A 288,358-nucleotide genomic window follows, 5' to 3' on the forward strand; every position below is an offset into this window, starting at 1 on the left:
TTGTTATTAAGTGTCTGATGCTGGATTTGAACTAAGATCCTCCTGACTCCAGGGTCAGTGCTTTGTCCACTACTCCACCTAACTGCTAGAGTATTCCTTAGGAAAAAAACCTTCTCTTTTAATTTTATTAATTGAATACCAGCTGCGAGGCCAGGTAAGTATGACTCTATATAGAATAATCTAACTCTTTTTATATACCTCCAAGTCAAGAAAGTTACTGTAGTCTGGTCCTCTAAAATTTGGACCAAAAAGGTCCCCAAAATGATGGGCATAAATAGGAGATGGTTTTGGAGAAAGCAAAGAAAACCTTAAATTTGACTTGTTACAAAACTTTATTTCAGGTATGCCTAGATTATTATGTTTAGGTCTGTTTGGTAATTGCTAAGAAAAATGTAATGGAGATAAAGAAGGCTGAGAAAGGGTTAGTAAAAACTGCAGATTTATAGCAATTGTCAGATGAAGGGCACTGTAATAACTGATGAGAATTCAAAACTGAAGAAAACAGTCCTTACCCTCAGGGATCTTATTTTCAAGTAGGAAGGATTGCTGTTGTTTATTCTTAGTTCTAGAAGAAGAACTTTGGGAAGATGTTATCATGACTTACAAATGAATTGGATTTCCTTGAGGGAGGGCTGTGCAAAGTCACCAGCCTCATTCTCTCTTCCCCTGCTTATTGTGAGGATTACAGCAGGTGCACAAGGAAGGGAGCCGGGGTATAGACTAGGAGTGGGACAAATGAGAGTTTCAGGCAAAATGATCTGGGAGAATTGGAGAGTGGTTATCTACAGCAGGTGCTATGGGGAAAGCTTCATCAAACAGGTTTCATCTGGACTTGACCTTGAAGAAAGTCAACTATGTCAATCAGTCAATCAATCAGCAAATTTGTTTTTGCAAGGCAATGGGGTTAAGTGATTAGCCCAAGACCACACAGCTAGGTAATTATTAAGTGTCTGAGACTGGATTTGAACTCAGGTACTCCTGACTCCAGGGCCAGTGCTCTATCCATTACACCACCTAGCTGCCCCAATCAATAGGTTTTTATTAATTATTAGTTTATGTGCCATGAGAGGGTTGGTCTCAAAGCCAGGTAGATATAGCTAGGTTCAAGTGCTTCTAACACATACGATTTATGGGACTGTCTCTGATACCATCTGGGAGACCCTGGGCTGTTTCTCTAGGCAACCCTCTTAAGACTATGTTTCAGAGAAGATGCTTGACCTACATCAGTAGGGGATGACCTACTCTCATCAAGAGTTTCCTCCAAAAGTGAAATGATGGGTCCAGTCCCTGTCCTTGCTACACTGTGTTCAGCCCTGGTTTGTACAAGGATAAAAATGAAACAGTTCCTGTGCTCAAGGGGTATATATTCTAGCAAAAAGTCTCACATAGGAGGTGGTCCTTTAGCTAGTTGATCTTTAAGGGAATTAAGAATTCTAAGAGGCAGAGGTGAGGAGAGAATGAATTTCAGGCATGTGAGATAGACATGGAGAGAGAGAGAGAGAGAGAGAGAGAGAGAGAGAGAGAGAGAGAGAGAGAGAGAGAGAGAGAGAGGCAGGCAGTGTTTTGTGAGGAAAAGCAAGGTCTCTTTGGTTGGATTATTTGAAGAAGATTAATATCTAATATTTCTGGAAAGGTAGCCTGGAGCCAAGTCTTGAAGAGCCTTTAACATCAGACAAAGGAAGTATGTATTTGATGTGCGAGGCAGAGTGGAACCCCTGGAGCTTCCTGAGCAAAGGAGTCATGTCACATGCTTTTCTTTACAACTCTATTCCTTACATTAATACTGAAAAAGGAATTGAGTTGGTTTTTTGAGGAGAGAAGAGGTTTGCTACAGTTAATATAGAAAATAATATAAATTCAATCAGAGAGGAATAAAAAGATTAATATATAGTAATGAAAGACCAATTGAATAATGAATGGAGTCAGTTGGATGAGGAAAGTCTTAATATTTTTATTCTATCTGGAAAGGGGAAGGGATTCCTTAGTAATAGTGATAATATTTTTTTCCTTAGCACCTTAAGATTTTCCTCACAATAATCCTGTGAAGTCGATGGTACAAGTATTACTATCCTAATTTTATTCATAAGGAATCTGAGACCTGAAGATATAAGAATAGTGGAAAGGGTGCTCTACTTGGAATCAGGAGAACTGGCTTCAAAAACAAGTTTTGGCACTACCTGGGTGACTATAGGTAAGTCAGTTAAATTCCCTGAGTTTTAGTATATTTATAAAAGGTAGATGATAGTATTTATGCTACTTTCTTCACAGGGATGTTGTCAACTAACCCTATGTAAATTATAAAGCATTATGTAAATCTTGATTGTCCAAGTTTATTGCTAGTAAAAGAATCTTGAACTCAGTCAGATTCTCTAGGACTTGTGCCCTTTTCAGTCCCCTGGACTGGCTTTATACAAAATCAGGATGGAAATGGATAGAGTAAGCATGGACTAGTTCATCAAATCTTTGTGACAGTTTCAAATTCAATTCTACAGCATTTCTTAAATGTTTAATTTGTACTATATATTAGAACTAGGGGACACTCCTTGATGTTTGAGAAGATTCATTTTAACTTAAATTCATCTTCATCATACCAAAAAATATTTTCACATTTAGATCATACTAGGCTCTATTACATATTGTAATGGAATGCATACTGGACTCAGAGTCAGGAGACCCTTATTTCTTTGTGCCTGTGGCATATTCTTTGATTTTCAGAGATGGCATGCTTATAAAGTTGATAGATGACACAAAAAAGTTGGAAGGATATCTAAACATGTTGAGTTATGCAAAGAGTCAAAAGGATCTTGAAGTTGTTCCTAACAGGCATTAGGGCAGATTTCAAATGTATGTGAGGAAAATTTCCTTAAGATATGTGTTAAAGATTTTGGAGAAATGCGATGGACACCTTATTTACTGGAGTCCTTCCAAAGAAGGCTGGATGACCAGTTGTAATTATAAGAGATGGGATTCCCACTCAGGTACCTAGATATTCTCTGATGATTTTTCTCAACTACATTTCTGCAATTTTAAGGCTCTAACTAGAAAGCTGTTGGGGTGGGGTGAGGGTGGGGTATTGTCCCTGGAATTCTAGATGTAAATCTCTTAATTTCTGCCTACTTTTCCTTAGTGTTCTATCCCCAATCAGCAAATATTTATTAACTAACTACAATGGCCAGAGACTGCATTAGGGAATCCAAAAAGACAAAAAAATGAAATATTTTCTGCCCTCACATTTACATCCCACCAGAAAAGATGACATCAGTAGAAATAATTACATACAAAATGTATACAAGGTAATTGTTTTTGGTGGAGGGAGGTGCTACCATGGGGGAAGAAGAAAACAGAATAGACAAAGTAGAAGGTGGTCCTTAAGATGAGCTTCAAAGAAAGTTAGGGAGTCTAAGAGAAGAGTTGAGGGATGCATTTCAGGCATGGAGATACACAAAGGTAGAAAAGGAGTTGAGGTGTCATATGTGATGATCAGCAAAGCCATTTTAGTTGGATGTTTAGTGTGTGAAAAAGAGTAGTATATAAAATAGGGCTGTAAATAAAAATTGGAGCCAGGTTATTCAAGTAAGGACTTAAATTTGAGACAGGAATTTATTTATATTTGATCTTCCAAGTAATCAGCAACTAGTAATGTTTACTGAGCAAGAAAGGGACACTGTCAGACTTGTATTTTAGGAGTATCACTTTGGCAGTAGAGTAAGGAATAGAATAGAGACAGGCAGGACTTTTTTTTAAGGCAACGGGGTTAAGTGACTTGCCCAAGGTCACATAACTAGACAATTATTAAGTGTCTGAGGGTGGATTTGAACTCAGGTCCTCCTGACTCCAGGGCTATCCACTGTGCCACCTAGCTGCCCAGGTAAGACTTTTAATAGCAAATAAATTTAGAGGTTATTGCAATAGTCAAGGTTAGAGTTGATAAGGGCTTGTTATAGGGTAGTGGACATGAAGTAGAGAGGAGGAACCACATAAGATATTAGAAATTGTCAACAAAATGGGAAACTGGAGAGTAAAAGATGACTCTGCCTTTACATATTATGAGTTATATAACTTATAAATAGTACTGGAGCTTCAACAGAGCAAAATTCCTGCTTTAGGTACTGACCTGGAAAGCAGCTTCCTCCTCTCTTATTCCCTCTTTTTTCCTTTGCTGACTTCCAGGGCTTAAGGGTCATTCTTTAGGCATTCTGCTGAGTCAGACCTAGGCCTCAGGATTATTGGTTCTTCCACATGGGTGTATCACAGCATTGGGTAGAATATAGAGCTCCACCAAGGTGACAAGTTAGGGTGTTGGTGCTGAGGCTTTGAACATATTAAGAATCTTTTGTCTATGTCCTGTTTCTTTCTCTTTTGGCTTTATTTCCTCAAACATTATAGGGTGTCCTTCATATAGGAGGCCTTTAATAATTTTGTTGAATGGGGCTCTTGTTTTCACTGAGCTGGTGGCTCCAGGTTAGTTTTTATGGGAAGAGAAGAATTAACATTCTCACTGGAAAGGCTGAAGTAGTAAAAACAACTGTAAAGTATTTGAATATAGGATTCTGATTGTTGGTACCCTGGGTTTGTTCCTTGCTACCTGGACTGGAAACAGTACTAGATTTGGAATATCAATTTCTCTTGTAAGGATTTGGGATCAAAGATATATTATCAGTAATTAACACATTTATATACACAAATATTATATATGCATATATATGACCAAAAGTCACTTAAAGGATATGAACAAACAGTTCTCAAAATAATTGTAATCTATTAACTAGATGAAAAATGTACCAAATCATAAATAAAAACAACTTTGAGGTTTCACCATACTGGGAAATGGATAAACATGAATAATGCAAATGGTAAAAGTTGGAGGGACTGTAGTAGACAGGTACACTGATGCATTGCTCCTGGAGCTGAAGCAATAACAATCATTTTAGAAAGCAATTTGAAACTATGCAAATATTCAAACATGTTGACTCATACATTTTATTAGCCTTATACCCCAAGGAAGAAATTGATAAGAAGAACATCCCCATATGGTATATGTGATAGTAAAGAATTAGGATCAAAGTAGATGTTTGTTAATTGGGAATGGCTCAATAAATTGTGGTGCTTGAATGTAATGGAAGTATTCCTGTGCTGTAAGAAATAATGAATGGGACAAATATAGAATGTTTTGGAAAGATCTATATAAACTAATGGAGAGTAAAGTATGCAAAGCCATGACAAGATTATATGCACAAGGACTTGCTATGGTCTGTGAGATTTTCTTGGCAAAGAAAGTATAATGGTTTGTCATTTTCTTCTTCAGTGGATTAAGGCAAACAGAGTTAGTGATCTGTCCAGGCTCACACAACTAGTAAATGTCTGAGATCAGGAATAAACTCATGGTTTCCTGGCTCCAAGTCCAGAGCTCTATCCACAAGTTAATGACCTGCCTCATAATGACCTCAGCTGGTAAAATGGTATATGAGTGATACCTTTTGATTCATGTGAGGCAGTTTCATCAAGTTATTGGCTTCATTTTCTTTTCCAGAGTCATCACAGTCCAGTGGCAGGATAGAATTGAGCTAACCACTGATGGCAGTGGATGGCTCTGGATTCTTCCTTGGTTAACCAAACTCAATGCACTCCACAGCACTTGCTTCATGGCCATTGGAACAAATTGTTCACATCAGCCCATTCCACCAGGAGGCCTTCACATGCTTGGGTTAGATATTCCCTCTCCCTCTGTCAACTCAAGGAAGGTCAGGTATATGTTTATTGGGGTGAGGTTTCTACATAGCATGCTTTAGTTTCTTGGAGCCACAGGTGACACTTAGGTGGACCAAGTGGACAAAGGTAGAAGTAGCTCTGTAAAAAAAGTTTGGCATCCCTCATACCAACCAGAGGTACTAGAAATGTAATCAGAAAGACCTCCAACTACAAATCAAAAGTGGATGATACTAAATTACAAAAAAAAGTATGGTTCCAAAGAGATACAAACAAACACTCTCACTCCTTTTCAGAGGTGTCAAGTCAATGTGAATGTTTTTTTTCATATATCCGTCTGTTTCTCCCCCTTTTTTGTTTTTAACATTATTTATCATATAGGGCAATTTTTTGGAAAGGACCCTCTGCCATCCCTTCTAACTCTATAACTTCTCTGTGCCTCAGTTCCCTCACTTCTAAGCGCATGGGACTGGACTAGATGGGCTCAGGGGTCTCTCTGCGCTTGCTGTCCATCTATGATCCCTGGGACTGATGGCTCTTCCAGGGCTGAACTTTCCGTTGTTTCCTCCAGGGGGCACAACTGCAGGAACGTTCCATCGCTTGTCGCCCTCAGTAATGCCCACACGGTGGCGCCGGAGGGCCCGCGTCTGTCCGAGGTGGGGGGGGCCTACGCGAAGCCCCGGAAGAAGAAATGTACTTCCGGCACACTCCTGCTCGTCACTTCCTCTCAGGAACCCTGGTCTTCAGGGAAGGTGGCCGCCTGACTCCAAGATGCGCATCGAGAAGTGTTATTTCTGTTCCGGGCCGGTGTACCCGGGGCACGGCATGATGTTTGTCCGCAACGACTGTAAGGTGAGGCCGCGTGGGGGGGGGGGCGGGCCCGTCGGGGTCAGCGCGTGTCGGGTCTGGCCCGCGGCTCGGGGGCCCTCAGGTCCCCTCCCCCCGCTGCGGGCGCACGTGACCGCGCTCTTTAAGGGCCCCCGCCCGCCCTAGTCTTTCCGGTCTGACCCCGGGTGCCGCCCCTCTGGGGTCTTCATTTAAACGCTAACTATGTAGTTCAAAAACACGAAGCTTCTTCTCGGGGCCGCCCCTCCCCCGTCAGGATTCCGGTTGGAGAATGGAAACCCCACGTGGTCGGAGTTAGCCCCTCCCTGGGGATACACTTCCGGGGCAGCGGGCGTGGGCTGGGTTCCCATGACGAGGGAGACGCCGCGTTCCGGGGGGGGGGGGGCGGGGAGGCGGCCCCCAAACCTCCCAGTAGGAGCTTTTAATACTCACTTTATGCGGATTTCGAGGGGGGGCCCTCCCTGACTTCATGGAGTCAAGGCCAAAGATATTTATTTTCATGTGCGATCGTGAATAGATTTCAGGGGACCTTTGAACTCAAATGGGGAAAAGGTTATATTTTTACTGATTTCTAACTAAAATCTAGCATTTCCTTCAGCCAAATTTTTTTTTCCAAGAAAAATGGGCAAAGAAGCCAAGATTCCATTCTCCATTCACTGATTTTAGTTGTACTCTGAACACATCATCCTATTAGACTCCAGTGGCTCCCTGTTGTCTCAAATATTACAAATTAAAAAAGTACACTGCCATTGAAAGACCATCATAACCCAGCCCCCTATTTTGCCAATCTTTTTTATTATTATTATTTTTTTTTGCAAGGCAATGGGGTTAAGTGTCTTGCCCAAGGCCACGCAGCTAGGTAATTATCAAGTGTGTGAGTCCAGACTTGAACCCTGGTGCTCTATCCACTGTGCCACCTAGCTGCTCCTTTCCCCAGCCTTTTTTTAATGCCTTACATACTCTTGCATTTGCTCTGTCAGTTCTAGGCATGTTTGGAATATTCTATTGGTAACCTACAATCCCTCTTAATTCTACTGCTTTTCCTCTATTAATTATTTGCTATTTATCCTGCTTGTAGCTGGCTTTGTTTATATTTGTGTCTTGTCACCTCCTTTAGATTTTGAACAACTAGATGGTGCACCAGCCCTGAAGTCAGGAGGTTCTGAGTTCACCTACTAGCTGTGTGTGACCTTGGGACAGTCACTTAACCCTCAATTGCCTGGTATTTAGGGCATCTCCAATCATCCTGATTCATATCTAGCCACTGGACCCAGATGGTTCAGGAAGAGAACTTGATAAGACAACATCACCTCACTTAAATCCAATTCATATGCATGTTATGATACCTCCCTGACATCAAGGTTTTCTTCAAGAATGAAGGGAGGACTAACATCAGATCACAAGCTCCTTGAGGGCAGGAACCTCTTTTGCCTCTTTTCTTTTTTATCTCCAGTATTTAGCACAATGCCTTGTATAGTAAGGTTTAATAAATGTTTATTGATTAATATGGGGGAACTGAGACAAATCCCAGAATTATATTTTGCCTTTGTGCATGAGGAACTTTTCTTTATGCAGAATGAGAATCTGGTATGCCTGCTGTTTTTATAGGATTGTTTAAACAAGGAGTGTTTGCTTGAATTCTCAAATTAGAAAGTTCTGTATTAATACGATAGTGGTATTGATGTCATCTATTTGTGTATCTTCTGGGTACTTTTGAATTAAGCAGTTTAATCTATTTCTTAGGAATGACTACTTGTTTGCCTGCTAACCTATTTTCATTGAGTTGCCTTCAGTGTGTATAATAAGCAAACTCAATTTATACTTTATTTGCAAACTTCCAAAAAATTAAGTACATTTAAAAGTTTTCTGCCATTGTTCTTGCAGAATGTAGTACAAATTATGTTTAAGACTCATGAAACTGGGGCTTCTAGGTGGCACAGTGGGGAGTCAGGAGTACCTGAGTTCAAATCTGGCCTCAGACACTTAATAATTACCTAGCTGTGTGGCCTTGGCCAAGCCACTTAACCCCATTGCCTTGCAAAAAAACCTAAAAACAGCCCTAAAAAAAAAGACTCATGGAACTGAATATGTTTAGTAGCATAATGAAGCATCACTGGTTTATGTTCAGATATAGAAGGAAGTTGGATTATTAGTTATATTAAGAGATCATTAAAGAATTTTGTTTATTTTTAATCGGTTTTGTGAGTAGCAGTATTATCATTTTTCAAAAAAAATTTTTGAAATAAGATTTGTGATTTCATCTTTTTTTTTAGGGAATTCCAGATGAGGAACTCTTATCAATTCCATGTAGCTCTCTGATTCTAGCTCACTTTCCACTTTATGATGTGTCTCATTTATCAAAATAGCAATGCTGAAATTGAGTTAATTTTAAAATTTAGTTTTTGATTTAGAGGAGACATTCAAGTGTTTTCAGCTTAAATATTTGAATCTGTTAAAAAAGTTATTCTTTTTTTAAAAAATCACCTGACCTCCATTTAATTACTTCTTAAAGAAATATGCAAAAGTTCTTGAGAATAAAGGTTGATTAGACATTGACCTTACTTTCCCTAAAAATCTTTTCATTCTGGATGATTATTTGGGGGGAGGATTTAATGTTTTTTAAATTTGTAAAAATGAAACCATATTTCTAATGATTCCAACCTCAGTGGATTATTCTCTGAATTTTTTTCTGAGAGTCAAGTGTTAGAATGCAAACCCTGATTGATTTTAAAATGAAGTGGGTGACAGGAAATAGCAGTTGTGTTTCTCAGTTTTACTTTGCTATGTTTGACTTGGGACAATAACATTTTGTTTCAGGAGAAGCCTTAATGCTAATTTATTTGATTTTGTTTTTATTTTTCCTTCAGGTTTTCAGATTTTGTAAATCTAAATGCCATAAAAACTTTAAAAAGAAGCGCAATCCTCGGAAGGTCAGATGGACTAAAGCCTTCCGAAAGGCAGCTGGCAAAGAACTTACAGTGGTGAGTAAAATGGAATGGGAAGAGTCTGTTTATTTCTCAAAACAATGATTTTTATTTGAGCAATACGTGATAGCGTTGATCATCATCTGACTTCCTTTAAAATGATTGTCTAGTTTTACCTTTCTATTGACTTTCTAGCTAATATGTAATTCTCAGAAGTTGTTAAATATTGTAACTGTAGAATTCAATAAGAGAAATAAAACCTGGCCCAAGTTACAGCATGTAGGAGTATTCTGCTGTATTCAGTCATTAAAAAATTCAAATCTTTTGCCATTATGAAAATAAAGGGGAGCTATGGCATAGATAATTCATTCATAGATAATTTTTCCAATTCAAGATTTGATAAGAGATAAATTGCATTTTAGGAAATAATCTGATAAGGAGAAATCATACATTATTTAATAATTTTTAAGGAATTCATCCATAGCAACTTGCTATATTCTAACCAGACAAAATTGGTTAAAGAACTTTCTGATATTTATTGGTAATTACTGTGGGGAAACAGAGAGCTCAGTATCTTATAATCTAGGTGTGAATTTTTTTGAGATGAGTAAGGAGCATATCTAATATTCCCCTGTTGAAGGGTCTGGATTACAAAAACAAAAACCTAAACAAAGAAAAGAAAATCCTAGTTGATTCTTTTAGGTGGGGATTCCAGGATTACTCTATTGCTTTCTTGCAAAGTTCTTAGGTACTAAGAAGTGAATTTCAGCTTTTTAACATTCTAAAATGGAAAAAGAAATGAAGAACTAATAAAAAACACTTCAGGAAAACCTAAGAGGGTCAGTATAATTGAACCCATGAGAGAAAGTCAAATTAGAGGCTATATATGGTATGCAGGACAGTGTGTGCAGTTAGGTCCTGCTAGTCACAGAGTGGGTAGGTAGAGAGATGATTAGAACACTGTCCCATCCAAACCAGAAGGTCTTCTCCATAGAAGTCTTGATATTGTAAGTTCTGATATGTTCTTAAGTTGTTTGTGACCCCAAATTACTACATGAGTTAAGTCATAGAAAGGGGGTAAATATAGAACTGCCTATTTCATAGCTTAGAATTTCCTCAGAAGGGTTTTATTTAAGCAATTGGTTAGAAAATATGCTAGAACAGAGCTCTGCTTTTGTTTATTTTGCCTCTGTAAATTTTGTAAAGTGATAATATATTACAGTACCCACAAATGAGAAAATGTATAAGTGCTTCTCAGTGTAAGTTTCTGTAAGTTTTCACTTTAAGCAAACAAATTGTAGTAAAATTTGACTTATTTAATGAACAGATCTAAGGACATAATTAGGTAGTAAAGTATGGTATGATGTCTGAAGGCTTAATAAAAATATTTAGGGGAAAAAATATTGTTTGACCAGAGACATAGGACCAGAACTCAGTTAAGTCCATTCCTAACTTTTAGCATGCTAGATGATGTTTTTGTTCTATTCATCTGGGACACAGTGTGCTTATCTTATGGACAACCCTTTATTATTATCAGCATATAGATGATAGGGAGTCCTTTGTAATTGCTTCTTTCCCTATCTGGCTAATTACAGGAGAAATAATCAAATTCTTTAGCTAGGCCTTTAGTACTGGTACAATTGCAGTATTGTATAGGCTTCTTAAGAAATATTCATTTAGTATTTTAATTGTTAAAAAATCCTTTCTAATCAAGACTGTTTCTTCTCAAGGATTAGTTGTATTTTTCAGATTCAAAGAAATTAAAGTAGTTGAAAAAATCTATAAGGCTTTTTTGGGAAAAGCACTTATTGTAGAAGTTACTTCCACAGCTTTAAATATAAACTTTATTATTTTTTCCAATTAATAGGCATTTGTTTCCTTTACCTCTCATCTACCTCCCCCCATGACTCTAAAGTTTTCTTTATGTTAAGTCAGTTACTTTTCTAGCAGGAGGTAGGTAGTGTACTTCCACTTTAGTCCTCTGAAATTGGATAATTTTTAAGGAATTGAGAAAATTATCAAGATATAATTAGACTATTAAGAAAAAATTAGGAATCTCAAGGCTTTCTGGTAAGATTAATGATTCTACAACAATTTTACCTTCTTTCTTGGGACTTAGTTTGCTTCCCACTGTGACTTAAAATCTATACTCTGTTTTTGCATGTCTTAACTTAGAGATTTATCCTTTGAAAACTGATAGAAAAAATTTCTTTAGATGGAGAATTGCATTTGTATGGTATAAAATATAGGAAAATTAGGATTTGTGATCCTTTGTTTTTTACCTTTTCAGTTTACTAGTTTCCTGTTGTCGTTTTCCTAAATACTCCTGAAATACTCGCCCTCCTATCTCTTTGATTTAACCAGATATAAAGTGAATGCTTACAATGTATAGATTGATGTGGGGGATACAAATATGGATAATAGAATTTTCCTCTTCAGAGAACTTATGATTTGATCCCTCCCTTCTCACAGTTACCATCTCTTTACCCACTAGCTGGGGACTTCTGTCAAGAACATGCAACCTCACTTTTAGTAACAGGTTAGAAATTGACTCGGGGGCGGCTAGGTGGTGCAGTGGATAGAGCACCAGCCCTGGAATCCCTGGAGTCAGGAGTACCTGAGTTCAAATCTGACCTCAGACACTTAATAATTACCTAGCTGTGTAGCCTTGGGCAAGTCACTTAACCCCATTTGCCTTGCAAAAACCTTAAAAAGAAAAAGAAATTGACTCAGATACTGGAACCAACAATCAAAAGTCATGATAAGGTAAAAACTCAAATTTTATTACCTTAGCAGTTTCTTTGGTGTTCTTTTAACTACTTGTTAAAGATAAACTTTGTATCTGTCTTATAAATGCATGACTTTTCTTCTATTCTTTCTTTTCAGGATAATTCATTTGAATTTGAAAAACGTAGAAATGAGCCTGTCAAATACCAGAGAGAGCTATGGAATAAAACAGGTAACAAACAAGGGCATTATTGAACATTTCAAGTCGTACTGATTTGATATAAACACAAAATTTTGTGACTTTTTTGATGGAGGAACTTCTTCCTCCCCCACTAAAATTGCACCCCTTCTGTAACATATGATTATGTCTTAGCTACCTTTGGTTCAGAGAAATTAATGAGTAATATCTTAATTTATTGAATGCCAAAGAATAAATATCTAGGTAATTTTTTATTAGGCTGTGTACAAGAGTTTACTTTTAGATTTTCTATAAAACAAAAAATTTGATGCTGTTTGGAGATATTCTTGAGTTTGACAGGGGTTAGGGACAGGTGAGGGAGGAAAACTAGAATACAGATATTATTAATGGAGTATTCTTTATTGATCCAAAGCTACATAAAGTAGCTTTAGAAGTATAAAAATGTATAGTATGATTTGTTCATAAAATTAGTATCCCACCCCAGGGTTGATATGGGAATCAAATAAAAGTTTTTAAAAGTTCATTTCAAATCTTAATCCTCTCAATGCTAGTTATTGTTATTATTTAGAAAACGATACAAGCTTCTGTACTTTTTCATGTTTTAATTTTAATTTTGATTTTTTCCAAACATAGACTAATTTCCTTTACTACTTGCAAATGATGGAGGAATCTGAAATAGGTGAAAAATAAGAGAAGTTAAGAGGCTGTGTTTTGCAAATAGCTTGCTGGGTCTCATGTTTCAGGAGAGGGGATTTGCTTGACAGAATCCCAGATGGTATTCTTTGACCAAACATGCTACAATATTTGAAAGTACTGTTTTGAGCACCAAATAAATGTATACTGCTTAGTTTGTAGTCTAATAAATCACTGTAGAAATGTTTTCCCTTTTGTAGCAGCATGAATTCTTCCTATTTGTTAATGTTTTCATTTTTACCTATACTTCTAAGTGGTGATTTACTTATAGCCTACATTCTCAAAGCTAGCTTTTCCATATATATATATATATATATATATATATATATATATATATATATATTATTTTTATTGTTTGAGTCTCATATTAACTCTTGGAAATAGCCTGGATAGGTAGTATCCTCTTTTTGCAGAAGAGGTAATTGTGACTCACTGAGATTTGTTGACTTGTCTGAAATCCCATAGGTGGCACAAGAATCTGGGTTTTTTGTAGTTTTCTAACCCAGCATTCTTTACATTTTGCCTCATAAAATTTTACTGCAAAGTTTCAGTGTCAGTGTGCTAGTCCTTGGAATATTTTCTTACTTCTACTTGGGGTACAGCAACTCCAGTTTTGTTTTTTTATGCTTTATAACTTTTAAATCTTTTATAAGTAAGTCTTATAATTTTCATAATCTTTAAATAGTGACATTAAATCACATTCATGATGCCCTTAAGAAGCAAGTTTAAACTAAGCAGTGCACATGCTATTGCACTGATAATATTTACCTTTTAATATAATTCTCTTTCTTCTTTACTTTTACTGGTTATCATTAGTTGGTAAAGCAGAGTCTTCATCTCTCCTTAACTTTACACCTTCATATATTTTGCAATTACCTGTGTCATCTCTTTGTTACAATACTTTTCTAAGATTAAAACTGAAGAGCTTTTAAGGTCTTAAAAATTAGAGAAGTAGTATTTATGAAAGGATTAATTAATGAAGAATTAATCAAGAATATATAGCATGTTGAAACATCCACACTATCCTTTTTTTTTTGTATTGAATATTTGAATTCACTTTTAATTTCAGTGCTTTCTAAGTTAAGATATTGAAGAATTAAAGAAGGAATAATCCAAGCTTAATTTTTTTTTATTGCAGTTGATGCCATGAAGAGAGTAGAAGAGATCAAACAGAAACGTCAAGCTAAATTTATAATGAACAGGTGGGAATATTTGAATAAAGTAACTGTAGTTACATCCTTCCTAACACTGTGCTGATGAACTTTTTTAATACTTTATACCCTACTCCTGTTTTGATATCTTGAAATCTTTTTTGACATTGTTTGACCAATTATTCAAGTTTATTATTGCACTTATGGTATTGACCACAACTTAAAATATTGTTTAAGTGGTGTGTTTTAAAGGTATCATTTGATACCTTTGATTCCTGTAGTATTGGAAAATAATAACTGCAGAAACTCTCTGAGTTATTGGTATTTAGAAAGACTGTCTCATTGCAGGGGAAAAAACAAATAAACATGCTTCACTTTCTATACTTTATTTGTAAGAATTAGCAGAGAGAACGTCTGATACTTGAGAGTCATTCATTCCATAAACTGAGAATTCTTCAAGTGTTTGCATTGTGCTTGTATGCCCAGGAAGTTTCACAAGAAATGGAATTACAGTCCCTCCTTATAAGGATCTTGCAAAGTCTATCATATGTTATGTAATTAGAGAAGAGAATAATTAATAAAGCCCTAATTGTGTGGAAAAAATGATTTCCAAAGTCCTGAGATACATAAAAGTGATAGAGATCCATTAAAGCTAGAATTATCAGAAGCATGCTTCCTCTGTATGGGAATACTTTTTAACAACTTACTAACATAGATTTATTTACAAAGTATTTAGTGAGCACCTTGTCTATAGGCTGTCCCTAATATATTAGCGCAGTTTGTTAGTAAAGCCAGTTCTTAGAGTATATATAAAGTTCTGGCTGCAGCACAAAGATGAACAATTACTGCTGTGAGGTAGTTTTATAGTTTAGTTTGGGATCCAATGGCTAGCCACATAGAACAGTTAAATAACATCGGGTGTCAGAATAAATATTTGGCAATGTGGATTGGACTGATTGAGGAACCTTGGAGAGTAGACCCTGAGGGCAATATCCTTGCTGTTTCCCCATGTTAGGATCTGTGCAAATTTGTTTTTAACATTACTTAAGTAGGTATTCCCAGTTGGCATTGGTTGGATTAATAATAAAATTTGAGCACTATGTAATGATATTGCATCTTAAGAAGATTATTATTCCAAATTGTGATTACTTTTTATTTTCTACCTTAGATTAAAGAAGAGCAAAGAACTACAGAAAGTTCAGGCCATCAACGAAGTCAAACAAAACATCCACCTTATTCGGGCACCTCTTGCAGGTAAACACTGTACATGTGCACTCTTTTTTTAAGCTGAATTTATTTCAAAGATAAGGGATTTGATGTAAAAATTTGGCGTGCTTGTGATACTTGAAGAATATTTATATTGCAGAATTTCAGTATTACAAAATAACCTAAAAATAATGCTTAAAAATAATACAATATAATTTATACCCTTTCTCTGTTCTTGGTCAAAGAGTAATATTTTAAACTACAGTCTTCCCTTTGAATTCATCTAACTATTCTTAATTATATGAGTTTGTTATGTGAACCATGTGGTCATTTTGGAGTATGGAAAATGAATATACATTTATACCCTAATAATTTGTAGGGGACAGAGAGAGGTAGGTGGAATTTGCTTTCAAACTAAAATTAAGTTCTAGTATAGGTCAACTAATGTATATAACAAATATTGACTGGTAACATCTATATAACAAAGATTTCTGATGCCTAGTCAAAGGCCGACCTCTTTTTAAAAATATTCTTATAAAATAACTAGTATGACAAGAAGTTTGAAGTCTCCTGAGTTCACAGTAGAAACTAGGTAATACAGATTTCAAACTATTAGTCAGATATGTCTAATAGTTGCTGACAGAACTTTTTTCAAATAGTTAAACATGTATTTCAAAGTGGATAAAGCTGTTATAAATTTTAGTCATAAGATTATTCTTTTCCCTCTTTTTTTCAGGCAAAGGAAAGCAATTGGAAGAAAAAATGGTGCTCAAATTACAACAGGATGTGGACATGGAAGATGGTTCTTAGAAATCTCAAAATGTCCTGCAACCTTCACTTTGTATTTCTCTAGAAATTATCTTGCAGAGTCTTGTACTCATGTCCATCAGTGATTTATTTTTCACATAAGTTCAGTAAAATGAGAGATCATTAATATGCATCTCTTCCATATTGTTATCTATAAACTATCAAATTATAAAGCTGTTAGAGTGGTTTCAAGGTTAAAACTGCATTAAATGGAAAGGCTTTTGAAAATGGTAAAAGTGCTATTTGTAATTACAGAAGTGCATAGAAACAAATTGGCTATATCATTTGGATAATGACTAAGCATTTATCTAATGCTATAATTACATTGTGCTTTAAGGTCACTGATGTATAAAATAAAACATTTCTTTTTAATGTCTTCCCTGTTTTGTCATGGGAGTGGAATATAACTGTTTATTGAATAATAGTTTGTACAGTAGTTGGTTATAAATTATCTTTTCTACTTATTGTCAGTTAAAGTCTTACTACTTTGTTTTGCTATTGTCTTGGAACAATTTAATACAGAATACTTTTATAAACTTAGCATGAATATTTTGGTTGGTTTGACTGTGGTTTAGTTACCCCTTTGTATCTTGTTGCATGTCTTGGTTGAAGATGGGGTTATTCATCCCTGAAATAGCAAGCCTTGTTCATTTGAATTTTGTATTGTTCTCGAATTCCCATTTTAGGATGCTAGCTTAGGGAAGTTTCATTTTTCTAGCACAGGGATAGTTTTAAAGAAAGAATCCTAAAATCTTCCCCCCCCGCCCCCCCCTTAAGATTTTTTTGTGACCTTCCTTTAGAAAATAGCATCTTATCCTATAAGTTACCATTTTGTTTCCCATACTTAGTGGGTTTGAGTCAACCTCCAACTTGAAGATGAGACCCAGATTTGTCTACCTACCTATACCTTTCCCAACCTTCAGTTTTACACTTCCAGCTACCTATTAGACATCTTAAACTGGATTTCCCAAGGGCATCTTAAACTCAACATGTCCAAAACTAAGCACACCTTTCTCCCTAAGCTGCCTCTCTTCTCCCTGCCCCAATTCTGAATTTCTCATTACTGTTTAAGGCACTGCTGTTCTCCCAGTCATCAGTATTCCCAATCTAGGTGTCTGTCTTCACTCCTTACTTCTCCCATCCCATCCTCTTATCCAATCAGTTGTCAAATCTATTATTTATATCTTTTTAACATCTCTCCTATTTGTCCCCTTCTCTCCTCTGACACCCTAGTGAAGGCCCTCTTCACCTCCTGTCTGAACTAATGTAAAGGAGCCTACTGCTGGGTCTATCTGCCTCCAGTTTCCACTTCAATCTATTTTTCACTCAAATGTCAAATAGATCTTAAAAGATCTGACCCTTTCATCGCCCACCCCCAGTGGCCCTCTTTTACTGCCTTGATCAAAGAGAAAATCCTGTTTGGCTTTCAAAGCCTTTCCTAATTTGATTTTCCTAACTTTCCAGTCATTCACTTTATTCCCCTCCAAGGACTCTGCACTCTGCATTCCAATGAAACCAGGTTCCTGCCTTTGCCTTTCCTGACAGCCTTTACACTTGCCATATTTCCTTCCTGGAAAGCTCTCCTTTCTGTCCACCTCCTACCTAAAGTTTCATATACCACATTCCTTAATCTTGGTGCCTTTCCTCTGAAACTACCCCCCAATTTGTTTTGTGTGCACCTTGTTTGTAACTACTTATTTGCTTTTTGTCTCCTTTATTAGACAGATTGAGCGCAGGGACTGGTTTTTGCCTTTGTATCCCCATTGTTTTAACACAATGCTAACAAAAAGGGTGCTTAATAATTTCTAGTTGACTGACTGGTAAAAATGGGAAAAGGATTGTAAAAATATTGCATAGGACTCAGAAAAAAGATGAACTATAGGATGGAATAGTATTGAAGTGGTATTAGGATTTGTCAGTACTAGGCTTTCGTTACCTGTGAGTTTGAGGGAGTGGTGGGAAAGGTATTTAATGGAGAGGATTGTGTGCTATCCTTAAGAAAGAGCCAGATTTTGATTAAAATCAGAGTTAAGATGCACAACAACAAAAAATTAAAGCTAAGTACTATAGCTATGGGATGAGGAAAAAGGAAAACTGAAGCACTGAATTTTACTACACCACAATTAAACAATGGCTGTTGATGTTGAGCCATCAAAATAAATTTCATTATATATCCATTGTTTAAGAAGGGAGGAAATCTCAGTAAAGAACTGGAAGAGGGACCTCATTGGCCACCTCATGCAATTTTTACTTGAAATGAATGTTAGAATAGAAAGCTCCTTGAATAGGCATTGTTTCATTCCTTGTATCCAATATTCCTGGCAAATACAGCATATGGTTAATAAATGCTTGACTGTTGAAAGTGAATCCCTTCATATCTAGGGTCATTGAACTGCTTTAAGATCTTCAATGAAGAGGAAATTCTTTATCCTTCTACAGCAGCCCATTCTAATTAAATCTAAATTTGCTTCTTTACAACTTCCACCATTGTTCATGTTTCTGCCCTCTGGAGCCAAATAGGACTGCCCTCTGACCAATCAATCAACATGTTTATTAAGTGCTTACATTTTAATAGAAGAAACAAAGGGTAAATAATTAAGTACAGATACTGAGAAGATGGAAGGTAACTTTGGAAGGGAAGGCTCTAGCATCTGAATGGATCTGGAAAAGTCTATTGAACGTAGGTTTGAGTAGAGTCTTGATGGGAAAGAGGAAAGATATGAGGAAGAACATTTCCTGGCATGGGGTAAGAGGTAGGTATAAGTGTATAGTTAGGGAGATATAGTGTGTGAAGAGCAGAAAGTGAGATCAGGATCAGAGAGGGTGTGGAGGGGAATAAAATAGAAGATTAGAAAGGTAAGAAGAGGTTAGGTTGTAATGGACTTTAAATGCTAAACAAAGGATTTAATATATATATATATACATAAATTATATACATATATACATACATATATATGTACATGTTGTATCTTTACCTAAGAGTAAGTTACAGGTTTATTGAGGGAAGTTTTGGAAAATCTTGACAACTGAGTAGAGAATAGCTTGAATTGAGACAGGGCAGGGAGAACAATGAGAAAATTAGTCCAGGCTAGAAGTAATGAAGTAGACAAGGAGATATATAAATAGAGATGTGAAAGATACCAACAATGAGGTTTCACAAGAGGTTAGCTCTAAAGGATACTTGAGTGCATGTGAAGAATTGAGGTTGATACTGAATTTTTGAACCTGAATGACTGGGAAGATAAAAATGTCCTCGGAAGTAATAGGAAAATTTGGCAAAAGGGATGAACGGGGGTGGGGGAATGGGAGGAATGAGTACTGTTTTGGATATAGTCGATTTTGAGATGCATGTGAGGCATCCAGCTCAAAATGTCCAAGAGGTAGTTAATATACGAATGGAGATAGACTAGGTGGGTATAAATAGATCTGGGAATCATTCTTCTGCATTGAGATGACAATTGAACCTGTGGGAGTCAATCAAATTTATCAAGAAAGATCACAGAAAAAAAAGAAAGAGAACCCGGGACAGAACCTGGAGGATGCCGAAGAAGAATATATTCTTTTAAATAGTTGGTGACAAGACACTTTGAATCTTGAAGTTGCATGATTAACTTTTTTTTTTAGGTTTTTTTGCAAGGCAAATGGGGTTAAGTGACTTGCCCAAGGCCACACAGCTAGGTAATTATTAAGTGTCTGAGACCGGATTTGAACCCAGGTACTCCTGACTCCAAGGCTGGTGCTTTATCCACTACACCACCTAGCCACTCCCATGATTAACTTTTTAAGTCTAGCCACTTGACCAATTCTATCTGATTATACAATTGAGCAGCTCCTATTTCTCAAACTTGTCCATAAGGCAAAGGATTTTTTAAAATCAAATGTAAATAATTAATTTTTATAGCATTCATCTCACCTAAGAGTTCAGTAGCTGATGGAAATAAACCTGGCATAAGCCATCTTTTTTTTTTTTAAGATTTTATATATTTTGAGTTTTACAATTTTTTCCCCTAATCTTGCTCCCCACCCCCACCCCAGAAGGCAGTCTGTTAGTCTTTATATTGTTTCCATGGTATGCGTGGATCTTAGTTGGAGGGTGATGAGAGAGAAATATCCTTAAGGGAGAAAAAGTATGAGAGCAAGATTATATAATAAGATATCAGTTTTTTTTCCTTTCTTTGGATACAGATGGTATTCTCCATCGCAGATAGCCCAAAATTGTCCCTGATTGTTGCACTGATGGAATGAGCGAGTCCATCAAGGTTGATCATCACCCCCATGTTGCTGTTTGGGTGTACAATGTTTTTCAGGTTCTGCTCATCTCACTCAGCATCAGTTCATGCAAATCTGTCCAGGCTTCTCTGAAATCCCATCCCTCCTGGTTTCTAATAGAACAATAGTGTTCCATGGCATACATATGCCACAGTTTGCTAAGCCATTCCCTAATTGAAGGACATTGACTTAATTTCCAATTTTTTGCCACCACAAACAGGGCAGCTATAAATATTTTTGTACAAGTGTTTTTACCATTTTTCATAATTTCTCCAGGGTATAGACCCAGTAGTGGTATTGCTGGATCAAAGGGCATGCACATTTTTGTTGCCCTTTGGGTGTAATTCCAAATTGCTCTCTAGAAAAGTTGGATGAGTTCACAACTTCACCAACAATGTATTAGTGTTCCAGATTTCCCACAACCCTTCCAACATTGATCATTGTCCTTTCTGGTCATATTGAGAGGTGTGAGGTGATACCTCAGAGATGCTTTGATTTGCATTTCTCTAATAAGTAATGATTTAGAGCAATTTTTCATATGCCTGTGGCATAAGTCATTCTTGATGGAAGTTATGCTATTTATAACTACTGCTTTCTTTCTAAATTTTTAATGATTCGATTGAAAATTTTCCTTAGAATTCCCTGCACAAAGACATGCTCTTCAGCAGATCCTCAAGTCTATAATTTTCAGCTCAGAAGTTCCTGGAGCTTATTCCTTACTACTGTAGACTTTGAGAAATTAGGATCACCTCCAATCCTTGCTGAGCCACTTTAGCGAAGGACAAATGTAATACACCATCTTTATTAAGGGGTAACATGTTTAGCATGGAGGGGACAAGATCAGAGGGAGATATATTAGGAATATCATGAGCACTAATGAAAGTGGTCCTTGATCTGCTTTAAAGGAGAAAAATGGATTCAAAATCTGATCACTTCTTAGACTCAAACCATGTTAAAAGGTATCTTGGATCTGTCATAAAATAAGACTTTAAACTGAAATAATGAAAGACACTTCAATCTAGTGACACCATCTCCATGTTTGATGGTTTTTAATTGGCTGTTGAAGGAATTGACAAAATATACCCTCCCTTTAGTGATTTGACTGTACACTAATTGTGTAATCCTTGTGAATCACTTATGTCTCTGGGCCTCAGTATTTTCATCTGTAAAATGAGTGGTTTGTACTAGGTGACTTCTAAGTTCTCTTCCAAATCTAAAGTGATCTTAAAAATGTTTTCTATCCTCTAATTGGAATTCTTTCTACATTTTAATGAAGAGAGTAGGAATGTGATACTATATTATAAAAAAGTAGAACAATCATTTTTTTGATCTAAGCCTTTAATGTTTATATGGCAACTCTTTTCATCAAGAAAGATCAGCAACTCTGCAGTTTATTGTCACAGAATTGCCAGAGTACTGAGAGATCAAGTATTTGATATATAGCTAAAATGTTTTGGATAAAAATTGTTTTAACTCCTATCTTTTTGTATATTTGACACAATGAAAGTTAATCAAAAACCCAATGATATGGTTAATTTACCTTCATTCTTTTTTATGTATTAATGAGATTTATTTAGGTTTTGGCTATGCAGAATTCATTGAAGTCAAACCTATAGGCATTTAAAAGATTATTTTTAATAGGTCATCCCTAAATTGAAGTTAACTGATATTCATGATGGGCTTTGATTTGATTAATTTTAGAAATAATTTTCAAAATGTGATTGGAAGCTAATATAAATTCTAGGTGCTAAGTTCCCTTTTAAAAATTCTAAACATAAATTTGTGGCCTAATGAGGACCTTCAGCTTTTGGTGTTGGAATTAGTGAGTTTACTTTCTTTCTGTTAACTTTTTTTTAGTATGTAGGCACCATCAATTTGACCAACTTTGGGTGGGTATTCTTTCATTATCATTCAATTTTCAGTGTCTTGATCTGGTCTTGTATAGAAATCATTGCAATGACCTCAGAACAATTCTTTGTCATGCAGATGGAAATTGAAAAATGTTGATTAAACTATAAGCATTTATTAATAGGTTCCTGTATTGCAGCAACTACCCTTAAAGATCTTTTCATTGGGGGCATCTGGGTGGTGCAGTGGATAGAGCCCCGACCTTGGAGTCATGTGTTCAGATCCAGTCTCAGAACTTAATAATTTTCTGACTGTGTGAACTTGGCCAAGTCACTTAGCCCCATTGCCTTGTAAAAACCAAATATTTTTTTTTTAAAAAAGATCTTTCTATTGGGGACACTAATCAGTTAATATGTATTTATTAAATGTAGGTGGTGCCAGGCATTGGGATAAATATTGGTGACACAAAAACATAGAATGAAACAATTTCCTTTTTACATGGAGCTGACATCCTAATAGGGGATAATTGTAAAGAAAATTAGAACAAATAAATACAAAATAATTAGATTCAAGATAGTTTGGGAGGGAAGATACTAGTTTTTGTGGGGAATGATAGAAATCATATAAAAGGTGATGTTTGAGCTAAATCTTAAAGAGGAATTCTTTGGGAAGGATGTAATGGAATGTAATCTTTGTCCTTCATTTCTGAAGACTATGATATCAGGGTGGTGATGCCATGATAAATTGAATTTGAGTGAGGGGATGCTGTGTTAAATCACTGGTCCCACTTTCTCCTCCAGAATCATCTGGGTCCAAAAACCAAGATGACTGGAGATGACTCTGGATTTGAGACAATCAGTGACTTGTCTAAGGTCACGCAACTAGTAAATAGCAAATATCTGAGCCAGATGCAAATTCTCATCCTCCTGAATCCAAGTGCTCTATCCACTATACCACCTAGCTGCCTTTTAGGAAAGGGAGACAAGGATGGAGAATATTCTATGGAAGTGGAAACATATGGAGGTAGGAAATGGATTCTTGTGTGTGAGGACAAAGAAGGTCAGTTTGGATGGATGTTGGATGACAGGAGAGTAATATATAAAAGACTGAAAAGATGGGTTTGAGACTACTTGTTAAAATATCTAAAAGCAAAACAAAGAATTCATATTTGAGTCTAGCACTAGCCATTAGGGAGATTCTTGGAACTGATGGAGAAAAAATTACTGTGTTCATATTGTGTAGGACTGGAGTGGAGAGAGATTTGAAAAAAAAATCAATTAGGGAGTCTTTGTATTAATCTAGGCAAGAAAGGATGAATGCCTGAACTTGTCAGATAGTAGGTGTGTGAGTGTAGAGAAGGGGGATCAATATGCAAGATATATACAAGTGAAAAAATGCAAGGTATACATTTTTTGTACTATTTTTATAAGGAAGACATTGGTAAGTGGGACTATCAGGAAGGTGGGACTTGAACTGAACTTTGAAGGAAACTAGGGCTTTAGGAGTTCGAGGTACTTGAAACAACTAACAACTTTAACCAAGTAGTCTATAAAATAACCCCACACATATCATCATCATTTCTATATATTACCACCATAATCCAGCAGCAAGAGATGGGACAGAAAGCAACTAGACAACATAAAATATTTGGAAATCTACTTCTCAAGATAAACCCAGAAACTGTATGAATACAATCACAAAATACTTTTCACACAAATAAAGTCAGATCTAAACAGCTGGAAAATTGTCTATTGTTCATGAGTGGACCAAACTAATAATACTACTAATAAAAATAACAATGTTACCAAAATTAAATTACTTTTTCAATGCCATACCAATCAAACTACCAAATAATTATTTTACAGAGCTAGGAAAAAAAAAGGAAAAAAATTCATCTGGAGGAACAAAAAATCAAAAGTATAAAGGAAATTAATGTAAAAACTGCAAAGGAATGGGGCCCAAGTAATATCAGATCTAAAGCAATATTATAAAGTGACAGTCATCAAAATTGTCTGGTACGGGCTAAGTAATAGTGGATCAGTGGAATAGATTAAGTATATATAAAAGAAACTGTAATAATTGCTATAGTAATCGACTGATAAAAAAGACTCCACCTTCTGGGATAGAAATCACTACTTGTCAAAAACTGTTGGGAAAACTGGAAAACAGTACGAAATAAACTAGGCATAGACTCAACCCTATACCAAGATAAAGTCAAAATAGGTACAGGATTTATACATAAAAGGTGGAACTATAAGGCAATTAAGAGAACAAGGAATAGTCTGTCAGATCTATGAAGAGGGGAGGAGTTTTATGACCAAAGAGAAGGAGAATATTATAAATTGAAAAAATAGATAATTTCAACTACACTAAAAAGTTTTTGTACAAATAAAGTCAATGCAACCAAGATTAGAAGGGAATGCAGAAAGCTGGGAAATATTTTTTTTCTGCTAATGTTTCTGATAAAGAATTAATTTCTAAAATATACAGTCAAATTTAAAAGAATACAAGTCATTCTCCAATAGATAAAAGACTAAAGGATATGAATAGGAAGTTTTCAGATGAAGAAATTAAAGCTATCTATAGTTATGAAAAAATGCTCCAAATCATTATTCATTTATTTTTTGCAAGGCAATGGAGTTAAATGACTTGCCCAAGGCCACACAGCTAGGTAATTATTAAGTGTCTGAGTTTGGATTTGAACTCAGGTCCTCTTGACTCCAGAGCTTGTCTCTGTAAGGTGCACCAGCTCTGACCAGCAGAGAACTGTTCTTTGCTTGCAGTGAATGAGATGGGAGGCAGAGATGGTATAAAGCACTCCAAATTTTATTAGGGTCACACAGCAACTTATATCCTAGTCTACTTCCGTATTCGTGGACAACTCATACTACCAGCTCAAGCCCCAATCATATTAAAGATTACACATTGGTTAAACAGTTACACATTTTTATGTATACTTCATTGCTCTTACTATAATGCGATTCTTGATCAGTGTCAGGAGATACAAAGGAGCTGGGTCACATTGATCTTATGGAAAAGCAAAGGGGTTTGGGTCATGCTGGTCTCCTGAGAAACAGAACCAGTATGTTTGCAAAACAACAAGAGGCCAAGAGGGTCTTTAAACCATTACCTTTATGATTTCACAACTGTGGTCCTCAAGGATCTCTAACAGTCTCTATCCACTGTGCCACCTAGCCACCCCCTCCAAATCATTATTAATTAGAAAAATGCAAATTAAAACAACTCTGAGGTTGGTTTAAAAAAAGAATTGGAAGTGAAGAAATATATTCTAGGTGTAGGGAATGAGAGATGGAGATGAGAGGAATATAGTTTGTTGGGTATATCAAAAAGACCAGTCTGGTGGGACCAAAAAGTGAATGAAAAGAAATAATGAGGAAGTAATATATATTAAGTTTGAGAAGATAGGTTAGGGCCAGATACTGAAAAACCTTCAAATGAAAGAGGAGATTGAATTTTACTTTAGATGTAATAAGCAGGAGCAGCTAGGTGGCACAGTGGATAAAGGACTGACCAGGAGGACCTGACTTCAGATATGACCTCAGATATTTAATAATTACTTAGCTGTGTGGTCTTGGGCAAGTCATTTAATCCCATTGCCTTGCCAAGAAAAAGAGAAGTAATAGGCAGCCACTGTTTTTTTTTTTAATAGAAATGACATGATTAGATTTATATTTCAGGGATATCACTTAAGGATGGATTAGAGTAGGGAAAGATTTGAGGAAGGAAAACCAATTAGGAGGTTTTTGGTCTAGATGAATAGACCTTGAACTAGGCTGACTGCCATACAAGTTCAGAGAAATATGATAATTGTTATAGAGATAAAATCAACAAAACTTGACAACTGATTGGAAATGTGAAGAGTACAGGATGGCACCAAGTAAGTTGTAAGTCTGGTCACTAGAAGGATGGTGTTCTTGATATAAATAGGGAAGTTCAGAAGTGGGTCAGTTTGGAGGAGCAAGATAATGATTTTTATTTTGGACATTGTTTAGTTTGAGATGCCCAGCTTGAGATATCTAGGCAGTTGATGTGGGAATGGAACTCAGAAGCGAAACTGAGCCATGAAATATATAGAAAGGAATTATCTGCATGTAAAAGATTAATAAACCCATAGGAGTTAGAGATAATTAAAAGACAGAGTCTTGGAGGGAGAACATGGAGGTTACTTTTTAGCAAAGGAGACTCAGAAGGAGTTATCAAAATGGTGAGAACCAAGAAACAGCAGTATATAGCAAAAAAAAAAAAGAGAGAAGAGAGCATATCTAGGAGAGGGAGAGTGGTAAATAGTGTTAAGTGCTGCAGAGACAGTTCAAGGATAGTGATTGAGAAAAAGATCAAGAGGCAACCAAGTGGTACAATGGATATAAAGTGCTGGCCTGGAGGTCAGGCAAGACCTCAGTTCAAATCCAACTTTAGATGATTTCTAGCTGTGTGACCCTCATTAACTGACTTTGCTTTTGCTTTAGTTTCCTGAACTGTAAAGTAGTGAGAATAATAGCAAAACCATCTCAGAATTATTATGAGAGTAAAATAAAATATTTGAAAAGTGTGGACCTTAAAATCAACTGCAAATACCAATTAGTAGCTATTATTAATAATTTAGCAGCAAAGAAAATGCTATGCCACTTGTGGTATAAATGTTTAATATTGGGGTACCTTTTAGTAAAATGTAGTTTCCCTAATTATTGCTTTTTTATTAGGTCTATTTGATTTTGCTTTGTCTGAAATAATGATTGCTACCCTTGTTTTTTTTTTTAATCCAACAGGAGTTACCCCAAACCATTATTTTAACTTTTTGTGTTTTTTTTGTTTCAAGCATGTCTCTTGAAAACAACATATTGTCGAATTCTTGTTCTAATGCTTTCTGCTATCATCTTATGTTTTTATGGGTTAGTTCATCCCATTCATACTCACAGACATGATTGCTAACTGTATAGTTCTCTCAGTCCTATTCTCTTTTATCTTTAAAAAAAAACCCCTGACTCCCCAAAAGTCTATTTTGCTTCTGACCACTGCCCCCTTAATCTACCCACTCTCTTATCATTCTCCTCCTATCAGGTCTTTCTCTCCTACTTTCCTATTTACCTTCTAAGATGAATTTCTACACCCAACTGCATACACACACATACATGTATATATATATACATATATACATATATAAACATATATATTATATTATTCTCTCTTTGAATCAGTTCAGATAAGAGTGAGATTCAAGCATTGATTGCTCCCCCTTCATTTTCCATTGTAAAAATTCTTCCTTATGTGCCTCTTTTATGAGAAATAATTTTCCTCATTCTTCCTCTCCCTTTCTCCTTTTCCCATTCTATTCCTCTTTCTCACTCTTACTTTTTCTTTTGAGATCATCTTAAGATAAAAGATTCATGCCCATGCCCTTTGTCTAAGTAGATTCTTTATAACTACCCTGTTGATTAAGTTCTTGTGGGTTACATGTATCATCTTCCCATATAGGGATGTAAACAGTTTACCCTTATTATGATGCTTATGATTTTTTACTTAAGTTGGCCTCTTTTTTTTAGGTTTGTTTTTTTTTTTGCAAGGCAAATGGGGTTAAGTGGCTTCCCAATGCCACACAGCTAGATAATTATTAAATGCCTGAGACTGGATTTGAACCCAGGTACTCCTGACTCTAGGGCCGGTGCTTTATCCACTGTGCCACCTAGCCTCCCCAAGTTGGCCTTTTTAAATACTTTTTTGTGTCTTGTATTTGAATGTCATATTTTCTATTCAGCCCAAGTCTTACCATTAGGAATGCTTGAAAGTCCTCTGTTTCATTAAATATCCATTTCCCCTCTTGATCAGACTTTCTGATCTGTAATTCTAGCTCCTTTGCCTCCTGGAATATCATGCTCTGAGTATTCTGCTACTTTGTGGAAGCTGCTGAATCTTGGATAATCCTGACCATGACTCTTTGGAATTTAAATTTCTTTCATCTACTTTCAGAAAGAGCTCTGAAACATCTACAAGTTTCTCACCAAATATTAATCCCCCTTATTGTTCCTGAGTATTGAACTTTCGTGGAGTTGTCAGGGTGGCTGTTTCCACATCCAAGGTCCACAGCTATTGCTATTTCCACTGCACTATGCTCTTGTCTCCCATCCCAGTATCCTCATGCCTCTCTTTCTGTCTTCCTAAGCTGGTCTAGGTTATAAAAATGACTTGTTATGATTTTTCATTGTTTCTCTCACTGTACTTTTTTCCAATTTAATTTTATTTATTTAAAGCAATTGGGTTAAGTGACTTGGGTTAAAGCAATTGGGTTAAGTCACACAACTAGGCAATCATTAAGTGTCTGAGGCCCAATTTGACCTCAGTTTCTCCTGACTCCAGGGCCAGTGATCTATCCACTATGCCATCTAGCTGCCCCCCTCTCTGTACTTTTAAAAGATTTTTATCAGGGTGTCTTAGGAGAGCTCAATGCAAATGCTCTCTTCATTCTGACAACTTAGCTCTGAATTGTGATTTAGGAATATATTAACTAATTTGACTTCCAGGTCACCCTGTTGTCTCATTAAGCTTGTAGTTTACTAATGTGTTTTCATATGAATTGCTTCCTACCTCCAGCTTTACCATCTGTACACCATTGCAAATGTGCATCATTTAGACATTTGACTTTTCAGTCATCCTGGACTCCTTACTATCTTTCACTCGCACAATATCAATTCTATTGCTGAATCCATTGACTTTATCTTTACAGCATCTCTCAAATACACCCCCTTCTCTCTTCTGACATTTCTACTACTCTAAAGCAGGCCCTTATCTCTTTATGTGGCAGTAGCTTGCTGGTGGATCTCCCTGCTTCAAGTCCCCATTCAATCTATCCTACATTTAACTACTAAAGTGATCTTTTTTATATAAATATTTTATTTATTTTCTAATTATGTACAATAGTAGTTTCTACCTATCATTTTACAATTTCCCCTCACCCTCCCTTCCCTCCCCCCACACCAGCTCAGAAGGCAGTCTGATAATCTTTGTATTGTTTCTATGCTATACATTGATCAAAATTGAATGTGTTGAGAGAAAAATCATATCCTTGAGGAAAAAATAAAATCTTAGAGACAGCAAAATTATGAAGTAAACAAGAACTTTTTTTTGAATGAAGATAATAGTCTTTGGTCTTTGTTTAGCCACCACAGTTCTTTCTCTGGATACAGATGGTATTCTTTGATGGCAGATACCCTAAAATTGTCCCTGATTATTGCACTGATGAAATGGGCAAGTCCATTAAGGTTGATCATCACCCTATGCTGCTGTTAGGATGTACCATGTTCTTCTGGTTTTGCTCATCTCATTTAGTAGCAGTTCATGCAAGTCTTTCTAGGCTTTTTTGAAATTCCATCCCTTCTGGTTTCTAATAGAACAATAGTGGTCCATGACATACATATGCCACAATTTGTTTAGCCATTCCCCAATTGATAGACATTCATTCAATTTCTAATTTTGTGCTACCACAAACAGAGCTACTATGAATATTTTTGTACAAGTGATGTTTTTACCCTTTTGCATGATCTTTTCAGGGTATATACCCAATAGTGATATTGCTGGATCAAAGGGTATGCACATTTTTATTGCCCATTGGGCATAATTCCGAATTGCTCTCCAGAAAGTTCACAGCTCCACTGGCAATGTATTAGTGTCCCAGATTTCCCATATCCCTTCCAACATTGAACATTGTCCTTTCTGGTCATATCATCCAGTCTGAGAAGTATGAGGTGGTATGTCAGAGATACTTTAATTTGCATTTCTCTGATCAGTAATGATTTAGAGAAATTTTTATATAACTATAAATTCCTTTGATTTTTTTCATCTGTAAATTGCCTTTTCAGTTCCTTTGACCATTTGTTGATTGGGGAATGGCTTGTTTTTTTAAATAAATTTGACTCAGTTCTCTATATGTTTATGCAAAAGCTTTTAATTTAATGTATTCAAAATTATCTAGTTTGTTTTTAATGATGTTCTCCATCTCTTCTTGGTCATAAATTGCCTTCCTTTCCATAGGTCAGACAGGTAAACTATTCCTTGATCTCTTATTTGGCTTATAATATTGTCTTTTATATCTAAATCCTGTGCCCATTTTGATCTTATCTTGGTATAGCATGTGAGATGTTGGTTTAATCCAAGTTTCTGCATACTAACTTCCAATTTTCCCAACAGTTTTTATCAAAGAGATTTCCTATCCCAGAAGCTGAACTCTTTCGATTTATCAAACAACAGATTGCTACAATCATTTCCTGCTGTCTCTTTTGCACCTATTCTATTCCACTGACCAACTACTCTATTTCTTAGCCAGTACCAGACAGTTTGCTGACTGATGTTTTATTATTAATTTTAGATCCAGTAAGGCTAAGCCACTTTCTTTTGCATTTCTTCCCCATTAAATCCCTTGATATTCTTGCCTTTTGTTTCTTCAAATAAATTTAGTTACAATTTTCTCTAGCTCATTAAAGTAATTTTTTGGAAGTTTGATTGGTAAGGCACTCAATAAGTATTTTAATTTAAGTAGGATTGTCATTTTTATCATAATAGCTTGGCCTATCCATGAACAGTTGATATTTACCCTGTTATATAAATCTGATTTTATTTGTGTGAAAAGTGTTTTATAGTTGTTTTCATAGAGTTTCTGAGTCTGCCTTGGCGTTTTATATTGTCTGAAGTTACTTTAAATGGGTTTCTCTTTCTAGCCCTTGATGCTGTATCTTGCTAGTAATATATAGAACTGTTTAGGATTCATGTGGGTTTATTTTATATCCTGTGACTTTGTTATAGCTGCTAATTGTTTCTAGTAGTTTTTTAGATGATTTTTTAGGATTCTTTAGGTATACCAATGTGCCCTCTGCAAAGAATGAGAATTTTGTTTCTTCCTTCTCGATTCTAATTCCTTCAATTTCTTTTTCTTCTCTTATTTCTGAAGCTAACATTTCTAATACTTGTTTTTCTTATTTTTGATTTTATTAATTTCTCTTTAAATTTTAGAATTTCTAATTTGATATTTAATTGGGGCTTTTTAATTTGTTCTTTTTTCTAATTTTTTTAGTTGCATGCTTAGGCCATTGATTTCCTCTTTCTCTAGTTTATTCAGGTATGCATTTTAAGATGTAATATATCCCTTAATAACTGCCATAAGTTTTGGTATGTTGTCGTGTTATTGTCATTATCTAGGATGAAATCATTAATTCTATCTATAATTTGTTGTTTGATCCACTCATTTTTTAAAATGAGGTTATTTAATTTCCTATTAGTTCTAAATCTTTCTCTCCATGGCCCATTATTTCATGTGACTTTTATTGCATTATGATCTGAGAAGGATGTATTCATTATTTCTGCCTTTCTGCATTTGATTATAAGATTTTTATGCCCTAGTACGAGGATAATTTTTTTTTGTAAGTGCCATGCACTGCAGAAAAAAGTATATTCCTTTCTATCCCCCATTCAATTTTCTCCAAAGGTCTATCATGTATAAGTTTTCTAATATTCTATTTACCACCTTAATTTACTCCTTGTTTATTTTGTGGTTGGATTTATCTAAATCTGAGAGAGGGAGGTTGAGGCCTCCCACCAGTAGAGTTTCTTTCTGTATCTCATTCAGCTTCTCCTCTAAGCATTCGGATGCCATACCACTTCGTGCAAACATATTTAGTATTGAAATTACTTCACTGTCTATGGTACCTTTTAGGAGCATATAGTTTCTTTCTTATTTCTTTAAATGATATCTATTTTTGTATCTGCTTTGTCTGAGATAAAGATTGTTATCCCTGACTTTTTCACTTCAGTTGAAGAAAAATATACTATTCTCCAACCTTTTACCTTTACTGTAATGTATCTCTTTGCTTCAAATGAGCTTCTTGTAAGTAGCATATTGTAGGATTCTGGCTTTTAATCTACTTTGCTATTTGCTTTTGTTTTATGGGAGAGTTCACATTCAAAGTTATAATTACTAATTCTTTTTTTTTCTTTTTTAAAAAATTTTATTTAAGGCAATGGGGTTAAGTGACTTGCCCAAGGTCACACAGCTAGGCAATTCTTAAGTGTCTGAGGCCAGATTTGAACTCAGGTCCTTCTGACTCCATGGTCAATGATCTATCCACTGTGTTACCTAGCTGCCCTCCCACATTCATTTTCTTAATGGAGGAAGAACAATGATGGAAACCCTAATCCAATCTGTTTCACAGACCTACGGCCCTACAGGTTTGCTCCCCTGGAGGCAGGCACTGTCATTAGCAGCCCCATTTTACAAGGAAGGAAGCTGAGGTGGAAGGTGAATGTCTTCCTCAGGGTCACAGAGCCAATAAAGGTCAAAGGCAAGATAAGAACTCCAGGCCACCACACCAACACTCAGCGGGACATAGCACGGCTTGCCTTGAGGGTGATCTAGATCCTACTCTTTTGACAAAGCTGGGTAGAAGGACTCCTTCCAGTACATGGAGTCAACTGAACTGGGCTCAAATCCCACTCCTGAAGCTTATTACTTGTGTGACTATGGGCAAGTAACTTCTTCTCCCTGGACCTCAGTTTCCTCATCTGTAAAATGAAGGGGGTTGATGTAGATGACCTCTGAAGCCCCTTCCAGCCCTCAATCTATGATCCTGGGTTCTTACTAGGACTAGGTGACATTGAAGGCCCCTCCCAGCTTTGATGGCCTCTGGTTAAGCTTCCCCTCCCCCAAGCTCCAAAGTTCCAGGTGTTAAGGGCCCTCCCAGCTCTGACATTCCAGGTTCTAAGCTCCCTGTAGGTCTGACACTTCACATTTTAAGACACCTCCCAGTTCTGACATTCTATTCCCTTCTGTCAAACAATGCTATAAGGGATTTAGTCTCCTGGGCTTTGAGCCTGGGCTTCAGACTTTAGAGAAACATTTCCCATAAGAATCCCACCCCCTGCCTCACAGGGAGCCTTCTCCCACCTGCACTGGACCTTAGATTGGGGAGGACATAGGACCTAGAAGCTGGACCCGATGGAACGGTCAGAGGGCAACTGTCCCCGGAAAGGGCCCAGGGTGACAGAACCTGCTCCCAGCGGCAGGAGTGAGGGTGCAGGACCCCTACCAGCTTCCCCCACTGCTGGGCAGAGCGGCTATCCCGCAGAGTCTACACATTTCCGCAGACAGAGATTTCCCTCCAGACACCAGGCCGGGAGCCCTCAGAGAATCTGCCGGCGAGGTGCATCACCAGAACACCATGGGTGGTCTGGCCATCCATCCGCCCATCTGGAGTCCGCCACTTGGCTGCCCGCTCTCACTCCAAGGAAGATGTTGCTAGAAGCATCAAAGCCAGCAGCATAGATCCGGGCTGTGTAGGGGGGCCAGCGCTCACAGATGACCCGGCAGGCATGCCGTGAGATGGTGCTCTGGGCAGCAGGGCCCTCCCCGGCCACCCCCCAGGGGTTATGTCAGTGACCACCACGAAGCGGCCAATCTGAAACATGTCTGTGTCATTGTCGTGGGTGTACTCCACGATGACCGAGTGACTGCGAGACAGTGTGTAGGAGATACTGTGCTGGCCTGGGTTACTCAGAGCTTTGGACACGAGCGGGGTAGAGATATGGTGGGCGACGTCAGGCTTCACCCCGTTGGCCTGGGGTCTTCGGCTCAGCGCCAGGCGGCTCCGACGGCGGCCCTTGTCTCCGCTGGCCAGGGAGCCGTTATAGCCCAACACGATGAGTTCTCCATATTTGACAGACTCCTTGCCCAGCAACAAAGTGTCTGGAGGAGGAGCGGGCAGGATGCGGGGGGCCTTGGGAGGGCCCTGCCAGAGGCCCAGGGTTCCCAGGGTACCCGCGTCAGCACTGCCTTCCAGCACCATCCTCTCCCCAGGTGGCACCGCGGTGGCTGCACCAGCACCGGGCTCCGGGCTGAGCTGGGCTGGGCCAGCCGGCGGCACCTCAATTACTAATTCTTTATTGCCCTCCATACTATCTTCCCTCTGTTTGTATTTTTTTCACTTTATCCATATTCCTCAGTATTTTGATTCTGAATACCTCCTTTAGTGTGTTTGCCCCCTTATATCCAACCCCCTTCCCCTTTCTTTCCTCTTTCCCTTTGCCCCTTATTCCTTCCCTTCTTTCTTATTAGCTTCTCTTTTCCTCCCCCTCTCCATTTCCCCTTTTAATACTTATAAGCTGTTTCTTAACTTAACTGAATGTGTATATGTTAATCCTGCTTTGAGCCAAATCTGATAAGATTAAGATTCACCTCCTCCCTTCTTTCCCTCTATTGCAATAGATCCTTTTTATCTCTTCATGTAATGTGAGTTACCCCATTCAATCTCCTCTGTCCTCCTATGTCTTTACTGTCCCACCTTTTAAAGGAGATATTGTTTTTAAATCATTCTATCAGAGTCATGGATAAGTCATGAGAGTGCATTACTTCTGGCTAAGTATATTATCTCTAATGGAATTACAATTCTCAAGAGTTATGAGAATCTTTCTCCCACGTGGGGAATATAGCCAGTTTCATCTTATTGGATAGCAGGTTTTTTTTTTTCTTTTCCCTTTTTTTAGTTTTTCATGTGTCTCTTGAGTCTCCTGTTTGAAGTCCAAATTTTCTATTCAGCCCTGGTCTTTTCATCAGGAAAAGTTGGAAATATCGTATTTTGTTAAATGTCCATCTTTTCCCCCCTGCAAGAAAAGGCTCAGTTTTGCTGGATAGTGAATTCTTGGCTGCATTCCAAGTGCCCTTGCTCTTCAAAATATAGTATTCCAGGCCCTTTGATCCCTCAATGTTGATGCAACCAGGTCTTGTGTAATCCTTAATCTTAAAATTTTTCTTTCTGGATGCTTGCAGGATTATATCTTTTATCTGATAGTTCTGGAATTTGGCCCCAATATTCCTTGGTGTTTTCATTTTGGGATCCTTTTCAGGAGGGGATTGATGTATTCTTTCAATATCTATTTTACCCTCTGGTTCCATGATATCAGGGCAATTCTCCTACACAAAATCCTGAAATATTGAATCAGGCTTTTTTATCCTCAATATTTTCAGGAAGCCCAATGATTCTTAAATCGTCTCTTCTGGATCTGTTCTCTAGGTCAGTCAATGTTGCTGATGAGGTATTTAAGTTTTCTTCTTGTTTTTGGCATTTTTTGGTTTTGTTTAACAGATTCTTGCTGTCTCATGAAAGCATTAGTTTCCACAGATTCCATTCTTTTTTTTTGTTTAAAATTTGTAAATTTATTCCTAAACTTGAAATGAGTTAGCAGGAAAGCACTGAGAGCAAAACAAAAACATCTTCACTGTACAAAGAATGTAAAATGATGTTACAGGCTTTAAAAAAAAAGAAAAATGTCCTTAGCACACAAACTTTTGTAATGACTTCTTGATGCTGCCATTGGTAAGAAATGCTTAATCAATATAAATTGACATATTTATTCTAAGGCGCTGGCAGTTTTCTACGGAGACTCTCTGATGGAGACTCTCTGATTATTTTGAATTTAAACACTAGAAGAGCAACAATGTAGAAACTTCAGTTAGCGTTTTCAACTCACTTGACTAAAAGGGTAAATAATCTGCCTGACCACTGTGTGCTCTACTTGCTGCCCCCTTTAAAAATTATGTTGAGGCAATAAAGGGGGGAAGAGGGGCAGTATTCTTAAGAGAGCAACAGGCAAGCTCCTTTTAATGGTTTGAGAACAAAACTTGTCAATGGGAAGGGTCCTGGGAACCTTCTACCACCCCTAAACTTCCTCCCAGATTGCCAAAGGAAATGTCAGAGAGAAAGTGTTTCCACATCAAACTGAGCAAAATGAACTCTTCTTTCCACTATTCAAAATGAAAAAAAAAAAAGTCCAGTCTCTGAACAATAATGGTTTCAAATTCTGTCTGCTTATTGAAATGCTTTTGAAATAAAATTCTGGGGTTGAGAGACTTTCTATGATTTAAAGACATGCACAGCTTGAACTACATACTGCCGGCAAATGGGACACTGGCTCATATGCTTGCCACATTTGGTGCAAGTGACCATGTGGCCACACTCCAGAAGAACACAATCAATGACTGTGTCCATGCAGATCTGGCAGAGGTTGTCGTCTTCATCATCATTGAGCTGCATCTTATCTCCATATGACTTTTGATTTTCCTCATTTTCTTTATATAGTCTGTTCACTCTTTTTTTTTTTTGGTAGTGAAAATATAATTTTTATTTTTTAAACAATAGCTGCCAGCAGTATACTGGTATATCTGTAAAAGAAGTTCTAGAGAGAAAGGATGAGAGACCCACTACAATACATTTTCCATTGAAATATTCAAGTAATTTTGCAGAAAATATTCCAATTTTGTCCAATGATATAGCTTTAGGAGCTAAGCCTATTGTCATGGCAAAAACATAAGCCTGGTCACAGGAGCCTCCCTTGGCCATAGATGGGCTGGTACACCGACTACATCTTAACAAACTTGTCTCTCTCTTTGAATTAAAAGCTGATTATAAACAACACACAAAAAAATAGGTTCTTCAGCACACCTAATTGCAATATGAGATGGGTATCAAAATAGGCATAAAACAAAATAAACACCTATTTGTCCTAAATATTTCTTTCTTTGCTAGTTTCTAAATGAATGATAGCCATACGGAAATAAAAATGACACAACTGCATTTAACTTTGGGGAAACTCAACAATAGCAAGAAGAACAAGGAGATGAGAAGGCCCTGCCACAAGCAGAGTACACAGGCCTTAAAGAGTTCTAGTCAGGAAATACAAAACCATCTTCATCTTTTATTACAAAGAGCAATCTTCCATCTTTTTTAACAATAGTGGACAAGGGTGGGTACAGCTGCCTACACAATGACATTGCCACTTGGTATTCCCTCACCAAGGTCAGCTTGTGCACAGGCTTCCCAAGCTGAGTGTGGGTGCCTTCTGGCATCACTAAGAGTGGGCAGAGCCTCTGGGTTCACTATATATCTATGCTGGAGATTCATCCAGGGGTGAGAGTTTTAGTGGCTGCTGGCACACCAGTGGATCACTCTGCACCACTTGAAACAATGAAGTCAATTTTTCATTCAGGATTGATCCTTTAATTTTTTGGTATTGGTTTTTGTGGGGTTAAGAGACTTGCCCAAAGTCATGTAGTGGGTATTAAGTGTCTGGGGCCAAATTTGAACTCAGGTCTTCCTGACTCCAGGGCCAGGGTTCTACCCACTGTGCCACCTGACTGCCCCTGGGCTGATCCATTCAATAGACATCTCATAGTAAACTAACATGACAAAGTAACAGGTCCTGTTCTCCTCCTCCAGGTATTCAACCATGCATCTGAGAACAGAGATGACTCAGACACTTGGGTCATGCCAAGGATTATAGTCAACAGTCCTATAATTTTCAGTTTCTCAGCTTGAACTCATTTACCACAGTCTCAGCTTTCCTTAACTATTTAGTATTCTTGTTTAGATAGAGCTAAAGGCGGTGAAACTTATGTTCTTAAAATGAGAAAGCTGGCTTCAACTTGAGTCCTGTCAGATTGGCTGAGTTCTCATGAAGAAGGGGGGACAAGAGGTGATGAAAAAGGCTGAGATGAAATCAGGGAATGCAGAGCTTTAGGAGACCCTCTCTCACTGTCAGAGTTCCCTTGTCCTCTTTTGCCCCTGGGCTCTCCTGAGCTGTATCCAGGGGACACAAGCCCTGTCAAGCTGGCACGAGGTGGGCACAGGTCATATATAGGCTGACTGTGCCTGTGGTTCAAGGCCCAGCTTACCCAAATGTGATCAGAGAATTCCCAGCTTCTGGCAGGGCCAACCCAGAAACTACCTCCCTCCCTTTCTCATCCTGACTAGAAATAAAATGCCCTCCTCCTCCTCCTCCTCCCTCTTTCCTTTAGCCCCTGTGACTCAAGAGAAGAGCAATGCCTCAATCTCCTAAGGATGGTGATGGTTGGTGGAGATGCCTGGGAGTAGAATTGGCCCTCTGACCAAGGCTCCCCTTGGGCCTGAGATCTGATCTGCAGTTGTTTCTTCTGGTACTGGAAAAGTCTTCATGCACAGTTTTTGAAACAGGATTAAAATGAACCCATCTACCCATATTTGATCTGCAAGAGGGTTAATAATAGTGGCCAGACTCCAGTTTCTTTCCAAGCCAGGGAAACACAAAACAGGCCTTTGTTGAGGATTCTATATTTTTCCTACATGGGGTTAACTTTATAGTATGTAAAGTAGCACACACACACACACACACACACAAGAACAAGCAGGGCCTTCTGAAGAGCCAGGCTGCTGCCCTAAAGCTAATGTTTATGAAATGTTAGGCTACAAACGGCTGAGAGCACTGCCACTTTAATTAGGAGGTCTGGAAATTCCCATTTTATAATTGAGAAGAAATAGCACTTCCAAGTTTTATAAACTATAAAAGGTTACTACACCAAATCATTGTCTACCAGTCATGCCAGCTTTTTTAAAAAATTAGATTGATAAAACATGGCCAATGTTCCCTTGCCCCCACCCTCCTTGCTTTCCATCCCTCAGGGAGACAAATCTGACCCTCAACTTAAAAGCAGGCAGCTCTTTCTGGGCTAGTGGGGATAGTTTTTATGGTGGTGACACGTGAGATGATTCACAGAAGAGCAGAGGTTGTTGGTGATCACCCCCACTGACAGTGGCTACAAGATGTCTCCAAAAGGGTGACGAGGCCCCAACTAGCTTGGGTCAGGGTGGGGATGGAGGTGGAGAGGGGTGCAGGGGGATCAACAATGGAGCCTGGAGGTTCAAGGAAAGTCATGGAGAGCCAAGACACTGCCCAAGATGTTCCTGCAGTCCCTCCAAACTTTCCTTCAATGCTGTGTCTCATGTGGCTGATCATCACACTCCTGTTGCAGCAGACCATGTCTCTCTAGGTCACCTAGATTCTAGTGAACTTCCTCACCGAGATTTTCATGACAAACCTAATGCAGAGCAAAGGCTCTGAGCCACCTAAAAGAAGCCTGTTTCCATTCAAACTAAATGGAGTCAGGCTCTCTTGTGAGGACTAAAAATGCAAAGTTAGATTTAGTGAGAAGGATTCCCCGCACCATGGACACTTCCTGTCACAATATAATGCTCTGGAAGGTCTCAGCACCACCAGTTCTCCCTACAAAATTCTGTTTATACAACATTGTCAGAGAGGTTACAACTGAAATGAAGAAATTAATCAATGCTTTTAGGGAGAAAAAAGAGGAAAAGGAATTCTTCTATAAAGCTTGCCAAGGAAGGGCTTGTCTATTGGAGAATCTTTTTCTGGGGAAGCAAGTCCTTTCCCACTTACATAGGGGGCTAAGAGAGGCTCAGCTGGATGCTGTTGAGGCAGCGGTGGCCTCTCAGCACAACCTTACTCACAATGAAGGAAGCCCAAATCCACATATATTCAGTATAGCATGTATTGAGGGTTCAACAGTTTGTGAAGTTTCCCATCATCATTTTAATAAAAGTAAATTCAATTCTTTGTAACTTCATGACCTCCACAGGGAACAGACAGAGTGCCCTGAAAAGCTGACCAACACCTATAGACGAATATATTGTTGTGATGAACTATCTCCAAACTCAACAAAATTGGGAGGGGGGGACAGGAAAAAATGGGGTTAACAAACACACCAAAAAAGACCACTTCAACACTTCGCAGGAGTGTATATTTTTGAAAGCTACTGTACCTGGCCTATCCTTTATCCTAATTTTGAGTAACTGCATGTTCATGCAAAATATGACCTCTATGTGATAGGAAGAGGAGCAGGATTTCTGTTAAGAAGCGTGTTCTGTTAAGGGGGGGGGCGGGGAACAGGAAGCTATCCCTCTCTGGAGGCTGCTTTCCTTAGTGAGTCTTTTGGCTACATCACTATATGCTATCTCCACCTCCTTATCACTAGGACAAGTGTTGGTGAACTCATAACGGCTGTTTGCATTAGTCAAGTAGCGCCAGATGCCCGTCATGTCCTTCGGGATAACAAAATTGTGGTACTTTTTGGCCACCACCTTGACGATGTGCAGTTTGGGCAGCAAGTTGCAGTCAGCTAACGTCATCTCGTTGCCATCCAGGAACTTACGGGTGGAGAACTTCACGTCCTCCATGCTGTTCTCATCGATTTCATCAGGAAGGGGAGAATTCAGATATTCATCCAGTTTCTGCAGTGTCTTCAAGAGTCCCCGCTCCAGCGCTTCATTAGCTTCTGGTCTTGAATTCTTAATATATGCAGAAAATTTGGCAAAGATGTCCATTCCAGCAGTGTAAGACTCTGGGTGCTTTGGTGAAAGCTTTAAGTATTTAGGTGGGCACAAGACTTCCTCCAGGAACTCCTCAATCTTATTCACATCCGTTTTGACTTCACTATTGAATGTTATAAATGGTGGATGAGTCCCTGGAGCCAAGTTCTGTAGGTCTGCAGGTTTCCTTTTCAGATCCACAGTCGTGACACTGAATACCACACCTATGAGCCAAAGGATCATGAAGAGTCTCTGGGAGAAGGGACAGTTTCCTATGCTCTCCCCATCACTGCCAGCCTTGACGAAGAGCTCGATGACGGGCTCTTTGTCCTCCTTCAGCCCGTTCATCGGCATCGACAGCGCCATGGCCGGGCTCGGGCTCCTCGGGCTCCCGGGTCCTCGGGCTCCTCGGCTGCTGGGCTCCGTGCGCTGTGCCGCCTCGTGCTCGCTCCGGGTTGCCGGGGCTCCTGGGCACCGTCCGGCTGCTCTGGCTACTCCGCGCGACTGGGAGGAGGCGGCGGCCGGTGCTCGGGGCAGCTCAACGGCCCTGTTCACTCTTTCTACCATACCAGCTCCCACTTTTCACAACAGTCAGAATAGTTGACAAAATTCCGAGCAAGGATTTCCTTCAATTGTCTGACACTCATCCCTTCAACATCTTCAAGACTTGACAGATCAGATAATGAAGCTCTCATCCGCTTTCTAGAGAGTCCAGGGATCTCTGGCATTTTCTTCATCATCTTCTGTGTTTGTTGAGGGTGTTTCACCTTGTCCCTGTGAAAGTGCTGCAGGGCCCGAGAATCCTCTTTGACTTATGAGACACTGTTGAAGAAGGGACTGGATATGTCAAAAAAAAATGGATGTGTAAAAAAGCTGGAAGTCTGTGACCTCGAAGAATTCAGGCTGTGTGTGTCCATGTCTTCCTCAGAGCCCAATCTATGATGGCACAGTTCAAGATCAACCAAGTCTGCTTTCTCTCGGCAAGTGTCTATCGGTATATTTCGAAGAATGAGATACTGCCTCAGATCTTTGACTTTAAGTCGCATTAACTGAGGGCGCTGAAAGGCAGTTTCTTGTAACAAGTGACAAGTACAACATCTTCTGAAATTTTCTTGTATGACTGAACAGACAGAACAAAAATCCTTCTTGCAGTCACAACATACATGCTTTTTTCCTAAAAACTGAAAATGAAAGTCCACAGGCTTTGCAAACTATATTAGCTCCTCCTGTAGCTGCTGGTGGGTATGTGGAGAAATCTATGTTTGGTGCAAATCTGAATGGGCCAGTACCTCCCCCAAATCCAGATTGTTGACCTCTTACAGCTCCAGTCCCCATGACTTCATTCAGCAACCCACAGCATGAAGCCCACATAGATGTGGCACCTGCCTTCATGGCCACAGCCGCCTCTCCGGGGTGGGCTCTCCCAGAGTGCATAGCAGCCCCTGGCCGGTCACCGCTGTCCCGGCCTCCCAGGACAGCTGAGGCGCCTCCAGACAGCAAGCCGCCTGGGCGCTTATCTCTTTTTTTTTTTGAGAAGAAATTTCTTCATTTTGAAATTCCTTTACTAATTGTTTAATTCTATTTTTGAAGGTGTTTTCCATTTGCCCAATAGTGGTTTTGAGAGAATTATTTTCTTTTCTGCACTTGTCCAATTGTATTTTCCAAGGATTTGTTTTCTTATTGCAAGGTATTAATTTTCTCTTGCAGGGTGTAAATTTTCTCTTGTGTTTCTTTTCCAAATTTTTCCAATTGATTTTTAAACTCCTTCTGATCTTTTCTAAGAAGCCTTTCTGGACTGGAGACCAATTCATATTTTTTTTTCAGAAGTTCTAGCTCTCTCAGAGTTAGGATCTTTGTTTTCCATGGTAGCTTTCAATGATTCCCCGCTCCCCCACCTTTTCTACTGGCTTTTCCTCATTTTCCTAGGATCTTGTGTTAGGGGAGGGGCTGGTTCACAGACTTTTGGTGTTGAAATCCCTAGAGGCTTTGCTCACTGGATTTAGTAACTCCAAGTGGGCCAGACAGTAAGGGATGCTGGTTGTTTTCTCTTGGAGTATCTGTGACCTTGATTAATGATCCATAACCTAGGCTGGGGTGGCTGGGTGTGTGGAGGGTGCAGCAGGATACTGATTATCCTTGAAGTTGGCTGAGCCCTCAGGCTAGATAGTTAATCTCCTTATTCTTCACTCAGTACTGAGAGATCTGCTGCCTACATTTGAGCCTGACAGAGTGTGGGGGTTGTTACTGTGTTTGTTCTGGGAAGAGTCACCTTGTCCCCCAGGGATGGGGGGGCAAGGGACTCAACTGGAAACATGGTGATTCTGCTGAATATTTTCTCCTAGGATAGGGTTGGGGGGAACCTCCAGTCCATGGGTTGAATTGGACTGGTGCAGGCAGGACTCAGAAATTCAAAATATCTTGGAACTTTTTAGAAGGTGAATTAATTAAATGTTTGATGAAATATAACTCTTGAATGATGTTATAATATCCAAATGGTTCTTGGCAAAAAAAACCAAAAAATGTTTCTGAGCCCTGTCCTAGGTTATATCTTTAGACTTTTTTTAAAAAGCATCTACCTTCCACGATGAAATTTCTCACAATGAAATAAGTTGTTAATATAATAGCTTGTATCTAAGTTTTATGTAAATTATCCAATTTGATTCTCTTAAAAATCTCATGAAAGTAATTTTAGAAATATCTGGGAGAGGTTGACCTGCAATTATAAGGGAAGAAAGTGGACCAGTGGTGCAAAGGATCACATCATCCTTGTACCATATTTTACCCTCTATAGACTTTGATTCTTGATATTATAAACATGAATTGCTCAATAATCAACAAATGGTCTGAAGGAACTGAATCATATCAATCAATATCCTTTCTATAAGTAAAACCACAAAACTATAATGAAATGGAAAGTTGTTTCCAAGGTTCATATTTGAGAGGTAAATAAGATAGTTGGTTCTAATCATACACCTAAAGGTAATAAGAAACATAATTTCATGAGATGATATGTCATTTTGTGTTGAAGTGCTTGAGAAAAGTATGTACAAAAATATTTCCATGAAGGTAATTGTGACTTTACACAGATAATAAACAAGTTTCAAGAGAAGGGAAATTCTACTGAGAACTTGATAGAATCCTTTAAATCACTATTGACTTTAATACTTATTAATGTGCCAGATATGATAGACTTAAGCAGGACTGGTGTGTAGTAGAAAGAGCCTATTTAATCATATAAAATAATGCAAGGACTGGTGTGTTGTATGATTATAAAAAACATATATTTGCATTGGATGCACTTTGTTTTTTGCAGGGCAGTGGGATTAAGTGAGGTGCCCAAAGTCATACAGCTAAGAAAGTGTTAAGTGTCTGAGACCAAATTTAAACTTAGTTTCTCCTGACTCCAGGGCCAATGCTCTTGGAAACATTTAACATGGTTATGTGACTGCCACTATTAACAATTAGCAGTCAATTAACTAGCATATATTAAGTGACAGACATTGATCTAAGCAATGGAAATGCTAAAAAAAAATTAGTTCCTTTTCTCATAGAGTTCAGTCTAATGGGGGTAATCAACAAGTACAGATAAAATAGATGCAAGATAAATTTGGAGATGTGTGGGGAGCAATGTCAGAAGGAAGGCACCAGAAAGAAGGAGGACTTAAAAAGGTAAATGAAAATGAAGGTAGATGCTATTAGTAACACAGGGTTGGAATCTGGAAAAGGATCATGGGTTGATAGATTTAGAACTGGTCATCAGAGGTCCTTTAGTTTCATCTCTTTTTTCACAGCAAGGTTTAATTATTTGACTAGAATCACCAAGCTAGTAAATATCTGAGGTAGGATTTGAACCCAGCTTTTCCTGATTCCAAATCTAATGCTATACTATGTTATGATGTCTTTAGAAATATCCCAATTGAGATTTGAATTTGCAATCCTTAATCAACATGACCTGTGCTTTCATTCTAGAATGGTAATAGGACAAGGGTGCAAGAAACTCAAGAATACAAGACATTGTAAAGTTGAATTTATTAGCTATGGAGTCAAAATTCTGAAGGAGTAAAAGTAAGACCAGAGGATGTTGACCTGGAAAAGAGGAAAGAACTTGGTGTTCTGGATTGAGTGATATATCTGGACGTTCAGCCTTAAAAAATGAGAAAGAATGATGGTGATAGAGGGAGAGTTTAGAAGTGGGAGTGAAGAGCAAGAAGATGCTACTAATTCTCTTCCATATTTCCTTGGATAACTCCAGCTTCTTGTTTAAGGAACCTCTGTCCTAGAGCTCTTGATGTCCTCTTGATTGATGAATGCTTCCTCTGGTCCACTCTATCTAGTAATGTATCTTGTAGTGCTTCATATTCTACTCCAGTCATTTTTCTTGCCATTTACCCTGTGTGCCATTTGCTTTATCTTCTAGATCATGGGATCCTTGCCATAATCAAGAAAGGGTGTCCCAATTAATTGTGCAGTGACTTCCTAAGTCACCTCCTCCTATCACCATCATTCTTATGTGTGTTGTTTTCTCATTTGAGCATTAGTTCTTTATGGGCATTGATGGTCTCAGTTTTGTGTTTGTATATTTAGTACTTAGCATGATTCTTTGAATAATTAAATGTTTAATGAATGCTTTTTAAAAAATCCATTCATTTATCCATCCATCTAGTCTTCTTCCTTGCTTAGTGTCTTAGGGAAATGAAGTGAAATAGAGAGAATGGACAAAGACACAATATTTTCTAGGGGAACTCAGATTTTTGTGACTTCAAGAAGGTAGAAGTCACAGGAAAGCAAGAGGTTTAAGAGGAAGGACTGCTTGTTAACATTAGAAGAGGAATTCCATAGGACACAATGGAAGGGGAAGACAAAGTGGAATAGGGACAATGAAGAAATAGAGTCAACATGAATGGGGATAGGGATGGGGAAATGAGGAGTGTTAGCCAATCACAGGGATTTTGAATTGAACTATATTATTGTGTCCTCACAAGCAATGTGGTTTGATTATCTAATCATTTGCCAATCTTATCTATTCTACTTCTGTGACATCTCTCAAATACATCCCTTTCTCTCCTCAAAATGAATATCAGCCTAGGGGAGACTCTAATCACTGCTTACCTGGACTGTTTGAATACCTTCTTTAGTTTGAATACCTCTTTAGTCAGCCTCTCCTCTCTCCAGTGAATCTTCTTTCCTTTGCTCAAAAGACCCCAGGAACCCCAATTCTCCAGGATAAAATGTAATCTTCTCTGTTTGGCATTTAAAGTCATTTGCAATGTAACCCTAACTTTTTCTTCCAGACTGTACATGATGAACATGATATTCCATTGCATATCTCTGTTATTTTTGCTGGAATGTTCTACCTCTTCAATTCTGCCTCTTAAAATCCTTAGCTTCCCTCAAGATTACCTATAAAAAACTTTACTTGAACAAATTATAGAATATGTCTGCACTGTAAGATATCAGGAAAGGACCAGATTCAGACAAGCCTGAGAAGGCTTTTATGAACAGTTGCCGAATGAAATGGGAAAAACTAGGAGACTGTTTATACTAGAACAGTAACATTGTAAAGAAAAAAACTCTGAAAACCTTAAGAGCTCTGATTAATTTAATGACCATAAGTTATTTCAAAGGACAGTTGATAAAACATGATAATCATTTTCCAACAGTGGGATGATGATCTCAAGGTATAGAATGAGACATATTTTTAGGCAAAGTCAATGTGGGCATTTGTTTAACTTGACTATGCACTTCTGACGAAGAGATTTTATTTTTCTTTCATATTGGGGAGAGAATTGTAAATGGAAAAAGGGGGTTAGGAATAAAAAAGAGAAAAATAAGAAAAAAGAGTCATTGATGCTTTTAAAATGCACAGATGAATGTAGAAGAAAGGTCAGTGGGAAACAGACAAGTAGGATAACTTTGAAAATAGCATATTGAGTTTATTAGAAACTTAATAATTATAATAATGTTATTAATAATAACAGCTAGCATTTACACAGTGCCTGCTATGTACTAAATATTTTGCAAATATCTCATTTGATTCTCATGAGAACCCTGAGAGATAGATGCTATTATTATCCTCATTTTATTTTTGAGGAAACTGAAGCAGACAGAACTGAAGTGATTTACTTAAGTAATGAGGCTGTCTTTGAACTTAGGTATTCTTGATTCTAGACTTAGCACTCTATTTAGTGTGGCACTTCTCTTAAAAATAAAAGCAAGCTGTTCATGATACAGATTATAGTTTCATGTACAATCCTATTTTCTTGTTTTCTTTTGAAAGTGGGAAATTCTTTTTTGGAACTGGATAAGTTAAAAAAATTTATAAAAGATAGAAAGAAAGAACAAAGCAGTTGCTAGCATCTGGACTGAGCATAATATTTGGATAGAGTGAACTTTAAAGCAGAAGTGGCTAAATGAAGGCTGAAGAATCCAGAAGTGATAATGGAAAGTAAGGAATATTCTATAGCTCTTTTTGCCACTCTATGAGTTGAAAGGAAGGAGATATGAGAAAATGTGCAATAAGAACTGGAAAAACTGGCCAGCTATTAATTGTGATCTAGGGAAACCAGGTCTCAATGAATAATAGTAAATGGAAGGGGGTGGGGGAGGAGAGAGGAGGAAAGTTAGGAAAAGGTCTAAAATGAAAGAGACTTCCAGAAGGCACAGTGGAAGGAGCAGACACTTTCAGGTCTTAAGTGAAGCATTGCTATGATAGATTTGAAGTGTATAAGATTGAGGGAGAAGGCAGCTGCAGCTGGGGAGGAGAGTTTGCTCTTTGTTCTTGGTTCACTGGTCTAAGGAGAGGAAGAGTTTACTAATCATTAGAGAAATGATTATAGATAGAATATCAATGGTTGGGAGGGGTTCATATGAGGAAGGCAAATGATTAGAAGCTTCAAGCCTTAGACTTGAAGGCTTCAGCATAGCCTTCAATACAGTATAGCACATCCTTGGGGCTATTGTGGTCAAGTCTTGGGGGACACCCTGAATCCTGATCAGGAGGTAGCTTGACTATGAGCTGTTAGTGTGTCTTGGGGACCACAGAAAGACTGCCTCACTGAAAGAAAGCCTAAATAGAGCCTGGTGGACTCTGTAACACAAGAGGCCCTCAGAAAGAATGAAGGATAAAGTCTAGACTTGCTCCCACATCATGACCTTGTACTTTGTGATTCTTAGCTCTAACTACTACTTGATTCAGATATTTATTCCTCTGTGGGTTCCCAAACTCCATGACATATGTTTCCTCAAATATTACTTCTGTTTGATTTTCTAGTTTTTTTTTCTTTCTCTGTGACTCTTCTCTGTGTTTTAGAGACCAGGTCCAAGGGTGTGGACAAATGATTGACTGTGAATCAATCAATAATCTTCAAAGTGTCAATGGGACAATGTTAATCTTATCAAGGAGACCCTTTAAAGGCCAGAACAAAGTCCTTATGATTGAATTGCATTTTTCCATCTCTCTCTCTCTCTCTCTCTCTCTCTCTCTCACCTCTCTCACCTCTCTCAGAAAACATACCAGATTTTGTCAGTTTGGTACTTTGGAAAAAAAATTGGATTTGGAATCTGAAGACCTGCCATTTACGACCTTTTGACCTTGGAAAAGACCTAGGTCTAAGTTTCTTTATGCATAAAATGAAGGAACTGGATGACATATAATCTCTTGCAACTCAAAAGTTGTGCTGTGGTGATTCCTTAAAGCAAGGAATGTTGGCCTGTAGGCCTGAAATTATTTGGTCTGGTATTGTTAAGTTAAATTCAATAAATATAGGAGATTTTTAGGGGTGAATTAATTAAATTTTTGACCAAATACAGCATGCTTATTTTTAAATTTGGCAGAAAAAAGTTTCCCCAACCCTGCCATAGAGTATCTTCCTTTTTTTGAGTGCTTCCCTTGGAATGTTCTTAGAATGAGAATATTTGTTTTCAAAGTCTGTATTAACCACACACTTGTGTAAACCAACACTTGTATAAGCCAACACTTCTGGGACTCTAATGGAAACAACCCTAGGCTAAGTCAGATAGTTCAGGTTGAGTTCGATCTCTGTCGCTTACAAGTTGTATTATTAGTGAATTCCTAACCTTTTTGAATTTTAGTTTTTTTGTTTGTCTAATGTAGGTGATACAAAATAATGTTTGGATTATTTGCTTCATGGAGTTCTTTTGGTAATGTTGTTTTTAACCTTCACCAGGAAGACAGGGTAGATGAACTATTGGCTAGGAAAGCAACAGCACCTCTTTGGAGGATAACAGCTTCTTTCCCACTCTGAGATTGCCTGTAGGCGGCATATAAAACCAGGGAGAGTCTGAGTCTCTAGGTTTATGTCAGACTAGTCCTTAAAACTATGATACTGTGAATGGAGAAAGAATGAGAGTCAGCTGAGACCACATCCAACCTGTGTGGTTCTGGGGTTGAATGCCTGAGTAGTTTTCCAGGGTGTGTTTGTGTTTGTCCTCCCCTGAGTTGTATATTGCCCTGGGGAAAGTCTTTGGATTTTCTATAATGTGCTGGTGGTCTTAGGCATAGAATATATCTGGGCAGGAATGATGCTGTAACAACTTCACTGGCAGCTTTGTCTTTGGCAATAAACTTCTTATTTTTTCCTTATACTCTTGGGTATCTGTCTCAGAAAAGTTGCCGAAGTCTTACATTTGCCATGAGGATCCTATAGCTGTGATATTCTTTGCAAAAGGCTTTATAAGTGTTATTATTATTATTGTATTTTTTAAAATGCAATTATTTAGAAATTATCTGAGTAAAAGTCACTGTCCAATTTTTTAATATTTTATATTCTGTGGAGTATTGCATGGGTAGACAAAATGATTGCTTGTATAATTAAACAACAAGTAGTGGAAAGTGAGCTCATATGTAGGCTCACTGAAAGCATTGTCAATACAACTTTAGTGGTAATTAGGATGATGGGATTATGTGCACCTCATCCTCTTCCTATTTGGTCTTGATTTCAAGTGCCCTCAACTGCTTCTCCCCCTCTTTGGTTCCCTTAAATGTGTTGTTTCTCTTTACTTGAATGTGAGCTACTTGAGGTCAGATTCTCATTCTTATTTGTATTTATATCCACAATGTTTACACAAGGTTTTACATGTAGAAATTGCTTAATAATTTTTTAAAAAATGCATTTATTCCTTCTTTTAGGTATCTGTTTTGAAAGCTTTTAATTCCACATAGTTTGAGGTGATGTAGCCAGATGTACTAGCCATCCATAAAATTTTATATCTCTATACATATATAATAATGCTGTTCTTAAATGTTTATGTCTGTAAGAATGCATACATGTAAATATGATTGAATGCATGTAAACATACAAATATATATATTTATTAATAAATATATATTATATATAATGTATATATATAATATATAATGTATATTTATATTATATACATTATATTATAATATATAATGTATATAATATATATATATAATATATATTATATATATATAATGTATACTTTTTGGTGTAGCAAAGAACTTAGGCAAAAAAAACCAAGCAGGTATCCTAAAAATCTTGTGGCATGACGGCAACAGAAAAATTTTGTGCTATAAGGTTATGATGAATTTCAAGAAATTGTAGAAAGATTTCTAGGAGTATCTCATAGAAGAATATCCTAATCCCACCCCATACAGGTTAGTCTAGTTTTTTCCTTGACAGCTTACTACCTTATAGCTTGAGTATTAAAGCAGACTTCGAGAATCTAGAGATCTCAGATGCTTTCTTTGCTGATGGATGAGAGGGTAGATTTTGAAAAAGATGACTTCATTCAAGGCTTCTCAATGTCTTGTTGAATATTCTTCTGCTCTGTAAATCTACTTTTGTTAACATTTACATGAACTCCCAGTGTCTCTTTTTATTCCAATATCCAACCTGAACTATCAGAGGACTGAACTGAGTCAGATCCAGCCCAGAATAAGACTTTATGCAATGACCAACTTTGAAAGCTCTAAGAACTCTAACCAAAGTGGCATCCATTCACAACTTCAAAATGCTGTTAAAAAAATCTTTCCTACTTTTTGATCAAGAGATGATAAACTAAAGGTGTAATATTAGGTATACATTCTCAGACATAACCAATATGTTGATTTATTTTGCTTGGCTTTCACACATTTGCTATAAGGGAGGCTTCTTCCTTAATGGTACCGAGGGAAAGGTAAGTTATTGAATAGTGATAGGAAAAGGAACAGGCAATAAATACTTTTTTTTTTAGGTTTTTTTGCAAGGCAAACGGGGTTAAGTGGCTTGCCCAAGGCCACACAGCTAAGTAATTATTAAGTGTCTGAGACTGAATTTGAACCTAGGTACTCTTGACTCCAAGGCCAGTGCTTTATCCACTACGCCACCTAGCCGCCCAATAAATACTTTTTAAAATGCAGAGAAGAAAAAAAAGAAATGTATAAGGGGAGATAAAAAGAGCAGCTTTGTTACCTCCTTGTTCAACTTAACATGCATATTTATTTTAAAAAATGGTAAGCAGCAGATAAAGTTTCTTACATAATCTACTGTCTTGTTCTTTGAATCTTGAAATATATGAGTTTTGACAAGGTTGAAAAAATATTATATGTATTAATGTTATGTTTATGCATTTTTATTAATGGGTTTAACCAATAAGCTGATGGGTTTTGTTCTGATGACTCAGGACTGATATATCTCATTAACTTAGCATGTGACCAAGTTACCAAGATCAAATCTATGAAGTCTGGGACCCTGTGTTGTAGCCAGTAATGATTCAAATAATGAAAATTCTGCTCAGTTTTTTGTCTGATGTTGCCAGATAGAATTCATGAGGAATATGATGGTCTGCTGGGCCCAAGGTGGTTTTATTGCCCTGAATATATTTTCTTTGACCAATGAGTGAAGATAAATCAGGGGAGTAACTGGAAATAGTTTATAAACCCCAATAAGAGGGGACAGAAATCAGCTTGGATGATGGAAAGTGTATGGTACAATAGGGAGGGAGTAAAACCCCAAAATTTTGCATTGCATTCAATGTTAATTAGATTAGACTTGTCACAAGAGATGCTATGTGACTGAATTTCTCCAAACTCCAATTTCTTCATCCGTAAAGAGGATTAAATCTGATGATTTTTAAAGTTCTCTTCCCAGCTCTATGATTCCATAAGCACCTCCAGATTTCTTGTGTACTGATTGATGAGGACATGTTTGATATACTTTGCCAAGTCATTATTTTTTATTGCTTTAAATGAGTGTCTGTCATGGATTTGGAAATTGATAGTCATGGTCTTTCTGGTTTAAGAGGGCTATAACTGTATGATGTCCAGGTGATAAGTTAAGGGAAGGGTGATATGCCAGAACTCTTTCTGAAGATCTTTGTGTTACTTACCAGAATTACGTTATTTTTCTAATTACAATCTGCTTAACCCAGCATGAAAAGTCTTTAGGAAATTAGTCCCATTTGCTACAGTTCTTCTAATGAGCCTATTTATTTATTGGGCTACATAAATGTTCATTCTACTTGATTACATCAAATGCTCTTCTTCTAATAAAAATACTATTAACTCATTAGTGGGCAGTTTGTTTCAGCTGGAAAGTATAACTAAGATTTTGCCACCCCCACTTAGACTTTATTAATTTTTATACTGTTTAATCCGGGTTTAAATTGAACTGGGATCAAACAGAACAAAACATTTGGTTTGGCATAATTATAATGAAGCCAATGAAGACAGGGTATCATTTCAACATTAGAAACTCTCTTACATAAACACAGATGGGTAAAGAGCTGTTGACAAAAATATTTTCAGTACCAAATTGTCTATAAAACCACTGAAATTCTCTTCATGGGAAGTAATTTTGTACTGGTGATTTTGAATTTGTTTATGTTGCTTAGAGATTTGACAAATCCTATAGCCTGATCAACCACTAGGGAGCCTTTTTAGTTCTGATGGATTTTAATTAGATCATTGGGTTCTTATTAAGAGATTACTTGACTCTTGAGAAGTGATGTCAAGATAAAATACATACACTTTCATAGGTAAATTCATAGGATCCTTGACTTTTAACAAGAAGAAATCTTAGAGACAATGTAGTCCAATTTTCTCATTTTACAAAAGAGAAAATTGAAGTCCAAAGAGGAGCAAGATTTTGTCTGAGATCATACATGGAGCATGTAATAGAGGCAGGATTTAAATTTCTTTGATTTCAGAATCCAGTGCTTCTTTCACTATGTACACTGCCTTAGATGTTGGGTCAAGGCTGATCCCATTATTTAAGTTCTACCCCTGCATGCTGATTGTCCTGAGTCTTGCTGCTTGAAGTTATGCAAGACCCCTATCATGGATATTTGCTTGCTTTAGCAAAGCCTTCATTTTGTTTTCAAACATAGATCTTATCCAAAATAAAAGTCAGAAGACTTGGGTTCAAATCGCAACTCTGTTGTTTTCTAATTGTGTGACTTTGGATAAATCACATAACTGTTGAATTTCTTTGCTTATCTGTAAAATCTTAGAAGTGGATTAGATCTCTAAATTCTCTTCCATCAATGAATTTTAAATCTTGTCAATTTCCTCTTATTCTATTATGATGAGAGTCTAGGTTATTTACGGAAACAGATTTTAGCTACCTTCTCTACCTGCAAGCTCCCATAGCTGTCATTACTGTGAACCTTGTGAATAAAAAAAAAATAAAACTCTGGAAGTAAGAGCTTGTATCCTAATGTTTGTTCCAGAATCATTGAGTTCCATATTATTTTTCTTTTTTACAAGCTCTCCAATGCCATTCACAGATGATCCTTTTCCTCTTTCTCCCTTTGAGTGATGAATAAAAAGAATTTATACTGTGTCCCCAAAATGATGCAGAAGCATCATCTCACAGGACATTTGATTTTCTTATACTTCAGTGCTCATGATATATGCTTATAAAAAGACTACCATTAAAATAATTGGAACTTAGTCATCATCTCCTGGGTAGGATGAAAAAGGAGAGAAAGTCTGTGAAGAACCTTTCAAGTCTACAAATTAAATCAACACATACTTGACCACTAAGTTACTTCAGAGAAAGGCAACCTCATAGAGGGCTCATACCGATATACATCATAATTATTTTGAGAAAAACACTAGTAAGAAGCAGATATAGCTCTGACAAACATCACAAAAATGAAATTAATTATATTTTAAAAATAGGGAATATAGCTCAGTGGTTGTTGTGGGAGTCATTCCCAAGTTAACATGTACCATTACATCACAAACTTGTTAGAGCAAAATAATTCAGATTGGTACAAAGTTAGACAAAAGAATAAAGGGGAGAATCAGATATAGTATACTAACTAACTGAAATAACTTATGACCTATTTAATTTATTGATGATGAAAAATGAGATATGATAGAGGAAAGATCACAGACACAATTTCAATTATTTCACATACAAATTTAATACACAAATACAAACTTAATTTACAGATACACAAATTTAATTCATGTAAATTGCTATAACATGATAGAAGTTTTTTTTAAAGCAGCTTAGTCAGCAAGTATTTAACTCTTCAATGGAGAGATGTGGCAATGCAAAGTAAAGCTGGCTTAGAATAGAAAGTTATTTAAAATCAGTTTAAGGAAGATTAAGAACAATATTCTCTTTAAAATAGAATTATATAGAATCTAATGAGTTAAAAGAGAACATTAAGAGACCAGACTAAGCGAAGTCATCCTGAAGGCACTTAAGTTTGAAAATGAAGGAGAACAGCAAATAAGGAAAAAAATGGAAAATATATGCCAAGATTTTTAAAATGTAGAGAGAAATCTGTGTATAATAAATGGCAAGAGTTTGTTGTTCCTCAACTCCACTGTTAGCCTGGGCTGTCTTATGGATTGGAAGGACACAGAATAGACATATTTAACGTCTCGCTCCTTCACCCTCTTCAAGGGAGTTTTTCTTCCTGCTAGAAGGGGGAAAAGGAGGTTGGAGATGAAGGTCTCTGCTTTACTCAGAGAGAGGGGATATCAGCTAGGATTATATTTAGTTGCTTTCTTAAATAGCATTAGTCTAGACTCTAAAGCATATAATGAGGTTCCTCCCAAGTGATGTTTCTCTTTACTGGGGGTAGAGTGGGAGGAAGAATGTATGTAAAGCTTGACTACTTTTCTACCAACTATCAGTTCCACAATGAACCCACATAATGATAACAAAGAAACTCATCCAAATTGTAGCAAAACAGATCAGAAAGTATATATGTGTGTGTGTGTGTGTGTGTGTGTGTGTGTGTGTGTGTGTGTGTGTGTGTGTGTGAGAGAGAGAGAGAGAGAGAGAGAGAGAGAGAGAGAGAAATCTTGCCCAAGAGAATTTCCTTGAAATCCCTAGAATAGCATGCTAGGTATAGGAACATGATGGAGACTACCGTATCTTTCCAGTCTTTTTCTTCAATGACTAGAAGTGAGGTTGACCTCTTTCACCATTCCTCTTGAATATGGAAGAAGTGCCTCTTGAAAAAGACTGAAGAAGGTTGGAGCTATTCATTAACAAGGTTTTTCACCATTGAGTATGGTGGAGCCACTATAGTAGGAATCTAACATCATAGAACTCTGTTTTATAAATGAGCAAAATTTTTGCTAAAGAGAAGAGATCAATTTGGGCAGTATCATTGAGAAGACACTGAAAAATCTATTATTTGAAGGCAGAGAAGGTACAAAACATATAGAGAAAATGACCCCAGATTTCATTAATTCTGGAAAAAGATGTCAGAACAACTGACTACCAGTGACCTTACTCTGACATAAAAATTAGATGAAAATACACATGTAATTTAAAGGCATAGACAATCAGTGGGAATAAGTAGATTTTCACATTTTTAAAAATATAACTTCCATTTAGCACTTCTTTTGATTGGGTGGATCATGTTCTGAGATGTTAAACTTCTGGCTATTAGATATCAAATGCTTAGTTTCCTTCTCTGCCTTATCCCTCCTTTCCATTCTCATTGTACTCTACATCCTCTTTTTGTTGATTGAGATTATGCCAGCTCTCTTGGATATAAAGCATTTGTAGAATTTGTGAATTGTTGCAGCTGTATATTGCTGAAAATGCAGACTTTTGTAATGCTATGATTTTTTAAAAATTTTTTTATTTTTTTAAAAGATTTTATTTATTTTGAGTTTTACAATTTTTCCCCTAATCTTATTTCCCTCCCCCTGTCCCCTATAGAAGACAATTTGCCAGTCTTTACATTGTTTCCATGGCATACATTGATCCAAACTAAATGTGATGAGAGGGAAATAATATCCTTAAGGAAGAAGCATAAAGTATAAGAGATAGCAAGATCAGACAATAAGATGCCAGTTTTTTTCCCAAGTTAAAGGTAATAGTCCTTGGTCTTTGTTCAAACTGAACAACTCTTTCTCTGGATACAGAGGGTTCTCTCCATTGCAGACAGCCACAAATTGTCCCTGATTGTTGCACTGATGGAATGAGCAAGTCCATCAAGGTTGATCATCACTCCCATGTTGCTGTTAGGGTGTACAATATTTTTCTGTTTTTGCTCATCTCACTCAGCATCAGTTCATGCAACTCCTTCCCTGAATTCCCATCCCTCCTGGTTTCTAATAGAACAATAGTGTTCCATGACATACATATACCACAATTTGCTAAGTCATTCCCTAATTGAAGGACATTGACTTAATTTCCAATTCTTTGCCACCACAAACAGGGCTAATGATATGATTTTTAATAAAACTTCAAGTATCCATTGAATTTTGGCTATTTTGGTAGAGTTTGTTCAATAATTATGAAAAGTATAAGGGTAACTAAATTGATTTTACTCATCTCTGAGATCTGCCATTGATATCTTGGTACATCCACATTCCTTTATAGGTACTAGATCAGGCTATGGGCATAAAAATACCAAACAACTAATCTCAAATATATTGAATAAAATCTTAAAGAAAAATCTTCAAAAAACCCCAAACTACAATTTTGCAGTAAATCACATCTTTACTATTGTAAAATAACTGTAAGATGAAAAGAACATGTGATTCCATGTTAGAAGACTCCATAGATTAGGTGAATCCCCTTGATGACCTGGCATGTTTGCTCTAAATTGTTAAAGGGAACAGTCAAATAGATGAGATCACAACTCCCTTTGAGAAAGTAGAAATAATTATTTAGGAGATTTGATAAACTGCTATTGACAAATGAGACAACTATTTTAAGAAGTTTAGAGCAGAGGTGTTACACAACAGACCTGAACCAGGAGTCCTGAACTAGATTAAAATGTAATCCTATCTTCTTTGAATGTATTGATATAGTAAGAAAAAAATTGACATTTAATTTTAAAGTCAATATGTGACCCCAAGGATCCCCATGTATTTTTCAGTTGTCCCCGTTTCTCTTGAATTTGATAACAGTGGACTAGAGGTCTTTTTTGTTTGAATATGAAGTTGTTTCAAGTCTTTGAAGAAGTTATAAGATCTGTTTATCTTGATATTATATGCTCATTTGTGATCTTCCTTATTTTCTTCCACTTGATTTAAATTTGAATGAAGTTTGTAAATTTTGGGGAAAGATGATATGGGGGAAAAGAAAAATTATTGGAGCTATCTTGGCTCCTATTCAGAAATTATGGATTAGAGGAAAAAAGAATATTTTTCTAGAAAGTTTGAATCAGATCCAGTATGAACTTTTGACTTAGTCAGCTAGTGGGGGTATTTTAAGTTCTCTTTTTCCTCTGCTGTTCAAGGAAGAGGCCTGTTGTTTATTATAGTAACCACTTTGAAGTCTAGAGTACCTTGGAGGCCCTCAACCATAGGAGATATAGTTTCCAACTGTTATGTAATTTTTTATGCTGTCAGAGAACTGAAGGAATGATAGTTAAGTTGATGTGGGGCAAGAAGAGCAGGATACTCAAATGAAACACCACATATTTAGTAAAGATGAAACAAGTTTGTGAAAGGCTTAGTGTTTTTGTTGTTGTTAATTAAGTGGACAAACCTTATTTTGAATTAATTTGGTTTTTAGTTGTGTGTTTATGTGGAGTTCATTACATAAAGGTGGAATTTACATGAATGATGACATTTTGGATAACTCATGGTAGTGGAAAGGAGAAAGGGAAAGTAATGTTTCTTTCATACTCAAAAGGAACTTCCATCTCATTTATTTGGATATTACCTAGAATAAAGTTGATGGCCACCCATCCATTCCTATTTATCCTGTGTGATTCTTTATCATGTACTTTAATAAGTTATTTAATAAGTTATGACATGGTTCCAGCCTTCCTTATTTGCTCTGCCATTACAAGGATACTGATGGAACACTTAAATTTTCCAGATGCTAACCCTTGCTCTTGTCATGTGACCAGTCTTTCTTTTTGGCTCATGGCATCCTTTATGCTTGTGGTCTCTTCTCATAAATTCCACATTAGTAATTTGCTACAGCCTGCTCACACCAGTCATCAGTCTCTCATTTGTACACAGGAGGGGAGGTTTGTTTCGACTTCTTCCCTTCCCCCAAATTAAGAAAACTAAATTTGACCAGCTGAGCTGATGAAGTTACAAATAATAGGAGGAGGTGATGTTGCTGTAGTTTGTTTTCTTGGTTAATCATGTCCAACTTTTTTGTGCCCTTTGTGGGGTTTTATTGGCAAAGATTTTGAAGTGATTTGCCATTTTCTTCTCCAGCTCACTTTACAGATAAGAAAGATGGGGTCAACAGGACAAAGTGACTTGCTCAGGGTTACACAGTTAGTAAATGTCTGAGGTCAGATTTGAATTCAGTAAGATGAATCTTCCTGACTCATGAAGCCTGAACATTCTATCCATTCATTTTATCACCTAGCTGCCTCAGGTATGGGGTAAGCTAGGAGATCTAGAATTAGCAAGGAGGTAGATACAAAGATAGATCCTGTGGCTCCATATCCAATATATTCCACCATTCTGGAACTGGGACCTTATCAAGACCCTCCAGAGACTGAAAAGCATTCCTAAGTGTTTGTGTGGTGGCAAACTAAGATTGGACCTAAAAAAATCAATCTTTTATTTCAGAAGACCACCAAGCTGCCAAACTAATTTAATTGTTAAAAATGACTTAAATAACTAGAGGCAGAAATGGGTAAGTTAAAAATGGGTGAGTGATTGGAACCAGACTAATCACATGGCATCATCTGCATTGGTTCATATGAAATGAGTGGAGAGAAGTCATCTATCAATTTCCATTACCAAGGGCCCGAGGCCAGATCTGAACTCAGGAAGAGGCATTTTTCTTCCTCTAGACCCAGTAGGTGTTCTATCCACTATGTCAGATGTTAACTATTGGTGATTCTGAATTAGAATGATCAGTGAAATTGCTTGGGCTAAAAAATGGTACCATTTTGGGACTTTAAATAGCCATCCTTGAGAGATTAGCAGTACAGTGAAGGAATACCAATTCTTCACCTTTGAGAGATGACTTAGTGGGGCAGCTAGGTGGTGGAGTGGATAGAGCACAGGCCCTGGAGTCAGGAGGAGCTGAATTCAAATCCGGCCTCAGACATTTGAAAAAAAATTACCTAGCTGTGTGACCTTTGGCAAGTCACTTAACCCCATTGCCTTGCAAAAACTAAAAAAAAAAAAAGAGATGACTTAGGAAAATGATGTACAAAGTGTTAATAGTACGGATTAAACTTAAAAATTGTCTTGTGTATTTTCAGAATACCAGTTCTTAAACATTTACTAGTACATCTTATACAAACTATTTGTAAAAGTAGCAAGAGAAGGACTCTTACAAAAATTCCTTCTATAAAGTGGATTCTGTCAGATACATAAATCAAGGAGAACTCCAAGCAGAAAAACTAAAGACAACTATCCCTAATGAACATTAATATAAAAAATTTTAAGATGAAATATTAGCTAAAAAGTTATGAAAATAAGTTACAAAGATTAAGCATTAAAACAAGATTGAATTTATACTTGCATTCAGATTTGATATGTTTTTTTGAAAAACCAGAAACCTAACTATATCAATATAGATACAATAAGACAATAAGTCACATAATTCTATCAGTAAATGAGGAAAAAGCTTTTAGTGAAATACAACACATTTCTGATAAAATGCTAGAAAATATAGAAGCAGATGAACCTTTTCTTAAAAGGACTAATTGTATGTATCTAAAATCAATTATCATTACCTATAAATTGTTTAAATAAGAAGAATTAGGATACTACATTGGTACTATTCCTATTTCTATGTAACAAAGTAATAGAAATCCTGGTTATAAAAATGAGACAAGAAAAAGAGAGTGAGGAAAAAAGTATAGTAAAGAAGGAAAAATTATCACTTATTTCAGGTGACAAATGTAGTGTATTCAAAGAATTCTAAAGAATCACTTAGGAAATTAATTGGAATAACTAGCTAAATTTAAAATAAATCTACCCAAATTAATTGCATTTCTATATAATATCAATAAAACCCCAGCAAAAAAAATAAATTTCATTTAAAATACAGAATATATGAAATTCTTGGGAATATACCCACCAAAATACATATAAGAATTATAAATATATACATATATGAATATGTATGTTTATATATTATATAAATATACATACAATTATAAATGCTATTTACAGAAATAGACTTAAATAATTAGAAAGATTAATTGTTCATGGATAGTAGTTGTTAGTATAATAAAAATGATAATCCTACCTAAGTTATTTTTCTTATTTAATCCCATACCAATCAAATTCAGAAAGGATTAGTTTGTAGAACTAGAAAAGCAATAAAATTCATATGGAGGCAAAACAAATCAAGAATTTCAAGAAAATAATGGGGGCAAAAAAAGAATGGAAAGGGGCCTAGCAATGTCAGACCTCAAACTATACTACAAAATAATAGTTCTCAAAATAATTTAGTACTTTAAAAATGGATAGATCAGTCAGTGGAATTAAGTTCACAACAAACAGAAGCAAATAAATTTAGTAGCTTAGTATTCAATGAATACCAAGACTCCAACTGATTGGATAAGTATTTACTATTTGATTAAAAACTGCTGGGAAAATCAGACAGCATTATTTAAGAAATGAGATTTAGACCAATACCTTACACATTATACCAAAAATAAGCTCCAAATGGACATATGATTTAGATATAAAAGTCACATTGTAAACAAATTAGAGAAACATGGAAAAAATTGCCTATGAGATTTGGGCAAATATTTATTTCTAGATAAGCGTTAGAGAGAATCATAGAAGACAAATGAATAATTTTGATAAAATAATTTTTGTTACATAGCAAAGCTATGATTGAAGGAGAAACTACTGGAAAAAATAAATATATGATTTAATTTCTAAGATTAAAGAATTGATTCAAATATGTAAGAATGAAAGCCATTTCCTTAATTATGTAGGGGTATGAATAGACCCTCCCTAAGAGAAGAAACTAGGGTTATGTATAACCCTCTGAAAAATTATCCCAAATCAATAATCATGAGGGAAATGAAAATTAATGCTATTCTGGGGTTTTATTTCAAATCCTTTAGATTAGTATAGATAACCAAAAAACCTGAAAATGACAAAATGTTAGCAAGGCTTTGGGAAAATAGACAGTAATATACTGCTGGTGGACCTGTGAAAGGATATGACTATTTTTGAAAGCAATTTGCAATCATGTGCTAATAGATATTAGCTAGTTTATACCTCTAGACCCAAATATGCCACTGCTAGGCATATATTTAAAAAAGATCAAAGAAAGAAAGGAAAAATTATATATATATATATATATATGTATATATATATATATATATATATATATATATATATATATATCAGCTCTTTTGGGGTTGTGGAGAAAGACTGGAAATGAAGAGGATCCCTGTCATTTGTGGAATGGTGTTATATGAATCCGATGTAATAATACAAGAATTCTATAAGAGGAAATGGATATTTAAAAGAGAAATGGAAAGTGTTGCACAGTGAGCAGAATCGTAAGAACAATTTATACTATACAATCAATACTATGAAGATGAACTGAAGACTTTTGTATAAACTGATGAATAAAATGAGAATTAGAACAATTTATTGGTTAGCTGATTGGTTATTGTCCTTTTTTATTTCTGTAGAACAAAATAAAACCATTATGTTAGTTAAGTTACAGTGTGTCTGGTCTGACTGTGGCTGTAGAGCTTGTGATATTCTACCACAGGTCAGGCACAAAAAGGCCATATGAACATTTGGATATTTAGAATAGACCGTGTAAACATAATATAAAATATGCATATCTCACCTTTCTGTTAAGCTACTTAAAATTCTGCTTTGCTCATAGAACTACATGATTTTATGTCTATAAAGTGTGCTCAAATTCTATGCACTAACAGTGAATGAAATTGTCTTTGCAGAAAGTTTTGTACCTTTGTTTGTGTTTTGATTGCAGGGTGGAAGTGGGATCTCCACATGCAGAAGTAAATCAGATCAGGTTTGGGTGAGCAGAGAATTTTAGGGCACCTTTTCAAGTCCCTCTCTCATAGTAGGAGGTGAGCAGTGTGATCCTTAAAAGGGCTGTTCAGTCGCCCTGGGGGCTGCCAATCCCACTGCTGCTTCCACTGAGGAGATGGCATGTGCGTACACACACACACACACACACACACACACACACACACACACACACACATTTTCCTGCAGTATTTCTTTCTATTCACCAGAACATGAAAAGAGAGTACTTTATGAAACTGTGAACCTCTACTTTATACTGCATGCTGGAAAAAATAGTTTTTTCTCCATATTACTTTAAAATTGTTCTACCTATTTGTGTTTCCTTCTGAATGTCATGTTTTCTAAAAAATAAATTATTGTTTCTAATTTTGGCAGGGGCTATTACTATTATCTTCCCCCTCACCTTCCACCCCAATTAAAGATTAAGAAAGAGGAAACAATACTCTTGTAACAAATAAGTATGGTTAGCAAAATGAATGAATACAATAGTCACATCTAAAAATGCTTTTTTGCACCTTGTGCCAAACACCTCTCTATGAGATGATATCTATCTTGGGTGCTGTGGAGACATAGTTGGTCATTGCATTGATCAGAGTTATTGTCTTTTCAATTTTTCTTTTTAATATTACTATTCTTGTATTAATTGTTCTCATTTCTCACTTTTTTCTGCATTGATTCATACAACCTAAGATTCTCTTAAGTTGTCTCTTTCATTATTTCTTACAACACAATTAACTACATTCACAAATCATTCTAATTGTCTTAGAGACAATGCAAGACATCCCCTTAGATCTTATTTGTCTCCCCCCTAACTCTCCCCCTCTACCCCCTTCATAATGAGTTTTGTTTTATGTAAAACAATTCCCCTCCCTAGTATCAATCTTCCTCTTAAGCTTCCCTCTACTTTACTTGTTTCTCTGTCAAGTTTTACATATTTTTGCCCCAAGCTCTCTCTCTCTCTCTCTCCTTCCCCTTTCTCTTCCTCAATTCCTCTCACCATCTCTCCAAGATTGACTCTTCTCATCTTTTGCCATCTTTGCTCATTTGCAGGGTGTGAGAACCATAATGGTATTTTGATTGATACTTTTTAAATTATTACTGATTTGGAACATTCCTTCACATGACCATGAAGAGCTTATAAATCTTCTTTTGAGAACTGTTTACATCCTCTAACCAATTATATATTGAGGAATGGCATTTGGGTTTGATATTTCTATTAAATTGCTGCATATCTTGGAAGTAAAACCATTGTCCAACAAATACGGTACATTTTTTTCCAGCTGACAGGTTACTTTCTTATTTTAGATAAATTAATTTTATTTGTGTGCAAGTGAAAAGGTTGTAAAATAATCAAAATATCTGTTTTACTTTTTATATTATAATTACCTATAACCATTGGTTTCTCTTTCTAACTTATTTTTATGATATGAGCTTTAAAATTCAGTTTATGTATCCAATTTTATTTAATTATAGAATATGCCAGATTTCTTTCTGCTTTTCTCAGTAATTCTGATGAGAGTTTTTTCCAACATAATTTATGTTTTGGGGTTTATCAAACAACAGATTATTGCGTTTGTTGTTTTTGTTTCTCCTTTTTTCTAGCTACTGCTAGTCTGTTGATCTGCTTTTTCTATTTTTTTAAACTTAGTACCAAATACCTTTGATGACTGTTGCTTTATTCTATGGTTTAAGATCTGAAAATACTATTACCCTTTCATTCCTACCTCTTTTCATTAGTCCATTGACATTTTAGATTTTTATTCCCTTTCAAATCTTAATGCTATTTTTGGAGTTGTTAAAAGTATTGCTTTGGTTAGGGCACCTAGGTGGCACAGTGGATAGAACACCAGCCCTGGAGGAGGACTTGAGTTCAAATCTGATCTCAGACTTAATAATTACTTAGCTATGTGACTTTGGGCAAGTCACTTAACCCCATTGCCTTCAAACACCAAAAAAAAAGTATAACTTTGGTAGTTTGGAATATAACTGTATATTAACTTTGCTAATATGATCATTTGTATTATATATGAATAAATTAGCTTTTAGCAAGTGAATATTTCTCTAAGTTGTTTGTATTTCTTTAATGAGCATTTCGTAGTTGAATCTACACAAGGATTGAGTATGCATTGGCATTTTGACTCCCAAATATTTTATGTTTCTTTTGTTATTTGGAATTGGATTTCTCTTTCTGTTGTTATGTAGAAATTAGTTATCTTTCTGTTTCTCTAGGATTTTTTTAAGTACACCCTCATGCCATCAACAAATAAGGGATGGCTTTTCTCCTCCACTTTATTCCTTTGGTTTATTGCTATTGCTGGCATTTCTTGGACTACATAAAATAATAGTAGAGAAAGTGAGCATCCTTTCTTGACTACTATACTTGTTGGAAAAATTATTTTATCCCTGAATGAAATTTGCATTTAGTTTGAGATAGACTTTTTTTTTTTAAAATGACATTTAACTAGATTTCTCAATGCCTTTGTAGGGTTTTTGTTATCAATAAGTGTTGAACTTTATCAAATTCTTTTTCTACATCTATTGAGATAATGATGTGGTTTGGGATGTTACTGTTTTAAATATAATTATTATTTTCTTAATATTGAATCATACTTGCATCCCTTGTGTAAATTTAATTTGTATATAATAAATGATTTCTTGAATGAATTGCTGTATTATGTTTGAAAAGGTTTTAATTTAAATGTTTGAATTGGAATTAAATAATAATACTAGTCTATATTTCTTGTTCTTTGATTAATCATTCTCTGGTTTATGTAATAGGATTATATTTATCTCATAAGGAGTTTGATAGAGGACTTTTTCACTTTTTAAGATTAATTTATATGGTATTATATTAATTATTCCTTAATAGTTTCTTAGAACTTTCAAAACTGTAGACTAATTCATTAATTTGTGTGTCATCTTTGGGGTATACTAATCTTTTTTGTATCATTCTATCAATTCATTCTGTATCATTTCATATCATTCCACTTTACTGAAGTGAACACAATCATGTGGTTCTTTTTTATGTTGGTTTTTACTTCTCTCCTACTTGATTTTACCCCACTTCATTATTTTATTCCACATCTGTTCATCTCTTTTGGAGAAACTCTTCAATATAGATTTGATTTTCCTTTTCCTTCCCTTTCTGATAATTGAATTTTTTAAAATTTTGCTTTGAGAGCTATAGATTTTGATAATTTTCATTCCTAATTTCTTCCTTTTTTGAAACCAATTTTTAGAATTTCCTACTCTTAGCATCCCCTTTTGGATTCCATAACTTTCAGTAGGAGTGGTTTTCTTTCCTTTAAGTTAAAAGAAATTGATAGAGCTCTGTATTCTCTCTGAGGGATAAATAATCATTATTCTAGGAGTAGTTAAGTGGCACAGTGGGTTAGAGCACTGGGCTTGGAATCAGATAGTCCCATCTTCCTGAGTTTAGTTCTGGGTTCAGATACTTACTATCTTAGGCAAGTCATTTAACCTGTTTACCTCAGTTTCCTCATTTATAAAATGAGTTAGAGGAGAAAATAGCAAACCACTCAGTATTTTTTTGCCAAGAAAACCCCAGTTTTGAGTCCACAAAGAATTGGACATCACTGAAACAAACCACAATACCAACTAAGTATTCTGTTTAATTTTTAGGATACTTTCTATTTTTTTTTCCTTATAATAGTTTCATCTGCCTCCCAAAGTTGTTGTGAAGATGAAATGAGGAGTGGCTTGGTGGTAGTGCACCTGCCCTGAAGTCAGGAGTATTTGAATTCAATCCAGCCTCAGACACTTAATAATTACCTAGCTGTGTGGCCTTGGGCAAGCCACTTAACCCCATTGCCTTGCAAAAAACCTAAAAAAAGATGAAATGAGATTATATTTTTAAAGTACTTTGCACTTGCAACATTATATAAGTTATAACTATCATTATCAGCATCTTTATCATCAAAATGATCATTTCTATAATTATGGTTATACTCTGGATTTGTATTTTTTCTTTTTAAATCTTTAAAAAGTTTTTCCCCTTTTATTCCTCTATCACTTTCTGGATCGTCCCTTTTTTCTGATTGATTCAGAGCTGGATTACAATGTTTTATTAGACTTTTCCCATGTGGAAGGATTTAGGTTTTACCAGATCTCCATCCCTATTAAAAGAACCTCTGAAAGAACAAGACTGGCATTAATTAGATTTATTTTTTTCTGAATTGGTACAACCAAATATTGGCTCAGTTCTTATCTTAGATTTCCTTTGTTTCTCTGGCTGAGGTGAATCACTATCTGCTGATTTTTCAGATTTCAGAAGGATAGGGAATGTGTCCTGGACACTTCTTGCCTTGGAGGGTTGGAGTCCCTAAACAAAGGAATGTTCCAATTAGAAGACATCAGGTTCTGTTTGCCCCTCACAAAGCTGGGCAGAATCAAAGTTTGCTGTTATTTGTAGGCTTATGGGGAGTGGACAGAAGTGAAATTTTGCTATCAAACTCTTTGGCCTTAATGCTCAAACAGTAGGTTAAAAGCAGTTTGCATGTCCTTGATGTGAGTGTAAAAAGTGGTGGAGTGTTTCTGAAAGAGTGCTCTTGAGAATATCCTCTGATGTTAATTTAAAAGAATTTTTTAACCTTTTGATGTTCTTTTTTTTTGTCTCATAGATTCATCTGAAGTTCTATATTTAGCACATAATTTCTACTTTTATAGACTTTCTAGAGTTAATGGGGATTGCAGAAAATGTCTAGTTCATCTATGCCCAAAGGGCAACAAAAATGTGCATGCCCTTTGATCCAGCAATACCACTACTGGGCCTATACCCTTAAGAGATGATGAAAAAGGGTAAAAAACATCACTTGTATAAAAATATTCATAGAGGCCCTGTTTGTGGTGGCGAAGAATTGGAAATTAAGTCAATGTCCTTCAATTGGGGAATGGCCTAACAAACTGTGGTATTTGTATGTCATGGAACACTACTGTTCTATTAGAAACCAGGAGGGATGGAAATTCAGGGAAGCCTGGAAAGATTTGCATGAACTGATGCTGAGTGAGATTAGCAGAACCAGAAAAACACTGTATACCCTATCAGCAACATGGCGGGTGATGATCAACCTTGATGGACTTGTTAATTCCATCAGTGCAACAATCAGGGATGATTTGGAGCTCTCTGCAATGGACAATACCATTTATATCCAGAGAAAGTGGAGTTTGAACAAAGACCAAGGCCTATTGCCTTTAATTTTGAAAAAAAAACCTGATATCTTATTGCCTGATCTTGCTATGTCTTTTACTTTATGTTTCTTCCTTAAGGATATGATTTCTCTCTCATCACATTCAATTTGGATCAATGTATACCATGGAAACAATGTGAAGACTGGCAAATTGCCTTCTGTGGGGGTGGGGAGAGGGAAGTAATATTGGGGAAAAATTGTAAAACTCAAAATAAATAAAATATTTTAAAAAATGTCTAGTTCATCATCTTATTGGTCCTATGACCCAGAAGTCCTCTAGTTTCTCAGAATTTCTTGACAACAATAAAAGGAATTCCCCAAATCCTTTTTTTTCCTAGACCACTGACTCCATTGACATGATTTTATTATTGTGATTAACTTTACAATTTTCTTTCATTTGTTTCATTTTTCTTCCTTTTAAAATATTTTTATTTCAAAATATTGGTAAATAGTTATATTATAATCTTTTAGCAGCTACATTCATGGGTATCTCTTTATGATTGATCAAGCATATGGACTTTAAACCTTCATCTGGTATCTTTGATGTATCAAAAACTTTCATTTTGCAGTGCTTGGAGATTGCAAGTTGTCATTAACAGATATTAGTTAAACAAATGCAGAGTATAGAAGGTTTCTTCCATAGTATCTAGCAAAAGATACTTTAACAAAAATGAAATTTTGGTAAAGTGTAGCATTTTATACAACTCAGAGCACAGTAAATGAATTGCTGATCTGCATAAACAGAAGAAGTTTCCATGTTAAGAGTTCCCTACACTGATTAAATCCACAGATCTACCTCCCTCTCCTTTAAAAAATAATTTTGTGTGCTTTTATAATAAATAAAGAAGTATTATTTCTTCTGCAAGGTTTACTTCTTAAAGTGATGTGAATTTTTACCTTGGATGAAAGAATATTTTGTTCTGCTATTGCTTAGATGATGGAGATGGGAGATTCTCTTGTTACGTTAGTTTTTGAGAAACCTTTTGGTCAAAGCTTGTACTTAACATCATAAATTTCAGTATGCAGAAGGAATAAGCTAAACTTTTTGTTTTTATTTCTGAAGCTGGGAAGATCTTATGCTTAATATAGAGATAAAACTTGAAGCCTCTTGAGAGGCCACTTGTTATTTTTGATGAATCTATAAATTATAGAATCATTTGGGAGTAATTTGGTCAGGAATACTCCAATGTAGCTTTTATTCAAGTGGATGTTTCCTCCAATGATTTAGACCATAACCCATTCATGTCTGTTCAATCTGGAAGCTCTTGTCCATATCCTCCTTGCCACAAGGAGTCCACTCAACATGTTGAAGACTTTCCTTGAATTCTGTTTATGTCTTGTGGATTCCAAAAAGATAAAAATCTATATCATAAACATTTTAATGAGAAAGGAATGCATCACATGCATGGAAGATTATCTGTGATTGGGATTTAAGATTGAATGTTGCATGTGAAGGCCAACAAGTAGGATAGATAGAATGAATCTAATAGTGCATGAAGGAGAGTAATGCATAATAAATCTGGAAAGGTAGTTTGGAGTCACATATTAATGGGATTTAAATGCCAAGCAGAGAATTTAATACTTGCTCATGTAGGCTAAAGAGAGTCACTGAGTTTCTCGAGTCTGACAGCGACCCAGAGGGCTCCATGCTTTAGTAATATCATTTGGCATTTTCTAGTTTTAAATCCTTTTACCCATACACTTTCTACATAGCTTCAGACAAAGTGAATGCTTTTCCAAGCCCTTTCTATAAACAATGAAAGTCAGGAGGACTGAAAGAACATGAAGATAAACATTAGAAGCTAGCAAATGAAAAACATAACTTGTCTCTCTGACTGATGGAGAGCATGTATTATTGCATTATTTTCAATATATTGATAATGTCACTCTTATTAATTAGACTCCAATGGCTCCCTATCTCTACTAGGATAAAATAAAAATGAAATTTTTGGCATTCAAAGTCCTTCATAACATACACCTCTGTTATATTTCCAGCTTCTTCTACCTTACTCCCAATACATATTCTTCAATCCAGTTACACTGACCTCCTGACTGTTTCTCAAACAAGCTACTTCATGGTTTTCCTTCCTTCCTTCCTTCCTTCCTTCCTTCCTTCCTTCCTTCCTTCCTTCCTTCCTTCCTTCCTTCCTTCCTTCCTTCCTCCCTCCCTCCCTCCCTCCCTCCCTCCCTCCCTCCCTCCCTTCCTTCCTTCCTTCCTTCCTTCCTTCCTTCCTTCCTTCCTTCCTTCCTTCCTTCCTTCCTTCCTTCCTTCCTTCCTTCTTTCCTTCCCCTTTTTGCCTGCCTGCCTTTCTTTCTTTCTTTCTTTCTTTCTTTCTTTCTTTCTTTCTTTCTTTCTATTCTTGGCAGAGACTGTTTTTTTCTCCTTTTGTATTGCTAAAGTTAACACAGTGAATGACATATAGTAAGGGTTTAATAAATGTTTATTAAATGATTGCAATAGTTGATATATATATATCAGGAACATTCTTTTCATTTGGGAGACAGTATGCTTTTCCAAAGGAATGTTCCAATCAAAATCACCACATAATGTCTTTTAAAAATTAGTGGATTAATCCAGCCCTAGGAGAGATGTTCATTTGTGTCTATAGTAAAGGGCACTTATAGGAACATTGGAATAGTAACCTATGATAATAGATTTAGAGCTGGAAAAGACCCTGAGTAGTGGCCATCAACCCACTCATCTGACCCATTCATCTTGTAGATGAGGAACCTGAGGCATGGACAGGATAGTTAGCTTGCCTAACATCACCGAGGCAATAGCTAGCAAAATTGGGATATGAACTCAAATGCTCTGGCTCCAAATCCAATACTTTTTCCATTCTACCATGAAATCTCTTGATGGGTTCATCACTAGTATTCTGCAGTATCCTAGAGGAGGGTACTTACAATATTAAGATCACTCACAGAGCTTTTGTTTGATATCATACCATTGAAGAGAGATAAAAAGGGTAGATAGCCAGATGTTTATGAGCACACTCCTAAGAATTACCCAATGATGATGTAGCAGTAAGTTTGTTGAGTTACCACATGTCTATCACTGACCATGGTCCTGATGGTTTATGGAAGCCTACAGAGACCAGATGCTACCAGATTGCCTATTACCCTTGAAAGAACAACTGATGTGTTTAATATTAAAGGCTATTGAGCTTTTTGTAGCTAATTCTAACTTTATTTCATGATTCCTAAGACCCCAGAATCGCCCTAGAAACAACAGTTGGGAAAAAAGTGTTTTTTAAAGTAGTTCTTGAAAATCTGTTCTTCAGAAAATACCCATTGAAGAAATGTTTGATATGTTGTATCTATCTATCTATCTATCTATCTATCTATCTATCTATCTATCCACACACACACATATATTCATTTATTTATTTCTACCTACTAGCTTCTGGTAATCATCAGCTGAAGACTGCTATTATTGATTAAATGGTGCTTAGTTAAGGGAACTAATTTTTATTAGCCTTTTTTTGTAGAAGAAGTGTGCTAACAAAGACAGGAAACAAACAGGAAAACAAGGCAGAAGCCTCCTCAAAGGACTGTTCAAATTTTTTATCCTTGAAAGAGATTATGGATTCATCAGACGCTTTCTTTTGACAATGAACGGGACTCAAAACAGCATCCTTGCTGCCTGCCTTCTTTCAAAGAGACAAATGACAGCTGCCAGAAGTCTTACTTCTGAGAAAAATGAAAAGAAGAGGACTTGCCAACTTGATACTGAAAAAACAAGAGAAAATGAATTCACTATCTTAAGAAAGGTAGTAATTATTAAAAGGAAAGATGACTTGGACTTTTCAGTTAAGGCTGTGTTAAGAGTAAAATCTAAGTATGACTTTATTTGATCAAATGACAGAACATTTTGGCCTAAACTGTGGGTTAGGAATTACATTTGAATGTGGTCTTATTCAGGAAAGTACAAATAACAATGGAGCATTCTTTGAGGTAGGAAAATACAAGCAAGGACATAAAGGTCTCTATCAAATCAGCCTAAGAAATGACAACCATATACAGAAGGTTAGGATAAAGTACTGCTGCTGAGTGTGCAGGAAGAAAAGCTGTGCACATTTTTGGCTGACCTAGCTTGGGTAATTTGGATGAATATTAAGGACAATACAAGCAGGTGGATGATCCTGCTGAGGTTATTGATAATGATGTCCTCTGTCTGTTGAATGAGATGATACATCTCCAGGGCAGTCATGAAAACTGGAGCAGGAAGCATTTGTACCAGTAAGAAAACCACAGAAGACAGGGCAGAAATTGTACAGGGACTATGTATGATGAAACAAAAAGTAATGGATTATTTAGTAATGCTGCTTCATTTTGGAAGCCTTTCTGGATCTCCTAAATTGTTAATGCTCCCTCTTTCTCCTTGAATTTCATGTTTACTTGTCTGTGTCTTTGTTATCTTCCCTGTAGAGTGAATGTAAACTCCTTGAGGATAGGGATTGCTTTTATTTTTATTCCTAGTGACTATTATAGAGTCTTGTCCATGATAGGAACTTAATAGCTGTATACTGAATTATTTGCTCTCCTACCCTGGGCTCTTTTCCATCAATACTTTCTGCATGGCCAATAAAAATGCATTGTTTCTGAGATGCTACTCTATTTATAACATAGTACCATGAGTGGTTCTCATTTCTCAGTTACTGTTTGGGGGCAGAAGTTTTAGAAAAATTAGAAAAAAATTTAAAAAATTAAAAATGAATAAAAAGGGAGGTATTTATTTCTGAGGGTGATCAGGGATTTTTCCTTTAATGACAAAGCCAAAAGCAATTTGGAACACAAATTGAACCAAGTTTGATCCAGGATAAGGAAAAATTTGAAATTTAAAATTTTTTTCTCAAGCTACCAGAGACAATATAGTGCTATGGAATAGGTTATGACTTGGGAGAGGAGGACAAATCTGGTGTTCATATCCCACTATTGAAACTTCATTTTCTTTTGGTTTCTGCAAAATCTTGGGGTTAAGTGCCCAAGGTCATACAGTAAGTATATATTAAGATCTGAGACTAGATTTGAATTCAGGTCCTCCTGACTTCAGGGCCAGTACTCTATCCACTTTGCCACCTAGCTGCCCCTCCACTTATAATTTTTAAGGAGTTATTTTCTTCAGTGAGCTTTTGTACCTCTTCTTTCATATGACCAACAGTACTTTTTAAAAAGATATTTTAATAAGTGAAATTTTGTACATCTTTCCCCATGTGGCCAATTTTGTTTTTTTTTTGTGGAGTTCTTTTCAGTGGATTTTTTAAAATTTCTTTTCTTTTTTGTCAATTCTGTTTTTTAAAGAGTTCTTCTATTCAGTGGGTTGCCCTACCTTTTTTAAACCATTGGGACTATTCTATTTCTTCATATACTTTTTTTCAACATTTTTTGTGCTTCCTTTACCAAGGTGTTGACTCATTTTTTCCATGATTTTCTTGTATCATTGTAATTTCTTTTTCTAATTTTTCCTCTCCTCTTTTATTTTATTTTTCAAATCCTTTTTGAGCTCTTCTAGAAATTCTTTGTGCACTTGAGACTAATTCCCATTTTTCTTTGAGGCTTTGTAGCACTTTTGACTTTGTTTTCTTTTTCTAAATTTGTATTTTGATCTTCCTTGTCACCATAGTAGCTTTCTTTTCTTTTTTTTTTTTTTTTAGGTTTTTTTGCTAGGCAATGGGGTTAAGTTGCCCAAGGCCACACAGCTAGGTAATCTTTAAGTGTCTGAGACCAGATTTGAACCCAGGTACTCCTGATTCCAGGGTCAGTGCTTTATCCACTACACCACCTAGCTGCCCCTCATAGTAGCTTTCTAAGGTCAGGTTCTTTTGTTGTTTGTTCCTTTTCCAAGTTTATTTCTTCATTTTTAATTTTAGGATAAGTTGGGTTCTGCTCTTGGGTAGAAAGGGCACTTTCTCAAGTTTCAGATTTTTTGTTTTGTGCAACTGTTTTTGGAGCTAGTTCTGGAAGACTAAGTTTTCAGTTCTTTCAAGATGGTATGATCTAAGAACAGATATGGTCACTGTTCTACTGACCCATGTTCTAGTCTGTGATTGTGCCCTTAAACAGTCTTTTTCAGCCTAGAACTGTGACCAGGGTCCCTATTTCCTCCGTGGCCACAATCTCTGGTGTGCTTATGTTCCTCTACTTCCTGGGACTTATGTATAAGGAATGACACCCAGAGCTAACAAAGGGACCCCAGTAATCTTTCTGATCAGTTCTAGCTGCCTTCTGTGCTCACCATTTGTGAACTGAGAGTTCTAGACATTGCTATCTCCAATTCAGTTAGGTCTGCTGCTAGTTAGTGAGGGCAGGCTTGTACTGTCTTTCTGGGGTGTTGCCTGTAATGAACTACATTCCACTTTCATCCTGGTGGAACAGACCTTTTCTACCAACCTTCTAAGTTTATCTTGGACTGAAAAATTGTTTCACCCTGAATTTTTGTGGATCTTTCTACTCCAGAATTTTTTTGAAGCATTATTTTAATTTTGAAAGGGAATGTGGGAGACCTCAGGCAAGTCCCTGTCGTTTCTTTGCCATCTAACCCCCCATTTTATACTTTTAAAAGTTCATTTGGCTTCAAAGCAGTCTCATGAAGTGAGAGGTCAATGTTCAAATTTCTGTTTAACACATTGAGAAATTGAGGTTTGAGGAGAAAAAGTTCTCAGACAGATCAGTCAAAAATGCACATAGATTTTCTCCCTGTACCCTCAGGAGCAAGGTCTTGTTCACTGAACCTGTAAATGGCATCTCCAGGATTAGAAATCATGTTCCTAGAGCACTCAGTCTGGTGTTTGTACCATTATATTGCATTAGAATACTGGATTTATTGGTTGGATGACTTGGTTCAGGTCTTTTACTTAGTTTCTATGTGGGCTTTGAGAAAATTACTAGACCTTTTTATTTCCATCTGAATAATGAGGGAATTGGACTAGATACGTTTTCTTCATACTTTATACTTGTGATCCTAAGGAGAAATCTAAGTTAAGAGAAGTTGCTTTGATTTGGTTAACTTTTCAAATAAATAGCTCTGGGTTATCCAGTGAAATCTATGCTCAGTTGGTTTTCCCATCCCTCTGCAGATGCATAAAGAGTTAAAGAATCATCATGTACTGTACTAAGAGTGAGGAACTGGATGTCTGCTCTGCTGGGATAGAAAAGACCCAGGCACTCAAAAGGGGTGTACTTCATGCACAAATATCCCCTCCAAGCTGAAGACAAAAGAAGACCTTAAGGACCTTAAAAAAATCAACTTCTATTACTTTGAAGAATAAGTATAGTCTGTTTGGTTATAGCTTACTACAAAGAGATAATTAGGATTCCCCAAATTAATTGAACTCTCAGTAGTTAGTTAAATTTTTAAAATCTGAAAACTTGCTTTGAGTGTGTTAAATGTCCAGGGCTTAAAAATAAACAACAGCAACAACAAAGAATCAGAATGATAGAGATGCATTTCTAATTAACTTTGAGAATCTAATAATTCATTCACTTCTTTAGCCTAATAAGACTACATCCCAGTCAACATAAATGCTATGAAAAGGGTGTTTACAACATTAGAATAAGTGCCTTACTCCCCTTCTTTGTAAACCTATATATTTATTTTTTTTTGATTCAGAAGATATCTTCTAGGTGAATACCTCAAAGCAATGTATATCCTTTAGTTCTAGAATGATGTTATCCTATTTTCTCTGAAGTGTTCTAGATCAGAGAACTGTTATTTTTTCTTTTTTTCTCTCTCTCCAAAGCTGGCTGCCAGTTAAAGCTTATGTAACTATGGTCAAATCATTTAACCTTTCTGAGTTTCTGTTTTCTTATTCATAAAAAGGATTCATATTTGCATGACCTCATTCAAAGGGTTGTTATTGGGATAATATAGGTGGAAGTTCTTTGTAAAATTATACTATATATGTAAACTTTTCTCTGTAGGGAGAAAAACCTGTTTACTTTATTAAGTAAAAAGCAACTTTTGTTTTTAGTAGTCATTTTTATAGACTTGGGAAAAAGGTTTAATCCTGAATCTTCTTCCCTTTCTTTCAGATTCTCTCACCCTATGTATTGACTACAGTCTCTGCCTATACTTGTCCTGCTACTGAGTTCTCCTTTCACCTCCTTGGCAGGTGGATCTGTGACTTCTCAAGCCTAGGCTAAGTCCCTGTGAATGGAGGGTGTATTGTGACTTCCTTTCACTAGCTTCTGATGTCCTGTAACATTAACATGGTAGCACAGAGGTTAAATGATGGGAGGAAGAGGAGGCTACTTAAGAAAGATATCTAATATGTACCAAAATAACAATGTATGATACTTGACTAGAATTTTAAGATTTATAAGCATTAGCTTATGTGAGATTTCTCAATAACCTTCAGAATATTATTCCCATTTTACAGATGAAGAAACTGAGGCCCAGAGGTTAAGCAATTTGTCCATCAAGTCTTTCCTTACTCCAATCTATTCTTCAAGCTATCACTTTCCTAAAGTGGTAGTCTCATCCTGATCAATGCAGAGGAGATATAAACTCCTGTATGGCAGTTAAAGCTCTTTACAATCTAGTCCTTTTCTATTGTAGTACACTTTACTCCCCTCCATGAAGTCTCAGATTGAGCTTCACTGGCCTACTTACAGTTTCTTGAAAAAGACACTCCATCTTCCAATGTGTCTGGCTAATCCCCATACCTGGAATGTCCTTTCTTTTCATTTCTGTCACTTGGTTTCTTCAAAGCTTAGCTCAAGTCTTCCCTTTTGCTAGAGACCTTGTTTGATCCCCTTCAATTGCTAATGCCTCCCTCTGTATGATCACTTTTCATCAAATTTGCAAATACATTTTATGTACCTATTTATTTATATGTTGCCTCCTCATGGGATTCTAGATTCCTTGAGGGTTGGGACTCTATTTTTGCCTTTTTTGGCTTCTTAGTACTTAACAAAGTCCTTAGTGTGAAATAAATGCTCAAATGTTTATTAACTGACTGAAACAGAGAGAAAGGATGAATCAGGATTCTAGACCAAGCTTTGTAAAATTTGTATTGGACTTTTATGATGCGTAGAACCCAAATTCATTTTGGGTGCTCCTTACTTCTCTGGAAAATTTTGGACAAAGTATTATGCAACATTTACCCTTCCCTGTAGTGTACAAACACATTTTTCACTGTATTGAAAAATATTTTGAGAGGTAGAAAAAAAATCCAACCAAATGTTTGGGGAAATAAAAAGAAACCCTTTCCCCCAAATCTATGTAAATTTCTAGTTATTTATGATTCTGAATTGGCAGATTTCTCTCCTCTGTGGTTCCTTGTTGCTTTTGCCAGATGTTGTTTTCTTGAAATTCCTTTTTGCTCTTGCCAGCTGCTGCTTTCCATTTAATCTTCTTCTTTGGTTCCTTAAAGAAGGAGTTCCATATATTTTGCATTCCCTCTTTCTTTCTACTGAGTTCTCTCATGGCTATTCTATTGCCCTTGACCTTCTGCTGAGACAAATCTTTTTTCTGACATTGAGTTCAGTCCTTGCCTTTCCAGACAGGGAAGACCTTTATTTTTCTAGGTGGCAGAAGACGTAGTTTTTCCTGTGTCACAGGACCAGTCTATGGATGTCCTTTATTTGAGGATTTTTCCCATTTCCCACTGCTGCCACTGACGTCTGGCCTCACAAAAGCTCACCCGTGGAGCAGGTACCTCATGCACTGGCTTTAGCAGTGTCTCTGGCACCAATCCCAATTTCAACTGTGACTATAAATCTTGAGAAAGTCCTTTCTCTCTCTACCACTTGGAAGCAGAGTCATATGTCTTGTAATTTTAGTAGTGAGGCACAAGAGTTTGAAATGGATTTTCAGATAAATTCAGTGATTCATGATATGAAAATCAGGGGAAAAGTAATAAAGACAAATTTAGCTATGGGAGGGGAAATTAATTACTGTAGTGGCTCATAGGTTGGTGCTATTAGGTAGCAATGGATAATCTGGTAGCTTCCTGTTTTAACTATTTTTGTTAACTAGTTGTTAAACTCTAGGATGTAGTGTGTTGCATGTGTTAAATTTTTTCATGTGTCTAAATTTCATTGTCCTAGATAATTACTATCAGTCCTGGTAATGGCTCAGTCTATTTACTATACTAAGTAAAAAGCAACTTTTACTTTTAGTCGTCATTTTTATAGACTTGGGAAAAAGGTTTAATCCTGAAACTTCTTCCCTTTCTTTCAGATTCTCTCACCCTATGTAGTGACTACAGTTTCTACCTATACTTGTCTGGGTACTGTGTTCTCCTTTCACTTCCTTGGCAGGTGGACCTGTGACTTCTCAGTCTAAGTCCCCCTGAATGGAGGGTGTGTTGTGATTTCCTTTAATTAGTTTGTGATCTCCTGTATCATTAAAATGGTAACACAGAGAGAGAGGTTAAATGATGAGAGGAAAAGGAGGATATTTAAGAAAGATATCCAACATGTATAGAAATAACAATGCTAGATATTTGACTAATATTTTAAAATTCATAAACATTAGCTTCTATGAGACTTCTCAATAACCTTCAGAATATTATTCCCATTTTACAGATGAGGAAACTGAGGCCCAGAGGTTAAGCAGTTTGTCCATCAAGTCTTTCCCTACTCTGATTAATTCTTCAAACTACCACTTTCCTAAAGTGGTAGTCTCTCCCTGATCAATGTAGAGGAGATATAAACTCCTGTATGGCATTTAAAGTTCTTTACAATCTAGTAATGGCTTGGTGCAGCTCACTTTTCAGGCACCAAAAGTCATTTAACTCTAATTATGTCTAAATATTAAAGGATCCTCTTAAGCAATCCCTGCTTATGGTAGGGTGTGATGGGGTGGCATTCATTCATCTCCCTTATGAAGAAAGAGGGGAGAAGTTTGTCCTAAGATCTGCTATACATTGCTTGACAGTCAACATTCCATCAAATAGGTGACAGAAGAGACATTGTGAAAATCTATTGCCACCAGATCCTCCTTTGGGAGAGGTCCAAATCAGTGGCAAAATTCAAGGCAAGGAAAAACACAGCATTAAGAAGGCCTTAGGTGTTTCTGATCTTCGAGGAAATGAAAGGTTCAAAATATGGAGAATGAGATTGATTTCAAAATTTAGAATTGTGACTTATCCCAACAAAATTGTCACATGGGCTCAGAGGGCTTTGTCCAATATATAATTGAATGAGTGGTTTCAAATCTTCAGTGGAATGGGCAGGTGTTACTTTCTGGTCTACAACCTTTCCTTAATTTTCCCCTGGAAAGTGAATTTTTTTTTCAATTTTGCAAAGATTGATAAATAGATAAATCATTTCTTACTGAGACAGGAGAGTAAATAAACTTCTTTGTCTGCCATTATTCTTGTATGACCTGTATTCCTTATAAACACACTAGTATTTGACTCAGGACTCGTCCAAAGGTGTGCAAGATTTCTTGATTAAATAAAATTTTTAATATTTAGATGTGGAAAGTGACTAAGTAGTTAAAGCCCTAGAAGGTACAGAACTTCCTTGTGAGGGTAGTGAAGTACAAATAAGTCGTATGGCTAGTTGAGGTGAACTTAAATGATGAAATTGATAAGGCATTGTCAGTGATGTGAAGGTGATGTCTTAATCCAGAGGAGTTGGATTTTTTTTATCCAAATAAGGGAACAATGAACTTTAACTAGCTGAAATCAAAGAAATTTTTGATAGCCCAGACTACTTTCATGAAGGACCCCAGGTATGCTACCTCCATCACAGGTTCAAATTTCCCTCTGGACTTCACTTCTTCACCAGTAGCAGAGAAATACCTTCTTCTCAGCCCTCCCTCCTCACCTCCCTTCTTTCCAACTCCTTTTAAAATATTGTCATTCTTATTAGAATCCTTGAAGGCAAGAACTGTCTTGTTTGACTGTATTTGCAAACTCAGTGTTTTTACTACAGTATCAGGAACATATTAAATGCTTAATAATTGCTCTTCCTCTCTCCATCTTTTAAACTGTAAACTAGCTAATTGGTTAAAAGTTAAAGCTCTTAGAAAGTTAAATCTTTTTAAAACTAGTTTATGTCAATTTTCATGTTTTTTGTTATCTAATCCATTCTAATTTCTTATTCTCTTCAAATTGATTAATCTATTTGTTTTGGTTTAAACCTGTGATTCCACTGATACAGAGGTAAAGAATGCCCTCTATTGATACAGATAATCAATTTCTCCTCAACTTCCAGTCTTAGAAAGGGTACTGAGCACTAAATACAAATCAATAGGCATATATTCATGGAATCACAGATCTAGAACCAGAAGGGTTAGAAGCCAAAATTACTGTGTATTCCCCGCTTATTGTAAATGTAATCTGACAGACAAAGGACAGTAAATGCCCAAGGTTTATATGCCAGTAGCAAACATCTGAGGAAGGACATATCCCCATAGTCATATAGTTAGTATACTCCTCCTTACTCCAGGGTTGGTGTTCTACTCACTATACCACCTAGCTGCTCTTTCTTCTCCATCTCCAAACATATATATATATATATATATATATATATATATATATATATATATATACAAACATACATAAATATGTGTGTTTACATGTCTATATAATAAATGAATTGATAAAGATCTAGAGATATAGATCAAAATCACATGGGAACAGGATGAAGTTCATTTCATCTTCATTATTTTCTTTGCTATTAGAGTTGAGAGTACTACATATCTTACATCTATTTACCAGTTATCTCTATCTATCTATGTATCTATTGATGTATCTATCAGTATATCTATGTAATGAATATACAAAATAGAAGTAAGGTAGATGGTGGGGAAGCACTATCAGTTAGGAAGATCAGGGAAGGTTTCAAGTGAAGATGGCCTTGACTTGAGTTTTGAAGGAAAAGAAACAGAGATTAGGAATATATGTACTCAAGGTATGGACATTATTTGTCCTTTGTTTTTGAAGAGAATTAATAACATCAATTGACTTGTTCATAAAGTGGATTTAAGTGATATAGAGTTGCACAGAGTTGTCAACTTCATTTTCTCTTCCAGAGGCGTTGAAGTTCAGTAATATGACAAAAAACAAGATAACTGATGATGACCTGAGATGTAGTGGATGACCTTGACAACTTTGATGTTTAACCAATCTTTAAGTACGCTGCAGTGTTTGCTTCAGCACTCTTCATTATTCTCATTTGCCCATTCCACAGGAAGGAAGTCTTCACATGCTTGGGGTGGGCAACTCACTTCCTACTTCATCAAGAAGTTTGAGATCTATTGGTGACCCTCAACTTGGTTTCACCTGTATGCCAAGATGGTTTCCACCTGTGATACAGCTTCTTCGGTATGAGTGACAGTCAGTGCAAAGTCATGAAGATAGGATTTGGAGTGTTTGTATTAAGAAGTCCAGTTTGATTGTAACATAGAGACAAACAAAAGTGGTAACATTAAAAGTCATATTGAGGCTAGAATGTAGAGTTTAAATTCTATAAGGAGGAGTTTAAGAAAATCCTTTAGGCAGTCAGTAGAAGGAAAATTAGCAAAGAGAAAGACTTGAGACCCAGAGAAAAATTTAGAGTAATGAACCAGAGAAAATAAAATCTGACTTAGGATTTGAAACCCAATTGATACATATTACTATGATTACATAGTAGGAATCTTCTTGTTTTCCATTTGCTATCTTTGTTGGATATGACTGAAAAAAAGACTAAACAACAACAGTAACAATAACATTTCTTCATGAAGTTACCATTAACAGTAATTTACATAGTCTTATAGGACTAAATGAATAGTCATGAATAGCCATTTGCTGATTTTCCCCTATCTCCAGGAGTTGATGGTGTTTTAATGTGCCAGTAGTCCCTCATTTTTCCTTTGGTTGTAATTAAGCCCTTGGTTGCTTGTGGCAGAAGCCAGGAGAGATAATTATACTTAAAATGTCAGCAGTGCTCCCATCTGATGTACAGATAAATGGTGCATGTAGATGTAGACTTCAGATAAGTGGGTACATGGGATAATCATACCCAACACAAGGGTGATTGACTGCTTATTTCCATTGGAATTGTATTAAGTGCACTTATATATGGCATTATACAAATCAATTTAAATAGATTTGGTCATTCCCCTGCCATGTGTGCTCATGTGAATCAATTAACAAAAGCTATTTTTGTGAAGTATTTTGTAGGTGCTCTAACATCTCAATTTACTGGTAGAGTGAACAAAAACAGACTTGGGTCATGGAGCATAAATCTGAATGAAATACATATTAAGTAGCTCTGATTCAATTTAACAAACATTTATCAAATTTCTAGGTGTGAGACACAGTGTTAAATGTTAAGATACAGAGCAAGAAAAGTAAAAACAATGCCAGACCTGAAGGTGTTCCCATTCTAATGGGGGGGAACACTTTCTAGATAGCAGTTAGGTAGTATAGTTTCTAGATCCTCTCTCAGACACTTACTAGCCATGTGATTTTGGGCAGCTCACTTAATCATTTGGTTTGCTCATCTGTAAAATGTAGATAATAATACATTAATAATACATTATACATTAATAATACATTCTATTTCATAGAGTTATCATTGTAAGGTTCAAATTAGAAATTCTTGAATATTTCTATGTATGTGTATACATACATAATACATGTATATCCAGAATAATACTTTGTGAACTTTAAGGTGTTACAAAATAGTATTTTGTTATTGTTTTCTGTGTCAGACAATAAGCATCAATCTCTGATCAAGCCTTGTACAAAGGTAAGAGGTACAAAGAAAGATTGAAAACTTTTCCTACTCTCAAGAGTGATAATGTTTGTTCTTCATTTTCGAGGAAGACCACAATATTAGGGAGGTAATGACATGACAAGCATATTAATTGGATTTGAGTGAGGGATTACCATGCTAAGTCCCCAGTCTCCTCCAGAGCCATCTGGGTCCAGTAGTCAGATATGAATCAGGATGCTTGGAGATGGCCCTAGATTCAAGGCAATTGGGGTTAAGTGACTTCCCCAAGGTCACATAACTAGTAAATGGAAAGTGATTTGAGAGTGGTTTTGAACTCCCCTCCTCCTGACTTCAAGGCCACTGCTCTAACCATTGAACCACCTAGCTGCTCTACTCTCAAGAAGCTCCTATTATAATAGAAGAGACACCATGTAAATAACAGAGTGAATGGAAGAAAATAGGGTAAGTCAATAAAAGCTCGTGGGAACAGGAAAGGCTCTTGAAGAATGAAGGATTTAAGAACTGCTATTTCTCAACTACTATTGGGTTAGTATTCTGTTCTACTTTGTCAATCACTATTCACTTGAGGAAGGCTCTTTGGGAAATCTTAGGTTCACCATAAATTTATGCTAACTACTCTCTACTGGTCCCTAACTTCTACAGCTGAAGACAATTCTTATATTCTTTCCTGATTGTGTTGACACCTTCTCCACAGTGGTTATTCTGAACTCCCTCTCTCCTTTCACCATTTTCTCCTTCATCCTGCTCAGCAGAGGATCTAGTTTTCCTCAACTCAGAAAGTAAAGACCATCTGTCCTGAATTCATTTCCTCCAACTACATACCTCAAAGCTTCTTTTTATCATCCACTTTCTTTCTTCCTTTGTTCTAGCTAAGAGGAAGATGTGGGTCTTCTTCCCAAGGCCAACCTTTTTACTTGTGACCTTAATTCCATTTCTTCTTGTTTCCCCAGTGACTTTGCCCTCTTAATTATTTTCTCTTTCATCTTTCATTTCTCTGCATCCACTGGATACAGATCCCTGCCACCTACAAATATGATTTTCAAACATAGTGATGTCATTTTGGTCTTTGATAATGAAGGACAAGAACTATTTCAGGGATGCAGAATTTGCCAGAATTTCTTTGGTCTGACTGAATCTAGGATTTGCCCTCAGGAGAAAAGCTCCTGACACATACTCCTGCTCAGAAAATTTTAGTGTTCCTCTAGGAACAAATATAAATCCCTCTTTTTGAAAGTGAATGCTTTCTACAACATTTCAATTTACCTTTTTTACTTGGTTATACATTTTTCTCCTTCAAACTCAATAGTTCAGAAAAATTTTTCTTCTTACTGTTCCCTCTGAAAAGACTATGCTTTTTCACTGACTGTTTCCCAACCTTAGAATATACTCTCTCATCTCTGCCTCATAAAATCCCTAGTTTCCTTCAAGGATAATATTAAGTACCGTTTCTTTTCTGATCGCTCCAGTGGCTAGTCCCCCCCCCCTTCTCACCAGTTATCATACATTTGTATAATTACATCTGTTGCTGGGGCAGAAGTTTGTGTTTTCTCCAAGGTAGAGTGCAAGCTCCTTGAGGGTAGGGACCATTTAATATTTTTCTTTGTATTCTTAGCAACTAGTGAAGATCCTGGCACATAGTAGGTAGTCAATAAATTATTTTTTTGTAGTTAATAAATTCCTGATTGATTCTTTTCTTCTTTCTCCTTCATCCTCCTCCTCTTCTTCAGTGACTTTTTGAGTAGAGTTCCAAATTATACATGTTTGTTGATAACTTAAATCCTGCCCCCCCTAGAATAAGCTGACACCTGAAATCTTATTGCCAATCAGACTTACATCAACTTATGATACTCAATACCTTCTCATCTTTCTCATTTGCCTCTCCCTTATGTTTAGTGATCTGTAGGGTAGACCGATATACTCTAGGGATATCAGGGAAGTTTTCTTTGATTATTTCTTGAATTATGATGTCTAGGATCTTCTTTTTTTTGAATCATGATTTTTGGTAGACTAATAATTCTTAACTTATCTCTTCTGGATCTATTTTTCAAGTTAGTTTTTAATCAGATGAATTATTTCACATTTTTTTCTATTTTTTTATTCTTTTGATTTTTGTTTTATTGTTTTTGATATCTCATGGAGCCCTTAGTTTACACTTGTCCAATTCTAATTTTTAAATAATTACTTTCTTTAATGAATTTTTTTACCTCCTTTTCCATTTGGTAAATTTTGCTATTTAAGGAATTTTCTTCAGTGAATTTTCATGCCTCTTTTACCATTAGAACTATTCTGTTTTGTAAGGGGTTATTTTCTTCAGTATCTTTTTTGCCTCTTTTACTAAGCTCCTGACTCTCTTTGCATAATTTTGTAATATCACTTATTTCTTTTCCAATTTTTCTACTTTTTATTTGATGTTTCAAATTCATTTTGAGCTCTTCCAGGAAATCTTGTTGACCTTGTATCTATTTCACACTTTTTTTTTAATTTGAGGCTTTACTTTTAGTTGTTTTGACATTGTTGTCATCTGAGTTTGTGTCTTGATCTTCTTTTAATAGTCAGGTTCTTTGTTGCTGTTGCTTCCTCATTTTTCCAGTCCATTTCTTGTCTTTTAACTTTAGTTTTAATATATCTATGCTCAAATATAGCCATTCTGGGGGGAGGAGGGAGGTGGGAGAAAAAAAATAAACAGTGCATAGCAGAAAACATAAGAAAATCTACAAAGAAGCAAAGACAATTTTGAATACAATGTGTAATATTATATAGGTTTTCTTGAAATCAAAATTGATTTTTTAATTTTACAAATCCTCTCATGTTTTGTGGGGCACATGACAATGCTTTTTTATTTGCAAAATAAAAAATAGATTAAAAAACTTTATGTTTAAGTTGGGTTCTGCTCCTGGAGTGCAAGCAGAACTATCCTAAGCTTCAGCATTTTTATCCTGCTGTTTTTGCAGCTAGTTCTGAGGGTCTCTAACTTTCTGATGGTACTATGAGCTATAGAGATGTGTGGTCACAGTTGTCTGTGCTCTTCTCTTTACCCAGGAAAGGATCTTGCTCCTTTGTAGCTTCTCTTGACCCTGGAACTGTAACCACCCTTGCTCTCTTGCAGTCATAAGTATTAGTACTTCTTTCTACCTTGGCATTGAAATCAGGGTCCCTACTTCCTAAAGTGAACTTGAGTGTTCCCAAGCATTCTTTTCTATCCTGTAACTGTGACCAAGTCCCTGTTTCCCTATGACTGTGAGCTCTAGTCCTCCTCTTCATCCTTGGAACTGAGAGTCAGAACTGTGTTTGGACATGCAACATGATCTTTCACCCAGTGCCAGCCAAGGGTTCTTTGTAATTTCTTTCTGACCAATTGGGAGCTGAGGGCTCCCAAAACAGCTGTAAAAGGTGCCTTCAAGGTCTGCTATTGGTGTTGCTGCAATACATAGGCTGACCCTCACCCCAGTGTCACAAATCTCTCCTGCTAACTTTTCTTGGATTGTAAAAATGACTCAATCCAATATTTTCTTTGACTCTGCCACTTCTCAATTTGATTTGTGGTATTATTTTAAAGTAGTTTGGAAGGGAATATTAGGAAAGTTAGTTGAGTTGCTACCTGTATTCTGCTATCTTGGCTCCATTCTCTGGAATCAAATTTTTAAAAATTTTATTTTAATTTTTTCTTTTATGTGTATTATACCTTCTTCCATTTGTTCACATTAACTCAATTCAAGATTTTGAGTTTTCTCTTCAGCTATCTGGGAACATTCTGCTGCATGTAGTTCCATACTTGTTTGAGAATTCATGTTTATCTGTCCCATCAGGTGTTGGTTTGATTTACTTTGTTTAGAGATATTAGGACTCATTTAGCCATCCCTTCTGTTTTTTAATATCTTTTGTTTTGATTTATCTGCTCAAGTTCTAGTTTTTAATTGAGTTTTTCTTTTGAGATATATGATATTTTATATTATATTTATATTCTTATATTATCCTGTCACTCTATGATTCCTTTCCCTTTTATGATAAACTTCTCAGTGGATGAACCTTAAAGATGTTAAAGCCTTCTGCAATGCTGGAGAGTTCAATTTTAACTGGACTCAGTCTCCTGGGGAGTAGACAAATGGTCCATCTATAGTTTAACCTCCTTTACCTCAGATCTGTTTAAAAAAAAACCTCACAAACTGGGACTCTTTCCCTTTTGTTTACTTTTCTAGTTGAGTGCTCAGTTACAAAGGAGAACATTTTTCAGTCACTATGCACTTCATGCTCCTGCCTTTTTTAAAAAATAATAATTCTCCCTCTTATGCAAGGGAAGTCTATTAAATTCCAAAAGTACCTTAAGCCTATGAAGTCTATTATTCTTTGTCTCAGCATAGGAGAGTGAGGGCAGATGCAGGACATATCAAAAGAGATTGAAACAGCAATGAATTTGTTGTTGAGTGAAGACCACAGAACAAATTTGTGTTAGTATTGTTTGCCTTGCAAGAGTATGAGGTCTGTTCAAGGAAGCAGTACTGATTGTGTTAGGTATTAACATTCTTTTCTATTAGCTTATGAGTTTTGTTAGGCTTCTTGGTGTTTTGCCCTGTGGAGAAAGTTGCACTTACTTTACTTTTCCATAATTCTTACTTTTGGGAGTTTGGGAGATAGTGAGGACTGGAGAAAATGTTTAACCTTTCATCTTGTTAGTCATATTACTCAGAATTCATCAACACACACGCACATTGACCCCAGTTATATATTGTGTTATGTTGTATTAACTCCCCCTTCATTTGTCAGGGATGTTTTAAAGATCATTTTATCAGTAGAATATATTGGAGAAAAAGGAATGGACCTTGCCAGTAAGAAATAGGATGTGGGAGGAGCAGTGAGTGGGATGGTGGGAGCTATAATTGGAGTTGAGTGACCAGGCTGCCATGACAATGTACATTGAAGGTGGTTTTGGATCCACATTTTTTCTGTGTCTGTGACAGGAGCCTTACATTTTGTCATTTCCTATTTTGGCAGTCCTATCTAGTGCTCTTTATATTGGACAATGGATCTTTTGGTTATGCTAGTTCTTCAAGAGATCAGGGAGACCATATGACTTCCATGCCACCTGAATTCTAAGAGTTTTAGAGGATTGGGGGAGGGAGAGGGGTGGAAAGGTTGTTTCACAGGTTGTACCTAAATTTATATTACCTGTGGTGACCACCTTCAGTCTCTGATATAGTATGTTTGGATAGTGTGGTGGTGGTGGTGGTAGAAGTAGAGAATTTCATTTTATATCCTTTTTGAATTTAGCAGTTGTACCTTTTAATTAAGCTATTTTTATTACACTTTCAAATTCCCAAAGTATCTTAATTCTTTGTAACCCTTAAGTCTGAACCACTCAAATAGCCTAATTTAGGCCTTGTCTAGAATACCAAAAGGAGGGGGTGGGGTGAAAAAAATCTTTTAACTAAAAGCTGAAGTTAAGTTTGCTAGGGGCTAAGTATAAACTTTTATTCTCTTTCTTTAAAAAGCAATGTTTAGGAGTAAACAAAAGGAAACATTAACAACTCCTGAAAATTTTCCTAAGGTGCGATCTTAGGTGTAACCATCACTCAGTAATAGCATAATCTAAGGACTGGTTACACAAGCAAAATTCAATAACATGCAGTTTTGTTGGTATGCAAGAAAATGCACCTGCTAGAGTCCCTTGGTTCTGCCAGAAAGTAGTTCAACAATGATTAAGAACTCCTGTTCTTCACAACAGGAAATAAATGTACATCTGGAGTTACTCACTAATCAGTTTTAACTGGACAAGAGTAGGCACCTGTTGTATCAGATGTTTAGGCCAGTAAGGGATGGTGGTTTTTATTGGAAATGAAACTATAGTAAACGGTGTTAAGAAACCTTGTATACAAAGGAGGGAACTGTCCTGCTCTAGTAATGCTGAAATGTATAAATGAAATTTCTAAGTTATTAATGAACAGAAATCACTGATCCACTGAAGTATTGGAATGCATCAATGAAGAAATCCTTGATAGCGAGCTCTCTTACAGGCACCATACTAAGTGTTAGGCATTTAAATACAAAGAATGAAACCTAGTTATAATATAGTAACCTAGTTATTGAGTTGGTGAATATTTATACCTTGTGTCATGTGGTTTATTTAGTTTACATTGAGTCCAAAGCTTTGTTGATCTTTGAGCTCAGGTTTCCTCTGAACATGCCAAAGTGGAATTGGAATTCCTTAGAAAACACTGGAGGGCTCTTTAGTTACTAGAGATGGTCCACTAGCTACTCAGAATTCTCAGAGTTATTGTGGGTGGGAAAGGTCCCTTTTACTGCTTTCTCTTTTTCCAGGTCTTCAGATCTGGCCTGGAATGAATCAGGCTAGATTCAGGCCCACATCTTTTGACTGGAATCTGCCTGCCATCACTATTAGCTGTGCCTTCTTGTCTGACTTAAATTAGCAGATAGGATGTTTAAACAGGAATGGAGGTCATCTAGTCTAATCCTCAGTATTTTACAGTTGAATTTACTCAATCTCAGAGACTCATTCAGACTCATCCAAGGTTAATGTTGAGATTTGAATCCAGGTCTCTTAATATCTAGGCCTATGCTCTGATTTATTTGTCACTGCCTTTCCTCACCATGCCAGAATTGTGGGAATAAAACTAACAACAAACTAAATAATAAAACAATATAAATTTAACCATGTAATTATAAACTAAAATTTGATCATGTTTTATGTTTTACAAAGTAGTTTTTATCTTCATAAATGCTTTTTTTCTTTGAATATTAAGTTACATTAATCTAAACTTACTGCTCTGCAGTTAGCGGGCTTTCAGAACTACATTTTTATATACTATTTGTCTTGTGGTGTAGATGCTTAATGATTATTTAATTGGATTGTATGGTTGGAATCATTAATGATTAGACTGATGGAGGTTGTTTTATAACTTGAACAAACATTAATTCCTATATTTTAGTTTACTCTGACATTACCTGGTTGTTTCCTGGGGCAGAAAATGAAGGTATTTTTCTACATCAACTCTCTCTACTTTCTTAGAGAAGAGGAGACTTTATTTTGATAGGAAGTGGGTTCTTGGCATGCATACTAAAGATTTTTTTCTTTAATTGTTAAAAATCACTGTGAAGCAAGGAAGTAGTAAGCTGGAAATGAGAACTTTTACACTCTGTCCTGGTCAGATCACATCAGGAACATTGCATTATATTTATATTTTTGGAAACAAAAATGGAGTGAACCAAGGGGAGAATATCCAGAATGATGAAGGGACTAGAGACTATGTCATAGAAGGATCAGGAACATTTCAGTCTGTAGAAAAGAAGTCAAGAGATATATGAATGTTGCCTTTTAGTATTAGAAGGGTTGTTGTGTGAAAGAACAATAAGATTTGTTTTGCCTTCCAGAGGCCAGAACTAGGAACTCTTAGAAAAATATAGAGGGCTAGATTTCAAATTGATTTAAGGAAATAACTTCACTTGGGTCAGCTCTAATAAATAGGAATGGGTTCCCTCTGGAGGGAATGAGTTCTTATGTCTGGAGGTCATCAGGAAGAGATTGAGTGACCACCAGCTGGTGATGATAGAGATGATTTCTGTTTAGCCATGAACTGGACTAAATGATTCATCTAATGATCCACTGAATTCTGAGATTCTATGTCTATTACTATAATGTCAGTGATTTCTCATCCTGCCTCTATGCCTTCTTATGCCTCAGTTTCTTTTCTTGAACTGTGATGATGGTAGTTCCCAACTTGTAGATGGCATAGAAAGGCAAATGTCAAGTGCTTGGCTAAGCAGGTGTTTTATACTCATTAATGGACCTGCTAAAGGAAATCATTATTGTATATAGCATGTGCCCTTGAGGTTCATTCTCCACCCCTCCCCTTTTGTTTTTTTGCAAGGCAATGGGGTTGAATGACTTGCCCAAGGTCACACAAGCTAAGTATTAAGTGTCTGAGGTCACATTTAACTCAGTTCCTCCTGACTTTAAGATTGGTGCTCTATCCGCTGCAATACCTAGCTGCCCCCTGAGATTTTTCTCTTTGAAAGAGTGACTTTATGATTGCAGCCTAACTAGCAGGATAGTTATAATTGTTGGGCCAGAACCATGTCATAACTTAATTCCAAGCAAAATCTGAAACTCTCTTCCTTCCTCATACCTATCTCCATATAATAGACTGTCTCCAAATAGATGTGCTGCTTGTGTCTGAGCAGTCTCCTCCTCTCAACCTTCTAGACATTTGCTAAAGCTCAGGCTTCAAATATCTTCACCTCTCCTGATCACACTATAAAATGCAGCTATCTTCTCCTCTTCCTTATCACTCTATCATCTTATTTTACTTTACTAAGACAATTATTAATTCTTCCTCCCTTCCTCCAAATACCCCGCTGAGACATCTAAAGGAATGAGATTTACAGTCAAAAGGTAAATCAAAGTTCATAAAGATCAACTCCTTCATTTTACAAATAAAAAAAAATTAAGTGGTTTCTTTCAAATACCAACTAAAAGCTTATCATTTTCTATATGGGAAACTTTTCCCAACCCTTCTTAGTTCAAGATCCTTTCTTCTTTAAATACTTTCTATTTAGCTTTTACATACTTGTATATACATATTTGCTCATTTTTTACAACATGAGATTGTAAGTTCCTCAAAGGGAGCCATTGTTTCTTGCTTCTTTTTTTTTGCAAGGCAAACGGGGTTAAGTGGCTTTCCCATGGCCACACAGCTAGGCAATTACCAAGTGTCTGAGACTGGATTTGAACCCAGGTACACCTGACTCCAGGGTCGGTGCCTTATCCACTATGCCACCTAGACGCCCCTCTTGCCTCTTTTTTTTAACCTTAGCCTTAGCATAGGGTAGGAACTAAATCAATGCTTGCTAACTGAAATTAGGAAACTGAGGCTTATAGAGATGAAGTGACTTGCCCAAGGTCACAGTAAATAACATAATTGAAATCCTGGACCTTAGTTTGCAGATAAGTTGTCCTTCCACCCAGAGAGGCAGAGATCTAACCACAAGCCAACCTGAGATTCCATTTTCTGGCCACAAGCAGGTCTTTAGCTACTGGTGGCTTAGTGTTGTTCTTGGGTATTCACAAGAGGGCCACAAGGCAGTTAAAACAATCTCAGGACTCCTTTTTCTTCTAATTTGACTGCTTTTACTCCAAAAACAGTCAGTCTCCTTATATTTCTTTCCCTGGTTCTAAGAATTTAGCTATCTGATTTTCACATTTTGTGTTACTTTGTGTAATCTTTGTCACTATCTTAAGTTACTTTACTTTAGATTGTATTTTCTTTTTTCTTCCTCTATGCCCCTCCAAAGAAAGACAAAACTACACGATTGTATACTTAGTGAATCAATCCAATTTGGTCTTACATGTTGAAGCAATTAGTTTCCAATCCCTGTTAGGCAATTAAAGACCTTTCTGTCCTTCTTACACATTACTTAAACTCTGGTCTACCAAAACTGGCCTTCTTGCTATTTCTCCCATGCATATGTCCATTTCTCAACTCTGTGTCTTTGCACTGACTGTGACCCTTACCTGGTGCATATCCTCTCTTCTCTGCTTCTTCTTAGAACGCCTAGCATCTTTTAAAGCCTAGATACTGTCACTCCAATAGTAAATGTCTTCTCCACCTCTGTCTCCCTCATAAAAATTTACTTATATATGTATTTATATACATGTTAGCTTCCTTGATATAATGTAAGTTCCTTGAAGTCAGGGACTGTTCCCCACCCCTATTATATCCTTAATGTCTGTTTCGGCTCTTAGAACAAAGTAGAAACCTAAAAATCATTGATGATAATTTATTCACTATAGAAATGCAGACTTAAGTTATCTCTCTAATCTTGTAATAATATGTGAGGATGTTAGTTTTGGAGTTACCATAATATCTAGTTTAGCGCATCTAGTGCATCCAATCCTGGCTCACAGAGAAGTAAGAGGTAAGATTCAGCTTCTAATAAATTGTTGTTGGAGCTGTGAGTTGGTATAACCATTTTGGAAAGTAATTTGAAATTCAGCAAAAGAAGTCTAAAATGTTTAAACTATTTGAACCAGAGATACTGACATTGGGCTTATACCCCAAGAAAGCTATTATTATTGCTATTATTATTGACAATAATAATTAAGTCCCATTCACACCATAGTCTTTATAGCAGTACTTTTTTATGATAGCATAGAATCAGAACAAAGGAGATGACTATTGATTGGTCAATGGCTAAAAAAGGTATGGTACATGAATGTAATGGAATATTACTATGCTGTAAGAAATGGTGTATGTGATGAATATAGAGAAGTAGGGAAATATCTCTCACTCGCTCTATCCATATATATGTATATTCTGTATGCATACATATATAATATATATATATATGCATATATATATTATATATATGAACTGAGGCAGAGTAAAATAAAAAGAGTTAAGAAAACAATAAATACAGTGACCAAAACAATGCAAATGGAAAGAACAACTACAAATCAAAAAAATCAAAAGTGAATGTCACAAAATTGTAAAGATCCAGAAGTGAGAGGTGGGAAATTCACTGGTGTTACACATTGTACTTGTTCTTGGACTGTTTCACTGTGTAGATCAGTTGTGTTGAATTTTTTTTTTCTATCTAGAAAATATTACTTGCTGTATTGGATGACTTTTGGGGAGGGAAAAGTTACTTAGAAATACTCATAAAAATACATTGAAATATAAAAAAATCCAATTAAATATTTTATTTGCTTAAAAAAAAAGAATGTAAGCTCAAGGTGAGTAGGGATTGCTTCATTGCCTTTATCCCCAGTGTTGAATATGATACTTGTCAAATAATAGATGCTTAATAAATACTTGTTGATGGATTGATTGGTCCTCTTGCAATGGAAGAACATTTGAAGTTGGGGCTCTTTGGTTAGTTTTTTAATGCCCCCCCCCCCCGCCACTTCTAAATATCAATCTGAAAGTTATGTCTGTTTGTAGGGGACAGGGTAGGGCAGGTTCCTCATAGAGTAATGATTACAACCTGAATCAACTCTAGGATTATAAAGAAGAAGGAAAAAAAATAACTTCTCTTGCATTCTCTGCTCCAACCAGGCTTCTGGGGTTGCTTCCTATTCTATTCATAATTTGGTTGAAAATAAGGGTGATCAAGTAGCAACTATAGGGACAAACCAAAGCTCTTTTTAAAACAAGCCAAAAGGAAAATGAGATTTTCATAAATGAAGCACTGCAATTCTTTAGTGGTATCTTAGTAACAGAATTCTCAGAAGTCCTTAGTTGTTTAGGGAGGCTCCTACCAGCATGAGTTTTTCCTGAGTGGAGAGTACTCTTGTGAAAGTCTGGTGGCATTAAATGCATCTATTTCTCATACACTTGGAGAGTGATTAGGCGAGATTTCTTAATTTAATGCTGAGTAGGGACCTGCATGTGGGTAGTTGGGTGGATTTTGTAGTCATTGCATTTAGGATGTCATTTTACTATTAATGAATGGTCCAAATCAATTTCCTCTTTGGAAAAGGCCTTAAAAATGGAAACTTTTTTCTTTACCCCAAAGAACAGCAAGAAGAGTGATGCTTACTTTTTGAGCATAATTATTTTCCATTCCAAGAGACTCACTGAAAATAGTTCTGTTTCATTTTTTTGTAAAATCCATTTTCAGGAACCAGAGCCCCAGTTCCCAAATCTTTTTCTGATCAAAACAAGGCTTGTCCTCTTGGAACCCAAAGCCATTATGCCTATATTAATTACATAAAACCTAAATTATATCTAATGACATTGTAACTCAGGTTCCCACTGGATGGCTAATCTTTTAAAATTTCTCTCTAAGGCCACTTGCATTCTAGTTGTCCAAAATTTCTTCATGCAGGGTTAAGTATTCCATTTCTGATGCATGCTTCCCAATTTTTAAATCTATGGGAATTGAACTCTCATAGAAATTTATGCAAAAGATCAAATTATTACATTTTCATGCAAGGATGATTATTTTTCTACACAAATTCATGATAAAAAATTTGCAACAAAAGTTTTTAAATTTTTTTCACAGATGACATGATTTAGCTGTAAATTTTATAGCAATAGAATATTTATATCTGTTCTTAATGACAGTATTTCCAGCTTGTTAGGAATATAAATAGCCTAATCTCCTCACATAGGGTTAACAACTCTTTATGAAGTAGCAAAGAATTAGATACAGCCCCTTACAGACTAGTGAGAAATTCAAGGTCTTCAGTCAATTAATCAGTAAGCCATAATTAACCATGATACCATGCACTATACTCAAAGTACTCCTATAATACATGGTATGGATTCCTAAAAATCATGACTATGCAAAATATAGTAATAAAAACCATGGAAATTATAGTGAAATTGTAGCTAGGGTGTACATCAAAAACTAATCAATAATCAATGACATGTGAGAAAAGAGAAACCTAATAAAATGGTTGTATAGTATTATATTTATTAAATGGTTAAGAAATACATTAATACTACAACAGATAGCAGCATTGTCCCTCAGGCTGATGTTCAGCCTGTACCCTGGTTCCCAGGTTCTCACATGGCCAAACTCAGTGGACTTTGGCCTTGAAGGAAGGAGGTAGGAACAGACTAACCCTTCTCTGCCTGCAGCATCTACTGCATCTACTGCACCAGAAGATATAGAATAAATATGGCACTTTACCTAGAAAAAGATCTGAATTTTGCAAATAGAAGTGGACATTTGAGAGGCTTTAGCTTGGGAGTTATGTGAAATGGCACAGTTTTCTGTGTTCTCTTTTTATTTATCAGAAATAAATCATGCATAAGCAAACATAAAATTTGATTATACTCAAATTTCCTAATATCAACTGAGAGGGACAAATCAGTGTTTTCAACTCAAGCATTACTAGTACTGACTATTTTATAATAATGTTTTGTTCAAATATACAAAATCATTTTTATGAGTGGATAAAATGTTTGTCTTGGAGTCAGAGCTGTTTTCAAATCCCAGTTCTGAAATTTTCTACCTATGTCATTGTGCATATCATCCAAGGCCTATAGTTTGTGTTTAGGTTGAGGATTTACCATACTGGGAGTTTCTACACATTTGAAATCACAAATAAAGGCAGATAATGGGAATTATATATGATGTGCTAAACTGTAAGGTACCCACCATTATAGAATAGAATATCAATAAGGTACTAAGTTTACAGACCATATATATTAATTAAAAAGAAAAAAAGAAAAAGTGGGAGTTGGACCTATCTAAGAGACAGCAGCTGATTTCTTTTCAAGACTTTGAAGATGAGGCTACTAGAAGGATTAACCTATCTGTCATGGGTGCCTAGGGGAATGTCACTTGACTATTGACATAAGGCCACGTGCAACAAGAACATGCAGATGGCTCTCACTCATTACTTGTTGCTGTTTCTCCATATTTGGCCTTCCTTTTGTGGAGATTATGGTCCTTACACAAGTACTGTGGACTGAACTTGCACATAATTATCCAGCAGAAACATAGACACCTTCAGCAACTGATGACTTCTTCATCCGTTAATCAATTATAAATGCATTGTCCAGTGTTAGAACTTTGATCCTTGATTTAAAGCAAGGCTATTTTGGAAAACAATCTTATTTTGGGTTCTTCAAGTTTCTTTACGCTCCTGAATGGTAGTGGTCTTTAAGGATGGTAGCAGTTATATTACAATAGAGTTCTCTGCACTTTCTGGTAATGAGCTTGGGTCAGAGGCTCTAAGTTATGTGATCTGAGATACCATTTTTCTTAGAGGCTGGAGTCAAATTTGTCAAAAAATGAATTTTCACACAAAGTACCAAATAATGGATGAAATTTATAGGAAAAATTTAAAAGGCAGCATCATGGGATAAGTAGTGTGTTCGATTTGGAGTCATCAATAATTGAACTTGAATGCTGCCTCTTATACTTGCTGGCTTAGTTTTGTGATCTTAAGCAAGTAATCTGAATTCTCTAATCCAAAAGTTTTTTCATCTATAAATTGGGGATAATATCACCTACTTCTATAGGATCAAGTGAGAATATAGGTAAAAAATTCTACAAGCTTTCAGATATTCTAGAAATGTGAACTATTAAGGAGAATTGGATTCCAGTCCAGCATGTTATATCATACTAATAGCATCAGTATCTAGCATGAGTGCTTTCAAGATTCACTAAGTATTGTACAAATATTACCTTATTTTATCCTCACAACAACTGTGGGATCTAGTGCTCTTACTATTCTCATTTTACTGGTGTGAAAACTGAGGTAGAGAGAGGTAAAGTGACTTACCCACAGTCATATAGATAATTCATGTCAGATGCAAAATTTGAATTCAAGTCTTCATGACTTGAGTTCTATCTACTGAATTACCTAGTTTCTCATACATATGTACATATGTATTATATATATAATATATATATATGTATGTGTGTGTGTGTGTGTGTGTGTGTGTGTGTGTGTGATTTCCTCTGGATGTAATTTTCTTTTAGGTGGGATCTGGTTTATTTTTTCTTTTTATAGCCTTGGTTTCTGTCTCATAGTAAGTGCTTAATCAATATTTTTTGATTGATTGAAGATTTGTCCAATTATAGAATGAACTAATTCATTAGGTTTTGAATTCTCTACCATAGTAATTGTTTAAGCAAGGACTGCTGTCCAAGAGAGAACAGTCTGACTGGAGAAGAGAATATCTTATGGGGAAATTGAGTTTTAGAATTTAAAATCTTTATGAACATCTGACCAATAGTAAAAATCAGTTCATTTGGATTTAAATATCCCCAAACTGGGCATATTAAATCAGAAGAATATTAAATTCTAATTTAAAGATATCTGCATTTTCACTGTTGTGGGATCATTGGAGTTGTCAGCTTCACATGGTGATGATATCATTCCCAAACAAGTAAGTCATGAACCTTGGATGATTGTTACACTAATTAAACCTTAATTTCCCCTTATATGTAGAAATAATAAATAAACCAAACCATTCTTTTGGCTCTACCCAGTACAGTCAGTGATTAAATTCAAATAATCAACCACATATTCTATTAACAATCAACTTGCACAACACTTGAAAGACATTTTAAGACTCCAATGTATTCAGACATAGTAGTTACCTAATTGGAAAAATTATTCACCAACCCTAGGGTAGGTAGATTCAGCCTCACAAAATAAACAGCAAAACAATTTTATTTTGTGTTTCAAGATCATGATTCAAAATAGCTTCTTTATCTTTAAGGCAGTTTCAGTCTTGGAATTAGATTCCTACTCCTCTTAGTAAAAAGTTCCCCTTCTATCTTGGAACTCAGGGAAACCATATTTATAATTATTAATGAGTTATCGATATTAATTCATCTGTAAAGGAGAATATTTCTTTTTTCCCCTCCCTCCCTCCCTTCCTTCCTTCCTTCCTTCCTTCCTTCCTTCCTTCCTTCCTTCCTTCCTTCCTTCCTTCCTTCCTTCCTTCCCCTTTTTGCCTGCCTGCTTGCCTTTCTTTCTTTCTTTTTTCTTTCTTTCTTTCTTTCTTTCTTTCTTTCTTTCTTTCTTTCTTTCTTTCCTTTCTTTCTTTCTTTTTCTTTCTTTCTTTCTATTCTTTTCTTTCATTCTTGGCAGAGACTGTTTTTTCCTCCTTTTCTATTGCTAAAGCTTAACACAGTGAATGACATATAGTAAGGGCTTAATAAGTGTTTACTGATTGTTTGCATTAATTAATATAAATCAGGAACATTCTTTTCATTTAGTATGCTTTTTCAAAGGAAAGTTCCAACCAAAATCACCACATAATGTCTTTTAAAAATTAATGGATTAATCCAGCCCTAGGAGAGAAGTTCATTTGTGTGTATAGTAAAGGGCACTTATGGGAGCATTTGAACAGTAACCTATGATAATAGATTTAAAGCTGGAAGAGACCCTGAGTAGTGGCCATCAACCCACTCATCTGACCCATTCATCTTGTAGATGAGGAACATGAAGCACAGACAGGATAGTTAGCTTGCCTAACATCACTGAGGCAATAGCTAGCAAAGTTTGGATACAAATTCAGATGCTCTGGCTCCAAATCCAGCACCCTTTCCATTCTACCATGAAGTCTCTTGATGGGGGCATCACTAGTATTCTGCAGTATCCTGGAGGAGGGTACTTTTATAAGTTTATAAGTTCATGCCTCAGAAATAGTTTCCTTTACCTTACTGCATTTGATCTGGTTCAGTGAACCCAATTCCCTAGCTTGATTTTATAACATCAGAAGTTGGGAAAAAAAAATATTGAGTTACTTTTCTTTGTACTCTGATGCTGGAGCCTTTCAATAACTATAGTTAGAAGAAATCAGAACTAATTAATCCTCTGCTCATTGAACTTCTTTCATAAGATCTGATTCAATTCTTTGTTTGTCTCTGTAGTGAGTCTTGTGAAGCCACCTATATTGATAATTCAGCCTTTTTATGAAACTGCTTTTAACAAAGACCAAATTAAATCACTTTAGAAAGCACAAAGGGATAATCATTGGCTCTGTTTCATAGTAATTGCACTACTTGATGTTCAGTTTTAAATCTATCTCCCTTCCTCCTTTGTTTTCTCAAGTGATTATTTCCTTGAACTCAAATGGTACTTTTCTTGAGAATGACTTTGTGTTGGAGAGGATGCTGCAGAGGTAGGTATTCAACAACCCAAAGTGTTGCTATGCCGCAGGAAAGCAATGTGGAGCAGAGCCTGCAGAGGGCACTGGGTTATTGGAGATAAGAAGCTCAGGATCTTCAAAAGTACTAAAGAAGCATGTTTACTAGTTTCCAGACTTTCAAAAATTATTAGAGAAAGCTGCATTTCTCTTCTTTCTAATTCTGTTCCAGAGAAATATGAAATTTCTTAAAGAAAATGGAAATTGAGCTGTTCTCTCTTAAGACTCCATTGGAAAAATTTCCACATTATCTTGTTATCCAAGTCTTCAATGATAGCTGAAAGTTTTCTCTTTAAAATGATATCCCCTCCTTTCCTTTTAAAAGCTCTAAGGCTTTCTAGTAGTACAAGGGATATAGGAATGTAAAGTCTATATTCAAGTTAAGATATTTTATTTTTGAGGGAACAGTTTAAAAGGTCAGTGAAGAATAGGTTTATGGGCTCCATTTTAAGTTTTTGAATGAAAGACTTTTAGGTCATGAAAGATTGAATGATTCCAAGTATAAAGCTTTCTTTCCTTCTCATAGGCAGAAATCTAGTTTTTAGAGATAGTTGAACTTTGACTTTGATTTTGATAATACTTTTTCTACAAGACCAATGAGCTTGTCCCATAGCTTGTCACCACTTCCCTTGTACTGAAGCAGACCCAGGCCACTTGTTAACATCGATCTTTTACCAAGCTTTCTAGAGATCCAAGTTGAGTCAAGAGAGGCAGTAAAATGTTGCCCAGTGGGGAGTGGCTGAGGTTCAGGAAGTTGTTCGATGGAACTCTGTGGGGTTTTATGTTCCCTAGGCAAATCAATATGGATGCTTGCAGAGATATAGCTAGGTTGGTGTGACTAGAACTTTGCCCCTGGGCACTACAATTTATATGACACTGATAGAATCTGAATTAACTATGGCACCCTAATATTCTTTGTCCTGGTTATATAAATATTTAATAATGGCTCTACCTACATGTCAAGTTGGAAAGTTTTTTGTAAGCCTTGACATTATATAAATGTGAAGTTGTGATTGTTGTTGCTATTGTTCAGGAGCCTGAGAAATGAAGACCAATTGATAGATCTAACTCTGTGGACGAACAATGCTACTATTTTTTACTTTTTGAAATATTTTATCAGATTTATTTGTTCATATATCACTATTATAGCTACCTAGATACTAGATACCTATGTGATTTTTTTACTGAAGTAGCTCTGAGGTATTTTATAGAGAAGGTTTGATGGAAATTATTGAAAGTTAAAAAAAAACCACTACCTTAGTCCAGAGCTTATAAAACTATGCCAGGAAAAAACTAAAATGAGTCTTTGTAATGAGTTATCAAATGTTCCTTGCTGGAATCAGAATTTTAGAGTTCACCTGGTAAATTCCCTCTACTATTATAATTGGAGAAATTGAAGCCCAGAGAGGTTATGACATAGTCACCATCACATGGCTAGCTAGTGTCAGAATTGGGATAGTGGTCAGAGCTCCTAACTCTAATTTTTCATTTATTGTTTTCATATTCAACCATTTTCACCTTTTGGTTCATTTTACTTTTACTCAACATTAAGTACATTCTAAAAGTATTCGAACACTCATAAATAGAAATCCACAAATCATTATTTTAACAGGTTCTTGGATAAAAATATCAGTGAAGCTATCTCATTAAAGAATAGATTTATAATATAATCCATGTGGATTCTCACTCCCTGGAATGGTATAGACTCCAACTATCCACATCTTTTTATCTTTGGAGATTTTCCCTATGACCTTTTATGAATATTACCTATTTTCCCTTATACTACTTTCAGATAATAAATCTACTACATAAAAAGGATTTGGATTCCATAGCAAAAGATAGTTGTCAAATAATAAATTGGAAATATGTCAAGATTTTTTTTAAAAAGTAAGAGAACATAGTTTTCAAACTATGTAGGTCAGTGACTTTGATTTCAGTGTTTGGGAAAAATTTTAGATTGCTCATTATTGGTTCATGAACATCTAGAAAAGGAAGTTTATATAGCAAAGAGTCAATATGACTTTAACAAGAATGGGACATGCCAAGCATTTCTTTTTTTTTAGGGGGTAAAATTACTAAATTAATAGATGATAAAAATCATGTTGATTTACTTTGCTTAAGTTTTAGTAAAGAATTTGATAAACTTGGGACTGAGCCAAGATGATGGAATAAAGGCAAGGATTCCTGCAAGCTCTACCTCAAAACACTCCAAATACCTTTAAATAATGACTCTAACCAAATATTAGAATGGCAGAACCCACAAAAAGACTGAGTGAAACAATTTTCTAGCCCAAGACAACTTAGAAGTTCCATGGAAAAGGTCTACTACAGTGTGATTAGAAAGGGTTTGCAGAGGGTAGGTGGTAGCTAGGTGGTGCATGGATAGAGCATCAGACCTGGAATTAAGAGGACCTGACTTCAAATGCAACCGCAGACACCTAATAGTTACCTAGATGTGACTTTGGGCAAGTCATTTAACCCCATTGCCCAGAAAATACCAAAACTAAAAACAAAAAACAAAAAAAAGAAAGGGCCTGTAGTGAAGCCCAGCTATGCTGGAGTGAACCAGTCACCCAGGAACAAACTGTGGAGTGCCTGGGTCCATGGCAGTGGTGGTGGTTTCTAGACCTCTCAGCCCAGGATTGCCAAGGACTATTGGGAAGTTCAGCAGGAAAACTCTGCTGTGGAGCCCAAATCAGCACAGCCCCAGCCCCAGCCCCATGGGACCAGGAGCAGGTCTGGGGAGTCAACTGGCAGGGAGCCATCCTGTAGCTATGCTCAACCCTCAGACAGTAAGAGGGTCAGGGGAGATTACATCTCATTGCTCTCCCTGAGGTAGGTCACTTTTACATTGCCTATACTCAGATCCAGGTCACAGTCTAGGTCCCCAGTCTCAGGAAAAGGAACAGAAGTACAGCAGAGCTCACTGCCAGCAGTGGAGCAGGGACTCTTTTTACATTCCAGGGCAGAAAGGAATTATTTTTGGTCATCCAAAGACCAGAGCACAGGCCTGGAGAGCTGTCAAAGCCTCTCATAAGACCTTGGAGAAATTGAGAACATGCAGGTTCCTGGGAGGGGGGTGGGGAGTGTCTCTGAAAGCAGTTGCCAAAATCCTCAAAAACTTGGGACAATGAACCTTCATCTTGGAAGCAGAGCTCCACCTTTACAAAGTGTTAAAATCAAGTCATAGACTGGATAAATGAACAAACAATAGAAGGAAAAAAATAAAACTGTAGACAATTACTTTGGTCTTATGGAGGCTCAAAACACACACTCAGAAGATAACAAAGTCAAACTTTCTGTATCCAAAGCCTCCAAGAAAAAATATGAATTCATATTAGGCTATGGAAGAGCTCAAAAGAGATTTTAAAAGTCAAGTAAGGTATATAGAGGAAAAATTGGGAAAAGAAATGAGAGTGGCACAGGAAAATCATGAAAACAAAGTCAACAGTTTGGTGAAGGAAATACAAAAAATACTGAAGGAAGTAACATCTTAAAAATCAGTTTGAGTCAAAATGAAAAAAAGCAGTTGAAAAGACCAGTGAGGAGAATACCTTAAAAAGCAGAATTGACCAGATGACAGAAGCTCACTGAAGAAATTAATCCCTTCAAATGTAGAATAGAGCTAAGGGAAGGTGATGACTTTGTGAGACATCAAGAAGCAATAAAACAAAACCAAAAGAATGAAAAACTAGAAGAAAATATGAAATATCTCATTGGAAAAATGTGACTTGGAAAAAACAGATCCAGGAGAGTTAGTTTAAAAATTATTGGACTATCTGAAAGTCATAACAGAAAAATGAATCTACAAATAATTTTTCAAGAAATTCCTCCAGGAAAACTGCCTTGATATCCTAGAAGTAAAGAGTAAAATAGAAATTTAAAGAATCCATCTTCTGGAAGTGATCCTAAAATGAAAACTGCCAGGAATATTATAGCCAAATTTCAGAACTCCAAAGTTAACGAGAAAATATTATAAGCAACATGAAAGAACAATTCAATTATCATGGAGCTACAGTCAGATTAACACAAGATTTAATGGCTTCTACATTAAGAGCTCATTGGGCTTGGAATATGATATTCCTAAAGGTAAAAGAGCTTGGATTACAACTGAGTATCAACTGCCCAGCAAAACTGAACATACTTTCTCAAAGGAAAAGACAGAGCTAAATAAAAAGTTTGATCTTCAAATATAAGACTCAGGTGAAGCACAGAGAGGGTGGATAGAAAAGGCAAATTATGAGGGACTAAATGATGTTGAACTACTTATATGAACCTTCTCATTTATTCAGGCAGTTAGAAGGAGTATATATAGACAAGGCAGAGAAGGGAGTTTAATATGAAGGTATAATATAATTTTAAAATGGAGTTATTGGGGACAAAGGAGTGTACTGGGGGATAGGAAAAGGGGAGGTAGAATGGGATAAGTTATTTCACATAAGAGGCAAGAAAAAGCTTTTTGTAATGGAGTGGAAGAGGGGGAAGTTGAGGGGGAGTGAGTGAGCCTTCACTCTTATTAGAAGTGACTCAGAGAGGGAATAACATAACATAACATTCAATTGAGTATATAAATCTATCTTACCCCAGAGGAAAATAGGAGAGGAAAGGGATGGGGGGAGGTAGGTTATAGGTGTTAGGAAAGAGGGAAGATTATGGAAGAAGGAATCAGTAAATCAGTATCAGTAACACTTATGAGGAGGGGTAGGATGAAAGGAGAGAGAGAGAGAGAGAGAGAGAGAGAGAGAGAGAGAGAGAGAGAGAGAGAGAGAGAGAATACAATAAATAGGATGATTGGGGAGGGAGAGGATGGAGGGAAATACTGCTAGCAATAGAAACTTTGGAAAAAATATTGAAGCAATTTCTTTGATAGACTTATGAACTTATGGTAAAGACTGTTATCCTTCCCAAAGACAAAGTTGATGGTATCTGAATAGAAACTGAAGCTTATTTTTTTCCACTTCATTTTTCCTGATGTTCTCTTTGTAGAGGGAGTTATGTTTACCTTTACAAGATGTCTATTTCAGTAATGTTTTTCATGGTTACACATTTTTAACCTATATAAGTAACTTGCTTTCTCAATGAGGGGGCATGTGGTGGGAGGAAGGGAGATAATTTGGAGCTCTGGAAGTAAATGTTAAAACTTGCTTTTGCATGTAGCTGGGAGGGAATTTAAAAATAATATGCATTTTTTAAAAAAGTATTTGATGAACTATCCTATATTATTCCTTTGGAAAAGATGGAGAGATGTAGGTAGCAGATAATACAATTATAATGATCCTGAACCAGTTGATTGACTAGACTTAAAATGTAATTGTTAATGGATCACTGTCAAATTGGCAGTTCTTCAGTGTAGCACCCTGGGGCTCTCTGCCTGATCTTGTGATGCTGAACATTTTTATTAATGAGTTGGATAAAAGCATACGTGTCATAATTAACAAATGTGCAAATGATACAAACTATACTTCATGAAAAAATTTGGACCCCAAAATACCCTTGATAAGGACTTTGACTGAATCTAATAAGATGAAATTCAACAGGTATAAATGTGGTCTTAAATCTGGGTTGTAAAATTAACTTTGCAACTTTGAGATGGAGGAGCAAAGACTTAACAGAAGTTTATTTTTTTTAAGAGCTAAAATTGAACCAGCAATGTGAGATAGCAGTAAAAAAATACTCCAAAACAATGTACTCTATGACTGACTTCTCAGAGAGATAGCTTTCAGAAATTAGGAAGTGATACAGTCCTGTGCCCTACTCAGACTACATACATCAGATCTATGGTGTTATATTCAATTTTGGTCAATGATAAACTAGATTAGAAGTGATTGGAGGAGGATGATGATGTTTGGCCTTCATTCTCAAAGAAGACTATGACTTCAGGGAAGGTGTTGCCATGACAAGCATATAAATTGGATTTCAGTGAGGTGGGGCTGTGCTAAGTCACCAGCTTCACTTTTTCCCTCTGGGTCCAGTGGCCAGATATGAATCAGAACCACTGGAAATGGTATCTAGTGTCAAGTGTCTGAAGTTGGATTTGAACTCCCATCCTCATGACTCCAAAGTCAATGCTCTATCCATTTTGCTGCCTAACTGCCCAATATTTTGCCTACAACTGACATGATTGGGAAGGGATATGATAGTCATTTTCAAGTGTTTGAAGTGGTGAAATATAGAACTTATAAGGAGGCAAATTTAGGCTTGATATCAGAAAAGAAAAATGCATTTTCCAAACAATTAGAGTTGTCTATAAACAGTACTGGCTGCCTGAAAGGTCACAGGTTCCCCCTTCTCAGAAACTTTTTTTTTTTTAGTTTTTGCAAGGCAAATGGGGTTAAGTGGCTTGCCCAAGGCCACACAGCTAGGTAATTATTAAGTGTTTGAGGCCGGAATTGTACTCCCTATCCACTGCACCACCTAGCTGCCCCAGAGACTTTCAATCAGAGACTGAAAGACCACTTGAATATGTTTTTGAATAGATTCCTTAGTATATGAATTTGAGTAGGTAGCTACTAATATAGGTCCTTTGAAAGACTCAAATTTAGTGGTTCTTTGTTTCTATGCTTCTGTAAAAAAGTATAAGTAGTGGAAAATTCCTTGAAGTCAGCAGAAAATAGTCAGAAAGCAGGAATAAAGAAAATTGAGAAAAGGTTTATTGCTGAATTAAAGCTACAGGAAAAGGAATGAGAGGAGAAAAAAATAAATGAGAGGAGATATGCTGGAAAAGGCATTTTTTTTTTGAACCAAATGTAACTGAGTATACTTGTGAGGTTAGACAGGTTATCAAAATCAGAAGTAATGGAATGTGTAATTTATGAAAATGTTCTAGACGAGATGGTTAATACTTGTTTCTCCTCAGGAAAAGGTAATGAATAGATAAAGGAAATAAACCTGGGTTGATTTTAGTTATACTTCTAACAACCTTATCTTTGTTTTGAAAATCTATCACTTATGAGTCAGTTTCAATTCCTTAGCTGGAAGCATCCGAAAACAGAATTTTATAATGGAATTTCTCAGCATTTTTGAACTAGAGTCACTGAAATAAATTGCAATAACTATAGTGAAGACACTATTGTTCTGAAGTGTCAGAGGTAAAGGGAGCAAGAAAAGGAGAAATAGCTATAAAAATCAATCAAATCAATCAGAAAGTATTATGAACTTCCTCTATACCAAACAGCATATTAGGTAGTGAAGATACAAAGCAAGGTAAAATAGTACTTTTAAGGTTTTCACATTCTAATGGGGCAAGAAAGGGAGACTTAAACTGACAATAGTTGTTCAGAAAAGATTCGAGGAATTTTGTGAAATATAAGCTCCATATGAATCAGTCATATGATATGATGGTTAAAAAAGTGAATCATATCTTGAGTATAAAGAGTAGCCTAGGTTCCAAGAAGAGGGAGCCAATAGTCCACTAATAGTCCCACACTCTTGCCACAACTCTTCTGGAATATTATAGTTTGTTCTGAGCGCCAAGGTTTAGGAAGGAATTTGATAAATTGATAAATTTGATAAATTTTAAGGTGTCCAGAGGAGGGCAAAGTGAATGGTAAAGAACTGAATATGTTTAGCCTGAAGAAAAGACTGAAGGGATAGAAGGGATTGTAATGGCTTTAGATATTTGAAGACCTCTCATATGAAGCAGGGATTAAATTTATCCTGTTACTCCTTAGAGGACACAATCTGGAACAGTGAGTAGAAGTTGAAAAGAAGAAAAATTAGGATTGAGGTCAGAAAAAAGTTCCTAACAATAATAGAAATGCAAAAGTTGACTGAGTTACTTCAAGAAGTGCTGGATTCCCTTTGTTGCAGGTCTTCAAGCAGAGGTTGGACAATTTCTTGTTGGATTTACTGTAATGGGAATTATTTTGTATCTGACTTGAGAGGATGGCTGCTGAGCTTTTTACCAACTCTCACATTTTGTGATTCCAATTCAGCTAAGTATGAACACAACCATTTATGTCTCATGGCTGATTAGAGCCGTTTGGGGGTTGGAAACTGTCCTAGGTATGGGGAAGGAAGTAGGGATTGATGATGCATTTTTATCATGTAATCTGGGAGAGTTCATCTGATTGATCCATTTGTATTAAGGTTTGGTAATTTGTGAGATCTCAACTCAGGGGGCTAGAAGTAAATAGTGACCCTGAACTGAAGGAGATTTAGAACAAACTGAGAAAGGGAGCACTTGTGCATCATACCAAAGCTTACTATCTTCAATTTTTAAAAGTTGGTTTATGCATTAAATAATTTTTCTTTCTAATGTTTTTCCTTCCATTTCCCTGCATCACTATGATTTAACTCATAATTTTCTCTGTAGTTCTAGCTTCTAAAAAACATAGTGCTCTCTGTGCCCTTAATTCTCTCTTCTCTCATTTCATCTGGAAACTTGAACCAGCAATCATTCCATCCTTCTCTGTCATTTTCTTTTGATTTCTATCATGCTACCTATAAATATACTCAGCTCTCCCTCTTCCTTTAAAAATAAACAAAAATAAAAAAAACTACCCTTGATATCATCCCCTAAATCTATAATTGTACAATTTGCTTCCTTTTTTACTGTCAAGTTCTTGGAAAGTTTGTCTGCCCACTCTTGTCCCTTCTACTGACCTCCCACTCACTTCTAAATTCCTTCCAAACTGATATCTAAACTCCTCAGTTTACTTCAAGTTTGTCACTAATCTCTTTTTTTAATAGATTTTATTTATTTTGAGTTTTACAATTTTTCCTCTAATCTTACTTCCCTCTCCCCACCCCCACAGAAGGCAATTTGTTTCCATTGATCCAAATTGAATGTGAGGAGAGAGAAATCATATCCTTAAGGAGAAAGGATATGTATAAAGTATAAAGTATAAAGGATAGAAAGATCAGACAATAAGATATCAGGTTTTTTCCTAAATTATAGGTAATAGTCCTTGGTCTTTGTTCAAACTCCACAGTTCTTTCTTTGGATACAGATGGTATTCTCCATTACAGACAGCCCCAAATTGTCGGCTGATGGAATGAGTAAGTCCATCAAGGTTGATCATCATCCCCATGTTGCTGTTAGGGTGTACAAAGTTTTTCTGTTTCTGCTCATCTCACTCAGCATCAGTTCATGCAAATCCCTCCAGGCTTCCCGGAATTCCCATCCCTCCTGGTTTCTAATAGAACAATAGTGTTCCATGACATACATATACCACAGTTTGTTAAGCCATTCCCCAATTGAAGGACATGTACTTGATTTCCAATTCTTTGCCACCACAAGCAGGGCTGCTATGAATATTTTTGTACAAGTGATGTTTTTACCCTTTTTCATCATCTCTTCGGGGTATAGACCCAGTAATGTCACTAATCTCTTAATTGCTAAATCTTAAATTCAAAGTTTTTTTCTCAGGCTTAATCCTCCTTAACCTCTTTGAAGCTTTTGGCATTGTTTGACTACTTTGTTTACTCTCCCCTTGGTTTCTGAGGGATTCTCTTCTAATTCTCCTACTCACAGAGGTTACTTTTCCTTCTCCTTTGTTAGCTCTTAAACATTCACCTACTAAATGTAGCTCTTCTACAAGACTTGTTCTGGACTGATTTTTTTCTTCCTTCTCTTGGAATAACCATGTTAAATTTAATGTAGATTAAAAGAAAAAAGGTGGATGGAGCAAATTCATGACCTCACATAGAATTCTCTTTTTCTGACTTTCTTTGAATATGGAATTGCTGATTTTCTAGTTCATAATTAAAATAATGTAGAAAATGAAGCCTTCTCGAGCTAACCCGGGTTGTTACTTTTTATATGAATTGATTTCTTTGTCTAGGAACCAGTTTAGCAATTAAAGCAATTAGACACAATAAGTATCACTTAGCTATTGGATGCCCAAAAAAGACAAATAAGGGTGACACATAAAGACAAATAAAGGATTTCATTGACCAGGTTCAGGTAGAGATCACTACATGTTTGAAACTTGAGAAAGACTCTTTTGTTCAACCTGTTTTTTCATTGTAAACTCTCCTGCAAAATTACCAGTTTCTTATATTCACTGCCCAATTCAGTGGTCTTTTCCCATTCACTAGGACTATTGTAATTTCATTATAATTTGTCTAATCATTTCTTATCTATCCAATATATCCTTAATATATCTTGAAAAATAACATCCTTAAATTAGAGACCTGAATGTGTCATTCTTTTATTAAAAATCCTTCAGTGACTCTCTGTGGTCTTTCATATAAAATATAAACTCTTTAGCCTGGCATTTAAGGATCCACAAACTAACTCTAGACTTCTTTTTCATTATTATTTCACATTCTACCCTTAATGGATTCCATTTTCTTTTTAAAAATTTTTTTTATTTAATATTTATTGTCATTTTGTACAAAATAATGTTTTTATCAATTAATAAAATATTCTTGTTTAAGAGTAAACAAAATACCTCCTCCCCCATAAATATAGACTTGCTTGAGCAATAAATGGGAGAGAAAAAAATTAAAATAAAAAAATAATAGTAATAATTGTAGATATGGCCAGGTGGCGCAATGGATGGAGCACCAGCCCTGGAGCCAGGAGCACCCAAGCCCATATCTGGCCCCGTACACCCAACAATCACCCAGCTGTGTGACATGCAAGCCACCCGAACCCCACTGCCCTGCAAAAACCAAAAAAAAAAAAAAAGGAAAAAAAAGACCCAAAATAAAATAAAATAGTAATAATAGTAGGGGTGGCTGGGTGGCAGACAGAGCATTGGCCCTTGAGCCAGGAGCACCTGGGTCCAAATCCAGCCTCAGACACCCAACGATCACCCTGCTATGTGGCCCCAGGCAGGCCACCCAGCCCCATTTGCCCTGCACCCTCCCCAAAATAATAATAATAATAATAATAATAATAATAATAATAATAATAATAAATGTGCTTCAGTCTTTGTTCCAACACCAACAACTCTGTCATGGGTGGATCACATTCTTTATGATAAGTCCATTACAAAAGCTACTTCCATATTTTTCCACTGTTGCCATTGCTGATCGCAACTCCCTCCTTTCCTATTTCTCTACTACCATGTACCATATTTTCCCTCTGACTCTGCTGTAGGGTAGCTGAGTGGCACAGCAGACAGATCCCCAGCTCTGGGGCCAAGAGGCCCTGAGCCCCCATGCCACCCCTTAGGCCCAGCATCCACCTGGCCCTATAGTCCCGGACAGGCCATCCAATCCTAGCCCCTTGCAAGAAGTAAAAAAGAAAATGTGTTATATCTGACCACTCCCCCCCCCACAATGGTCCATCCTCTCCTCCATCACTCACATCATCCCCCTTTCCCCTGTCCCCCCCTTCTTACTCCAGATGCTTATACCCTATTGAGTATATATGCTGTTTCCTCTCCTAACCACCTCTGATGAGAGTGAAGATTCCCTCATTCCCCCTTGCCTCCCCCCTTCCATATCATTGCAATAGCTCATTGTAATAAAGAAAAATCTTATTATATGACATATCTTGGCCTATTACCCCCTCTCCTTTTTCTTTCTCCCATTACATTTCCCTTTTTTCTATTCACTCCATTTTTACACCATATTTTATCTTCAAATTTAGCTTTCTCCTGTGCTTCAACTATAAAAGCTCCCTTTACCTGCTCTATTAACTGAGAAGGTTCATATGAGTATTATCAGTGTCATTTTTCTATGCAGGAATGCATGCAGTTCATCATCAAGTCCCTCATATTTTCCCCTTCTCCAATCTCTATGCTTCACCTGAGTCCTGTATCTGAAGATCAAACCTTCTGTTCAGCTCTGGCCATTCCAACAGGAACATTTAAAATTCCCCTGTTTCATTGAAAGTCCATCTTTTTCCCTGGAAGAGGACATTCAGCCTTGCTGGGTAGTTCATTCTTGGCTGCATTCTAAGCTCTTTTGCCTTCTGGTATATTATATTCCAAGCCCTACGAGCCTTTACTGTAGTTGCTGCTAAGTCCTGTGTGATCCTGACTGCAGCTCCATGATATTTTAATTGTGTCCTTCTGGCTGCTTGTAATATTTTCTCTTTGACTTGGGAGTTCTGGAACTTGGCTATAATATTCCTGGGGGTTGGTTTTTGGGGATCTCTTTCTCGGGGGAATCTGTGGATTCTCTCCATTTCTATTTTGCCCTCTGCTTCTAGAATATCAGGGCAATTTTCCTGTAGTAATTCTTTGAAAATGATGTCGACTTTTTTCCTGATCATGACTTTCAGGTATTCCAATAATTTTAAAATTATCTTTCCTAAGTCTGTTTTCCATATCAGTTGTTTTTTCAATGAGATGTTTCACATTTTCTTCTAATTTTTCATTTTTTTGGTTTTGAAGTATTGAGTACTGGTTTCTCATAAATTCATCAATCTCCTTGAGTTCTATTCTTTGTCTGAAGGATTTGTTTTCCTCAGAGAGTTTTCTTATCTCTTTTTCCATTTGGCCAATTTAGCTTTTTAAAGCATTCTTCTCCTCAATAACTTTTTGAACTGTTTTATCCATTTGACCTAAGCAGGTTTTTAGCATGCTATTTTCTTCAGCATTTTTTTGGATTTCCTTGACTAGGCTGCTGACTTCATTTTCATGTTTTTTCCTGCATCTCTCTCCTTTCTTTTCCCAGTTTTTCCTTCTAACTCCCTCATTTAATTTTCAAAGTATTTTTTGAACTCTGTCATAGCCTGAGCCCAATTTGTTTTTCTTGGAGTCTTTAGATGCAGGAGCTTGTGCTTCCTTATTTTCAGACTGGTATTTTGATCCTTCTTGGGTTCATATGCAAAATATTTCTCAATGGTGTTCCTCTTGTTTCTCTGCTTGCTCATTTTCCCAGCCTGAGCTTGTTTTTGGGGTGCTTCCTGAGCTTTTGGGACACTCCCATAAGGGTCTCAGTGTGTGAGTCTCTGTCCTCCCTCCTGGTCTGTGAATGACCATAAGTGCCCTCCTCTGCCATGGGCCTGAGGTGGAGGGGGCCCTGCTGTTCTATAGGGGGGGACTAGACTGGGATCAGGATCTGAATGTGGTCAGAGCCCCAGAGTCCTGTTCCAGGGGCAGAAGACAGAGCTCTGCAGCCTCTCTTCACTCCCCTCCCTAGGTTCAATGGGCTCATGCCCTGGGGGCTCCTGCTTACTGGCTCTGCCTGCTTCTGTTTCCTGGAACTAAGCTGGACATGCAGCTCTCTGTGTGCCCTGAAGGCTGGGCTTCACGTACTGGCTCTGGCAGAGGTCCCCTGCCCCCAATTTGTGCCCGGTGCTCCCCAGGGTGTAGCTCAGGAAATTTTCCCACTGCTGTGAGCTGTGGCTCCCAGCACCTTGGGGCTGCCTCTGGGAGGCTGAAGTTCTTTCTCTCTGGCGGGCCACCCCTCTGGCGGGCTGCCCCTCCGACCCCGGGGAGCAGAGCCTTTCTGCTCTTTTCCAGGTTACCTTGAGTAGGAAAACTGCCTCACTGGGTCTCTCTGTGGGTTCTGTCTCTCGAAAATTTACTTAGAGTCCTTAGCTTATGAGTTTTATGAGAGACCGTCTAAGATCAGTTCTTGTGGCCATCTTGGCTCCACCCTGATTCCATGTTCTAATCAAATTATCCTTTTTCCTTGAATAAATTCCTTTTATCTCTGCTCTTTTGAAGGAGTGTTCACTTCTTCCTGTAATATATCCCACCTCTACTTTTCAAAATCCTTATCTTCAGAGATAAGAATTTATTTTTAGAGCCAACATGATGAAATATCTTGAAGAAATAAGCTGAGCTTTAATCCACAACGGCTCCAAATAGAGCTAAAAAGTGTTCCAGACCAAGTCCTTATTAAGAAATCCAATAAAAAAAATCATGAATCATTTTTTTTTATATAATTCAGGTTGCCATAGGCAGACAGAAATGTCTCTGGGCACTAGGGACAAAGTCTAGCCAGGATGGCTATGTGAACAACTTCAGTGCAGGAAGCTGTTGTGAACTAGGAAGGAAGAGGTCTTAGATCTACCACAAAGAGGACTTGTATTGTATGTGGGATCCAAGAATATGTTTCATGGGTCAGCTCTGTTGTTCTCTACCCATTTGGGAAGGGGACCTGAACCATGGGCTGCTTTTTAAGACTGAGAAGTGATTAGAGGCCATATACTTTATACTGATCAAAGAACAAATTCAAAATCAGTCAGCACCTGTGTGGTTCTGCACCTCAGGAGCAGCATGGGATCTCAACTCCTACCTCCAGCCTGATGAGACATCCAGTAGAATAACAAGGCAGGAATCCCAGACCAAAGGGGAGTCTGTCACTCTGAACTACTAAAGTTTTCAATTATGTGAAAGTAGTAGAATCTAGAAGCAGTCCACCCAAACTCCAACTAGAGACAAACCCACAGGTGTGTTGCTCAGACCCAAACCCAGATCAGGAACTTTCAGAGCTCAGGTCAGAAGGACAGTGATCAGACTTTGCCCTGAATCAGACCATTTTGTCAGCACTGAAATGTGTAGGTCTCCGGTTTTTAACTATTTTGGAGATTCTAGAATAACAGAGTACATAATGTCCCAAGTAAGCAGTAACACAAACTTAGCCCAGACATTTCCTCTAGAAGTATGCAGAACCTAACCCTAATGTAAAGTCCAAAGTGTGGAAGAAGTTTGGAAAAGTGAGCAAACAAACAAACAAAAAAAGAATCCTGCCACAAAAAAATTATTATGGTGATAGGTACTGCCACAACACAAATTAAGAAGAACTACTTCTTAGAAATTAAAAAGAAAAAATCTACAAGCAAAACTTCAAAAAATGCTTAGGAATAAATTGAATCAGAATTCCTAGAAGAGATAAAATGAGAATTTAAAAAGTTAGAAATGAAACAAGAGCAGAATAGGAAAAATTTAGAAAATAAATGAGAGCTATGGAAGAAAGAATTAGAAAGAGAATTAACAACTATGTATAAGATATAGAAAACTTTATCCAGGAAAAAAAATCCCTGAACATTAAAGTAAGTCATATAGAAGATAGTGACTCCACAAGGCAGCAAGAAATATTAAAACTAAAACAGAGGATGGATAAATAGAAGAAAATATAAGCTGCCTCATAGTAAAATGAATAAAGCTGGAAAACAGATTGAGGGGAAATAATTTAAGAATCATGGGACTATGAGGAAGCCATGAGCAAAAAAATACTATAGAAATGATATTTAAAGAAAGTATTGAAAGAAAATTACCCCAAACTCTCAGAATCAGAAGGCCAAGTGGAAATAAAAAGGTTCCTTAATTTCCTCCTTAAAAAAATCCTGAAATAAAAATTTCCAGAAATATTATAGCCCAAATTCAGAGTTTCTAGTTTGGAAAAAAATACTTTAAGCAGTCAAAAAAGAAATAAATTGCCAAGGAGTCATAGACAGAATCATACAGGGTTTTTAGTACTTGCCATTTGAAAGAACTGAAGAGCTTGGGATGTAAGATTCCAAAAAGCAAAATTCTTATTTTTATTTCAACTCTCAGCTATGGAGCTACCACCTCTTTGAAACCTTTCTTTCCTCAACTCATCTCTCATCTAAGTTTCACTAATGCTCTATCCTTCAAAAAATAGTGTATTTACATATCTATGTACATACTGAAGGCCAAACTGAAAAGTAATCTTCCTGAGTGGCCTCAGACTAGTTGTGTGACCCTGAGTAAGTCACCTAATCCTCATCTATAAAACAAACTGGAGAAGGAAATAGTAAACCACTCCAATGTCAATGCCAAGAAAACCCTAAATAGGGTCATGAAGAGTTGAACATGATTGAACAACAAAAACAACAACATACTGAATCTCCCCAGAAGGATGTAAGTTCCTTGAAGGCAAGGGCTGTTTGTTTCATATTATCTTTGTAAACTTAGTGCAGTTCCTTAAAGTTGTAACAGAACTAATATTATTGTGAATTGAATTGAATAGTTGGGGGGGGGTTCATGAGAGGTGAGTTGTAGATCTTAGAAATAATGAGCAATATCTAAATGGAATATGAGTTTCCACAAGTGTTGTTGGAGAAAGAGAGGGAATAAATCCAGATAGTCAATGTATGCAAGTGGTCAGTCTCACCTTTGTACTGATTTTGATCTGAGAGGGACTATGATATTCTGAATCCCGAAAGAAAGTGGGTATACTAGTTATAAGAATAACATTGGCCAGATTTGATCTCCTGCCACTCTTTTCTGTTTTTTCCTGATTAACTTTGAAAGATTTTATTTATTTTGAATTTTACAATTTTCCCCTAATTTTGCTTCCCTTCCCCCACCCCCTGCAGAAGGCAGTTTGTTAGTCTTTACATTGTTTCCATGGTATGCAGTGATCTAAGTTGAATGTGATGAGAGAGAAATCATATCCTTAAGGAATAAAGTATGAGATACAACAGAATTACATAATAAGATAACATTATTTTAAAAAAAATTAAAGGTAAAAGTCTTTGGTCTTTGTTCAAACTCCACAATTCTTCCTCAGGATACAGATAACATTCTCCATCACAGATATCCCAAAATTGTGCCTGATTGTTGCCCTGTTGGTATGAGCAAGTCCATTAAGGTGGATCATCACTCCCATGTTGCTGTTAGGGTGTACAATGTTTGTCTGTTTCTGCTCATCTCACTCAGCATCAGTTTGTGCAAATACCTCCAGGCTTCCCGGAATTCCCATCCCTCCTGGCTTCTAACAGAACAATAGTGTTCCATGACATACATATACCACAGTTTGCTAAGTCATTCCCCAATTGAAGGACATTTACTTGATTTCCAATTCTTTGCCACTACAAACAGGGCTGCTATGAATATTTTTGTACAAGTGATGTTTTTACCCCTTTTCATAATCTTTTCAGGATATAGACCCAGTAGTAATATTGCTGGATCAAAGGGTATACACATTTCTGTTGCCTTTTGGGCATAATAAATTGCTCTCCACTAAGGTTGGATGAGTTCACAGCTCTACCAATAATGTGTCAGTGTCCCAGATTTCCCACATTCCTTCCAACATTGATCATTGTTCTTTCTGGTCATATTGGCCAATCTGAGAGGTGTGAGGTGGTACCTCAGAGATAATTTAATTTTCATATGACCGGATTGCTCTGATTTCCTCATCTCTAAATTGCCTTTGCATATCCTTTGACCATTTGTTAATTGGGGAATCTGACACTCTTTTCTGAGATTTTCTTATTTTATTCAGGGAAGAGAGTGTCTGGATGATGAAACATTAGTGTGACAAAGGAGGTGGGGCAAGAAGTCCTAGAAGTCCAAGGCTCATATATATATATATATATATGTGTGTGTGTGTGTGTGTGTGTGTGTGTGTGTGTGTGTGTATACATATATATATATAATATATCATATATATGATATATTATATATATATGTCAGAGATTTATGATAAGGTGATACTAAATAGGAAGGGTTCTTCCTTAGGTTGAGTGTGCTCTCTTTGGGTCTTTTCTGTCTTTGTTTCTTTGTCTCTCTTTCTCTCTGTCTCTGTCTCTCCATATTTCTCTTTTTTCTCCCTCTGTATCTGTCTTTGTCTCTCTGAATTTCTCTTTCTGGCTCTTTATCTCTATCTGACTGTCTCTTTTTCTCTGTGTCTCTTAATCTCTCTGTCTCTCTTTTTATCTTTCTTTCTCTGTCTCTCCTTTCTTGTCTTTGAGCAAGCCACCAGACCACTCTGGGCCTCATTTTCCTTACCTGCAAAATTGTGGGGTTGGGTTAGGTCTACTCTAAGGTCCCTTTAAGCTCTAAATATATAATTCTGCAACATTCTCTCCTCTTCCATTTTATAACAGGGGAAGGAAAGACTACCATATTAGCCCTCTTCTTGTCTATTATTTGGTGCTACCAGAGGACCACAGATTTAGTGTTAGCAGAGACATTAGAACATTTAGTACAACCCTTTTATTTTAAGATCAGGAAACTGAAGCCTGGGAAGGTGAGTGAGGTGATATATTGAACAGATTACTGAGCTAGAGGTTAAAAAGATTTGAATTTAAATCCAATCTCAAACATTTAGCTTCTGTGTGACTCTGAGCTATTCATTTAACCTCTGTCTCAGCCTCCTCCACTGTAAAATGGGCATCATGGCAGCACCTATCTCTTGCTTGTTGTGAGGATCAAATGAGATAATATTTGTAAAGTGCTTAGGTCTGGCACATGGTAGCCATTTAAAGTTTCTATCCTCTCCTTTCCCTCCCTCCCTCCCTCCCTCCCTCCTTCTTTTCATTTTTCCTTCCTTCCTTTCTTCCTCTCTCCCTCACTCCCTCCCCTTCTTCCTCCCTTTTCCCTCCCTCTTTTATTTCCCTTTCTTCCTTTCTCCCTCCCTCCCTTCTTTCCATCCATCTTCCTTTCCTTCTCTCCTTCTCCCAAAGAATAAGAGTAAGCACAGAGCTGGGATATGAACCTAAGCTTTCTGACTACAAATCCCAAGCTCTTTCTATACCTTATTATTAACCTCCATCATTAATCATATTTATGCTTGACACATAGACTGTTTCATATGGCAGGTTGATGGCTGTCAAACCATAAAGAGAACATCTATAAACCTGATAAGTTCCCTTCAGGAAATCTGGCTGAGAAGTTGAGGAATGACCTGGGAGATTTTCCTGCTACAGTTTCTGCAAACTCCATTGTCTATACTTAGTAGGGCCATCACAGAAGACAACTGCTGCAGGGATGATTTTGCAATGAAGCTAATCCTAATCCTGAGGCAACATGGTGTTTTAATGGTTGTGTTACAGTTGAGCAGCAGACACAATACATGCCTGTTGATTTGGTTTTGTTATACTGGATAATGGGTGTTTTCCATGTAGTTCATTTTAGCTGAGGGACATTGATAACATTTAGCAAGATTTTACTATCTGCTTCTACATTCTCTAAGGTTTACACAAAGGAGTAGTTATACAGTAGCTGAAGGGTACATAGGTAGGAAGAATTTTGAGCTCATATTCAAGGGAGAGAGAGAGAGGGTGATAAAGGGAGTCAGCTTTCTAATTCTGCCTTGCCATGGAGCTAAGGTTGTTTATTTGAAAATAGCAAACTGCTGACATGAGACTTTTGGAGGTTGGAGTAAATTTCAGCCCATTTGTTAGACCTGAATTGCAACTACAGCTGATTTATTTATTATTTCAGTAATAATGTCACTCTTTGTTAGTACCTTCTCCCTTAGAACAAAACTCACTGTCAGTGATTCCTTCCTTCCCTCTCTCTGACTGCCTCTCTAGTTCTTGTTTTACTTTTCCTGTCTCCCAGTTTCCCTTTGTCTCAAAGCTTCTGCTTCTCTTCATTTTATAGGGGTAAATTGAAATTGGATGAAAGAGAGTTAAAGAAGCAGTAGTAAACTAGTCCTACAAGACAGAACATAGCTTGTTGCCTTTGTTGCAGATCACAATCCAATTACAAAAACTAAGTGATAATGGTCGAAATTTAAATTGGAAGGTGCTAAGCAGAACAATTCAGAAAAGATCCTTTTAACTAATGGGATCTGCCAAAGAAACAAATTCATTAAGGAGAAGGTTCCTTTTCTTCATGGCCTCTCCATTTCTCCCTCCTACCCCATTCCTCAAAGATGGGGCTAAGTTGAGGTACAAGCAAGTCGATGATACTCATTTATATCTGTAACCATTTATTAAATGACACTTTAAATACATTAATAATCCCTATATTAATTATTGTTATGATGGGAGTCTAGATGATTTCCTATTCACATCTAAATCATTGTAATTATAGTGAGTCAACCTGATATTCTTTTGTCATAAATCAGCTTTGATTAAAAAATCATTTACTGCATTCAGTCAATCAATAAGAATATATTAAATATCCACTGTACTATCAGACATTCTGCTAAATACTGGGGATACAAAAAGAAAGACTATCTCTGCCCTAGAGGAGTTTACAATATTATGAGGAACTTACAATCTAACACACAAAAGGAGCTGAAAAGTTCGTGTGAGTGTGTGTGTGTGTGTGTGTGTGTGTGTGTGTGTGTGTGTGTGTTCTGAGCTAAGCTTCCTGCTTGAATGGAAGTTTTGGAATTCAAGGCTGATGGGATGGGATCTTGCTGGATGATGAAATTTTCCCAATAAGGAGCTTTCTGGGATGGAAAAGGTAGAGAAATCCCAAAGTCATACAATTAGGTGAGAAATGTTCAAAGCACTGGTTCAGGTACACAACCACAAAGGTGAATATAATGCAATCCCTGTCCTCCAGGACCTTAGCATCTAACAGAGGAAATAGGACATGCACATAAATATAATACTCAAATAAATCTATGATCTCAACATGGGTATTCCCTCCCTTGCCGTAAACACAATCCAACTAGGGGATTCAACTAAGTCTTTTCATCTCATATGATTCTTCTCTATATTCTTCCATCAATCATCTGTGGGAGACTTACCTAACACATAAGTGGTCTTCCTCAAGTCCTGTTATTTTTTTTTTTGATTATTACTCTGGAATTTCGTCTATTATCTTTCAGTTTGACTCTATACCCAGTCCACCTCCTTTTCTGATTTTATGTTACATCAATAATGTCCCTTATGATATTTCTTGTATATCAGTAAATGCTGGAAATATCCTTCAGTTTTCTTGAACCCCAAATGCTTCTTTCTTTTGCCTATTGGGTCTTATGTACTTTGAATTTTTATTTATTGTTGTATTCTAAGATCCATAACCAACCATTCAGAATCACTAGGAAAAATATTTGTGCTAAGAAAGAAAGGTTTGTGTGTATGTGTGATTGTTGTCTGTGCCCACACATGTATGTATGCCTAGGGGGAGCAACTCTTAATTATTGAAAACATTGTACACTTTCACAAATGCAATCCAACTAAATACTCTTTTTAAATCAATTTTAGGTCTATTCTTTTCTCTTTCAAGCACTTATCTCAGATATATGTCTCAATGTAATATCTCATTGAATTGATTTTTTCTAATTATTTGTCTCTAAAATAGGCATTAATTATGAGAAGTAAGAATTAAAAATACTAAAAAAGGGGAGGGAGAAAATGAACAATTAGGGAGCTATCCTGAGAAACCTCAAAAAAAAAAAACCACCCCATAGAAGCACTAATAGCCGACTAACAACAGTGGAAATTGGAACTATATCTTTTGAGAACAGCTAAAAATGTACTTTAAAAAGAAATCACTGAATTTTCCAAAGTATTAGAAAACATATAGACTCAAGATATAGACCTAAAGAATAGATCCTTATGCAGAAATCTCAGGAAAGCACCTTTTACAAAGCCTCTGGAGATCCAAAACAAAATGAACTCTTCAATTCCTGGTAGGATCTTGGCCCAAGGATTTTTTGTCCTCTGGTTCAAGTTCTCCAAAGGAGAGCTTGACAAAATCTCTGTAATCTTGGGAAGGTCATAGGATCACAGAGCTTTAAGGGACATCAAGAGATTATCTAGTACAATCCCCTAACAGTTCACAATGAATCCCAGAAAAACTGTAAATCTTAATGGCACAAAGGGATCCAAAGTAGGATTTGAAAAAAGTGCTCTGATTCAAGAGCTTGTGTTCTTTTTGTTCTATTGACTTCCAGAGTTTCTGTTAACAGTAGTTTGATTGAGAATGTTTGATTTTCATTGTTATTTACTTCTCAATTCTGTCCAAATTAGGTACTTTGTTATTTGATCTATGACTCCTGCTTGATAGATTAGGTACATAATGTACTAGATGTGGGGCAGAGTTAAATATCTGATGCCATAATGAAGATAAGAAGCAGTGGAATTTTCTGTTTGAATTTCTTTTCAACTAATCAGCTAGTCTTTATTAAATGCCTACCATGCTCCAGACACTGTGATAGACCCTGGGGATAAAAATACAATGATGAAATAATACCTACTCACAAGTGCATATATATATATATGTATATATACATACACAAAATAAAAATATAAAATCAAAAATATGAAAAATAAATAAAAAAGAGTAGACATGGGTAAATAAAGGTAGTTAAAAATAAGGAAGACTTTGGTATCAGTTGAAGAAATTTTTCACATGTTTCATGAAGAAGGTTGTTCTTGAGCTACATCTTTTTTTTTCTTTTTTTCAAGGCAAATGGGGTTAAGTGGCTTGCCCAAGGCCACACTGCTAGGGAATTATCAAGTGTCTGAGCCTGGATTTGAACCCAGGTACTCCTGACTCCAGGGCCGGTGCTTTATCTGCTGTGTCACCTAGCCTCCCCCTTGAGCTACATCTTGAAGGAAGAGATATATTGTGAAGTGAAGGTGAGGAGGGAGTGCATTCCTGGCCTGGGAATCATTAAGTATAAAAGTGTGATGGAAAGGAAATAGAGGGTAAGTCAAAATGGACTTTAAAAGCTAACCAGAGGAATTTATATTTGATCCTTTAAGAAAGTGTAGGAATTTCTTAAATAGAGGATGTCCATGAAAAATAGTCTGGCCAGCAGTGTGTAAAATGGAATGGAGTGGAATGGGTAGAAACTTGGGGTAGGTGAACAATTGAGGGCAATGATTGTGAGAAGGGCCTGAACTGAGGCGGTAGTTATATTACACTGTCTTTAATCTCATTGTTTTCTTTCTAGTTTCAGAATATTAGTTGATAGATTGAAAGAATATTTATTAAGTACTTTAGATAAGTAAGGAACTGTGCTTAATGATGAAAAGTATATACACAAGCAAAAAGAAACATAATTCCTACCCTCAAGGAGTTTACATTCTAATAGCTTAAGTCAACTTATAAAAGGGAGATGAGAAACAGTTGTAACAAAAGAATAATGTACTATTTGGACAAGATTTAGAAAAGACCACAGGATTAGGAGCAGAGCTAGGAGAGAAGTAAGACATGGGGGTCCCAAGCATTTCCTCAAAAGGAAGTTCTAAGCAGAAACTCACCAATGGAAAATGGGGCTGACCTAAGGTACAGAGATGCATGAATCTTTTCTACAGATTTGTTTTTACTGATTTGTAAGACAATATTATTTTTTATTTTTCTGCTATTCTCCATACCATCAGCCATTTGCCTCACTGTTCCTTGAAAAGCGAGTCGTAGCACAGAAGTGGAGTGAGCTGTTTGGAAAAACATGAAAAATTCTAATTCTTGAACACCTTTCCATTCACCCAGGGGCAAGTTTCTATTACCATGCCTCTTTCAAATTACCAAGGATCAAAATATATCCCAGAAATTTTTAAATAGTCCTGGGACATAATTGTCAGTCATGAACAGCTGTTTACTCCTACTCTTTCCTTCTTCCAACTCTCCCCCAACTTCCAGACTGTTCCTTCTTGGCTGACATTCCCATCTTTGACACTCAGGGTCATGAGTGGCTTATCCTGCTTAGCCTCACCCCTCCTGTGGAATCTGCAGGTGACATAATGGGAAAAGACCTGTGTTCTAGTCCAGATTCTGTGAGAGTGCCACTTTGGAGTGACTCTATCCCTCTAAGCCTTAGTTTTATATTATGTGTAAAAGCAAGGGTTGATTTGAAGACTTTAAAGGTCTTTTCTATCTCTAAAAGTCTATAATTCTAAGTTGTTTTGATCAAAATTACAAATAGGAGTTCATGGGGATATTTAAAAATCAATATCTCATGTATTCTTCTGCCTATCTTTTTTTTTTTAGTTTTTTTCAAGGCAAATGGGGTTAAGTGGCTTGTCCAAGGCCACACAACTAGGTATTTATTAAGTGTCTGAGGCCAGATTTGAACTCAGGGACTCCTGACTCCAGGACTGGTGCTCTATCCACTGCATCACATAGCTGCCCCTTGCCTATCTTTAATAATTAGGTAGATCATAATTCCTGGAATTTTTCCTCTGGCACTTTCTTGCTATGTTACTTTGAACAAACTTACTCTTTCATTTATGCTCTTGCTCACACAATTTCCCATTCATGAAATGGACTCTACCACTGTTTAACCCTATTTCTGTCCTTAATAGACCCTTCCTTGCTTCAGTACCCAATAGAGATACCACTCTTCTGCAAAACTTTCCCTAACCAGCACCTCCAAGTAAGAATATTTTCTCTTTCCTCAAATTTCTTACAACAATTTAGGTGGATTTCAGTTTTTTAAAAAAATTTCTTCACTCACTTATGTATCAGTTATTTGTGTACTTACTTGCCCTTTTCCCTCATTTGATTATAAATTTCTTAAGAGCAGGGATTGTATGGTCTCCTTTTCTATCTCCCAAGACTAGTGCAAAGTCTTGCTCATCTTAAATATGTCCTACTCAATGAACTTTTGTGGCCTCCCTTTTACCTTCCAGATTAAATATACAATCTTGTTTGACTTTTAAAAACCCTTCACAACTTGATTCCTTTTCTATTTGTTTGTTCATTTTCCTCTTAGCTACCCTCATCTAGTCCTACCGGCTTACATACTACTCCTTCATGTGATGGGAACAATATCCTAAGTCCTTGACCCATAGGCTAGATCAGTTTTTTCCTTAAAAGATATTGAAATGATCTATTTCTAACCCTAATTCTATTTCTCACCTTAATTCTATCTCTAACTATTTCTGTTTCTAACACTAACCTACAATTTTGTCAAATAGTTTGGTTCTGAAATTATGGGAGCTCAGGTAGCACATTTGTGGTTGTGAGAGGTCACTTAACACTGAAATGGGGAAATGATTGGACCCTTAGGTGAGGAAAACGGAGAAATATCCATTCTGTATTGAATTTCATGTGTGGATAAATTTTGGAATGGGAAGGGAGAGGGAGAGGGAGACAATAGAGGTCAGAAGTAGTGTGTTTTACATGCATTATTAAAATATAAATCTTCTTAAAATATAAACTTCTTGGTTTATTTAACAGATACTATTGGACACAATTTATCTTTTTGATGACTAAAGGTCATTGATGTGAACTCTATGCTGTGATGCCCCTAGAAATTCTATAGATGAGGAAATTGGAAGAGTCGTGATATATGACTTATTCATGATCACCTAGTTTGTAATTGAAAGATCTGGCACTCAAACTAGGTCCTCAGATTCCAAGACTGGCACAGTTAAAAATAACAGTATGCCATTCTTAAAATGTATCATCAGCCATAGTTAAGCACTATGTTCAGGCACAATCCTAAGAAGAGGGGAGAGGATACAAATAAGTATTAGAAAGATAGTCCCTGCCCTTAAGGAACCTAGACTAGTAAAGGAACAGAACTGCAAAGAATATGGGAAAGAGGTTTCTTTCCATGGACATGATGCTTCTCTAATCAAAACCAAACAGAGCAGCTGATGGAAAACAGGAATTGTTATATGTATAGAGATATTTTCTTGACAAAAATGACTCCAGGCTGATTTACTTTTGTGTGTGGCTGTTCTACCTCCTTCCTTTGCAAAGAGAAGGAAAAAGAACAGACATTTATTAAGGATCTGCTAAGTGCTAAATATTATCTCATTTGATCCTTATAACAACTCCATGCAATAAGTGTTATTATCCCCATTAAGGTCCATGAAATTAAGGTCCATGAAATTAAGTGATTTGCCTAGGGTGACAATAGGAAGTGTCTAAGGCAGATTTGAACTCAAGAAAATGAGTCTTCCAGACTCCAGGACAAGCATTTTATTCTCTTCACCACCTAGCTGTATTGACTTGGTTGTCAACTCTCATCAACTAGTATTTTATAATATATATATATATGTATGTATGTATGTATGTATGTATGTATAATATAAGCCTTAAGCAGCAAAGTGCATTCATTTTCTGAAAGATATTGGAGCTTAGAGACCTTTTCAGTTACTTTTCATTTCTTGACGGTTTCTAGATGGTTTACCCTAGATCCGACTTTGGATAAATGGGATACTTTTATTTATGTTTTATAGTTCTGATGTACACTCAGGAAATCATCAGGAATTTGGAAAATTAAACACATGAAGTTACCTGTCAATCATTTATACTTAATATTTTGGCATATGGAGCACAAGAAAAAACTCGCCACAATCAAAGGAAATGCACATTTGATTTTAGATTAATTGAATATGAAAGGAAGAAAAATGGAAGTGCCTTTAACTATAATATGGGCTTTAAACAGAATAAACTATGACATTTTCAAAGGATTATGATTATCCTAAATATTTCTAAAATGAAGCCCATAGCAATTATGACTAAGGCAGATGTATTATTCATATGCTCTGGGTCCAGATTTTGGTTATATAAGAATACAAGCTTAAACTCTGACAAGTGGTGAACTTAAATAAAATTTAATCCAAGTCTTTTTTAGTATTGGTTGGACCAGGCCCATATTTTTGCACTATGAAGAAAATTACTTGGAAAATTGATTTGTTTGGGGATTCCTAACTACAAATCTAACTTATCTTATCTTGTTAGAAATACTTCATAGGAAGTATTTAGTAAGGGTTTGTTTAATATTGAATCCTAAAGTTTAACATTGCTCTGATCAAGTATTTCCAAACTGTTGCTTGAGGAACATTCTCCTCCATACTATCCATTATTTTCCTTACCAGCCTTTGAAAAACAAGTCATATTCTAACACAAATTTTAAATGTTGCAAGGACCTATGTCTGAATCTCACTTCTGAAACTAACTGTGTGACCCCCATGAAATTTTTTTCATCTTCACTTTCAAAATGGAGACAATAATAATATCTATCTCATAAGATTTTGATAAGAATAAGATAAGGTAATGTATATAAGGCTCTTTGTAAACTTTAAAGTACCATGTTATAGAAAATACTAGTTGGTGAAATTTAGAGAAAAATGATCTTGGGACAAGTATGTATCCAGTTGTATGGGTTGAGGTTCCAGTCTCCTACCTCAATTAATATAATTGATAGAATGAAATCAGTTTTAAGGGCAGGAAGAAATATTACATAGATATTACAAAGATAGTTCCTGTCCTCAAGGAACTTACAATTTAGTATAGGGAAGGAACTATAAAACATGTGGATAAGAAGATAGTTTATACCTTGCAATACCTTGGGGGGGGCTGAATTTACTTGGGTCAAGAATGAACTAACGTTACTGGTTAATCAAGCAAGGTTGTGGTATCTCTATGGGTTTGAAATAGCAGAGACATTTTATTAGTCTAGCAGCAAAAGAATCAAACTTCAGGAGCTTTTTTCCTGTATCAGAGAGAGAAAGGGGAGACGAGAGTGTAGGGGGTTTGTTCTACTTCCCGTTTCCCATTCACCATGTCATTGGAAAGACTGGACCTGTTGGAGTCAAAGTATCCAACCTGCAGTTAAGAAACAACACCTTCAGGAAGCTATACAGTTGATAAGCTTAGAAGAGGGTTATCTATCTTAGGGGAACTCTAGGAAGGCTTCACAAGGGGGAAAAAGACTCAGTAACCTGAAGTTGTGAGTTTAGCCTTTGGTCTAGGTTCCCCACGTTGGGTCATTCTCTCCATTCCCTTCATGCATGTGCAAGGGGATATTGTGCTCCTGGTTTGGAGGATGTTTCCTTTACATTTGTCCTAGCTGTATCTACTTAGTCAATATTCTTTTTTAAAGTAGCATTAAATACTGGCTGATAATTAACTGAGAGCCTACAGATGAGGGCTTATGGTTCATCCTACCAGAAAAATGGAGGTTTATTTCTACTATCATGAAGTGACTGACTAATAATTAGCCTTCCTCTGGGGACTCAACCTGTCAAAGCTTGTGGGAATTAGGGTAGAAGACTATGAGGGAATGTTGAAATACTATTATTAGATTATATTTAATGTTCAAAATTTATTGCACAAGTGGATCAAAATGAATTTTTTGTAACCAAAGGAAAATAGAATATATACTATTTTGTAGACTCACTAAACAACTCCAGTAATAGATAGGATGATAGGATTATATATACTTTTTCATTTTCTCACATGACTGATTCCTTTAGCTTTCCATTTTTTTTATGTCACATAGTTTGGAGGTTATGCATGTCTGGCAACATTTATTCAAAATATTCTTAAGTTTCTGTGGATCAGGATTAGCTTTGGGTGATTGTGGGAATTGATTTTGTTTGTGATAAGGTCTGGTTCTAGTAGAATTTTGCTATCTATTTATGAAGAATAATGAGCTTCTGACATATAATTCTGATGACTTGAAGTATTCCTGGTCTTCAGTTATTACTGTTATTGCTATTACTATTACTATTATGAGAGGCTTTGTGGAAAAAGAGCCATGAAGACCTGAGTTCAATTCCTTCTCCTCTCATTTATGACTATTTGACCTTAGAAAATTACTTGATCTTTCAGTGCCTCAGGGAACCCTCTAAGACTCAAAATTACAGAGATGCAGATTTTAATTGGCAGAGGACATTCTTCACTGAGGAAATTCCTTACAGTGAGGAAATTAAAGGCTTGATTAAAATATATTATTATTATTATTATTATTATTATTATTATTATTATTATTATTAGCAATGTAACATATTGTAGTGGTTAGAGAGCTGGGTTTGGAGTATGACTGTGTGGTCCTGAGCAAATCATTATTCTAGGCAACTCCAAAATTTTAAATTTTATAGCAGATACTGATATACAATGGTGGAATGAGTTTACTCATCCAGAAATATCTCTGTACCATTGATACTACATTGCAGGTCCAAATTATTATTATTATTATTGTTAATAATTTTTTATATTATATAACATTAATTTTTATCAACATTTTATAATTATTATATAATATATAATTGATACATTATCAATTATATAATTTTATAACTATTATGTAATTATTAGCATTATGATTTTTTTTACAATTCTTTTAGTCCAGTGTAAATACCATTACCTGATTATTAAAAAACCTCAGTGCCACTGTATTGACTACCAAATAATGTTCAATTTCTTAATCCAATATTCAAAGCCTGTCACTATCCAATTTGTTTTCAATCCTTGTCTTATACTACTTTCCTAAGTGTCCCTCAGGCTCCAGCCAAACTGGATTATTCATTTTTTAATATACACTGAGCTTTTCAGTCTGTAAACCTTTGTCCATAATATTTATTTTGGAATACTTGTTATTTACTTTGTAAGTGGCACTGTCAAGAGCTGAGGGCACAGAGAAAGGAATAAAAGGATCCTGCATTCAGGGAGCTTATATTCTAATGTGGGAAATGACATGTTAAGTACATGCAAACACACATATACACAAATGTAGTTTGTGGAAGGTAGTCTTAGAGGGGAAGGTACTAGCATCTGGGGAGATGGAAAAGGAAGAATCTTAAAGGAACCCAAGGATGCCAAGAGATGGAGGTAAGAAGTGAGAGTTTTCTAGGCAAGAGTGACAATGAGGACAAAGGCATGCAAGTGGAAGAGTGTTACAGTTCAGGTTTGATTTCAGGCTGTTTCTTGGTAGTTTAGGTTTGATATTGGAATGAAATGAGACACCTGCAGAAAATCTGACATTTAAGAAGATTAATTGATTTTGTCCTTTGGCTGCTTTTGTCCTATAATTATTTAAGTTATGGTTCTTTGTCTCTGCATTTAGTTCTGAATTCAGCTAGCCTATAATGGGTTGATTTTAGAAATCCAGCTCTCCAGCTAATTGCTAATTTTTTCTTGCCTCAAGGAACTTAACTGACCTTTGTGAATGTATGTGAACACAGAGGAAGCCAGGCTCAATTACTTTACATCATCAAGCTTCAAGATTGTCTTGTTTGCTGGTCAAAAGTCTGGGCTTTAGCTTTCACCTGGACTCAAACAATGAGCACTTCTTAGTCTCATGAGAAAAGTAGGGGAGCAGGGAGGATCACTGCTAGCTCCCATTACCAAACTTCCAAGCAGCCATGTTCCTCCCTGACCTTCAACTTTATAACTAATTATGTTGAGTCCCCAATCCCATGATGTCATTTATCATGTTCAGTACCCAAAATCTATAAAAGGGGAATTATCCATTTGTCTTGAGACTTTGGCATAAATAGATAGAAACTATTGACCCATTTATTGATAGACAAAAAAGTCCCTGCTAATAAATATTATCTTGCTCAATGATGTGCTTCATTTTAGCCATTTGTTGAACTTAAATTGTGACACTATGGTGGCCTAGCAACAGAACCCAACCAGAGTTCCCCCTGGTTTCTTGTATCCAAGTAACCAGGTAGCTTTATCAACAAACTGAATTTTAGTTTCTTGAAATAATTACATCTAGATGACTATTTCAAAACCTTTAGGGAAAAAATAGTCTAACCTGCATAGGACAAGGTCATAAGATATTGTTCCTACCTCATTGGGGAACAGCCAAATAGACCAGTCTGGCTGTCATAGGAAATGTGGTGGTTGTGAAGGGTTTTAAAAGCCAAACGGGATCTTTTATTTGATCCACAATAGTCACTCAGTTTTATTGAATTAGGGGTATTTACTATGAGCAAGGAATATAACAATTTAGAGGTACAAAGAATGCTCTCAAAGATCTTATGATCAAATAGGGGAAGAAAGGAAGACAAATAGATATGTAAACAAGTGATATATAGGTAAAGGAGAAAATGGAAAAACTGAAATTCAGGCACATTACTATGTGAAATTTGAGAAGGAAGAAAATAGTCTTACCTTTGGTTGGTGGTTAGGAAAAGCTTCTCAGAAGAAATAATATCTGCATGGGATGCTGAAGCGAAGGGAACATTTACCAAGGACAGAAATAAGAATGGGGTCCATATGATGCATGGAGGATGGTGTGAACAAGAACATAAAGACTGAAGTACACTTGTTCAAGGGCACATAGAAATTGTCAGATGAATAATTTGGGCCAGGTTTTCTTCACTCCAATGAGCATCTGTATATCGGCTATATGTCTTGTCTTTTTGTTGCTTAGAGACCTTTTTTGGGGTTGGGGGAGCAAGAATGGGGATCATAGCCAAGTTCTGATTAAGGAATCATCTTGAAGTGATCCTATTATTTGAATTAGCACTGTATTTTTCCACTGAGATGGAATCAAATATCTTATTTTACATAACATAATATCAAATAGTGTGAATCTGAATATATGCAACCACTTAAGGGATTTAGTATTTGTATAATTCTCTTAATTTGCTAGGATAGCTTCATATAATCTGCTTTATTCGTGGTTTTAAAAACTGCAAGTCATAACCATATAAATTTTAGGTACATCAACAAGTAACAATTAGCTCAGTGACTCTTGACCAAACTATGCTAATGCTTCATATAATCTAATATTTCACTTGGTCCAGCTGCTTCCTCAGCAGGGAGCTCGCTTCTAGTGATTTTCCTTACTTCTTAACTCTCACAACCCTTCAGTTACGTTTGTGCTTCTTTTGCTTTTTTCCTCTTGAACCTGTAATTTTAATGATATATTTTGAAACTTCCCCACCCCATTCCTGACGACATATTGCTTTTGTAGAGCTTCACTATATGTAAACAAGTTAGCACTGCTCTGCTATAGGAATATTTCAAGGAACAGATTTTTAATAAACTTTTTTCTCCTGAAGAATGGAGATGAAAACTCATTTTAGGCCATTTTTCTTCCAATTTTAGCCTTCCTGGTTTTAGAGTCTCCTAAAGTCAATTTAAAAAAATTCACTCGTCACTGTGTTTTTGAAAATGTCCATTAAGGGCAAGAAAGCAAAGTGGAAGATTGAAATATCACCGTACAATGAAGTTTTTGATACAACTACTTCTCTTGACTTTTTCTTTGATGTTTTCCCATGTCTTTGAAAGTTATTAAAAAGGTAAATTTCCATGTGAGTTCATATTTTTCTCTTTTCATTTGGAGATTATGTGACCATGATTCTTTGAATTGGATGAAGTTATAGATTAGGTTATATGGATTAGTTTATTTGCAGATGACAAGGAATTTGGGGTGAGTGGTGCTAGTATAGTGGATGACTGAATAGGGATTCAAAAAATTCTTGTCATCCTGGGGCACTAAGGCAAATATAATTAGTTGAAATTCAAAAATAGGGAGGAATGTAAAGTCCTACACTTTGGTTCAAAAAAAAAATCAACTGCTCAGATGAGGAATTTATGACTAGACATGATTCATGTGAAATGAAGTCTGCACTTTGATATAAGTTCACAGGGAGTAAAAAATTCAAATGTGATCTCAAGTATAATAATAGAATAATAGTGTTTGGACTGTATGAATTTTATTCTGGTGGATTATATCTACAGTTTGCATTCAGTTCTGGGTACTAAGGGACCTTAAGAAGCTAGACCACATCCAGAGGATGGTGATCAGTTTGATGAAGGGACTTGAAACTACTTCAAACAATAATCAGGTGAAGGAACTTGGACTATTTTACCTTGACCAGTGGCTATGTAGATGACAGAGATGGAGAAAGAAGAGGTAGTGATAGCCGTTAAGTGGAAGAGACCATCAATATACTTTGATTCAAAAGTTAGAACTAAGGACAGTGGGTAAAAGGTATTGAAAAGCAGATTTTTGATTTAGCATGTGGGAAAACTTCTTACTGATTGCTTGAAGGTGGAATGGGCTGTGAGAGGATTTGCCCAATAATTTCTTTTTCTTCATTTTTAGCCAGGGTCATTCTTGACCTCTTTACCTCATCTCTCTTTCTTATCTAACTCTGAATGGACATTGCCTCAGTCAAACTGTGACCCTGGGAAGACAAGAAGATTATTATTGGAAATATTTGAGTAAAAGTTGGCTATCTACTTAGGATAATAAGTCAATAAATATTTGTTAAGCACTTACTAGGTTAGGCAATGTTGTATTCACTTGGGATACAACTATAAATGATACAATTCCTGCCCTCAAGGAGCTTACAATCTAAATAAAAACAAACTCATGAAAATATGAAAAGGGATGGGGGTGGTATCCAGCAAAGTAGAGAAATCAAGGAAATTCAAAATAAATGTAGCTGAGTGGGAAATGAGAAAATATCTTACTTGTTCCTTCTCCTTAAGGGTGGGGGCTATGATTCTATCTTCCAATAAGAGGGGCAGAACATACTTATGAGATATGAGTACAAATGCTAATTGGATTTTGCAAATTGATTAGATTTTTCAATGATGAGTTTACTGGGACCAGGGTAGAAAAGCCAAAGGAGTTCAAATGAATGTATTCCACTTTTGTGGGATATAATAGATATTATTTTTTGTTCAGGGTGGAGTTAGATGAAGACCCCATATAATTCTTAGATTATTTGATCAAGATGGGCTTAGAATACTGTGCCATTCCATCTGTATGTCATAATTTTAGGGGTATCAGTCAGAGTACTAGTCTTAAAATATCTTGTCTATCATCTGCCAGAAAGTCTACCACTGAAAATCCTTTTTGAACATTTTCTTTTTAGAGTGTATGTTTGGAAGATGGTGGTGTAAGGGAAGGAATTCCCAGAAACATGTCCCCCCAAAAGCCATAAAATTATGACTCTAAAATTTAGAGGGACAGAACCCACAGAAAGACTGAATGATACAATTTCCCAGTCCAAGACAACTTAAAAGATCCTGTTTCAATGGGACCCAGAATTGAAAAGAGCTGGCATTACTGAAAGGGGGAGGTGACTAGAGGGGCAGTGAGAGAACTCTACCTCACCAGAGTAAGCACAAAGACAAGGCTTGCACTAGCCTCAGAGCAGCCCTGTGGCAGGAAACTGGGAAGCCACCCAGCACTTCCAGAGTGCTCAGTCCACAGATGGTAAAGGGGTGGAGAGAGACTGCAGAAGTCTCTCTGCTATCCCTGGGGCAGGACTGTGCTGCTTTGCCCAGACTCAGATCCAGGTCACAGTCTAGGGCCCCTACTCCCATAGAGGAACAGGGATCCTCCTCACAGCTTCCAGGGCAGAGGGGAGGGTCTGGGGTCATCTACAGACAAGAGCCCAGGCTAGAAGAGCAGTCAGAGACTCTCATAAGACCTTAAGGGAATTGGGTGGGGGATATCCAAAAATCCCCCAAAAGCTTTGGAAGTGTGGTAAAAAAAGAGTCAAAGACTGAAGAAATGAATAAACAGAAAAAGAAGAACCTGACTATAGAAAATTACTTTGGTCCCATGGAAGATCAAAAATATACACTCAGAAGATGACAAAGTTGAAGCTTATGTATCCAAAACCTCCAAGAAAAATAGAAACAGGCTCAGGCTATGAAAGAACTCAAAAAAAGGCTTTGAAAAGCAAGTAAGGGAGGTAGGGGAACAATTGGGAAAAGAAATGAGAGCAATCGTGAAAATCAAGTCAGCAGCTTGATGAAAAAGATACCAAAAAATACTGAAGAAAATAACGTGTTAGAAACTAGTTTAGGTCAAATGGAAAAAAACAGTCTAAAAGGTCAATGAGGAGGATTCCTTAAAAAATAGAATTGGCCAATTGGAAAAGGGGATAAAAAAGCTCTTCCCAAGAAAATAACTCCTTCAAATGTAGAATGGAGCTAAAGGAAGCTGAGAATATGTTTGATTAATCATTTCTGTCATGTCTGACTCTTCACGACCCATTTGGAGTTTTCTCAACAAAGATAGTGAAATGGTTTGTCATTTCTTTTTCCAATTCATTTTACAAACGAGGAAAATGAGGCATACATGCCCAGGATCACACAACCAGTGTCTGGGGTCTGATTTGAACTCAAGAAGATGTCTTCCTGACTCCAAGCCCATACTCTGTCCACTGTGACAGAGGATGAATACTTCTAATTTCTGGTAATGACTTAAGGTTGTCCATTACCATTTGAGATAATAGGTGAGGGATTTGTTTATACTTTAAGTTCAAGGCCAAGAGAAAAAAAAACCCGAACTAGGTGTGAACATAGGGGTTAGAAAAAGAGTAATTAGCACCAAGAGAGGAGATAGGGTTCCTGAAAGGGGAGAGGGGAAAACCAGTTAACTTTTCCTTCTTTAAAGCTTTCCCAAGGAGAAACCCTGATAAGAATTCTTATGGTTTTTTTTATTTATTCATCTTTTGCAAACTTCATGAGCATGGTCAGGCCACGATTAGTTAGAAAAGGAACTGGAGGGTCTATTTACAAAGTGATTTAACTCTAGAATCCTTGCAGATTTGAACAGAAGAATTCCAGACACCATTCCAATGTTACATTTGAGTCTCCCTGCTCCTGAGACATTTGTCTGTCCTGTTACCTAGCCTTAAAGGCAGATTTGGCAAGAAGAGTCTTAACCTTCAATATATATTTTTCCCCAAACTATTATAAATTTATTAGAATAGCAGGCAATTGGAACTTTACAAGTAAAGAAGAAAGATTATATTCTATGTTAGAGATGAAGGGAAAATGAATGTTAGAAGTTAGGTTCTCCATATCTTTTCTTTTAATGGTTAGCTAATTGGTCAAAGATTTCTTAATTTATCTGCATTTTATAGGCGTACTTTTCCAAAGATAGTTTCTATGGATGCAAGGACTTTTAGGTCCACAGAATGAAGTATTTCATTAAAAGGTTTATTTTCATAGACTCAAGTGCCTTTTTGACACCTTTGAGGGTCCATTCAAACTCCTTCCCTTTGAAGTTTTGGAAGAGCCAGGCAAGCAACAAAGGAAGAGATTACACAGGAGGGACAGGGAAGATCATTAAAGCTTCATTACAAAACACTTTGATTTAAATTGTTGATAGCTCCAGACAATCCTGCAGCATTGCAATATCCATAAAAATCTACAGGATGAAATGGATCTATTATAGTCTTGACTTTTAATGCTACCTTTGAAAAATCAAACTGCTTACCCCCTCCCATTCACTTTTACTCTTTACTCTGATGACTTGAGATTTAGCCTGCCTCTAGCACCTGTAGTCTCATAAATTAATGACTCCGAGCAGGATATCCTCTGTGACACCAGAGAAAATATAAAGTCTATAAATAACTGACCTGCATTCTTATATAGCTCATGGTGGAGTAAAGAAATATGACATAAACAAAAGTAATTAGACATTAAATTTGGGTTGAACCTATTGTAGGGGGAGATTGTGATAAGAAACTTCTTATTATCAAATAGTCTTGAAACTTCTCTAGGATTGGAGAATTTCAGAGAGCTGTCCAGAATGACACAGAGTCTTACAAATAATTAAGATAAAAAAAACCTGATAAGTGCATAATAGTGGCAGAAATCAAATTCTCTTCAATAGATAGCATTTGGACTGGACTTAGATGTTTTATTGGAGAGGTAAAATCTCAACAAGCAGAGATTTGTGGGAGACAACACTCTGGTTAGCACAAGATCTGACTATCCAAGTAACTTAATATGTTTATGACACAAGAATTTTTTTAACTCCTCTTTATTTTATTTATTTATTTTTAGTTTTTTGCAAGGCAAACGGGGTTAAGTGGCTTGACCAAGGCCACACAGCTAGGTAATTATTAAATGTCTGAGACCGGATTTGAAACCAGGTACTCCTGACTCCAGGGCCAGTGCTTTATCCTCTACGCCACCTAGCCACCCCCTCCTCTTTATTTTAAATCCCATTTTATTACTTGGTTTTTAGTGATTTCTTTTCTCTTGCTCTCTTTTCAGCCATTCATCAATCTTAATTAGCATCCCTTTTCATCTATCTTCCTTGACTGCCCCCAATTCAATCCACCCTAAACTAGCTACTAGATTATTTTTTTCAAAAAACTTTTGCTATTCTTTTGGACTTAATTTGATAAGCCTTGGAGAGACTCAGTGAATATTTTTGGCATTTAAGACCCTTCACAATATCACATCTTTCTTTTCCATCCTTTCGCATACTACTCTGCTCAATGAATTCTTCAATTTAGCCATTCAAATCTAATTGAATTAGGCTCCAGATTAGGCCACCAGGTGGAATGAAGATAGGTTATCAGAAACATTATAACAGATGATCAATTAATCAAATCAACCAAAAAGTATTTATTTTATACCTACTCCTCTCACAGTGTAGTGTGAGAGATTCAAAGAGGACCTCCTGGGAAGATCCCAATATACTTCAAACAATCCATTTCTATACCTTTTATTCAGATTGTTTCTAACAATGATAACTAGCATTTATATAGTAACTTCAGGTTTCCAAAGCACCTTGCAAATGTTTCCTCTCTAATAATTTATCCTATGCTTCCTTCACCCTGGGGATCACATCCCATCTCCTCCATAAAGCCAAGATTCAAGATTCTACTTGGACCCTTATTAGCTGAATGACCTCAAGCAAGTCACTTAATCTCTCAGAGCCTGAGACAATTCTCTGAGAATATAAATAGCAGAGCAGTGTCGACCTGTATGATGAGTAGAGTAGATACTATCACTGAGAGTTCCCCATAGCAGTGAAATCATTGGTCCAGTTCAAATAAAAACAATCACACAATGGACAGCTCATCTGTGAGATCTTAGATAATGAGTTCTCTTTTAATATATTGTTCCATTTGGATTGTACACTTTTTGAGATTGAATATTATATCTCATAGAGCAGCACAAAGTAGCTGCTCTATAAAGACTTGTTTGATTGATTGCTATACTATTTCTTAGCTTCTTTTTCCTCCTTTTTAGTTATAATTCTAGTATAGACCCTTATATCAGTCTTGCTTCCATGCTCTCAGCTTGCCTTTGCTCTTATACCTTTCTTTAGGACCCAGAGGAATCTTAATCTTTAAGCTCATTCTGATCATGTCATTGCCCTTCTCTGAACTTGCCAATTACTCCCAGTTGCCTCTTGAATCAAGTTAATGATCCTCATCCCAGGCTTTATGTTCCTTCCCCAGTTGATGTCCTTAAACTATCTTCATCTTTTCATCTCACATTAATACCCTGACTTGTATTTTCCTAGTTAAGTCAATGTTTTAAGTTATCCTAGCTCAACTCCCGTACAAATTCCCCGTCATGAAAGTTTCTCAAGATTAACTTCTTCCTGCCTCTTACCTTTGGGGCCACAGAAGGACTTGGCAAACCAGTATCTTTGCCAAGAAAACCCCAAAAAGGCTCATTAGTGAAAATAACTAAACAAGCCTCTATCTATGTCTGGTTTTTCTATTAGCTCTGCTAAACCATTCTTTTTATCCTTCCCACATCATTGCATTAATACTTTTGAGTAGCTCATTGCAGCTGTAGTTAAATTTATATGTATTTAATGTGTACATATTTTTTTGTACTGTGTTTCTTTTACTTTTAAGTCTATCTTATCTCTCATTGGATTGTAAGCAATCTGAGGGCAGGACCTGTGCATCAATTTCCTTTTAATACCCCAAGGTAATGAAAGCCATGAACTTCTTTAGCAGATCATTGTACTGTAGGAGAATAAAAAGAATGCAGAGAAGTATCTAGGAGAGTTTGTAGGTCCTAATTGTGAATGAAACACAGTGACATAAGCTCATGGAAATTCTCTCAGATTTCTAGGGATCAGATTACAAATAAATCTTTTCCTAGAGGACACTGTCCGGATGGTGAGGTTATTACTAATAAGTCTGATGGTAATTTATAAATACTTTAAATATATCAATTTTCACACACACACACATATACACATACACACACTGGTTATGCTATTTGTTTCCCCCAGCCCTAATGATGGGTTCTGACCCTTGCCACCTTGAAGCTTTTCTATTCCTCTAGTGTTTCTATATTGTCATTTTAGATAACAAAACATCCTAAGGCTAGAATTAATTTTTAAGGGAAAAATATACTAAATTATATATAGTATATCTGTATAATAAATATATTAACAAACATATATGTCATATAGAGTATCTGAAATGAATTTGGCCTCGATGCCTAGCAAAATTTAGGAAGACATTACTAAAGTTTTGATTCATGAATTCTGAGAAAGAAAAAGTATACTTAATCTGAATCTACATAGATAAGTTCATCATGAACAAGTCATGCTAGACTAATCTACTTTTTTTTGACACTGTTTCTAGAATGGTAGGCAAGGAAGACTGAATATATATAGTTTATTTGTATTTATCCTACTTGGTTTTTTACATTCAATCATCTAATTTGACTGTCACCAGCTCACATTCCTCTATCTTGTTCAAAAGTCTTTTCTTATTTAAATAGTATTTTATTTTCCTCCAAATTATATATTGTGAAAATTTTTGCATTCACATTTACAAGATTTTGAGTTCCAAATTTTTCTCCCTTTCTCCTTCTCCTACCCACTTCTGAAAGTGGTAGGCAGTTGATATAGTTTATACATGTGCTAACTGTGTATAACATATTTCCATGAGTCTCAATTGGTCCACAAATCTTGATACTAGTCTAGTTAGATGAAATAGGCATTAATGGATCAACATCACTTCCAGTGGAGTGCTTCAGGGATATCTATTCACAGTGCTGTTCTCTTCAACCTGTTTTTAAAAAACAATGATTGGATAAATGATTCTCCCAGGGGAATTCCCCCTAGTACCTTTTCACCTGAAGGGGCTACATTAGCTAGTAGACTCATTAGAGTTTATTTATGTGCCAGATCCCAATTACACTAACATTTATGATCAAATATTTCAAGGATGTGGGATTTTGTTGATGTGGTTACTTACCCTTTTCATCATAATCCCTCTAGAATATGTGAGATTATCTTTGTGAGTTTCTATGACTGAAAAGTTTCACCATTTGATGATGAATCTCTCTGAGCTTAACTAGGTTTAGATAATAGACACAAATTCCATCTCCAGTCCCATGTTTGATTAATACAAAGGATTAAATCAATATAACAGAGAGATCTGAGTGATGAGACTTTAATAAACATACTCCTGATGGATAGGTTGTGATTTTCCCAGATAAGGTGCTGATCCTCTTTTCTCAATGATTGAAGACATTTTTTTCCATGATTAAGAGACCAAAACTAGATTATACAGTTGAGTTACTTGTGGATCTGGAGAGAGATCCACACATCTTTGAGGTCTGTAGAGATAATTGTTGGCACTGAGGAGCTAATGCCAATGAAGACTCACAAAGAGAAGAACCACTGTCAGATAGAGATATGAAGAAAAAGAATCAGTTCAATAAGTATAATAGATTTAAAACTGGAAGGGACCTTAGAGGCCAGTGAGTCCAACCTTCTCATTTTACAGGTGAGAAAACAAGACTTACTCAGTATCACATAATTAGGTGTGTCTGAGATGGGATTTTAACCCAGGGACTTCCAGAATCCAGGTCCATTGTTCCCTTCCCTATACCTTGATGGCACGATTTGGAAACAAAACCTAAATCTAACTTTTGCTGATAGTGTGAGTCATGTGGTCTATTGGGGCAAAGGGAAGGTTGAACCCATCAAATGGTAGGGTTGCTTGACTGAGAAATTGATGAGTCTTTTCCTGCTATAAGGTATGTCAGCAGGACTATATTGTTTCTTCAGGAAGGTAAAGGCCTACCTGAAAGGGAAAATAAGTTATTTTTATTGTATGTGGGTTTTGAGGGAGTCTTTTGTGTTTTTCCTTCAGGCTGAATAATACCTGTTTTTTTAGTCTGTATTGAAAAGGGACTAAGGGAACATTCAGATGTTGTCAAATAAAACTCTGGATAGGAAAACAATGAACCAAATTCTGATACTTCTGATACTCCCAGGAGAAAGAAGTTAAAGAGATTTTGTGGAAAGAATCTGTCAAGATTGAACATAGTTTCTATGAGCCCTGTATTGCAGTAATGAATATATAAACAAGCGTTTTCATATTCAAAAAGTAAAATTCACTCTCCCCTGTATCTGTTAAATTCACTTCCTCCAACCCTCCCCTCAATTAATTACAGGGAACTATGAATGAAAGAACTCTTTCTTTATCTTTCCCTAAGCTGGGACTGTGGTGACTTCAGGACTGTTTTTCCTGGTAAGATCTCCTCCAAGCTATATTTTTAATTGTAGTGATGTAGTAGCTTTAAGTTAGATGTGCCCACTGACAGGATAAATTTGTCCCTAAGGCCTGTTTTTAATTTTTGCTTTTTTGGCTTTAGGAACAAACACAAAAGATATGTACCAAGTCAAGTCAGCTTAGTTTTATCTATTTAACTATTTCTGAAATAGTTAGATCAGATAGGTTCCAGGATATAGATTCTAGAAGCTTTTCAGGCTAATTATCAGGAAATATTATTAATTACATCTAGATGGTGACAGAACTGGGAGAAGTTGTAAAGTGGCAAAGATATATTTTTTTGCTTTAAATTTCTGTTTCTCCCTTCATCTTTCAGGGACTTAATAGAGATCCCTGAAGGTCCAGAACTATTATCCTTCTTAGGTAGCATGATATGCTTTATATAATCTTCTTTTGTCTGTTAGGAATTACTTTTGTATAAAATGTTGTGGAGAAATTTGATGGAAACTTAAAGTAGGAGACTGATTAGATCTGTATTTGAACTCACAAAGAGATATGTTAAAGCAAAGTGAATTTCATTTTCTTTCCTAAAATATAAGATGTGTCAGTTTAAGAGAAACCTATAAGTGGAGAGAACCATTCAAAGCACCAGGGAAGCAGCTACTCAAATTGAGGACAAAGATAAATCTGACATTGTTTTTACTTTTCAGTCTGATCTCAACACTTAAAAGAGGAATGTAGCCCAGGTCAAAATTTTTACCTTTGATGATAGAAGATAAGTAGAAGGTTCTCTCGGTCACTCAGGTCAGAGAATCACAGGATTGAGAGTTTGAAAGGATTTTAGGCACATTTAATCCAATCATCTGCACTCATTTTATTCATTGAAAACTTTTTTTTTTTTAATGAACAAATCTTTATTTTCTATCCCTCTAACCCTTCCATTTGGGGTGAAAAATAATATTTTTTTTAACTAATATGCATAATTAGGAAAAAAAAAACTCCTTACATTGAGCAGATCCAAAACACAAGTCTCAGTCTTTCTTTTGAGTCCATTACCTTTCTATAAGGAACTAAGCTGCATGCTTCATCGTTGATCTTTGGAATTGTGCTTGGTAATTTCATTGACATGACTTCTAAAGTCTGTCAAAGCTGTTTAGCTTTTTTTTTATTGCTGTTGTCATTTCGGTCATGTCTGATTCTTTGTGACCCCATTTGGGTTTTTTTTTTGAAAAGTTACTGGAGTAGTTTGACATTCCTTTTTCCATCTCATTTTACAGATGAGGAAACTGAGGCAAACAGGATTAAGTGACTTGCCCAGGGTCACATAGTTAATGTCTGAGGCCAGATTTGAACTTAGATCTTTAACACTCACTAGTGTACCACTTAGATGCCTTTAGTTTTACATTGTAATTGTTAATTATAAATGATTATCCTAGTTGTGTTTACTTCCCTGTTCAATTCATGCATATTTTCTCTGACTTTCACTGAAATCACCCCTTTTGTCATTTCTTACAGCATAAAAGAATTTCATTAAATGAATGTGCAATAGCTTGTTCAACCATTCCACAACTGATAGGTAGCCATTAGTTTTCCATTATGAAAAACTGTTAGAAGCATTTGAATATATACAAGTCTTTTTCCTCTTTACTTGATCTTTAGGATGGAGACCTAGGTGTGGTATTGAATCAAATCAAAGAACATTGTTTAAACATCTAATATATGCCAAATACTCTACTAAGTCTGAAGCTACAAAGAAAGGAAAATATAATAAATGCAAAGAAAGGCACAATTCCTTAAGGAATTTACAGTCCTGTCGGGATGGGACATGCAAATAATTATGTATAATTAGATAGATATGGGATAAATGAGAGATAATCACAGTCCTCATTAAAGAGTTCTGGGAAAATCTTCTTTTAAAAGAAGGACCATTAGACAAAACTTGAAGGAAGTCAGGGAAGCTGGGAGGTAGAGATGAAAAGAGTGTTCAATTGGAGTAAAATTGCAAACCTCATTTAGGAAACCCATGTATATATAAACATAATCAGGCAACACTTATACCTTACATATTTTATCATCGTTCCAAGCCACCTGAAAAGACATATTAGTTTTATATAATTGTTTTTGATGCTATTGAAATAAATAGTACAATTAGCTGATATGTATACATATTGAAGACAATTGAATACAATTAAAATTGACTATCTAGAATGAGGAATATCAAGGTAACCAGTGTTATCAGATCTCAGGGTACATGGAGGAAAAGTAAGGCATAAGAAGACTAGAAAGATAGAAAGGAGCCAGGTGATGAAGGGCTTTAAAAGCAAAAGAAGATTTTATATTTGATCTTGGAAATAATAGAGAACCACTGAGGTTTGTTGAACGTAGTTGGAACTGTTTTTATTTTTTGACAACTGAGTGGAGGAGGGAGTAGAATGAAGAGAGATTTGGAGTTGGTAGATTCATCAGCAGGCTATTGCAATGGTCCAGGCATGAGGCAATGAGGGTCTGCACAAGGGTGATGTCAATGACAGAAGAGAGAAGGGGGCATTAAGAGAGATACCTGAGAGGTAAAATCAACAGGACTTGGCAACAGACTGGATATATGAAGGGTGAGAGAATGAGGAATTGGTTGTTAACTCTGCCCCTCACAAAGGTATAGAGACATCAATGAGAAAAGTTATAGTGAAGTGGGCTTGAGAGTACTGGATTATACTGCTGTTCACTATTTGTGATGGTCTAGTGTATAATTAGCATTTGGTGAGTCAAGTTTTCGGTTATAGATTTGGTTTTTTTTTCTCATATGGGATCATGACCAAGAAAGTGGTTTATAATCCAGAAAACAGTATTTTTGAGAGGGCAGATAGAGGTAATTCTTTCCTGGTACCCCATCTCTGAAGTCAACAGAGAAGCTAGCCTTATAAACAGTAATTAAAAGTATTCTTTGAAGAATAAATAAGATTCTAGAGATAGTATTCATGCTTCCTTGCAAATATCAAAACTCATGGATACACACACACACACACACACACACACACATACATATATACACATAACCAGGCAAGACTAATATCCTACACATTTATCACTTTGCCAAGCAAAACCCTCAAAAGACTTATTAGTTATGTAGCACTGTTTTTTACTCCATTGAAACATATAGCACTATTAGCTGATAATACATACATAAAAATACATTGCTTTTGGTAACATGATTTCCTTAGCAGAAAGAGACTCCCTGTATCAGCAACTGCTTTGGAATATGTAGTCTTGGAGAATTTCCTGGGGGCAATGCTAGGTTAAATAATTGTATGTGGGACTTGAACACTAATGTTTCTAATTTAAAGTCTAGCTCTCTTTCACAATGCCATTTTAGCATATTGCTGCTGTTTGTCCTTGGAAGAGGTTCAATGACATAATGTCTTGACTTGCTCATTGTTTGGATTTAGGTGAGACCGAGATGCACAAAGCTGTCAGCCTCACTCTCTCTTCTAGAGTCCTGACATGGCAAGACAAAAGTCATGAAGACCTATGATGACCTGGGATACAGTAGATGATCTTGATGCCTTTCTGACCAAGCTCTAAGCATCCCACAGAATCTGCTTTGGTTGCTTCATGGTCATTGGAAAAATTGTTCTCATCTTCCCATGCTGGAGGAATGTCTTCTCATGTTTGAGGTAGACATCCTCATAATTCACTGATGGGTCTGAGTCCTGTCAATAAGTTAGAGAAATTTCTACCCCAAAATCTTCAGTATGGTTGAGCATGATATATATATATATATATATATATATATACGTATATATATATGTATGATATTTCCAAATAAACAATAATCTGAATATGCTAGAACAGAGTTTCCTCAACAAAACTAAACTACAGATTAGGGAAAAAACCTCAATTCAGCAATAAGAATACATACATACACACACACACACACACACACACATATATATATATATATATATATATATATATATAAATATATATCTGTGTATACATAGATATTCATTCTCTTTCTAAATATAACATATTATATATAGAATTTATCTTGGTAAATATTTTACAATTTGAGTTTGTTTTATTCATATGCATGTTCTTTATTCCCTAAGAACTTGAGGGAACAAATTTTTAAATAAGTGGAATACACAGTAGCTATGGATGATGATGAGTAGCCAAGAGGACCCCATGTTCCCAATATATTGTGCTCTCTCTCATGCCTGAAATTCTACTCAATTCTACCCTCTCATGCCTGAAATTGTGACCCATTTCTTTTGGTTTGTCATTTTCTTTCCCTCCTTGTTCCTTTTTATTTTTCTTTATTTTTACCTTTTTTTTTTGCAAGACTTTGGAGTTAAGTGACTTGCTCAAGGTCACATAACTAATAAGTATTAAGAATGACATCACATTTGAACTCAGGCTTCCTTACTCCAGGGCTGGTGCTCTAGCCACTGAGTCACCTAGCTGCCCTGGCCCTTTTTCATTTAAAAAAAGTTCCACTATATAGAGATATCTGCTTAAGTCCCTAAAACTTATAGTATGAATGTGGTCATTACTTGCTTTTTTTTCTTTAGTTTTGGACAAAGTAATTTGGGAGCACTGGGCAGTAATGACAGACTTTGCTGGTAGCAGGAAATGCTAGACATGAATTCTCTTGCTCTGATGAATCATATAGAAACTGGAGTTTATAATAAAGCTTCACTTGCCAATGATTGGGGGGTCAGTCAGATATGGAAGTTACAGAAGTTGTATCAGTGGGCTCATTATTATGGAATTTACTGAATTCAGAATTTGAGTGTCAATGGAGTTATACAGCTCCTCTTACCTACTTTCTCTGTTATTCCCTCTGAGCTAGATACTTTCAGTGGTTTATTATACTTCCCCCATATAATATTGTGACAATTTGCTTTTAGGAAAAGTTAATACTTTAATTAGGAAAAAGTATATCATAGAAGTAGTAGAAACAGCATCAAAGCTCAAACCTCATCTCCTAGAGTGAAACTCTGCTTTCTTACTGCCTTTGATAAAGAGAAGAAATAAAGTTTACTAGATAGCTCCAAGCATGATGGTCTCAATTGCAGTAGTTGGCGAAATTCAAATACAACCTCAGATACTTACTAGCTGTGTGACTCTGAGCAAGTAACTTAATCCTGTTTGCCTCAGTTTACCCATCTGTAAAGTGAACTAGAGAAGGAAATGACAAACCATTCCAGTATCTTTGCTGAGAAATCCCAAATGGGGTCACAAAGAGTTGGACATTACTTAAATGACTGAACAATAATAATAACTCTCAAGGGATGCATCTTATCACTACTTTTTTTGTTTTTTCAAGGCAATGGGATTAAATGACTTGCCCAAGGTCACACAGCTAGGTAATTATCAAGTGTCTAAGGTCACATTTGAACTCAGGTCCTCCAGATTCCAGGGCCAGTGCTCTATCCACTGCGTCACCTAGCTGCCCTTATCATTACTTTTGAGGCATGATGAGCTTCCATTATGAATCAAGTGAAACTCTCCAGTGAAGGGAAGAAATCTTAGAAATCTTAGAAATTCCATCCTTCTGAACAACCCACCCTTTCCAGATTGGCAAAACAAGACAGAAAAGGAAAATGACAAATGTTGGAAAGAATGTGGATAAATTGGGTCACTAATGCACTGTTGGTGGAATTGTGAACTGATCCAATCATTCTGTAAAATGTGTTGTAGGAATGCTGAGGACAATGAAATACTTCTATAAAAAAGAGGACCCCAAATACCTGGTCCATTCTTAAGATAATTGCAATAATCTTAAGGTAGAACTGAAACTACAGATCAGATTAGTCCTCTGGTAGTTTGTATGATAGTGGAACAAAATAAGACACTTTAAGGACATCCCTTAGTTAAAAGGGATTTACTTATCCATATAGAAAAAGGACATTCAAGAAAGGTCTATGCTGTGGACACCTTGAGTTGACTTAGCTGAACAATGGTGCTCTGAGTAGCCCAGCATGGTCTGTCTACCTGCCAAGTGTCTGAGAGAGGTTGGAGTTCATCATGGTTGAGCACTTGGTCAACAAATTAAACCTTTACTTTCCTGAACCAATCAAATCTCAAGGACAGTTTTAATACTTTTAAAGGAAAAAGTACTCTTATATGGAAATTGGAAGTTAGGATATTGTTCCCACTACACTAATGAGCTTACCAAAGTAGACTAAATCTTTGGAATAATGATGCAAATAAGAATATAAAAGAAATTGTTAAGGCAGGGGAGAGAAGGCATAAGCACTTATATAGGATCTACCATATTCTCGATTTGCATTAAATGCTCTTACAAATAATATCTTATTTGAATCCCACAAAACCTCTGTGAGGTTGGTGCTATTATTTCTCTTGTTTTACAGTTAAAGAAGCTGTGACAAGGGGCAGCTAGATGGCGCAGTGGATAGAGCACTGGCCTTGGAGTCAGGAGTACCTGAGTTCAAATCCGGCCTCAGAGACTTAATAATTACCTAGCCGTGTGGCCTTGGGCAAGCCACTTAACCCCATTGCCTTGCAAAAAACTAAAAAAAAAAAAAACCAAAACAAAAAAATAAGCTGTGACAAACAGGATAATTTGGATGACTAGTCCAGGATCTATAGTTAGTAAATATTTGAGACTGGATTTGAATTCAAGTCTTTCTGACTTCTGGTCCAGGGTTCTATCTAGGTGCTTAAAAGAACACATCAGACTATAAGGGAACTCATGAAAGGAAAACAGAATGAGGGTCATAAGATTTAAAATCTTAAGAGACATTTGAGGTCAACTTCTTGGTTTAATGGCAAAGGAAATTGAGGTTTTGGAAGGTGAAGGGGACTGTGAATGGTCAGTTCCTACAGAGCTGGGTGTATAAAACTTGAACTTTTTTAAGTGGGAAGGCAGAGGTCCTTGGAGTGAAAGTAGCTTATCCAAGGTTATATACAATAACCAGCAAAATTGAAATTTGGAACTCAATTCTTTTTAATTTTAATTCCAAATCTAATTATCTTAATTATAAAGCCATAAGGATGATCCTTATTCTATTCAGTGGGACCAGGTTAGTAGCAGTGGATGAAAACAATGGGAAAGAATATTTAGACTAGATGAAATGAAAAACTTTTTAACAATTAGAGCCTTCCAAAAGTAAAATAAGACATCTTCAAACAGATCCTGGATGACCATTCTTCAGTGATCTCCAGGTAGGGATTCCTATTCATTTTAGGTTACCTGAGAGGAAGCTTCTGACTTTGAGATTCTATAAAGTCTAGAATTCTGTAAGTCTAGAATTTTGGATTCTGAGTATATACTATTTAAAGGAAACTATTACAAGAGGAATATTGTCTCCTGAACACTCCAAGACCAGGACTTTTGTTCAATGAAGCAGTTCTGTGTTGATGATCAAAGTGCAGAATCTCCAGTGGTGAACTTAAAAGTAATATGGCTATTTGTGTGTATGTTATAGCTCCATATAGGTAAGTATGAGAAGCAGCATAGTCTTGCAGCAAGAATGCATGACTTGGGAGTCAGGAATCCTGGTTTTATGTTCCAGGTCTAACATTTCCTAGCTGAATTGGGGTGGAGAGGGCTTATTGTTTTTCTCCATCCTTGAATAGAGCCTATTCTTGAAATGAGTGAATTTTGTGATAAATCTGGGAAATTAAAAAAAAAAAAATCTATGAACAAAGCTTATGTATGTGGAGTAAGATTTATTGGGCTGAAAGCTTAGGGTGTTGTTGGCTAACACTTGGTTTCAAATGGGCAAGATTACTTTTGAGGGCTCCCAAGTTCTTCCAGTGCGGTTATGTTCCTCCAGGGCTTTTCAAGGTCTCTGCCTTTGGGGATGCTGCTAATCCCGTTGGTATAAACTTGAACAGCTTTGAAGCAGGCCCATAAGGGTAGCAGCAGTTTGAGGGTGGTAGGGCTTTCCCTCAACATTTAAAAAAAACTTCTTGTTCTTTCCTGTAGGCTCTGACATTCATATCAGCCTTCTACTCTCACTCTTTTTCCAGGATCTACTGAGAGGGGGAGTAGGTTAGGACAGGGTAGGGTTAGACTTTAGAAAATAGAAGTCAAAATATTTCTTCTTTTTTCCCTTTTATTTTCAAGGCCCTTGAGTCTGGGTCTGTGAAAAGAGATTCTTATCTGCCCAAAGCAGAAGTGTGGCTAGTTCAGGAAGATCTTAGTTCAAATTTTACCTTAAACTGTGTGACTCTGGGCAAATCACTTAACCTTTGTTAAGTGTCAGTTTCCTCATCAATAAAATGTGGATTATAATGGTCCCTAACCCCTAGAATTATTCTGGGGATAAAATGAGAAATTATTTACGAAGTTCTAAAGCACAGTGTTGACCCAAAGAAGGTGCGTTCTTGTTAAAATGGTATGAAAAAAATGTTTAGCTTTAGAAATGCCAGGCTATTGATGAACAAGAGATTGCTGAGGTATATTTCTCTTTTATGTTTTTTCTCCTATCTCTCTCTCTTGTTCTCTCTCTCTCTCTCTGTGTCTCTCCTTCTGTATGTCTATCTCTCTAGTCTCAGTGTCTGTGTCTGTCTCTCTGTCTCTCTCTCACACACATTTCTTCTCTCTCTTATCAAACTGTAAATATAAAGAAATTCACATGTACATGTTTACATGTATGTGAATACATATATATAACTTTCATATTCTAATAAAATGGTTTTCTGACTAAAATTATACACATGAAGAAAGTGTTTATGTATATAAGGGGTACAAAGGTAATTAATAAACTGTATGCTGGCAAAATATGACTTTTCAAAAGAGGAGCTCAGACTTGCTTTTCTTGAAGCTTGGATTAGGCTGGCTTAACAGAAAATGAGAGATGCTTTTAACAAAAGACCAGGCTAGCATAGGGATAAATAAGATATTTTTTCTTTTCCTATGGGATGAGGGGATTCTCAAGGTGGGATTTTGACCCTTATATTGATCAATGGATGTGGGAAAAATAATAAAAGAATAGTTCTTGAAAAGTTAAAAATCACAATATATTTATATACATAATGTTCATTTATATGTGCAGTCCTATTGTTTATATTAAAATATATATTTTTATTTGATAAATTTTCTTGTTTTACTCTTAATGAGAGGAAATAAGCTTTAGACTTCAAAATAATGTAGCAATTTCTTGTTGTGAGTAAATTCCCCTCCAAATGATTTTCTCAGAAAAAAAAAAGGCCCATCCTTCAAATGACCCATCCTAGAGAGGAGAAGGGGAGGTGAAAACTACTCTTTCAAATTATTATCTTAGAGAGGAGAAAAAAATCTAGGTATTTCATCTGTGAAGGAGAAAGAAGATTTAGAAATATTTGCTACAGAGATTTTCAATATTAGGAATCTTATAGTTTGGAAGATGGGTCAGCAGGCAAATCTAATTACTGAGAAAAGCATTCTCAGTACACTAGATATATGACCATGGGAAAAATCATTGAATCTCTCTGAGCTACATTTTCTCAGTTATGCAATGGGACTATTGCTATTCCTACTGCTTTACAGAGTTTTGGTGAATATAGTACTTTATAAAAAGTAAAATACAATATAAATATGAGCTATTATTTTGAGATATTTTTGGAATATATACATATATTGATGTATTACTTGATTGCATTATAAATATTGAAATATTATTGATCAATTATATTGTTCTATTATATTGATATAGCTCTCTCTATATATTTACTTTTACAAAACATACACTTTCTAATAAATCCCTTCCCACCCTCTTCCTTCCAGAGAAACAAATAAGAAAAGGGGAGAAAAAAAAAGCAGTTCAAACTAACACGTCAAATAGGTCTGATAATCATTCTTAGAGTTCTTTACTTTAGTCCCCAACTTTCCTCAAAGAAGGGAGAGAAGAGCCTTCTCATGGATTTGTAGGCTTATTATATCATATATTATTATTATATTGGCAGATGAAGGTTACTGGATAGTTTATGATGTAATATGGATTAGCGAGGGGGAAAATTGGGTTACAAATGAATTATATCTATTTTGGTGCCTCTTACCCACTTGCAGTTTTTATGTTGGTTATAGAGTTCTATTAAAATAGGGGAAATATTAAAAGAACTATGTTCTAGGGCGGCTAGGTGGCGCAGTGGGTAAAGCACCGCCCCTGGAGTCAGGAGTACTTGGGTTCAAATCTGATCTCAGACACTTAATAATTACCTAGCTGTGTGGCCTTGGGCAAGCCACTTAACCCCATTTGCCTTGCAAAAAAAAAAAAAGAACTATGTTCTATTATTTATCTTTTCCCCTGTACTGATCATGTTCCTTACATTAATACTGACTTCCCTCCTCTTCCCCTTCATCCCATTGTGCAAGCTATGAGATGAGGTCAAGGAACTTTTAATAAAGTACTTTGCCCCTCCCTGGCAAGGACTCTTGGTAAATCCCTACCCCCAGGCACAAAGCCCCAATCCAAAAAGTAATGCATCCCTGCCTTAAAAGAGATTAAGTCTTTGAGCTACCCCCCCATTTACATATCTCTAATTACCCCTTTCTGCTCTCTGAACCACTCACCCATACCTCATATCTCCCTATGTCTCATCTTTCTAAGTCTTGTTTCCCTATGTATTCCTTAAAAGCTTCCTCACTCCACAGTCCAGTAGCTTGTCTTCCTATGAAGCTAGTCAACTCTGGGAGAGTGTGACCCCTACCCTTATGCCTTTCCTTACTGCTAATATCCTGATGACTTATCTTCCTGTGGGGGCTAGTCCACTCTTGGGGAGCATCATTCCCCCAAATAAACTCTCATTCCCCTTTGCTATTTTCTACTTCTTACTTCCTGTTTGCTTCCTTACTGCTCAACCTTTTATAGTGGCTATGGAAGTTTAATTTATTTAGGAATCAGTGATTTTCTACCTTTAGTCTCTCTTTCCCTTTATCTCAATACCTAAATAAACCTTTTTGTTCCTAATATAAAAAAAAATACCTTGTGAACTTTTTGTAATAACTTGTGAACTTTTTGTAGTAAGCTATGGACTTTTTTTGTAGTAACCTGTGAACCTTTTGTAGTAATCTGTGCAATTTATGAATTAAAGTCTAGGCCTTTTCTTAACTTCCTGAGTCAGAAAGTTGATTTCTTTACCTAAAATGAACCCACATAGATCCTTAAGCCCCCTTCCCCTGAAGCCATGCTCTCTCTCTCTCTCTCTCTCTTTTTTGAGAGAAAATTGCACATTTTAATCGCAAATCCTTCAGTATATGGGTACTTCACCTAATGTGAGGCATGAGGTATTTGAACATTAGATAATTTATGGTCTTCAGAAACTCTTTCCCTTCCCTCTTGGATTTTCATAGGCTCTCAGAGTTTGAGTCACAATCTAAGAGGTCCACTCATCCCATGACATGTCCCTAATATATGCCCCCCCCACATCATACTGTGCATGACATGCTGATGAACCCCAATTATCACAGGGCATGTGTGGGATGATATTCAATTGCCTAAACTCAATTGCATTAGGCCAAGATCTCTAGGTCACTCTTGACTGCTAAGGACTAGTTTCTTCTAATCTTGGGTTTGTCACTTTTGGAATGGGATTAGGAGAACTCACCCAGTTTTGGGGCCATTCCCCTTTGTAATGGATTTCAAAGGGACTACTCTCCACCTTGTGAAGGCCAACAATGCCTTACATTCCTCACAATCCCCCCCTTTTGTTTTTAGCCATTCTCTTTTGTAAGCCATTTTCTTCTGTAGGTGTTGGATGAAAAGAAGATTTTTTTTTTCCTGTTGCAAATATTTTTATTTAGGTAAGAATAAGGAAAAGCAGCACTAAATTGTTCTGTCACTGTGAAAAGTTTTCAAAAATGATTCTCTATTTTTTTTATTTATGGCATGTAAATTATGGGTCAGATTTTGCTACTTTTATAATTTTCTTCTCTGGCTTTCAGTTTTATTCTTTAGCCAAGAAATCCACAGGGCTCTGGTCTTATTCTGCCCCCAAAGTGGTCATTACCTCTCTTTTAGCTCTTATGTCTTCACTTGGAATTTACTCCAGGAAATGTCCAAATACAGTTTAGGTAGAATGTAAAGTCCACTGTCCCTCTAAGATCTATTCCATAGAGAGAAATTTAATGAAAAGGGCTTACATCTACATTTATCTCAATGTGAGTAGCATGATTGTAGTTTATAAAGGCCAGTCAGAAGTGGTTTGAGTTCTCAAAAGAGGTCTCAATAGTCTTGCTCTCACTCTTTGTGAAGAATTGCTTTTCCAATTAGAGGTGAAGGTTCCTGCTCTTTGGGTCATCAGACTGACCTGAGATTTCCCTAATCAGCCTTATTACAAAGAGCTAGTTGCTCATTGAGGTTTGTACTTAAGAGTTCATTTTAATTTATTCATCCCATTTTCTTTCCTAAAATAAGCAATAGTAACCTCCCATCCACACCAACCCCACCTTATACAAATATGTATGAAGTAGAAAGGGCACTTTGGCAACTCTCCTTTTAAACATTTGCAAATCTCTGAGACAGATGTTGATTTAAAATTCAGTAGCACTATAAAATATTTTAAGTTAAATCAAAGGGAAAATTTCAAAAAGAGAGGAATTTTCCTCAAAATTCTTTATGGTAGTAGTAGAGTGAGCACGAAGTTGGAGGATGAGATCTGGGTTCTAATCTGATAGTAGTAGTAGTAGTAGTAGTAGTATTCTTCCTAATAAAGCTGCAGATTTAAAGTTGGAAGGGACTTTAGACGTAATGTAGTCTACTTCCTTCACTTAACAGGTATGGAGTCTCAAAGAGTGCAAATGATATCCAGGGCCAGGGGTCACCTACGTAGCATGACTTTGGGAAGTCACTTCCTAAAGTCAAAAAAATTTTAGAGTTGACGCAATTAAAGACAATCTGATCATTTTCCCATTTATTGTATAAATAAGAAAACAGAAGGACAGAGAAGTTTTGTCCAAGGTCACAAAGTAAATGGTAGAGTATGGACCTCAGCTTCTCCCTTGCTCTTGTCAGCATATTATGATGCAATGTGAGCCTCAGATTCTTTGTTAAATAATAGGGATTGGATTAGGTTATCTGTAAAGTCTCTTCCAACTCTAAAATCCTCTGATTATATGCCATCTCTGTACTCTTGATCACAGATCATCAAAAGTTGGCTGTTCTCCCTAAATTCCCTTAACCTTCTCCCTCAACCCCAACTCAATTATATATCGCCTCCAGTCTCCAACACAAGCTGTCTGCCAGTTTAACCCTGATACATCTGGCAAGTGTGTTGTGACAGGACCCCACTCTGAATTCAGTAGGACTTTTTGACTTTGTAGAATTCTATTAAAAAAACAATTCAATTTGGGGATGAGGGTTGCTCCTGTCAGCCTAAGGGACTGGCTTTCCAGTGTTGGACTGAATACTAATTTGCCAGGTTCAGGCTACCTAGTACCGAAAAATGTGAAAAAAATATCCAGCCTGTAACAGAGAGAAATGAGACTTAGAGCTTACAGGTTCTTGGGGGATGGGAGGAGAGAATATTGCCTTTGAGTATTATCAATAATTTTCAATCATCATATTTGTTTTATATTTGCAGGTGGTTCATTGCCCATATTTGAGCTTAAAAATTTCCACAGAATAATCTCCAAAGCATTTAACTAGGGAAATAAAGTGATGGAGAATAACTTCTCTTGTGACTAGTGTTCTGGAATGTTTAGTGGGGCGGGGAGAACTTTGGGGTCAAATTTTGAGAAAGAGGCGTTCAAATTCCTGTTCAGCTGTACTATATCCTGTGTCCTTAAGGAAACCACTATATCTCAGTTGTTATTATTTTTTTTTAATCCATAAGTTAAAAGGGATGATCTAGAAGACCTTTGAGGATCCCTCTGGTTATAAAGCTATGATTATATGCTGAAATGATGAGGTGAGATTTGAACCCATCTTTCTGATGGCATTGTTTGTTGATATTGTTGTTGAGTTATTTCAATTATATCTAATTCTTCATGCCACATTTGGCTAAGATTCTGGAGAGGTTTGTCATTTCCTTGTCCACTTCATTATACAGATGAGAAAACTGAGGCAAACAGGGTTAAGTGACTTGCTAAAGGTCATACAGCTAGCTCATGCCTGAGGCTGAATCTGAACTCAGGTCTTCTGATTCAATGTTTGGGCGCTCTATCGCCCATCACATTATGTCTGAGTTTTGTATTGTGTTTGTAAATGTTAAATCACTGTATCAATTTTAGCTGTTATTATCATTATTAATACGGTCAGTTCAAACCCTTTGAAATGCCAACTTTAACACATTCTCCTCTCTAGTAAAGCAGTTTTAGGAGAAAATATCCATTCATTCAGCATATAATAATGAGAGATGTACATAGGAATTGGGGGTGGTGGCAGCAGAATGTCATGGTGGTGGATACTTTGCTTGGGGAAAAAAGCATACAGACAGAGCTGTGAAATAAAGAAAAAATGAAATGAAGTAGAGTCTCATTTGCCTTTAATTTTTTGTTAAATGAGAGGGAACTTGGTGCCATCAAGCAACAGGCAGCAATCTGGTTGCAACAGTCAACAGATTAAGCTTTTACCATATCCTAGGCTCAGTCTGGACCAAATTCTCTTCCTTCTACAGACTATTTCACTTGGTGAACTTATCATTTCTCATGCATATAATTCTCTTCTCTATGAAGACCTCAAATCTATTTCCCTGACCTTCCATCTCACATTTCTGCCTGCTTATTGGACATCTTGAACTGTATGTCTCATAGAGATCTTAAATTCAATAGATCTTGAAGTTGGAGTTTATAATTATAATTATCTTTTCCCTTGAACCTTCTCCTCTTCCTTACTTCTATATTTCTATTGAGATAACTACAATTCTCTCAGTCTTTCAATTTCACACCTCAGGTATATATATTTTCTCTTCACTATGTTTCACATGCCCATAGCCAGTTGTTGGCAAATTCTACATGTGTAACATTCCCCTTTTTTCCTCTGATTCTGCTACTACCCTGGTGCAGGTCTTTATTGTCTCATACTTGGACTATTGAAATAGCTTGCTTATTAGTCTTGTTGATTTAAGTTTCTCCTCCCTTTAGTCCATCTTCCATCTAGATTTCAAATTGATTGTCCTAAAATACAGGTTTGGTCATCTTACTCTTATATTTAGCCATCTCTAGTGGATTGTTATGGCCTTTAAAATCAAGTATAAAATTCTTTCTGCATTTATAAAGCTCTTCCTATCTATCCCTGTCCTAGCTTTCCAATCTTCTTATTTTTTATTTTCCTTCATATATTTTTATAATCCAGAGACTTTGGCCTTCTTGCTAGTTCTTCACATAAAACATGTGAGGCCAGACACTGCTTTTTGTCTTTCTTTGTATTTCCAAGACAGCACACATAGAAGGCATTTAAAAAATGCTTACTAATTTAACTTTATAGTCTAGTTTCTTATCACTGACTAATTTTAACCTTCATTATTTTTCTTTCCTCAGATGTAGGACAGAGTATAATGTAGTGGAACCAGTATTCAGCTAGATTTTGGTCCTGATTTTCTGCCATCAATCACCTGTATGACTTTATTCAAGTCATTTCACCTGACACAATTTCCTCATCTATAACATGGGGAAGTTGAATTACATCATCTCTTAGGTTACTCTTTTTTTTTTTTGGCAAGGCAAATGGAGTTAAGTGACTTGCCCAAGGTCTTACAGCTAGGTAATTATTCAGTGTCTGAGGCCAGATTCGAACTCAGGTACTCCTGACTCCAGGGCTGGTGCTCTGTCCACCGCGCTACCTAGCTGCCCCCCAGGTTACTTTTAACTGTAAAATCCTGTGGTTTTAAGGCAAAATATGTCAGTTCAGCATATAAAAATTGTAGGTGTGCTGATCAATGTTTCAAAAGTATAGTGATTTATTGACTTAGTACTAACAATTTTCTTTTTACTACAATAAACACTTTCTCTGGTCCTTTGCTTTCCATAAGGAGAATATCTACTTCTATATTGTAAGAGGTTAGGGATGAGGTTGAGCTGGGTTGAACAATTTTTATCCTTTGTTCAGTTTTATAAACAATAGTAACTTCTACAATTCCCCACCTTTAACACTCCAGCCACCTCAATTATAGAATCATATCAGTCACATCTTTCACAAATGTCTAGGAATGATGGGGCAGAAAAAGGGAAATTTGAATAGTGTCAAGAGTTGAAAGTTTTTTTGCATGTGATATCATATCATACTCTCAATTTGAATTCCCAGCAAATGCCTTGTGTCTGAACCAGTGAAAGTGAAATCCTTTGTAAACAGAAATCTTATTCTCATCCCATCAAGACCTTTGATACCTTTTAATCTCTTTGATGGAGGTAACCCATTGGGGACTGGAGGATTTCATTTGAATCCTGACTCTATCCTTTACTGCCAAGCTGACCTTGTTTACCTTACTTTGTAAGTTAGGTTCTACTTACTTCACATTGAATCAGTTCATATAAGTCTTTCCATTACATTCATGTGCCACAAGGTGTGTAGCCAGAGAGAGAGAGAGAGAGAGAGAGAGAGAGAGAGAGAGAGAGAGACACTGTAAACTTGCTTAATTAAGATAGTTAGAAGAACTGGAATTTAAATGCAGATTCTTGGACTCCAGATTTAATATTTTTGCCATTACAATACTTGCCCTTTAGCTCATGTAGACTTTCACACTCCACTCTAGGACAAAAGGGAAAAATTAACTCCCAAACTAAGGTTCTTGAACATGGTACAGTCATTCAGTGTTATCTGAAGGAACAATTATTCTTGATAGTTTAGTGTCTAAGGCATTTTAGAGTCTTTTTCCAGCTAGTTATATTTGGGAGATGGGGGGAAGTAGATTGAATTGTGGAGTAAATCAGGGGCAATTTGAAATAGAATGTATCAAGAAAACTCATAAAAATAGTCAAGCCATACTGTGGGGACTCTGAAGCACTAGGCCTAACACTGTTGCATTTCTAAGATAATTTCTAGTAAATTAGACTAAGTGAATTTTCAGTCCCATTCTGAATTTCTGAGCATTGTGCTGATCTGTACTAAATTACTTTAATTAGAAATTACCATTTGCAGCTGCCCCTCTTTGCTCCATACATTGAGTCCAGCAAGAGTCCTAGAAAAGCTAGAGACCTTAGGGATCATTTACTCCAGTCCATTCATTATACAGATGAGGTTAAGTGGCTTGGCTAAGGTCACACAATGAGTTAGTGAGAGAATTGGGACTTGAATTTTTGCTCTTACAAAAGTTGCCAACTCATATCTCTTTTCTATTTAGGGGATCTTCCTGAATGTGGAGAATAGAGGAACCCCCCCCCCCTTAATTTTTTAAGGGTTCCCATCAAGCCAAAGAATTGTACAAAGTATTTTGTCTGTCTGCCTCTGTCAAGAAATCTGTGATACAGTGGCAATTTTTTTTCCTTCTTGACATCTCCTATAATTTCTTGTCACATTGATTTCCAAAGTAGAATGACCCCAGCTCAGAGTAATTAGGTAGCAATAAGACATTGCCATGTAAATGGTCTATTCATTCCTTGTCCAGCAAACAGCTTACCTATGGCACAAGTTGATAACTTGGATATTTTTTCAGTGCCATTTTTTAAGGTGACTTAGAACAGTGTTATATTTTCGGATCAAGTTAGTACCTTCTAAGAAAAATATCAAAACAGATATATACTCATACTTTATTTTTTGTCAGTCAATAAATGTTTATTGAGCAACAAGGTGGTGAACAGATTGAGTACTGGGCCTGGAGTAAGACCCCTCTTCCTGAGTTCAAATCTGGTCTCACACAATTATTAGCTATGTGAATCTAGGCAAGTCACTTAACCTAGTTTACCTCTGTTTCCTCATATGTAAAATGATTTAGAGAAGTAAATGGCAAACTGCTCAGAATCTTTGTCAAGGAAACCTTAAATGGGGTCACAAAGAATTGGACTCTACTTGATATGACTGAACAGTGATGAACATCTATTTAGTGCTTACCATTTATCAGACTGTGCTAAGCACTAGGGATACAAAGAAAAGCAAAAACAGTCCCTGTCTTCATGGAGCCTACATTCTAATGGCACAAAAACTCTCTCACTTTGAGTTAATTAAAGTAGCCTAGTTTAATCCAGTGCTATGTCATTCATCCATCCTAGGTCAGATATCGAGAGACAATGGAAGCAATGTGGAAAGTGCTGGGAGTCAAACAACCTGAATTCTATTCTTAGTTCTACTGATGACTAGATGTGTGACTTAGGAAAAGTCATCCTCTTTCTAGATTTTAATTTCCTCATCTCTAAAATGAGAGGTTTGGACTAGATGCCCTTAAAGGTGAGTTGTTATTTCCCATACCAAAATTCATGATTCTCCCTTGTCTCTCATAAACCTTGGAATTCCCTTTGACTAGGATGTATCTTCACCATTCCATCTGATATTTAGGATTCCTCTTATGTCATTGTCAGAACTACAGTCTCAGAATTAGAATGGAACTCAGAAAACTTCAGATTCAAGGGTATGCTTTTAATCAGTCATTTAACATTGAATCCTCTCCAGAGTATATCCTTTTATACTGTGAACAAAGGAAATGAGGGTTGCCATTTCTAGAAATTTTCTGTTCTCTCATTGATTATAATTCCGTGATAGGGCTTGCTTTGTACAGTTTTTGTCACTAGAAGTAGAGTAATTACACCATTTTAGGTCTTAATGAGATCTTGGAGTCTCATTTTAAATCTAATATCATATTTATTAAGAATTATGTGAGGCATGTACCAGAGTTACACAGACACAGAAACAACAAAAAGCTTCTTCATCTATAGGGACTTGTTATAAAAAGGTGTATGGGAAAGGATCCTCATCGTCAAGGAACTTCTACACTAGTCTGCAAAAATTGTTGTATAAGGGGAGTCTATAACTTATTTTTAATATCCTTATTTAACTAATGGGATAAAATGTTCATAATGAGAAAGAATATTATCTAAATAAGAAAAAATATATGATGAATTAAAGATCTCTCTCTCTCTGACTTTCTTGTCTTTAAACCTTTCTATTAGGATTGATTTGAAGTGATTAAATGATTAAAATTGCTACATTTATGTGTGAAATTGTATCTTTATGATAAAGCTTAAGGAAAACAATCTGTTATAAAGAAAAGAGTTCTGGTCTTGAAGGCAGGAGAAACCTGGTTTCAAATCTTTTGATATTTATTAGTTATATGATTATGGCAGCTTAATTTATCCTTGTCTCAATTTACCTATCTGTAAAATTGGGATAATGATACCTCTCCTGCTTCCTGGTTGTTGTGACACTCAAATAAGATAATGTGTGAAGATGTTTTGTAAGCTCTAAAGTGCTATGTAAATATCAGTTACCTTTGATTTATTTTTAAAGACATTAGATTTACATCCATATGCCCAACATCTTTTCATTCCTCAGTCTCCCAATCCACGCAGTTCAGGATATTCCTGACTTGTCTTTGCTATTACCAACATATAGGACTTCTTTTCCATTGTGAAGGTTTCACCCTGTGGTACTCCTTTTACCAAGTTCCATGCAATTTGGTCCTTGTGGTCATAGATCCATTCTACGTTATGTCAGCAGAGATAACTAGATGACTCAGTGGATACCATGCTGGGCTTGGAGTCAGGAAGACCTGAATTAAAACCCAGCCTCTGACACTAGCTGTTTGTCCCAGGGGAAATCATTTCATCTCTGTTTGCCTAGGGAGCAGGTAGGTGGCTCAGGGCCTAGAGAACTAGGCCTGGAGTCAGGAAGGTCTGAATTCAAATTTGACCTCAGATACTTATTAGCTGTATGATCCTGTGCAGGTCAATTAATATTTGTTTGCCTTACTCCATTGAGAAGGAATTGCAGATTCCTCTAATATCTTTGCATGTATGGTATGGTCCATGAAGTTATAAAGAGTTGGACACAATTAAATGACTGAGCAACAATAAGAATTTTAGTTCAACAATAACAACTTTCATGGGAACTTTCTCTTGCTCCATATTTTCCCCTGAACTTCAGGATACAGAGTTATTTCTTAGATTTTTTTCCCCTGGGAAGTTACTTTTCCACAAGGAACAAATGTATACATTTATTATGTACAATGTGTAATATTAATCACACTGCATGTGATATAAATTATGTTATAATAAAAGCAGTATAATGGCAACAAGTGCTATACTTCTCTAGGAAGAATTAACAAATATTAGCTCCAGGTTTCTTATGCTTCTATATGCTTCTGTAATAAAGAAGGTAAAGTATTTGAGTTGTTGAGGTGAGAAGAAAGTAGGTGCAACCAAAACTTAAGAAGGGTGATCTCTTTATTTGTTGCCTGTAGAAAAAAGACTGAAACAGGACTTCTTGACCGGTGTTAAACTGACCTTGGACTATTCCATTTCTCTTGCTACTGCCTAGTTCTTCATGATGGAAAGAAGGGAAAGGAGAAAGCTAGATGAAATTTCTTTATGAATCAGCAGTTTTGTTTTGGGAATCTATGGTTCCCAATTTTTTTTTTTACTTGGTGTCTGTGTTCCCCTGGATTGTGAGTATCTCTGAGGCGGGCTTTTGTGTTTGGCTATGCAGCAAGTTGCCCATAGTCCTTGGTCACAGAGAAAATAAATTTGGGTGAAAATGAATTTGTGTTCCATGATCCAGTCAGCACCTAATGAATATTCCCTATTTTCTGGGGGGTGACAGTGCTCAAGGTTATAGGACCTTTACACTAACATTAGTATGCTAAATGGAAACTATTTTTTCAACACTTTATCCTCCATAGGATAAATATTTGGTGGAGACCAAAGGTTGGGTGAGTAGGCAAAAGTGAGTAGCAGCAGTAGTATGGGAAATAGATACTCAACTTTTGGCCCAGAGGGAAAGTGCCATACATTTCATCATGGTGGCTCCACTGGGGCTTGAGCTGAAGTGACATTGAATTACTGGTCTGTCCTCTCTTCTAACTCAGATTCAAAGACAGTGTGATCCAACATTGCCCTTCTTTGGGCAGTGTGAGTTAATCAAGACCCAATCATGGGCCTTTGTTTGCAATAAACCTGAATAAGGTGCTCATCATCTCATAGAGTTCAATGTTTATATGGCAGTGATGGCCAGTTATATGAAATTCATAGTGATCTTGGAAAATAAAGTCTCATGATAATAGTTGTGATGAAAAATGTATATGTATGTGTATGCATATATACATGTGTGTGTGTGTGTGTGTGTAAGCTGAATGGTAAAGTGGATCAGACCGAAAGTCTCTTGTTCAAGCTCAATACCTTGCTGCTCTTCCAGGAACAAAATTCAGATTCCTAAAACCTGGATCTCATGTTCTACTAGTGTTGCTTGATTTTTTTGTGCTGGCTTTGACCATCTACCTTCTTCAGACTCTGCTTTTACCCTATTCAAAACCATGGTCAGCTCTCTGATTACCATCTGTGACTTCTAGTTTAGGCCTCACTGCCTGGGCAGTATCATTGGATCTAAAGAGCATAGATCTAAAAACTAGAGGAGACCTTAAAGGGGAAAAGGAATAAGCATCGATAAAGCACCTATTATGTGCCAAGTACTGTGCTAAGTGCTTTTTTATAAATAGTGTTTCATTTTAGGAAATTAAGGCCAAATAAAGTTAAGTGACTTATTCAAACTAACAAATGACAGACTTGAAATTTGAAATTGGTTCCTCAGTTTCTCCAAGTTCAAGAAGCATCACTTCTTTTTTTTCTATCATGGATCCTTTCCTTATTCTCTAGATTTTTCTAATCTGTAGTCTTCTCATCCTGAAGATATCTCTTAACACTGTGTCCCTTTCTTCTAATTGGTGAGTCCCTGGTTTGTACCACATTTTTTTAAAACTTTTCTAGAGGTGCCTAGGTGGCGCAGTGGACAAAGCACTGGCCTTGGAGTCAGGAGTACCTGGGTTCAAATCCGGTCTCAGACACTTAATAATTACCTAGCTGTGTGGCCTTGGGCAAGCCACTTAACCCCATTTGCCTTGCAAAAAAAATAAATTAATTAAATAAATTAAAACTTTTCTAATAAAATTTTTTTTCTCAATTACATGTAAAACAATTTCTCACATTCTCTTAAAAACTCTGAATGTTCTCCCTCCTTCCTTTTCTGCCTCCTTGAGATAGTAAGCAATTTGATAGAGGTTATATATGTACAATCATGTGAAATATATTTTTACATTATGGATAACCATTTATTTGATGCACAGAAAGTACTTCACTTCCAACTGCAGTCTTCAGTTTTTAATTTTTTTTTTTTTTGAATTTAAGGCAATGGGGTTTAAAGTGACTAGCCCAAGGTCATACAGTTAGGCAATTATTAAGTAAGGCCAAATTTGAATTCAGGTTCTCCTGACTCCAGGACCAGTGCTCTATCCACTGTGTCACCTAACTGCTCCTCCAGTCTTCATTTTTATGGTCCTTTTTATCTTCTCTTTGACAGTCATGTTTCTGTGTCAGCACCCTTCCTCACTGACTCTACTTTTAAGCTCCATTTTATGTGTTATCATCCTCCATTAGAAAGTAACCTCCTTGGAAAAAAGTTTTTTTTGTTTTTATATACAGTGCATGTATACATGATATGTTTAATAAATGTTCATTCTATGTATCTATATATTATAATTCTATAACTACTTTTCCCTATCATTTCTATCAGAACACACTGGTTATAATGTCTCACCTGCTTCCCAATGGGGAAAGTTTTGGTCAGTACCATAGAGCCTTTGAAGACACAGTTCCTCACTGTCTCCTGATCTTAGCCTGTTCCCAGAAAAGACTAATGGAAATAGAAAAGGTCAGTAACAACATTTGTTATTATCAAATTAAGGGAACAGTTATACTATATTAGGCGATTCCTTTGTTGGGTATGGAGAGTCTGATATTGGGTGATAAATGAAAATTTTAAGACAGAGTTTAAAATGTGTTTGTTGATACCCTGAATTAATGAATTTCATTTGCTAAGGATGGGAAAAAGCCATATTTATGGAAATATTTCAGATGTGGTGAAGTTGATAAAGTATCCTTTTCTAGATAATTTGGAAAATTTGATGGATATGGTAAATCTTGATTCTGGATGATTCTCTGGACTCTGGGTATGGTTAATGCATTTATATGTGTGTGAGTTATAACTAGGTGGGGCAGGCTTACCAAGAGAATGTCCTTTCTGTGGCAACTAAGTATAAAAGCTAGGTCATTGACTTAAAAAAGCTAAATTCTGGCTGGATCTTAAGGGGGAATACTTCTTTGTTTCACTTGTAAAATTTGCTTCACTACAAGAAAGATAACTGGGCAGCAGGAACAAAATGAGCAAAGGTTCATTTGAAATACATGACTATTGATAGGAGTTCTGGAAACACGGGGAAGTGCCAGTGTTAGAACAATAGTAGGTACTCATTACATACTTGTTGATTGATTGATGGACTGAATTATAATGCAACTCTCCTAGGAAAATACATGTTAGAAGGCAGAATGATGGAATAACTCTATTACTGTAGGGTGGATGAAAGTCACTCTTAGGAAATAAGCCTTTGCCCAAGGTATCTTGGTCTGATCTCTTGGATTCAAAGTCCCATGAACTGAAATTCATATTTGGTTTGTTTATATAGTCATTATTGAATTGTCCACAGAGCTAGTGATAGAAAGAAGTTATTAGTCTCTAAACATCCCTAAATAGTCATGGTTAATTAGTATGGTTTTCCTGGTCCTTGGACCCTTTGGAATCCTGTGGTTATCCTGGCTGTTACCACAAGTTTTTCTACACAGATCAGTACTTCTATTAGGGTTGAATTACCTACTTCTGCTTGACTTTGTGACAAAATAGAATAGATCAATGGTCTTAGGAAATGAAGACATATCTTAAACAGTATCCAGGTGAAATATATTCCATAGAGAATTTTCTCTACCTTAGGGTGAAATTCTGGGCATTGTTTTCCAGACCTGGGTGATGTGGGAAGGTTGGGGAAAATGCTATCTTTCTTAGCTTTCACCAACTTGAAAAACAGAATGTTTAATTTATATCATACTTATTATTGGATATTTAACTATTGGAACTTTTCCATTTATCATAATATTTAGTCACTGTAGATTTTTAAATAAAACTCTTTTGGTTACTTTTGGATGCTTTTGGTTGCTTGCAAGTGATGGAAAATGGATGTTAGCTGGTCAAATTTTTCTCTGATGGAGAGCTAGAATCAAGAAGAATGTGATATTCCCAGTATATATTTTCATGATACAAGTGACTGGTATATAAAGAATACACATGCAATGTTATTCAGTTTAGGTGCTTTCAGAGGCTATTATGGGGAATGAAAATTAAATATTAAAATATTTCTGGTAGTAGACAATACTTATTTATAAGAGGTCTCTGCCCACCCAACATTTGGGTAATAAAATATTAGAGTCATAAAACTAAGCATTGAATCCCTCTACAAAATTTCCTAACAAGTGACCAGTCATCATCTACTTAAACATCCACAGTGTTGGAGAAAGAAGAGTTTTATAATTCCACATACCAAAGAACAATTCTTTCTGAGTTTAAGATTCAGTGAAGATTTCATTTTTTTCATAATGATATTCTAGTTAGAAGGTGTTATGAAGTTCTCCTAAGTTTCAAAGTCTAATAGAACTTTTCCTGCCTCTGAGATTCTCTGAGGCACATTAGGAGAAAGCCTTGTTTTCTATAAAATAAATTCCTCCCTGACTGAGTAGCAGTCAAAAAAGGTTTTTTCTAAATTGTACTTTGAATATATTATGTAAGATCTGGGTATCTAGGCATCTGTAGTTTTGATCCCCCATTTTTTTTCTTTCTGTCTTCCATAGCCAAATGAGCTAATTGGTCTGTGTGGGAGATAACCCCTACATAAGCTGTGGCTGTGTATAGTTTTACGGAGTACTAGTGTTGGATTCAAATGGAAATTGGGGCCAGTAATCTGTAATAAAGAATAGACTAATGGTTTTAGGCAAAGAAGACATCTTAAACAGTATCCATGTGAAATATATTCCATAGAAGTTTCTTTTCCCTAGGGTCAAGTTCTAGACTTCTTTTTCCAGCCCTTGGTGATATGAGTAGGCTGGGGACTGGGCTACATGTTGGCATAATTATAAAATGTAATGTAATCTATACTTCATTGCATTTTTATTTATTTTGTTAAATTTCTCAATGGCATTTTAATAAGGTTCAGGAGTACTGTGGGCTGCATGTAGGGCTATGAGTCATGTATTACATACTGTTATAAAGTGTGTGGAGATTTACCCATTAAACCCTAAAGAGGCTTCCCTTGGAAGGTATACAACATTATATTTTTCCACTATCATGAGAACTGAGCCTATAGGCTGCGACTTGTAGTGAAAAGAGGCAGGGCATTATCTAGAAAATATGGGTTTTAGTCCAGGTTTTACTGAGTTTTGATCCCTTATTGGCCTTGAACTTTCTGTTTCAATTTTCTGCATCTCAGTTTTTCCTAGTGATAAAATAAGGTTAAATTCAGAGAAGTGCTTTGTCAATGGTATAACAGATACAAAAATGCTTATGAAATAAGGCAGTGCAGCACAGTGAATAGAGAGTTAGATCAACAGTGAGGAAATGGATTTGAATTCTGACTTAGATACTAATTATATATGATCTTGGTCAAGTACCTTAAAATCTTTGGGACTCAGTTTTCTTATATGTAAAATGAGGGAATTGGATTTGATAATGTTTAAGGTCTTTTCCAGCCTAAATTTATGATTTTGTCATCCTTCAAGTATAAAATATTACTAATAAGTTTCGATATGGTAGAGAAGAGATATGAATTTGGAGTCAGAGGACTTGCATTTCAAAGTTGCTTGTTTACTTGTATAGCCTTAGATGGGATCATTTAACTTATTTGAACTTTAGTTTACTGATCTGTAAAAGTGGAGAGAAAAGTTAGACTCTATGATCTTTAAATCTTAGGTCTAAAACAAAAGGGATGACACTTTTTAAAAAAATTGTGTTATTTTAAAGATTTGGAAACTTCCTGCATGGAAAGTTTATTCACTGGTTCAGGTCAGCAATTTGTAAGTTATAGTTTTAGGGTTTTCTGGAGCATTTAATAAATATTTCTTTATTCTTGCCTTTCTTTCTTTTCTTCCTTTTTCTCTTCCTCCTTCCCTCCCTCCCTCCCTCCCTCCTTCCTTCCCTCCCTCCCTCCCTCCCTCCCTCCTTCCTTCCTTCCTTCCTTCCTTCCTTCCTTCCTTCCTTCCTTCCTTCCTTCCTTCCTTCCTTCCTTCCTTCCTTCCTCATCTACTCAATATTTCTGAGGAATGACTAGAACTCAGGTCTCCCTGACTCCAATGCCAGCTTCTCTATTCTTCACACCCATTCATCTCTTGGATCTTATGTATTTTTTCAACTTATTGTTAAAGGTATTTCATGTCTTCAGGCTACACATCTTACATCCTTTAGGTTGGTAGAGAATTAGCATTTTATATTACTCTCTGCAGACGTCATCAAAGAAAAAGGGGAATAGCTTCATTTACATGCCAGAAAAGATACCAGTGAGAGGCAATCATGTGTGTCTTCACTACAAGATGACTGCAGGATAACTATAATACAGTGAGACCCGGAGATTCAATTCTACTATAAAAAGGAGCTGTAGCCATTTGCTTGTATCAAATAAATGCCATTGACCTTGGTTTTAATTTTCTTTTTTTTTTTTCATTTTTCTAAGGCTGCTTTTCTGTAAGACTGTCATATTCTATATTCTCTCCAGTCCTTAAACTCCCTTTGGAGTTATTTGGTTTCTCAGTCTAAATGGAAACTGATTTCTCAGGATGGTACGTTTTGCAAAGCATTATAGCCACCATGAGTATTGATTTCAGCTGAATCAATGTGAGCAGTGAATGTTATTATTCCCTCTACCTTAGAAATTCCAGATTTACCAGAGAAGACAGTGCCTCAGTGAAAGATTCTGAAATTTATGCTTCAGAAAGATTCAGAGCTGCAATTAAGTTATCCCTACTAATGATTGGGACACTGCCAAAAAATGGAAAATATGTTTGGTATGTGAATGGAAAATAGAAATGGCGAGTTCCACTTTTATCCCTGGTTCTGGGCAGACTACTAAAAACATTCAAATAAAAGCTCTTTTTGGCAGAACTCTGCATATCAGTAGATATTCACATTTAATTACCAGGATCCTTTTGCATATAGTTTAAAAAATTATCTTGAGTTGGAATTGCAACCATAAAGAGTTAAATAATTGGAATATTGTAGATGGACTAGATATTATGATCATCATTTCATTGTTTAGAAGAGAGGTATCAAACTCACAGCTGACCACAACTCCTGAGTGCTTCTTGAACCAGATTGAAATGTAATTTGGAAACATTTAATAAAATATATGAAAAGTAACATCACATTTTAAAACTAAGTTAATATTCACCATGATATTTATTTATGCATTAGTAGGTCCTCATTTCTATTTGAGCTTAACATTACTGATTTAGAACACAAAATACTAGAGTAGCTCAATAAAAATTTATTAAATACTTGCTCTTTGCTATGCAATGAGCTAAAAGCTGTAAAGATCTGGAAGATGTCTTTGTTCAAAACTCTCATTGTAAAACTGAGGAATAAAATACTCAGAGAGTTATACATTGAATAATGGTAAGAACCATCTGGAGGAATGCTGGGGATGAGAATGTGGTGATACTGGTCTAGAGATAGTAAGCAAGATACCCAGGCCCTCCCATTCTGAGAGGATTGATCTAGTATGTTTTTTAAGGTCCAGCTGAGTGATAGTTGTGCTAGATAATCCAACCATGTTTTACCAAGGGGTGAGACAACAGAATTCAATTGAATAGGAATTGAACAGGGCATTTCCAGCTTGCCAGATGATAGAATAGTATAGTGGATAGAGCTCTGGTCTCAGGATTAAGATGAAAACTTAGGTTTAAGGCCTGCTTCTCACTCTTATGACCTGAGACAAGTCACTTAAGTTGTGTCTTAGACAGCTATGTAAGATTCTAGGTTGCACAAAAATTACTAGTCTGCTTTGGTAGAATGAATTTCATTGCTAGTAATTCCTTGCATCAATAAAATAAACAGATCTGGATTTAAAAAAAAATCAGGCATTGTTATGGAGATAAAGGACAAAAACAAAACAGATACTACCCTCAAAATGCCTAAAATAATATAATAATAGCTGACATTTATATAGTACTTCCTATCTTTTAGTCATTGGGTAAGGACTTTTCTAATATTATCTCATTTTTAATTCTCACAACAACCCTGGAGGGAGGTACTACTATTATTCTCATTTTACTGATTAGGAAACTAAGGCTGACAAAATTAAGTAAATTTTCCTGGGCTCATGCAACTAGCAAATGACTGGGGATGAATTTGAACTCAGGATTTCCTGACTCTAGATTCAGGGCTTTATAGACTGTGCCACCTAGCATGAACCAATTAAGTAAATACTCAATATAGGCAAAATAATTTTGGGATGAGTTTGGAGAAAAATATTAGGAGATTCTAGGCTTCTTACATTAGTATACAAATTGAATGTTAAAACTGAACCTGAACCCAAGAGCCTTGGCTACAGCCATGCTTTCTAGGTCAATGTCCTCAGCCATCATCCTGGGAAACAACCTTTGTGGAAATGTTTCCTGCACCTGCTTCTGCAGATATTGTAGTCTCAGCCACTAAGGACCTAGAAAAGAAAATTCTTTCCACCAAAGTCCTTGACACTGTCATAATATCAGAAAAAGAGATGATTTTATATGGTTAAAGAAAATGCATTACCACCTGCTTTTTTGCTGTGTTCTAAGGACCGGGAGACTTTTCCATCTGACTTGTAACTGAAACCTACTATGTGGCTTGTAGCTCCATTAGAAGGCAGTTCACTGAGTGCAGTGTCTTCCTTATCTCTGTGTTTTCCTTTTTTTAAACAAGATGCATTGCACATTTGTTATTGTTGTTGAGGTTCTGTCATTCAGTTGTATCTAACTCTGTGTGACCCCATGAACTTTTAAAAATTGGATTATAGGGTTTCCTTGAAAAAGATACCAGAGCCATTCCCTTTTCCAGCTTATCTCCATTTTACAGCTAAAGAACTGAGGCAAATTGGGGTTGTTTCTTGTCACAGCTAATAAGTGGTCAAATTTGAACTCAGATCTTTCTGACTCCAAGTCCAGGGCTCTATCCATTTGCACCTAGCTTTCCTAACTTTGCACATGATGTTTAATAAATGCTTTATTCATTCATTCATTCAACTAAAGATTCCAAGAAGTGCAAGTGAGAAAGGAGAGCATTTTAGGATAGGGAGATAGCTCATGGAAAGACATAGAGGCTAGAGGTAGAATGTTGTGAACAATTAAGTCAGTTTGACTGAAATCTTAGATATATAATTACTCTAGGTAAACAGTCTCAAAATATTAATTTGGAATTAGATTGTGAATAACTTTAGATGCCACACAAAGGAGTAATTATTTTATCCCAGCAGCATTGGAGAACTATTAAATCATCTTAAGAAATGGGATGGGGCAGTGAAGTGGCAAAGTAGATAGAGTACCAGCCCTGGAGTCAGGAGGATATGAGTTCAAATCTTTTCTCAGACACCTAATACTTGTTGGGCAAGTCACTTAACCCCATTGCCTTAAAATAATAAAAGGGGGGGATAGTTTGGGATGACCTATGATTTAGAAGTATCAGTTTGGCACCTATGTAGAGTAAGAATTCCAGGGAGGAGGGGCTAGACAGAAGGAGATTGATTTGGAAGTTGTGGCCTAGTTGGGTAGTGGTAGACATTTCAAAATCTATTAACCATGGCTGGCAAATCAATTCCTTTTTATTTATTAAGAATCAGATTAATAGTGTTATATGGAACTTAAAAGCAGAAAGATGGTGCATAAGAAAAATGTTATGAAAAAAGATTTGCACAAAATGAAAAATTAGTTCACAAGCATTTTTCAAACTCAATGTGTTCAGCTCTGAGAATACAAAGAAAGGCAAAAACATGGTCTCTGTCCACAAGTAATTAAAAATGCTATTGGGGAAGACAACATGTAGGAAAACCATGGGTGAAATGGAAGATAATCTTAGAGTTGTTCAAAATTGAAAAAAGTGTCCCAGTAGCCAAGATGGTGGACTTGCCTGAGTTTTCCCTCAAACCACTCCAAATAACAAATTCTAGAGTGACAGAACCTACACAAAGACTGAATGAAACAATTTTCCAACTCAAGACAACTTGGAAGATCAGTGGGAAGGATCTAACTTAAGTTAGAAAGGGCCCACCACACAGACTGGACTCACAGAAGAGAACTGGCTCCAGTCATCTAGTACCCTGGGGTGCCTGGTGGTGGAAGCCATGGTGGTTTCCAGACCTCTCAGCCCAGAGATCACCAAGGACAACTTGAAAGGTCAGCAGGAAAGCTCTGCCACACCAGAGTGAGAGCAGAACCCAATCCAGTGCAACCCCAGCCTCAGGGAACCAGGAGCAGGTCTGGGGAATCACCCAGCAGCTACTTTCAGAGCATTCAACCCACAGACCTTAAGGGGGTCTGGGGAAATTTCTAACCTTGAGGCAGGATTCTATTGCTTCATGAATACTCAGATCTGGGTCGCCATTTGGGACCCCAATCTCAGGAGGAGGAAGAGGAGGAGGAGGAGCACAAGAGAACTCACTGCCTGCAGCAGAACAGGGACACTAATCACTAATCTAGGGTTTGTGGTCATCCCTAGCACAGAATTCAGACCAGGAGAGCAGCCAGTTTCTCCTAAGACCCTGGAGGAATTGAGAACTTGTGGATCCCTGGGGAGTAATAGTGGAAACAGCTGCAAAAACCCACAAAAGCTTGGGACAATGTATCATCTACCCTGGAAGCATTACTCCACATTAAAAAAGAGTTCAAGTTAAGTCATAGATGGGGGAAATGTGCAAACAACAGAAGAAAAAATCCAACCATATATAATTTCTGTAGTTCTATGGAAGATCAAAATACACACTCAGAGGAAGGTAAAGTTAAAGTTTCTGAATCCAAAGCCTCCATGAAAAATATGAATTGGTCTCAGTCTATGGAAGAGCTCAAAAAAAGATTTTGAAAATCAAGTAAGTGACATAGAGGAAAAATTGGGAAGAGAAATGAGAGGGAAGTAGGAAAATTTCAGCACTCCCAAGTCAAGGAGAAAATATTACAGGCAGTCAGAAAGCAACAATTCAAATATCATGGAGTTAAAGTAAGGATAACACAGGAAACAGTAAGCTTCTACATTTAAGGGCTTGGAATATGATATTTCTGGAAGGTAAAAGAGCTTGGATTACAACTGAGAATCAACCACCCGGCAAAACTGAACATCTTCTTTCAGGGGAAAAGGTAGATATTCAATAAAATAGGGGACTTTCAAACTTTCTGATGAAATGACCAGAGATCTATAGAAAGTTTGATCTTCAAGTACAGGACTCAAGTGAAGCATAGAAAGGGTGAGTGGGAAGGACAAATTATGAGGGACTTGATAATGTTGAACTGATTTCTTTCCTGCATGGGAAGATGATACTGATAATACTCATAAGAACCTTATTTATTAGGGCAGTTAGAAGGAGCATATATAGACAAGGCACAGGAGGGAGTTGAATTTCAAAGTATAATATATTAAAAAGATGAAGTTATTAGGCAAGAAAGAAATGTACTGGGAGAAAGGGAAAGGAGAGGTAGAATGAGGTAAGTTATTTCACAAGTGGCTCAGAGAGGGAATAACATACACACTCAATTGTGTATAGAATTCTATCTTACCCTAGAGGAAAATAGGAGAGGAAAGGGATGGCAGAAAGGGGACAGAGGGAGGGGAGGGAGGTGTAGGCCATGGAAGAAAGGGAAAATTGTAGTTAGATGCAATACAATTTTGAGGAGGGACAGGGCGGAAGAAGAGAGAGAGAATAGAATAAATGGGGGTGGAGGAAATAGGATTGAGGGAAACACTGCTAGCTATTGCAACTCTGGGGAAAAATATTGTTGAAACAATTTCTCTGATGTACTTATGATAAAGAATACTATCCATCCCAAAGACAAAGCTGATTGTGTCTGAATACAGACTAGGGCATACTTTTCTTTTCTCACTTTTTTTTTGAGGTTTCTCTTTCTTTGTAGGTATGGTTGGGTTATGCTTACTTTTACAACATGACTGTTGTAGTAATGTTTTTCATGGCTACACATTTTTAATCCATACCAAGTAACTTACTTTCTCAATGGGGGAAGGAGGTTGAGAGGAAGGGAAAGAATTAGAAACTCAAGATTTTGGAAGTAAATATTGAAACTTGCTTTTGCATGTAGCTTGGGGAAAATTTTGAAAAGAAAAAAAAGGAGTGTCCCTATCCCTATAGGTCTTCTAATATAAGGTCTTCTAATTCTTGGGAAATGCTATTAGAAGAGTTTCTTGCTCACAAATGGGATACTTCTGAGGGTCCCTCCAAATCTGAAATTTCTTTGATTCTAAGAGAGAACTATTGTTCAATGATTTGCCAGGATGGGAGATGATGAAAAAGGATAAAAATATCACTTGTACAAAAATATTCATAGCAGCCTTGTTTGTGGTGGCAAAGAACTGGAAATCAAGTATGTCCTTCATTGGGGAATGGCTTAGCAAACTGTGGTATATGTATATCATGGAACACTATTGTTCCATTAGAAACCAGGAGGGATGGGATTTCAGGGAAGCCTGGAAGGATTTGTATGAACTGATGCTGAGTGAGATGAGCAGAGCCAGAAAAACATTGACCACCCTGACAGAATCATGGGGGCAATGAATCATTTCATCAGTGCAGCAGTCAGGGACAATTTGGGGCTCTCTGCAATGGAGAATACCATCCGTATCCAGAGAAAGAATTTTGGAGTTTGAATAAGGATCAAGGATTATTACCTTTAATTCAGAAAAATACTGATATCTTATTATGTAATCTTTCTATTTCCTTAAGGATATGGTTTCTCTCTTATCACATTCAATCTGGATCAATGTATACCATAGAAACAATGTAAAGACTGGCAAATTGCCTTCTGTGGGGGGTGGGGGGAGGTAAACAAGATTAGGGGAAAAATTGTAATACTCAAAAATAAATAAAATCTTTAAAAGGAAAAAAAAATCAGCCTAATAGTCTGCCTTTATTTATGGTTTCACTCCTCCCTCTTTTATCCCTACCTCTAATTAATTTTTTTTTGGAATGATGTCTCTTGCAATCATCTTAGTTCCTGTCTTCATTCTGAAAATATCATAATTATTTCCTTCCTTATTTTTCTACATCTCTTCTCTTTTGATCTGAGTTCAGGTCAGGATGACCTGAGTTCAGATCTGACCTCAAACACTTAAAAGTAGGACAAGTCTCCTAACTTACCTCAGCCTATTTTCTCCACTGTGAAAAGGGGGTTAGTAATAGTATTTACTTTTCAGAATTGTTGCGAGGATCAAATGAAATAATATTTATAAATCACTTTTTAAACAGTGCTATATATTTATATTGCTATTATATGATTATGATTATTAATATTTATTTTGAGCACCAACCAATGTACTTAACTTTAGTGAGCTCAGTCAGAGAATACAAATAGTTTACATCAAAGACATTTAAAAGTAAAATAAAAGTAACAAGAAAAGTAACAAGAAAGCATTTCCCCCATGTGGCATGGGGGGAACCTGTGGCATACTGTCCACAAAAACATTAAGTTATCAGGGGATAAAATGACTATGCATAGTGAACATGTATGCAAGTAGACTACATACTCAGGAAACACATGTGACTGAGGCACTCATTAGGAAATCAAAAAGGGTCCACATATATATGTTTTGGGTACTTGAGTTTAATTTCATGGGTTGAGGAGCTGATCTGGTTCTCCTGCCCATTCTCAAATGTCTATTCTCTTAAATGAATAATTATGTGTTAAACCCTACCTCTTCTCTTCTAAAAGGTGCATAATTCACATATATACCAGTGAGATTTCTTCCAGGACATGATTTAAAGAGAGGAATTATAATTAGCTGTATCTCTGATTGATAGGGGATGCTAGAATCATAGATGTTGTTGTTGGCCTTCTTAGACAAAAGATAGACTCTTCACACACACACACACACACACACACACACACACACCTGCACACATATATGCATGTACACTCACACAAAAGTCTTTAGAATTGTTTTTTTTTTTCTGTTCTAAACCAATTTAACTTGTGACAATACCAGGATCAGTATCCACTGTAGTCCCTGAAAAAAAGAATTTTGTCAGTAATGAGTATTGAGATTTGAAGTTGTATTGTATCACTTAAGACATCATCAGTACTTATCAATGAGGTACCTGCTCACTAACTGCCCAAGCAGCACCTGTCCATGGACTGCCTTTTCTGAGCGCTAACCAATCAAGCCACATGATCCTAACTGGTGGGCAATCTTTTCCACACTGGGCAGTTTTGTGGTGGCATATATTTAAGACTCTTGGTAGCCTAAGACTTAATTACTTTTTGTTCTACAGAGAAAACTTCGATCAATTGATTCTAATAATTAACCTAAAGATGATATATATTTAGTGACACTGATATAGTATTTATCTCAGGATGAGCAATCTTCTTAACTTGAATCCTAATAAATATGTGGAGCATGGCTCCACATATAACAGTAGTAGAAACTAGTGTTAAATTGTACTTGGGGCAAGGGGAAGAGACAGAAATTTTGGAAGAAGTAAGGAAAAATGAAAAAAGAAGGGAATAGGAAAGGAACAAACATTGATTAATGTCTATTTTGTACCAGACAGTATGCTTAGAAATTTATAAATATTATTACAATTGATCATTACCTTATGAGGTAGTAATTATTAAATATTAACTCAACAAAATATAGTATAAAATTATGCTTAATATAAAACTTTACTTTGCTTAGGAAAAATCTTCAAAAGAGGGAATTACACTTGTATTTTTAGTATATAATATTGATATTAATACTTCCTTTACCCATCACTTAGCTTATTTTTTACAGATAAAAATTCCTTTTTCAGTAGCCCCAAATAATGTTGAGTTGATCATAATATTCAAAATAAGATACAAACTGATAAAATGAAGTTATATTGGATAATGTGTAGAGAAAACACCCACCTTAGATATTTCTGGGCCACTTATGTCCCCTGATGATGTTAGAATGATTTGACTATTTGACCAGCTCTTTATTTGCCTCTGCAGGTACTGGTGTTGACATTCTGTCTTATATGACATACTGCTCTAATGGCTGTAGAGTCCCCTGATGTGTTGTCTCTGGATGCTGATCCATTACATGTGTGCCCTCTTCCAGACACTAATACATTTGATGCAAGCCATCACTACCAGGTATAGCTCTACTGAGCATATGATTATGGACTTTTCCTCTGTCTTAAGAGTATTGTAGGGGCGGCTAGGTGGCGCAGTGGATAAAGCACTGGCCCTGGAGTCAGGAAGACCTGGGTTCAAATCCAGTCTCAGACACTTAATAATTACCTAGCTGTGTGGCCTTGGGCAAGCCACTTAATCCCGTTTGCCTTACAAAAAAAGGAGTATTGTATAAATTGTTTTCCTGGGTTTATTCACTTCACTATGTATTGGTTCACATGAGTTTTTTCATGTGTCTCTTAAACCTATTTCTTATGGTAGATTAAAATTTTATTACACTAATATAGCTTATTTGTTTAGTCATTCTTTGTTGGTGAGTATATCCTTAGTTTCCAGTTTGCTTTCTTTAGAAAAAGAGTTGTTCATGTTAAACACAAATGTACCAGATTCGTTTCCCATGAGAGGAGGATTATGGGAAGAAAGGGTGGTAGAAATATATGTAACTTGAAATATGCAAATAGATGAATGTTGAAAAACTTTCATAGCATGTAATTGGAAAAAAATAAAAGAAAAAAATCTCTTTAAATATTTTTTGTTCTTATAGATCCTTTTCCTCTTTCTTTGATATTTGCATAAAAGAAACTGAAACATGAACAAGAAAGTAAATTGTGAGATGTTGGTTAAACATTTTTTGGACTTCCTATTTTTCTTTCTTTTTTCTTTCCTTTCTTCTTCCTGCCTTTTTTATCCCCCTTCTGTTTTTAGTATTATTTTCTGACTCAGCAGTTTCTGAATCATATAAACTCATTAGCAAGGGAAAAAACAGTGCACATAGGTAGAAGCAAGTGAGGAAGGCAAGTGGTCTAAGAGTTTAAGGTAGCAATGTGTTTCAGTGGGGCCATGAAGGGATATCCATGAGACATCAGATGTCTCCTACCTCTATTCTATAGACCAGAAATGATAGCTAGGATGAGGAATGCTTATAATCCCTACCACTAGGTAGACTAAAGCTGGTGGATTGATTGAGCTCAGGAATTTTGAACTGTATTAAAGTTAAAGTTGATTGGATATCTACACTTATCTACCACTAGTATGCTGATTCTCCAAGAATGAGAAGTGGGAAAGGAAAGAAGATGTGACTTGCCATGTTGCCTAGGAAGGATGAACAAGCTCAAGTAGAAATTGGTGCTGGTCAAAGCTTTCTATATTGATCAGCTTTGGAAACATGAAATTGGGCCATATCAGAGAGTGGCTATTACTTTTCCATTCTGGACAAAAATGGGGGGCCTGGTTTCAATAAATCAATAAATCACAACCAAAACTCAGAAATGAATGACTAATATTTATGGGGAGAATTTATATAAGATATTTTTAGCTATGTAAAATTTCTTTGGATCATTTAAGATTTGACAAATTTGTCACATACCTTGGGATATTCAAAAGAAAAATTTATATCATGACATAAAATGGTTTGATTTAATTGTTATGACATAACTCAAGAGACTTTTTATTATCCTAGTGCTTCTAAATTATGTAAGGTTTATTGGCAATCCCATGACATATTATTCCTAGGCCATGATGGATTGAGATAGTATGAATCTGTTCTTCATGGCAAAAAATCCTCAAGATACCACTTTAAGTCTAGTTCATGAATTATCATTTATGCTTTGAGTCTATCATAGCATTAATTATCATTAGAAATAGTGTCCATTCTATGAGTTTCCCCTTTGTGTCAAGAAGTTATGACATATATATATATATATATGTATATATACATATATATATGTCAGAATATTGCATCATTCAATTAAACTTAAGGATTATTTTATTTTATTTTTTAGGTTTTTGCAAGGCAAATGGGGTTAAGTGGCTTACCCAAGGCCACACAGCTAGGCAATTATTAAGTGTCTGAGACCGGATTTGAACCCAGGTACTCCTGACTCCAGGGCCGGTGCTTTATCCACTACGCCACCTAGCCACCCCAAGATTATTTTTTCCTTAAAGATTATTATTAAAACTTTTAATAAACACCTTGCACATAGAAGGTTATTAGATTTGGTAAGTTTTTATTTTACTGTTTACAGTCTTTTAAAAGAATTCAAAAATATGTTTGCATTAGCTTAGATTCAAAAAGTTTTTTGAATTGAGTTCCTATTTTGTGTAGAACATTGTGGTAAGCACCAAGAGTGATACAAAATCACAAAAGAAATGGTCAAATAAATTCCTGTCTATTAAGGGAGTATAGCAATCACAAATAAAGAGGCTACCAAATAAAATATTTGTGTCTCATAGGAGAAGAATTAGAATAAGTTATTTATGAAAGAAAAAATATTCAGATCCACTTGGGAAGCAGATAAAGAAATTTCAAGCAAAAGTAATAACTTAAGTAAATACTGGTTTTGATTCTTTCCTTTGACTTCATCATCAATGGGGATACTTGTCTAAGGGAACTCCCTCTACTAAGGTAACTTGAATTCTTAAGAGATTTGTCTGGGATGCTGAGAAATTTAGCTGGGTCCCGTAGACTGCATATGTTAGAGACAGCACCTGAACTCAAGTCATCCTCATCCTGAGAACAGCTCTTTTATCCACAATGTCATGCTGAATAAAAATAGAGAAATTTGGAATGAATGGAGGATCCCATTCTCTCTTCCCCCAATTCTCATAAAGATTCAGCACAGTGAATTGTAGGTTCTTACCAGAGGCCTGAGGGTGACAGTCACAGGCTCTGAACTTAAACGGGTTTCTGCTTTCAAATAGAATGTAAGTCATCTGTATTACATGAGGGCAGGGGCAGAGTCTTGACTCTCCATCACAGAATATAATTGGGACTTAAGGAGTTATTGATGGTTTCAATAGAGTATACTGAGTTTACTTCTGGCTCTTATTCACCTCTATATTCTTTAAAAAAAAATCTGTACTTAAATGCTAAATAAAACAAGCATTTTCATATCTATTGAACAAAATATAAAGAATAGTACATGAAACTTCAAATCTATTATGTATAGCTTGCTTTCCATTTTAAGTATGTAATAAATTCAATTTATAACAAAAAAGCTAAGAACTGTGAAAGTCCTGTTTATCTGGAGCATAATAAATATGTGAAAGGCAGTAATATAAGACAGGAGAGGTAGTGTGATACTAGATTGGGTAGGGCCTTGAATACCAGGCCAAGGAATTTTAACTTTTCTCAGTAAATGTTAATAAGTCACTGAAGGTTTTAAACTCAGGAGTAATGTAATCAGAGTGATGCATGAATGCGATACATAAGGTGGTGGTGTCAGAAATGCTTTGGAGAGATGAGAGACTGTGGGGGGAAGACTTATTAGGTGATTTCTAATAGTAAAAAAAGGCTAGATTTGGGACAGGAAAAGGAAGAATCCAAGAGGACATCAAATATTAGAAACTGTGAGATAGGGTGAATGTCCTCAGCTATGTTACCCCTGAAGCAGTGGGGGTGTTGTTTTCCTTTTGTTAACATTTTCATACTCTAACACCATATTGCATTCTATAAGTTTTCCATAAGCCAAGACTAAAGAGGAGGAAGTGTTGGCACATGATCTTCCATTTGCAGATTATTGTACACTTGATACAGCCTCTAAAGCTGAGATGTTGCTTGTGCTAATTTTGGACTAACAACACCAAAAAAACACAGATGCCCCATCAGCCCCCACCATACCATCCATATGTGGAACCATAAGTTACAACAAAGAGAGAAGTTCTGAATAATGTGGACAAGTTCACATACTTTGGCAGTGTATTTGCTAGGGAGGTACACATTGATGATGAGATTGATATACTTGGTGCCAGAGTTACTTCAATATTTGGGCAATTCTGAAGAAAATGTGGGAAGGAAGAGGTATTAGACAGAATCCCATACTGAAGGTCTACAGAGCTATTTTGCTGACCTTATTGCTGTATGTCTGTGAAACCTGGACAGTCTACTAGTACCAGGCTAGGAAATGGAATCACTTCCATTTGAATTGTCTTAGGAAATTTCTGAAGATCACTTGGCAGGAGAAGATACTGAGGACCTTTTTCACTTTAAATTGCCTGTGCAGATATTGTGACTCTGATGGGTTAGCCATGTTGTTCAAATTCCAAATATATTCTTACATACATATGGAGAACTCACACAGAGGAAATGTTCACAAGAAAAAGCAATGCATAAACACTATCAAGGTCTTTCTTAAGAACTTTGGAACTGATTGTATGACATGGGAGTCATTGCCCACATCAGAGAAGGTGTATTCTATGAGCAAAGCAATTGTAGTAGCTAAAAAGAAATACAAGAAGCACAAATTTAGAGAAGTTATCTCAAATGTTACAAAACCTATTTGTGCCCAGAATGTGGTAGAGGTTCTGGTCTGATCAGTCACAGGCAGGCACATTATAACTTGATTCTAACCTAGTGATGTCATTTGGTCATCTTCGAGAAGGAAAGACAAAACCAATCAACCATATGTCTAGATGTCTTGTTCTTGTAATTCTTGCTACTAAAATGTAAAATCTGTCAAGATGATTAGTAAGATGCCAATGAGAAGGAAGCAACTTCTGAACTGAATTAGAAAATGAGCTAAATTTTTTGTGGAGGCAAAGAATTGAAAATTGAAGGGATGCCCATCAATTGGGGAATGGCTGAACAAGTTGTGGTATATGAATGTAATGGAATAATATTATGCAATAAGAAATGATGAGTACACGGATTTCAGAAATACCTGGAAGAACGTACATGAACTGATGCAAATTGTATAATGATCAACTATGATTGATTTAGCTATTAACAAAAATACAATGATCTAAAACAATAACGATGGAAAAATGCTATCCATATCCAGAGAAAAAAATTGAAGTCTGAGTAAAGATTGAAACATTCTATTTTTGCTTTATTTTTTGGTCTTTTTTTCACAACAAATTTATAAATATCAAATTACTTAGCATCTTAGGAAGGATATGAGTGAGAAAATTTGGAACTCAAAACTAAAAAACCAATAATGTTACAAATTGTCTTGTAAAAACTGTAAAATCTTTAAAAAATACATTTTTAAAAAAAAAATCTAAGGATGAAAGGATCAAGGCCTTTTTTCTCCACCATTTTCTACTGTCAAGTAAGCCATAGCCTAGAGGGTAAGTACAGTTCCCCTTTAACCTGCTGTCTTAGTGACATCCAGGAATTGTAACTGGGACTGGGAAGCTGCCTGTTTTCACAGATGGCTACACATGGGAGAAAATCCTACCCTCACAGAACTGGTTTTCTGCCTAGTAGTGACTTAGCTTATGTATAATTGATTGAAAGGAAGAGGATTATATGTAGGTAAAAGGAATGTGACTCCTTTAAAGTCTCATTGAAGAACTTTAGGCTTGATTATACAGCATGGACAACACTAGCACAGGACCGCTCAGCATGGTGTGCCCTTATCAGTGAGGGTGCTATACTCTATGAGGAAGGCAGAATAAGTAGCTCAAAGAAAATGTGACATATATTAATTTAGAGTACCCACCCCAGGTGTTCACATGGACTATTCATCCTGGACAGTGATAGAGCATTCCAAGCTCGTAGTCTGAACAGCCTCAACAGGACACACTGTAATTTGTCTCAACATAGTGATACCATTTTAGTCTTCATCAATAGCAAAGGACAAGAACCAAGCAAAGACACATTTGTATTTTTTTTTACCCTTTATTTTACCTTTTATTTTTTACAGAGTATTTATTTGAAAATAACCTAGTAAGGTATATCCCCATTTGATAGAGAAGGAAAGTAAGGCTCAGAAATAGAGATTATTTTAGTGTACTACAGTAAATTTGGAACTAGGATCTAAATATTCTTCTTCTGCCTCTAAATAAATATTCTTATTATTCTTGCATCTTCTTCAATTCATTCTTTGTCATAACCATATTTATCTTTGTCATTCACGGATTGAGTTATGATATTCTTTTGCTAAAAAAAAGTTTTCTTTGGCTTCCTATTACCTAACAAAGTTCTTTCTCCTTTGCTTGACATTTTAGGTTACCATTCTCTGGTTTGAAACTCACGTCTTGATACTCTATATCCTAGTCAAGTAAGGACTCTTTGTTCCCAAAACTTGTATTTTCCACTTCTGTGCATTTCTTATATATTATTCTCTAGGCCTGGAATGTGTTTTCTTTTAATTAAAAAAAAACATTTAGAAAGATTTTATTTATTTTGAGTTTTATAATTTTTCCCCTATTGTTGCTCCCCCCCCCGCAGAAGGTAATCTGTAAGTCTTTACATTGTTTCCAAAGTATACATTGATCCAAGTAGAGTGTGATGAGAGAGAGATCCTATCCTTAAGGAAGAAAAATAAAGTATATGAAATAGCAAAATTGCATAATGAGATAATTGTTTTATTTTTCCAAAATTGAAGGTAATAGTCTTTGGTCTTTGTTCAAACTCCACAATTCTTTCTCTGATGGTGTTCTCCATTGCAGATGGCCCAAAATTGTCCCTGATTGTTGAACTGATGGAATGAGCAAGTCCATCAAAGTTGATTATCGCCTCCATGTTGCTGTTAGGGTGTACAATGCTTTTCTGATTCTATTCATCTCACTCAGCATCAGTTCATGCAAATCCTTCCAGGCTTCCCTGAATTCCCATCCCTCCTGGTTTCTAATAGAACCATAGGGTTCCATGATTCACATATACATACATATATACATATATATATATATATATATATATATATGTATATCACAGTTTGTTAAGCCATTCCTCATTTGAAAGGACATTGAGGGCTGCTATGCTATGAAAATTTTTGTACAAGTGATGTTTTTACCTTTTTTTCATCATCTCTTCAGGGTATAGACCCAGTAGTGGTATTACTGTATCAAAGGGTATGCACATATTTTTTTAGTTTTTTGCAACACAATGGGGTTAAGTGGCTTGCCCAAGGCCACACAGCTAGGTAATCATTAAGTGTCTGAGGCCAAAATTGAACTCAGCTCCTCCTGACTCCAGGGCTGGTGCTCTATCCATTGTGCCACCTCGCCACCCCTGGTATGCACATTTTTGTTGCCTTTTGGGAATAATTCCAAATTGCTCTCCAGGTTGGATGAGTTCACAGCTCCACCAACAATGTATTAGTGTCCCAGATTTCCCACTTCCCTTCCAACATTCCTTTCTGGTCATATTGGCCAGTCTGGGAGGTGTGAGGTGGTACCTCAGAGATGCATTTAATTTAAATTTCTCTAATAGTAATAAATTTAGAGCAATTTTTCATATGACTATGGATCACTTTGGTTTCCTCATCAGTAAATTGCCTTTGCATATCCTTTGACCATTTATCAATTGGGGAATGGCTTATTTTTTAGAAAATTTGACTCAGTTTTCTGTATATTTTAGAAATGAGTCCTTTGTCAGAAATACTAGTTGTAAAAATTGTTTTCTAATTTACTACATTTCTTTTGATCTTGGTTACAGTGGTTTTGTCTGTTCAAAAACTTTTTAATTTAATGTAATGAAAATTATCTAGTTTGTTTTTAATCATGTTCTCCATCTCTTCCTTGATCATAAACTGCTTCCCTTTCCATAGATCTGACAGGTATACTACTCCTTGATCATCTAGTTTGCTTATAATATTGTTTATCATGTCTAAATCCTGTATCCATTTTGATCTTATCTTGGTATAGGGTGTGAGGTGTTGGTCTAATTCAGGTTTCTTCCATACTAACTTCCAATTTTCCCAACAATTTTTAATCAAAGAGAGAGTTTTGATCCTAATACTTGGAGCCCTTAGGTTTACCAAATGCCACATAACTACAATCATTTACTGATATTACACCTTGTCTATTTCACTGATCCACCACTCTATTTTTAAGCCAATACCAGACAGTTTTGATGACTGATGCTTTATAATATAATTTTAGATCTGGTAAGGCTAAACCACCTTCTTTTGTACTTTTTTTCATTGAATCCCTGGAAATTCTTGACTTTATTTTTCCATATGAATTTACTTACATTTTTTTCTAACTCATTAAAGTAATTTTTTTGGAATTTTATTTGGTAGGGCACTAAACAGGTAGATTAGTTTTGTTAGAATTGTCATTTTTATTGTATTAGCTCAGCCTATCCATGAGCAGTTGATGTTTGACCAGTTATTTAAATCTGATTATATTTGTGTGAGAAGTGTTTTGTAATTGTTTTCAAAAAGTTTTTGAGTCTGCCTTGGCAAATAAACTCCCAAGTATTTTATATTGTCTGAGGTTACTTTAAATGGGATTTCTCTTTCTAGCTCTTTCTGCTGTATCCTGCTAGTCATATATAGAAAAGCTGAGGTTTTATGAGGGTTTATTTTATATCCTGCAACTTTGCTAAAGTTGCTAATTGTTTCCAGTAGTTTTTTGGATTATTTCTTGGGATTTTCCAGGTATATCATCATGTCACCTGCAAAGAGTAAGAGTTTTGTCTCTTCCTTCCCAATTCTAATTCCTTCAATTTCTTTTTCTTCTCTAATTGCTGAAGCTAATATTTCTAATACAATATTGAATAGTAGTGGTGATAATGGGTATCCTTGTTTCACCCTGATCTTATTGGGAATGCCTCTAGCCTCTCCCCATTGAATATAATGCTTGTTGATGGTTCCAGATAGTCATTGCTTATTATTCTAAGGAACAGTCCATTTATTCCTACACTCTCTAATGTTTTTAGTAGGAATGGGTGTTGTATTTTGTCAAAAGCTTTTTCAGCATCTATTGATATAATTATATAATTTCTGATAGGTTTGTTGTTGAAACAGTTTTCCAAATATTGAACTAACCCTGCATTCCTGGGATAAATCCCACTTGATCATAATGTATTATCCTAGTTATAACTTCTTGTAATCATTTTGCTAAGGTTTTATTTAAGATTTTTGCATCTATATTCATCAGGGAGATAGGTCTATAATTCTCTTTCTCTGTTTTAATGCTTCACCATATTGGTGTCATAGAAAGAGTTAGGCAGAGTTCTGTCTTCACCTATTTTTCCAAAGAGTTCATATAGAATTAGAACCAATTGTTCCTTAAATGTTTGATAGAATTCACTTGTGAATTCATCTGGTCCTGGAGATTTTTTCTTAGGGAGCTCAATAATGACTTATTGAATTTCTTTTTCTGAGCTAGGGTTATTTAGGTTTTTAATTTCTTCTTCATTTAAACTGGGCAACTTATATTTTTGTAAATATTCATGCATTTCACTTAGATTGTCAAATTTATTGGCATACAGTTGGGCAAAATAATTCCAAATCATTACTTTAATTTCCTCCTCATTGATGGTGAGTTCACATTTTTTATTTATGATCCTAGCAATTTGGTTTTCTTCTTTTTTTTGTAAATCAAATTGACTAGAAGTTTATCAATTTTATTGTTTTTTTTATAAAATCAACTCTTGGTTTTATATATAAATTCAATAGTTTTCTTGCTTTTGATTTTATGAATTTCTTTAATTTTTTGAATTTCTAATTTGGTATTTAATTGGAGGTTTTTTAATTTAATTTTTTTTATTTAGGGCAATGGGGTTAAGTGGCTTGCTCAAGGCCACACCGCTAGGTAATTATTAAGTGTCTGAGGCCGAAATTGAACTCAGCTCCTCCTGACTCCAGGGCTGGTGTTCTATCTACTGTGCCACCTAGCTGCCCCCAATTGGAGGTTTTTTTAATTTGTTCTTTCTCTGGTTTTTTAGTTGTATATTTAGTTCATTGATTTCCTCTTTCCTCTAATTTATTCATGCAAGCATTTAAAGATAAAATATATCCCCTGACAGCTGCCTTGAGTGTATCCCATAGGTTTTAGTATGTTATTTTATTATTGTCATTATCTAGGATGGAATAATTAATTCTTTCTATAATTTGTTGTTTGATCCACTCATTCTTTAAAATGAGGTTATTTAATTTCCAATTAGTTTTGGGTTTATATCTCCCTTGCCCAATATTGTATATGATTTTTATTGCATTATGATCTGAGAAAGATGTATTCACTACTTCTGCCTTTCTGCAATTGACCATTAGGTTTTTATGCCCTAGTACATGGTCAGTTTTTGTGTAAATACCATGTACTGCAGGAAAAAAAAGTTTATCCCTTTCTGTCCCTATTCAATTTCCTCCATAAGTCTATCATATCTAGGTTTTCTAACAATCTATTTACTCAACTTCCTTCTTGTTTAATTTATGATTAGATTTATCTAAATCTGAGAGTGGGAGAATTTTGCTGTCTATGTCTTCCTGTAGTTCTTTCAACTTCTCCTCTAAGGATTTGGATGCTATATCATTGAGTGTATACATATTTAGTATTGAAATTACTTTATTATCTATGGTACCTTTTAGGAGGTTATAGTTTCCTTCCTTATCTCTTTTAATGAGATCTATTTTTGCAGCTGCTTTGTCAGAGACAAGGATTGCTACCCCTGCTTTTTTCACTTCAACTGAAGCAAAATATATTTTGCTCCAACCTTTTACTTTTACTCTACATGTATCTCTCTGCTTCAAATGAGTTTCTTGTAAGCAGTATATTGTAGAATTCTGGTTTTTAATCCACTCTCTATTCACTTATATTTTAAGAGAGAGTTCATCCTATTCACATTCAAAGCTATAAATACTAACTCTTTATTGTCCTCCATGCTATCTTCCATCTGTTTGTATTTTTCCCTTTTTCCCCTTTATCCATATTCCCCAGTATTTTGTTTCTGAATATCACCATCTTCAGTGTGTTTTCCCTCCTATATCAACACCCCTCTGCTTTCTTTCCCCTTTCCCTTTTCCCCTTCCTCCTTCACTTTCTTCTCTAGTTCCCTCTTCCCCCTTCCTTTCCCCGCTTCCCCGCTCCCCCTTTTAATACTTGAAAGGTAAGATAAATTTCTTAACCAAGTGTGTGTAAGCTAACTTTAAGCCAAGTCTGATGAGAAGAAGATTCATGTGGTTCTAACCTCCTCCTTTCTTTCCCTCTATTACAATAGGTCTTTTGTACCACTTAATGTAATATGATTTACCCCATTCATTATCCTCTGTCCTTCCATCTCGTTACTGTCTCCCTTTTTAAGGAGGTATTGTTTTAAATCATTCTATCTGAGACACAGAAAAGTCTTGAGTGTTCATCATCTGGTTAAGTATTTTCTCTCTAATAGAGTTACAATTCTTGAGAGAATTGAGAATGAGAATTAGAATGAGAATGAGAATCTTTCTCCCAAGTCAGGATATAGCCAGTTTCATCTTATTGGATAGCAGTTCTTTTTTACTTACCACCCCCCCTTTTTTTAACCTTTTGATGTGTCTCTTGAGCCTCCTGTTTGATGTTCAAATTTTCTATTTAGCTCTGGTTTTTTCATCAGGAAATGTTGGAAGTCTCCTATTTCATTAAATGTCCATCTTCTTCCCTGGAGGAAAGGACTCAGCTTTGCTGGATAGTGGATTCTTGGCTGCATTCCAAGCTCTGTGGCTCTTTGGAATATCTCATTCCAGGACCTTTGATACCTTAATGTTGCTCTATTCACTGCACTACCTAGTTTCCCCCCATCCAAGTGTAGTTTTGAGAAAATTACTTTCTTTTTGAAATTGCCCAATTGAGGATTGAGAGAATTATTTCCTTTTTGCAATTGCCCAATTGAGGATCTGAGAGAATTAATCTCATTTTGTATTTGTCCAATTGTATTTTCTAAGGATTTGTTTTCTTGTTGTGAGATGTTGTTTCTTGAGTTTCTTTTCCCAACTTTTCTGATTGATTTTTAAACTTCCTGATTTCTTCCAGGAAGTCTTTCTGGGCTGGAGACCAATTCATATTCTCCTCAGAAGTCCTAGATCTCTCTGGGTTAGAATCTGTTCCTTCTAAGTATTTCTCCATAGGTCCCCATTTTCACTGGTTTTTCTTCATTTTTCTAGGATTGTGTGTGTGTGTGTGTGTGTGTGTGTGTGTGTGTGTGTGTGTGTATCTGGCTCTCAGAGGTTTGCTTTTGACAACCCTAGAAGCTTTGTTCACTTGGCTTAGTAATTCCAAGGGCCAGCCAGTAGGAGGTGCTGTTGCTTTCTCTGGAGTGATTGAAGCCCTCTCCCATTCCTAGAGGGAGTGGGGGTGGTGGTGGTGAGGAGGGGCAGCAGAGTTTGAGTTTACCTTGAACAATGGGTTGGAAGCCAATCTCCCTTTCATCTGAGTGTACTCCACACCTGAGTGTGAGGGTTTGGGGGGGGGTGGGCTGTTACCATTCGTTTCTGGAAGAATGCTCTGATAAAAGTATGGAGCTCAGGTCCTGCACTTAACTAGAAGATGATTTTCAAGTGTGCAGACCTCCCTTACCCACTGGCCAAAGACTCTGTGGCTAAAGTTGGTTCTTGACCCTCCTCTCACCAAAGTCTTTGTGGCCAATGCTGGTCCCCTGGCTTCCATCCCACTGCTGTCTGGACCTGCCTCTCACTAAAGTGTGCATATACAGCTGGTCCTCTGGCTTCTCCCCCTTGCTGCTCTCCCTGCACTGACCCTCTGGTCTCCACTCCTGGTTCATCCACAGTCCCCTGAGACATCTTTCTGGTAGATGTCTTTCTCTTAGCTTCTTTTTCTGAGTTTTGTCAATTGAGCTTCTGTTAAGAGGTTTCTTTCATGGGGGTGTGTGTGTGCGTGTGTGTGTGTGTGTGTGTGTGTGTGTGCGCACAGGAACAACAGGGGCACTTGATGTAGTGCCTGTCTTCTTTCTGACATGATTGGCCGGAAGTCCTTGAATATCTTTTCCCCTCAGTTATGGGTATCATCCTTTAAAACCCAGCTGAGATGCTGCTTCTTTATGAAGAGCTCCCTTATCCGACCTCTTGATAACATCCTTTCCACTTAGAATTCACATGTTAATTTAATTTATATCTTTCAAACTGACCCCTCATGTAATTTTGAGGATTGTAGATAGTTATTTGTATTTTTCTTACTACTAGGAATAAGGGCTTCCCAAGAGCAAGGTACTATTCTTATCTAATCTTTGTGTTTTCTCCAGTTCATAGCATAATGTTCTCTACACAGTAGGCCCTTAATTAATGCTTATTCCATATATTTTCATTGGATTAATCTTGTCTAATATTAGGAAATGCATATGGAACAATTAATGTAGAATCTTCATTTCATTCTTGATGGGTGAACATTGTTCTGCAGTAAGGCTGATAAGATCTGCATTTATAATTAATTTAAAAGGGGAACAGACTCTGGATCAGTAACTCTAAAATATATTTCACTTCTAGGATGAGGTAGTTACAAAGTATTATCCTCCAGTGCCAAATCGAAGGAAGAAAATATACTTAGTATAACAATAAAATTGTCTACAGTTGAGCACAATATATTGACATTTTAGGTCATAAAGATGATTGGTATGGGGGAAAAGAGATTTAATTCTTTCCAAAGTTTTTGAAAAAATCACTGGGGTTTTATGTTCACTATTTGTGATTCATTTATCCTACAATTCTCACTTTAGACCCAATTGATTTTGGAGAAGGATGGAGTAACCATAAATATTTAGAAAAATGAAGTCATAGTTCCCTGCTAAAAAAGTCACCCATCTTAGGGAACCTAAGGATGACCTGATTCGAACACTCTGTCAGTGAAAAAGTAGGTATCAAGTGCTCTCTCTTCTAGGAAGATTAAATCCTTAGTGATTCTGGTTCCCTTCATTTGATATGTTAGAGATTTCATCCAAAACTTTTGAAAGGCGATTCTGCTATAATGGGCATTGTTCTCCTCATTACAAAAACAGAGAAATGGGAGCTCTGCTGTGGCCAAAGTCTGATCTCAAGGTGAATGAGCAAAGTCACTAGCAGCCATCACAATGTCCCTGAGGGCTGCTGACTGTTGCATTAAGTTGAAGATCCATTAAACCTGACTATTTGTTTGATGGGAGAATAATCATTGTTACCAAAAAGTGGGGGAAGAGGAATTTCTTTGTGACTTGACCTAGCTGGGTAGGAAAAGGAAAGATAGTCTTTTTTTTATCACCCCCATCCTATTTGTTTTAATTCATAACTCCTCCAGCAATGGAAAAACATACACTCTTGTATCCCAAGCTAAATTTTGAGAAGGGTTCCTTTGTCTTTTGTAAGTCACAGAATATAAAGTTTTCTACGGAGAAAGGCTTCCCTCCTTTCCTGACATTTGTTCTCTCTCTCCTCCTTGGAGCTTTCAAGAATTGGCTGGGCAATAGTTAACCTTCTAGGTAAAAGAAGACACCCCATATAGCCATATTTCCAGGGGCAGGGTTGAGTATGCTTTAGAATCAGAGATTGAAATTTGAAAGGGAGCTTCCAGTCAATATGGCAGAGAGAAACCAGTTACTGTTTTAAGTTCTCATGAATCAAGCCACTGAAGAGATTTTGGAATGACAGAACCCACAAAAGAACAGAATAGAACAACTTTTAGCAAGATCTGTCATGGGGAGAGCATGGGTGTGCCCAGGATAAAGAGTAGAAATGGCAGGGTGAATTGGGGGACTAAGCTGAGAACCTTGGTGGTAGGAGTGGAAGCCTTCGTGATGTTTGTGGTGGGCACACTGGGAGACCAGGTCACCAATTCAGCCAGCCTGGTTGGTTTGGATGACTTTGAACCATGTGCCCTTAGCGTTTCCAGAGAAACGCTTATTGTTCCCTGGAGGTCTCCAGTACAAACACAGAAACAGCCTTACATGTTCATACCCTTCCCCAAGACCTGAGTGTGGGTGGCAGGATTTTGCCAGTGCTGATTATCCAGTGAGAACCTCTGCTGTTTCCAGGCCTGACAGCTTAGTCCAGAAACTGGGTTGTGGTGAGGACAACCCAGATTCAGCTACAGACCTAGGGAGTGGGCAGCTGTCATTCCCAACACAGAAAATTCAAAGAAAGCTCCTGTAGTTCCTTACAGGTAGATCCACTGGGTAAACCCCCTGGAGTTCCTAACTCCAGTAAGCAAGGGCTCTAGGGTTCTCAACACTGAAGGTCTATGAATAAGCCCTTCCCCCAACACAAGACCATAGGGAAAGAACAAATCTCAAAATGAAGGAAAACTGCACAAAGTGGGGTATATTGAATGTCATCCTGGAGATAAGGATACTAGTTCAGAAAAGGAGGATAGAATGGATGCTATATGTGAAACTTCAGAGGAGAATATGAATTGATCACTAGCCCAGAAAGACTTCTTAGAAGATATCAGAAAGAAGTTTAAAAATCAAATGAAAAAGTTGGGAAAATACATGCAAGAGAAAATTAACATCTTGCAACAAAAAAATGACAGAAAAAACCCAAATCTTTTAAAATACAATTGGACAAATGCAAAAAGAAAATAATTCCCTCAAAAACATAATTGGGCAGATAGAAAAAGCAACTATTTTAAAAACAGAATTGAGCAAACAGAAAAAAGAATGCAAAAAACTAAAGAAAGAAAATACCTTCCTGAAAGATAGATTGGTTCTAGTGGAAGCTGATGACTTCCTGAGACACCAAAAATCTGTTAAACAAAATAAAAAAGTCTGAAAAATTAGAAGAAAATATAAAATATCTTATTGGTAAAACAACTGATCTGGAATATAGATCCAGAAGAGACAATTTAAGAATCATAGGACTACTTAAAATCCTTGATTGAAAAAAAAAGAACCTGGATAGTATTCGTTATTCATCAGGATATAGTTAATGAGAACTGCCCTGAGATTCTGGAACTGGATGATAAAATAGTCATTTAAAGAATTCATCAATCATCTCCTGAAAAGGATACCAAAATGAAAACACCAAAGAATATTATGGCCAAACTTCAGAATTGTCGCATGAAGGAGAAAATCCTGTTAGTGGCCAGAAAGAAGCAATTCAAATACCAGAGTCACAGTCAGGATTACATAGGACTTGGCTACATCAACGTTAGATTCCTTAGAGCAAGAGTACTTGGATTACAAAAGAATCAACTATCCAGCAAAGCCAAGCCTTCTCTTTCAGGAAAAAAGAGGGGCATTTAACAAAATAGGTGACTTTCAAATTTTCTTGATGAAAAGACCAGAGCTGAACAGAAAATTCAATCTTCAAATAGGAGATTTAAGAAACTTTTGAAAAAAGGGGGAAAAGAAAATGGCTGCTAACCAATAAGATTAAACTGGTTACATCCCTACCTGCAAGGAAGATTCTCATAATTATTGAGAACTGTAACTCTATTAGAGGAAATATACTTAGACTGAAGTATGGACATTCATGGTATATATATATGACTTTGCTGGAATGATTTAAAAAATAGGGCTTTAATAAAGGTGGGGAGGACTGTAAAGAGATGGGAGGAAGGGGGAGGTAGAATGGGGTAAATTATATCACATGAAGAAGTACAAAGGACCTATTGCAAAAGGGGGAAAGAAGGAGGAGGTGAGAACTGCCTGAATTTTACTCTTATCAGATTTGGCTCAAAGAGGGATTAGTACACACATACTCAATTGAGTTTAGAAATTTATCTTACCTTTACAGTATTAGGTGGAGAAGGGGAGGGGGAGGGAAGGAGGCACTGTTAGAAAGTAGAGAAGGAAAAAGGGAAAAGGAAAAGAAAAGGGAGAGTGGTGGATAGAAGGGGGGAACACATAGAGAGAGGTGGTATTCAGAAGCAAAACACTGGGGAAGAGGGATAAGGTGAAATACAAATGGTAGGCACGAAAGGTAATTAAGAATTAGAAATTATAACTAAGAATGTGAATGGGAAATTGTCCCATTGAATAGGAGTGGATTAAAAAAAACAGACCTCTAAAATATGCTGCTTACAAGAAACACATTTATAGGTTAGAGTTACACACAGAATAAAGGTAAAACCCTGGATCAGAATTTATTATGCTTCAGCTAAAGTGATAAAAGCAGAAGTAGCAATCCTTACCTCAGACAAAGCAATTGCAAAAATAGATCTCATTAAAAGAGATAAGGAAAGAAACTATATGCTCCTAAAAGGTACCATAGCCATTGAAGTAATTTTAATACCAAATATTATGTACAAAGTGGTATAGCATTCAAATTGTTAGTGAAGAAGCTGAATGGGTTACATGAAGACACAGAAAACAAAAGTATACTACAGGGGGCCCTCAACCTCCCTCTCTCAGAATTAGATAAATTTGATGATAAAATAAATAAATAATAAGGAAGTTAAGGAAATGAATAGAATGTTAAAAACTTAGATATGATAGACCTTTGGAGAAAATTGAATGGTGATATAAAGGAATATTCCTTTTTTCTACTGTACATATACCTACACAAAAATTGAACATGTATTAAGGCATAAAAACCTCATAATCACATGCAAAAGGGCAGAAATATTGAATGCGTTCTTTTCAGATCATGATGCAATAAAAATCATGAGTAATAAATGTCCATGGAGAGATAGAACTAAAGCTAATTGGAAACTAAAGGACCATTTTGTAAAGAATGATGGATCAAACAACAAATCATAGAAAGAATGATTTCATACAAGGCAATGACAATAAGGAGACAACAGACCAAAACTTATGGGATACAGCCAAAGCAGTTAGAACAAATATTATATCTTTATATGCTTACATGAATAAAATAGAGAAAGTGGAGATCAATGAACTGAAGATGGAACTAAAAACCTTAAGGAATAACTTAAAAATACTCAATTAAATAGTAGAAAGTAGAAATAGGAGTAGAAATAGAAAGTAGAAATTCAAAAGTAGAAATCAAAGAAGAAATACTGAAAATTAAAGGTGAAATTAATAAAATCTAGAGCAAGAAAAATATTGAACTAATAAATAAAACTAAGAGTTGGTTTTATGAGAAAATGATAAAATAGCTAAATATTTCATTAATTTAATTTAAAAAAGAAAGAAGGAAACCAGATTGCCAGTATCACAAATGAAAAGATGGAATTCACCACCAATGAGGAGGAAAATAAAGTAATAATTCAGAACTATTTTACCCAATTGTAAAGGCATTCAATTTGATAATCTAAGTGAAATGAATGACTATTTACAAAAATTAAAACTGCCAAGGTTAAAAGAAGAGGAAATTAATGCTTAAATAACCCATCTCAGAAAAAGAAATTGAACAAACTATCAATGAACTCCCTAATAAAAAATGTCCCGGGCCAGATGGATTCACAAGTGAATTCTACCAAACATTTAAGGAACAATTAGATCCAATTCTACATAAACTAATTGAAAAAATAGGTGAAGAAGGAGTTCTGTCAATTTCCTTCTATGACACCAATATGATGCTAATACCTAAACCAGGAAGGATCAAAAGAGAAAGAAAATTATAGAACAATTTCTCTAATGAATATGAATGAAAAAATTTCAAATAAAATATTAACTAAGCAATTAGAGCAAGTTATCACCATAATTAAGTAGGATTTATACCAAGAATGCAGGATTGGTTCAAAATTAAGAAAACTATTGGCATAACTGACCATATCAATAACAAATCTAAGAGAAATTATAGGAGTATCTCAATAGATGCTAAAAAAACTTTCAATAAAATACAGCACCCATTTCTATTAAAAACACTAGAGAGCATAGGAATAAGTGAAATGTTCTTAAAATGATAAGCAGTATCTGTCTAAAACCATCAATAAGCATATATGAAATGGGGATAAGCTAGAAACATTCCTGATGAGATCAGGGGTGAAACAAAGATGCCTGTTATCATCATTATTATTATTCAATATTATATTAGAAATGTTAACTTTAGCAATAAGAGAAGGTATGGAAGGAAATAAGAAATGGAAGGAATTAGAATCGGTAATAAAAAAAAAACAAAACTCTCACACTTTGCAGATGATATGATGGTATACCTAGAGAGCCCTAGAAAATCTTCTAAAAACTTACTGGAAACAATTAGCAACTTTAGCAAAGTCACAGGATATAAAATACATCACATAAAATCCTCATCATTTCTATATATTACTAACAAGATGCATCAGCAAGAGATAGAAAGAAATACCATTTAAAATAACTTCAGATAACATAAAATACTTGGGAGTCTACCTGCCAAGGCACACTTGGAAATTATATGAAAATATCTATAAAACATTTTTCACACAAATAAAATCAGATCTAAATAACCGACAAATGTCAATTGCTCATGGGTAAGCTGAGCTAATATGAAAAAATGACAGTTCTACCTAAATTAAATTGCTTCTTAAGGGTTATTCCAATCAAAGTTCCAAAAAAACTTACTTTAATGAGCTAGAAAAAAATAGTAATTAAAGTCATATGGAAGAACAAATGGTCAAGAATATCAAGGGAATTAATGAAAAAAATGCAGAGAAAGGGAATCTAGCCATTCCAGATCCAAAATTATATTAGAGGGGTGGCTAGGTGGCACAGTGGATAAAGCACCGGCCCTGGAGTCAGGAGTACCTGTGTTCAAATCCAGTTTCAGACACTAAAATAATTACCTAGCTGTGTGGCCTTGGGCAAGCCACTTAACCCCGTTTGCCTCGCAAAAAAACTAAAAAAAATATGAGAAAGCATCGGTCATCAAAATTGTTTGATAATGGCTATGAACAGTAGAATAAATTAGGTGCAGAAGAATTAGCAGTAAATGTCTATAGTTATCTACTGTTTGATAAACCCAAAGATTCCAGCTTCTGGGATAAGAACTCACTCATTGATAAAAACTACTAGAAAAACTGTAAGATAGTATGACAGAAACTAGGCATCGACCAACATTTCATACCCTATTCCAAGATAAGGTGAAAATGGATATAGGATTTAGACTTAGGAGAACAAGGAAGTTTACCTGTCAGTCTATGGAAAGGGGAGCAGCTTATGATCAAAGAAGAGACAGAGATAGAGAACATTATAAAAAAATGAATAATTTTGATTATATTAAATTAGAAACATTTTGCACAAACAAAACCACTACAACCAAGAATAAAAGGTCTATAGTAAGTTGAAAAACAATTTTTACAAGTAATGTTTCTGACAAAGGACTAGTTTCTAAAATGTATAGAGAACTGAGTTAAATTTAAAGAAAAACAAATCATCTCCAGTTGATAAATGCTCAAAGGATATGGAAAGGCAATTCTCAGATAAAGAAATCAAAGCTTTCTAATGTCATACGAAAAATTGCTTTGAATCATTATTAAGGAAATGCTAATTAAAGCATCTCTGAGGTGCCACTTCACACTTATCAGATTAACCATTATGACTAGACAGGTAAATGATTAATGTTGAAGGGGATGTGGTATGGAGTTGTGAACTGATCCAATCTTTCTGGAGAAGGGGCAGCTAGGTGGCACGGTGGATAGAGTGGAGCCAGGAGGACCTGAGTTCAAATATCAGATATTTAATAATTACTTAGCTGTGTGAACTTGAGCAAGTCACATAATCCCATTGCTTTGTAAAAAGAAAAGCAAAAACAACCTTTCTGGAAAACAATTTGGAATTATGTCTAAAAGGCAAAAAAAAAAAAAAAAAAAAAAACTCTGCAAACCGCTACCGGGTCTGTATCCTGAAGAGATCATGAAAAAGGGGGAAAAAAATCCCACATGTTCAAAATATTCATAGCAGTTTTTTTCTAGTGGAAATTGAGGGGATACCCATCAATTAGGGAAGGGCTGAACAAATTGTGGTATGTGTTTGTGATGGAACTCTATTTTTCTATAAGAAACCATGATGGATGGAATTTCAGAAAAGCTTGGAAAGACTTGTATGAATTGATGTGGAGTGAAATGAGCAGAACCAGAACATTATATACACTAACAACATTGTATGATGATCAGCTATGCTGGACATGTTCATTTCAGCAGGATAATAACCAAAGACAATTTTAAAAGACTTGTGATAGAAAATGCCATCCATATCCAGAGAAGGAATTTAAATGAAGAACAAAGCTTATCATCTCCAATTTAAAAACTATTGCCTTATGTATTATGTCATTTTTCTCTCTAATGTTTTCTTCTATTTGTATTAGTATTCTCTCACAACATGATCAATATTATTCTGAGCTTAGCATGATTATAAATATAGGGTCTATATCAGATTGTTTTCTCTCAAGGAGGGAGGGAGGGAGGGAGGGGAGGGAAGGGCAGGAGAGGGGAGGGAGAAAAATGTAAAACTCAAAAGGAGGACCTGGGTTCTGAATTAGTAATTTTATTATATTCATTTTTTAGGTTTTTGCAAAAAAATGGTTAAAAACTACCATGTATGTAGTTGGAAAAACAAATAAATTATATATATATGTATATATATATATACATATATATATATATATGTATATATATATATATATATATATATACACACACACACACACACACACACACACACAGAAGAAAGTTGGAAGGGACCTCAGAGGTCATCTAGTCTAATATCTGTAGATGAAACTGGACTTAAGAGAGTGAAACACAGGTAGTGACAGAAATGTCTTTCTAATTTCAAATCTGGTGCTCTTTCCATTGTACTACAATGCCTCTATAAATAATACTTTGGAAATCAGCCAGAACATGTTTGCTGTGCTGTTTTTTAGTCTATCAATTAGGAATGGGAGGCCAAAAATCAACCCCGAAAACAGCTGTTCTCTTTTTTCCCCTAAGGTTGGAGCTGGAGCTCTGACATCCCTTTCATTTTAGGAAAACAGAAGTATCTGGTGGGAATAGGTCCAATTACCTTCAAGGTAACAGGTGTCCCTATCTCTATTTAAAATAGAATTGTTCATTTTGCTACCTAAAAACAAATGACTAAGTTGGTTTGAAATCAAAGAAATAAAAAACATTTTGTTGAATTAGTAATTTTATTATATTCATTCTTTTTTGCCTTTTTCAAGACAAATGGGGTTAAAGGAGCTTGCCCAAGGCCACACAGCTAGGTAATTATTAAATGTCTGAGGCTGGGTTTGAACTCAGGCCTTCCTGACTCCAGGGTCAGTGCTCTATCTACTGTGCCACCTAATCACCCCTATTATATTCATTTTTACAAGAATGGGGGAAAATAAGGTATGTAAATAGAATATAATGCACTTGGGATCCCCTCCTGTTACAGATCTGGTTCATCCAGCTCATTATTTTCTCGGACAAAGTGCTATTGGAGATCAGAGGAACTCAGATTCATCTCTTTCACTCTTTCAGTTACCCATCTAAACTTTTTAAAGATCTTCCAATCTTCCTTTTTTTTTGAAGGATCTAATATTCTTTACAATAACTCTGGTTAATAATGTTACAAAAATATTCATCTTTTTTATCCTTCCTTCCTGATAGCTAACCATTTGTCAAATCTTGTTAAATTCATCTCCTGAACATTTGGATGAAACTCTTTCTCTTGAATCTATTACCACCCTGGTTTAGGTTCATATCTCCTTTAATTAGAACTGAAATCTTATATTTGGTCTTCATGCTGTTCCAATTCATCATTCACCTAAATAAATCATTCACTGCAAAAAATAATTCTGCTAAGGTATAGATTGGTCTGATTTTATTACTCTCTTGTTCAAAAGTTTTCATTAACTTTTCATTATCTCTAGGATAAAGTACAAATTCCTTGAATTTGAAGTACTCAACAACCTGGTTCTATTGTGCCTTTCCAGACTTATTCCCATTATTCCTTTTTGCCTATCTAATCCAAACTACTATTAGTCATTTTCCCAAATTAGTATTCCATCTATGGCTTCAGTATATTTATATATAATATATATTCAGTAAACCATTTATTGTGTCTGAAATGAATTTCCTTTTCAATTCTGCCTTTCAGAATTCTTGTCTTTCACTCATTTCAGATTCAATTAAACTTAACTTTTCAATACATATGTTTCCTTTTCTGTAAAACATTTCTTGATCTCCCCATTTATTATATTTACTAATTTGTATATATGTTATATGGATGGTACATGGATCTTGTTCATTAATACATAGGAGGAAAGGAAGTGGTGGTGTGTGTGTGTGTGTATGTGTGTGTGTGAATTTTGGACTTAAGAGGGGAGGAAATTGTACAATAGCAACTGTGGGAAATTCACTGGGAATAAATTTGTTTTAAATAGTTCTTACTCCCCATTGTCTACTCTTTAAATCAGTGATACTGGCTTCCTTGCTTTTGCATGAACAAAACAATTCTTTTCTTCTTTCTGGTAATTTTCTCTGGCTCTCTCCCTTATACCTGGAATGCTTTTCCCTCTAAACTCTGCCCACTAATTTCCCTGGCTTCCTTTAAGACTCACCTAAAATCCTAATTTTTAACAGAAGGCCTTTTCAATACTAGTGGCTTTCCTCTATTAATTAGTTCTGATTTGTCCTGTTTATAGCATGTACAATTGAGTTTATATGTTATCTTTTCCATTAGATTGTGATTTCATTGTGTTTTTAGGGGATATCTTTTGTCTCCCTATAATTTAGCACAGGGTCTAGCATATGTTTATTGATTTATTCTTAAGGGCTTATCATGGTAGTTCAGTGGTATCAAACTCAAATAGAAATGGGGGCCACTAAACCATACATGAGTATACTTAGAAAACCACAAGTATAACATTGTCAATGTCTTATTGCATTTTTATTTATTTTTGTTAAAATTTCCCAATAACATTTTAATCTGATTTTGAAGCAAGGCACAAAGAAAATCCTGTAATCTTTTAAAATTTTTTCCATATTGTGGAGGGTGTTCTCCATCTGGTGTTGACTATTTGCTGTCTCTGTTTCTTAAGCCATGTTGGACTTAGAAGGCTTAGCCCATAGCATGTAGAATGCCACCCATGTGCAATAAGTGTTGCCTCAGCCACTCTTGAGGATCACCTCTATGACATAGGTATTGGAGAATAACGAGCCAGGTGTTGAACCACTCCTCAAGCACCATCCTGTTCTGTCCACCATGGAAATGTATTTAAGCAAAAATCCAAGGGGGCAGCCTTCTTTTTTCCCCCTCTCCTTCTCATTTGGACTCCCTGCAGCTCCTCTCCTTCTGGACACAGGTGGTCTGACCTATGCAACTGGATCAATATGGCCCCAGCTCCATGATTATGCTGACCTAATTTTCTCTTCTCTTTGTCCTCTTCTGAGCTTCCTACCATTTCTTTCTCCCTTCTCTTATCTAAGTTGCACTCTTCTCAGCTTGTAACTACCAATATAGCCTTAGTTCCATTGATCTAAACTTCTTTTCTTTCCTTTTTTCTTCTCAAGCACTTTAACCTTTTTAGTCACATCTTCTGTTTATCAATCTGTACTTTAAGGATCTCACTATCTTGCTGCCTTTTCAAAGAACCTAACCTGTGAATTTCTGTAGTAACTTGTGAACTCTTTGCAATAATTTGAACAACCTGTGAATTAAAATTTAAGCCTTTCTTACCCCCCCCAGGTGGAGAATTGGTGAGTTTTTCCCCAAAATGAACCTGATCTTTAAGTACCTTTCCTGAACCCCATTTCCTCCCATCTTCAATTAAATGAAGATGTCTAGTTGATACTGCACAACTTGACGCTATAGTGGGTCAAATATGCTCTTTTCAATACATATGTTTCCTCCACTATCTATGCCCTATAGTCTGCAAAGGGGGGCAAAAAAAGTAGATATTTATAGCAATTCTTGTTTGGGGTTTGGAAATACTAAGGAAAGTCAAGGGAATGAGGGAAGAAGGCTAGGATTTTAAGGTAGCATTCAAGAAACTAACCATAAGGAGTAAGATGTTGAGGAAGCCTAGTGTGATTGGGTATAGACTAATTGTGTGAAGTAGAAAGGACTGAGTAATTCTGGAATTCTGGAATTCTATTGAGTGATAAATCGTTCATTATTTGTATGAAAAAGTAGAAAAACTGTTCAATTCAAATCGACTCATAAGATAAGTGCTTCCAGGGCAGCGAGGTGTCACAGTGGATAGAGCACCAGTCCTAGTGTCAGGAGGACCTGAGTTCCGATCTCAGACAGTTAATAATTACCTAGCTGTGTGACCTTGGGCAAGTCACTTCACCCCATTGCCTTACAAAAGCAAATAAAAACAAACAAACAAAAAACATAAGTGCTTCCAATCATGGGAGAAGATGAGAGATTGAGGTTGTTGTAAATCCAACCATGTTTAGGTAATGCAATATCATTCTTGCATGAAATCTAAAGGTATTTAAATTAGAAAGTATTTTAAATGACTAGTCATTTACTTAAAAAATCCATGGAAACAATTACAACCTCCAACTTCCTCCCTGTTTAGAAGAGACAGTATTTAGATGGAGATAAAGCACATCCTTAAAAAGTGAGAAATCTGATTGCTAAAGAGTCTGGGGCACTGTGAAGGAAAACAAATTGTCAAAGGAATAATTCTTGGAAAGGTTTTCCTCTTTAATTATAGATTAAAGCAGTCCTTGGCAGTCCTTTTGGATCAATATGAAATACAGACCATTCATCAATACCACTATACACCATTTCAGGGCAGAAATTCTGAATGAGAAAATGAAAATTTTAGGTTGTCCAAAGAAAAATGACTGTTTTTTGCCAAAGGAGACAAAGCACAAAGTTGATTCATTTGAGATTTGGGATCCTACAAATTCAATAAGTAATCAAAATGGATATTTACTTCCTTTATTTTAAAGTCAAGAGAAGTGACTTTGAATCTTGACCTTTCATTAACTAGATGATACTTAATATCCCGTGTCTGTGTGTGTGTGTGTGTGTGTGTGTGTGTGTGTGTGGGTTGGGAGGTCAGCATTAGAGGAAATGTTGAGTTCCCTTCCCTAAAGGTAAGGTTTGCTTCTATTTTCTGAATCCAACAATTGAAGGCTTAGAGGTTAGTTCTTGAAAGAAATCTTTAGATAATTTTCTAAGCACAAACTTCAAAAAATGAAATATGTTTGGCAAAAACAATGGACCCAGTTATGAGATCTAGCTGATTTAGGATAATACAATAGATTGATAAGGAGATTCTATTTGGAATTAGAAGAACTGAGTTTAAGTATCAAAATGTCCATTATATTTTTTTATATATTTTTTGCTATATTTGTTATAATACATTGGTATATTTTGCTTTTAAATCACTTTAATTTTCATGAATATCCCTCTTGTCTTTCCTACTCAGAGAGACTCTTTGTGGCAAAGAATATAAAAGAAAGAAAAAAAAGTTTTTTAGCAAAGCACATTTATCAAATATATACAATATTCCACATTCCTGATCCACAGTTCTGCAAGAGAGGGGAGGGAGGTTCATTTTCTTATCTCTTTTTGTCATTATAATTACAAAGTATTCAAGTTTGACTTTTTTGTTTGTTGCATTCTTTATATTTCCATTTATTATAATCATAGTATATATTGTTTCCCCTGGTTTTACCTATTTCAATTTGTATCATTCATACAAGTCTTTTCATGCATCTCTGAATTCTTAATATTCATTGTAGCTCATGGTACAATAATATCCAATGCATTTGTTTGTACCAGTTTGTTTTTGCCATTCCTCAGCCAATGGGGTATCCCTATTGCTTTCTGTGAAGGTACTACTAAAAGTACTGCTATTAATTTTTTGGTATATATTGGACTTTTGTCTAACTTTGACTTCTTTGGGGTATATACTTAGCATTGAGATTTCTGGGCTAAAGGACAAAACTTGCAAATTTACTGGATGATGGACTTGGATAAGGTACTTTTTCTGTGATGATCATCTATTTCCTTATTCATAAAAGGGAGATAACTATATTTATTTGTACATTCTCTTTTACAAGGTTGTGAAGACAAAGTTTCATAAAGATTTTGCAAATTTTATATAGTTTTATATATTTGTGAATTATTACTATTATTAGAGTGGGACTGGGTGAAGGCAGAAAAGAAACAATTGTATATATATATATATATATATATATATATATATATATATTTTTTTTTTTGGAGGTGATAATATTTGATGTACTTTGGAGTCAATTCACTAGCTGTGGAACTTTTCTGACCTGGATTATTGTTGGGTTGCTGTTGTGTGTTGTATCAACTCTATCATTTAATCTCTTTGGGTTCTGATTAGATGATTAGATAGTAAGCTCCATGAGGTGAGACTAAATGATTTCAAGCTGTGCATCTGTCCCTGATAAGCCCAGTATTGTGTATTCAATAAATATCTAATAAATGTTTGTGAAACTGAATCGAAGGAATAAGAATAAATGATTTGTAAGGTCTTTTAAAACCATACACTTATAAGATACTAACATATGAAAGCTATCTTTAAAATATAGATTCTTGTCCCCCCACGAAATGGGGCACTGGAGGCAAGATATAATATAAATCCATCTAAGCATTGCTATCAAAAGTATGGTGTCTAGGAATAGGAAGGAGGCCTGATAGTACCTCCACACTCTTGCCCAGTCAGACCACATCTGGAATATTGAATTCATTTCTGATTGCCACAGTTTAGGAAGGGTATAGATAAGCTGAAGTGTTCAAAGGGGAACAGCATGGTAAAAAAATCTCAAGATCATGCCCTATGATGATTGATTAAAAGAAATGGGAATTTTTAGCTTGGAGTAAAGAAGACTTAAGGAATGAGAAGTGTTAACTATCTTCAAGTATTTTAAGGGATGTTAAGTGAGAGGGGGATTAGACTTTCTCTTCTTGGTGTCTAGGCTTCATTAAGAGCAATGGGGGTAGAGGTTTCAAAGGGAAATTTAGGCTTGATCTCCATCTCTCTCCCTCCTCAAAAAAAAAAAAAACAACCCAAAAACCAAACAACAAGAAAACAAAAACAATCACATTTCCTTAAAGACTTATCCTGAGTGCACTGGATTGTCTTAAGAGGTATAGGGGATCCTACTTCTCAAGAGAGACTTTTCAGTCAAAGGCTAGATTGTCTACTTGTCAGACATATGACAAATGGATTCATGTTCGGGTTGGGGTGAACAAGATGGTTTCTGAGGCCTCTGTGCTTCTTTGACCTAGAATTGTATATGATTGTCACTCCCTTTCTTAAAAGGTTCACAAAATAATGTGAAAAGGCAGATTAGGTGGGGCTCAGTCCTTTTCGAAAGAATTATTTCAAGTGCTGCAATGGAGAAATTATCCAGTACATAACTGTATTCTACAGTATGTCAATAATTTGGTGAAATTTGACAAATGTTCTTAAAACACCTACAATATACAAAAACTATGCTAGTCACTTGGAATATGAAAGAAATTCAATAGTTCCTGACCTCATTGAACTTAAATTCTAGGATGGGAAAGTTAGAACATATGCAAAGATAAGTAAGTACAAAATTAGTTTGAGGAAGGAGAAAACATTACCAGAGGAATCTGAGAAGTGTTATGGAGGTAGTGGCACTTGATCTGAGATATAAAGTAAGAGAAAGAATCTGAAAGGCAGAATGAGGAGGATTCACATTCTGAGCTAAAGGATTGATTTATATGGGATGAGAGATGGAATATTAAATTCAAGGAAAAGTCTAGTTTTGTTAAAAGTAGAGTGTGAAGGATAGTGATATAAAATAGGTCTGGAAAAGTAGGTAAGAGTCAGATTGAATCAATGTTATACCAAGTGACAACTTAGGAACTGGAAAAGCTTACACTTAACTAATAATAAGTACTAATTCAGACTTTCCTAAAGTGGGAAAATGACAATGCAATGGTACTCAGGGTCTATTCCCCCAGGTTCCTCAATCAGTCCAATGCATTAGCCTGAACATTTTTTCTGACAGAATATTATTTAATTATTCCATGTGGCTAGTCCTTGGCTCCTCAACTAAACTGTAAAACTCTGACAATGGTAACTATTTCATTCTTGTGCTGCAAACTAGAACTTCTATGCCTTTATATTTGACTTTAATAACTTAAAACTCTATTAAGACTTTTGGGACAGTTTGTAGAATAGGTGCACATTAAATATTTGGTAAATAATTCTATGCTGGTGAACTGTTAAAATTACTTCTGTATAGAGGACACATGCTTCCTGACAATTCGAACTTATTGGGTTTCTGCATCTTTGATTTTTATCACAAAAGAAACCAGTTGTATTGAACTACAGTTAATTATTAAAAATAAATTTGTGATATAGTAATATATCTATACTTCTTTATTAGTACCTTAACAAGAGAATATATTTAAAATATAAGGAAGTTAAAAATATACTTAATTTTAAAAGATATCAGTGTAAAGCCTATTGTTTATCTTGAATAAAAACATTAAACTCTAAGATATAATTGGCAAGACAATAAGTTTATGTTGGATATCTAATCAATTTTAATTTTGCTTTTTATATGTACAAGTGTTGAAAATCCTATCTTACTTACAAGATGGGGATAGGTTTCTTTCAAGGCATATGAGAGTCCTTCAAGATTTTTTGAGTTAAAAACCATTTGTAGCAAATGTTTTGTCTTAAGGTCAATGAGTATGTCTGGCTAGGTCAGCATCTTTGAGAAAATTTATATCAGCAAGAAAATTTATGGTTCAACTTTAATACTATCTTGATAGAAATAACTTTTGAAAGAGTTCTTAAGTATTTTCAGTGTTCATAAATTTATCTTTTCAAAGAAATCAACATTTTGTCTTTCAATTCCATTTTGTAAAGCACTTCCTCTTTTACTTATGTTTTTACAAGAATGTCAACCCCTACTATCTTTTTCCAATCATCAGCTTAACCAAGAAACTTTTAATTTTTTTTAATAGCATCTATAATATTGACTCCAGGATCTTGAATTGAAACATTTATCTCATATATATTTTTTAAAATATCTTTCATGTAAGTCATTCAAAATTCTGTCTTTTAAAAGTATGACTAGAGTGGAGTTCCTTTCTCTTTAATGAAAATTGAAACTTCTATTCTTAGTTGAACAACATTTTAATATTTGTCATCTTGAAAGTTAGTGAATTTCTGTGTGATAAAGAAGTATTTCATATTCTAAACCTAATTTAAAAAAATCTTTTAAACATGGGATGATTTAGATTTCATTCTAAGAAAATTGATGACTTTTCTGGGAACAGGGAAAACATCATTCGGGATTGTTGGAAGAATGCTTATGGCCAACAAATGTCTGTATAAAAAAAAATGACAACTATGAAAAGATTTTCATTTTCCCTCCCACTAAAATAGCCAAATAAGGACTTTCATTCTAGATAAAGAGTATGAAAATTTTCTTTCATTGACTATTATTTCCAAAATGTTGATAGCCTTTGTAGTTTTCAAGCAGAATTCACAAAATAAAAATTCTGCTTTGATGGCATCAGCATGTATACACCAACCAAAAATAAGGAACTGGTTTTATTGAGAGATGTCTGTCATTTCATCCTAATTAATATTGAAGGAAATTGGCAAGGCTGACAATTCTTAAAGGAAACATCAGCTATTCTAGGACATAACAAACCAATTGACAATGGAGTTATTTTCATTTCCCCTCTCCCTGCCCCCTCCCCCCTTTTTTTCCAGTCCACAAACTAGTTTGTCCATTTTGGGTGCATATGGCTTTAGTAAAGTCTCCAATAACATGGAAGTTCTTTTATTTTAGGTCTGGTAAACAATTCAATAAGATGCTTCAAGAAAAGGTTTGCAAATCTAAATTTTGTAAATGTTCCAACTGTTTTTAGAATTGAGGTTTTTTGAGATTTTTTCCCCATGAAAATAAACAATATTTAAATTCATTTTTTTAAAGGATGGACAGATGTGATATGCCTTTTCACTTTTGTTAACTTCATACTACCATTCACAAGAATTTTTCTACTCAAAAACCCCCAATATTTTGTGTCCCATAATGTTCATTAATGTATATGAAAGCATATAAAATTGTCTTCAACAATTTTTTCTTAGACATTTTTCTTAGACATTTCTAATTAAAATTGGATCTATAAAATAAAAAATAAAGACAAAGCAATTTATTCAACTGATACTTTTTGAATCTAATTTTTTATAGTTTCTAAGTGACTAATAAATAGCATAGAAATAAATGTTTTGCATGTTAAGGAAAGTATAAGATATTAAAGGATTTTATATAACAATTATATAAAATATGGCAGGTTTTAAAATAGATCTCAACTTCTCCCTTTTTAATAGCTTTAAACTCTCCTGTTAGAGAAACAGATCATAGCAATACCCAGCAATCATTTCTCTTTGAGTTTAACTGCAGTAAATGGAGTTTTTTTTTGTCTAACTGGAAAAGTACTGGTAACATTTATTATTTTCTCACAAAATTATTTTTGAAATCTGTGACATTTTATGTAATAGTAATGATAAAACTTGTGCATGCCTTTATTTCATAACATACTTGCTTTGTTTTTGAGTTAGTCATGTCTGACTGACATTGTAGTACAGAGAAAAGAAAAACTCTTCTTGCAGAACTTATAACACTATTTATGATTTATATCATTGCCAACCTGTAAATAGTAATAAATGATTTTAAATACTACACTTCAACCATTAACTCAAACATCAAATCTTTTTGAACTGGACTATTCTACACTTATAATCTACCTGCTTATTTGGGTTTCATAAGACCCTGATGTTTTTCCACAAATGAAGAGTTCTTAATAAACTATCCAGGGCAAAATGTTAACAAACAATGAAAAAGACTCATTTCCATCTACATAATTTTCAAGAAAACAATTTTAGATTGGGAACACTAGAAAGCAATTTAGATGTCTGGGTCACCAATGCAAAAACATGTACCTTCACTGTTTAGTGGTTAAATAACTGCTAGCCACTGAATTCCTGTGTAGTCAGATGTGGTGTAGGTGTCTAAAGACAAGAAGACACTTATCATTTGCAATCTAGCGGTGGGTTTTATAAATACAGTAATTTTGAAGTGGTGATGAGCATAAACAATATTCAAGAACTATGATATCTGTAATTTCTATTGGTGACAAAGTCATAGGTACTACTATATAATACTACTGTGGCTTGTTGTCTACATACATAATGGAAAGAAATGCTCAATTTCAGTTAGAGGGTAGTGAAAATGGAAAGATCTTTTTTTTTAAATTCAAATTTGTAAACTCTCTAAACTCTACTTGGCCTCTAGGTTAAGAAAGCATAGGTAGATGATATTAAGTTCAATTACAGATCTTAGCTTCTATGGTTTTTAGGTGCTAATAGGCAAATATAACTATTTTGCCTCTGGAAGAATTCTATTTCTCATTATAAATCAGTATCTTGGGAGTTGGGAACATATTGATCAACAAACATTTATCAGTCATAAGAGTTTAGGAGCCTGAGTTATTTTTTTCTAAAATTTAATCTCTTCCCAATAACCCGATCTTCACAGTCCTGAATCCAAAGAACTGAGGCATTAGTGCATTTATCCCAGAACCTGGAAATAAAGTAGAGCTTATAAAACCTGGTCTAAATAGTCTGTCAGCCTCCTCTATTCACATTAAAGTCAGGGTGATCTATTGACCATCTTCAATTCCATTCAACAAACATTTATCCAGTGTGTATCATGTTCAAAGCTTGTACCAGAGAACCAGATGTATAAATGATAAATAAAACCAGGCTGTTCACTGGGAGTATCAAGTCAAGTATGTAAGTATGATGATGAATTAGAAAACTGAATCTGGAAGCAAGCATTATATTTTGGTGAATTGACCCATGATATAATCTCAAATTTCAGATGGGGAAAAAATTATTAGGGAGAGCTAGGCCGTACTCTTTCCTTTTCACTTTCTTCTCTGAGCTTTTCTATTTACTCTAGTAAATGTTTATTAAGCACCAACTATTTGCAACACTTTGGCAGTGAGTATATAAAGATGAAGTAATGAGAGCCCTATCCTCAAGGAGTTTAACAATCCAATAGGGGGACTAAGGGCTACAATAAGTGTAACACATGGCAAAATGTAGTGAGTGTAAAAAAAACAAGAGTTCCAGACACTATTTTATGAGAAAGCTGCTGAGAGAAATGTTTATAGTCAATCATTTGGGGAGATTAAAATTTCCCATCTTTTCTTTTATCCTCGTTTCTTTCAAGATCTCTGTCTCTGAAGACTGAGCCAACCTTCTCCTCAATCTATACCTCAGCCAGGTTGGGTAGCCATTGTGTTCCACTGAGGTTTGGGTGGGGAAAATTTTTTGCATGAATGGTCAGAGGCTGGGGTTAATTTAAAAGATAAATTTTGCATAATCAAAGTTCAGATACAGCCCCTAGTTATAATATTCATTCTTTCTTTGTTAACTAATCGGAGTTGATTGCCAAGTTGGTGGTGGTGGGGGATACTCCTCAATGAAATGGGCATATAAACTGTGAGCTTACCCAGCATGGTCTTTAGCCTAAGAGAAAGAGGGTCCATCCTTTTATTAAAATGCTGGAATTATTAATAAAATTATGAAATTACCCAGAAATTATGTCTTTTGGACCTTTTAAAAAAGCCACACTATGAAAAGAGAGATCACTTTCAATTGTGTGAGGAAATGGGGAAAATGCCATAGGGGTGGTAGCTGTCTTGTAGCTTAAAGGCAGAGAAGTATTCTAATAAATGGATTCATAGGGATTTAGAAAGAGTATTCTAGGTATGGGGAGTAGAATGAGGTGGAGATAGCAAAGTCCAGTGAATAGAGTTTGGAGAGAAAGGATGACTTTGGGGAAAGTTTCATAGTTCAGTTTGGCTGGAATCTTGAGAATATGAAAGGGGAGCATATGAAATTAATCTTAAAAGTTGGGTTGCCAGATTTTTGAGGGTTTTAAATTCTAGGCTAAGAAGTTTTATCCCAAAGACAATGGAATAGAGTTTATTGGAGGCTAAAGAAATTTTGTTTGCTGCCAGAGGATGATTGTGAAGGTCCATAGGGAAATAGCATGATATATGTAAAGAGCAATTGTGGTTCTAGGTAGGTGGGAGAGTTTGTCATGTCTGGGTAGTTTTCCCTGAGTGTCTGTTTTCAGTTGTCTTGGGGTGAGGTTTCTTAGGCTTCTATATGCTGTGAATTGCCCATGGTCCAGAATATGGGCATATTCAGGCAATGACATTTCCATGTATTCTTTCCTCGGTCTTTCAGATTTGTCTCTGTTGGTGGTTGTAGGCTCCTGAAGACTTAGGGGAGGGAACTAGTGAATTGAAGGTTACCAAAGGAAATATTTATAGGGCAATATCTGGGACATGGAAAGGGATAGTGTGATGGATTTAGAATCAGGGACATATGTTCTAATCCTGTCTCTAATAACTACTAGTTAAATAATCCAGGGACAATTCATTTAAATTCATTGTACTTTAGTTTCCTCAGCTTTAAAATGTAGGTAGTAATATTTATTTATTTATTTCAGTTATTATCATCATCATTATTAAAAGTACAAAGGGAGGGCAGAGCCATGGAAAAGAGGGCCCACTTATTCCTGACATCTTTCTACACGAAGAGTACTAGTCATGATGGAAGGCACAAGCTTTACTTGGTTGCCCCAAATTTGTAGAACCCTGCATTTTTCTGACCCCACCCACTTTGATTCTCTTCTTGTAGAGTAGTAACTAGGTTGGGATAATCTAGGCAATGTGAGAGGGTGCTTAAGATCCTTAAGGAGTCGAAAAATGACTGAGCTGAGCCCACAAATGAGCAGAATAGTTATTAAAGTATGAAGCTATCAGATGGATTATGGATTGTTCCCCTTTCTCTCTTCTCTCATCCCTGTCCCACTACTCCTCACCCAAGTTACCTTACTGAGGTCTCTGGGTCTGAATCTTCTCTTAATCCCACTCCAACTGAAACTGTAACAGAAAGTTGATTTGAACATATTTTTTTCACACTGCTTGTTTTTAGTTTAAAAATTCAGGTAGAGGGTTCTTTATCTTCTCATTCCTTTACTAAATTGTCATTCAGTTTTATTCAACTCTTTTTGACCCTATTTGGGTTTTCTTGGCAAGGATCCTGGAGTTACTTGCTATTTTCTCCTGCAGCTCATTTTACAGATGAGGAAACTGAAACAAACAGGATCAAATGACTAGCCCAGGGTCAAACAGTTAGATCTGAACTCAGGAAGATGAGTTTTCCTGACTCCAATCTGGCCACTCTTTCAATTGTTCCATCTAGCTACCCCTTCTTTTCTAATGAGCATTTCTCTTTTTTACCTTCTCTCTTGTTTAGTTGTTTTTATTAGCAGACTCAAGAAATGAATAATATTAGTTTGAAGGAAATTCTCTTAGAGCTCTGTGAGTTCTTAAGAGCTAGTATTAGGTCTCCTGTGTGTGCTGTTGGGAAGCTTGGATCTGTTCTGTGTCTTGACTTGCATACCGCTTTCATCTTGACAGTTGGGTTGCCAGATTTTTGAGGGTTTTAAATTCTAGGCTAAGAAGTTTTATCCCAAAGACAATGGAATAGAGTTTATTGGAGGCTAAAGAAATTTTGTTTGCTGCCAAAGGATGATTGTGAAGGTCCATAGGGAAATAGCATGATATATGTAAAGAGCATTGTGGTTCTAGGTAGGTGGGAGAGTTTGTCATGTCTGGGTAGTTTTCCCTGAGTGTCTGTTTTCAGTTGTCTCGGGGTGAGGTTTCTTAGGCTTCTATATGCTGTGAATTGCCCATGGTCCAGAATATGGGCATATTCAGGCAATGACATTTCCATGTATTCTTTCCCTGGTCTTTCAGATTTGTCTCTGTTGGTGGTTGTGGGTGACAGAGGGTAATATGTTTGTGGAGATCTCCTATAAAAAGGTCTTGGAAAAGAGCAAGATCCATTTGCATTAAAGGTATGTTCTTAAAGTTTGGCTTAGCTGACCTATATGGGCAAAGCAGATGGATGACAGGTTGCTATAAGCAAGGTGGCTCCAAGAGCATTTTGAAAACAAGAGACCACTGGGGCATGTCCATTGTTTGTTAGTAGCATATATCATATGATATAGAGAATAGGAGTAGAGGAGTAGAGGGAGAGGGAGCAGGAGGAGCATAGTGTGCAGGTTACAATATTGGCAGAAAGTCCTATGATGAGGGGCTATCTAGGAGGATTTCCACCCTTTCAGTGATGGCAAATGCTGTCAGGGGATGGAGAGGGATGTGAACTTCACTTTTGGCTTTTAAACATATGAGTGTGATTAGGGTAACTGAAAAAAAAAGTCTTGGGATCATATTAAGCAATAGGCTCCACTGAACAAGGGATTTGAGGCATAATATTTGCTTTTGGGTTTGCTGTATAATTCACTCCTCCTTTCCTCCTGCCTTTCCACCTTTCCTCCATCCCAGGAAATCTAGTCTGGGACTTGTGACTACATTAGGTTTACTAGAATATTTAGATCACATCTAGTCTGCAATAACCTTAAAATGAGGGAAAGTCATGAGATTTGGGGTTTTTCAGTGCTAGAAAAGAACTTAGTCATGAACTAGTCCAGCACCCTCATTTCACATGTTGAATGGGTAATTAGAAAACCAATGAATTGCTGAATGGAGTACCTCTTGTGGGGCTACACATGTGGTCTAGCTCTTTACTGAGGGAGGTTTCTCAATACATCAAAACAGGAGTTCCACTGACTACCCTTGTTACACACAGATAAGGAAACTATATTCCAGAGAGGTAAAAATTTACAACTATCATCTCATTTGATCCTCATAAAGACCTTGACAGGTAGATGCTGCTATTCACAGTTTATCATTGGGGAAACAGAGGCAAACAGAGATTTTTAAGTGACTTATCCAGGGTCACACATATAGTTAAGTATCTGTGGCCAGATTTGAACTTAGTTCTTCCTGACTCCTGGTACAACATGCCATCTACTGTACCATCTAACTTGCAGGCTTGAGTCTGTAACCCTGGAACCAAAACCAAAATGTTTCAGTGGGGAGTTTTGAACAGATCCAGGCTTTTAGCTTTCACTGCATTTTCTGAATTTTGGGGAATAAAAGAAAATATATTGACATTCATATTGAATGCATCAGAGGTCTGTAGCCATTTTGCATCTTGGTAGGTAGCCCTGGGCTTGATCTCATTTTATAGGGATGAAGAAATGTTTATTATTGGTGTCTGAGATGAGCTCTCCTGTACTAAGCTATGTGTGTATCTGTGTTTGTATGTGTGTGTGTGTGTGTGTGTGTGTGTATGTGTGTATGTGTAAAATAACTGGTGTAGACCCTATATTGATCTCTAATATCTTTCAACTGCATCAGTAATATGCTGCCATTAATTAACCATAATGATTGCCTCCAGGACCAAAGCTATAGATAAAAGGCAAGAAAAGACATTTTCTTTATGAATCAGGTACTCAATCTTTCACATACTTAGATTACATTGATTTTTGTAGCGCCTTGTTGTAAGAGATCTGGCAACAGTCCTGTGACTGGTGGTGTTTTTCCTATTGCATAATGAAGAAAAGTATAATGCAGATATGGTAAGTAATTTAGCAAGAATCCCATACCTGTTTGAAGGAAAAGGTATGATTAGAATTCATCCCCAGTGACCTAGGTTGCCAAGATAGTCTTCACTCTAGTTATTATATATGTGTATGTTTGTATTTATGTGTGTATGTGTATAAATATGTATATGTATATATGGAAAGAGAGAGACAGAGACAGAGAGAGAGAGAGAGAGAGAGAGAGAGAGAGAGAGAATTGAATTGTAGCTCCAAAGAGCTACAAGCCCACATAGATATTACTGTTACATTTGAGATGTTGTTGGATTTCAAATGAGACAGGAGAGAAAGTCCTGTAGGCCAGTTATTGATAAAACAGAGAAAGGGAATGTGAAATTCTTTTTTGTAATCCATGTTTCCAGAATTCCCACATCAGTTATGTAGTTGCTAATAGTTCTTGTGTTTTTACTTCATGTATGCAGAAATGTCCCTGATTGTGATGCTAGTCTGTGCTGAACATGGGACACAGTAATCCTGATTCTGGGTAAAATTGAGAGTAGAGGTGGCAAAGAATGTAGTCCATCAAAGGAGCAACACATGAAGGGATGTAAGGGCCATTTCAATATTACTTTTTATAAATGCATCTGTTTTGGGGGTTAATTTTTACCTTTTTCTTCTCCCTATGTGTATTAATATTGGGGAATGCTTGACTCCCTTGCTCTGTTGAGGAGTAATAAGTAGTAGAGCCCTAAGTCATTTTAATAGTACTGTTGAGTTGACTCTAGAGACTGACAACACTGAGAAGAATGTGGTGTTTACGAAGCTTTAAGACCAAGGCCTCTTTTTTTTTTGTTGAATAACGGCCATTTAATGAAACTTATGCTTCCCTTATCAGAATAATGCATGTAAATACACAAAATGAACAATACAGAATTACAAAAAAAAAAGTTCATTTTAATTCATTTCAGAATTAAAAAAAAGTTCATGGATGCCTGGTTAAGAAATTCATTTTAGACACATAGGAAGTATTGACACAGACATGTTACCCATGTGTCTGAGGAATCAATTAGGTATTTATTATGTGCCAGAAACAGGAACAGCTAAGTACCACTGTGAATAGAACATTGAGTTTGGAATCAGGAAGACTCTTCTTTCTGAGTTCAAATCTGAACCCAGACACTTAGTAGCTGTGGTACCCTGGGCAAGTCACTTAATCCTATTTGACTCAGTTTCCTGATCTGTAGAAATGAGCTGGAGAAGGAAATGGCAAACTACACAGTATTTTTGTCAAGAAAAACCCTAAACAGGGTCAGAAAGAGTAAGATACAACTGAAATGACTGAACAACACCTTGTTAGGCATGGAGAGAATATAAATACAAGGAATGAAATAATGCCTTTTACAAGGAGTGAAAAAAAGTAGATATCAGATTATTCAAAACTGCAATCAAAACTTCATCCATGAATAAGAAGAGCTTGGTGTTTGCAGGATCACAAATTTAGAGCTTGAAATATGATCATTCAACCTTCTCTCCCCACCTCCTTTTTTTTTTTTAACAAATGAGGAAACAGACTTAGATGTGATATGACTTTTCAAGGTCATGTATTGGAGGAGCAGTGATTTCTATCAAAGTTCCCTGACTCTAATCAGAGCCTTTATGACATCATGCATGCCTTGGTGTGAGATGCCAAGGTTTGTTCTACCACAAGGGCTGTGGTGTAGTTTGAGTTCTGGGTGAATTTTATAGAGGTCAAAAGTTGGAAGGAAGTGAATCATAAGGGGACTTCATTTTGAAGATCCATCACCACATGTGAGTTATTTTCCTTCCATGATGGGAAGACTGAAATAGTCCTGTCTGTATCATGGAGATAGGGTCTATTATAAAAGAATGAATAATCTCTGGCAAAAGGGGCTACTATTGCCCCCATTCTGGAAGCACTAGAAAGCCACAGGTGGAACACATGGAGGACAGAGAGTTGTAGGTAGAATTGACACTGCCTACTGGGAGCTGCTGATAGATGTTAGAGGAGTGATGATGGGCTGTGACAAGTGACTTATCTGCTGAGAGCTATCGGCAGCTGTGGAGAAATGCAATGGGTGCTACATGCTGTGAAAACTAATAGGAGACATTGCCTGCTGGGATTCCTACCTAAAGTTTGATTATAAGTGATTGATATTCTAAAGGTCTCTGGAATACTTTACTCATTGATATGTGTGTCAATATTTTCCATAAATTCTGTTTGTCTTTCTTGACTTGTAATTTTTCTTGTAAGGGGGAGTCAATGACATCTTGTATGGTTTCATGTACTAAAATTCCCAAACTTTCTAGGCAGTAAAAATGAGTCAGAGAGGTGATAAATTCTCCAATGTATATCCAGGTCTTCTTTGTCTTATGAGAGCCTCGGATCCAAAGAGCGGATAATTCCTCTTTTCAAAATAACCCAAGCATTTATTTTGAATTTTACTATATGACAGGTATTATGGTGGGGGTTTAAAACTTCTTATTGTTAGTAACACAGAGGAGGTATAATTTTTCAATCTCTTCAATTTCTTGTTTAGACTTAGATCTTAGTTAGGGTAGCTATTAATATACATCTTTAGGAGATCCTTCCTATTATATTGCCTTGAGAAGTAGTTTAGGAAGAAAGGATTAGTCTCGTTCCAAGGGTGGGGTAGGGAAGGACAGAAACAGAGAAGAAAAGAATAGGGAATCCTGACCAGCAAGATCTGACTGAAATGGGGTGTCTGGGACATGATGTGTTGGATAAGGCAATGGACTTGAAATCGGAAATGTCTGAGTTTATATTCCATCATATAGATTTACTGACTGTTCAATTCTGTGAAAAATCACTTAGCTGTTCTGTGCCTCAGTTTCTACATCTATAAAAGGAAAGCTTTGGACTCAATGACTTACAAAGTCTCTTCTAGCTCTAAATCTGATTTTATGATCTCCAAGTAGAGGGGAAGATAGTAGTAAGAGATGAATAGGTCCTTCTGAGGTTGGAGCGGTCAGAAAGAGGATGTATATTATTTTATATTGAGGTTCTATCTTTTCTTTCGGCCATAAGAAGTGTTCTGTTGCTTTGTAATTGTACACACTGACAAAATGGCAGGTCACATATGCAGTACATAAGTTCCTTAATTTGTAGGAACATAAGGAGCAGAAGAGGGATCCTTGTAGAATCAATAGAAGAAAGGTTTCTGACTTTCTCATTCCTTTCATGGTTATTTGTATGAATGCAGCTGTTTTTGAAGTTTTGCATTTCCTGTGTTCAGGGTTTAGGAGCCTCCTCTTCCTTACTTTTGAATTTACCCTCAATAAGAACATGGAGGTATAGAGAAGAGCATTTTGTCTTGTATGGAGAGGAATTGTAGTATCTGTTAAGAATACAAGAGCCAATTTGCCCAAGGGATTGGGTCTGGGGTATGAGTATGCGTGAGCCAAGTTAAAATTTGGGGGTTGGATCTTCCTAAACTAATTACACAGCTCAGTTATTGCTCAGGTTTTTTTCAAACTAAGATTCTCTTTCCTCTCACCCTCCTTTTCTGCCTACATCATGATTTATTCTTCAGTGTTTCTGGAGGGAGATAAAAGGAAGAGTTGTTATGGCAACTGTCATCACTTTGTCCTCCAGCTTTGAGCTTCTGAAACCTTTGTGATTTATACAGTCCTCTTATAAGAAGGGAGATTTAAAATATGGTCTGGCGATTTTAGTCCTGTATTTAGTGATTAAGCTTCTGCAAGCTTCAAAATGATAATCTCTTTTGTTGTTAAATTGTTGCCAACCAAGGCATTACTCTACTTCCTTACTGGCTTGGATACTTGAAGCAAAAATTATGGAATAATAATAATAATAATAATAATAATAATAATCTTACAGAATCATAGGATGTCAGAGTTTAAAAGCAGGTCAACAGCTATACCTCCAAAAAATAAAACGTTGCCATACACTCAAGGAGAGGATTTCTAACTTTTGCTTAGAAATCTTAAATGGGTGAAATTTACTACCTCCTAAGGAAGCCCATTTTACTAAACAACTCTGATTTTTGTGAATTTTTTTTCAAGTTTAAATTTGCTTTTCTTTAACTTCTATCTATCATTTATTTATATTTTCTGAGCCCAAACCACAACTCTACACCCTCTTCCCATATAACAACATGTCAGATGTCCATATAACAAATGTCCATCTGAGTCTTCTCTTGGCTACAAATCTCTAAATACCTTCTATTGAGCTTCATGTAGCACTAACTTAATGTCCTTCATCAACCTGCTTTCTCTGCTCTAGACACTGGGATTTAACCAAGGCAGAACACAGGACTATCTATTCCTTATTCCTGGAAGCTACTCTTCTCTTAATGTTGTCTAAGACTTAACTAGCTTTTTTTTTTTTAGTTTTTTTTTCAAGGCAATGGGGTTAAGTGGCTCGCTCAAGGCCACACAGCTGGTTAATTAAGTGTCTGAGGTCGAATTTGAACTCAGGTACTCCTGATTCCAGGGCTGGTGCTCTATCCATTGCACCACCTAGCTGCCCTACTTAACTAGCTTTTGAGGCTGTCAGATAATATTGTTGAGTTTTGAGACCATTATAATTCCCAGATACATTTTAGATGAAATGTCTAGTCATTCTTCCCTGCTAAATTTATAAGGTTGATTTCTTGACCCCACAAGTAATACATTATAATTTTGCATATTAAATCTTAAAATATTTAGCATAATTTTTTTAACCTGTTGAGATCTTTTTGGTTCCTGACTTCAATATCCAGTGTCTTAGCCTTCCCTTCAAGTTTTGTGTAATTTACAATTTAGATAAATATGTTTTTATTCACATCTTTGGTAAAACTTAAATGGCATAGAGTCTGTCATAGATTTCTGGGGTACTTCACTGGAGACCTCCTTCCAATATGATACAGAACTCTTTAAGCTAAAATATTTCTTTCCAATAAGGTATATCTATCATGTTAAGACATCTATTTCATCTTTCCTTATTGCCTAAAGTTTGGGTATTTACACACAGACATTTTAGGCTATGGATTTTAATATTTGATCCTTTCTTGGACTTTTGACTTCTGGAAGCTTTTGAGTGTCTCAGTAACATTCTTTCTAATATTGTATCTTCTGCTATGATATCCAGCTTGAAGAACATATATAGGAAGTTTTCTCCCATTTCTCTCCCTTGTCTTTTAAAAATGTTTTTGCCAGACCTAAGGATAATTTATTAGTCATCACTGGACTTGGAATCAGGAATATTCATCTTCATGCCTTCAAATTCAGCTTCAGACACTAGCTGTGTGACCTTTGGCAAGTCACTTAATTCTGTTTGCCTCTGTTTCCTCATCTGTAAAGTGAGCTGGAGAAGAAAATGTCAAAAAATTTCATTATCTTTGCCAAGAAAATCCAAACTGGGATCACAGCTGAAAAAATGACTTGACAAAAACATCTATATACTGCTTTAAAGTTTGCAAAGCATTTGAATCCTTTCTTTCCCCTACTACAACACTCTGAGGTAAGTGCGATGATTATCATTGTCCCCATTTTATAGAAGAAGAAACAGAGGCAAAGAGGGGTTAGGTGGCTTATCTAGGGCCACCTGCCTTTGTCATGTTTCAGTTTGTAGATTTTAGAGCATAGGCAGGATCATTTAAATGCCCATTTGAAGTACCAGTACACAAACCTTGAGTATTAATTAACCCTTTAGCCCTTCCAAATTCTGGAAAATTGTCTAAGGGATCAGGTTGGTTCAAAAAAGTTGTCAAATTTACATGAATAGATTATAGAACTTCAAAGTGGTAGGATCAAGAATGCAGCGTTCCTTGTGGGAATCACTGTTTTCAGACCAACATATGTTGTAGTCAATTCTGTTAGGCAGGAATGTAAAGTCGTGTGCCCCCATGGATAAAAATAACAGACATGGATCCAGTTTTTTTTTTTTTCATGAACACCATGGAGACTTTATATGCTAATTATTCACATTCTATACTCAGGCTCTGAGAATTCCCACACTAAGGCTGACAGCTGAGAGATTTTAAGTATAACTGCTCTTGCTTCATCAAAACCGAGAAATAGATAGGATGCTCTATTACATTGAACTGTTAGTAAATGGAAGTTGAATGTGCAGTGATAAAGGGCAACTGATGAAGACAAGAGGGCTTCTTGGGATCAGTAGCTATTCATGCCTTTCTGTTCTTGCCCCTTCCAGTCTTCTGAAGTTAGGGTCATTGCCACACTTAAGAGTCCATGACTTGATTCCCTTTCAAAATTAAAAGACCCCACAGCAACTTGGTGGAAATAATAGTCTGGACAAAGGTTATCCAGAGAGCATTAGGGTAACTCTCTGTTGATTACCCATAGGTGACTACAGCAAGACTGGCAGCCAACCAATTTAATTTCCCATTGGAAAAACTCAGGACCCAGTCCTGGTAATAGTGTTCTTTGAGAGCCCTTGATCAGAGATGTTTTCTTGAAGAAAATTCTTGTGGCTATGGACGAAGTAGAAAATTAGAGAGCCCTTTCTAGAGTTTGTGTCTTTCTGTCACTGTTTGAAGTCTCCTAATAGGTCCCACTCAGAACATTTTTAGTCCTAGGAGGTGTAGTAATTACATTGTTTCAGGTCTAGACCAAGCTGTTTTGCAGTCACCCTGAAGCTAGAAATCTAATTTTAAGTGAGCAGAATCAAACTGTAATTTACTCAATAAAGATCATGCTCCTATCTACACGGTGTGTTTAGTTCCTTCAGCTCTTATTCATAGTTCCTTACTTGTTATGTGCTGATATGTATGCAAAAATTATAGCATGAGGGAGTTCGTAACTAAGGGAAATTAAAAGTATGTCTTCAGTATTTTATTTTTGGAAAAACAAACAAAAATTTCTAGCACATATCTGCTTTTACTCTGCTACTATGCTAGTTCAGGCTCTTAATAATTTTCATTTGGGCTATTATAAAGCCTTCTTACTGGCTTTCCTTAATTCTAATCTCTGTCAAAAAGCCTTTATTCATTTGTGTCTGGTAATATTACTCCCTCACTCAATGACCTTTAGTGATTCCCTATTGTCTATAGGAATAGTTCAAACGTTTTTGGTATTAGAACCCTTTCATAAACTTGTAAACATTACTGAGCCATCCCCCTACAAGCTTTTGTTTTTGTGAGTTCCATTTATTGATATTTACACATAAGAAATTAAAATGTCTGTATCATTATGAAAACAATGATCTCTCACAATCTGACTAGAACTTAACTAAATGGTGCCACAGTCAGAGTGCTCAATTATGTGGGCAAGAAGATTTGAATTCAAATCTCATCTCAGACAATTCCTACCTGTGTGATCCTTGGCAAGTCACTCAGTCTCTTTTTTCCAGTTTCAGTTTCTTCATCTGTAAAATTAGGCAATAGTAGAATTTATTTCACTGGTTGGTGTTGGGAACCAAATTAAATAGCACATGGAAAATAATTGCAAAACTAAAAATGCTATATAAATAGAAATTACTATTATTATTGCTACTATTGTTATTATTTTTTCAATTTTGATACTATTCCCCTTTGCCTTTTCTATAGTCTAGGCAACTCCACAATTTACATCCTGTTTTGTTTCTGTGCATTTATTTACTAATCATGTGTAATTTCTCATTCATACTGTTTCTGCTTCTCTTTATGCAATATTTCTCTTCCTTGAAAGCCAGATTCAGGTGCCACTTCCTTTGTGAAGTCTTCCTGAAAATTATTTTTTGCTCTTCAAATGTCCTTGAATACTAAACCAGGAATCCCTGTTTCCCTTGTCATATACTATCTGCTATTATACTTATCTCTCTATAAATTGAACCCTCCCAATATCTATTGGGGATATACAATACCATTTGCATTTACAAGGTTGTAGGTCCTTTCTATGTCTGTATATTTATGTCTCCTTATCTTGTATGATTCATATTTATAATGATATTAAATGCTTTGAAATTAATTCACCTTTTTTATAATTCCTCTATGCAAGTTTACCCAACCCATTAGAGACCTTCTCTTGTATCATTTAATATTTCATGAATTCTGAACAGCATTGTGGTAGGGGATAGAGAGATGACTTTGAAAACAGGAAGACCTGGATACACATCCTACCTCTGACAAATATTGATGTTCCAAGACTGGGCAAAACATTTAAGCTCTTGGTGTCCCAGAAAAACTTCAAGTCTATAAATCACAGGATAAATCCACATCTGAAATGGAATTTCTTCATCAGCATCCTTATACCAATGAAATCATAAGACTGCCCCTCCCCCCTCAAAATCACAGATATTAACGGAACATTTAAGCCTTTCATCTTTTATAGCTTTGTTTCATTCATTCATTCACTCACTCATTTATTCGTTTTTTAAAAAATTCAGCTCTGTTTTGATATGTGACTGAATTATTTCCTTTTTTGGTAATATCAGTATTTTATGACTTTCAAAGTATAATTACTCATTCTCATTTTCTCCCCTTTTTCCTTCTCCACCTGACTTGGTGCAAAGGAGCAGAGACTGAGACTGGGGATAATAATAATACCTTAGTGCATGCTATATTAATAGCCTCATTTAATTCTTCCTCTAAACAAATTAATTGTGTTGGTTGAAGTATGGCCATACTGACTGATAGAATTATGTTTAAGAATTTAAACTTGTAGCATTCTCATCTTTTTATCTGTTTCAAATATTATTTATAATTGACTTCATCATCTGTACCACAAAATGTCTAAAGTGGTATAGATATTCAGTTGTGGGCATCTAAACATTTCAGAGGTTTCTAAAGGAGAGTTTTTGTTTAGGAAGAGCAAATCTATGGAGAAGGGGTGGTAGAAGACAGGAGAGACAGGATAATAGAGAAAGTATTAAGCTTTCATCAATAAAAACAATAGCAATAATAATTTATGTTTATAAAGGATTTAAAAATTTTCAAAACACTCAACAAATATCATTTCATTTTATCCTTGTAACAGTCATAGGAGGTAGATGCTGTGATCATCCTCATTTGACAGATGAGGAAACTGAGGCAAATAGAGTTAAAATGACTTTCCCAGAATCATACAGCTAATAAGTATCTGAGGCTGGATTTAAACTCAGGTAGATGAATCTTCCTGACTTTAGGCTTGGCACTACCCACTGTACCCACCTAGTTGCCTCTTAGATGATGGTACAGCTTGATAGGGAGATATGGCATTTTTTTTCTGGTAATCAGAGAGTATTTGACATTGATTTAGAATGGCTATCCCAGTAGGTCATATAGAAATGTGACAGGGTAAGTATGAGACTCCCCATTGAGACTGGGGTTGGGGTGGGGCATTACCTGGTGGCTAAAAAGTTTCATTTCCATTAGCACATTTGATCATAACAGCCATCCAGTGATGTAGGCAGGGAATATAGTATTACTATTTTACAGATGAGAACACAGACATTTGAGATTTTGTGACTTGTTCAAAGTTACGCAATCAATAAGTTATAGAACTTTTTGATGAATTGAGGTCTTCATCCTTTTCACTGCACTATTCTGCTTTGTGATGGAAATATCCACAGTAGACTTTCTGAATGTTGGCAGTATGAGCCTGCCATCTTTCTAATTCATATAAGTTGCCAAAAAAAGCTTACTGTAGAGCAATTGATCAGTGCATAGAAGAATCTTTAAACATTAATTATTCTACCCTACAGTCGATTGTTTTTGGAGAAAATAGTCCAGCAAATTTTAGTAGACTTAGGAATCAGCTGGTCAATCAATATTGGATGTATAAACATGAAAAACATCTTTCTTAACTAAATGCTTTCCTGGAAATTACCCACAAGGTGATAAAAGATACAATCACTGAAACAATGAGAGTTGTATTGAAATTCTACCACCCTAATGGCAACATTTTATTGATCTAGCCCCCAATCTCTTGTACTGTAAAGTAATGGCCTGAATTATTTAAAATGCAATCACATAGGTCTTGGAAAAAGTATAGATTTCATATCAGGAAAAACCTGAACAAATTATCTTATATTTATCCCAGTAAGCATTCAAAATTGAGGATTACCCTTACTTATAGCTTATGTTTATGGCAAAGTTCATGAGATCCGTTTTTCAAAATTATGCCAAGTCCAAACACAGAATTATAAAAACTGAGTTCATAAATACCACTGACTGATTCAATTCTAGTTCATCCCTGAAGTCACAGACATTTTCTGAGAAACTGCTCTTTGAATCTTAAAGTAAAGCACCATGTCTGAAATATTAGCTATTTTGAACGTTTTCCCCCCCCCCTGTCAATTATATAAGGCTGACATTTGAAATCTCACTATCTCATTTGAGTCTGATATCTTAGCTAGCTAGAACATGATTCAATCAAAAGATTTTAGACTGACTGTAAAAAGCTTTGGATAAAGTGAAATGATGGCAGTCCAAGAGGTCTGTTGCAGTTTGCTATGGGATTTTGTTACATCTTCTGGGTCCTATATAAAACACTGAATAATCTAGAATGGTATACACTTTTCAATAAATTGAAGCATGTGACTCTACAGCACAAGTGAGAAGAAACTGCCTGCAGGGAGGACTGGGATGGGAACATGAGGATGAGAATTGATAGGGTTTGGGCCATCTTTCTTCCCCTTTCTTTATTTGATCAGTGATGGATCAACCAGCCTTGAAGGTTCTGGGGCATGGTATACTTTCCATCTTTTTCTTTTTTGACTTTGCAAACTACTTCTTTTGTTGTTGGATAATTTTTTTATATAAATATTTTATTTATTTTTCCAACTACCTACAATGGTAGCTTTTACCAGTAATTTTTTCTGCAAACTTTTGAGTTTTACAATTTTTCTTCCTCCTTCCCTTCTTCCCCCCTCACCAGTATAGGTTCTACAATTGTAACCATGCTAAACATGGATCAAATTTGAATGTGTTGTGGGAGAAGAATCAGATCTAAAAGGAAGAAAACATTAGAGATAATAAAATTATATATGATAATTTTTTAAAATTGAAGATAATAAGCTTTAGTCTTCATTCAAACTCTCTGGATGTAGATGGTATTTTCCATCACAAATTCCTTATACTTGTCTTTGATCATTATACTGCTGACATGACTAAGTCCATCATGGTTGATCATCACCCCATGTTGTTGTTAGTGTGCATAATGTTCTTCTGGTTCTGCTCACTTCACTCAGCATCAATTCATGCAAGTCTTTACAGTCTTTTCTGAAGTCCCATCCCTCATGATTTCTTATAGAACAATAGTGTTCTATCTCATACATGTAACACAATTTGTTCAGCCATTCCTGAATTGATGGGCATCCCCTAAATTTCCAATTCTTTGCTACTACAAAAAGAGCTGAAAGAATAGTTTTGCTCATGTGGGATTTTTACCTTGTTCCATGGTCTCTTCAGGATATACACCCAGTATTGCTGAATCAAATGGTATGCAGTTTTATTGTACTTTGCACAAAATTCGAAATTGCTCTCCAGAAAGGTTGGATCAGTTCACTATTCCACCAACAATGCATTAGTGTTCCAGTTTTCCCACATCCCCTTCAACACTAATCGTTATCCTTTCTGATCATATTGACTAATCTGAGAGGTGTGAGGTGATACCTCAGAAATTCTTTAATTTGCATTTCTCTAATCAAAAATGATAAAGAGCAATATTTCACATGATTATAGATAGCTTTGATTTATTTATCTGAGAATTGCCTTTCCATATCCTTTGATCATTTATCAATTGGGGATGACTTTTTTTTAATAAATTTGACTAAGTTCTCTATATATTTTAGAAATTGTTGCTCAATTTATTACATTCCTTTGAATATTGGTGCAGTGATTTTGCTTTTGCAAAAAACTTAAATTTTTTTTTTTTGCAAGGCAATGGGGTTAAGTGGCTTGCCCAAGGCCACACAGCTAGGTAATTATTAAGTGCCTGAGGCCAGATTTGAACTCAGGTACTCCTGACTCCAGGGCCAGTGCTCTATCCACTGCACCACCTAGCTGCCCCTGCAAAAAAACTTTTAAATTTAATTTAGTTGAAATTACCCAGTTTGTTTTTTTTTATATTGTTTTCTATCTCTTCTTTGGTCCTAAACTGCTCCCCTTTCCATGGATCTGAAAGGTAAGCTACTCCTTGTTCTCCTAATTGGCTTATAATATTATCTTTTATGTCTAAATCCTGCACCCATTTTGACCTTCTCTTAGTATAATAGGATGGGAGATGTTGATTTATTCCTAGTTTCTGCCATACTATTTTCCAATTTTCCTGGAAGTTTTTATCAGTGAATGAATTCTTATCCCAGAAGCTGTGTTATCAAACAGTAGATTACTATAGTCATTTACTGCTCTTTCTTTTGCACTGAATCTATTCCACTGATCCACCACACTATGTCATAGCCAGTACTAGACAGTTTTGATGACTGATGCTTCATAATATAATTTTAGATCTGGTATGACTAGGCCAGCTTTCTTTCTTTTTTTTTTCATTAATTCTCTTGATATTCTTGACCTTCCTCTATATGTATTTTAGTTATTATTTTTTCTAGTTCACTGAAGTAATTTTTTTGGAAGTTTGATTGGTATGGAAGTAAATAAATAATTTAGATAGAATTGTCATTTTTATTATATTAGCTAGGTTTAACCCATAAGCAATTTGATATTTGCCCAGTTATTTAGATCTGATTTTATTTGTTTTATAGTTGCTTTCATAAAGTTTCTGAGTCTGCCTTGGCAGGTAGCTTCCCAAGTATTTTACATTGTCTGAAGTTATTTTAAATGGGATTTCTCTTTCTATTTCATGCTGCTGTATCTTGTTAGTAATATATAGAAATTCTGAGGATTTATTTTATATCCTCACTTTCTATCTTTTGTTGTTGTTGTTCCTAGATCAGCTGGAGGCAGTATCTGAATCAGAAGCTGAGAATAAAGATGAACAGAGATTGATCATGTTTTAAGGGAAGTTCTTGACCATACCAAAATGAGAGGAAAAGATTCCTAACCAATAGGAATTCTAAATTACTCCTTTGCCGTATGTACTCTCTATGCTTGAGATTACTTTCTCCAGGACTCTGTACTTGTAGGAAGCTATGTCACAGACTTTATATGAACTCTTCTTATTCAACTGTCTTAGTAAATACATCTTATTAAAAGCTATGTAAAACTGTCTGACTAAATAATTCTGACATGATAACCCCAGGGAGAAGCACACCAGTGGGAGACCAAGCCAATGGTGTGAGAGAATTACTCCTGAAACCACAGTTAATATTGTGGGTCCCTGAAGGGGAAATATGGCCAATTTTGTTCTGGAATGAGGACACCTTAGAGACTGCACAGACTGTGTAATCGCACAGTTAAGTGTCTAGAGGTTCATGACTCTGAGACCATCCTTTTATCCATTCGCTATGTTGCCTTTAACACATACTACGCACCCTTGGGTAAATCATCCTTCCATGCCCTAGGTAATTCTCCAAGACTCTAAATTGAAGAATTGTTGTTGATATGCATTGTTGAAAGGAGTTTTCTTGATGGAAATTCTATATACTAATAAATTTCAGGTGCAGGCAAAAGAAAAATAAAGTGATTAAAATTGTTCACAGTGGATTATTCTACCTGGTCAATCTAAGATTTTTTTAAAACACAGATAAAACAAGTAATTAAATAAATAAATAAATAAACACAGATAAAATAAAGAGGAAAGCCTTATTACAATCTGTTGTCATATGATTCCTCTACAATTATTCAAAGCAGATAGCACTGAATTTCCCTTTCCTTAGTGAATTTGTGATCTTGAAAATTCTGAGATAAATGTCAACTTCCTTTGCCTTTTAGTTTGCCATGTGTATTTTCTACAATCATAGAAGTTTCATTGGGTATGGAAGAGAGAGATTTTTAACTGGCATCTACAGTAAAATGGTTTTTAAAAAATTTTTAGGCAAAATTAATTATTATTTAATGCAGATTTGAATGAAACTGTTAAAATTTCTATTCAGTAGGCAAGAGTAGAATATTGACAGAGCACTGGATTTCAAATCAGAAAAGGTTTAACATTTACTTAGTTAAGTGTTTAATCTCATTGAACTTCAGTTTCTCTATTTATGAAATGGGAATTATTACAGTTGTGACTCTAATTCACAAGACTGTCCTGAGGGTTGGTTAATCTGTTAGCTAATATTAATTAATCACTTGCTGTGTGCCAGAGAGTGGAATGCAAAGATCCAAAGATATTGGGAATAAAAAGAAAGGCAAAAGAATATCCTCACTCTCAAAAAGCTCAGTCTCAAAAATGGATCAAATGATATATTACATATAAAGAGCTTTGTATATCTTTAAAGAACTACATCAATGTTAGCAGTCATCATTTGTTTCTCTGTATATTATTTGAATGAAGACTCATTCATTAAGCACTTACTAGCTCCCAGACACCATGCTAATGCTGGGGGTATCAAAATATGAAAAAAAGGCAATTCTAAAATCTTCTTAAAAGAGAAAAAAATCAGAAAAACAAACCCTGCACTCATGGAGCTCACACTCTAATTGGGTGAAATAATACATAAAATAAAGTTCAACTGCAAGGCATAGTAAAGTTCAGAAATCCTAAAGGTTCAATGTCAGAAAGAATGGAATTGTTGATTTCTATCTCATCCAAGGCCCATGAGAAGTCAGGTAGCAAGGAAAGGAGGAAGACAAGGGGCTATGGTGCTCCTAACATTGATGATTCATTCCCTAGCTCAAGCCATCCCAGATGGATGATATCATTCACTTGATTGAGGAGGGAGCCAGGAAGAAAGTAAGAAGTACAATGGTTAGTCAAGAAACATTTACTAAGTGTCTACTAGGTCCCAAGCACCATGCTAAGAGTTGGGGAGAAAAAGAATATCTAGCTAGCTAGCTTTGGCTGGGTTAAAACAGGCCATTATGTTATCAGTGTGAGGCAACACACGCACACACACACACACACATACACACACACATACACACATATACACACACCTATATCTTTGCAAGGCAATGGAGTCAAGTGACTTGCCCAAGGTCACACAGCTAAATAAATATTAAGTGTCTGAGGTCACATTTGAACTCAGGTCTTCCTGACTCCAGGGTCATTGTTCTACCCACTGTACCATCTAGCTGTCCCATGAGGCAGTATTTTTAAAATAAGTTCTAATAGTGTTACCTTTCTTAATTCTGAAACTTTGCTCTGTTTTGATTTTTTATGACTTAAGAGTATCACATTTTATTTAATCTTTTTTGAGTAAGTCTTGCATTGGCCAAGAACGATTTAAATCTGACTTAGAAAGAAATTAACTGAAGGAATATTTTGATAAATTGGTCCCTGGATGCAATATTTTTTCTTAGTTTTTAATAGCATAACTAGGCTATTAATAGTAAGATTGGTCAAATAATTCTGAATTCTTATTTTAATAGCAGCATAATTAGGCTATTAATAGTAAGATTGATCAAATAAAGCACAGTCTCTGTTTTAACTTTACTTCTCAGCAGTTTACATTTGTCAATTTCTTCTCTAATAATTGTAGAAGAACATGACATTTGCAGTCAAATTTGTACTGTGATTAAAACCCTTAGGAATTTTCTTAGCAAAACATCCTTGTATTCACTTCTGCTACCACTACCATGGGATAAAAGGAGATTCCTCTTCTGTGGGTTTTGACACAAACTGGTAACAATGCCTTTTCTCTCAATTGTGTCTCAACTATATAGAACCATCATCAATGTTACAACTTGACCCTTAGTTATACAACAAGGCCTACTTTCTTAATGGATAAAGAATCTTAGTGCAAAATAATCTACATAGTGGGTTAATATACTTATTGAATCTAACTCTGAAATGAAATTTGCCTTTACTGAAAAAATAAGTAAAACTATGCCATGTAAAATAAGAGAAAGTGGCCAATTATTCTAAGAATGACTGTTAAGATTTATTTTAAATTTGATTTCTAGTTGTCATTTTGCAATAAAATAATTTAATAAAGATTTTGAAATGGACATATCTCTTATAATTTTAATAGATCATAGAAAAATTTGAAACATTGCAGATTACTGGGGTAAAGACCCACAAGAAAAACTGACAAACTCTCCCATTTAAAAAATTTTTTTGGTGTTAAACAGAATTGAATAGTCTAAAATTCTACTTTTTACTGAATTGATTTAAATGAATTTTATTTACATATCATATCTTTTATTTTTTATGATTATATAAAAATATGCAGTTCATAGGTTGATCAGTATAAAAGCTTTTACTCATTTTATCTATTTTTATTCAATATATATCTTAAATATCTGAAGCATTTTATATTTTTCAAAGTGCCTTTATGTTTGTTGTCTCAGTAGGGACTATGGCAGATGTTGGCAAAAAATTCTGATGATTTTCTTTGATCATTTTTACAGAAATAAAAGGTTTTTTCCAAACTTGATCTTTGCTTGCTTATTTAAAAATTTTGGTATAACTTTCTTTACCAAAATTGTTCCAGTTATGCCTTTGTACAAAACTGGCATTATTGCCCTAGAGCCTTCTCCATGGTAACATGTTAAAATAAGGGTGTTGTAAAAAGAGTTGTGGAACCAGAGATAAAATCAAAAGATGGAAAAAATGAAGCCAAAACATTAACAGTAAGATGCAAAAGAGAGAAATTATTCAAAGAATTCAGGACTTTCTTAAAATGTTAAGAGAACCAACTAACCTTTTCTGGAATATTGTTTTCTAATATGTACACTATATTTTAGCTAAGGTTTTGATAAACTGGAGAAAGTACAGAGTTGGGCAGCCAGAATGGAAAAACCATGCAAAGATTGTTAAATGCAGTGAGACTACTTAGTCTACAGAAGAGTTGGGATAGATATTATACTTACTTTCAATTATTATATTTGTTCTGTTTTGTGGGTGATGGTACAAATTAGAACTATATAAAATTGGAATGCTTGACTTTGAAATGTTGTAGGTTCCCCATTACTAGAAGACTTCAAACAAAGGATGGGTAACTTCTTGTTGGATATGGAAAGTGTAGAGGGGGTTATTATTATTATTTTTTGAAGAATATGCTGGGCCAATGGGTTTTAAGGTCCCTTTCAGTCTTGAGATACTATGAAACTCTCTGAATTTCATTTCCTTGTGTGTAAAATTAAGACTAGAATTCTCTTTGAGATCCTATGAGTATACCTGTAGGAGAGCAGGAATGTGACATTACTGTGGAATCTAACCAAGGTAGCTATTGGCAGAAATTTTGCAGCATTTTGCAAAGTATACATCTGCAAGATGCTACCAGAAATAAAAAGGCAGGACAATTGACTGGTGGATCAGGAAAGTGGGCAGTTATGGCCAATCAACCTGAGGAGGGTACTGTTCTTTTCTCCTCTTTGAGATTGTATGTAGCCAGGCTATGATATCATAGCTATCCCAAGCTGCTGGACTGGTGTTTCTAAATTGGTCCTTATGTTGTCCTGAGAGTGAGAACTATTAGATGAGACCTAAATGTCTAAGCAGTACAGCTTTGAAGAGTCTTGTTAATTTTCATATATGTTGCTTTTGTTCCCCTGTGTTGCTATTCCAAGAAGATAACAAAAAGATTTTTTTGGCTGTGTTGAGAGTAAGGAAAATCAAAGCAAGGAGAGTATTGCTACTCGTGGAAGCTAGGATGATAATAATAGATGGTAATAAGAAGACCACTCCTATTTCATTTTGGTTTTTCCCCTATCAAGAATTCTCTTTGGGGTGGGGAAAGATTTTTTTTTAGCAGAAGTTGAAAATGTAGATAAGTAAAGAGATAAGAAAGTATTTAGTTCCCCTCAAGTCCCCAGAGAAGCTTTGTCCTTGAGGAACTGAAAGATTTGGCAAATGTGTATGCTGAACCACTACTGGCAATGGAATCCAAAAACTTATCATTGATTGTCTTGTTATTATATGATGAATTGGGGTATTGAAATAGATTCATAGCATGATTTCTTTATTGTTACAATGAAGAATTATAAAAGATACTGTGAAACATTGCTCTTTTCTTTTTAAGACTCCCTCCCCCCTTCTATATTTGGAAGTATTATAAGTCTCCATGATAATGGAAAGAATGATGAGGCTCTATATTTTGTTTGATAATGTGATATCCTGGGTATAAAGAAGATATCTTCTAGTCAATTATCTCTAGGCTTGGAGTTGATTTTTCACAAAAACGAGGTTTAGTTGTCCTAAAGTATTCATCATTTCTCTTGATCTTTTCAGATTCATTTGTTAACATGATGATTAAGGTGAGCATTCATAGCTGTATAATTACAAAATGTTGCTTGAATTCCTCTGGCCTATTTCTATCTACCTTCCTCAGAGGACTTCATGGAAGAAGAATGTCCAGATTAGCTATGTCTTCACTTTTCTCCTGGATTAAGTGCAGGACTTTTTCATTTTGGACCTGGACCCGGTACCTTTGAGTTCTCACTACTTCTCCAAACGCTTTTCAACTTCCTGTTATGTTTTTGTTCTGTTCCAGTAAATATAAACTCTTTAAGGGCAGAGATTGTCTTTATTTCTGCATTTATTTTTATCCCCAGTGTTTAGCAGAGTGTCTGCAATGGAGTAAGGATTAAATAAATGCTTTGTTGATTGACGGACTGCTAGGTGTTATGAGTAAATCATAACAATTCTGTAGATATTTCTAAAGAAAGATGTGTTTTTTTAAAATTTCTATAGAAATTTTGATATATAACACTGTTTATATATAGAGAGATATTTAACAAATTTGTGATTTTATATATACATATATATTGTAGATAGATAGATAGATAACAAACTGCATTGTGAAATTCCTAATTAAAAAGTTTAATTCAAGGAATAAAATCTGTGTTGTTTAAGGCTGTGAACCTAATAAAGTTTCTAGCTTCCTTAGAGTAGCTTCTTATCCATCACTTTTGAGTTAAAGACTATAGTGACTGGTGGCTCAGACAAACTGGTCTCTTCTTGTTTCTTCCCAGGGGTCTAGTTTGAGACAGACAGCACCTGTAACAATGGGAAATCTCTCTCTAACATTACATGGTAGGACATGGTACTGAATTTGGAGTTGAAGGACTTGGGTTCACATCCCACCTCTATAATTACTACTTGTATAGCCTCTAGCAAATCATGTCATCCATCTGTACCTCTATTTCCTCATCTGTAAAATGAAAAAAAAAGGCTAGCTAGTTTCAAAGATTAATTCTAACACTAAATATTTGATCCTATGGCACTGTGGGAAGTCAGGAAGGATTGGTGACTGGGGCAAGGAGGGTGGGTTTTTTCATTGGTGATTCCTTTAACCCCACTTCACTAGATGGGCTCTGACTTCTAAGATGAGGAAGTTGAGGAAGTTTTGTTCCTAGTAGGCTTCTGTAGAACATTGACAGATTCCAGGGGAACTCTGTCTTCCTGGTGCTGTTGAGTTGGCAAATGTTCAGAAAAAGAAATCAAGTAAAGAGAAGCTCTCTCTCAGCCTAGTAGAATTGACTGGGATTCCTACTAGAGCCCCTTCTGATTCTAAGGGCCTGTGGATCTATGTCTCACTACTGTTAGACAGAAGGGTTTGACAGAATGGCAAACTATTCTGGGATGGATGCCCACTAAGTGTTGGCTCTTCAGTGAGAGGGAAACCAAAAGCCCTCAACTGGGAAGGGAGGGTCATCCTGATCCAGGTTTCTGAGGCTCTAAGCCCTCCATGCTGTCTACTTCAAGGGATCTTGATCTGTGTCATCACAGGGTGACAATTTGCAGGAAGCCTGTCTTGTTCATCACTGACATTGGCAGTATGTAAATAAGTGGGAACTCTTTGTGTTGCCAACTTAAGAGGTAGGAGCCAGAGACATGCCACTAGGAAAAAAAAATCAGCATTGTCATTTAGAATGCAATAGACCACTGAAGGATGGTCTGTGATCTCAGCATCAAGAGTTTGTGATTTTAATGCTATGGAAACTTCCTCCAATAAATCAGATAATATACATATGTCCTTTATTTCCTATATTGAGAAAGTAGGACCACTTAAGTGGAAGGAGACTGAGGCCAAGGAGCTAAGTGACCTTGGCTCTGAACCTTTTGTAACTCCATAATTGATCATTTGGAGTGATGAGGCAGCTCAGTTTGTTCAGGTTAATGCTGGGCACATTTTTATCTCCTAAACTAGAATTACTGAGCTTTGGTGATTGAATTTTATGGCTCCCCTGGAGGATTCTAGGTTTTAGATCTCAACCTGAATAAATTGGAAAAAAGGGGAATGAGTACGCTCAGTGTAGAAATCATGAAAGCATGCTCTCTCTAGGATACCAGTTATAATTTAAGAAAACAGTACAGTGTATGACTCCATTTTGGATCTCTCTTGTTAAGGCATAGTAGAGAATTCAGACACAGAGTAAAGTATAACAATTAACCTCTAAAAGTCAAAGTAGGGTAGACAGATGAAAATTACTTTCCCTACCTAGAGACTGAGCACTTAGAGTGAGTGGGTTGGCAGATGTCAGAAACAAATGGAAACTGAGAAAGACCAATTCATGGACAGAATTACAAACAAAGTTTTTCATAATTGGATACTCACTCTGTCTATGAAGCTGGGTCGGATGCTCATTGACTGTCCCTGCTTCCATGGAAATCAATTGTTATTTCATTAGGATTTAGAAGACAAGAGTGTAGAATTGTGAATAGTCATCTTCAAAACCAGGAAGACCTGAGTTCAAATCTTCTTCTGATGCATAATGGGCAAAGTGATTCACACAACTCTTGTATGTATGTATATGTGTGTGTGTATACACACACACATTTATATAAATATGCCTATACAACAGCATATACATATATGCATACATACACATATCTATCTCTATCTGTCTATCTCATCTCTATATCATATCTCTTTCTCTCTGTCTCTATCTCTGTCTCCTCTATCTCTATCTCCTCTAGCTCTGTCTCTATCTCTATCTCTATCTCTATCTCTATCTCTATCTCTATCTCTATCTCTATCTCTATCTCTATCTCTATCTCTATCTCTATCATATCTCTCTATCTCTATCTCCTCTAGCTCTGTCTCTATCTCTATCTCTATCTCTATCTCTATCTCTATCTCTATCTCTATCTCTTTCTATCTCTATCTCTATCTATGATCTATATCTATCGATACAAAATCTCAAAGGCAGGAATTTAACCCAGATCCTCTGACTCTAGTGTTCTTTCCACTGAAGTATATTGCCTCCTTCCCTTCCCTCCCTTCAATCCAAGTTCTCCTCCTTCATAGGATAATCATCACTTCTTCTATATGACTTTTGCTTTCATCTGTGTTTCTTTAATATTATAGGGAAAAAAATCTCTAAACAGTCCTTTTAATCCCATAGATAGCTTTCTCTTTCTACTTCCAGGCCACTTTTTTTTTTCTGGAGTAATTTATTCTATTACTTGTTGGCTGTTTTATTTGTTTACCTTTCTTGCATTTCTGCCATCTGGGCTGTTTGCAGAGGAAACAATCTGCCTGTGGCTTTTTTTAAAATAGGAATGCTTCAAAATGCCTCTCTTTTATTGAACATGTATCTTTTTTTCATTGATTTATTCGGTTTAGGTTTGCAAGGTATATAACCTTGGGTTGTATCTTAAATTCCTTTGCTCTTTAAAACACTTTAATTCCTTCAGTTTGTTTTCTGGTAGATTTATTAAAATTTCCTTTATATTTGAGGGTCTTTCTCCTGGTTTCATGAAGAATTTTTTTGTCATTGAAATTGCTAAATTTAACTGTTATGTGTCTTAGAGTTTATAAGTTTTTTCTTTTTTTTTCCAGAGGCAATCTGTGATACTTGTTTATTAACAAAATACTTTCCTCACACCTTTGGGTAGTATGGAAATGTAAGTATTATTCTTATTTTATGTGGAAAATTGAGACTCAGAGAAGTGATTTGGCCACTGTCAAGTAAACTGTAGAATCAAGACTCAAATCTATGTTTTCTAATGACACACCTGTACTTTCCACTGTATTATATATCTTCCAGTACCCTAATATTCTAGGATAAAATACTTGTTCTCTCAGTTAATCCTAATATAATTTCTGAAATGATGGCATTCTCTAAAAATGTCTATTTCCAAATCATGTGACCTTTATTCTGTCCCTCCCAGCTAATACTGACATGCACTTCCAACTCCTTACCTTCCCTATTTACCTTACTTTCTTTATTGTAAGTTCCTTGAGGTTTGAAACCATTTTTACACATTTGTTTTTACTTCTCTAGGACTTAGTGCATGCCAGATTCATAATAAGTACTCAATAAATGTTCATTCATTCATTAGTTCATTCATAACTACAATCATTAAGTGCCTTGGTCAGGGATTGCTAAGGCCAGAATTGCAAAGTAGGCAATATTTATCTTTTGAGCCCCCAGTCTTATCTTTTTTGTACCTCCTTTCTCTTTGTCCTGCTGCTCTCCATTTTGAAATCCTTCTCTTGGGGAAGGTTATGACACAGGTCTTCACTATCTTAATGTGATTTGACATGTTCATTAATTTCCCAGTGAAATTTGCCTTCCATCTCCGTGGCATGAAGGGCTTTGCTCCAGCTAAAGGAATTTTGAATTCTAGTCAGGAGATGAGAGGAAGTCTCCTTTGTGGGGAGAGGCCACAGTCAGTGTATATAATATTCGTAGAATCTAAGGGTTAAACAAGAAACAAGGTAACTGAAAGAGTTAGTAGGGAAGGTTGGTTGGGACACTGTTTTCAGGGACTAGGTTCAGATGAGGTGATCAGTTTGAGCAGCAAGGAAATCAATTAGGGTTACAGATGTTGGGAATGGAAATGAATTGTACTCTCACTCTAATGAAATGTCCAGTTGTGTCAGAAAATTACACTGGAATGGAACTGAAAAAGCAAAAAAGAATCAGGAGTTTCAACAAGTGACTCCTGCAACATCCCCCCCAAAACAATTTTTTGACTCTCTTTCTCTGGTAAGTTCATTTAGATTGAGAGGCAAACTGGTACAGTAGAAAGAGTGCAAAATTTGTAATTAGAAGACCCCATCTCAAATCCTGTCTTTGTTAATTATGTTATATGACCTTGAACAGGTATTCTCTTTGGGTCTCAGTTTCCTCACATGTAAAATGAGAGTATTAGACTGGATGGCCTTTAAGACCCCTTTATTATTATTATTAAGACACACTTATTAACTCTAAATCCAAGATGCTTTAAGTTGAGTATACTCTTATATAAATCTATCATTCTACAGCTTAACCTGATTCCAGTCAATTCCTGACTTACATAAAAACATAATCAATTTTAAAAAAACCAAACAACCTCAGAAAGTCATGAGAATGATTTATGCACCTGTATCTTGTCTGATTAATAAGAAGGTCCCCAAAGGTACAAATGTGCTTATATGTACTGATCTGAAAAATAATTGAATGTACAGCTTGTCTCAAAATACCACCCCCAATCAGTCTTCCATGGTGCCTGAAATTCCTACTTTTAGAGACACTCAGAATAGTGTCATTCTGAAAATATATGTGCTTGTCTATTCACTGTGGGTGGTAATACATTAACCAATGTCACTCAATCAGTTAACAAACACTTATTATATGCCAAAACAGTGGTAAGTACTAGGGATGCATAGAAAAGGAAAAAAAATGATCCCTGCTCTCAAGGAATTCTTGATCTAATGGGGAAGACAACATGAAAACAATTATATATAAATTTGATGTATACAGAGTAAACTGGGGATAGTCTCAGAGAGAAGGCATTGACTTCAGAAAAGAGAATAGATGAATGAAAAGGTATTTGTTAAGTTCTTATTACTGGCTAGATAGCATGCTAAGTTCTAGGGATACAAACAGAAAGACAATTTGCAACTTTCATGAAGTTAATAGTTTCTGAATGGAAGCTAACACATGTCAGAGAATGGTGGCCATGGATGAAGTATTTTGTACTGGGAAGACACAGGATGATGAATGGAGTCCTAGGGAAATTGATTACCATGCTCTTTTAGATATGGCAGTTTTTATGTGATTGCTGTTCTTCAATATAGGAGTAGAAAGTGAAATGAGTGTCCAGACAGTGGCATGGCATGTAGATGACCAGAGAGCAGCAGTATGGAGAATCTGGGTCAGGTTGGTTATAGAAAACTCTCTCCAATAGTAGCTCAGTCTTATGTAGGAGGCATGATGGGGAAATGGTATAGAGCAAAAGCTGATTTGCTTCTCATTGTAGAGAGTAGAGAATTAAAAGACTAGGACACCAGAGAGGTAATATTTGATGAGAGAGAAGAGGTTGTGAAAGGTGTGAGGGGAATGAATTATTACCAGGCAAAGCAGGGTATATGAGGGTATAGTATTATAGCAAAAGACTTTGGGAAACCACGGTGGGTAAAACATAGATTTGGGGTTTGAAGTCCTTGCTCTAACTCTTGCTCGGAATGTGATCATAAAAATCAATAAAATGGGGGCAGCTAGGTGGTGCAGTGGATAAAGGACTGGCCCTGGAGTCAGGAGTACCTGGGTTCAAATCTGGTCTCAGACACTTAATAATTGCCTAGCTGTGTGGCCTTGGGCAAGCCACTTAACCCCATTTGCCTTGCAAAAAACATCAATAAAATGAGTAGAATTATACTTGTAACTATTTCAAAGGGATATGTGAAAAAATGATTTTTAAACCAATGAGCATTTATACAAATCATTCTGAGCATTAAATAAAGTATTATATACATACAGACAAGATTATAACAGGGATTGGCAGAGACAAATAGCTTCTTCAGTTTTGTTTAATGCAGGCCCTGGTATCAAATTTTAAATCCATAGAGGAGATTCTTATAGATATTCTGGTGAGATACAGAGGGACTATTTCCAATTTAAGTATTTTAAAATTTGATTGACTTGTCACAGGATGTGTTCTGTGTGTGTGTGTGTGTGTGTGTGTGTGTGTGTGTGTGTGTTTCGAAGAGCTGAATTGATACAAATGAAATTTGATTAAATTGAGAAATGGGCTGGTAAATAAATATGTCAAGGGAACTTGTAACAATTAACTATAACAAGATAGTTGTACCAGCATAAATGAGAAAAGATGCTATTTCCAAAAGAATCAAGTGGCAATTGTAATTTAACCTCTGCTAAAAAAGAACTGGCATCAAATTGGAAGAGAGAGAGAGAGAGAGAGAGAGAGAGAGAGAGAGAGAGAGAGAGAGAGAGAGAGAGAGAGAGAGAGAGAGAGCCGGGGGAAAGTTAATTGGAAACTTATTTATAGAGCTTGCATTTTTCAGGTACCCTAGTCTTTGAAAGTATAGACTCAGATATGCTTATCACAAGAGAAGCTTGTGAACAGGTTGGCATGCTTGAGGATTGTAATTCATACTGGTCTGGAGATCATCTAATTTAACTTTCTACCCCCCCCCCACTTTTTTTAAAGATGAGGAAACTCATCTCTGATAAATCAATTGATTTACACAAGGTACACATAATGTTGCAGAATGTTGATAGAAGCTGCAAATGAAGAATGCTGATTGAAGCTACAAATGAATTGCATTATAAATCCCCTAACCAGATACTAGCCTTTTGAGGTTCCATATTTCCATACAGTTGAAGGGAAAGCAAGAAAAGGGAATATGCTAAGCTACTGTGGTTCCAGTAATGGTTGAGAATTTATGAAGTAGATCTATATTATATTCCATTCTGTTTTTGCTGCCTGAGTAATAGGAAAGAATAGAGATGTTTCATGGTATGAGTTCATAGATTTTCTTTTTTTAAAAAATGATAAAAATGTATTTCTCTTTTTCTTTTACCCAGTAATCCATCTTCTAAGAAAAATATCAAATGGAAAGGGAAAAAAAGCAGGTTAGCAAAATTAACTAACATATCAACTGAGAATATGGTATATGCAATATTCCACTTTTGTAATTTTCCATCTCTTCAAAGAAGGTAGAAAGGTACCTTTTCTCATCTTTTCTCTGGGGTCAGATTTGGTGATCATAATGACATTATTCAGTTTCAGGTCTTTTTTCTTCCCATTTTCATCAACATAATTATTGTATATATTATTTCTTGGTATTGGCCATTTCACTTTGCAGAAGTTTGTATGTCTTCCCATGCTTCTTTGAACATTTTGTATTCTTCATAGTCATCATTTCATATTATATAATAATAAATAAACTCTATTAGTTCATCCATGTCTCCATGGACACTACTCCATTTCCAATTTTTGAGAAAATGAGTTTTCAACTAACCATAATTCTCTGTTCTGTTATTTCCTTAGGATTCAGTTTTAGATTGAGAATGACAGTCAGATAACCACCACTATAAATGCATGATTTTTTGTATTTTGTATTTAGTTTATTTTATGAAAGATACTTTCTTCTCCAAAGAGACAAGATTACATAATCTTCAAGGTTCCTTCTAATTCTAAATCTGACATCTGAAGGCAAAAATTTCCTGACAAGTACCTATTAAAGTAGTATTTTTACTTCTTCTCACTCTATATTTATCAAATAAGTGAGTCTTTGCATTCTATCTTGCTTGAAAACGGCCTGTAGTAGCTTCCCCAAACAATGGATCCAACATGATCCTGAAGAAAGAGGCTAGGAGCTTCAGACTGGTTATATGAATAGTTTAGTAATCAAAGTTGGATGCTCACATTGGGCAGTCTGGGGTGGCTGTCAGATAACAATTTGGATCACCTCAAAGACCCCTCTATACTCCCATGGAATCATAGAAATTAGACAAAGGAAGGAGGAATTATATGCTAGTCTGAATTGACTGATATTTTGGGGTTTGTTCTGTTTAGTTCTTGGATCAGGACTTAGACACCTGGGTACTTCAGTGCTCTTTGAACCTGAGTCCTGGGTATGCAAGGTCACATACTGGACATATACCAGCCACATCTCTATTATGCCCTGGTCAATGTACTTTTTGTTGGCTTACATTATTCAGAACTTTCACTGATAGAGACTTTTTTTTGTATTATAATGGCTTTCACCAATAGGGACCCCACATCTTCTATATAAGAGATTTCTTAATTCTCATATTTTTTGTTCTTAGTTAAAAGATGAACAATGCAAGTTAAATTATTGTTTATCAAAATGAGAATTAGCTAAGTTACAAAGCTCATTTGTATTGCAAACAGCTTTAGCATCTTTTAAAATGAATCATAATATCATAGCATAAGAAGATACATGCAAAGAAGAGAAATTTTTGACATCCACAATTAAGTGATTATCTAAACTCTCCTTGAAATCTTCTATTGAGAATTTAGTATTCAATGATCAACTCATATCACTTTTGGATAGCTCTGACTCTTAAGACCCCATTTTCCCCTTACACTCAGAGTAACTGACTCACTGTAGTTTCTACCTTATTTGTTTTTATGCTCCATTTTGATTTATTTATTTTCTCATTTTTACAATAATCTTGTTGTCAAAGTAAATATAAACCCCTTCTGCCAAAAAGATAGAGAAATTTCAAGAGAAATGAAGTGAGGGGGAAAACAAGCATAGTTCATACAGTGTTCAGATATCATTGGCTCTGTCTCAGGGATGGGTTGCATTCTTTATCATAAGTCCATCAGAGAAGTTGCTTCAGTTGCTATTGTTAACAATATTACCTTCCATTCTATTCCTCCCCACTCCCATTTATTCTATTCTATCTGTCCTTTCAGCTGTATCTGACTACCCTCTCCCATGATCTTCCCTCTTTTCTATCACTTACTACTCTCCTCCTCTCCCCTGTCCTCCCTCCCATTCCTTTCCTCTCATTTTTTTCTCAAGGGTAAGATAGATTTTGATACCCTATTGAGTGTATGTTATTTTGTCTCTGAGCCATTTCTGAGGAGAACAAAGGCTTGCTCATTCCTCTTCAACTTTTCCCCTTCCACTTCATTGCAAAAGCATTTTCTTGACTCTTTTATGTAAAATATCTTAGCCCATTCTATCTCTCCTTTCCTTTTCTCCCAGTACTTTTCTTTATCACCCATTAACTCCATCTTTATAGTATACCATTATATTCAGCTCCCTTCTGTGCTTTGTCTATATATGCTCCTTCTAACTGCTCTTATAAATGAGAAGATTCATATGAGTTATCGGTATCTTCTTCCCATGCAGACATACATACAGTTCAGCAACATTAAATCATGTCCACCCTCTCTATGCTTTACCTGAGTCTTGTTCTTGGAGATCAAACTTTCTATTCAGCTCTTGTCATTTCTTTTTTAAAAAAATATTTAAGGCAATGGGATTAAATGACTTGCTCAAGATCACACAATTAGGCAATTATTAAGTGACTGAGCTGCATTTGAACTCAGGTCTTCCTGATTCCAGGACTGGTGCTCTATCCACTACATGATCTACCTGCCCCCAAGCTCTGGTCATTTCAACAGGAAAGTTTGAAAGTCCCCTGTTTCATTGACTGTCCATCTTTTCCCCTGAAAGAGGATGTTCATTTTTGCCTGGTAATTGATTCTCAGTTGTAATCCAAGCTCTTTTACCTTCCAGAATATCACATTATAAACCCTATGACCCTTAATGTAGAAACTTCCAAATCCTGTGTAATCCTGATTGTAGTGCCACAGTAGTTGAATTGTTTCTTTCTGGCTGCTCATAGTATTTTCTCTTTGACTTGGGAGTTTTTGAAATTTGGCTATAACATTCCTGGGAGTTTTTTGGGGGATCTCTTTCAGGAGATGATCAGTAGATTCCCTCGATTTCTATTTTACCTTCTGCTCCTAGGATCTCAGGGCAATTTTGCTGGATTTTTTTTAGTTTTTTAGTTTTTGTAAGGCAAATGGAGTTAAGTGGCTTGCCCAAGCCACACAGCTAGGTAATTATTAAGTGTCTGAGGCTGGATTTGAACTCAGGTACTCTTGACTCTAGGGCTGGTGCTCTATCCACTGCACCACCTAGCCACCCCTGGATTATTTCTTGAAAAATGTAGGTTTTTTTTCCTGGTCATGACTTTCAGGTAGCCCAATGATTTTTAAATTGTCTCTTTCTGGATTTGTTTTCTAGGTCAGTTGTTTTTCCAATGAGATATTTTACATTTTCTTCTAGTTTGTCATTCTTTTTTGTTTTGTTTTATTGTTTATTGATTTCTTGCAAAGTCATCAGCTTTCTTTAGCTCCATTCTAACATTTGAATGAGTTATTTTCTTAGAGAGCTTTTTTATCTCCTTTTCCAACTGACCAATTTTACTTTTAAAGGCATTCTTCTCCTCATTTGACTTGCTTTTTCCATTTGACCTAAACTAGTTTTTAACATATTATTTTCTTCATTCATTCATATCTCCTTCACTAAACTGTTGACTTGGTTTTCATGATTTACCTGCATCACTCTATTTTCTTTTCCAATTTTTCCTCTACCTCCCTTACTTGCTTGTTAAAGTCTTTTGTGATCTCTGTCATAGCGTGAGACCATTTCCCATTTTTCTTAGATATTTTGGAAACAGAAGCTTTGATTTCATCATCTTCTGTGTCTATATTTTGATCCTCCATGGGACCAAATTAATTTTCTGTGGTCAGGTTGTTCTTTTATCTTTTGTTATTTTATTTCCCTAGCCTTTGATTGATTTACTGCACTTCTAAAGCTTTTGAGGGTTTTTGGAACATCCAAGCCCAGACCCCAATTCCTTCAAAGTCTTATGAGAGTCTGAGTGCTTTTCCAGCTTGTGCTCTGGTCTGTGGATGATCACAAGCACACCCCTCTGCTCTGGAGCTATGAAGAAGATATTTGTTCCTCAAAGGTAGTATGGGGTGCCAGACCAGGCCCAGAGATACTGGAGAGACCTCTGCAGTCTCTCCCTGCCTTCTTACCATCTGTGGGCTGAGCACTCTGGAAATGCTGGGTGGCTCCATGGGTTCCTGTGGCAGGGCTGCCCTGAGCCTGGCACTGGGCCAGGCTCTGTGCTCACTCTAGTGCTGCAGAATTCTCCTGCCAATCCTCCAAGTCATCCCCAGTGATCCCTGGGTCAAGAAGTTCTAAAACTGCTCCTATTGCCACAGACCCAGGCACTCCCAGGGACCCAGGTGCCTCAATAGCTGTTCCTAGAAGGCTGGAACTAGGTTGCTCCTGTGAGAGGTGGCACCTGGCTGTACTGGAGTTTTTTTCAACCACTGGTCCCAGTGGAATAGACCTTTCCCGTGGATCTGCCAAGTTGTCTTAGACTGGGAAATTGCTTCACTCAGTCTTTCTGTGGGTTCAGCCCCTTCTAAAATATGGTTAGAGTCATAATTCCACAGCTTTGTGAGCTTTTTGGGGAAGAGTTTCTAGGAATTCCCGCCCTCACACCACCATCTTGGGTCAACCCCTCTCTGCATCCAGAATTATAGATGCTTGTTATGCATCTTTCATACTAACTAAAGGATATAAAGTTCAAGTCTGGGGTGAACTAGATTGGGTACTTGCTCCATTCAAGAGAGGAAAATCAATAGGGTCTTCAGAAAAAAAAAACCTACCCATTACTTTTATGGGGTTATTCCTTTAATCGTACTTTCCTTTTCATCTTCTTTTCAGATTCAGTATTGAGAAATGTTACTCAAAAATACTATTATGGCTTCAATGTGTCTTTTTTTTAGGTTTTTGCAAGGCAAATGGGGTCAAGTGGCTTGCCCAAGGCCACACAGCTAGGTAATTATTATTAAGTGTTTGAGACTGGATTTGAACTCAGGTACTTCTGGCTCCAGGACTGGTGTTTTATGCACTGCACCATCTAGCCACCCCTTCAGTGTGTCTTTCATAAGACACTAAGTCAATTAATATTAGGTGTTCTTTAATATAACCCTTGGATAATATAATTTCTATTTATCTTCCTGCCTTATCCAAGGTCACACAGTTAAAATGTAGCAGAGATGACAACCCCAAATTTTCAACCTCAGAAAAAAGGAGTTAGAACCTCTTAGGGAATCCTAGCACAGTGTCAAATTGGAAATGGTGTAAAGAAAGAGGTAGTTTTACCTCCTCCAGGGACTAGAATATTCCTAGAGAAGAGAGAATATTAAGGCTTCCTTAAACCTATCAGACCTGGGTGGAATAAGAAGTTCTGTCTATCTCTGCCTAAATAAAATGCAAACCAATTCTGAGATGAACTTTCAAAAGCAGGAAAAAGGCAGGAATTTCCACTGATCCCTTCTTCCTTCTATCTAAATCCAGTTTTTTATGATGAAGTTGTCCATAAATATTTACCATCAGCTGCTCCCTGTTTACACTATTACTATTTTACACTATTGATGGGGTGGCTAGTATCAGTTTCACATAAAATCTTGATATTATTTGTGCTTTTCAACAGTTCCATGGAATGGAACCTCAGCCAATTTCAGAATTCAAGGTGATTTCACATAATGTGGTCCCAAAGTACTAGAAGACAGTGTTAGATAATTGACAGTAACAGAGAATCACAAAATTTCAGAATTAAAATTGATTTTAGAAGTCATTTAGTTCAACCCATACCTGACAGTTCCATCCATACTATATGAGAAAAGAAGTAATTCAATTTTTGAAGATGTGCAATGAGGAAGAACTTACCATGTCCCTTGGTAGCCTTTCTCACTTTTATATAACTTTAATTGCCAGGGAGTTTTCCCTTTCATTAATGTTAAATTTGCCTCTTTGCCATTCTTATCCATTTGTTCCTGGCTCTGTACTCTGGGACACAACAAAACACATCTAATTCCTCTTCAAGAAGACAGCCAGTCAATTACATGAAGACAGCTATCAAGTCTCCCTTGAGTCTTCTCCAGGTTAAACATTCCTAGTTCCTTCAGCAGATGCTCACATGGCATGAACCCAAAGCCCTTCATCATCCTGATTGCTCTTCTCTGGATGCTCTCCAGCTAATCAATGTCTTTCCTCAAATTTGGTGCCCAGAACTGCTCATGTGCTTTAGAAGCAATTCGACTAGTTCAGAGAATGTCAGGACCCTTTCAACAACTTATTTTTGGAAGCTATAACTCTATTGATGTCCCACAAATTTACCTAGTCTTATTGGTTGCCATATCACACTTGTAGTAAGCTTATTATTCACTAAAATCTCTAGATATTTTTCAGAATATTGCTGTTTAATCATGTTTTTTCATGCTAGCACTTATAAAATTGATTATCTAAATTTCATAATATTAAATCTCATTTCATTAATTTAAGTTCAATTATTTCCTATATTAGGCACCTTTTGGATCCTGACTGTAATACTTTGAGTAACCATCCTTTTTAGTCTTAAGTCATTTGCCAATCTGATAAGTATCTTTCCTGAATCAGTAGTCAGTGTTTGATGAAAATATACTATTAATAAAAATCAGTGGAAATATTGAATGTCAGTATGAAAGAAATTAGATTTAGATGAACACTGTACACCTTCTACCAAATGGTTATGTGACTTAGGTGTAAAAGATTACATCAAAAATAAATTAGAGTTCCATGGTAAAATTAACTTCCAAGTTATCTATCAAATCTACGACTAAAAGTTCATGATCAAATAAGCGATAAAGAGGATTCCAGAAGATAGTTTAATTACTTAAAATTAAAAAGATTTGGAACAAACAATCCAAAAAAAGCTCAGACCAAAAGGGAAATAATTTACTGGGGACAATAATATTTTTAGTATCTAAATAAAAATGACATTTCTGAGATACATATGAAGCTGCTTCAAACTTAACAGATTGAGTCCTTCCCTTACTGATAAATGGTTTAAGGAAAGTTTTTAAACAAATGACCTTTGGACCATAATACTCCTGAGGGTGGCTTGACCCAGATTAAAATGTAATTGGGAAATTTTTAACAATAAGAAATCACCCTAATAAAATATAGATAATAGTATATTTTAAAACTAAGTTAACATGTAGTCTGCAAGGATCCTCCTGTATAAATTAATGGTGACTGTTTCTATTTGAGTGTGATACTAATGGTCTAAGGACATGAACAGGAAGCTCACAAGATAAGAGACCTAGGCTAACAATTATAATATGAAGTAAATACTTCAAATAACTATTAACTAGAGAAATGAAAATTAAAGTGATGCTGATGTTTAACTTCACCCCCTATCAGATTAACAGAGATGACAGAAAAGGAGAATGACACATGGTGGAATGCCTATGGGAAAACAGAGACATTGACACATTGGTGGACTGGTGAATAGGAACAATCACTCTTTCAAAACAAGGACAATCCATGATGCCAAAGAATCAGTGATAGATAGCATTCTCTGTTTTATTCTCTGTTAGCATAGATATTGAGAACCAAAGGTCATCTCCATGTCGGTGAAAAATCAGCATGTGATCTGTAAGTGACTCAAGATTTTGTTTCATCGAGTTTGAGCTAGGATTGCAGGTATTTAATATTTAAGCCTTAATATAGCAGGGAAGAAAATAACCTATAAACTGTAGATAATGTAAGACAAATGGGCAAATCAATAATGAAATATGTTCTAGGTGAGGTAATTTTGCAAAAAGTCTTTTTTATATAGGTCATAGTATTGATATTGAGTTTTGAGTTAAAGCACATTGTTTTCTCTCATTGTACTTTAATGAACTAAAGCAATGATATCCAATTAATATATTATACATCTCTAATCCCTTCCTACCACAACACAAACAGAAACTTTCTTTGAACCTTTGGCTTCATTTCTCTCTCTCTCTCTCTCTCTCTCTCTCTCTCTCTCTCTCTCTCACACACACACACACACACACACACACACAAACACGTATAGTTAGCTCAGCTGGCTTCTTGATCTTAGAAGATGATAATGTCATCATTTTCTCAATATAAAAGGATAAATGACTTTCCCAAGTCCATGTTCTCCTTCTTCCTTGATAATCCATTCCTACAAGTTTTGTATATAACAGTTTTATTAATACTTTACCAAATGGAGAACTACAAGGTACATTGCATAGTGAGCATAGCATGATAGAGATAAGAACACTGGATCTGGAATTATAGGAGCCACATATTTCAAGAGATATAGAAGAGAAATAATATTTTACTTTTCTTGGGCCCAGAAGTCAGTCTCAAAACAATGAACATTAACTGCCAAAAAAATAAAAGATTTAATCTTGATGTAAGGGAAAAAAAACAAACTTCCTAATAATAAAGCCACTTCCAAATGGAATGAAATACCTTAAAAGATAATGGCATCTTTTTCACTGGAGGTGTTTTGTTTTTTTGTTTTCTTAAGGAGATTGTGTACCAACTGATTAAAGTTGTCAAATAGGATCTTCGTTTTCAAGTTGAAGCTTATAATTCTTGAGGTACTGTTTAACTCAGACAGTTTCTGGGTAATTAATAATTTTACTAATGTTAGTAAATAATAAAAAGATCAGTGACACTCTTAAATGCCAATGATGCCTAATGGAAGTCATTCAACACTTATATGACCTTGAAACAGTGGGTATTCCTGAAAGTGGCAATCAACTATGATTGGTTAACAATTAAGACATTTTAATGAAGGGTTAGAGGAAGAGACTCTAACCTCTCAGTTTTGGACAAAGAAAGGTATCTCTTATCTACACTACCACTGCCATAGATGATCTAGACAAAAGAGGATTCACCTCTGTTCAGACTGGGTTGAGTAGAAAATAGTGGGTTTGAATTCACCTTTTATTAAATTATTTGTAAAATTCTCTAGATGGGTGGAACAACTCCTGCCCAAGATTAAAGGCATGTACCCCAGGAATTTGGGCAATCTCATCCATCAGTGATATCCTTCAGATGCTGACTTTGCCTAGTGGAGAATGAGGATCTATGTTGGGGGGAAGACCTTGGCTATCTCTAGTAAATGGTTATTTAATAGTCATTTCTCTCATAACTTTGTCAATTCTGTGAAATTTGGAAAACCTTGGTTAAAACACTCAATCTCTTTAGGCCTTAGGTTGCTTCTTGGTAAGGTGCGAATGTTGGACTAAAGATCATGAAATGCTAGTTCACTTCTAAACATTATGTCCCTGACTACTCTTCACATACCATTTTCAATTCCTCATTAATTTAATTACAGCACAAATTTGAAATAGCCCCTTAATGGTGTTCTACAGGTAATTAAACTGCCCTTTGAGTGAATGGGGACTGAAGAGGGAAAACAGAGATTTAGTCTCTTTTCTAAAATAGATATTTTTTTTGGCTTTTGCAAGGCAAATGGGGTTAAATGGCTTGCCCAAGGCCACACAGCTAGGTAATTATTAAGTGTCTGATCCCAGATTTGAACCCAGGTACTCCTGACTCCAGGGCCAGTGCCTTATCCACTACACCCTAGCTGCCCCCTAAAAATAGATTTAACATGATAGACCTAGAAGGATCTTAGATCTAGCCTATTTCTCTGTTTTCCTCATCTATAAGGCATAGACACATTGTTTTTGAAGATCAGGACTTTCCCCCCCAATACAGTGTTTATATGGTTTTTCTTTTTTTATTCAATAAACAAATAAGAATTTTTGAATATGTCTTAGAGCAGTAATTTTCTTGCTACATGGAGTGCAAGATAAAATATTTCTAGTTGAGACTTGAGCCTCCAATCTTGTTAAACCAAAAACTCTAGGGAGATGATTTCCATGGAACTCAATAAGAATAATAGAAGTAGAAAGGAATTGAAAGAAATATTCTTTATCTAGGTCAAAATTATATCTGAATTTGCTGATTGGTAATACAGAAAGAATTAAAGGAATTCAAAAGACAGGTCTAACCTAAGTCTGGGAACTTCTGTTGAATATAAGCATCTGAGTCTTTGTGGTTTAAATAAATAAAGTCCAAGATGATTCCAAGACTATGTACTAAAGAGCTGAAAATGCCTTTTCTATGAAAATAGAAAAAAAATCATATAGCAACATTTTAGCTAAAGACCAATAAATAGAAACAGGAAGCAATAGAGATTCTACAGAGAGTAATCCAGTCATGGAAGGCCAGATGCCTAAGTATCAGGGAGAATTGTTTGTCCAGCAGCCCTGAACAAGAGCCTATATTTTAGCATTTTAGCATGACTGCATGAGACAGATGGCATCAGCAGTTTTGCAAGGGGACCCCTGAGCAGCAAAATCAGAGGCAGAGAGGAATTCCAGCAGGGATGCCATCCGAGAAGCCCAAATTGCCATGACAATGCCTTTTCCTAATATCTTGACTGTACTTAGTCACAAAGTATATTTACTTTTTCATAAATCTCTTTCAATGTTGAGAAAGATTGACTTCACATTTTTATTAGCCCAGTGATATGCTAATTCAAATTCAATATATTTTACACATTACAATTCAAAAATTTCAAACTCTAAATAATTAGGGTTACAAATAAAATCAGCACAGAAATAAACAGTGACAGTTCACTAAATAAAACATTTATATTGAATATAAACAATATTTATACAATTCAATTACATTCTAAATATCACCAGTCCTTGTCCCTTGTTTTTTTTTAAGTATTCTCTAAATAACTAATAATTTCCCCTCTTCTGGTGGTAAGGAAAAGGGGTCAGTTATTTTAGCTTCTCTATATAGAGGGAAATTATTCAGAAAAATTAAATTTAAATATGAAAAATACACAAAATCCATATATCTTTTATGATGAGGAATATTAATCTGGAATTTAAATCTCATATTCTAATTATCATGGTCTATTTTCTCATTAAAATTCATTAAAATTTCTTTTCACAAGTATTCCTGCAGAAGCAATTTTTTCCCCTCAGAGAAATTGCTTTGTAAACTTTTCTATAGACTCAGCTTTTTTTGAAATGCACACAATCAACTAAAATATAATCATTTCTTAAATGAAAGAGTGCTTTGTTTTGTCTAAACCAGTACCCTTAAAATTCTCTGTGACTTTGAACTTATGGATTCTAAATAACAGAGAACAAAGAAAAGAGAAAAAACATAATTAACAAGTATTAATATAATGCATTAAACTTTTTAGGCTTATATAAGTATTATCTGAAATGGCTAAATTTTTAGCTGACAGTTATCTCATGAGGCTTATGTTTTTTATGTCTTAAATCTTCCTTTCATTCAATTTTCTCTATCATACAATCAGGTTGATTTGTATCTTGTGGGCTTGTCAATTTGGAACGATAATCTGAACATTTCAAATGATGACATTCAATAATTTTTGACCAGTCATGCAGTTAAATTCTATTCTTACTTTTGAAAAAGTAGTACTTTCAGAAACTATATTATGATCAGATTAGGGTAATTTTAACTCAAAGATAAACTAGTAAATTCTTTAGTGAAATGAGAATTAGTTCAGCTACATAAGTTCATGATAGATTTTATTTATACGCCAGAGTCCTACTCTGACCAGTAAAAATTTCTACCTGATTTTGGAGAAACAAAATAGATATATAAAATTATGTTTATCATATAGAATAGTATAGAGTTTCAAGAACTCCTTCACTCAACTTCTATATCTGTTTTTATTGAATGTCAGGAAAGAGTAAACTAATATCCAACTTTCTTTCATTCTGAATTTATTAATAGAATGTAATTAATAAAAGAAATCCAAAGGCATAGTGAAGAAACCCTCCAAAACTTTGAATATGATTAATAGTGAAAAAGTTTCTGAGAAAACATAAATAATTATGGACCTACATATACTCTCTCATATTGAAATACTGTAAATGATCATCTGCTAATAAACATCAGGTGAGGCACAAAAGAGGGGGATGAGTGCTCAACAAAGGCATATTTCATCATGTTGGAGAATATCCAAAACAGAGTCCATAGTACAGGACAGATCCCCTGTGCATTGTAAGGTATACCAGATGCTCCTGTTTAGGGTTACTTAGTCCATTAAACCCCAAGACAAAGAACTATGGACATAAATACAAGCAAAAAAAGACAGCCCAGTACTTAAAGGGCTTACATTCTAATATGGGGAGAGGGTTGAAAGATAACATTTAAAAAAAGCTTTTAATGGGAGTAAGAAATGAAGAAGAAAGGAAACCTTCATGGGAGAAAGTCTGCTGGGAGGCAGTGGAAAAGTCCTAAGGATGAGAAGTGGAGTTAGGAATTGAGTGGTTGATGTTTGCCCTTCATTCTCAAAGAAGACCATGACATCAGGGAGGTGATGCCAAGACAAGCACATGGATTAGATTTGAATGAGGGAGTGCTGTGCTAAGTAACCAAATTCACTTTCTCCTCCAGAATCATCTGGGTCCAGTGGCCAGATATGTATCAGGATGACTGGAGTGGCCCTGGATGAATGTGAGGCAATCAGGGTTAAGTGACTTGCCTAATGTCACACAGTAGTAAGTGTCTGAGGTCAAATTTGGACTCGGGTCCTCCTGACTCCAGGACTGGTGCCCTATCCATTGTACCACCTAACTGGATAGAAAATGAGCATGGCCTAGGAATTTCATGAAATGGTGGTCTAAATCAGGGACTCACTAATCAGAAGAGAATGCTGAAGAGTAGAGGTATCTCCAAGGTGCTTAGGCTGCTGCCAAAGAGGCAGATAAGTCTGGAGGGTGAGGAGTGACCACTTTGCATTCTCAGTGGAAAAATTCAGAAAAAAAAAACTAGATTGTAATTGCTTAAGTTTGAACCCTAATACCAGGTATTTTAAAAGACTTTGACTTTGGTATATCCATGTATAAGGAAAATACCAAACGGAGTGCCCAGATTTCAACATGCATTTAGATAGATACCCTGTAGAATGTATCTCACAATGTGTATATCTGATACAGATAATACAAATAACACAATGAACTGGATCCAGAACTGGAAAGGACAATGAACAGAATGTATTGTTTTTGATAAATTGCAAACACTTTTTACTGACCTCAAGTTTTCATTGAAAGCAAGGGCTCATCTTTCACACTAGCATTTTATTAGTGTGTGAACAATATAAAAACAAATATAGTAGCTAGACTTCAATGAATACTATTCCCTTAAGAACTAAAGCTCCATAACATGCAGAGGATAATGAAGAAGTACAAATTGGGTGTGACAGATAACATCATATAAAAGAATTACAAATAATAGGAGTAAAGTATATCAAGAAATTATATATCAAGATGGACTGATCCTGTAGCAAGAGTGGTGATTAAAAGACGGTCAGCTAGATTGCTCCACTTGTACTCTTACAATGTCAGCATAAAGTTATGGTCTCCAGCATGTTGAGAGAACTCCTTATTGTAAACTTTGGGAAGAATGTGGATAAGAATCATTTGAGTTGTGCTGTCACAATTGGGTTTTCATTTGGAAGAAAGTCATGGATTGATAAGATCACAGATCTTTTTGAAATGATTAGAGTGAAATGCAACAAATTTCAGAGAGTTTCTTTTGCTAATTAGATATTATATCTTCTTTTACATCTAAATGGGCAAATTCAGAATTAAAAGAGTAGGATATATTCTAATCTTTGAGGTTGGCTAAAATACCAGCTATTTTAAAAGACTGAGAAGTTCTCATTCATTCTAAAGCTAACAGAAACAAACATTTTTACTAATATTCACACCCTTGCAAAATAAACAATAGAAGCAGACAAGAAGATTCTCTGATCAAAATCTAGATAATTAATTCTATCTTCTTTTGAAGGTTGTGTGCCAATTAAAAAGTTTCTCTATTTGGCCCCTAACTTTTAATTTCCTCTATTTCCTTTGTAGATTTAGGGGGGAATGTGAAGGAGCAGTCAAATTTCCTTTTAATTTTTAAAGATAGCTTTTAATTAGGATTTTTATCCAAATGTGTGGAATTTCTTCATCAGAGTTTACATAATCAAACCTACTCAACTTTGTGAAAATAGAGTTTATTAAGGGCCTTGAAAATTATAGTCACATTTCAAGCCTTAAATTTGGGAAGGTTCTGCTGAATTGGGAGTAAAAATTCCAGACTAAAGGTCAGAAAGTCATGGACACATTAAAAGGATTTGGAGAAGGCAGTCAAATTATCCAGTAAAATCCTCCAGTCATCAACAAAACCTTACATACACACACACACGCTCTCGCTCATTCACTCACTCATTCATTTACACACACACACACACACACACACACACACACACACACACACACACACACACACACACACACAACCCTTCCTTGCAATGGTCAGACAAATGCAGACAATTCAACCAGAACCTCAATGGAGGTAATTAAACAGGTTCACAAAAACCCTCTCACAGTGGTTCAGTGGAGGTAATAAGGCAGGTTCTTGCATTTAGGATCCTACTCAAAAATTTTGCTGGCACAGAGCAATACAAACAAGACTTTTATCAGGGAGTCAACCAGACTCAAAACAACTGCACCATCATCTGGGACAGGAAAAATAGAATAAACCAAAAAATAAATAAGAAATCTTGATTCATCTCTCGGGGAAAATGAAAAGAAATTCAGCTATATTGAAAGGATATATGAAATCCATGACAATTGCCCTACAAATTTCCAAATAGAGACTTGAGAAGTATGTTATTGTCTTCACTGGGACCCCAAAGAAGTGATATTTTGTCCCTTTTCATGCATTCCTTATTTTGGGTTTTTAGCTAGTTCATCATAAAATTGACAGTAAAAAGATCCCTTCCTTAAACTTGGCTAAAAATTGGTGAAAAATCTTTTAATAAGCCATAGCTTGAGAGGGTGATTGAATGTCAGCCTTTCTGTATTAATCAGAATGTATAAAGTGATATATAAAGTTTCATATATGAATACATATATCTATTCGTAGTTATATGGAGAGATTTCAAGAAGGCAAAAGAAGCGCTGAATTAGATTTTTAGCTGAAACAACTGAAACAGTTGACCTTGGGAAAAGGAGTTTGTTGTGCTCTAGATGGGGGATGGGAACTTACTAATTTGCTTTGACCTTGGGGATTCTGTATGGAGCATCATTGCAAAAGGAATAAGGAAGAAAAAAAATCAAAATGCAAGGGAAAGGATGTATCTGCTTTGCTGATATAAACTGAAATGGTTAGTTTAAAGCTCCCTCATGTCAAGAAGGAAGAAGCAGAGTCCTTATCTCTTTGCTTCCATAACTATAGATATTATGAAAGTATGTAACATTTGAGATGAAATTAAAACAAGGGGTTAGTCTAACTTACCAGCAGGTAGATTTCTCTCTGTTCTGGCTTTTAAGGACATTGCATTTCACTGAGAAGACAGCATTTTCATATATAAACATATACAGAATAAATTTAAAATAAATATGTTTTGAGAGGAGGATGTTAACAGCTGAGATTATTAGCAAAGATGGTCTAAGGAAATAAGGTATTCTAGGAGGTGGAAGTGAGAAAGGATCCTTTACTCCCATCCCTCTCAGTTATGGGGGATGACCAGTGAAGACATTGAAAAAGGAAATGGAGTGTGAGGAAAATAAGAGGGTCAGTTCGTACTGTTGAGAGTGGGAAGGTGAGTAATGTGTAATAAGGATGGAAAGATATACAGGGCCTAGGTTGTGGACTACAATCAAATACAGGAATTTATATTTTTGTCTTAGAGGTAATTGGGAATTATTGAATGTTATTGAGTAATGGAGGGATATAGTCTGTCCTGTACCTGAGGAAGACTCACTTTGATAACTATGAGGAGGATAAATTGAAGTGAGGAGACAAATGAAGTAGGAGATCAATTAGGAAGCTACTGAAAACTTTAAGGCTGGAGGTGATGAAAACTTAAATTGATGGGAAATGGGGCAGTTAGGTGGCACAATGCATAGAGCACCAGGCCTGAGGACTTCAGTTCAAATCTGACTTCAGATTAATAAACAGCTGTGTGACCTTGGGCAAGTTACTTAATCCCATTGTCTTACAAAAAAACCCCCAAAATTGGTGAGAAGTAATTGTACATGCAATAAGACGTAGAGTGAAGAGTTAAGGATGATACCAGTGTTGCAAACCTGAAAGATCTAAAGGATCATGGTGCCCTTGACTTGGGGTGGGTGGAGAAAGGGCTGGGAGGGAAATATAATCAGTTCTGTTTTTGGAAATTGAGTTTGAGATGTCTATGAGACATTCAATATAATTAATCAATATTTATTAAACACCTATGTAACGACATCATGTTTGACATCTCTTCAGTTTTTGATCTTATCAGTTACCTTCTTCTCAAGGTTTTTGGTCAACCTTTTACAGGTTGTCAGCACTCTCTCTTAGTTCTCTTATATCCTGTCTGACAATCTTAAGTCTCCAGGTCATGCCCACTAACCATGAATGTCTCTCAATGGTCTATCCTTGACTCTCTTTTCTTTTCCTGCCATAATTGGAGATCTCATAAGTTTTCGTGGACTTATTATCTCTATGAAGCTGATTCTAGGATTTATTTATCCAGTCCTAACCTCTACCCTGACTTTCATTCTCTCATCACTAATTGCCTAATGGACACCCCAAATTGATGTCCCATTGACATCTCAAAATAATCATGTCCAGCACAGAACATTTTCTTCAAACCCCTCCCTCCTATGTTTCCCCGCCCCCTTCCCTGAAGTTTCCTGACACTATCCTGGGAACTATCTTCCTCCCAGTGGTCAGTGCTTGAAACTTCAGTGAGATGATTCTCATACACATTTATTGCACATTCCTAATCTGTAGACCCTCAACTCCACATCTGGACTATTACAACAATCCTCTGGTTAGTCTCCCTTTCTCAAGTCTCTTCCTGTTCTCTATCTTGCACAAGGTTTCCATTCTTCTAAAAGTGTTGAATGAACAATGCCTTTCTCAATAAATTTCAGTGGCTCTATATTTACCTCCAGGATCATATATAAAATTCTGTTTAGCTTTTAAAGTTCCTAAAACCTGAATCCTGTCTACCTTTCCAGTCTTCTTATATTTTACTCCAACACTCTCTGTGACTCCATTTGAGGTTTTTTGGCAAAAGATATTGAAGTGATTTACCATTTTTTTCTGCAGTTCATTTTACATATGAGGCACTGGGATAAGCAGGGTTAAGTGACTTGCCCAGAGTCACAAAGTTAGTAAGTATCTGAATTCAGGTCTTCCTGACTTCAGAACCAGTACTCTAGCCACTGTACTACATAGCAGTTTTTATGGAAAGGAAGACACAATTTTCTGTTCACTGAGGTTCATCCTCTTGGGCATCCAATTGTTTTTTATCCAGAAGATCTCTTGTTATGGACTAAGAAGAGGAAAAAGTCAGTTGTATCTTCAAATGCCTTTTCAGAGGAATAGCTCTCTTAAAGGATTAGGCAGTGAATGTCAGGATAATTTTTTAAAGAGAGGAGTAATGTCATTAACATCTGGTGGAGAATGCAAATTCTACCTTTGACACACACAATGCATCTTTAATCATGGTAGGCCCTCATAGAATTGTGTTCCCTTGGTCTCAGATCAATACAAATCTATTTCCATTTGGATGCCTTCAAACAAATGCCTGACTACTGATGAGTCAATAGGCACTTCTGTATCCTGCTTTTATATAGGAGCTGTCTGTGTCTCAGTTTCCATTTCAGAGATTTGCAAGGTGGGGGGGTAGGAGTGCTTTGTGGGGGGGGGGGGTCATGATTTTTCTCTGTATCTCATATTTAAATGAAAGAAACTTGAGATTCTGACCATCTACCTTAGGAGAGGACTATGAAGATTCATCAGAGTTGATTTCTACTATTCACCATGTTGTGTTCTTGGATAGAATGAGCTCTATTTACATATTACCATTGCAACTTGTGGTTTATTTAGCAGTTATCTCTGTAATTCCTGCTAATCTGATGGGAACATGGGTAGAAATCCCCACATTATGAGAAGAGGACTAAACAGTCATGTTACAAATCAATTTGGGAGGCATGGACAAATCTATTCATATGACAATTTTGTTGTGATATAACAGTGGGCAGAATATAGAATCATAGACACATAGTTTAGTTTGTGTTTTTAAGTTGTTTAAGAAAACAGGGTTTTTACTTTATCAATTAGAGGAGAAAGAAATGGAGCACTTAGTGAGATGGGTTTTGTACTTTTGGTGCTCTCTCTTCTGACCTTTCAAAGCTCATTATAATCCTCTCCAATATTCCTTCACCTAAAATCAGGAAAGGACAAATGCAAAGAATAGAGTATTATATTACCTGTCTATCTGTCAGCTGCAGGTAGGGTGGATGTGAGGTTTTCCCCCCTTTAAAGGCTTTCTGAATGTTCTTAAAGTCAGCCAGGCAGAAAAGAGAAAACACCCTAGTCTGGAATACCCTTTTACTAGAGTCTCAGTTTCAGTTCAGCCGACAATCAAATTATGTCTCTTCACAAGGTAAGAGTACCAGAAACACTGCATCCCCTAACTCAGGAGGCATGTCTCTTGCATTATACATCATCATATATCATTCCTCAATTTCTTCTAAGTGGGTGGGGATCAAGCAAAGCACAATGAGCCTATTCTGATGATGCAATTGCATTGTTCAGACCCTGGTTACAGAATATATTCTTTGACCTTCAGCCTAGGATGATAGCTATATCTGTGTGGGGCTAATATCAGGCAAAAGGTCAAAGTTCTGAGGTTTATTTGAATCTATTTTTCTTGTTGATAAGTACTACTAGATAAAGAGACCTAAGAAGTCAATTAATCTAATTCCCTCATTTTTATGGTGTTCCCATAGCTTTTATGAGGTAGAAATAAGAGTGTAGAACAGGTCTTTTATTCTCTTTAAGGATGCCAAATTATTGCTAGCTGCCTGAAGTTATCCTTCTCTGAGATGCCTTAATTTCCAAAACTGTAAAATAAATGTATTGGAAGAAATGGCCTCTAAGTTTTTTTTTATTGCTCTTACATTCTATGTTTTTATGAACTTTTGAGACTCATTCTTGAATGTTAGACATCTTCTTACATGACTGGCAATCAGGAAAGATAAATTGAAGCAGGAAGTTCTCTCTAGGAGATCAGGTTGCATGAATAGTTGCTTGACTGATCTCTATGATCATCTTGACTGATAACATACCCTGAGAATGGGCAGCACTGTGAATAAGAGAGTAATGTAGCCACATCCATTTTTTTAGAGAGCACATGAGGGAATGTATTGTATGATCTATTGAGCATTAAGACTGTAATGGGGTATCCAGGAGTTTTGAGAAGAGAGAAGAGACATAGCTCTCTTCCTTCCTTAACCATGGAGATAAAAGGCCTACATGTCTGTTTTATCATACATGCCTCCTTACAATAATTCCATGAAATAGGTAGTACAAATAATATTATTCTCATTTTAATGATGAGGAAACCAAGGCTCAATGATACTACACGTCTTTCTGAGGATACCATAGTTTGTTATTGTCAGAGCTTTGATTTGCACATGAATTCTCCAAAATCTAAGCTCAGTGTTCTTTCCATCATACTACACTGGCTTTCAAAGACTTGTGTCTTTAATAATGATGAGAAAGCCTATGTTTAGTTGTGAGGAGAATGTATACCCACATTTTTGTTTTTTTGCCAACACAATGACTCTTCAGATATTTATTTTTTTAGATGTATTCTCCTTTTCTGTGACATTTCCCCATCTCTTCCTAACCCCCCTTATCTCCTCCAATGCAGATGTAGCTCAGATGGTGGGGGAAGAACAATCTAAATGACAAAACTTTCCTTCTTAGTATTTTCAGAATGTTCTTGTCTTCTGCCCTGCCCTCATAGTTGTTCTGTCCACTTCTGAAGATTAGTCAAGTTAACTTTGTGTATCTAGACAGTTGTTTGGTGGATCAATTTTTGCCTGATGATTTATGACTTCTACATAAAAACTGATGCCTGAAAATATTATACATTAAGAAATTCCTACCCCTGTGCCCCACCCCATTCCTACATAGTGCTATGTTGTGGTCTAGGGAAATAACAGTAGACTTGAAAGAGTTCTGATTCAGTGACAAATAAAGTCTATTCTTGTAACTTCTTTATTAGGTGTGTCTATAGTAATTATAACTTTTGCTCCAAGTCATTGTAGCTAAATTTGCTTTCAGAGAAGAATATAGGGGGTATTTTAAAAAATATCAACATCTGTATCTAATATCTAATATCTAATATGTAATCTAATCTGTATTTAATGGCAACTTCTTGAAGAATTTTTCTCTGTTCATCAGATTATGATCATATCCTTTCTGTTTAGAATTTACTAGAAATAGAATAACTTCCTGATAATTTATAATTTTTTCTAGATTTGATCGTTTGATTTTCAATTGATTTTGAGAGCTGCAATACATTTTGAGAATGAAAAAGGAATCATTTACAAAATAAAATCTTTTGAAAGAAGCCATTTGACAAGTGCTTTAGAGAGGCAGGCAGTAGGATACGTTAAAAAGAATACTGGCTCTGGAGTCAATAGACCTATGTTCAAATTCTGTCTCACGTTATTTCTGTTATCTAGGATAAGTCACTTAATTTTCTTGGTTTTATTTTTCTTATGTAAAAATAGAGTGTTGGATTAGATGTTTTCTGAAGTCCTTTTCATTTCTCAAGTAATGGTCGTCTTTTATTGTTCACTTTATATTATTTCTATCAATATTCTATTCCAGAGTCTCATGATAATATGCAAGTAGGCATTCTACATATGAATCAAATCTGATTTTTAGTTTGAGATTTCTTAGAGACATATCTGGGTGGGATCTCAAAAAATAGTGAACAGGGACAGTTAGGTGGTACAGTGGATAGAGCACTGACCCTGGATTCAAGATGGACCTGAGTTCAAATCTGACCTCAGACACTTAATAATAACCTAGCTGTGTGACCTTGGGCAAGTCACTTAACCCCATTGCCTTAAATAAATAAAATTAGAAAAAAAAATTTCTTTTAAAAAAAGTGACTTTGGGTTATTGACCCCAAGACTGAATCTAAGGCATCAAAGTCTAAGCCCAGGGTAGAAGGTCAGAGGTCAAATCTAGATGAGGAAGTGATCAAAAGATCTTTTCAGCAGGAATAGGTCTAAATCCACAGGAATATGGTTAGTTTAGAGAAGGATCTTCCATTCTTCTATGAAAGTGATTTAGGTAGAGCTAAATTAAAAAAGATTAAAATTATTACAAACAAATGCAAAGTTATATATGCATTTTAAAAAATCAGCTTCTTAAGTAAAAGAATGAGAAAGAGCCAGCTAATTATTTGCCTGTAAAAGATTTTGGAATATTGGTAGACTTTAAATTGAAAATCAATTATCAATGAGATGTGACAACCCCAAATTCTAATGTGAACTTAGATTATATTAAGACAGGTAAGATATCTAAGAACAATAGGAAGATGATGGTCCTGTTGTACTTTGATCTGCTTAGATCACAGAGGAGTTACATGATCCTTCAAAGGCATCTCATTTTGGTGAGGCCATTGAAAAGCTGGAGAGTATCCACAGGAATATAATTAGTGCAGAGAATTGCATTCTTCTATGAAAATTATTTGAAGGAACAAGGGATTTTTACCCAGGGGAGAGAGGGCACAAGAGGAACAACATAGTTATCTTCAACTAACTGTAGAGCTGTGATTTAGGAGAGGGATTAGAACTGAATCTAAAATATACTACCCATCTCCTAACCAGAGAGGTGGTGGGCTTAAAATACAGAATAAGAAATGTATTTTTGAACTTGGTCGGTGTGAGAATTTGTTTTGCTGGAGTAGGCATATTCATTATGAGAATTTTTAGTTTATCTTTTTTTTAAATTTTTTTTTGCAAGGCAAATGGGGTTAAGTGGCTTGCCCAAGGCCATATTTTATCTTTTAATGTTCAGTCTGAGAGCAGTGAGAAAAAAGTACTAAATAACTGTCAAAATAAATTAATCATTTTTTTTCAAAGAAGAGGAATTAGATTTATTATCTTAACCTTAGTGGACAGCACTAGGAATGATGAGTAGAAATGACAAAGAGACATATTCAAACTGAATGTAAAGAGAAAAAGAAACTTCATAACAATTAAATCTATCTTTGAGTGAATGAGCTGCTTCAAAATATAGTTGAGTTCTCATTCTAGAGAACAATTTGGAACTATGCCCAAAGGACTATAAAACTGTCTTTACTCTGATCCAGCAATACCATTACTAGGTCTATATCCCAAAGAGATAAAAAAGGGGGAAAGACTCACATGTTTAAAATATTAATAGTAGCTCCTTTTGCAGTGGCAAAGAATTGGAAATTGAGGGGATACCCTTCAATTGTGAATGACTGATCTATATTGTGGTATAAGAATATGATAGAATACTTTTGATCTGTATGTAATCATGAGAGGTGATTTTAGAAAAACATGGAAAGATTTACATGAACTGATGCTGAATGAGGTGAGCAGAACCAGAAGAACATTGTAAACATTGACAACAACATTATGGGATGTCAACTATGATGAACTTTAGTTAGCTCTTCTCAGTAGTATAATGATCAAAGACAATTATAAAAGACTTGTAATGGAAGGTGCCATCTACATCTAGATAAAGAGCCCTAGAGTCTGATTCCAGAGCTTTCCCATTTTTGTCTTTTGTTCTGATTCTTCTTTCACAACATAACTAAGATGGACATATGTTTAACATAGTTATACCTGTATAACCTATATCAGATTACTTGCTGTCAAAGGGAGGAGGGAGGGAAAAGAGGGAGGAAGAAAAATGTAGAATTCAAAATCTTACACAAATAAATGTTGAAAATTATCTTTACATGCTATTGAAAAAGAAAAAATTAAAAAAAGATGATGAATTCTCCTCTCCTTACTAGAAGTAGTTAAGCAAAGATGAAAAGACTAATTTTGGGGCATGTTTAAGGTATCATTTTTCAAGCATGGATTGCTTAGAGTGCCCTGACAATTCTTCCAACTCTGGCATTTGGTGATCCCAAGTTTCTCTAATCTCCCTCTCAGCTCATTTTAGGCATAAACAACACTAGCTAAGGGTTTGATGATTAAAACCTACTAATAATCTGCTGTGTTTTGGGTTCTCATTAAAATCATAGCCATTTAGGACACTTTGACATTTCTTAAAATACTTTCCCCTCACACCAAGAAACTCCAAGAAGAGGTCAGTTGGTACCATTTGTTATTACTGAAGTGGGGAGGGAAATGGAAAAAAAATTGAATAGGTATTGAGCTGGATTTAATTTTCTGAAAAATTATCATAATATTAAAATATCTTGGGTAATTAATGATTGATGTTCCAGGGTAAGATGTTTTTCCAGAGTGAGCGTTTGGTCTTAATATTTTTATACATGAGCACTTATTCCTCTTGCCTCAAAATAATAATGATAACTTTGTTTATGCCACAGAGGCACAGGGGATAGGAAATAAAATTTTGATTTTATTAATAGAGTGTTTCTCAGATGGGGAAACTTTCACTACCAATGCAGGAAAATGCCTTTTCTGCGATTTTCTTTAGGGAGTTGCCTCTGGTAGTGAGGAATTGGTGACTTGTCCAGGGTCATAAAGTCAATACATGTTAAAAGTGAGACTAGAATCCAGGTTTTCCTGACTCTGAGGTCAGCTCTCTATCTACTGTACCTGGCTTTCTGTCATCATAGATCATCCAAATATTAGGTTATCTAGAAGGAATTCAGAACTAAATAAAAGCATAAGAACCAAGGACAAATTAGGGGGAAGAAAATCAACCTTGAATTTAAAGCAAAATTTAAAGACTTTTAATTACTAGTCACATACAAATATAAGTAATTTTGAGGAAGGTGAAACTAAGCTGGGGTCAGAACAAGGGCATTGTTCTGAATACTGGAGTTACAGATCGATGATATAGTGAAGAGAAGGTTTGGATGAAATAGAAGTAGATTGAGCTCAAGGACAGAAATTTCAAATTCTAGATTGTATAAGTAGAATGAGAAGGTGATATTGAGGTCTAAGAAATAGACTATCCTTGTGGGTGACTGAGGGACAGTAAAAATGGAGATCATGAAAACTGAGAAGTTTAATGAATTGGGAGGCTGAAAGTTGGATGGAACCTTAGTGTAAATATCAAAATCTCCAAGCATGTGGCAAGGGGATGGTGTAGAGAAGACTTTAAATCAAGACCTGGCGATGATAGGTGATGGAAACAAAAATCTGAAGAGCATGATAGAAATAGATATGGATGGAATGAATTTCAAAGAAGGAAAGGTCACTAAATCACGGTAATGCCCTAAACTTGGTGAGCAAGGTAATATACTATCTGTTCTTCCTGATCCATGTATGCCTAGGTTGTAGAAGAGGGAGAAAGTAGAGTGAAGAATTAAGGGGAGGACAGAAGCACTAGCAGCACTAAAATGTATGTGTATGGGTGCCTCCACAGAAAGACTATGAAAATAAGAAGAGAAATTATGAGAGGAAGAAATCTAGGTTGAAGTATTACTTGCTAGTCATGTAACTGAAGTTCCAGAATATAATGAAAGAGGGAGAGTGAAGGAGAGTAAGCACTGAAGAGGATCCTGAGTTAGGTAGGAATTAGATTGTGAGGAAAGGTAGCAGGTAAAAGGACTTCCCCCCTTTACACTTGGAACAAGAATTATGACAGTCAAAGGATGGAGGTAAGATTGGAAGTGGAATGGGGAGGAGTACAGTTAAATATAGAGGGAAAAATGAGCTGCTACTGAAATAGAACTTTAAAAAAGTATTCTGCTTTTTATTCAAACCACAGAGTAACTATGTTGGGAACAAATTTTCCAATTAACCTGACACTGGTAAAAATTGTATGGTGAAACAATGGTAAACCCCAAAAGGTATTTTTGGATGGAGTAGGAGGGGGAGGGAACAGTGAAATTAAGGGATTTAGAGCAAAATGAAAAGATGATTTATCTCTCCTTTATTCATGGCAAGGAGTCTTATTTACTGGACAAATTATGTTATATTCAAAGGGAAGAATCCAAGGGTAACTTTTGCCTAAAAGTGACTGAGCAAGTCATGAGAGACTAGAAATACATTCCATAGGGTATGATTATCTCTAGGAAACCTTCAGCAATTACCTGATGAATGAAAAAGTCATATGGTCTTGTCATATTCAATGCACCTCTGTGCTTATTATATGCTTTTATTTTTATGGGTTTGATTTCTCCCATATTTTGACTGATGTAGGAGTACAATTTAAGACAGTATCAAGTTGGGATTAACTATTTTTGATAATCCAAATCTGAGGTTCCCTCTTAAAGTATGAGAGAATAAAATTATGGATATTGTAGTAAGAGAGGCAGCCAAGTAACATTGGATATTAGCTATTTGGAATTGGAGTCAGTTTGAGTAGCTCAAATCTTGTTTCAGATACTTCCTAGCTATGTGAACTTTGACAAATCTCTTAAACTCTGTTAGTCTCAATATTCTCATCTATAGGATGAGTATAATTGATAGCACTTTCCTCACAAGATTATTTTGAAGAGATGGTATACTTAATGCACTTTGCAAACCTTAAAGTGCTACATAAGTATATATATATATATATATATATATATGTATATGTATATACATATATATATATGTATATATTAGTTTTTGCAAGGCAATGGGGTTAAGTGACTTGCCCAAGGCCACACAGCTAGGTAATTATTAAGAGTCTGAGGCAGGATTTGAACTCAGGTACTCCTGACTCCAGGGCCAGTGCTCTATCCACTGTGCCACCTAACTGCCCCGATAAATATATTTTTGTATATTCTTTTAATTCCACCTTGTACAATCTATATGTTCATTTGTCTTTATCAGAGGCTAGGTGGTGCAGTGGCGTTAGGAGACAGGAATTCGACTCTGACCTCAGATACTTGATGCTTACAGACTGTGACCTTGGTCAAGTCACTTAACTCTAACTGCTTCACATCCAGAACCATCTCTAATCGTCTAGATTCATATCTGGCCACAGAACCCAGATGGTTGAGGAGGAGAAAGTGAGGCTGGTGACTTAGCATAGCACCTTCTCACTCAAATCCAATTCCATGCTTGTCATCTCCCTGATGTCATAGCCCAATTTGAGAATGAAGGACAGACATCACTTTGTTGTCAGATCCTTCATTCTCCTATTCCTTTTGAAATACCTATTATGTGTCACCATGGACCATAAATGACCAGGCTTTTGATCTTTTTTTCACTAAAGGAATGTCTTGGAGTAATTTCATATGAGCCAGAACAAAGAATGTCAATTTTGGGGGATTTTCACACCTAATGAGCTAGTCATGCACAACATATACACTCTAAGCACCCTGGATCAGTAGCGAGTGTATTGTAAGTCCTTTTACAATAGGGTATATTAGGATGCTTCAAGGGCCCTTCTATAATGCTAGGAAAAGTCCCCTTCTTTTGTGATTAGTGGAAAAATTAGACTGGTTATGTTGACAGGTATGGAAAGGTAGGAGGAAAGTCTGAAAATACAGGGAAAGCAAAAGAGGGGAAAAATGAGGTCATATGATTGTTGTTAAACTCTAGCTAAGGTATGAAACAAAAAGTGATCAAATGTCACTTTTGGTAAGTCTCTGAGCAAGTAATGTAGGAGTAGACACAGTTCAAATCACATACTGTGACATTGGCTAGGAGTCCCTTTGTCACCTGTAATAAAACAAAAGAGATTGAATGACTTACTAGAGACAGTAGAGTCTTCAGTAAGCCATTATAAAGTATAGTCCCTAGATAAGTACACAAAAGAAATTGTTGCCCCTAGTTCTTAGACCCAGTCATCAGCCAAGGTGGGAGGGAAGTCAGTGACAAAATGTTGAAATGCCTCTGAGAGATGAAAACATTACGAACCAAAAGGTCAGTGTTGCAAAATGATGGAATTCTTGTCAAAGTCATTTTGGAGAATGTATTGTATAATTGGGATTCTTCAGAACAATGTGACACTCATCACTTTTTTCTAGGTTATACTATACCCTTGGTCCTAGCTCTTGCCTGCCTCTTCTGGTTCCCTGACTTTTAGACTGCTTCCTTGCCCTCATTTAAAAACTTTGGGCATTATAAAAATTAGTTTTGATACCTTTTGTCTTTTCCCTTCCATCAAATCTGTAGGCTCCCATTATCTACTTCACCTTCTATTCTGAACCCCCATGTTGACCCTTTTCCTGATAAGAAAAGATCTCATATATAATAGAATGTACTCTTCTACAAGAGTACCATTTACATACATTGTTAGCATATATGATCAGGGAACAAACAAGTAGGGACTTATAAGTGTAAACAAAGTGTCTTTTGAGGCTAGAGCAATTCAGACTTTTCATGTTGCAGAGCTGATCATGCCCTCTGGTGAGGTAAAAATACCATTTTCTGTTTTCTTGTGGATGGTATATTTTTGGTTTTTTGTTGGTCATATAGTTGCTGAGCTGTTCTATGCTACCATTTTCTGATTTCAGTGAATTGGTCCTTTATAAACATTTGCTGTCTACTACCATCTTTTAGGGGTGGGGTGAGTGGAAAGTCTTTTTTTTTTTAGTTTTTTGCAAGGCAAATGGGGTTAAGTGGCTTGCCCAAGGCCACACAGCTAGGTAATTATTAAGTGTCTGAGACTGGATTTGAACCCAGGTACTCCTGACTCCAGGGCCTGTGCTTTATCCACTGCACCACCTAGCCGCCCCAGGAAAGTCTTTTCTTAAGAATTAACTCTTTCTAATTCATAGTAAAGTGCATAAGCCACCATACCAAATTGTTTAAGATCATGATTTCTTTTGACCACTTTTCATCTGGTGCAAACTTTAGTTAAGTCCTTGGTTGCAGATAACCATTTGACTTGTGGTTAGAGAATTGTTTTTGTCTCCTGTAAAATCTATGATCATGTGTCTGTGTTCCTCAGATCCATTTTTGGTCCATAAAAACTTCATAGAACTGAGTGGAAATTAGGCTTTCTTCTTGTCTGAAGATGTTAATCGTTAAAGCAAATGAAACCACAGACAAGAAGTTAGGTGAAGCAAACAAGATTGCCAATCCTTGTCCATTATCCATGTATCTATATATGCATAGGCAAATATTATAGTGAGTTTTCTTCTATTTCTAGATTCTCTCTAAAGAAATTTTCATTGTTGTTGTCCTTCTATCTTGTAGAGGACCCTGGCATCAGAAAGGTGATATCATGACAAGCATTTGAATTAGATTTAAATGAAGGAGGGCTGTGCAAAGTCACCAACCTCACTCTCTCCTCTGGAGCCATCTGGCTCTAGAGGCAAGATATAGTTTAGGAAAACTGAAGATGACCCCAGATACAGTGGGAGACTGACCTTTTGAAACTAAGGTCTTTCCCAGATCTCAGTTTGACTGAGGAAAAGTTCATTAAGAGATTAAAACTAAGTAAGAAATGAGATAAAGAATGACTTCTTTAGTCAAACAATAACAGCAACAACAACAGCAAAAAATCAGTCTGGGAGGGGAAAGTCCTCAGGGTTTCTGGTCTAACCAGAAATAATTGCTTTATATACTCTTCTGAGTCAACAGAACTCAAACAATGACCAAGTGAGGCTTGGGCTGTGACCTACTGTTGGTTGACTAATGGGAGCCAGAGTGATTTGGGTTTAAGGTTTGGTCCTTAAAAGGAATCTAAATCCCCAGATTATTTTGTGAATTTTCAGTGATCAAAATTTATATTCTTTTAAGCAGAGCACTAGCAGGTATAGGTATGATTCTCTATGTGGACAGAGGGAGGGGAGGGAGGGAGAGGAGGAAAGGAAGGAAGGAAGGAAGGAAAGAAGGAAAGAAGGAAGGAAGGAAGGAAGGAAGGAAGGAAGGAAGGAAGGAAGGAAGGAACAAGCTGCATTGTTCAATCTTAACTATCCAGTTGGGTTCCCAGTGAAGTATCTACTACTTCTTACAAATCTTTGTTTGGACTTCCTCTCCCAGACTTATTTATTTATTTATTTATTTTTGCTTTTATTTGCTTATATTTTTTAACTAGGTAAAAGAGGTCATTCTTAATTGGATACTGGATATTGCCTCAGTAAAATTGAGACTTGGAAAAGTCCTTAGCTTAAAAGATCAAGGTCTCCTATTGTATCTGCATCCATTTTCAGTCATCCTGATCTGTTTCTTGCCGTTGGACCCAGATAGCCCTGGAAGAGACAGAGAAGGAGCCTAGTGACTTTGTACAGCTCTCTGTCACTGAAATCCATTTCTCTTGAAAGACATGACATCACTTTCCTGATATTATGGTCTTCTTTGAGAAAGAAGGGCAAAACAGAATTTTAGGATTAGGAAGATATGAATGCCCCTCCTTTAATCCTCATATAAAACTGATGCCCCAGTTGTCATTAGTTGAAGAGATTAGTTCCTTTAGTCTAAGATTTCAATACTTAAAGATTAAATTGCTCTGTATTATAAGGATGGTCAACTATGAAAGACTTAGCTACTCTGATCAAGACAAGGATCCAAGATAATACCAAAGTATCCATGATGAAAAAAACTACCCATCTTCAGAGAAAGAACTAATAAATTTTGAGTGCTGATTGAGTCATAATTTTTAAACTTTATTTTTGTTATTTTGTGTATATTTTGCAACATGACTAATATAGAAATATCTTTTGCATGACTTCATATATATAAATAATCAACATCAGATTGCTTGCCTTCTCAAGGTATGAGGGAAGGGAGAGAATCTGGACCTCAAAATAAAAAAAAATTGAATATTCAAAAATTTTTACATGTTATTTGGAAATATTAATGAAATAAAAATATATTTTAAATAGATACAGTTGCTCTCCTCCCTTCCACCTCTAACACAGACTTTATGTATTTGATGAAGTAGGATCTAAAAGCAAATTTTAAAAGGGAGAGGTGATGGGAAAACTCAGAGGTATCTGGTCCCTGGAAAGGAAGAACTTGGTTCTTCATCCATGTTAGCTCTTTAAATCTATGTGTGATCATGGTTGTGAAGGGAGTGGAGACTTGGAGCAGTGAAGACAAACTTTATCTCCCTTATAATTTTGCCATCAAAGTTTAAACTCCAGCACCAGAGACCTAAATTTTCTTTGTGATTTTATGCATGCATTTCAGAAAGCAGTGAGGTTAATCATTTTAGGATAGAGAGAAGGTGAAATAAGAAGGATAATGTAGGATAATGAGGTAAGAGAGTGATGGGCCAGGACAAAAGGGAATTCTGGGAGAAATATTCAATTACCTCTAATCTTATTACATATATATTATATTAATATATTTTATATATTAGTGACAAAACATTTTTCTGATGAAACTCCCAAACAGGAATGTTCTGGACTATTTTTAATCACTATTTCATTACTTTTTTGTGTATCAGTTATGGGGTTAGCCCCAAATTCCCCAGGTTTCCCTCAGCCGGTCATCAGAATCTAGAATACTTCCTACTTCACTGAATCTACTTCAATACAACCACCACACTTTGTTTTTCAGAATTCATTATTTTACTACAGTGTGAAGGAATTTAAGGTCATGAATTATGATTCATTTAAATTATTTAAATTAGGGAAGTGACAGGAACACAGTTCATGATTTGGCTGTATTTTCCTCCTTTTCTTGATTCCAGTTTTTATTTTAAATAAGATTTATTTCTTAAGGCTTTATCTGGTTTATCCTTTTAATCCAAGGTCAAAAATACATTCCTCATACAGGTTACAACCACGTGGATTTCCAGGATTTTGCTTGCAAGCTGTGGCAGTTGCTGCCAACTTGGAAAAACTTTAAGGCTAGACTGGATAGGGATAAAATGTCCATCACCTAAGTATCAGCTTGTTTAAGTTCAGAGAGTAGCTTCACCAGAAAGCTGGCCTACAGGTAAACCAAATTTTTGTGCTCAGCTACTCATGAAGACTAGCTACCAAGCTTTAGTAGGATTATTACCTATTTTAGTGGAGGAAGAATGATTCCAATGGAATTAAATATTTTTCAAAGTATAATTTTTTTGTTGTTTTTCTGAATCCTAGAGAAAGAATACATGAAAAGAACAAGGGAGAGCCATTTTATTATATTCCCCACTCTTTTCTCGATATTACTTCCCTGATATTTACTTATTTTATTATATTTGTTATTATTATTCCAGAGCCACCCTCACACATTTCATCATTGATTTTTCAAATAGGTTAGTGACTTCAAAAAGTGTGAATTGTCAATTTAGAACTGAAGGGGACCTCAGAGGTCATCTTGTCTAAAGTCCTCATCTTACATATGAAGAAACTGAGATTCATGGGGGTTAAATGATTTGCTCAAGATCACAGGCATGTGATGGGAGAGATATGAATCCATTCTTCAATTAAAATCTATCATTTTTGGGGTAGCTAGGTGGCAAAGTGGATAGAGCACTGGCCCTGGAGTCAGAAGTACCTGAGTTCAAATCCGGCCTCAGACACTTAATAATTACCTAGCTGTGTGGCCTTGGGCAAACCACTTAACCCTGTTAAAACTTGCAAAAACTAAAAAAAAAATCAAAAAAATCAAAATCTATCATTCTTTCCTCTGTATCATGGAGTAGACTGGAAATCAGACCTACTGAATTTTTAAAGATTTTTTAAAAAAATTATTTATTTAAAGCAATGGGGCTAATAGTGACTTGGATAAGGTCACACAGCTAGGCAATTATTAAGTGTCTAAGACCGGATTTGAACTCAGGTCCTCCTGACTCCAGGGTCAGTGCACCATCCACTGTACCACCTGGCTGCCCCCAAACTACTGAATTCTTCTGTTAGCACTTCCTGGCTTTGTTATATTAGATAAATTACATTTTCTTTGGATATCAGTTTCTTTTGTCCATAAAATGAGGAAGTTGGTATTGTGTATTGTGATGTTAAATGAGGTTTGGGTTCGTTCTTGCAAATGACACTCTCCCTGACACTCATGAGAATGAAAGTATTTTAATTACACAACACAAGGAATAGATTGTTTACAGTAACATCCAATACAGCAACTAATACATTAAAGACAATGGGCTAGTAATACTATAATCAAAGTAGAAGAAAAAGATAAAGATAACAACACTAATTCGGGGGAGCACCAACTCTGAACAGTCCTTGGCTGGGGGAATCCCATGTTCTTTTCAGCTTATTTTTGAGTCCCGATTGGGAAAGAAAGAAAGAGAGAAAGAAAGAGAGAGAGAGAGAGAGAGAGAGAGAGAGAGAGAGAGCAAGCCCCAGGCAGAATCAATTCTCCATGGGTGAGATTCCCGCCAATGATGCTTGGAGCCTCAGAGTATTTATCAGTGGAGAACAAAGAAGGCTAGTTGCTAATTTAGTTGGGAGGGATTTCTGAGTTCCTTTAACAGAAATATGGGAAAAGTCTACAAGTCTAGCAGTTTGAAGACTTCAAGGAAATGCCATAGGGGGCTGGGAGATTTTACTTTGAATAAGGTCAATACTGGGAGAATAGCCAGTTCACCCCAGTACTACCTGTATATTCCAAGGAGTGGCTGTCTCCTGGAATCTTTGGAATGCAGCCATATAACCTATGGAGTGTCCAGAGGAGGGGGGCGGGAGGTAAATTTATGAGGAAGGCACATCCTCATACAGGCTCAAGAGAACTTACTTATAAGAAAACTTCATTTTCTTATTCATATTATCAAAGTTAGAGCTAGAATGAACTCTGAGGTGATGTACCTGGGCACTATGCCATGATAAGAGAGGGGGAATTTTATCTCTACCTTTTAGAAGTAGTTTGGTTTCATGGATAGTGTACTGCACATGAAGGCTAGAAGAAGAACTGAATGCAGATCCTATCTACCATATCAACCTGGAAAAGTCACTTACTTATCTTCAATTTTCTCTCTAGCAAAATGGGGAGAATATGTCTTATAGGGTTAAATTATATGAAATTATATGAGAAATTCTTCACAAGTCTTAAAGCAATATATACATGTAACACATGTGTATTATATACACATGTTATTATTATTATTCCAGATGAGACAACTAAGGTCTAAAAAGGTTAAGGGAAATGTGTGGGGACACAAAACTAAGGAATGGAAGAAAGGGAATTAAGACTCTGGCTTCTTGTCTTTTACTCTTACTTCTACTAATAGTACTGTCCAATTTTCAGTTCTCTTTCAGTTCTAAAGTGGCTTCATCCTGTGACTTCTCTTGTTAATTCTCTTGTTAATTCAACCACTGATTATACAACACTTTCTTCCCAAATTTTTGTCATGCATATATGGACTTGAAGAGATGAAAGAGGAGAGAAACTATTATTTATATAAAGTTTATTATTCTTTTTATATTTATGGCTCTTTCTTCAGGCTACTTCCCCATATCTTACCTTGGCAGGCTGTGACCCCAGAAGTTGGCTGACTACTTCTCCCCTTAGAGTTCATGGTGATTTCTTTTTTTTTTTTGTCAATTAATCCTCCTCTCATGTATTCTCTAATATGGATTAACCAGTTGATAATATTCAGTCATGTTTAATTAGTTTTTAGAAAAGTTATTTGCCACAAAGCCCAGGTCATTGTGGTAGGTAGTACAGCAAACTAGCTTCTGGGTTTGAAATCAGGAGGACCTTAGTTCAAATATGGACCCTTGGGCAAATCACTTAACATCTGTTTGCCTTAACTTAACAACTTTACACTTAACTGTTAGCAGTCTGCTACTATACTGCTACTATTACTGCTTCTGCTACTACTATGTAACCATAAGAACAATTGTTATCAAAACATTCCTCCAAAAGTCTAGAACTTAGTCTCTTCTTTTACATCCAACGTCCATGGGAAATGGACTTAAGCTTAGAGAACATATGTGGGAAAGGAGCAGATAACTCACAGCTCTTGGTTTCTGGAAGTCTTTTCTCTTTTTGGTATGTGTCCATCTCTTGATGGACTCTTAAGTGTTGGTGTTCCTGTGAAGGTGTGGCTTTCCTCAGTTTTTCCATTTTGCCCTTGGCTCCTGATGAAGACAGTGTGATTGGTGGCTCCTATTCAGGAATACTACTACTACTTCTACTACTACTACTACTACTACTACTACTACTGCTACTACTACTGATATAAGCAGGAAGTCCAAATTGTCAGACTTCTTAGAGTTCACAACCTGAGACAGAAGAAAGAACAATAGATTTTAATCAGAAAATGGATTCACCTTTGTCATATATCTGTTCAGAAAAGCTTTTTTTCTGCCTCTCTATTACTCCCCTTGCCCACAAAAGTGATTCCTTTTCGAGACATGGCTGGAGCTCTATTACCGATAGGTTTGGTCAGTTATTGGAATACCATTTTTTTCTGTTTTGTCCAAGTTTCAAATGGTATGACTGATTGTCTTCTACCAACCAGAAAACATCTCTTATGTGGTGTAATCTATTTCTATTGAATTCATACTTAGTTTATACCTCTCTTTGTAAGTCTGTAACTTAGACAATCACACCTGATAAAGGTATCAGACATGGAACATGAGTAGGGTTTAGGAATCTCTCCTTTTTAATGTGTATTAACTCATTTGAGCCTCACAACTATCCTGGCAACTCCATTTTTTATAGTAGAAACTAGAACTTTAAAAGTTTTATTACCTGTCGATAATTGTTCCTAGTAAGTATCAGAAGTAAAATTTGAATCCACATCTTTTTGACCAGAACTCCAAAACTTGAACCACTTCACTTTAAGAAAGACACTAGAGTAGATGATATTTTCTTCTCAGTCTCCAACCACCTCTCCAATGGCAAGTGCTTTATATAAACAGCTTTTCTTAGCAACTATATTTTCTGTTTTTATTTCACATAAGCTTCAGTTCCTTCCATTTTCAGAGTTGGTGGTTGGAAAAAAGCCAGGTTCTAGAGAACATGGGAAAACCTTAAAATACTCATGGTAGAGGAAGCCTTGGCAGGAGTTAGGAGAACTAAGTGATAAGTCTGACACTTCTACTTTCTGACCTTGAGCAAATCATTGTACCTTTCTGTTGAGTCATTGATGCCCATCTCATGGTGATATAAAATATTGGATATAATATGTAATTTTTTGGAAAAGTTTGTATTGTTTTTTGGAACTTTCTGGAAATAGGTTCTGTACAAAGAAAAGGCATTATTATTATGACTTGTGGTATTTCATAGGACATATGACTGAATTTAAAAATATGCCAACATGTGGGATGTAACTTTGTAGGTGTATGTGACTATAAATGTAGAGCCTAAAATAGACCTAGGGATGCATAATGTTGCTTAGCAATATAAATGAAAATAGAGATCTAAGGCAGAAAAATAGATACAATTCACTAGAAATAAAGGCTAGTTAGAGATGTGAATTAGAATTTTACCTATAATTAAAATGTGAACTCTTTACTCTCAAAAGTCTGGGTTAACTCTTATTGACATCATGAAGTGTAAAAGTTTGAATGTCTATGAGTATAGAGGGATTTTTAAGCCTTGGCTAGATATGGTTTTTGAACCATAACAAAATCAAAGATCCATAGAAAGTTATAGATAGAAAAGACCTTTGATATCATTTAATCCTACCTGTTTAAAATTTTTTTAACTCCAAAAGGAAGTTTAAAAAGTTTCATTGATAACTTCAGATTTTCTTTTATTTCATTGCCATTTTTGAATACTCTACTGAATCCACTTTTAATAAAATAAAAACAGTTAAGAGAAAAGCAACCACCACAGTGACTGTCTGATAACATAGGCAACTTTTGGCACCTGTAGTTCACCACCTCTGTACTGAGGAAGGTATGTTTCATGATTTGTCTTCCAGAAACAACATTGTTCATTGAATTTGATTTGTATTACTCCCTATTAGTATTGTTTTCATTTATATAATTCTAGTCATTATGTTTTGTTAATAATTGTAATATTGTTATGACACTGTTAAAAGCAAAAATAAAGTAATTATTTTGGTTCTGTTTTTAATACATCAAATATTTCTTCTCTAAGTTTCTCCGAATTCCTCACCTTTGTTATTTCTTACAGTTAAAGATTATTCCATTTTATTCATGGACCACAATTTTTTGAATTATTAACCAACTGATAAGCATACATTTTGCATCCTCAAAAAAGTGATGCTTTAAATAATTTGGTATATATTGGTGTATGTCTTCTTGTACTTGTTTTTTTGAAGTACTAGCTCAGGTGTGAGATTGTGGCTTCTGAGTGTATAAAGTTTAGCAAGTTTTCTCACATAATTCTGAATTGTTTTTAGAATGGTTGGCAAAGAGGGTTTTAGAGGACTTGTCTTTCCATAGAACTCCAGCACTGACTGTTCCTGTACTTATCATTTTTTTTCAAATTTAATGAAACCTTTAACTCTACAGACAAAGAAACAGTTTGATTGAAAAGTGGAATTCAATTCCATAAGCATTCATTAAGTGCCTATTATAGTCTAGGAGCTATCTAGGCCTTAGAGATACAGAGAGAAAAAGAAAGAGTTCCTGACTTCAAGGAACTTAGATTTAAAAATAATTGAAATAATTAAAATAATTAATTAAATAATTAAAATAATAATTTAAAATAAATCAATAAGTTTTGGTAGGCATTTACTATTTAATCAGGCATTAAAGTGTTTGGAATATGAAGCAAAAGCAAAGTTATTTTCTACTCTCAAGGAGCTTACATTCTGAAGGGGAAATGTACAATTACTAGACTACTAGACTTTGAGTCAAGAAGACCTGAATTCAAATTATTCTTCTGAAATTTAGTAGTTGTTTGACCATGGACAAGTCACTTAAACTCTCTGAACATCGTTTTTCTTATTTCTAAAATGAGGAGGTTGAATTTCAATGACTTCTATGATGCTATACACATGAATACATAAATAAAATCCATATAATATGGTAGGAAGCTAACCTTAGAGGTAGGGATACTAACAATTAGGAGAACTTGAAAAAGTCTTCTCTGACTTTTGAACTATCTTGAAAGAAAAGATTCTAAAAGGCAAAGAGAATGGGAGCACTTTAGGCATAGGATAATAAGTATAAAAGCTTGGGGATAGGAAATGGATGTTTGGACCAAAGAGTGAAGAGAGGAGGTATATAAAGAATACCAGAGAGGTAGGAAGGTGCTACAGTGAAGATCTTTAAATGCCAAATGGGGAAATTTGTATAGTTAATCCTAGAGGAATTGTGGCTAATATAGTTTATAGAATAGGAAAAGAGATGTGACAGCTGTGTGGATAGTTGTATTGAAGTTCATTCATTCAAGAAACATTTTTTAAATACCTCCTACATGTGAGGCACTGTGCTAAATGCTAGAATTGAAAGAGACTTGCGGTAGGAAGACTAATTAGGAGTCTTATTGCAATAACTCAGGCAAGAGATATTAAGCACCTGATTGCTGAATGGAGAAAAGAGGAGATACCTGAGAGAGGCTGTGGTGAAAGATTTGACAAGATTTGACAACTGACTGGATATGTGGAGTTGAAGATGGTATCTGGGTTGAAAAACTAAATAACTAGGTGGCAGGATTATGCCTTTGGTAGAAATAGGGAAGTTTGGAAGAGGAATTGGTTTAGAGAGTAATTCTAAACTCTATTAATGGATATGTTGACTTTGAGATGCCTGTAGAATATTCAGTTTGAAATGTTAAATAAGCTTTGTGTGGTATATGAATAAAGTTCAGGAGAGAGATTAGATCAACATGTACAAATATAAACATTATCTACATAGAGATGACAATTAAGTCCTCGAGAGCTGATGGGATCACCAAATCAGAGATCATGAGGGAAAAATAGGGAAGAGGTCTAAGGACAGACTCCTGGAGATTTATGTGCATTTCATATATATATATATATATATATATATATATATATATATATATATGTGTGTGTGTGTGTGTGTGTGTGTGTGTGTGTGTGTGTGTGTGTGAATGAAGATTCAGTAAAGGAGACTGAGTATTCAGAGTGGGAAGAGGAGAACTAAGAGAGAAATGTCATGAAAATCCTGAGAGGAGTAATTACTCAGGAGGTGAAGGTGGTTAACAGTGCCAAATGATATAGAGAGCCCATGAAGTGGAGCTAATAGATTTGGCCTAATAGAAGCAGCTTGGAGTTAGGAAGATCTAAGTTCAAATCCTTCCTCAGACACTTGACACTACTTGTGTGATGCTGGACAAGTCATTTAATCAAGTTTACCTCTCATTCAAGGCTGTCTCCAGTCATCCCAATTCATATCTCACTACTGGACCCAAATGAATCCAGAGGAGAAAGTGAGACTGGTGACTTGGCACAGTACCCCCTCAATCAAATGCCAATGTTTGTCATGGCATCACCTTCTTGATGTCATAGTCTTCTTCAAGAATGAAGGACAAATAACAATGTTCCTATCAATGCAGATGAAATGAGATAGAGCCATAGGTAACTGATGAGCAAGTCATCATTATTGGTTTTGTGATCTTGAGTGACTTCTTTCTCTGACCTTGATGAGGAATTGTGTGAACCTGACAAAGGAAAACCAAATATCTTAATTCAAATAATAAATAGTTCGTACAATCTCATTTTAGTTTCTAAAGGTACAAGGTTGCATTTTTTTCCTGTGAATATATCCAAAACATGTGGTCATCTAATATAAAATTTTAACAGAAAATGAGTCTGCTTCTTTGTTTTTATTATCTTTACATGTGGCTATCATGATTTCTATTTCCTTGTCCCTGAATCTTTCCAGGAAAAGTGCTCTAAGCTATATTGCAGTGATTTGGCATCACCCACTACATGGATCTGGTTGCTTAGATCCCAGACTTAGTTCTTCTGTGACTCTTCAAGATTGTCACTCCTTTAGGAAACTCTTACATTGTTTATTTTGTTTTTGTCATGTTTCTGCTTTAGTTTTCATCTTCTTCCTTTAGTTTGCTGCCTGTATCAGGCCTCTTGAATATCAGAAATGTTGATCAGTAAGTATCTTAGAGTTATTAAAATTTTAGAAGATCCTCTAGAATGGAGGTATTAAACTTATCACAGCTAGTACCAGTGAGCCAGTTATAGATGGGAAATGTTTAGCAAAATAAATAAAAATATAATACAACACAGATATTTTTAACTTGTGATTTTCTAAATTAATATGTGACTGACAGGGATCTGTTTCTATTTTGAGTCTGAGAGTATTACTTTTAAGGACCTCAGCACCAAGAAGTAGAGTATGCTGAGCCCTCCCCTTCAAGCAACTTAGGCTAGTATTCTTTAAAATATAACAAGAACTTCCTTGGGACTTGATTAGATTAGGGAACTAAAGACTGATCATGGACAACAAAATCTGCAACACCTATTCCTAAAGAAGCAATGTGGAGCTCCAGTGTACTCTTATATTTGACTGGTGGGTCATGATAGATAATTTAGGTAAGGAAACTCCATTCAATCAATTTCAGTTTCTTTCAGTGCCTATCCTTGCTAAATAGTCTGCTCTTATGTTAGGGAGGAAGGCAGAGAGCATTGTGGAATAAATTTAGAGTCAAAAGTGGAGGCAGGTGAGAAATAAAGGAGTAAACTAGACAAGCATGAGTAGTTCCTCAAAAAGGACATTCTAGTAAGAATTCACCAATAAGAGGTGTGGAGTCAAAGGGACTGAGGGATGTATCATGTGAGAAGGCTTCAGATGTCAAGGTTTCTAGGGAATGTAGGAGAATTTCAGAGGATGACTGAGGCAATTTCTTAAAACAAGGTAACAATGAAGGCTGCATCACTGACATTTTTTTCACTTGAACACTTAGAGATCATTGTACGATTATTAATTGACCTATTTCAATATTGTTGTGTCTCAGGGAATAGGGAGTTTGGAGGAGAGGGAGAGAGACTGGGAACTAGAATGTCAGTAGAGCATTCAGAAAACATACATGACATTTATTGGTTAAGTTTGCTGTCATATATAGTTCAGTTTGTTATATCCCTCTCTCCCTGCCCCCACCCATTCTCAATTACAATAGTCACATCAAAAATCACTGATTACAGATCATCATAACAGATATAGTAATAATTAGAAAATCTGAAATATTTGATTTTTTATAAGGCAATGGGTTAAAGTAACTTGCCCAAGGTCATACAGCTAGGTAATTATTAAGTGTCTGGGATATGAACTTACTGACTCCAGGGCTGATGCTCTATTCACTGTACCACCTAACTGCACAAAATATCTGATTATTACCAAAATGTGACACACAGAAACAATGTGAGCACAAACTGTTAGAAAATTGGCACCAATAGAATTGTTTGATACAGAGTTGCTACGAACTTTCAATTTGATAAAATATAATATTTGTGAAGCATAATAAAGGAAAACTCAATAAAATGTTCTAGTATTAGTTTGATATCTTGGGTCTATTCCTACAATTAGTATATGTCTCTGGGTGCCATAATATTTATTTCATAATAATAATATATGTGACAAGTAGATTCTTTATTTTCTAAAGATTGATCCAAATCGATAGTATTTAAAGATAATAAATATATATTTAAACTTTAAATGTATACTATCAGGTGCATCAAAACAATGAAGCAATGAATCATCTCATTAATACAGCATATAACCAAAAAATTGGTATACAAGTAATAGTAACACAAGGTTACAATTATTATATTACTAAACCATAGTACTCAAGTCCACATCACTGGTATATACAAATTTGGTGTTGTTATTTAGGTCTTTTGTCATATCCAATTCTTTGTGAGCCCATTTGGGGTTTTCTTGGCAGATACTGAAGTAGTTTTCCTTCTCCAGCTCAGTTTGTAGATGAGGAACTCAGGCAAACAGGATTAAGTGACTTTTACAGGATCACATAACTAACTAGTTAATATTTGAGGTCACATTTGAACTCAGGAAGATGAGTCTTCCTGACTCTAGGCCTGACAATCTATTCACTATGCCACCTAGATACCTCAAAAAATTAATTTAATGGTTAGTATTTATATCATTGTTTAAAATCTGCAAAGTGCTATGCAAATATGATCTCATTTGATAGCACAAATCTAAGAGGAAGTGTTGTTATTATTCTAATTTTACAGATGAGGTAACTGACCAGGGTCACATAGTTATTGTCTGATAGGATTTGAACTGAGGTCTTCCTGAGTTCAGTCCCAATGCTACCAAACTGTCCCTACATAGGTAAAAAGAATGTTAAAAAGTAAAACAAAGAAAATATATTAAAAAACTCATCCAGACTAATAGAGCCTTCAAATGGAAAGAAAGAAAAATAGCTTCAGCAAAAATGCACTTCCTATCTCTGAATAAGAATTTAAGCTTAAAAAAAAATCAAGCTGCCCAATATAGTTCTTCAGTATAGGCCAGAATTAGCATTGAAGAGTTAGACATCCTGAGATGTCAGTCATCCACTGATCCAGCAAATATCTGAGCATGCCAGAGTAACTCACTTCCTTTCCCTCTCTGTGGGAAGAGCTTTCCTTGTCATTCACTCTCCAGGGGCATGACTTTATCCTTTTGTTGTGTGTCAAGTATGGTAGCTACTAGTGAAAAGGAAAAATAAAAGGAAGATGCCCACCTTTTCTTGTGTGTATGTGCATAAGGAGGTGGGAAGAGATTTCAAATGGGTAGTTGATTTAAAATAGGAGTATTTTAAATGTGTTTTTAATAGAAATATATTGATTTTGGATTCTTGACAGGCATGCAAATTATAACAGTAACTATTACTTTGCCCAGCTGTGCTAAATTAGTTCCGATACCCCCCAAGTCAATTGTCATTGATCAGAGAGTCTCCCTGTTTCCAAAAAAGGAATGCTTTTTATACTTCGCATGATCAATAAGTAAAGCACAATAGTTGTGGTAAGTGTGCCAATTTTTTAAAATCTTAGTTAAATGCTTAGAAACTAAAGTGTACATTAAAACAAAACGTTGAACTTGCCGGTCAAGAAGGAAACATTGTCACTAAAGTGAGCAAACAGTCCACAAAGACAGTTGATTTTCCTCTCTGGAGAGTGATAAAGTTAGGAAAGATTATATCACTCACTGGTCGCTCATCTTTTCCATATCAGTAACAGATTCAGACTTTAATAACTATTTTCTGTGGCTCCCTACTCTGCCTCTTACCTGGGATAACCTATACCTCTTTTTGCCTCTTATTTGACTCTTTCTGCCCTTGGTTACCTCTAGGCTCAATTTCCACGTTTTCTACCCACAAGCCTCTTTTCCAATTAGTGGTGGTAGTGAGTTTGAAAATAAAGGTCTTTCTGCTCTGACCAAGGACAGTAGGTATCTCTTAATAAATCTCTTGAATAACTGTTCCCTGTGGGCATGTTCAAAGGGTTTTTCACATTTAGATCTTGGCAAAACATTTGATAGAATCCCTTATGCTATCCTCGTGAACAAGATGGTTAAAGGCAAGATATATAATTATAAGACCTCCAAACTATTTTATTGATTAGACCTATCAAAGGGGCACCCCAGGTATCTTTCCTTAGACCTTTGTCATTTAATGTATTTATCACTGACTTTAATAAATGCATAGTAACATACTTGTAAAATTTCGGAAGAATTTCATCCAATCCAATTTCATCATCTAATTTCAGATGAAATGTAGGAAAGTGAAGAAAGGAAGAAATTAAAATCAAACTGAAAGGACAACAAATACATGAAAAATAGAAAAGATCAATATAGATTTCATCTCTGACTGTACCACTGACTAAAAGAGACAGAAAATATAAGATTTCACTATATTTGTTGACTTTGTGGTTGTGTGGAGCAAAACTTTATCAAGTATATCCAATAAACATGAAGATTTATATAGGAATCTCATCTTGCAGTGCTGGGTAGAGCTGAATTTCAATATTGCATATGTATTTGTCAAAAATCATCTCTTGGGGGCGGCTAGGTGGCGCAGTGGATAGAGCACCAGCCCAGCTTTCAGGAGTACCTGAGTTCAAATCCGGTCTCAAACACTTAATAATTACCTAGCTGTGTGGCCTTGGGTAAGCCACTTAACCCCATTGCCTTGCAAAAAAAAAAAAGGAAACAAAATTCTAGATAAAAAATTGTTGGGGGTATTATAGAGGGGATTTTTTTTTGGTGAGGTATTATTTAGAGGTGATAGTCTTGGAAGTCCCATCTGGCTCTGAGATTCTATGAGTCTATGATTCTCTCTGATGTTTTTCAGAGGGATTTAGGCTTTGCAGAGAGTTGAGAGAACTCTGTGTTAAGCCTTTACAAGTTTAACCGTGTTGCAATAATAGGACAATACTGGATTTTGACTTGAGTTCCAGGCAGGCAGTCCCAAAATGTCTTGCTTTGTTCCTTTGAAAATTCTTCCCCCTCCCCCACCACATAAAAATTTCAAGTTAATAGGTATTTTAGGAGTACAACTCCCTTATTTAACCAATGAAGGACCTTAGACTAAAGTTCTAAGAGAGGTTAAGTGAATTCAAGGTTGCCCAATTTGGCAAAATCAGGATCAGAATCAAGATCTTAAAGGCTATTGGCTTTTCCACTGTATTTCCTTATACGGTTATCCCTTCTATATTGCAGGGGTTAGGGATATAGCATACCTTTGATCTGGAAAATCTGTGTAAAATTTTTTTAGTTTTCCTTTTGTATCCAAGAAATCTGAATTAATATTGTATTAAAAGATAAAACATGTTGATATTATATGATATTATCCATATATTTTGTGTATTTCTGAATTTCTAAAATTTTTTGTGTCATCTGCTGATCTCATTTCATCTGAGACTTTGGCAAAGTTTCCCTAAAATTCCCATTTAAATTCTTTTGTCAACCCATGATATATTAAAACCATGAATAGGGAAGTTGTGATATGGAAGAGAGAACTGTACATTTACTTCTTCTAGCTTCCCCCTTCTTAAGGAATTACTATTACACAAACCCACTTTAATGCCATAGCATTATTTTAGGGCACAATATTTCATCCTTGTTCATGGGATACACAATTTGGATGGAAGTGGGCAAGGACAGCCTTACTTGTCTCAATCCTGTTCTCAGCTCTAATCTATGACATCCTTGCTTCTATATTTCCTCCAGATCTTAGCCCCCAATACATCTAATCCTACGTTAACCATCCCCCCCCAACACACAGTAATAATTTAAGTTGAACTCTTTTCTTTGCTTTATCAGAAAAATAATAACCTTGACATTTGATCAGTCAATATGGTCTTTGCTCTTTTGATTTTTTGTTTTTAAGTTTCAAAAGAACTTTTAGTTGAATCTTTTTTATTTTTAAAAACTTATATTGGTCTGGAATGTATCCTTGGTGGCATAAGAACCTACAGTTATAAAAGGAAATGTGAAATCATTGAAAATTAAGACTTTATCGTAGAGTAGATATCAAATAGCTGTGTGGGCCAAATAGGGAAAATACACATGAGAACTAATAGTAGTTTAGCTTCCTGACTCTCAAATAATAAAATATCTTAATTTGGAGGGAAAGTCAGTGAGTAAATTTTCATATTTTAAAGATGTTATTTGCCTCTTGTGGGCATACTGCTGAGTACCTTCATTGTTATGTACAAACAAACTATAAAATTGAAAATATTTTTGTCTTTTTTCTCTGACATGAAATACTTTAAAGCTTAACTGAACTTCCCACTGGCATTCTTTCCCTCTTGAAATTACATTGTACTATATTTTATTTACATATTTGAGTACTTAATGTATTCCTGTTACCTACTTTTTTAGAAATGTTACACTTCTTATCTAGAACTAGGAGGAAATAGGATAGTTAAACTTTTAATTTACTTGTTTGAGGTCATGTTGTATTCCTTCCCCCAACCCAAGTTTATGTAAGCCCCCAGGGTGTAGGAATTTTCATTTTGATCTCCCCCCCACCCCAATGTTTTGGAGATGAAGAGGGAAACCATAACAAGGCTGGGATTCAACCAATGCAAAAACATGAAAATGAGAGATGGAGAATTTTGTGATAGAAGAAGATACCCCAGTATGGTTGGACCATAGAGTATGAGGATGTATAATCTTGTGATTTCATAGAAGTGGGAGTTATACTTTCAGTATTGCAAATCACAACCCATCCAGACCTGCTCATCTTAGGGAACTCTTACTCTCCACATATTTTTTCATTGTGTGTCCTCCCAACATACTGTGGGCTTTTATTTATTATCTTGGCATTGTAAAAAGCATGGTAGATCTATTTTTAATGGAAGATTGACCATCCTGGATTGTTACTACATGGCTAGCTTAAATTTTTTAGTCATATATTTCTTTGATGGCATTCCTTATACCATTTCTTATTTGTAATGTTTTACAACCTACTCATGCCCAACAAGGGCTTTCCATTGCCCTTTGGGTGGTCCCCAATTTCAATCCTAACCGTAAGTGAATTGAATCTTAGTCCATCATCTTTACATTATAGATGAGGAAATGAAGGCTCAGACTGGTCTAAGGTTTTGAAAAAAGACATTATTTCCCATAAAAATGAATACTTTGTTATAGTAATAGATTATAATTGATTCATTATATCCATTAATATCCATATATCTGTTATACACATTAATACCATAATTGAATTAGATTAACACCAAAAACTCCTTTGTTTATCAAACTAGAAAATGATTTAGTTTGATTCTTAGTGTTCTCTATCTCATTTAAATGAGACACAACAAATATTTAAATACAATTTAAGATTCAAAGAGATGGTTAGCAAATTACAAGGTTCTTGGGTGAATTTATTTGAAAAATTAGTCATAGATTTTGCAATTAAGTTAGTTTTGGAATAGAGAATGTATAATCTTGCATTAATTTGTGCACTTATCTTTATCCCTTGCATCATGGACATCTATGGCACATAAAACTCTGATCTATCTGTCTTTGTAAAACAAGTTACATTTGTCCGGTCAGATTTATAAGTAGATCAGGACTGGGCAGAGATTTGAACCCACCAGACTCAAGGTTCATATTCAAGGATGTTAGGACTCAGAAATAAACCTTTAATTTAGGAGTTATGACATCTAGATAGAGGCTTGGTATCAGCTGTTGGGTGTCATCCAAGATCTGAGAACCAGAAATTTTCAGCAGAAAGTGAATTCTTGGGATCCAAGAGGTTAAGAATGTTTTGAAGAAATCTGATGTATCAGTTACTATGGGAAAATCGAGAGAGACAGCATGGAACTGACATGAGTTTAGGGAAGCCTGAATTCAGTACTAGAAAGGTTGTATAAGTCTTGACTTCTCTGAAGCTCATTTTTCTACTCAGTAAAATAAGAAATTGGACTAGGTGTTCTCTGATGTACCTTACATCTCAAAGTCTATGATCTTATTATTCTAAAGTTTTGGGGAAATAGGAATTAAAAGAAGTAGGCAGCAACAAAAACCCAAGCATAAGTTTATTAGGATACATCATTTATTGAAATGTTGTGAGAATGGGCTAGACTAGTCTATAATAAGGACTGGATAACTGAGGTTGGTTATAGTTAATTCAGCCAACATTGTGTCACATTGGGTCAAAATAGCAGAGTAGGATTAATTAAAGTTCAAGGTCAGGTAATTTGTTGCCAGTAGATTTCAGGTAAACCAGACTGTTCACCAGGGAAATCTAACTTTAAAAGAAATATTGTTTCCATAAGATTTTCCTGCTGAATAAAGCCCTTTACCCAGGGAAGCAGTGGAAATCTGTAGTCACTAAATCACAGAAAGTTAGCTATACTGATCCATGCCCTCTTTTTATAGGTGTAGAAACTGAGGCCTAAAGATGCTAAAGGCAAAGGTGTCAGTCTCTTGGCAGTAAGGGATCCTATTAATTTACCCAGGGATATATATCTTTAGAGGAAGAGCCATTCATGTTTTATCTATCTATCTATCTATCTTTCATTCTATCTATCTATCTATCTATCTATCTATCTATCTGTCTGTCTGTCTGTCTATCTGTCTAGTTAGAACGTGTGTTCTCTTAGGGATTTGCTCAGTTGTATGTTTATGTGTGTGTGTATATTTCTTTATTTCTATATTCATTTATTTATGGACTTTTCTAAATATCTCTTTATCACCAACATCCATGAATTAGAGTTCTTAGCATGCATGGTTATGGATAAATCAAATATCTGGGATCTAAGAGGTAAGGCCAGCATGAAGGATTGTAAAGGCATTTGGTCCATCATAAGTGACTCATATTTCCCTAATTCAGAAATGTTTTAATTCTTGTCTTTGAGTAAGACAGAATTTCTGGCAGTAAAGCAATTACATGATCATAGACAGAGCCAGAATGATAATTAAAGTTCAACTATTCCAACTCCCAATAGTTTACAGATGAGGCAGCAGACAAGGGTAGCAAGTGAGTAAATTCAAACCCAATGCCTCTGACTCTAAATCTGTTTTTTTTCCTATTATATAGTATACATCTGACAATAGAAAGAAAGAAGCAATTTAATTAATTTGTATTATTGTGCCTCTCACTTTTCTTCCCAGCAAGTGTAAAAGGTGTAAAAGTGTGGAAGACCATTTCATTATTTTCTCTTCCATGATTAGGGAACTGAGACCAGAGAGGTTAGCCTCATCTGACTGTTTTTTTTTTTAAATTTGCATCTCTTCAACACCTCTTGCTCAGTTTTTAATAAATTAATTTGCACTTGTTGGGATATTGTTCTAAAAACACCACCACCTGTTCTTTTTTCTTTTGAGTATGTGAGACTTTTCCTGGTTCCTCAATTAATTGAAAAGTCCAGAATGTAACCCTCAAACTGTAATGGACAGGTTGTGACTGTTGGGACTCCTTATCTCTATATCCTGGAACTTTAAGTTTCCTTCCCAGTCCAAATGCTTAAAATTTTCTTTCAGATTTCCTTAGAAGGAACCTTCCAGTAGAATATAGGCTATTTATTTTGTGTCCCCAGTACTTAGCATTCAGTAGGTACTAAATAAATGTTTGCTAACCAATTGATTGAATTTGTATCCTTCCAAAATATTTAATACTATGTGTGGCTGCTGAAGTTCAGTAACTCTTCTGGAGATTTAGATTAGGGATATCTTTGACCATAAGCCTTGAAAGACCATTATCAGGAATTCTATCTAATAGGTTGAAAATGGGAAAGTGAGGGGGAGGGAGATTATCAGATGAGAAGGTCTTAATGTCGAAGATATATTGAATCATGTCACAGGGCTTTGACATGAAAAATGCTTATTCACTGAATGCTTCAGTCTCTGGGGATCCAACAATCTGAAACTGATTATCACTCCCCAGTCCCCAGGAACTCAAAGCCCAAACTCAAAAATGGCTCAGGGGTGTTCTAGCTGCTAAAGGATGTATGTAGCCTCTCCTTTACCCCTTACATACAATATGAGCAGATTCGCATATTTACATTCTTAGTTCAGAAGATTGCTTTTTCAGCTGAGGAAAATTTTACTTTTTTTTTGCTTCATAGGGAGTTCTATATTATCATTTATATTCCCGAGAGAGGAAAAAAATGAGCAAAATAAAAAATGAAGTTAACCATGACTCTGTAATAGCAGTGAGTCGAAAATCGCATTCCTAGCACTCCATTTGAGTTCTCATTTGTAGCCACCAGTCTACAGTGTAATCTATATTTTATATAGCCTTTAAAATGCTAATGTATCTGGAGAGGTAGCAGTAAAAGCAGGGGAAGGCATATTGAAGAAGAAAAACTGAAGGGTTAGAGCAACACCATTTTTATAAGAATAAGGCCGATTTTTGTGTTTGTGTGTTTGTATGTATGTGGGTGTGTGTGTTTTCTATTGCTTAGGCTATGAAGGGAGAGATGACTATTTACAAGTTATGGCAAGTTGGCTTTTTTCTATCTTCCAGATAATAATTTATCTGTTAAAATTCAGTGGTTGGCATATTAGGGTTCAGAGGGGTTTTGGTGTGTGTAGTTGGAAAGATTCTCCTACATTCATGAAAATGTACCTTGAAACATCAATGCCCTCTGTTTTTGCTGTGTACCAAGCCATAGAGCTTTCCGAGGTGATTGCTATAAATAATGTGGTAATTATGAAAGGATATTAGAAGCTAGGTGGTAGAGACTGAGCAAGGCTAAAGAGAAGGAAAATGATTAGCATACTTTAGCTGATGACAGGGTAGACCCAAAGTTAGTTAACAAAGGAATGGACTAATTCAGACTTCCAGACCAGATTTCCAAAGAAGCAGTACTGACCTTAATATCCACCCACTTTGTTCTTTTCTGTAGCAATAGGATGTAGCAGCTAGTGTAGATGTTACACTTCTACTTTGTATAATAGTTCTTTTATAAGGCTTCATTTGTTTCCTGGAATTATTCTTGCTTATAAGATTGGAGACTAAGGATATGTTTGAAAGTCTGGAGAACAAGATAATCTATCTTCAAGGCAGGTAGGTAAAGAGTGAAGGACTTTATACCTTAATCAAGGTTAATTCCCCAAGGTGAACCAAGTGAAACTTAATTCTGCATTCTTCCCCTTTACTACCTTTCCCCTTTCTCAGTGACATCTCAGGGTAGTCCTGATCTTCACCAACTTCTAAATATTCTTGAACTCCCCCTTATTTTCATGAATTGTCCCACCCTATCAAAAAGCAATTTTTTGTCAAATAAATAGATTTGTTCTAAGTAGTTCAGTAAAGTTTAACGTGCATTCCTTTTGTTTTTTTTTTTTTAGGTTTTTGCAAGGCAAATAGGGTTAAGTGGCTTGCCCAAGGCCACACAGCTAGATAATTATAAGTGTTTGAGACTGATTTGAACCCAGGTACTCCTGACTCCAGGGCTGGTGCCTTATCCGCTGTGCCACCTAGCCGCCCAAATGTGCATTCCTAAATTAAATTATTGTTATAACCTTCCATGGGAAATTTACATTTTAACAGGGAACTAATTCTTTTGTCAAAGAAATGAGGAATTTATTTTTAATTCTTAAATTTCAATTTAATTTAAAACACAGTTCTTAATTGTGGAATTTCTGGCATCAATTAGAATTTGGGAAAATATAAGGTGATATAGGGAAGTCTTCCTTCTCTAAGTTCCTGAAGTCTCACCTTTTGTGTCTTCTTTTTCCTATGAGTAAAATGGAATATGAATATTTTCTCATAGGATTATAGAGTCAGTACTGAAAAGGACCTTAGAGATCATCTTAATTCAATATTTTCTTTTTTACAAGTAAGAAAATTGAAATGACTCAACCAAAATCATTTTGGTTGTTAAATACAGAGCTAGGATTTCAGTCTAGGTCCTCTGATTTCCAATTGAGTCAACTGACTTCCCATTTTAACACACTTGCCTCACAGAAGTGGGGTTTAGATAGATGAAATAATCAACTAAGCAGAGCTCCTTTTAAAACTTCCAAGACACAAAAGTCAATGACACCTGTTTTCCAGGTGATTAAATATTTAGTTCAGTAAGACAGACATGTGACTGAAGTGGGAGATGAGTCTCAAGGATCACACATGTCTAATCGCAAAGGATAAAAATCTACTAATCCAATCCCCTTATTTTATGCATGAGGTTCAGAAAGGGCCTTTGACATTCTTAAGTCTTGCCTAAGGTAAAGATTTGAAACCAGGTTCTTTGACTCTAAAACTACTTTTCCAATATAACAAGCTTCTCTGCTCAATTAAGAATTTATAGAGCAGAGATCCCATAACTATTTTATAAGAAGCAGATCCCAGAAGTAGAGTATGCTTGAATAACTGTAATGATGATTAAGTCTCTCAATGGATTAGGACAAGATTGTCACTCCTGAATGTGTGCTTCTGGAGAGGACCCTAACACACTAGGATGAAAGGGTCCCGGGGAAGAATTGGTGATGGCAATTGCAACCAGACTGGAGATCTGTTTGCTGAGGTTTAATAGATCTATTGATCTATCTATTCATGAAGCACTCTTTTTTTCCTAGCTTAGTCATAGCAATCCCAGAATCAGAATAAGTAGATGGAAAAAGTGATGTTCCCTGAATTCTTATCAGTGATGTAAGCTAGAGTCAAAGCTCTGATTGGGAAAAGATTATTAGGTTTTGTTTTCTGCTTTAGCCCAGCACTGTACATTGTAGATTGTAAGAATTCAATGTTAGATGAATTGAGGAGAAAGAATTCCCTGTCCCTTTCCCTCTCCATCCTCCATCCCTCTCCATCCTCAGTAAATTAGGATTTGCTGGTAGATGTCAACACTAATCAGACAGGTTGCTATCAATTCTTCCTCCAAATACCCTCTGGCATGGTTTTCTGTGATTCCTTCTCTTCTCTCCCTCCCCAATGATGCCAACTCTAGTTATGCCAAGGTTTTAGAGCTATGAGCAATAATTCCTCCTCATGTACTCTACTTTATGTATACTCTACTTTTCAGATGTGAAGGATTATGGTAAGGGATGTTTTATATATTATGCTATCTATATGGCTATTATGCTGGTTAGTTTTGTTGAACTGTTTCATGTTTTCTTTTCTTTCTTTTTTTTTTTTTGGTTGAAGGAGAGGAAAGGGGCATATTGAAAAGAAAGGAGATGTAAAAATAAAAGATGCCAGTGGAAAAAAAGATCACAGATCTTTGGCCTAGATAAACAGCAGAGAGCACAGAGCACATTGTTTTGTGATTAAATTGATTTTTTTTGTTTCCATTACATATTCTTGGATTCTATCAAAAACAGAAAGCAAGTATAGAG

General features: G+C 35.9%; 1 protein-coding gene, 1 long non-coding RNA gene and 3 pseudogenes across 2 annotated transcripts; 2 read left to right on the plus strand and 3 right to left on the minus strand.

Moving 5' to 3' along the window:
- Window positions 1-6,410: 6,410 nt before the first annotated feature.
- On the plus strand, window positions 6,411-17,299 carry RSL24D1 (ribosomal L24 domain containing 1). The gene is made up of 6 exons (XM_074234644.1): window positions 6,411-6,558; window positions 9,420-9,533; window positions 12,363-12,435; window positions 14,234-14,297; window positions 15,415-15,500; window positions 16,189-17,299. The coding sequence occupies exons 1-6, from the start codon at window positions 6,478-6,480 to the stop codon at window positions 16,260-16,262; spliced, it is 492 nt and encodes a 163-aa protein (XP_074090745.1). The 5' UTR covers window positions 6,411-6,477; the 3' UTR covers window positions 16,263-17,299.
- Window positions 17,300-33,262: 15,963 nt separating this feature from the next.
- LOC141522759 (E3 ubiquitin-protein ligase pellino homolog 3 pseudogene) lies at window positions 33,263-34,219 on the minus strand (annotated as a pseudogene).
- A 2,064-nt stretch (window positions 34,220-36,283) lies between these two features.
- On the minus strand, window positions 36,284-41,959 carry LOC141521759 (E3 ubiquitin-protein ligase RNF34-like; annotated as a pseudogene).
- Window positions 40,109-40,996, minus strand: LOC141520474 (chloride intracellular channel protein 4 pseudogene; annotated as a pseudogene).
- LOC141521760 (uncharacterized) lies at window positions 41,064-225,039 on the plus strand. Its single transcript, XR_012478050.1, has 4 exons — window positions 41,064-41,805; window positions 161,578-161,715; window positions 174,096-174,239; window positions 224,141-225,039. It is a non-coding gene; the product is annotated as an uncharacterized LOC141521760 (long non-coding RNA).
- Window positions 225,040-288,358: the final 63,319 nt, after the last annotated feature.

Source organism: Macrotis lagotis, chromosome 4, assembly GCF_037893015.1.
Source record: "Macrotis lagotis isolate mMagLag1 chromosome 4, bilby.v1.9.chrom.fasta, whole genome shotgun sequence".
Classification (NCBI taxonomy): Eukaryota; Metazoa; Chordata; class Mammalia; order Peramelemorphia; family Peramelidae; genus Macrotis; species Macrotis lagotis.

Excerpts from the sequence above, each read along its gene's own strand:
- RSL24D1 (XM_074234644.1), top strand. The coding sequence starts at position 6,478 with ATGCGCATCGAGAAGTGTTATTTCTGTTCCGGGCCGGTGTACCCGGGG. Across the intron at positions 9,534-12,362 it reads CTGGCAAAGAACTTACAGTG|GATAATTCATTTGAATTTGA; the intron begins GTGAGTAAAATG and ends CTTTCTTTTCAG. Across the intron at positions 14,298-15,414 it reads GCTAAATTTATAATGAACAG|ATTAAAGAAGAGCAAAGAAC; the intron begins GTGGGAATATTT and ends TTTCTACCTTAG.